This window comes from Physella acuta, unplaced genomic scaffold, assembly GCF_028476545.2.
Source record: "Physella acuta isolate Inbredline_101_S28 unplaced genomic scaffold, ASM2847654v3 ptg000588l, whole genome shotgun sequence".
Classification (NCBI taxonomy): domain Eukaryota; kingdom Metazoa; phylum Mollusca; class Gastropoda; family Physidae; genus Physella; species Physella acuta.
Window position 1 is genome coordinate 97,550 of NW_026732107.1, and position 288,358 is coordinate 385,907.

General features: G+C 40.5%; 4 protein-coding genes across 14 annotated transcripts; 3 read left to right on the plus strand and 1 right to left on the minus strand.

The window, feature by feature from the left end:
- Window positions 1-9,814: 9,814 nt before the first annotated feature.
- LOC131947181 (uncharacterized) lies at window positions 9,815-24,901 on the plus strand. 3 transcript variants are annotated; one of them, XM_059308318.1, is made up of 13 exons: window positions 9,815-9,856; window positions 11,754-12,009; window positions 12,188-15,711; window positions 15,950-16,364; window positions 16,522-16,937; window positions 17,407-17,628; window positions 17,796-17,893; window positions 18,017-20,525; window positions 20,789-20,905; window positions 21,324-21,409; window positions 21,837-21,954; window positions 22,509-22,620; window positions 22,820-24,901. In XM_059308318.1, exons 2-13 carry the CDS (start codon window positions 11,778-11,780, stop codon window positions 23,065-23,067), a joined length of 8,097 nt encoding a protein of 2,698 aa, XP_059164301.1. In that variant the 5' UTR covers window positions 9,815-9,856; window positions 11,754-11,777; the 3' UTR covers window positions 23,068-24,901. The 3 variants fall into 3 exon arrangements, with proteins under 3 accessions (XP_059164301.1, XP_059164300.1, XP_059164302.1); XM_059308317.1 differs by lacking the exon at window positions 9,815-9,856 and adding an exon at window positions 11,369-11,412; XM_059308319.1 differs by lacking the exons at window positions 9,815-9,856; window positions 21,324-21,409; window positions 21,837-21,954; window positions 22,509-22,620; window positions 22,820-24,901 and adding an exon at window positions 11,369-11,412 and having other exon boundaries at window positions 20,733-20,883.
- A 4,700-nt stretch (window positions 24,902-29,601) lies between these two features.
- Window positions 29,602-40,940, plus strand: LOC131947182 (AT-rich interactive domain-containing protein 4B). Of its 3 annotated transcripts, none has more exons than XM_059308320.1 (11): window positions 29,602-29,744; window positions 33,913-34,022; window positions 34,432-35,814; window positions 36,114-36,216; window positions 36,338-36,828; window positions 37,063-37,194; window positions 37,293-37,415; window positions 37,626-37,901; window positions 38,197-38,451; window positions 38,625-38,870; window positions 39,114-40,940. In XM_059308320.1, exons 2-10 carry the CDS (start codon window positions 33,915-33,917, stop codon window positions 38,859-38,861), a joined length of 3,108 nt encoding a protein of 1,035 aa, XP_059164303.1. In that variant the 5' UTR covers window positions 29,602-29,744; window positions 33,913-33,914; the 3' UTR covers window positions 38,862-38,870; window positions 39,114-40,940. The 3 variants fall into 3 exon arrangements, with proteins under 3 accessions (XP_059164303.1, XP_059164304.1, XP_059164305.1); XM_059308321.1 differs by lacking the exon at window positions 29,602-29,744 and adding an exon at window positions 29,824-29,932; XM_059308322.1 differs by lacking the exon at window positions 29,602-29,744 and adding an exon at window positions 30,067-30,196.
- Window positions 40,941-44,773: 3,833 nt separating this feature from the next.
- LOC131947188 (uncharacterized) lies at window positions 44,774-170,755 on the plus strand. 6 transcript variants are annotated; one of them, XM_059308333.1, is made up of 19 exons: window positions 44,774-44,981; window positions 59,326-60,113; window positions 95,945-99,215; window positions 100,984-101,100; window positions 101,278-101,312; window positions 102,307-103,501; window positions 133,232-133,320; window positions 135,440-135,521; window positions 136,030-136,254; window positions 155,764-155,984; window positions 156,912-156,993; window positions 157,251-157,472; window positions 158,275-158,330; window positions 158,710-158,815; window positions 167,636-167,709; window positions 168,214-168,312; window positions 168,647-168,766; window positions 168,857-168,954; window positions 169,232-170,755. In XM_059308333.1, the coding sequence occupies exons 2-19, from the start codon at window positions 60,090-60,092 to the stop codon at window positions 170,352-170,354; spliced, it is 7,239 nt and encodes a 2,412-aa protein (XP_059164316.1). In that variant the 5' UTR covers window positions 44,774-44,981; window positions 59,326-60,089; the 3' UTR covers window positions 170,355-170,755. The 6 variants fall into 6 exon arrangements, with proteins under 6 accessions (XP_059164316.1, XP_059164315.1, XP_059164321.1 ...); XM_059308332.1 differs by lacking the exons at window positions 44,774-44,981; window positions 59,326-60,113 and adding an exon at window positions 79,921-80,011; XM_059308338.1 differs by lacking the exons at window positions 44,774-44,981; window positions 59,326-60,113 and adding an exon at window positions 79,921-80,011 and having other exon boundaries at window positions 95,945-97,970.
- Window positions 170,756-194,551: 23,796 nt separating this feature from the next.
- On the minus strand, window positions 194,552-230,540 carry LOC131947184 (protocadherin-11 X-linked). 2 transcript variants are annotated; one of them, XM_059308324.1, is made up of 5 exons: window positions 227,682-230,540; window positions 208,148-208,333; window positions 205,743-205,896; window positions 197,378-197,419; window positions 195,801-195,888 (listed from the first exon to the last, which is right to left on the minus strand). In XM_059308324.1, exons 1-4 carry the CDS (start codon window positions 230,454-230,456, stop codon window positions 197,394-197,396), a joined length of 3,141 nt encoding a protein of 1,046 aa, XP_059164307.1. In that variant the 5' UTR covers window positions 230,457-230,540; the 3' UTR covers window positions 195,801-195,888; window positions 197,378-197,393. The 2 variants fall into 2 exon arrangements, with proteins under 2 accessions (XP_059164306.1, XP_059164307.1); XM_059308323.1 differs by lacking the exon at window positions 197,378-197,419 and having other exon boundaries at window positions 194,552-195,888.
- Window positions 230,541-288,358: the final 57,818 nt, after the last annotated feature.

Below are 288,358 nucleotides of genomic sequence, written 5' to 3' on the forward strand. Positions count from 1 at the left end.
AGTTACATTACAACATTTTGAAAAGAAAAAAAGGTGTAGTCATATTAAGTTGTTTCCACAATTATAAACGGCAAAAATGTATCAAATTACAGCATAAGAAAATCAATGTATTATGCTCTTACCACCACCCCACTTCATAAAACAATATTAATCACCACTATTCCAGTTGTGTTGTATGCTATCCCTAACAGGCTAAGAATCCGGAAATTGAAGTTGAAAATTAATTGCAGGAATAACAGCTAACATATTTATGGATGGTTCTGTCTTGCGCATACACCGTTCGCTTTGTCCTTTATCTGCACAAGATCTTGCTTTGTTAGCATTGTTGCTATGCATGAATGATGCTGGAAATAACAAAAGTGGTGTTAACTGTATGTGTGCTTGAATTGGTCATATTCTTCTTCTTCTTCTTCGGTCTCAGGATTTTTTTTATAGGGCCTAAAATACAAAAGGTCATGGTTAATGGACATGTTATTTGGTATGGTGTGGCAGGTCAGACATGTCATTATGTCATATGCTTACACTGTGCTAAAAGTTCGCCAAAACAAAACAAAACAAAAAACGAGCAACCCAGTGCAGCTTTCAAAAAAGTTGTGTGCAAACGCCTCCCCAACTCCAGCTCTTTATTTACAAAAGTTTAATTGTGTTTTAGGCCTAGTTATATGGGGATAAGCGATAAGGTGATGATACAGAACAATGTTATGTTGGGCCTACATATTTTTTTCAGGCATCTCTTGGGGGGAGGGGGGGGGGGCGGCTGAACGAAATACAATTTATATAGGAAATATATACTTTTACCAGTGTCCGCCCGTGCTCCCACCCCTCTTCCGAAGAAAAAAAAAATCTGAAGGAAACACCGCTTTTGAAGTTCATTATACAGCGGTACCTGAAATTAAAATATCTGTGATATGAACGTTCCTCAGAACGAATGAGCAGCGAAACGGTATGATAGGTTTCACTAGGTCTATTTGTCAATACCTTTAGTTTTTGGTTCATTTTTAACACAAAATAAAACTGTTTTACATGAAGTTGTAGACATGATTTTCTCTAAATCGATATGAATCCTGTATTTTATTTCTTAAATCACGGCTATGTCGTGCCAGATTGTGGCGTAGATTGTGCGCGCGCATGTCAGTGTATGTGTGTGTGTGTGTGCATGGGCGCGCGTACGTGCGTCCGAGCGTGTGTGCGCGTGCGTCCGTGCGTGCGTGTGTGTGTGTTTGATGCAAGTGATTGCCTAAAAATCTTTAGGGGTGGGTAAAATGAGTAAAAATGCAAATTTTTCTGTTGATTTCCTTACCTCCCGTCGCATATCTTCCCATATTTATTTCAGTAGGCTACAAGTCTTAACATAATAACAATTAAACATCACATTTGTGTTTTTGTTTTTCTTAGCCAATTCACTTAGTTTATAGTCTCGTAGAGGCGGGGGCATAGCACCTGTAACATATATATGTCAAACAACACAGCTCGCATAGTCTAGATACTTTATAATTATTTTTTTGGTTATTTAATTTAACTTGATCCTATGATTGTTTGAATAGTTAATGTCATGGACATTTTTGTAGTTAGTTCAAAACCTAGATTTATTTTTAAAGCTGCAATGTATAGGGCTGATCAGACAATCCTTAATGTCTAAAGTTAGGGTTTAGTGTTATCAAGGTAGACAAATAAGATTTTTTAAAAACCCAACAAATATAGAGGCCTCAACGCCTACTAAAATGAGTGCGGGTGCGCACTAAAAAAAATAAGCCGATATTTTAGATTTGATACTTTCATCCGTTAATTTAACTGCAGTTTATCATTTTATAGACCCACACGTCATTTTTTAGTATGTAACAAAAAGGACAGGTGTTCAATGAAAGACTGAACAGTGGAGCAACAGAAGGAATGGTCTTCAAAGGGAAGTCATGCAGTTTTTATGGGACGGCGTGGCCTAGCGGTAGAGCGAGTTAGAATCCTGGTTTAAGTGAGCTTATTTGGTACTTTCACTTGATATGGATGTTTTGATTGTATACTTTCATTAAGGTTTAATCTCTGACGTCGTGTGATGCACAAGACATATTACCGCATAAATGGCTGTATAAGACATATTACTGTATGTCTTGTTGTATAAGACAGATTACCGTATGTATGGTTGTACAAGACAGATTACCGCATGTCTGGTTGTATAAGACAGATTACCGTCTGTCTGGTTGTACAAGACAGATTACCGCATGTCTGGTTGTACAAGACAGATTACCGCATGTCTGGTTGTATAAGACAGATTACCGTATGTCTGGTTGTACAAGACAGATTACCGCATGTCTGGTTGTAGGCATAATATAGGCTATAATATATAGCCTATACGTTACCACATGTCCAGAAACAGATCTAGACTTAACTAATAGATCTATAAGTGTAATCTTTGCACATACGCATCAACGTACATTCTACTTTAATTTTTTAAACCATTTAAATAAAAATTTAAAGTTTAAAAAAAAAGTTTTTTCATATAAAGTTAACTTTTATCAATATTGCATCTCATACAGGTAAGAGATATCAATACTACGTTTATAATGGGTTCTTTCATTAGTACACCTTAGTCAGACATATCACCGCCTCCATAGTCTCCCATGTCGATAAGATCTTAGCATACTGGTTAAACTTTTTTTCGATAAATTATTTAAATTGCTCATTGCGCATGTCAGTAATGACAGTTGAGTATTTCGCATATAAAATACATCGGCTAACACATCTTATGAGTTAGGTCTCGGCTGTTCACAAAATCGATAAACGTCTTTCTAGGACTACACCTGAACCTGACCTACTTAACACGGCTGTATGCAGGATAGAGTTCCTGCTGTGAAACGTCCTGTTTGCGCAAAGTGGGAATGTCATCTTTATTTTTTTTAAAGCATTTATAGTAACAATTTTGTTGTTTTATACAATTTCAAAGACATGATCATAAATTAAATACATAATACTAGATGAACAATAATTTTTAATTGGGTTTTTTACCAGATAAAAAGGTTGGATTTAATACAGTTCACGATTGTTTAAGCTCTTTAAGTTTTAGTAGGTTGTCAGGCCTGTTTATGTAGCATACATAATGCATGTATTGGAGGATTAGGTCTATCTGATGATGTCGTTATAACCATACCTTCATATCAATACAAAGTGAACGAAAAACGTCCATAAGCTAAATGATCCCTAACTAGGTCTATATGTTGCATTTTGTATATTTCAGACAAACGATTTTTAATTTTTGACCTTACAAAATTGTCACGTATTTCTTAAACCGTAAGATATTGTATTTTCTAATTCCTCCATTAAGTAAAACTAGTTACGAGGTAGTTAGTATGTTAAGGGGGAGGGGAGGTAAACACCGCCGTAGACGGTGTAGACCCTCCGTAGTGACAGCTGTCTCGTATGGCTTTTAATGCTCTAGGCTTCAAAACAACCCATGTCATAAAAAACTAAAGTTTACAATATCACTATCAGCCCTCTCTCATATAACAAAATACTGGCTACGTCACTCAAAACAATAGAACATTATACAAAAACTATTGAACACATTTTCTTTGTAATGTAGTCTTTGAAAGTTTGTTTTTTGTGAGCCAAGATTTAATTTTTAGGCCTACTTATTTTTTTCACTCCTTTAATGCCTACAGTTAGTCTGCATGTAAGGAAAATATAATGTCTTTGCTAGGCTGTAGAAATTTTAAAAATTTAATGAATTAAGTAGCATCCGTTTATTATTAGCGATAATATAAATCTAATGGATTTAAGATTAAGGATTGAACGAATTTTCAACTAGAATATCTGTGGATCATCATTGAACAAATTTAAATTTTAGTTTTTGAGAGCGCCCCCCCCCCCCCTTTACTTTGTAAAACCAACTCCCGTCTACCTTAACAAACCGTCAACTCTGATCGAATTGTAATGGCAAAGCACGACCAATCTATACTTGTGATGGACGTGAGTGTTTTTCCCCCGTTTGGGCCATTGTGCAGCCGACATATTCATGAGTCAACATTAGCGGCTGGTCGATTAGCCATACACATAGTGCCGCTCGTACGCCGCACACATAGTGCCAATTTGCCGTACACATAGTGCCCATTAGCCGTGCACATAGTGCCCATTAGCTGTACATATAAAACCCATTAGCCGTACATATAAAGCCCATTAGCCGTACACATAGTGCCCGTAAGCCATACACATTGTGCCCATTAACCGTACATATAAAGCCCATTAGTCCTACGCATAGTGCCCATTAGTCCTACGCATAGTGCCCATTAGCCGTACATATAAAGCCCATTAGCCGTACATATAAAGCCCATTAGCCGTACATAGAAAGCCCATTAGCCGTACATATAAAGCCCATTAGCCGTACATATAACCCATTAGCCGTACATAGAAAGCCCATTAGCCGTACATATAAAGCCCATTAGCCGTACATATAAAGCCCTTTAGCCGTACATATAAAGCCCATTAGTCCTACGCATAGTGCCCATTAGCCCAGTACATAGTGCACATTAGTTGCTGATGGGTTAGTCTAACTGTAAATTTATGTCTGTGTATTGTTATTAATTATACACGCTATACGACTGTGTGGGTACGGCTAATCCTTAGCCTACAAGTTAGTAAATAATAATGAGCTGCTTCATATCGATTGTTACACGTTTACACACGTTTTAAATATTTACACAGAAAAATAAATCCTACCATGAATTGTTCTTTTCTTCTAGACTAAATGAACAAAACATGAGTTATGTTCAATATACAGACGAAAATCTATATACATCTTGAGTAACACGATATGTAATGGCCATTACGTATCTTTGGTGTAGCATATCTGCTTTAGTTACAGTGGCAGATATTTGAAGCTAAAATGTTTTAAAATGCACTGATATACAGGTATCAGCTAACTCTGATTCAATCAGATGAGCTAACCTGGGACCGATGTGGCGCAAAGTGGATCAAATACAGGTAGTCTAGTGACAAGATATGACCTCGGGAGATGTGTGCGTGCTATGCGTCTTCAAGTTGTGACTATGTTTGACGGTAGGGGGAGGGGGAGAAATTGTCAAAAAAAGCATGACGTCATTTATGGATAATTGATGCCCCTAACTAAATTACAATTGGAAGGTATATCTATCTCTAGTAGGCCTATTATTATTCAAGAAATTTAGAACTGAAGTGTTTTAAAACAAGACGCATTTTTAAAAAAAAAAATTAAGAAACAAAACTATACGCTATACGTTTATTAAACTTAAACGTTTACTCTTTGAGTCACTTTGTTATTTTGTCTCGTTTAATTGTTGAGGCCTAAATCCAAGGGTAAGAATACCGTATTCCTTCAAATATTCCCAATGGCGGTCAACAACCTAAACAGACTATAGAGACATAGATACCTCAGCGTACCTACACCAACATGTGTGCCTCGGGGCACGGGCCAATTAGGTGAACTTATCAAATCATTGGTCACCTCGGTTCTCTGTACACCACGACCAGGTCACTCACAATACACCCCCACCTTTCAGGACACGGGTCAATTAGGTGAACTTATCAAATCATTGGTCACCTCGACTCTCTGTACACTCACAATACACCCCCACCTTTAGGTGACTCCATGTTTCTGATTAAGATGGTTCTATTGAAAGCTGATGGTACGTGGCAGACTTGGAGTTGAGTCTTGTTGCGGGCGGTCAGATTGAGGCTTGGTGGTTTCAGATTATTTTTGAAAAAGGCGCCATTATTTCTCGAGAGTTCTATTTCTGTATCAGTACCTCAAGTAATATCTTCGCATTTGAAATACGTGTGATGTGTGAGTTAATCCTTCTTGTGATTGAGACTCAGCCATACAGGTTTCTGAAATGATGGATTTCTTTTCATGGTTCGTTTCTTTAGTATTTTTAACAATGTAAATTGTAAGCTTCTTACTTTAGGTTGGTCGAAATTTTGTCTGGTCGAATCTTACACCGTTCGACTGCTAACCCGAAAGGCTCGAATTCGAATCCCGGACTCGAGTCCGTACGACGTTCCTGAGTCCACCCAGCTTTGTTTGGTACCTGACTCACTCACGTCTTGGAAAGTAAATGCAACTGGGTATAATGCTGACCACACTATCCCTAGGTCACGGATGAACTCTACTTCACCTGCCACGTGATCCGTAAGGTTACTTTACGAACTTGCTTTGCTATAGTTAAAAAGTCTCAGTTCCTTTACGGGCGAGCGATCTAGGACGTCCCTGAGTTCACCCAGTTTTAATGGGTATCTGACTCGAGTTGGGGAAAGTAAAGATGGTATGGCACAGTGCTGACCACGCTATAATTTCACATGCCAAGCGTGAGAACACAGACGGATTCTATTTCGCCTGCCCCTGGACTGAAAGTGTAATGCACTAATTGTGTACCACGTCCTATAGTTCCTTAGATAATTCAATTCGCTATTAGATCTATAAAGTCGGTATTGATAGCAACGCATGCCTTTTAAACACATTAAAATAATAATTAGCACACCACTAAAAACATATCAAAAGACTTTGTTCTGTTTGGATGTTACTCGTGTTGGTCTGTGTAGGTTTTGCCTCTATTTTCTCTATTTTCTCCATGTTCTCTACTCTCCACCCCCCCCCATACACCCTATTATCTCTTTTTATCTTGGACATCACCACATTGTGGAACTTTCCATTTTGCGTTACAAATATAATTCATAATCTATCCGGCGTTTAATAAACAAATACTTGATATTCGTAGATTTATTGCTGGTTTGTAAATTTGGGATTAATTCATCGATAATCTTGATGCCGGTCGATCACAGAAGCATCCTCTAAAAACTGCGTAGAGCGGCAGGCAGGATGAAAATGATGCCGTCATTTTTTCCGCTCACAAACCTGTAAGCCGCATGGCGGAGTGTGTATCTAGGTCACCAGACCAAAAGTCTCGAGGCCCTCGCCACTCGATCAGTGCAGGTTTTACAATGCTAGTTCTCGCGCTAGCTGTGTGGTGTCAGGATGAGGGAACTAGAGCGTGTGGTGGTGGTGGTGGTGTACCGACCAGGTGACACCCTCACACAGCGAGACTTGCCTGCAGATAGTGGCACTCAAATACAGGGATAACCATACACATTAGTAGCGGCTATTTTTAGATGGTTTATCAAGGTTTCAGCATAAAGACCCCAGAGCGATATATAGATCTACCATGATTATAAACATGTATAATGTAGCTCTACTGATTCATTATACATTGGAAAATAAAACTACAATACAAATAATAACCTACAAAAGGGGGAAATTAGACATGAAAAATAGCAATGAAGAATAGCATCAGCAATTATGGTTAACTGATATGTGTCAAATAATACCCCAACCGACTTTTACTTTAACACCCCGGCACCCCACCCACCTCCTCTAATATAAATACCCCCCAATGCTAACATATGCTGCTGTATCTACTATCACCATTGGTTCTGTTGCCCCGACATTGCTCTCCCCGTCACAGGAAATGGACTTCATTACAGCAATTGGACTAACTTGATAACACATGCACATTGTACGAGCAGTGCAGTGGTTAGATGATATATTATGTATGTATATATATATATATATATATATATATATATATATATATATATATATATATATATATATATATATATATATATATATATATATATATATATATATAAATAGCCTATAATTTATTTTTATTTGTTGTGTGTGTGGAGGGGGGTGACACCATGAGGTGCCGCACAGGGTGACACCCGACTTAGCGACGCCACTGCTTGTACTGCTGTTTTAGGCTACTTACATCGCCGTGCTACTATTGGGAAAAATATGTTCAGGATACCACAGTTATGTTGGATGAGGCCAGTTAAAACAAAGCGATGTATGAGTGATTGTATTTTATCAATAAACGAGAAAACTAACAACCAGGTCAGAACCACACCCTTTATTCTAGAGCAGTGTTTCTTCCAGACTTTTTCTCCTCGGGGGGGGGGGGGTGTTGAAGAAACTGTTCTAGAGATACTTCCAAGCATATCTTCGGAGGGAGAGAGAGAGCAATCCCCCCCCCCCTTCCATATCATATGTTTTTAACTGAAGACTACGAGCATACTATTACTGTGATGAGATTAGGTTAGTCCACATCGATGTGTCGAGAGCCAAAACCAAACTCTCACTAATCAACAGACTATAAAATATCTTTTTCGCAACGGTAACTTTAACAGTAGTTTAAAGATATTATTATATTGAGGGAAATTGATTTGAAAAATCCAAATATGCCAAATATGTATGGTGTAGCAACAAACAAGGGGAGGTTATCATTTAAAATTCGTTTGTAAATTTCACGTGACGAATTACAAGTAAAACCATTCGGATATTGGACTCTTCTTTAAGTACAGTCTACACGTTGTTTTATTTACTTATTTAAATATTTCTGTATTACGTAGACTTTGTTTCTCAATGTCTAACATTAAATATAATTTAGTAAATATTAAACTGGTTTTGTTTTATGTTTTAGTATTTATATTATAGATTATAAGCCAAGTAAAAAAAACGTGGTCGTTTATGTAAGTCGTACACCGGACATGCATATAACTCATTCGGACTTCTTACTACTCTGGTGAGGTCCAGTCATAGTTAATTTTACTAACCTGTTCGCCTATAATTATTCTCATGAAATTAATTATTTATTCATTCGAAATTTCAATGTAGCAATTTCTGTTTTTTTAAAAGTAGCAAATGGATTGGGTCAAATGTGATACATTTTAGAATGATTTCTTATAAATGTATGATAGCGAATGTCGGTGCATGTCTAGATCTTTAATCTAGATCTAATAATTTCTATTTCTATAAGATCTAGATGTCTAGATCTAGCAAAGCTATCCTATTTTTAGGCCAACCGAATGCAATGGGCTTGCTAGGCATTATAATAGCCTACTGTAATTCGGTATTCTTTACAAATTTCCGAATGTTATATAAAATTATCAGGTCAAACCTAAAAAATTGGTTATCCTGTATGATGGCTATTAAATTACACGACATTTAAGTCTATTTTTTAACGTATATGTCTGTACATGACTAAAAACATTAGAAACACCCCATCGAATTCTTCTATTTTCACTAGACTACATGCTTGTGAAAGTGCGTTCAAAGCCCTCCACTCTGTGTAATACTACGTACTAATCATCTAGAATCTAGTTGTTTATTTTGTTTTACAAGAAGACGGTGCTATTTCACATGAAATACGCATAATTTAAATGTTTCAAAAACATTTTACCGGAAAATTAAATTTCCATACCAGTGGTAGTGGATGCAGAGACCAGCGTGTGAATGAAGAAAAACAAACTAGAACTAGGAATCTAGATCTAGGCCTATAATTATTTATTAATTATTTATTTGTCTATTTATTTTGGTTAGTTTTAATTACGAAAAAAATTGAAACACAACACAAATAGTGCTATTTATTACTTTAAGCGTATGCTTTTCATGCCTGGATCTAAATAAAATAGATAATCTTAATCTCTAATGCTTTTATTTATGACATTGAAAAGAGAGTTGTTACCCACGGCGAAGGTGCAAGGTGACCTACATTTAGGCTTAATCGTGCAGGTACGGTGTTGATAGTTAGTCCATATTGGAAACGACAGTCAGTGTGTATATTACAGTTACTGAGTAAGTTTTCTATTGTGTAAAGAAAATTTATAATAAGTGGATATGTTGTAGACCATAATTGTAACTAATAAGAAAGGTGACCTAATTCCAATAAACAATGTCATGTGACCCTACACGTGGCCTAGACTTCAGGAAAAATTACCCATAATGCACTACGACAATGATGCATATTTTTACCAAAATGGCGGAGGTGTAATTGTAAGTTGATCAAAATTTCGATTTAACAACTGTGCAATTATTGACTTCTAGTTGTTGCGACTCTCACATATTGTAGAGCTACTGTAGATCTATCAATATGCCCAGCATAAACATGATACATATCTAATGTGCAAAGTTATTGATCATTGAATGTTACCACTATAACAGTATGCTCTATTCCAATGTTATTGTCGTTTCCGAGGGCCTCACTTTAAGTATGACGATCCAGTGTGAGGGTGTAATATGTTTCCTTGTTTATGTAGCTAAATTAAAACTGAAAGTTAACTTTGCCGTTAATAGTTATCTAATGTTATTAGTAGTGAAAAACCAGACCAACGTTCGCTAGTTATTGAAAAATGTGCCTCGCTTTCTTATTAAAAATAACCCAAGCTCCAATCATGCGGTTTCACTGACTCATTTACCTCTGAAAAAGCGGGAAAATGCATGCTTGCTCGTAGACTATTCCTAGATCCAAAGAGCCTATTAGACCTAGAATCTAGATTTATTTATAGATCTAAATCTATATGCTTTTAAAAAAATATTAATATTAACTATTATTTCTACTGCCTAGTTAAACTTAGATCTATATTCAATAGGGGACTAGCCTGAAATATGAATAAATAAACTGTGTGCTAAATCAGGTTTATTGCATAGGTCTTCATAAAGTAGAGTTAGTGAAACTGTTTATTTTGTTTAGATTTTCTCATTTACACCAAACATTACATGTCATACCAATTACAGTGCTTGTAGTTTGACTATAAATAATTATTAATTAGGCCTAATATAAATAGGGGCCTAATTATTAATTTAAAGTATTCAAACCTAAACACACAAATAGGCCCACTCTAATTTCAAATAGTTAAGTCTGTAAATTGCAGTAAATCTACTTAAAAATAAATGAGTTAATGTGGGTCTTATTAGCAATATCCTTTAACTAAGGGAAGGTAAAGAAATTTGCAGATGAATATTAGATCTAGCTGCATTTTCCTTTTTGTACATTTTAAAACCTTGACAGTTGTTGTAGCCTATTATGGTTATCTCATTCACTTATTGTTCTTGCATAGTAGTTTGTTGTTGATCTTACCTTGATTTCTACTGAACTTTTAAATAAAAGTAAATAGACCTATTTTAAAAAGATATTCTTAACACAGTTTACTCCCTTGGCAAAATATTTTAAAATTTTAATTGGTGTTTTTAATATAGGCTAATGCTAAAGGCCTAGATTATTATGATCTATTGTAATGCTTTGGTATAAAAACAAACACACTGTACAAGAGTTAATTATAAAATCTTAAATTACAATAACAAATAACAATCTAGCATCAAATACAACTACATTTTCAGGCCTACATGTTTTTGTTTGCCATACTTTTTCATACATTGATTGATAGTAGCCTGTAAATGGTGTGTAGTGTAGTATTATTTGTATGGTGTACTTTTGAGCATTATACATAAACTACTTCTAGTTCACATATTCTAACATTCAATTTGTTGATATTTTTTTCATCTCAGGTCATGTCCTTACATTATCTATTTCTCAAGTGATATTCTCTTAAGTAATTTTTTTTTTCATTTTTTATTATAAGTTTCCATTCTAGTGCTAGCCTTGTGATGTTTGATTTTTTGAGATTGTGTCCAACTCCATTTTCTTTTCTAGTACTTAAGTTCTCTTTACTAATCTATTTTCTCTGCTGATCTCTCAAGTTATAAAATTTCTACTCTCATAAGTCATTCTTTTTTGTATGTATTGTAGTGTGAAGTTTCTAAAGAATTTTGAAGTGTTTTTCCTTGTTCGCACAGTTTTTAGGAGAATTGTGATTCTGCCTAAATAGGTGTGTACTACATTGCTGTTCCGTAATGTAACTTAAAACTCAAGTTGGATTAATTTTTCTTACAGAATGGCCGGGCTAGGTAAATCAACATGGCTCGGACAAAAAAACAAACATTAGAAAATGCATCTGAACGCAAAAGACAGATTCAAGAAGAAATTTTCCGTGAGACTTTAGCAGCAAAACAGACTAAAGAACATTCCTTAGAAGCAAACCAGGGAAAGAACAGTTTACCAGAAGAAAAGATACCTGAATCTTTATCAAAAACTAGCTTGCCTGCTGAGAAATCAGAGACTAAAAGTGCAGAAATGGATACTTCTTTAGGTCTTTTTTTTCATGCTCAGTTTTTTAATAATCAGTCAGCTTTATAAAAACATTTTATACAAAGTAAACATATTAACAACTTCTTGTGTGTGAAAGATGAATATCCACTCTGCCACACATCTTGCTATTGTAAAAGCATTATGAATGTATCTGTTAATGTATTATTTATTATTTTCAGATCACAGCTCAGCTACTGAGGAAGCTAGCCAATCTGATTCTTCAATAAACCGAACACATAATTCACCAGTCAGTTCTTCCAAATACGAATCATCATTTTCAGGAGATTTTCCTAAGGCAATAATATGTATTCCAGATATTTATAAGACTCCAGTTAAGTGTAGTGGAGAAGAAGAGCAGTTCCATACCTCAAAAAAATCAGACTCTGGTGGGGAATCTAGTTCATTTGAAACACCCAAAGCAGACAACTCTAATGCAACAACTCCATTAACTAAGAGTGTAAGAGAGCCTGCTTGTAGAAAACTTTCCTCTAACGATGTCAGTGCTTCATTGAAATCTTTGAAAGCAGTGTCTGAGAAAGTCAGGGAAGAGAAAAGTAAAAGGACACGTCTTCAGTCATCTCCCTTGTCTCAGAAAACACCTGAAAGCAGCCCTGGGCGTCGTTCTCCAAGACAGCATTCACCAGTGACAAGTGCTTCGACCCATCAAATAAGTCCTAAGGGAGCTCACCCTGTAGGCTCACCTGCTGATGATAAACCAAAAATTAATATTTTTGCTGAAAATTTGAGTGGTGATTTGGGTAAGCGGGTTCGTTCTCCTCGTAGACTAAGTCAGGATATGATAGCTCTTCCTATTTACTCTGCTCCAAAGTCCTCACAATTAAGAAAACTCAAGCCTTGCATTTCCAAAGAATCGCTGAAATTTTTCAAAGCTGGTAATGATGAGGAGAATATAAAAAAATGTGAAATAATAGAGACATCAAAATGTGAAAGATTAAAATCTAATTCAGACCACGAAAAAAGTGGTAACTCTGAAATATCTTGCTCAAAGGAAATAAAATGTGAGATTGATGGTTGTGACTATGACAATTCACAAAATAATCTTGTGACATCAACTATGGCTTCTTCTAAAGTTGCAGGATCAACTAATTCCTTGATCAGTTTTCCATTAAGTAAACAGTGTGCAATAAGTAATGATGGATCTAATTTCAAATCACAACCATCTCTGCTGTGTGCTATGTTGGTTGGTGGTACGGAAGTTGCAAATACATACACTCAGGATCGTGATAAGTTTAAGCCTAGTAGAGCTGAAATATCAGACAATGAGTCTACCCCACCTTCTGTGAGTAGCTCACAGGAGGGGAATAGTTCTCAATATTTAGACAAGTCCAAATCCGAAGGTGCAATTGAACAAGATACTAGACTTGGTTGCACAAAATCTAGCTGTGATTCTCTAAATATGGATAGCTGCAACAATTCTGAGGATGGTGATAATATAGTGAAAAATGAAGAAAAATTTTCTATAAAGTCTGAAATTCAAAATAGAAGAACCAAAGTAAAAAATAAAAGAGCTAATATAGATTTCCTATCCAAGTTAAAAAAGATAAATGAGAATGTGTTAAAATTATTGGACATCGATGTTTCAGATGATTTTCTGCTTTCCCTACCTCCCAGTGATACATCTCTTGAGGCTGGCTCTAATCTTTCTGGGTCTGATGATTTGCCGGAAAACAAAAAAGGATTGTATGAATTAATATCCAACTTGGTTAGTAGATTGAAGGAATCAAAAGATGTGATACCATATTCCACACCTGTTGATATGGAACTTGTAGAAAAATTGCTTGTCTCATGTCCAAAGTCTCCCCCCAGTGTTGTTTCCAAGCTGGACAACAGGATGCAGCATATAGAGAAAAGATTAGAAGAAGAAATGCTCAAATTAACCAACCCAGCAGCTGGAATTAAAGAGGGGGTTTTGGTTGGTGATGATGCCACAAAGGTTGATGAACCACTACATAAAGATGAAAGTGTCACAAACTGCTCAGGTTTCTGTAATGTGCCTTCCAATGCTACTACTCCCTCTTCTAGTCTGAATGAAAGTTTGTGTGAGCTTGATGTTGATGCCATTACTAAAGCAGCCACAAGTGTGGTACTGGACTGTACAACTCAGGAGAAAAGTAATATATCTGAGGAAGAGACTTGTGTGAAAGCAAGTGAATCTAGTCCGCAAGCTAATGTTGAAGAAGATTCTTTATCGGTAATGTCTGAGAGTGAAGTATCACAAAAACGCTCATTCACTAAATCAAAAACTTTTGATGATATTCATCAAAATGAGAATTCTCGTAATAGTATCAGTCTCAGGAGGGTAAATAGTAGTCCTCAAATGAATGTAAAAGCTGCAGCTTCTGTGTCGTCACCTAGCACATCCATGCAAAATGTCACTAAAGATGCACACGTCAAGTCAAAATTAGGCAGCAAAATACCCATTCCAGGCACAAGTTATACCAGCAGAGCATTGAAAAAAACATGGAGAGTTCCAAGGGCTATTTTAGAACCCAAACCTTTATCAATACTTTCTGAGCTAGAGGCTTCATCACAGTCAAAAAATGTTTTCATTTGTCCAAAGCTTCAACAATATTTAAGTGTTCCGTCCAACAGAATCATAGTACCATCTAATAAAAGAGAAGAAATGCTTGCCATAGATGCAAAAGCTTTGGAAGAAGAGGAAAAAAGACGAAAAAAGATGGAAGAAAAGGAAGAGAAAGAGAAAAAAATAGAAGATGAACTTAACATTGAGTTTTCAAAATATGAACCTGATTTTGATGAAATAGAAGGCATGCTTTTTATGTCTTTCGCTAATGAAGTAGAACTTAAAGCCCATATAAAAGTTGAGAAAGCATTAGAGTGGGATAAAGATGATACAATGTTGAGAATTTCAAGAGCCAAGGCATTTGAAGAAGCTAAGGCTCATAATGAAGATATGGGAGACTTTAAGTTGAAACATCTACGAGGACAACACATGCGGTGGAAAAAATATCGCCGTCTGTACACTGATGAGGTCAGTAACAGTTACAATCCAAATAGAAAAGAAATTAGTTTGAAAACAATAAGCCCACCTAAGAAGACATCAGATGTATCAAAAATTAAAGGATGGAAAAGGAAGCAGTTTGTAACACCAGGTATTGACCAGAAGGAGAATCTAAGTGAATATCCTGACTCAAGTTACAGTTATAATGAAGATATGAAGGATTATTGCAGTCCTGAATTTGATAATATTTCTATGATAGTTAGAGAAGAGACAGGTGAAGATAAAAGCAAAGAGGTGGTTTCAACACGTTCTAAAAGAAGACAAGGCTTTAGCCACCAGAAAGAGCATAAGCAGTTGTTTAGAGAGCTGAGAATGGATTGGGAAGATAGAATGATACACCGTAAATTAGGTGGCTGGTCTCTCAAGGGAAACAGACCAAAAGAATTTTCAACTGCTGCTAAAAAACGCCAGCAGAAAAAAAGTAAGGCGGTTGGTGACAATAGTTCACAAGACCTGAAAGATACCAGCATGGATGTTAGCTGCATTGAAGAAAATGATGGTGGGGCTGAAGGCAAAGATTTTGATACATCTTCATTGCTTGCTGAGGGTAGAGATTTAGATGACACTGGAGATTTGCTTGACGTCAAAGGCTGTTTGGATGCCAGAGAGGCTTTTGAAATGTCAAAGAAGAAGAAAATTGTCAAGCTGATATACCCTTTGGTAAGTATAAATACATTTTAATCAACAGGAACAAAAAAATAATTGAAAAATTACTATTTAAAAAAATATTTGAATTTTACTTATTTTAAACTCTTCTTGTTAGAGGATTTAAAGTATAACTAATAAATGGTTTAAATTACATTCTAGATCACTAGATGATATACAATAACAGTTATCTTTATCAGCCTCTTGATATATAAAAAAAAGATGTTTTTTAAATTGGCAATTTTTTCCCCAGTTAACAGAGAGAATGGCCCGAAATGCATTGAAAACTTTACAAATTGGAGATGTTAGTAGACCTGTACGCAAGAGAAGTAAAAGGCCTTCAAGATCTAGACAGCGCTTTAACAACATTCCTGCACTAACACCAATACTTTTACCGAGTACCCCACCAGTATTGGGCTTTACTGGCAACAAAGCTGACACCCCACTCAGTATAGTGGCTACTGCTGGATCATCCCCATCATCTTGTTTATCTACTCCATCTCAGCTCAGTATGACCCCCATGTCTTCATCAGTCTCCACAGCTACCACACCATTAGCTTTAGATTTGAGAGAAGAACCAGTGATGGAGGGTGTAGAAATTGCCACTGATAACATCTCTAGTCCATCCATAGCAGATTCATCATCTGTCAAATCTTGCAGCAAACCAGGTAGGCTTAGAAATAATTGTAAGTAATCAAAATAACTAACTATTGTTCAACATGGTAAATAACATAAACAGATAGATTGATACATTTTTATTGTTTTCATTAAAAAGTTCACAAAGTACACATTTTGTAAGTTATTTGTACACATTTTTGCTTCTAGGTTGTCGATATGGCTGTATTTGTCACCTATGTTCAGTGAATGAAGGCTCTGCTCCACCCTCTAGTCCGAAGGCTAAATCATGTGACAAAGAGTACTGTCGTCTTGGCTGCATCTGTGACAGCCTAGATCCTGAAAAACCTATTCCTAATTCACCACACTGTGGTAAACCATCTTGCATGCTGCAGTGTGTTTGCTCTGAAACAGAAAGTCAGTATGGCAATGATGATATTCCTTATCTCCCTTCCATGAGAAAACGACCAAAACCAGCTAAGGTTGGAGAGCGTTTTTCTAATTTACCCCAGCGTGAGAAAACACACAGATCAGCTAAAAATGTGGATGCTATCACAAGAAAGGCAATGATGCTGTATGAAACCAGTGAGATTTATTGTGAAAAAGTTGACAGAGTGAAGAAAAAGGTATCACTTAACTATCATTTTATTTGTACTTTTTATGTAATGAGAGAAATATGTTATAGAAGAGGCATAACTCTGCCGATAATAGAGGGTGGTGTCATTAAATAATAATTTGAAAATTAACATTTCATCCAATAAAAACCCAATGTATTAAATTTTCAAAAAGTATGAAAATACGCACTTATCATTAATGATTTCAAATAAAATGCAGTATACACTTATTTTTGTAATTGCTTTACTCAGTGCTGCAAACGAGCAGTTATAAAAATCTGTAGAACTATAAATAATACTTTTTTAGAAAAGTATTATTATCAATGTCTTATGTTAGAGTTTCAATACCTAAATAAAAATTTCCTTACTATCATAAATAACACTTGTTTTTTGTGCAAAATAGTATATGAAGTAGGCCTATTTAAATTATGTTTTTAATAATGCCTAATGTTGGAGTTGTCTACCTTTTATTCTTCTATAGCCTGACAGTTCAAGTCCAACTGGAACACCTGTGGCCAATCTCTCCCAGTCATCTGTTTTTATGGCCAATGGTAAACATGCATCATCTGAATTTGAAATTGTCACAGAAACTAATGATGTAGATAGTGATGAAGTCATGTTCACTGGAGTTCAGTTTCCAGCAATGGAAGCAAGATCATTGCTTTATCAAGATTTTAAAGGAGAAAGCAGGACTAATGTTCAAGTGAGTATAAGTTGGGATTTGAATATATTTTAATATTCTAAATTAGAAATCATGTAGCAATAACTAAGAATAGTGCTTTTGTGAATTTATTTTTGTTTGTTTAGACCTTGGATTCAAAATGTCCTGGAAAAAAAAAATGTTTTTCACATACTTTGATATTTTTACAGCTACCTCAAACTCGTGTGCAAGGTGTTACTGGAGTTCCTATTGAATTTAATGATACCATCCAAACACTTCCAAATATGGAACCTTCTGCACATAAGAGGTTTGTGTCTGATAAATGTTTGTGCACAACAAGATTGTATTTTCACTTACGTTATTTTAAAAAGCAGTTACATATTTATATATGTATTAGCTTTAATTAATTTTGTAAATATTTTTTCAACAGAAAGAGAAAAAGTCATCCACTATCAAATGAAATTTTCTCATCTTCCTCGTGTGCTAGAACACAACCCTTCAAACCTCAAACCATGAAGGAAAAACCTGGTGACAAAACAGAAGAGACTCCTTCTAAGATAGCACAAATTGAAGAGACTCCTTCTAAGATAGCACAAACAAAGTCTTCCAGTTTAACACATGCTACCCCAGAAGATAAGATGTCAATTGAAAATGTTGATGTAGATAATTCAACACAGTCAAATCTTCCCAAAATTGTATCAGTGAGAACTCAGAATGCCAAAGAGTTTCTTTCATCTGGATCTTTATGGGAACAGGTGGATTCAAGCTCTCAGCGCAGATTATCCGGTGAATTTAATAGTCAGTCTGTGAATAAGTTAGCAGATTCTGGGAATTCAAAGTCTTTGTCCAGTTTGCCGCCAGGAGCTATCAAGTGCAACAGTGCTCCTGGACACTTTCGTCAAAACCATGGTTGGCAGACATCTATGGTGTGCCTTAAAGCCAGAGCTCCTCCACCTCCATCAAATGTCAGTGAGGAAGATGTACTGGAGGAAGATGAGGTGAAACTGCTGGAATTTGCTGCCAATTGTAATTGGGAAGGTGCCAAAAAAGAAATTTTAAGTAAAGTTGCACAGTGCTTAACAAGGGGACAATACCCACAGCCAAGAACCATGAATGTCTGTGAGTTTGTTGTTGAAATCTTACCAAAAGCACATCAACCGAGTGTTATACCTGCTGAACTACGATCTAAGCTTCCAGGACAGATGTATTCAATTAGAGTGCGTGTAACTCGAAGAGAAATTGTCAAAAAAGAGGATACAAATTCTGCATCCCAGATCATCGACCTAAGTGAGACATCCCCTATAAAAATGGCTAATCTACCCACACCTAGAGTGCAACATGCAATATCTCTTGTCAAAAATCGAAATGACATTGCCTCATTATTAGACAAACAGAAGCAGTTAATGGTTTCAGATACTAAGGTATCCCCTGAACACAGAACCACATCTTCTGTAGGTATTTCAGGTTTGGGTAACCTTTACATCAACTCAAATACTGCAGGACAGCAGAACACCTATGTTTCATGCACTACAGAGGTGCAACTCAAACCTAAAATAATAAGTGTTGACAGTCAAGACCAGCTGCCCACAAGCACAAAGAAACTCAATGTTAAAGCTAGACCCCAAACTTTCATGAAGGTTTGCACGAGTCCATCATCAAAAGAAAGTGTGATAACAGTTTCAAGCAGCAGTGACCTGAAGATGGCAACTAGTTCAGCTAACCTTGTCACCACCCCTGCTATCACTGCAAATAAAAGGCGGACAAATAAACTAAAAAAATCCCCTGTCAAACAGACCGTAACACAGGTGATTGTTTACCCTAAAAACTTACCAGTACAGTGCTTGGAAATTCCAGGAGAAAAGGGGATGATGAAAGTTTTTATGGGCCAAGAAGCCAACAAAAAACTCATTGCAGTCCCAGTTCCTGCTTCAGAAAAAGATATACTATCCAAAGCAGATGGTAGCTCTGTAGTTATTGTTCCAGTAAGTGGCGCTAGCCAAAGTAAACTTCTCCCTATCTTAAAAGGCCCCCAGTCAGTCTCTGCCCAAAACAAGTTGAGGGCAGTGTCACCCCGACAGTGGTTGGCTACACCCCCCACCTCACTGCTGAATCTCCCTGCTCATAAAGTTTCTACACCTTCTTTGCCAGCTAGCACTAAACAAGCAGATTACATTACAGTCTCAGCTGATGCTGTCAAGAAATATAAAGCAACTTCCAGTACCAAAGTGTTGAATAGCAGTGATGAAATGATAATGGTTTTTGATGCAGCTCACATTAAAGCATCACAGCTGGCCAGAAATGCCTCCCTACTGAACACACCGAAAGAAAGAATACAAATAGTTTACCCAGACAAGCAGGTAATAAATCCGCCACCAGTCTCTAGAGATCATATCCTGGTACAACCTACAACCTCAAAGTTTCCCCATCAGTCACTAATAGATGCTCCAATAGATTTAACAGATGAATCTAATGATTTAAACAATGGAGAGGGCAACGAAATGGTAAAAAGTGCAACACCAGACAAAGCAAGTTCTGCCAACTCAGTAAAGCCCACCCCCAGTGAGGTGGAAAATGTCGTTAAAATACCAACGCGGCCCAAGTCCTCACTGATATACTCATGTATTAAAAACAGTCCTACCAGTGTGTCTAGTGCCTCAAACTCTTTGCTTAAAAAGATTTCAGACTCTGCAGATAGGGGGTTAAAAAGAAGTTTACTACATACACATGCTGAAGAAACATCTGCAGCAAAACAGCGTCGCATATCGTTGGACAACTTTTTAAATACAGATGATGATAGCAATGTATCAGTCAGCAGTGGCATGAATACTCATCCTACAGAGGCAGTTCCTACAAGTCTTCAAGATCGACCTACAAGTGTAATGTCTGCTTCTCTGTCTACTGGCTCAACTGATGATGTTATGATTATGCTTAGCTCTGATGTAAGTTTACACTTTCTTAGTGTTTTAGAATTTCCCCCCTTTCAGAGAAAATCTTCACAGTTTATGCCAGAAGTAGTTAGCTCAGTGCCTATAAATTACGGCTAATACTAGCAAAGTAGTATTTACAGTTTTAAAAAGAGAAAAACTCATTGGTTAAAAACCTCCCAAAAAAAAGTAAAATTAAATAATTTAATACTCTCTTAACAGAAGAATAACATGTGAAGAGATACGGTTACCAAATAAAAGAGCTTCCCACTTTTCAGGAAGATGTTGATGTATGTGAAAATGACTACCCTTGTGATGTAATATCAAAGAAAGAAAATGCAGAGCTTGCTCTGGAAAATGACCATGACACCATGTATGCTAATTGGGAAAAATTGGTCAGTCCAGTTTTATAGCAGACCTAAAATCATAACTTTTTTTCTCAACTTTCAGTAGATTTTTTTTTAAATTCACTAACCTTCCGAATTTAATTAACCCGCTGCATGATGTTTCCTCAAGTTAGCATCAAAGGCACTGGCATTTGTAGCTTTTCTTTAGCAAAATACTAAAATTGTAAAAAACTAACATAGAGGCTTTAGTCTGTCATTAAGTACACACAGTTAAATAGTAGTTATCTCTTTCTAGTGTTTACACATATTTTTCTTTGGTTTTACGTTTCGGTATTTAGCAATTAGGCATTTGAAAGTGCATCCAGAATCCCTACTCTAATATTATGTATTTAGTTCTATAATGATATAGTTATCTCATTACATGAATTCACCTGGTGATACCTAATATTTTAAAATGTGTTTGTAGGTAATGGAGGAAAAGCAACCAAAGCGTAAAGGACATGGAAAGAGTAGAGAAAAGAAAACTGACAAGCTTGAGCATCATAACAAACTGTAAGAGCCTTCTTCAAACACATTTGCATAAGCTCCTCCCACAGCACTCCCAACATTATCACACTATTTAGAAATAAAAGGGCAATAACAACTGAAGTTGAAAATATTTATTGTTTGCTACCCTGAAGATGCCCAATTCAAACATTTAATAGAAATAAATTAAGGGGAGATCATTTAAATCAAACCCACTTTGTGTCAGATCACACCTCATAGAAGGACATAAGAATATAAGATTACTGGCCATGTGTTTGAGAGAAAGCACACTGATATGCATCAAAAGAGGCATTGCTTGTTTCCCTTATTGTTAGGAATTTAGACTTACCTTGTAATAGTTTTTTTTCAGGTGGGGGTTTTTGCTCTAGGTTTATCTCAAGGCTCAACTTTTATTAAAATATCTTGAATATATTTAAATTAATTTATTCCATAGTGAACGTATGAGAAGATCCAAATTAAGAGCTCTGTTTGATGAACTTCAACAACATGTATTAAAAGAGAGTGGCCTCCCAGAAGATCACGTCATGTCCAAAGCAAACGTGTTGATAGAAGTATGTATAAATTAACTTTTCTAATTACCTCCTCAGGACAGGAAAAATGCTAAATAGTGCTCCCAGCTTTTAAAATAATTTTTTTAAATTTACTTTTGTTATTATAAAGAATCATATTAAAGTCATGATGTATTGCTATCCCTGCCATTTAAGTTTTTAAGCAACATTCAGCTGCTGTGTCTTAATAGTTATATTGGTTTATTAGAAAACTTAACCATTATTTTTGTTCAAAAACTGTGCATTTTGTATGAATGAAAAATTACTTGTATTATTGAAAATCGTTCAAAGATATCTCATAGCCACGTTGTGTACGTTTTAAATAAATGGCAAATAAACTTTGCACTAACAAAATTAGGGTATTCCTTCAAAACTTAAATAATTTTAATAATAATTTTGGTCTTAAAATGTTACATTATTTTAGACAGTTAAAACTTTGTAATTATTTGCTTGCTTTACTTTGCCCTCAGATAGTTTGCAATATGTAAATTCTTATTGTCTATTAAACACTTTTCACTTTTATTAGTTAATGAAAATTTTACAATATCAACTTCCAGGCCAAAAAAGTAATTATGAACTTAAATAAAAGTGTGAAGAAAGGAGATCTTCAAGTAAAAGAATACAAGAAATTAAATAAAGCTTTAACAGACAAGCTAGCCAGCTTAAAAGGTAAAAACAATTACATTAGATATTTAAATTTTTATTCCTTTTTAATAAGCCCTTAATTGAAATGTGGTTTAATGTTTAAATTTGTGTGGATAAGATAAATAAGTTTGGATTTAAACAGTCTATAAACAAACTGTGTCAAATATTGCTGAAAATGCACCATATAACAATTTTGTATCACGTTTCACCTTTTTAAATTCAGGTTGCTTGACAAATGAAAAAGAAACAGCTAAAGACTTAGTGAAGGTATCCCCAATAAAGAATCCTGAATCTAGTGTCATTGCTTCTAGCTCTGGTATGGCTGACAAGCTGGAGTTAACAGCTTTAGATGTTATGAAAACTGAGAAAATTGATGAGGATGACAATATAGAGGATGAATCAGAGTCATTGAAACTTGTTTATGATGATGAGGATTCCCATGTACCCAAATTTAATGATATATCCCCATAGGTAGTAGGTAGTTAAAAGATGTAAATATAGAATATCTTCTTGTTGCACATTTCTTGCATCATACGGCTGCTGAATTTTGATATTTAAGGTACAGAAGTTTTTGAAAAGACTTAAAGCTAGGTTTTACCTCTACTGCTTCTCTCTGCATTAACAGAACCTGTTTAATTGTAACATATTGTAAATATATAGAAATCAATTTGTCTTTCAAATAATAAAATGAAGTAGGCAGCATTTGTTGTTCAGCACATTACAGTAGTATGATCACACTGTCACTTGTCATTAACTAAGCAGCCTTACATTTCTGTTTTGTTTTAAAATCGCAAATAAGTAAGGAAGAAAACAGCAGAGCTGAGTTTCAATAATTCTTGTTGAATTGAAATGTGCATTTTAGTTGTATATCCTTGTAAAATTGTATTTTAAAATGTTAATAAATATATAAAAAATTTCAATAAAATCATTGATATGTAAAGTATTGTATGCAAATGTATTTTAGCCACATTGAAATAGTGTAATGACAATGAATTCTACATAAATAGATGCAGTGTACAGAAAACCATGGCTTGTATATGGCTATTTATTTATTATAAAGTTTGCTCTGTAACATTTGCATGTAATGTAATTCAGTGTTTAAAGTAATGACTTGTATTATTTTATTAGAATGGTAAAACAATGGCCAGTATGTTACAGCATATATATTTTAATTTATTTATATTTTGTTACAAGTAATTTTCATTGTTTTGTTTATCTGACCTCAAAGCTTCACGGTAATGTAAAAGCTTTTCTATATGAAAAATGCTTTGGCCTAAAGTTTTCAACCAGCATCTTATGTTTAGTTGTAATACCACTTAGATATATTACAAGCTCTGTAAAGGTGAAGGTTTTCTTTTAAAAAAACAAAGCTAGTGCTTGGTGTCTGTATGAATGAAGTGTTAAATGGACTAATTTAATGAATGCAAAATATACATTTTATCTCACTAGATGAAACAAAGTTAAAATATATGTTTGTTATGTCTTAATTACATTTTTTTTAATCACCACAGTGCGTATGGCATACAATCTAATGTCTTATGCAATGTTGTAGTACTTTGGTGTCACCTACCTTCATCTTTCAGAACTGTTCAGACATTGTATGTTTGAATCTTATGCAATATTTAATTACTAGAATTTCAGATATTTACTAATATTAAATCCCAATCAATTTGTTGTTTGTCACATTCCGTTTCCCAAATCACCAGTCAGAGTCGAGTTTGAAAAGATGAAATGTTCATTTCTCATACTGAATTAATTTTTCATGTCAGATTTCCAAATGTTGATCATGATGAAATAACTAAGTGTTGTTCCATTTCCATTAGATTGATTTTAGACACATTATTCTTTCTTTATTGTCAGAGCCTAGTTTTACAGGGAAGTCTTTTTTTTTTTAATCATTAAATGAAATCTTTGTTTACAGAGTTAAGTTTTTGTTTTTTCAGTGTAACATTTTTCTTTTGTAATAGCCCCTTATTTAAAAGCAATCTTGTTTTATCATTTACTTCTCAAACATTTTGTTGTTTTATATTTGAATCTTTGTGTGTTTTTTTTCTTTCTGTCATTTCAATAAACTTGTTTGAAATGTGCTAAAAATTTGAATAATCATTTTGTCCCGATTCAAGGGGTATCTATTTTTCCTTAAATAATTTTGATATTAAAAATAAATACATGTTTTAAAAACATGTCAATTGTTCACATTATTTCTAAATGATGGCTAAAATTATGGTGGTTTTATTCATCTATATTCTGTGTATTCATCTTACGTAAGCACAGCTTTAGTATCTGTATGGATATTAATATGAACTTTCTGGCTCCATGCTATCCAGTACTTGACATTTTGTAAAGATTGGAAATAATACACATACTTGTGAATCTACCTTTTTTGCTGCATTGTATAGGCCATGGCACATCTTTTGAAGTTGAATGCATGCTGCATCTTGTTTAAATGAAAAGATATTTATTAGAGAAATTGAGATCCTACTTTTCTGGAAACCTCACACAGGCCTACTTGATAAGTCACCCTTTGTTTTACATCCATGTGTCGTGGTGTCCGGCCCCCTCTCCCCCCCCCCCTATGTTGCTAAGGCCGACTGTAGCTTTGAAACTCCTAGACATACGGGGAGTCACTCGGTTGGGTTTTAAAAAGGTATGGTAATTCCGGGTGTCATGAACATCAAACGCTTTTCTCTTTAGTACATTGACATTTTTTGTCTAGGTGTTACACCCCTTTGTAGGATGACGAGTTATTGATTTAATTGGAAAAGCGGATTTTTTTTGGTTGGTCTTTTTAGTTTTCTTGGAAAATTAGCATTGTCATCAGTTCCTCTGATGTTACTTTGTGAGGTCTACCCCGCACTCCTATCCACATTGTGACGACACTCCCGCGGCGTATAAAATATCTGTTTTCACTGTCGCCCAGGAGTAGAATAAATTTGTGCCGGTCTACTGTTGCCTCGGAATACGAACGCCTTCGTAACATGTTCATTATGAAGTAAGATATGCTCTTTCCAATTATTGGTTTGCCCGAACCAACGGCATGTATGGTGCATAACAGGTTGACTCGTAATAATCGATTGTGTTGGATGCCGTCACTCACCTAATGGTAAGAGTTCTGGCTATAGTGACACCGACAATATGCATTTTAAATTTGATAAGATAAAAAACTCAGGGGGGGGGGACATGTATCTTCTATATATATAATTCTCTACGTGGACATCACCACGCACGCAACAAGCCGACTATCTAACCCCGCTACCGCCACCCCCCCCCTCTCCCCAGGCATGCGCTACAGACCATATCGCTTTCACCCCCCAACCTCACCAGTCTGGTGAGCTGTGGTTCACGCCGAATGTTTCCAATCGTAGAGCCGTGAGGATTCGTCCTTCACTAAATATAGATGTATACTACGCCCCGGGTCGGCTCGTTACTTATAATATTTTTTAAAATTTGACTTAATACGCGGGCGTCTAGCTTTTTGTGAGACAAAATGTCTAAATTTATTATCAGGGGAAAATAAACCGGGAGTGATCTCCCCTAAACTTTCTCGAATATTCTTATATAAAATAACAGGGGATGGGAACTCGGGCTATATACATGATTTTTAATCCATTTTAAATACTTAAAGTTTTAATAAAATACTTAAAAAAAACTTTTTAAAAAACCACGTTTTTCTTGTGGACTAAAAAGTAGAAAATAACTATTTACATACATTTGATGACAAAAAACGTGGGTACGTTCACCATCAAATTTCCCGACCCATCTGCCCGACCCACGTTTTTTGTCATCAAATGTATGTAAATAGTTATTTTCTACTTTTTAGTCCACAAGAAAAACGTGGTTTTTTAAAAAGTTTTTTTTAAGTATTTTATTTTCTCCTTTTTAGTCCGTTGCTACACATGAAAAACGTGGTTTTTAAAAAAGTTTTTTATATAGTTTATTTTCTACTTTATCTAATGACTTGATTAAGTATGAATTGACTAAGTGTTTATAAATACACGGACTAAAAAAATCTTGAGCGACCAGGATTCGAACCTGGGTTGTCGCGGCCACAACGCGAAGTACTAACCACTATACGATCACGGCCAGCGCGCTCACATCGATTGGGGCCGAAGTAACTGTGTCTATAAGCCTCCAGTCTTGTCGGTATCTTTAGAAATCATGTCCTCAATTTTATGGTCCTTGGGGCGTAATTAAATTAAGCTAATTACCGTCTCTAATTGCTAGTTTTTATGATTGCATCTGAAATTGTTAGGCGAAAGTAGCCTACATGCCAAATTTCAGATCTATTGAGCAATCAGAAGTGGGTTAATTTTCGATGTCAATTTTAACAACAAACACACGCGAAGCTGAGTTAATAAAAACGTGTTAAAAAAATAGAATAAAATCTCGTAGACAAATTAATTGCACACCAAGTGAACGCCAAATAAAAAAGCGCATAATAGTGCGCAATTTTATTAGTACTTTTAAAATTTACATTTGTTTTTTGAGAAATCGGAAGTAGCGTAAATTACTACTTCCGGTCAACGGAAATTACTCAAAATTTAACAGAAGGTAGAGAATTAGATCTTTTACTCACATGTGAAATTTCATTTATCTATCTGAAATAGTACTCAAGTTATAGGCTTTTGAAAAATTCAAAGTAGGAAAAGTACCACTTCCGGTTATCGGAAATCGCTCAAAAGTTGATACGGATCTACGATTTTGATAAAATACTTATATATGAAATTTAATCAACCTAGAGGTAACGGTACTCAAGTTATCGTGTTTACACACGGACACACAGACAGACAGACACACAGACATACGGACAAGATTGCAAAATTATGTTTTTCCGTATCAGTGAGGTGTAAAACGTCGAGATTTGTAAAAATATCGATTTTTTTTTGCACGATTACAAGACTTTCTCTATACTTCGTATATACGAGAAAGTAAAAAAGAAGAATGATATGATATGATACGTCTATATAGGGCCTATATATGCATGTGGAGTCTAGGACATTACACCCCCCCCCAGCCAATTACCCCTAGGCAGTGGCGTAGCGAGGTCGGGTGTCACCCGGTGCGGCACTTAATGGTGTCACTCCCCAGAGGCGTTGCGACCCTTCCCGGGGACAAACTTTCAAGTTTTCGATTTGCACCCCCCCCCCCTCAAACATTCGATTTGCAACCCCCCCCCCCCTCAAGTTTTTCTCTATTATTTTGCTATTTTTTGCCTTGGTGTCACCCCCCTAAATGGTGTCACCCGGTGCGGTCCGCACCCCCGCCCCCCCCCCCTCGCTACGCCCCTGCCCCTAGGCAGAGTTTCTTCCAAGCATCTCTTCGGAGCCCCCCCCCCCCGAACGAGATGGAATTTATATAGTAAACATACACTTTTATTAGTGTCCGCCCCCCCCCCCCCCCGAAAAATGTCGACCGCCCCCCCCCCCCCCCGAGAAAAAAGTCTGGAAGAAACGCTGCCCCTAGGACACATTACTCTACAGGGAGACATTACCTCATGCTCCTATAGTCTACTCTATAGGTAACGTCGATGGGGGGGGGGGGGGGGGTTGTTTCAACATGTTTTGCTGTTTTTAAGTAGTAGATGCAAATGATAGTGGTTCACTGGATGACCACCGTTTACCGGAATCATTAAATATTTCTTAACCTGTAGCGTCAGTGGGAGGGGAAGAAATTGGGGCGCGAACAGCACCAAGTGACAGCCTCCAAGTGGAAGAAGCATAGCGACTCACTCCAGGGCCAAGGGATCGCCCATAAATGACTTCACACTAGTAAGGAGAGGGAGGCAGTAGCGTAGCGAAGGGGCGGGGGGGGGGGGGGGGCGGGGGGGAACATATGTCCTCGGGCGCCGACCTTAGGGGGCGCCAAAATGGGTTGGAAAAATAAATTGAAAGGTTGATGGGGCTGCAAATCGAAATCTCGGGGGGGGGGGGTGCAAAATTGAAGGGTCGCTACGCCTCTGGAGGGAGGTCCGTAATTTTGTGACGGTGTGATGAGGGGGGGGGGTTCAGATGGTGTGACGTCACTTTTTTGCATTATAAAAAAGCAATGTTAGAAAACGAGTTTCAGTTTGTCATCCTCCCAGGGGCGTAGCGATGGGGGGGGGGAGGGGGGTGCGGACCGCACCGGGTGACACCATTTAGGGGGGGGGGTGACACCAAGGCAAAAAATAGTATAATATAGATTGAAAAACTTGAGGGGGGTGCAAATCGAAAGTTTGAGGGGGTGGTGCAAATCGAAAACTTGAGGGGGGGTGCAAATCGAAAATTTGAAAGTTTGTCCCCGGTAAGGGTCATCGCTACGCCTCTGGGGGGGGGGGGGGGGGGTGACACCATTAAGTGCCGCACCGGGTGACACCCGACCTCGCTACGCCACTGCCTCCTCCCCCTAGGGTCGGTCGACGCCTGAGGCGACTTCAACTGTAGAATATATATATAGTAGGCTAGTTTTAGAGATCGTTTTGTACGGGGTTCGATTTTGCTATCTCAACCATGTAGGGCTGCGTCTATTTAAAAAAAAAAGGCCGCGTCCTGTGCGGAGAGCGAATCGCTAAATATTTAGGCTACGTACTATTACTATGTATGCTAAAAAAAGTATAAAAATAATAATAGCCAGACCACATTCTAACTATCGAGTCCACTTTTTCTTCGAGTGCGATAGTGCAATGTAGACCCAACTTTAAGTGTGTAAACTAGATGGGATCACATAGGGAAACCTGGTGACTGTGTATGTCTCATTTCTAAAAGTATGGCGTCTTCTCGATGCGTATCAGTTTTATTTAGATGTCTTAAACATATTCTAATAATTATAACATTTGCTATTAAAAATGCAAAGTAAGAATTTAATAAATCTAAATAAATCTATCTAACCCACAATGAGGTGAATTTTATTATTATATTGAAATTCTTTATTTTCCCAATAAAATTCGAATCAATCAACGGATACAGCCGGAAATGCTCGAAACGAGTACGGAAACAGTCGGAAAGTTCCGAGAACATTTTTTTAGACAACTGCATCATGGGAGATTATTTGACCAAACCGGTTACCAACAGCTTGATGACCTACAATTCGTGAAGAAATTCGAGAAAATAACTGGTTAATTAACTATTAGTCTTTATTAACATTTGCAAGCAGTTGAATCATTGTTCCAGGTAAGTTTACATAGTAATTTTGCCTTTTTAATGATTAAATTTGTGCGCCTACGGGCGATAACCTCAACTTGCACCACCCATACCAAGTTGTCCTCATCACAGCTAACAACATGGCGAAATTACGTGCCCTTGGTCCAGGGGGGACAATTTTTCCAAATTTTCGATTTGTTTTAGGGGCTTAATTCTGAGTATGTTTATTGCAATTTCCAACGCTTGCTATAAAACATTTTAAACCAATTCGTATTCGCGTCGTTGCTTTAACTTAATATATGAAAAGACGCTTGCAAATGGCGACCGGAAAAATGGCTGACTCTAGATCTAGCTTGAAATAAAAAAAAAAGTAGACTAATCGCGATACACACACGCTTCGTTTTGGCGTGTTTTGGCGTTGAAATTTAAAATTTGTTAGATGCTACAGTAAAAGAATCTACAGTATGAGCCCAAATGCGACAGTCAGTGTTTTATTGTTTGAATGTATTAGAATCCCAACTAGATCTAGAATCTAGAATACATGATGAAGTATCCAAAATTGGTTTCTAAACAAGCCTGGCCTAAATTAATAAATTTTGAGATTAAGCCCCTAATACTAGGCCTAACTAACTATAACTAATTGATCTAGATTTTCTACCCATGATATTATTATGACGATATGATTATGACTTATGATTAGTTAGGCTATCCATAAAAATAATGTAATCATTTGGCTAATTTTGTATTATGGAAATATATTTACAGGCTAGATCTAGATCTAATAAAAAATAATAGGCCCCCCCTAACTCTAGGCCTAAATAGTAGTAAATAGACTGACCTATATTATTAATTTACTAAATAGGCCTTTTACTAGATTTAGATCTGCTAGCCTACAAAAATAAGACTTGAAAATCAAAATAGGCCAGTCTAGCAAAACTCAAGCTTAGCGACTTACTAGCTAGATCTGGAGATATCATAAAGATAAATTTAATTTAAAATCTAATAGGCTAGACTATAGGCAAGAGTACTACGAGTCTCTAAACTAGAGTACTGTCAGCTATTACTAAGAGCTAAGAGTTCAAAAAATTTAGTCTTGGACGGACCGTTTAAAGTGTTTTTGCCAATGTTTACTTTGGACACTTAGGCCCTAATTAGTGATTGGTTGATATATCAAGTCGACCATAGCGTTTGCTGCATTGATTTAATTATAAACTCAAAACAAATGTTTTTTTTATTGACGTTACATTGTACTGTCAGTTTAACTATGCATAACTTTATTATAAGTCAGGTACTGGCATTGCCAGCCAAATATTGTTTTTATGACACAAATGAAAATTGCATTGTGTTAAAAGACTCATTATTTATTCAAATTTTATGGTACAAAATATTTACAGAAAGTGTATGGTGTCCTAAAGCACTAATAAATGTTCATGGTTAAATAATAGCTGATCAAAGTTTGGGCATAGTGCTGACCTCACTGTCCCTTCATATGCCGAAACAGGTGAACTCTACTTCACTTGTCCTATGGACAGTCGAAAAAGGAACTTTACTTTAATCAGTTTGTCTTACAAAATAAAATGTTAAATTAAAATATCTAGTAGGTCTATATAGTCCGAATCGACCCGCTGCGTATCATACGCCACTATTTAGTTGTTTTTTTTCTACTTTTCAGTCATTTATAATTTGTGAATTCGACAGTACCAATGCTGCCACTGAAAATATTTGCTTAAAAACACTAAACCCCCCCCCTTCCCCCCCCCCCCCCCCCCCCCCCGTGAAAGCAGGCTCCTCCGTCTCTATGATTGTAAAATGTAAACAGCGTGAACCACAGCTCACCAGACCATGTGAGGGGGTGGGGGGTGGTAGCGATAGAGAGGAAGAGAGGGGACTGTTAGGCGCGCTTGCAGCTTGTTTTTTAACGGCTCCCAGAAGAGAGATATATATATAGATAGATATATGATTTATCCATTCACTGCCTGTCACTCATTATGGTGTATGGGTTGTCTGGCGAATCAAAGTTCTCTAAGAGTCCTGAGTCTTGTGTCATTTTACTTAAGATGTAGCCCATCTTGGTGACATTTGTTGCCATTTTGCATTGGGTGTGCACTGTCCATCTTCTCTTCCGGATTTCCTTATATATGTATAATAATATTTATTATATCAATGTATAATAGTATTATTATTTGCCATGAAATAAATCAGTTTTTTTTATAACTTAATTACAGAAGGTTAAATTCAATATTTTTATGTCCTCTTACAAAACCTGCCGTGTCAGCTTTGGAGAAAAAATACGAGTTTTCCTTATTGGCCTTTTTTATTAAATGTCATTAAATAGTATTGTGCGAAAATTTCGTTGTACTTAAAAAAAATTTTTTTTTAATAGTAGGGCCTAATAAATATAAAATCCCAAGATCAATTAGCAAGAAAAAAATTAAAAACCTGTTTTGCGCTGTCAGAAATTATTAAGCAGGTTTCACAAGTGGAATCATCATTTGTTTGAAGTACTTTCTTTAAACAAACTAGGTAAAGTTAGTTGTCAGTATTGAGAATGTACAAAGTAAATATGGATTTTTACAGAAAACTAGCTACTTTTGCCACCAACAATGCAGCAATTGATATAGCAATATTTCTTTGTTGTATGATGCTCATAAGTTTTTAAAACGTGCACATTTATGCTATTAATACTTCTATACCAGGGGTTCCCAACCTTTTTTTACTCTAGAGCACATTCTAAAATATCGGTAGGGTGGCGGGCACCACCTATTTTAAATCGACAAACTCCTTCCAGAGGCGTAGCGACCTTTCCCGTCACCCGGTGACAAAACTTTCGATTTGCACCCCCCTCTCAAATTTTCGATTTGCACACTCCCCCCTCAAATTTTCAATTTGCATTCCCCCCCCCCCTCAAACTTTAGATTTGCACCCTCCCCCCCTTAAACTTTCGATTTCCATCCCCTTCAACCTATCAAAAATGTTTATGAAAAAAATTCTGTCTCTGTCGAATAGTGAGAGGCGGGCACATTTGAATCGTTCGGCGGGCGCCATGGCGCCCGCAGGCACGGGGTTGGGAACCCCTGTTCTATACTACAGCAATTGTTATAACTTATTTTTGACCCACTTCTAATTTTTGTCATGAACCACAATACCTAAATTTTTAGCCTAATTATGTAAAATCTGTCATTAAAAACTAAAGATAGCTACATTCAACAACAAAAGTGTAGGTAATATGTTTAATTTGTAGCAACACCCAAACTTATCAGGTTAGCAGTATTTATACCAGAACACAATTAGGAACTCAAGAGGCAGTTAACGATCATTTAGAGTTCCTATACTGATTGGGTGTTATAACAAATATTTGTACCTAATTACAATTAACTGCGTTAAAAAATAAATGTGGTACTTAATTGTTTTTTAAAACTTAAACATCAACTTTCTTGCATCTTTACATCTAATAGTAAGTATAGACATTAAAAAAATAATAAAAAGCTTTTAAATGCACTGAAATTAAGAAAATGAAACAAAATATTTTTTTTGTGATAAATACAAGAATTGGTGGTTATCTGTAGTACATTTATTTTTCTTACATGTCAGGTATCTCAAGCAGGTGAAGTACTACTTTTAGTTTCTAGTGTGTATTTATCAGTTAATAATTACACTATTTTTCTTTCAATATTTTTTATAAGTAAACAACGGAGTAGTAAGGACACACTGTATAAAAAACTTGATTTTTTTGTTAACCATAAAAATAAAAATCAGCAGTAAGCTAAGAAAGATATATATTGAGGATTAGATTTTCCACCTGGAGAATATTTTGAAATCTAATGAGAGAATATTTCTCTGATTATATTCTTTATTTGTTAGGTCATAAAAAATCCACTTATCTGTTTAACTTGGATTATTATTATTTCTAGGTTGAACCAACTAAATTGTTTTGTTACTAACACTTTCATTTGCATATTATCATACAAGCAAAAAGCAAGATTCATATATGCATGATTAAAAAGTACTCAAAATACTTAAAATACTTAAGAAGTAGTAAATTAAATTACTACTTATAAATAAATGCGTAGTCATTCTTATTGATACATGTTTTTTTTGCAAAAAATCTTTCTTAATATTTAAGAAAACTCATAATTTGTTATAAATATATACCCGTTTGACCTTTTGGCTATTTTAAGTTCTAATTGAAATTTTACAGCCATGAAACACAAGGAGTCACAGTTACAAAAAGAGGAACAAAAGGAAGAAATAGATAAGGAAACCACTGAACCACCCTTACAAAGTTCACAGAAACTACAGCCTGGAGAGGTTAGTAATATTCTTCCTAATTTGGTTGTATACTTGTAGAAGGTTTTTTGAAAATAGATGGAAGTTTTATTACCATTGTCAAATTCCAACTTACGGTTGGATGACCTATATTATTTGTTGCTTAGCTGTTTTTCTGCAGAAGATAATACTACACATATCCACCCCCATCCTCCTGTTGATCCTTCACACACCACCCCTCAACGCTGTTTTTTCTTCCTAGTAACTTGTAATTTATAATATGCTCTAGTGGATTTATAGTGTGTACAGTTTTTCCTGTCACACCTGATGTTACTTTTATTTCGTTAATTAAATAAAATTACTTTTGGCTTTATTAACTTCAAAAAATAAAAATTTCTTGTCATTCATTTTCTTTCTTGTGAATATTAAATTTTTCTAAATTTGTTTGTAGGTGCTTTCAAGTGATTTAACCGGTGAATCAAGAATAATTAGTGTGGAGGATGGTGATGATGATGATGTTGATGAAGAAGATGATGAACAGCTACCAAGAAACAATGAACCCAATGGAGAGCAGGACGAAGATGAAGAAGAAGATGATGATGAGGTGGAGATAATTGAACAGAAACATAGAAATGACCAGAGCCTGACATCTGATGTGCCTGATGTCATGCAGTTGCCTGGTTTTGTTCATGAAGATCAAACTTTAAAAGGTGATGTGGATCAAGATGATGAAGATGTAGAAATTACAGCTAAAGTTAAAGGCAAAAGACCTATTAGATCTCCGGAAAAACTAGCTGCGGTGCGTAAAGATGCAGAAATGTCTTTTGGTTTTGATGATGAGCCAGACACAGATTCTAAGGGTGAGAAAGAAAGCAGTCACTCGAGTCGCCGTGGTGGAAAAAGTCCAAGAGATGGTGGAGATGCTGCTGAATCGACACCAGAGCCACCTAAACGTAAAGGCCGCCCACCCAAATCTAAGGATGTAGAAATAATTTCTGACGAAATACCTAGAAAAAATAAAGTTAATCAAAAAGACAATCTCAAAGAAGAAGGGCAAACTGAACAAAATAAAAGTGCTTCAAAAAATACAAAGGTAGATGATGATGAAGCAGATGATGATGATGGAGATAATGAAGAAGAAAAGATTTCTTCTAGAAGAAGAGCTAAGCCACCGAAAAGATATGGGGATGAATCACCAGTACCTAGTAAACCTGAAAAGTCAAAGACCCCTGGTAAGAGTAAAAGTAAATCTGATGATGAAAGTGATGCAGTGACACCAAAAATGGCAAAGAAAAATGAGGAGACTCCTGTACACACTGGAAAAAGGGGTAGACCCAAAAAACACCATGATTCAGATCCAGAGCCACCTAGGAAAAGGGGTAGACCAAGAAAAGTTGAAACAGAAGATGATGATGAAGAGAAGACAAAAAGGCAGACCCCAAAATTATCTGCAACAGCTCAGCCCCGTAAGACTCCTACTCTAAAAGACGATGGTTCTGAAAGCCCTAAGAAAAAATTGGGTAAAGGTAGAGATGATGATGATAAAGATGAAGAACCAGTTGTAACACCTCGTAGAGGACGTCCTCCCAAGAATTCAAAATTAACTGATTCAGCTAAAAATCAGACAACTACTAAAAAACCTATCCATATAGAAGAAATAGATGATGATGAGGAGGAAGAAGAGGAAATAGAAGACGAGGATGAGGAGGAAGAAGATGAAGATTTAGAAGATTTAGAGGATGATGAGGATTACTCTCCCAACAAAGGTGGAAGAAAAGGTAGACCTAGCATGTCTCCCAGATCTGGACGTAAGCGGCCAAGATCACAATCTGAGGTAATTGTATTGTTAAAAAAATAACTTTTTTAACCCTTTTATAAGGACTGTTATGATGCCAGATCATTGTGGTTTACCTCAAATCAAATATAGTTACGTCACCTTTCAGTTCATTTTTCTGTAACTGTAATGATATAAAAATGGCAAAGACATTGGTCATACTCAAGAACTTTACATTTACCAACTAATCACATTCTCTTGTCTGGAACTTGTAAAAAAACATTTTTTTCTCTTACAGTTATTATTTGCAAAACTAACAAGTATAATTTAAACATATTTTAACATACTAAATTCTACAGATTGTTGTTGTACCATTGACAATGAGTAAAGTAAAACAAGAGCCAGTCTACGAAGATGATATAGTAGAAGTTAAACATATAGTTTCTTCTCCACATACTCCAGGTTAGTAAATATGTGGTCTATACATGTTGCTTTGTGATAAGCTTTTATATGTTGGCCATTGCTAGTAGTACTTTTGACATTTTTTTTACTAAGCTGATCATAACAATTTAAATTTTTCTAGGTGATCAATACATTGCTAATTTGGATGACAGTCAGGTGGAAGAGGAAGAGGTAGGAGGGACTGATACATCAATGGCAGACAACTGTATGTCTACCCAGACACCACAGTTTGATGAATTTGTTGAAGTTGAGACTATCTTTGAAACAGCTACACGAAGATCAGTGCAGACTCAAACAGACCCTCGCCTCAAAAGGAAAAAGTTTGGGCCACTAAACCATGACGCAGGTATAGATGCCATGGACTTTGATGAATATGATGAGGATGATATATATAATCGTAGAAGATTAAAACTTGAGGAACACTATGGTCTTTTTGAGGATGGAGAGCCTAGAAGGAAATCTATTCGTCGCAATACTGAAGAAGCTCTTAAATGTCCCTTCTGTGAGAAAGCCTTTATTGGCTTGGTTAAACATATTAAAGGAAAACATAGAGATGAGCACAACTATGAGGAGGAAATGAGAAATGCAAAATGGAGGGAAAGAATTATGAAGGTATCAGTTTTATTTGATAAAAAATTGTTTAAAAATATCATTGAAATCTTTGGTTTTTATTATTTGATGCGTTTAATTTTAAAGTATCAAATAAGGGTGATGAATTTGTGTTCCCAATTTGTATTTGGACCAAATTTAATTTTTTAACCAATTATTTTAATTAAATGTAATAAAAATGCTTTTACAAAATCTAGTGGTGAAAGAAGTTTCTAATAATGAAGGTTTTCATTTTAGGTATCAACAATTGGTTTAGATGAATCAGGAGAAACTTGTACAGAATGTGGCAAAGTTACCAAAAACATGAAAAGACACATGGAACTGCATCAACAAAACCGCATGCAAATACCTTGTCCTATCTGTTCCAAGGTATGCTGAGAAGAACATTTGTTCAATTTTTGTTTCTTTTTTTGTCTACTTTGTTGACATCTTATTGCATAAAATACATATATTGTTATAATTTTCAGGTTGTCTTAAAAACTGGAATGAGTTCTCATATGAGAACAGTTCATTCTGGACGTAAACCATACAAGTGTCCACACTGTGACTATGCTTCTGCTTTTAGAGGAAATCTCAATACACATATCAAGGTATGTTTTTATGGTTAAGCATTATTGATGACAAATAGCAAAAAAATATACTTTCAGACAATCAAAATTTATAGCCAGAAAAATTATTTCAAGATATTGCATATAGGCACGGCATAGAAATTATTTCAAGATATTAAAAAAAATAACCATTAAGACTGATACTAAAACCTATGTTGTTGACTTTACCTAACATACTTTTTGTTCTTTTAGGGTATGCATCTTCACACCCGTCAGTACCTCTGCAATACTTGTAAAGCTGCTTTTAAAACACTTGGAGCCCTTATTGGCCACACTAAGCGGGTGCATGAGAATTGGAAATCTCCCAATCAGAAGATCTTTATCTGCTCAGTATGTGAGAAAAGATTTACCAAAAAATACCATGTGGATCGCCATATGCTGATTCATACTGGAGAAAAGCCGCACAAATGTACGGATTGTGGAAGATGCTTTAATAACAAATCTAACCTTATGTCTCATATACAGTTGGTAAGTTATGGCCATGGTGTTTTGTCTTTGTCATCTATGCACTTAACAAGCTCTTTTCTTCAACCAATATAAAAAATGCAGAATTCACTTCATTTTACACAAAAGAGTATGAAATATTTGAACTCATTATTTGTTACACTATTAAATGATAACAGTTGATGGATAAAAGAATAACACCTTAAATGATTTTAAAAAGGGGCTTCAAACTATGTTTTATTCTATATGTTATTGTATATTGCTGTAACATAGTGTTTATAATTCTAATTAAAATATTGAATTTTTTTCCATGCTTTAGGTCCACAAAAAACTTTCACCTTACATGTGTGACATGTGTCATGAAACTTTCAAGCGCAAGAAACTACTTTTGGAGCATATCGGTAAAATTCATGTGTCTCATGGAGAATCAGCTAAGGCTATGCAGGCATACATTCGTAAGATTGAAGAAGCTGGAGATGACGATGATGATGATTTGGGACATGCTATTACCATAGCCCCAGCAGGCTCCTCACACCATGATGGGGATGATGGGACTACTACTGTTTATGCTCAGGTGTTTATTTTTTTTGTTTTCTCATTTCACTTTTCATTGATTTTAAAGACATTAATTCCATTATCTATTTCCACTCTGTTTTTTTTAAAGTGGTATTGATAAAATAATTTTTAAAAAATACAAATTTATGAAAAATGTGATTTTAATTTGAATGAAATTTGTTTCCCAATCAGGTGTCAGATGGCACTTACCAAGCAATGGTTGGTGATGCTTCTCAAGTTCTTCAAGGTCAGACCTATACAACTCTTCAGACTGACGGTGGAGAGGAGACCATTATTATTGTCCAAGCAGCTGATCCAAATGAAGTTACACATGCAATAGTTGAACAGGATGGCCCAGTCCAGTTTGCCATGCAGCCTGGTGATGATTCACACAACTCTGATGGCAATACAAGCTTCATCACTATGTAAAAGCTTGAGGTGACTGCTAGTTTCATTTTATCTAGTGTCTTGAAGATATGAATCACAAAATATTTAGGGTTAGATTTAATTGTATCACATTTTAAAGATGATCGATATAGCTTTTTGGAATACTGGTTATTTAAAACGGACTTAATTTATTTTGGTTTAAAAGAAACTTATAATATTGTATAACAATTATAATAAATATTTATACCTTTTATTATTGTAATATTCAATATTTTGTTTTGTTTAATTTTTCAGACAATTCCAGATGTGTAAAAATGTGGGTCCATCAACAGTAGATTTTGACCATATGAATCATTCTGTAGCATATACAAACAATTGTAATTTTTTTTAAAAACAAATATTTGCTTCTCTGTTCTCCAGTAAAGTAAAAAAGTATGCATGGTTTAAATTGTTTTAAAAAACATGATGAATGCTCAAGCTAAAGTAATTGCATCACATCAATTTGTTGATATCAGCATGATTGATTGCAATTTATCTTTTCAATTATTGTCACTTTTTTCTATAAAAAAAAGTAACATTCATCAGCACATTACTTCTGTGTTACTGGTGCCGTTTTTTTTTTTTGGGTTTATATTGGTAAGGTTATTTTACTTGTGTGTATATATGCATATATATATATGTAAATAAAACATACAGTGGGGCTCCTTATTGTTTGTGTGATGAATTGGCTTCTGCTGGAAAATTGTTTAACAAGTGTTCAAGGATTAGGTTCTAAAATTGTAAAATATATGGCATAATATTGGACATTGCCTTAAATAATGACAGGATGACATGGAACCCCAGTGTGTGTATGAATATTTATATACATATATACTTAATATTTTAGCTCAGTGACTTTTTAAAAAAAGGTAATATTGCTCCTGTCTATGTAAGCTTACAAATTTTCATATATTAAAAAAATGAACTTTAATTTATTTTTCTAGCAAATACAAAAGCAAACAATGTATAACTTGTTGCTAGTCTTCAAAATAGTGTATTGCATTCATAAGTTGAATATTTTTCATCTACCATGAGTGCAATATGAGCTAGATGATCTATGTAACATCTATTTATACATTTGACATTTTTATCTCATTTGATTATTTTGTTACAGTTTTCACAGTTTTGTATTGTTTCACTGCTGTAAATGGATTACTTGTTCAATATTGGCAGTTTTTAATTGAAATGGGTTCAAAACAATGTAAAAAAATTGTATTCATTACAACTACTTGATGATGAATTCCACATTTCATACTTCTTCATATTCTTCATACGTTTTTTACTTAGTTGTATCTAATTATAAGGTGATTAACAAAAATGTACATCCTTTTTAAAAAAAAATTGTTTTTAATGACACTTTGTTGATGTACATGTTATATGCTTTTTTAAAAAAAATTGTGCTTTGTTATATTACTTTTTCTAGTTTTATTAATTTTTTTCAAAGTTTAAATAAATGAGCAATTGTTACATTTTCTTTTTTAAATTATTCTAATAAACTATGTGTACTAAATATTGATTAGGGAAGTCAAGTTTAGTGAAAACAACAATCATAAATCATCCTTGACATTCCTAAGCTAATTGTTATCCATAATCTTCTTTGATCCACTGATTTTAAACTATGGACTTCACTTTCTTTTTGTATTCAATGAACTTGTTGATAAAATTTTGATGTTTTTAAATCAGATTTCTTTTGCTTAGTTTTTGAATGTATCTCCTGATGTTTATTTAATAGTTGTAAAATGTGTTCTTTGTATTGTTTGATTCCCTGGATTGCTTGCTACTCAAAGTGAATCAAAGTTTTTGGTATGGAAGGTCAGACTTTGTATTTGATCCTGTGTTGTCTCTGGAGGTACTGCACGCCAAGTCTGCAGTTTCACCTGTAGGGGATATCTATCAGTGTTATCTCTTTATTGTTACCTGTAGTATTATAAAGCTGATGTTACCATTATTACCATGGAGTGAGATGACATGTAACTGGCTGGCAGGAGTGAAAATGTTTTTTTTTTTTTCATCTTTTCATTTTTTTATGAGTTGAAGAAATAGTGTCTGATTAAACTGTGAATTAAAAGTTATTTCAGTGTTCTTTATATTGTCATGTTATTTATTATCTTGCTTACTTTGATAGTTCAAAATCTGGATTGAGAGTTGTACTACCATTCAGAAGAATATGCAGTAGTAAAGAATCAGTTCAAAGAACAACATATAAACCCAGTCACTAACCATTTTTAATATAGAAATAAAAATAGATTAAAAAAAAAAAACATTTAAGTAAGAGATAATTGTAGTGTCATTATTTAAAGATTAATGGGGGAAAAAACAATCTCGGTTCAAGGGAAGTGATCCAGAGATGGATTTATGACGAATGAAAATGAGGTTAAAGCACTTTATGATTGATAACCACAACTGTGTTAACATTGGAGTTTATAATAATAGTATTTCAAATATTTGATGAAACATCTTTAATCAAAAGAACAGTATTTATTTCCAGAGTAATAAAGAGTTTATCGTATTCACGATTGAAAGCGTTTGGATACATTTATTGACATTAAAAGTTTTTTTTATAAATGGCTTAACCTTCAGAATTTTAAATCCAATTATTAGAAGATAGAATGCCTATATGAGTTAATCTGTGACGGGTGCACGCTACTTGTGTTCTTTTGGTTTTATCTTTGGATAAAACTCGAATTTTGGCATAAATATACAAAACAGTAACTGCAGTCTGCTTGCATACATGGTTTAATAGTCATACTAGCTTTTACAACGGGCAATTATTATTTGGGGGGGGGGGGGGGGGGGGGGGGAGGGAGGGAAAGGGGGATATGAAATGAAACAAATAATCAACGCAAAACTAGACACTAGTTATCTTCTTCTTCATTATTAATTGTAATATTTAATGGGGATTTTCTCCGACACAGTTAAATATTAGGCTACGTGTCATCATGTTATGCGCCATACAGCCCGTTGACTCCGACCCGAAAACTAGTTTACTGACACAACATTGTTAGGCCTATTGAGTTTCTGTTATACAATCAATGTAGAAAACTCGGATTTATGTCTGTTAAGCCACGTTACATCCAGAGTTTCTTCCATGCATCTCTTCGAGACCCCCCTCCCCCCGAAGAAAGTCTACAGCCCCCCCCCCCCCCCCCCCCCCCCCGAACGAAATGGAATTTATATGAAAATATATACTTTTAACAGTGTCCACCCCCCCCCCCCCATTTTTTAAAGTCCGCCCCCCCCCCCCCCCCCCGAAAATTTCAAGTACTCCCCCGGAGAAAAAAGTCTGGAAGAAACACTGGTTGCATCTGTTTTCTTAATTTCGACAATGAGTATTTAAGTAATGCATGTCAAAATAAGCGTTTTACTTTTCTACTGATTTTTGCTTCCCAATAGGACCACTGGACCAGCGACATTGCTTCCATAGCAACGCCACTGATGATGCTAAAAGACATCTGTGCCACTTTTTGTATTGACATTTTAAATTCAATAAGGAATTAAACATTGACAAAGATTAAGAAAAGCCAAAGCTCTATTGATTTTTAGACGAACACATTCTTTATGAAATCTGCCTGCATTTCTGATGATCAATATACAATTTTAAGAAATGGCTGGGTATATATATATATATATATATATATATATATATATATATATATATATATATATATATATATATATATATATATATATATATATATATATATATATATATATATATATATATATATATATATATTTGAACAAAATATAATGGTTAAAGCAAAAATCAAAACCTTTGTTTCATGAGATTTTATACTTCGGGTTTTCAAAGTTTTTGTGATTGATTTGATAGATTTTGATCGAAAGCGAACAGAAACACCAACATCATTGCCATTGTGAGATAAACCTTAGGCCTAATTTTTGTTTGATTCACCGTGCCAAAATAAATTATTCGCCATTTACTTGCCCTAACATTCTAACTTAATTCTAACTATATGTAGATTTATATAGATTCTATTTTTGCAATGTGAGCGTACAGATTATGTAATTTTATTTAATTTCACTCATAATTTTAAATATTATCTGGCCACTACCTAGATTATATGTTCTAGAAGTTAATTTAAAAAAAAACAACTTGCTAGTACTACTAATCTAGATCTAGATCTAGAATCTAGATCTTCTAGCAATACGGTACACATTTATTTCTAGTTTTAGAAGTGTTCATAAATGAAAACACGACGTGCCAAACACTGCGGTTTTGCATAAAGTATCAAAATGAAGTAGATCTAGAATCTAGATCTAGACTAGATCTAGCTATAGGCCGAAAACCGGAGAGTGACCGCAGCGTTGGCTATGGCGCAGATCGGCAGTGAACTCATCTAGAATCTAGATCTAGATCTAGATTCTAGATTAGAAGTCTAGAATCTAGATGTCTAGATGGGGTAAAATAAATCTAAATCAATATTTTAATAAATATAATGAAGCTAGACGCAGCTAGACCTAGATTTCTAGTTTTAGTTTAGAAATTTGATCTAGTCTAGAGTCTAGATCTAAATTCTAGATCTAGAAGAAACTCTAGAATAGAAATCTATTCTAGAAATCTAGATCTAGATCTAAAAATCTAGAATCTAGATTCTAGATCTAGAATCTAAATCTAGATTCTACAACTGAGTAGTTAATAATAAATTATGTCATGTGATCTAGATCTAGAAATCTAGATCTAGCTTAGAGCCTATATCAACTATCAGTGGCGTAGGCAGGGGGGGGGGGGTGGTTTGGGGGGTCATAACCCCCCATTGACCCTTCGGTATATATATAAAGTATGAGGGGGGTGCAAATCGAAAGTTTGAGGGGGGGGGGGCTGCAAATCGAAAGTTTGAGGGGGGGGGGGGCTGCAAATCGAAAGTTTGAGGGGGGGGGTGCAAATCAAAAGTTTGAGGGGGGGGGGTGCAAATCAAAAGTCTGAGGGGGGAGGGGGGTGCAAATCTTGTCCCCGGGTAAAAATTGGACCCCCCCCCCCCTTGGAACGATCCTGGCTACGCCACTGACTATAGTTAACTCCAACTATATCTAGTATATAGTTTTACACTACTTTACACTAGAATGACTAGATTCTAGTAGAGCTATAATCGGTGCCGTTATATTCTAGATCTATTTGACTAGATCTTGATCTAGATCTAGACCTATACTAGATCTATAACCTATTACTTCAGAACTTTAGTTTAATCTAGCTTTTGAACTTATTCAACTTAAGTCTATGTTGGCTTTATCTACAGTGATAACACGGTACAAATGCCGCTAGATCTAGATCAACAGCCCCCCCCCCTCCCCCAATTGAAATAGAATTTATACAAAACTTTATTGTTTTCGTCGCCCCCCCCCCCCCCCTCCCCACCTCGCCGTAAATTTAAGCCCCCCCCCCCCCTTTTGTTTATGTTCTAATTTTTTTCAATACGCCAGGCCTACGTTTCTTTTGTTTTGAAATTACACGTTTACACTTGCGACATGTATACTATACAGGTCTAGAAAAAAAACCCCACCTAGATCTAGTTTATATAATATGATCTTAATGTAAATACCGCAATAGTAATTTCAGAAACGTTTTTGTACTGTTTAAAGATAAGTTATTCTGAAATATTCTGCCATTTTAAAAATTAAATGTAAACAACCAAATTGTTTTTGGCTTTTTAACTTTTTGTTTTGTGACGATGCTTGACGAATGGGATTTGGGGGGGGGGGGGGGGGGTTAAAATCGTTTAAAAACGAGCCGTCATTTAATGGATGATCCCCTTACACGCCATTACGTTTGTAAATAATGCGGTAAAAAATAATAGACTCGCCCATCGATCACAGCTACAGCCTACTCATACTACTGTATTGTGTGTCCTTATCCGCCCCTTCTAACCGTGTTCAAGTCAACACACTAGCTCAAAAAAAAACAACACCCAACTGTTATCTCTCACAACAATAGCATTGTTATGGCACAGGTACAATTTCTTATCTTCGGCCAGGACCGTAATGACATGTTAAAAGCGGGATTGATGTAACACTGTGATAGTGTCGCGTCTGGCCGTGTCGCCGCGTGCCGTCTGCTGTGTCCCCATCCAGCGGGAGCAGACGTGGCCGGACAATGAAAACGGCAAGGTAGGTTGGCCGTGTGTTGAGTTGAATTGACGTTTTAAAAAATTGACCCAGCGCTAGGCTGTATCGGTTGTGTTATGCCGTGTGTTGATTTTTTTTTTTTAAAGTTACATTTTAGAATTTTTCGTTTTGGACTTGATTTTTTTGGAAGTTTTATTTTCAATTCATTCTAATTGGACTAGATTTCTAGATCTAGTAAGTAGGCTTACATACATTTGGATATAGATTCTAGATCTTTACAATTTACACCAACAAGTATGAAGGTATTGTCTGTTAATTTAGTAGTGTGTACCTTTTATGTTTGCAACTTGTGTATACTTAATGTGTTGTGTGGGGTTTGTAGTCAGTCACACCTGTTAAGTAACGCCATTATGACGCATTGTTAATTTTATTTCTATTGTGTCCGAGAGAGGGGATTTGGGGGATATAGTATTATTATTAACATAGTTCTAGCATTGAGCCTCTTTAATATGTATGTGCCACATGGTTCTTTTAAGTGTATGATTTATATATAGGGCCTTTATTGTAAGGATATTAGTGAATTTTGTGAAACATCACAGCAATATAAAGAGTAAGTTCGTATGATACTTCAATTAAAACGAAACTAAAAAGCTTAAAATTTGTCGAGCCAAGACGCATTAATTTTTCCTGTAAACCTCAACATCCTATATAAACACCAGATCTGTTTGTTGGTAGTGAAATGACGCCGCAGCGCTGCCGTCTATCATTTGTGTGTAAACATCTGTTGTGTACAGGCCGGTATGGCTGCACTGTGACCCCTGACCCCGTGTCACGGTAACATGGCGGTGATGCGATTATATGCAGGATATTGGAACAAGCGCCTTGATTGCGATGTGTGCTAACAAACAGTACTTTAGTAATGGACTGATGGATTTTACATTAAATCATACGCTGAAGTAAAAGAAATATTTTACTAAGAGTCAGCACTCTTTAAGAAGCTGTTTAAATTAAAAAGTTGCCAATAGTAATTTTAGGCGCTTCACTAGTTGTGGTATTTTATTTACTTTTAAGCGACATTGCTAATTTCATTTAGTTTAGAATTTTAAATTCAATGAAAGAAGTTAACCTATTTTTAGACGTTGATTACTGTTTATTATTTATTGAGAACGTTTTGTAAGTGCTATAAATAAAACTCGTGTAATGTAACAAAGTTTAAAAGTAGATCGTTGGACTGCAGTTTTATACAACACACAGTTGCCATAGGCCTAAAATGTTCGATATGCCCATGGTGTCGATATGCCATCACACATTAGGAACTTAACAGAGGTTTCATAACCACACAGATATAACGTCATAAATTGGGTGTACCCAGGGGCGGATTAAGCTTGGGCGGGGCCCCGGGCTGAAACGTTTTGGGGGGGCCCTGATATATATATATATATTGTTACGACCACCTGGTGTTTAACCTGGGCTGACCCGTATGTTGGGGTAGCGATCTCACGCTCATCCATCAACCTGGCGGTGGTCAGAGGCTGACCAGTGCTGGCCGTGAGAACCTTTGGGCCGTGACGGCCACACCGGATTGGTTACCACGCTGTGGGCGGTGCATACCTGGTGTCTTGGGGTCCGAGCTATTAACGTGGCCAAGAACTCGTGTTTTACGGCTGGGAAAACCTTCCAGATCGCACAGGGCCGAGATGGACGGTCATGTCCTGACCTGACCTGACCTTGGGGTCAGGCTCGATTAACAAGGTTCCCACACTAGTCTGGGACGACTTGAGTACATTAGGAGGGTAGACGGGAGACTAGGACACTCTCGACAGACACTCGGGACACACACACGGAGACGGACGGACGTCTCGGATAGCTAGGTTTAGGGGAGACAGACACGGGTCGTCTCTGTGAGCTAGTGGAAAGCCACGACATGTTTTAGACTTAGGCTAGGCTTGACAGTTAGGGACAAGTAGATTAGTCAAATTAAGGACTTTAGTTGTAGATAGTTGTGTATTTTTCCTATTGTGTTCCATGTGGTGGCGGGTTAATGTTAGATGTTGTATTTTGTGGCGAATAAATAGAGATTACTGAAGCTGGCATTTATTTATTTTTATTTTTCTTCTTCCTGTTTACGATCCCCTGACTAGTTCGAAAGGATTAGAGAAGGGGGTACGTAACAATTGGCGGCTAGAGTCCGGGATAGGACAGACAACGAGTTGAATAGTTTCTTTTGATGCCATTTTCAGTTGGGGGCTCACGAGCTTGTGTTTTAGTTTTAAGTTTTAGGAGTAGTGAGAGTAAAGTTGTTCACGGAATCAGGAGAGTTTTCCAAACATTGAGTAAGTAGCGAGCTTATCACCTTTGTATTGACACTGAGTTTATTTTGCTTGATTTTTATGTTGGTCCAGTAGAGCTGGAATTTTTATTTTTATTCAGTATAGCTGGAGGGATTAATGCCCAGTATACTTGAATGTTTTTTGTTTGGTCCAGTGGAACTGGAGTGTTCGGGTTTATTCAGTACAGCTGGAGGGTCAATTCCCAGGTACGTGAATAAATTCGTAATTTTTGTTTGGTTTGCTCAGTATAGCTGGAGGGTCAATTCCCAGTATACGTGAGTGAATCGTTTGTGATCCAGTGTAGCTGGATATCTTAGTTTGGTTGGCCCAGTATAGCTGGTGTCTACCTGTTTCAAGTGTCAAAGGTGATAGCCCTACTTTTAATGTTTAAGTTAAAGTTTTTGTTGTGAGCCACATTTTTTAGTAGTTAACCGCCACCATTTAGCTGGATAAGTTCCGTAAGTGTGAATCATGGACGTAATGAGTTTTATGGAGTGTCCAACTCTAGAAGTTTTAGACAGGTTTTGTCGCGTAGAGTTGTTGCGACTAGTTGAGGAGCTAGGACTAGAGGTTGATGTCTCGGATAGAGATAGAGTTCTACGAGATCATATTTGTGTTGAGTTGGTAAATACAGGTAGATTAGAGGAGGAGTGTCTAGACTCGATAGAATATTATGAGATCGGACGTATTAGGGTTGAAGAAATTGAGAGAAAGTTTCAAGTTAAGTTGTTAGAGATCACGAGAGAAAAAGAGGATAAGTTGTTAGAGATCAGGAGGGATATATTCATGTTAGAATCTTGGAAGGAAATTAACATTAAAAGTTTAGAGAAACTGTTCGGACATGAAGTTAAACTATTAGAGATCAGGAGGGAACGGGATTTACTTAGGCTATGGGAGGAGGCGCATCTTAGTGGGTTGTTTGACTTTCCAGAATCTGTCTCTGTTTTCTCTCAGGCTAGTGTAGTAGTTTCCGAGGATCGGTATAGAGATGAAGATAGTTTGTTGTCTGATAGAGTAGGTAGTGAGTTTTGTCAGTCTCAGACTAAGGCTGCCACTAGCTTTGGCTCAGTCCCTGAAGTCGACTCTAACCTAGCAGAATCAGCACAAACGTCAAAACGTGCTGATAGCTTACGAGTCGAAAGTTGTCTGCCGACAAGTACTGAAGGCAGTCAGCAAATTATTGGTTTAGATAAAATCACGGCGACCACTCTGTTATTGGCCAGTCATGAAAAGGGGCTGTCAATATCTGACCCAGTGGATACAACCACCGATGATATAACGGCAACCACTCTGATGTTGACCAGTCATGAAAAGGGGCAGTCAATATCAGAACCAGTGGTTACAACCACCGCTGAAATCACGGTAACCACCGAGAGAGTGAATACCCATGAGAACAGGCTGTCCTCATCTGAACCTGAACCAGTAACTGCATCTGATCAAGACCTTACCACTTGTGGTCTTGAAGGCGTCATGACCTTAACTGGAGGTCATGTGAATGGTGACCTACACCTTCAGTTAGACGAGTCAACGAATCTTCTGCCAGCCTCGGTAACAGACGAAATTGTTACCCATTGTCTTGGAGGTGAGCCTAACACGGGCTGTCCTCCCATGATCCCAGCAGTATTTAATTTCTCCCCGACCAAGTCCAGCAACCCAGAGGCCATGACCTCACCTGGAGGTCACGCGGATGGTGTTCTACATCCCGAGTTTGAGGAGACGACGAATCTTTTGTCAACGTCGGTGACAAGCGTAGTTGTTACCTCTTGTTTAGGAGTTGAGCCTAACTCAGGCTTCCCTCCCCTTATCACGGAGGTGATTTATTGTTCTCTGACCGACCCGGTCAAAACCAACAACCCGGAGACGGTGACCTCAGCGGGTCACGCTACTTCTCTCAACCGAGGGTGCGTACAAGCGAGCGCACACCCCATTGCTTTCACGGAGACGGGGCGTGTAATCGTTCCCTCTTTGTGTGACTCGATGTTCAGGATTAACATCGTGTCAAAACATGGCTACATTAGTGCAAGCAGTCCTGTGAAACCACGCCTTATGTGCGAGTCGATATTGGTGTGGACGGACAATAACTCTGTTACTAAATTTGTGCTGCGCCGTTATAAAGTTCGGCTAAAGTTTTTTATGTTTACGGACTCATGATGACCCGAAAGACGGAAAACTAATTTGTGTTTCAAACCTATTAGAACTGTTTCCAAGATAGACTGTTTCATGTTTTCCCAGGATGCAAGTGTTCTAATCAAAATGAACTGTTTTCAGGCTTAAAGAACGTACCTTTTACATGTCTTGTAAAAAAAAAAAAAAAATGTGTTATTGATGTTTTACATGATGATGAATTCGTGACAGTTTTTAATTGTATTGACAGGTTTTGTTGACTGATGACGTAACTATCAGTAAAACGAAGACTGTTGGTTTTCAATCTTAGCATTATTTGCGACAGTGACACATGTGTTGCAGATTTGCTGTTTTATTTACTTTGATGTCTATGTTTGATGACATTGTGTTTGGGGTATTTAGTCAAACTTGTTATTGTGACTAAATCATCCACGTTTCTTATCTTTTTAGTAATGATTATGTTAAATGGATTTAGTCCCATTTAGGTTTATTCTGGGAATTGTGAGATTGGTATGGTTGTCTAGTAAGAGAGGTTCAATTAATTCACCATGTGGTGGCGAATTAATTTCTTGAAGGGTGGGGGTGTTACGACCACCTGGTGTTTAACCTGGGCTGACCCGTATGTTGGGGTAGCGATCTCACGCTCATCCATCAACCTGGCGGTGGTCAGAGGCTGACCAGTGCTGGCCGTGAGAACCTTTGGGCCGTGACGGCCACACCGGATTGGTTACCACGCTGTGGGCGGTGCATACCTGGTGTCTTGGGGTCCGAGCTATTAACGTGGCCAAGAACTCGTGTTTTACGGCTGGGAAAACCTTCCAGATCGCACAGGGCCGAGATGGACGGTCATGTCCTGACCTGACCTGACCTTGGGGTCAGGCTCGATTAACAAGGTTCCCACACTAGTCTGGGACGACTTGAGTACATTAGGAGGGTAGACGGGAGACTAGGACACTCTCGACAGACACTCGGGACACACACACGGAGACGGACGGACGTCTCGGATAGCTAGGTTTAGGGGAGACAGACACGGGTCGTCTCTGTGAGCTAGTGGAAAGCCACGACATGTTTTAGACTTAGGCTAGGCTTGACAGTTAGGGACAAGTAGATTAGTCAAATTAAGGACTTTAGTTGTAGATAGTTGTGTATTTTTCCTATTGTGTTCCATGTGGTGGCGGGTTAATGTTAGATGTTGTATTTTGTGGCGAATAAATAGAGATTACTGAAGCTGGCATTTATTTATTTTTATTTTTCTTCTTCCTGTTTACGATCCCCTGACTAGTTCGAAAGGATTAGAGAAGGGGGTACGTAACAATATATATATATATATATATATATATATATATATATATATATATATATATATATATATATATATATATATATATATATAAATATATATATATATATATATATATACATATATATATATATATATATATATATATATATATATATATATATATATATATATATATATATATATATATATATATAATATGTATCCTAATCATCATACTATTCAAGATATTAATGGATTATTTATAACTTATAGGAACATTCGACACCGATATTTACAAAACTGTTAATTTAAAAAAAGCTGCCAATTGTGTTTAATGAGCGGTAAATTGGATACAAACATCTAACCCCCTTCTTCTTCTTCTCTTGCTTTTCGTTCTTAATTTTAGTGTTGGAAGGGATCCTCTCCAACCAAATTAAGTATTCGCGTCAACTGGTTATGAGCCATTGACTCTGATTTCAGCCTGCTTTTCTTTTTAAATTTGTTTCCATAGCCTTTGTCCAACCAAGAACAAACTACAAGGCAGCATTTGTTTGATTTTGGAGTTGTCTCTCCTAGAAGAGTTGCTGTCCCCAGCTAACGAGAGGCGAGATCTATCCGCTAAGTGAGCAGTAATAAATATATGACTGTTTACTTTAGGCCTGTACAAGCTTTAGACCTCTTACCATCGACCTAGCCGGGTACCAAACGGTAGGACGATGTCCCGCGTTTGGTGGTGGGGGAAGTAAAGCCTGGTGAGAGCCCACGGATGAATAAGCGACCAACATGTAGTGTTTCAAACCAACATCTCATTGAGACTGATTCAGTTCACAGTTTGCCATTTAGTTGGAGTTCACTACGGCGAGGCCTCCCTAGCTAATTGGAGTCAAACTCCTGAGCCGGTATATCCGTGTCACGATAGTTATTGAACTGTGATTCAAGTTTTTATATTGGGCACGAGAAAACTGGAAATGCAGACTAACATTGAACAAATATAAATATCAATGAGAATATTATGTCGTTAGAGAGCAGGCGATAAAGACTGTTGGCACTTATTTACTTGCAGACGCAAATACGCAAAAAGACAAAAAGAGAATTAATTCAAACCACTCTATGTAGGAAATTATTAATAACACACAGAGGTTAAACTAGTATAGTAAAGTAAAGTTTCCCTTTCAAACCTGACGGTCTATGGGGCAAGTGAAGTAGAGTTCACTTGTTTCTGTGACCTCGGCATACGAAGAGATAGTGTGGTCAGCACTATGCCCAGCGGCCTTTACTTTCCCTAACGTGAGTTAGGTACCCAACAGAGTTGGGTGGACTCAGGAACGGTCTACGAGGTTAAACTAGGCCTAACTAAAACAGTAAGCACGGTATAAGCGTAAACAAAAACCACACCTCCACCCTCTTAGGTATCATCTATTTATGAGGCCCACAAAAAGTTGGATTTCCACAGGCGTCCATTTAAAGAACGTCATCCCTGGCCTGTAAACCCGATATTAACGTTCACTAAAAGTAAAGGCCTATAAATGTTTTTAAAAGTTTAAATCATACAGTGTTCACACCAGATTCGTGTCATTTAATGTGTCAGAATTCGATCGCTGTTTGTGTTTTTAACTCTAAAATTTATTGTCATAAACAAACGCTGTCCGGGCTGGTAATTATACTTAAGTGTATGCTCGAGTTTGATATTTTGATAAAAATTGAAATAAACTTGTGATTCAAATATTAAAACATTTGCTTTTATAGTAAAAAAAAACTTTCACTTTAAAGGAAAATTTACTATGATTGAAAAAGGAAATTTGGGGGCCCCAAAAAATCGGGGGCCCCTTGCTGCAGCCCTCTCAGCACCCCCCTTAATCCGCCACTGGGTGTACCGTGTACCGGTCGTTTAGGTAATTCATTCTCGGCTAGTCGGCAGAGAAAACAATATCAGTGGTAGTCTGGGTCATAGAGCAGCAGAAAATATGTTTGAAATTTGGCGCTGTGGTCTGCGTTTGTTACTGGCAAACACAGCGTCCTTGGCGCGTGGCACTTGCCTTTGAAGCAGGTATTCTCAGGTATTTGTTCTATGTACAACTAAAAGACATGAGATTATGGTCCAAAAGTGCGGGGAATTCATCAAATACAAGAGACAGTAGATAAAAACATGAATTTCATCATATTGTTCATTTATACGAAATGGCTAAACAATGTTTTTAAGTTACTTTGTACTGTTGCGATTCTGATGTACACGTAATTTATGCGTCAGAGTGTAATTAAAGTTAGTATTATAAACGTACTGTGTTCTTTTAACGTCGAATCAAAATAACATAAGATAAATAATCAATGCAAGGACAACCAGTATAGCGCTAAAACTCTGATAGTCAGTACCTCTGTTCACCGTTTAAGGTTAAGGTTAGGCTTAAGTTTTGTGGTTTTGAACTCGGTTTTGTACGACCTTTAATGTTATTTACTAAAATAAACCTGGATTGATCTCCCCTAAACTTTCTCGAATATTCTTATATGAAACAACAGGGGTTGGCAACTCGGGATATAGACATGATTTTTAATCCATTTTAAATACTTAAACTTTTAAAAATAGATTAAAATCTCGTAGAAAAAAGAATTGCACACATAAAATGTGCATAATAGTACGGAATATTATTAGTACTTTATAAATTCACATGCGTTTTTTGAGAAATTGGAAATAGCGAAAAAGTACTACTTCCGGTCAACAGAAATTATCAAAATTTGACAGAAGGCAGATAATTAGATCTTTTAATCACATGTGAAATTTCATTTATCTATCTGAAATAGTATTCAAGTTATAGGCTTTTGAAAAATTCAAAGTAGGAAAAAGTTCCACTTCCGGTTATCGGAAATCGCTCAAAAGCTTATACGGATCTACGATTTTGATATTATACTTATATATGAAATTTCATCAACCTAGCTGTAACGGTATTTAAGTTATCTCGTTTACACACACACACATCCACACATACACACACACAGACATACGGACAAGATTGCAAAACTATGATTTTCCGACTCAGGGAGCTGTAAAACGTCGAGATTTGCAAAAATCTCGATTTTTTGTTTTGCACGATTACAAGACTTTCTCTATACTTCGTATATATGAGAAAGTAAAAAAATATCAGATAAACAAGCAGCTGTAGTGCTTAAGTTCCCAGTGTGATTGATATTTGGATTATTGGCAGTGAAAACGTATTGACTGGATACACATCTGGCGTGATGAATGAATACACGAGGTTTGTGAATGCCAGATTAATAATGACAATCTGAGGCTATTGATTTATTCAGTGATGGATTCATTTATTTAAACTTTCTTTGTGTGCAGTATGGCAAGTTATTCACTAGCCAACTAACAAGTCTCTGCTTGTACAATATGGCAAGTTGCTCACAAGCCAACTAACAAGTCTCTGCTTGTACAATATGGCAAGTTGCTCACAAGCCAACTAACAAGTCTCTGCTTGTACAATATGGCAAGTTGCTCACAAGCCAACTAACAAGTCTCTGCTTGTACAATATGGCAAGTTGCTCACAAGCCAACTAACAAGTCTCTGCTTGTACAATATGGCAAGTTGCTCACAAGCCAACTAACAAGTCTCTGCTTGTACAACATGGCAAGTTGCTCACAAGCCAACTAACAAGTCTCTGCTTGTACAACATGGCAAGTTGCTCACAAGCCAACTAACAAGTCTCTGCTTGTACAATATGGCAAGTTGCTCACACGCCAACTAACAAGTCTCTGCTTGTACAATATGGCAAATTGCTCACAAGCCAACTAACAAGTCTCTGCTTGTACAATATGGCAAGTTGCTCACAAGCCAACTAACAAGTCTCTGCTTGTACAATATGGCAAGTTGCTCACAAGTCAACTAACAAGTCTCTGCTTGTACAATATGGCAAGTTGCTCACAAGCAAACTAACACGTCTCTGCTTGTACAATATGGCAAGTTGCTCACAAGCCAACTAACAAGTCTCTGCTTGTACAGTATGGCAAGTTGCTCACAAGCCAACTAATACGTCTCTGCTTGTACAACATGGCAAGTTGCTCACAAGCCAACTAACAAGTCTCTGCTTGTACAATATGGCAAGTTGCTCACAAGCCAACTTACAAGTCTCTGCTTGTACAATATGGCAAGTTGCTCATAAGCCAACTAACAAGTCTCTGCTTGTACAATATGGCAAGTTGCTCACAAGCCAACTAACAAGTCTCTGCTTGTACAATATGGCAAGTTGCTCACAAGCCAACTAACAAGTCTCTGCTTGTACAATATGGCAAGTTGCTCACAAGCCAACTAACAAGTCTCTGCTTGTACAATATGGCAAGTTGCTCACAAGCCAACTAACAAGTCTCTGCTTGTACATTATGGCAAGTTGCTCACAAGCCAACTAACACGTCTCTGCTTGTACAACATGGCAAGTTGCTCACAAGCCAACTAACAAGTCTCTGCTTGTACAATATGGCAAGTTGCTCACAAGCCAACTTACAAGTCTCTGCTTGTACAATATGGCAAGTTGCTCACAAGCCAACTAACAAGTCTCTGCTTGTACAATATGGCAAGTTGCTCACAAGCCAACTAACAAGTCTCTGCTTGTACAATATGGCAAGTTGCTCACAAGCCAACTAACAAGTCTCTGCTTGTACAATATGGCAAGTTGCTCACAAGCCAACTAACAAGTCTCTGCTTGTACAATATGGCAAGTTGCTCACAACTAACAAGTGCACGTCTCTGTTTCTCGCCACTGTCAGGTACCAGAGCACCTTCACCCCAAGCTTGACTCGCGTTTCTTGCCAAAATGTCACGAGCACGAATTCCCCAGAGCCGACTATTGTTTTGTTTTATCTGAACGCGCCTGATTTTTCACCCACTCTCTGTTTTCTGGTTTCAGTGCATCCAACTGCAGCATATCTGTAACAGCGTTGCCAAATTGTAATGTGAGAACGGGTGTTACTGATAGCTGGCTGTAGTGACGCTACGAGGGTGGGACGTGAAGGGACAAAAGGTATGGGCCTTACGAAATGGGGGTAGGCTATATATACACATACACACACACACACACTATATATATATATATATATATATATATATATATATATATATATATATATATATATATATATATATATATATATATATATATATATAATGTTTTTTCCGTAAATATATAAAGCTAGACTATATTCTGATAACATAAGGAGCCCCGAATATTTTGTTTGTTTTGGACATCTCAGCCAGCAGCAGACAATGTTATCTCGTCTGGTTGTCTGTGTGACGTCAGTGGAACTCGCACATGAGTGGAGCATGGTTATCCTACTGGCTTTGATCCACCCTTTGATGCAGTCGTTGGTTTACTGACTCACTGCATATTTCTTTCATTATAAGAGTTAAAAGAAAAAAAAATAACAGCCCAAAATGCTTTAAAGATATTTCTTGACAATCAAATGATTAAATGACCCAATGATAATATACACATAAACAACAGAGTCTCATATAATACATGCCAATATAATTCTTTACTTGAAGAAAAGCTTCAACTAGTTTACGTCAACTTAAAACACCCAATACCATCTAGTTATGTGGAACATTAAACACCAAAATCTTACTTCAATTATTTGCTAGCAAATGTCGATGGACGTTTGCCACTTCATTCCTCCCCGCTCCACCCATCATATAACCTGTCTAATAATTTTGGACTTTGTTGATGAGTATACAACCCCCCCCCCCCCAACATGTCGAATTGCCAGATTCTGGTCGCTGAAATAATGTAGGGGTGGGGGGATGTTGTTTAGCGGCCCTAAAGCACTTTTAGCAAATGTCAGGAAACATGGCTTAATCTGGATGTGTCAGGGCTGTTTTTTAGGGGAGGATTGGGAGGATTGAGAGAAGGAGTGAGTGAAGGCCGAGAGAAACAAACAGAAAAAACTCGGTGAATGTTTGAGCATTGGCTATGGGCCAAACGACGAGGGCGTGACGCTATGTTTGCAGGTGAATCGGGAATTCCCCCACCCCACCCCCCTCTCTCTCTCCCGACAGAGCTTACTTTACAATGAACGTAAACTTGTTAACACTTAGCACATTTAAAGAAAACTTTAAAAAAATGTGTACGATAGCTCGTGATTTTGTACAACAGTAAATTTTATTGTATATGTGAAACAGTTGTTTTCTTACATTGGTACTAGGTTGCGGTTTTTAGAAATTAAATAATTAAAACAAAGTACATTTACATTAAAATAATTATTTTTGTTTACACAGTGTTTGCTTTACTGGATAGGAGGCTATTGATCTTAGACTTGTGGGAGGAGATTGCTTCTTCCACTTTACTTCCTGTTTTTTTAAAGGCTCCGCCATTGCGATCGATGATTGATAACGGGAGGGGGTTAATTAATGCTATTAAAATGGTACCTGGAGATCTTTATACAGAGCTGACTTCCAAAGACTTGGGTGCTTTTGGTTTCAAGAAAACTCACCGCGTGATATAGGCACGCTGTAGTTTTCTTGTGAACTTTTATAACCCGGTTTACGGTCAAAGGATTTTAAGTAAAGATCGGAATTTCGATTCTCTCCCTTGGGTTATTAGTTTGATTACCATAAAAGAATCATCCGACTCCGGGGTAATTATTGCATTAAGTGCTAATTGGAGCCGTCATTTATTAGCAACTAGAATACCCGTCATCCGTTGGATAACTGTGGGTTTCGGGGGTCATCCATCAAAAAACATCACGTCTGTCACTCAGAGGCATAGCGACCCTTCCCGGCGCCCGGGGACAAAGTTTTCGATTTTAACCCCCCCCCCCCTCAAACTTTTGATGTTTTTTCCAAACCATTTTGGCGCCCCAACATATGCCCCCCCCCCCTTCCCCCTCCCCACCCCCCGCCTCCCCTTCCCCCCCCCCCCCCGCCTCCCCTCCCCTACCGTCCCCCCCCCTCCTCGGTACGCTACTGCAGTGTCACTTATCGTCACAAAAAACAGACCCCACATTCAAATATATGTTTTTTATCTTTTAAAAACACCGAAAACACCGATTTCGGACTATCCCTTCATAAACTGACGTCACAGGTGACCTACTCAACTCTACTTCACCTGCCCAGTGTCCTGCCAAGTCTCAGACAACATGTTTTTATCGTTTAAAAAACAATTCCAGCCGAGCATGTCTCTGACCACACTATCCTTTCATATGCTTAGGACAAAGAAACAGATGAACTCTACTTCACCTGCCCTGTATCTTGCCAAGTTCAGATAGGCAACGTTATCATTCACATCTAAAAAAAAAAATTGAAAAAAAAAATTTCATTGACATATTGGTCTAGAACCCGTGCCTCCTGCATGAGAGCTGACTACGCTACCATTTTAGCTATTTACTCGTGACGTCACAAGGGAATTTTTATACTATACTATGTGTCTCCTTATGCAACTTGATTTACGCGTATAGATTCTAGATCTAGATCTAAAAATAAGTCTAGTAGTACTAACTTTCAAATTAAATTTTATCTTAAATAAGCCAAACAAAGATTTATATAAAATAATTAAGGCCTGAAATAGATTCTAGATGTAGAATTTACATTAAGTTTAGATCTAGAATTTACATTGAATCTAGTGACCTACATCTAGGCTAGATCTAGATCTAGGCTAGATTCATAAATTTCCTTCGATAGCTGATCTTTAGATCTAGAGAAATTTATCGTAAAACTAAATGAAAAAGACAGTTGAAAATTGATATAAGTGTTGGAACGTAATAAATACAGCAAACGGACGTATTGTTTAAGTTATAGCCGGCAGAAAATTAGCTTTGTAACGCGTTAAACTTTTGAATGGGCCACAAAGTCTATGATGAAGTCCGCCATTTTTATCGTACCAAAAAGTTAACATATCAAGGGACGTCACTATCCCCACAAAGTTTATTCAAAGTATTAACATTTTTTAAAAAATACGGTTAATTTAACTATGAATAAATCAATAAATTAATTAACGTCTTTAAATAAATTTGTGATTAACAGTCTGTCTGCATTAAAAAATTATTCTCTACCTACATACTATTTTACAGCTATCCAGATTGAGTCGAACATATCACAATAGTTGATCAGGCAAACAAACAAACAAACAAACAAAAAAATAAATATTCAAACATGTAAACAAACTTGACTTTTAGTAGTATATAGATATAGTTAGACCGCCGCTGCTGCCCTGTGTCTGGTCAGACAACCCAGGCTGGGAGCTGTGGGAGCTGGTCCTACAGCTAAGGAGAGCTGTGGGTTCACAAAGTTCACTGCTAGATTAGTCACCGGGCTTGGTCTTCCGTAGGAAACGTGAACAGGGAAATCATTATATTTATTACGTTTAGCTTAGAAAGAAAGCTTTCACCATTAAATTAAAAATAAAATTGTTTTAATTAGCGATGTTTTCAGTTCGCTAATTAATGCTACATCTATAAATAAAGCAATATTTTATGCTATTAATTATAAATTGTAGCGACATACTATTTATCGTATAATATACACATACAATTTAATTAATCACTCGCCTCTCGCGGCGAAATACTTCCGAAAACGAATCTCATTAAAGTGATGCCATTGTCATGTGTTAAAATAAAACATCAATAAAATATATGTACAACTTATTTTTTACACATTTGTTTAATCACCAGGTTCTGGAAAACAACAGACGATTTTTCCCCCCGGACTGGCGCTAATCTGTTCCCCATAGATCCCCGTGTACCCGGGCAGGTAAAGCTGGCTGAACCACCTGTACGGGCTGGAGTTTAAACATTGCTTTTCGATTGACAAGAAGGCGGCGTCTTGCCTCCCCCCACCTCTGTTGTGGAGCTGCAACAATGGCTGGGACTGCTTTAAATAAACTAGTGCACGGTTTTGGACATGACCACGGGGGCTTTTCGAGGAGTTAATGTGGTGTTATCATAACCGTGGACAGGGCAGGACGTGTTTGTAAATGGAGAAATCAAGTGGAGGACATTTTGTTCACGGCACATTTTGGAAAAAAGATGACGATGAGAACAACGCGACAAAACTTGCTACAACTTGCCACTAAGTGATGCCAAGTTGTTAACAAGTTTACATACGTTTTGGAAAGTTTCGTTACTCTTCAATTTCTTTTTTTTCTTTCGAGAACTGTGAAACATGAACAAAAGCTGTTTGTGTTTCTGTTTGTGGAAGTATTGACACTTCTGGATTGGATATTTTTTCTTCTCAAATTGACAGTGAACTGTCACCGAAATGATTTCTTTGTTTGGAATGTGAGGTTTAGAATGTGAAGTTTTAAATTGAGCAGATTGGAGCTGGGCGAATGGATTACACATACGTGGGATACAATGAGAGCTGAGCAAAGATTCTGTTCATTCTCGTCTCTTTGATCTTGTTGGATTTACTTATCTGATTAGCTGACCGCAAAGACATGTACACTATGGAACAGGAAAAGGTAAATACAATTTAAATACATTTTAACTTTCAAGTAACTCTAGCCTATATTTAGGGCTTAAACGGAGATTTAAAAACCTTAAAGGTATAAAAGAAAACTTCTTGGCATTTAGAGCTTAAAATATAATCCCAGGTAAAACAGGTCGGCTAAAAATGTAATTTGTTTTGATAACGTTTTTGTACGTGTTAAAGGGAGAAACCGCAACGTACTATATTGTGTTTCGTGTAATGGTTATGTGATCTGATGGCATAATTAACGTCGGGTAGTTCGCCATCATAAAGGTCCTCTCTCTGTTTCCTTACGCAATTATTAATGTGGGCTACATGGGCGGCCCGTTCTACCCTGCACCCCCAACGTTTGCTTGGTGGCTACTCATGGCTGCTATTTAATTTGTGCAGATAATTACCTCGTTTTGTCCACCTCACAAGGGAAATAGCGAACATTATCCCCCGATGCTACCATAACTAAAATATTCCAATAATAAATGTAGCCAAAACAAAACGTAATGTCCAAAAATTGGTAAGAGATCTTGTTCTATATATATTTTTAAATTACTACCCCAAAACGAAGTTTTGTTTAATTTATATATTTTTCCCTATGTTCGATAAAGCTTTAACTGAGACAAAAAATACTACTAACAGTATGGATGATCTCTGGACACTAGATCCGGCACTAATGGAAATTATCTATTTAAGCCGCGTAGTGCCAAGAAAAATAATTGCTGTATACTCGATCCAATACGAATAAGTTTTATAGACTACTATAAATAGAAGTAATTCTTCGACGCTAGTACTAAATATACATGTTGCTACTGGTACAGGTAGAAAAAATATTCGAGATTACAATCAGTAGAAACATTGTCGATACTACTAAGAATATACGAAAATTACTCAGATTTTAGAGAGATAGAGAGCAGAGATGTATTTTCACCAGGCTTATATATCTGTCTACACCAATTATATAATGTTTGGTTCATCAACGTCATTGATACTTTAGGAATTCCGTTAGTTAGACAACCAGCCCCTCCAATCCCCCGAAGAAAGTGTCTACCCCCCACCGAATGAAATATATACTTTTAACAGTGCCCCCCCCCCTCCCCTTGGAAGGGGTGACCGCACCGGGTGAAACCATTTAAAGGGGTGACCCCAAAACAAAAAAATAGCAAAAATATATACAGAAAAAAATGATAATTTCACTTAATTAGATGATTAATTAGACTGAATTAAATAGTCTTTTAAGAGCAAAGTGGACTAATTCCGACACTGGTGGAGAGGGGGGAGGGGGGTGATACCATGACGTAAACCTGCTAATGATATAGAAAACATGCAACATCCAGCTGTATACACGACCGAATATAGATACAAATCGTTAGTATTATCTGAGCACCGTTTAAAGCAATCACCGTGGGTTGACGGGGGGAGGGGGGGGGGGGTGGGGGGTATATCAACTCATCGTTGCAATATATATTCCTGCGGAAAACGGTTTGGTTGAGAATCGTAATAACCTATATTTGAATACATATACACATTCGTATACACATACTTACAAGTGACACCCGACATCGCTACGCCACTTTGAAAAACTTCTGTTTTCGGCGAAGTTTCGTTTTTCGCGTGTAATTGTTTAAACCTAGATTACATATCTTGCAACATTTTGTCTACGATTTAAAAAAAAAAGTATAAACACAGCACAATACTTATTATACCAACTGACGTTCATCTGTAATTTGTTTACGTAAACAAAGTTGGATGTCATAGAAGTTGGAATGGGAGAGGTTGGAGGTATGGAATGTTGGCATTTTTTTTTGCCATCATACCGAGCAGGATGTTCGAAAACTCGATGGGACACTTTAATTATTTTCTTGGTGCTAATTCTGTTTGACTGACGTGGCATGAAGCACACCATGACCTAATCTCCCATACCCACACGTGTGATAGGCATAACTTCAAACAATGTCATTACAGCTTGTTTGAAGAAATAGATTTATACATCCAAGTCTATTGTCGGGCAGCGCTGGAACTTGGGCACACTTTTATTTATAGCCATTGACGTGGATGTTATCGTGCACGTGCCAAGACTAGCACCTTTAACTGCACACTTGCACTTCTCGATTACTGGCGTCCATAATCTCACAGCTTCAGCACTGCTCTTTAAACACTGGGCTATTGTTTACATCATCGGCTTAGTTTATCAGAGTTCGAACCAATGGGATATGTAGGCCATAGCTATATACATATATATATGTATATATATATATATATATATATATATATATATATATATATATATATATATATATATATATATATATATATATATATATATATATATAATTCTATGTTTAGCAACAATAGGCTCTGCCAATTTCAACTGCTGCTGCTAAACATAGCGTTCGACTCCTAACCCGAAAGTCTCGAGTTCGGACCGCGTGCTCGAGTCCACCCAGCACTGATGGGTACCTGACTCACTTTAGGGAAAGTCAAGGTGGTTGGGCTTAGTGCTGACCCTTCATAAGCCGAGGTCACTGGAACGAGTGAACTCTATTTCACCTGCTCCATGGACCGTCAGCTTCGAAAGGATACTTAATTTGGTTTTGTTAAAATAAATTAAAACTCTGCTGCTATATGACCGTAAGCAGAAAATGAAAAAAAAAGAGCCGCTATTGCCCAGTCAAGGGCGATTCTTGAGTCCGTCCCGTCGTAGTTATAGACGAGAGTCACTCCCGGCGGCGTGGGCACTCCTGACCAACACCAGGATTGTTACTTTCACTTTCAGTCGGCGTGGAGTTAGTCCCTGTTCGTGTGTTGTCATTCAGACTACATTTCTTTTGTCTAATATAAAATGAAGATGACCCATATTTTGATCAAGTCAGGTCGACCTGGAATGGCTCACCTGTAATACACAGCGTATTATGTAGGTCGAACTGGTGCTTGTCAGATTTATTTATACCAACTACACACCTGCTGTTACTGATTCACACAAAGCGACATCTGGTTTACAATTGTCCCTGATATTTCTATTGGCCTTTGTTTTCTGACATTTTTATATTGTTTTAACATTGTAATTATTTCATTTCTACTCCTTTTTTGGGTGGATGCAATAATCGCTGGTTGGCGTGCTCGACACACATTAATTTATTTACGTATTTTGTTTCGTTGTTTAAAGCACAACACTAATACAAGATTGCAGTGGCGTAGCGAGGTCGGGTGTCACCCGGTGCGGCACTTAATGGTGTCACCCCCTCCCCCAGAGGCGTAGCGACCCTTCCCGGCGAAAAACTTTCAAGTTCTCGATTTGCACCCCCCCCCCCCTCAAACTTTCGATTTGCACCCCCCCCTCAAACTTTCGATTTGCACCCCCCCTCAAGTTTTTCTCTATATATTTTGCTATTTTTTGCCTTGGTGTCACCCCCCTAAATGGTGTCACCCGGTGCGGTCCGCACCCCCCGTCCCCCCTCGCTACGCCCCTGCAAGATTGCCTAAGATACAATTCCAAGATGGAACTTAATGCTACCGTGGAGGTTTCACCACATTGCTAGAGCCAGAATGAAAAGCTGTATTGTAGAGCAATGTGAAAACATTGTCCGTTTAACCCCCGTTTTATAATTGAACATTCACATGAATAAGCCTTGATATTCGATCGTTTAGCAGAGATTTAGAAATAATGGGAATAGCTCAACGACGAGATTTTTAAAATTATAATTATGAAAATTATTATTATTGTACACTAGTGATTGCAGTACTTTATACTTGAGGGAATTATTTTCTCATAAAGCGTTGATATAAAGTGTAATCTACAAAACACAAAATAACTTCATTATGTAAATCACATATGGCTACACGGCTTGTGGCATCAACCCGATATAAAAGCTGGTTTAAATGTTCCCCAATTTGTCTGGCCATCAGTTACGTCAGGCGGTTATTGAAGGTGATGACTAACAAACATTCCGGACTTTAAGAAAATTTGGCCTCCTGCCTTTAATGATTTCAAGCTATATTTACACTGAAATTCCACCCAGATCTCTCTTATTTCTCCAGCGTCCATTATCTCCCTCCCCCTCCCTCCCCCCACATTGTTGAGGTACACTTCCTCCTCTACAGGTGTCTACGACTGTATGGGAGACCAGGTTTTCACTTTCTCCCTTTATTTTCTTGCTCTATTTCCTTGGTTTTAAAGTAGGGGTCCATTTTGATGCAAGTTATGGTTCGTTTCAATGTGAAGCGTGCATCCCGTGTGTTGAACAGTACTGCTGGTGTAGCTTTACTTCACGTAGTGTGAGCTGGAGACCAGATATATATATATGACAGTTACCCATTGCTTTCTCATTTAGTTAGCCGTGCGCTCGAAAATTCACATGCACGACAAAAGATGTGGTAGCCATGGAAACAAATCCGTTTTTTGTTGTTCTGACATTGATTTCAACATCCCCATTTTCTGGCAGTGACAAGTCCCCTCCCCTCTCCACACACACACACACACACACACACACACACACACACACACACACACACACACACACACACACACACACACACACACACACACACACACACACACACACACACACACACACACACACGCACGCTGGTATTAGTCAGCGTGGACAGGACACGATGCAGTTGTATGAGAATCTCGCGCATAATCGCGTTTTTCTAATTAAAATTCAATTCCTATTTTGTTTTTTAAATTATTATGCGTTGTAAAAAATATAATTTTTTTTCATACAGAATGTGCGAATGTAAAAGGAGTCACGAAGTTATTTTTTCCTGTTTCGTAATTAATTGCCACATTTTATTGTCCACAATATTTTGATCCTTTTATTATACAAGATTTTGCTTAGGTCAAAATGTCTGTTTGCCTGTCTGTGGGTGGGTTTGTGTCAAATCTGGTAACTCAGTTTTGACCAAGATGAAGTGGCAGACTATAGATCTAGAACTACTCGTGTGAAGTCATTGTCACATGAAAATATTAGCGTCATGTTGCTAAACGCTTTTATTTGTATTACGATAATTAAAGAACATTTATGTATATTCTCTTATTTCAGTGTATTTATTTAATAGCCTTTCATAAACGATTTTGTGCTGTTTTTTTTTATGAAACATTTATTTTAGTGCAGAGCTAGTTCCTTCCCCATCAGTGTTTCTTCCAGACTTTTTTCTCCGGGGGGGGGGGGGGGGGGGGGGAGAGGGGGGGGGGAGCACTTGAAGTTTTCGGGGGGGGGGGGGGGGCGGACACTGTTAAAAGTATATATTTTCTATATAAATTATATAGATTTCATTTTGGTTGGGGGGGGGGGGGGGAGGGGGGGGGGGGCGAAGATATGCCTGGAAGAAACTCTGTTCCACATACTTTATTTCTATTGAGTTTTTTTTTCTTCGTTCACGTAGGGTTTGTGTGTGTGTGTGTGTGTGTGGCACTCTATGGACTATACAATAAAGCAGATGAATTTTGTCTTTAGACTAGAAAATGCCAGAAATTTCCCTGTGGAAATTCAATCGGTCGATGGAATTAAAACAAAAGCTGAGTTGGACGGCTTGTTCTAGTTTTGTCCAGATTGACACGATTCATTTTTGACGAATTGTGCTGTGAAAATTTTAAATCTTTGACTATAGTAATGTTCGGTAGGTGTATTTGAGATAGAGGGACAGGCAGAGATAAAGAGGATGAGAGAAAACTGATTTAATAACTTTGTTTTTGAACGAAGTAGATAAAAATTGTGTATCCCTCTAATTCCTATGACGAACTAGCTTAAAACAAATCCCCAGGTTAATGGGTCGTCACCTGCCCTTCAGATGTGTCACGTGTTGCACGTCGTTACAGGGAAGTGGTATAGACCAGGTAGTCAGGTCCTGACATGTCAGGTGTGACAGTGTAATCAAGTCACCTGTAGGCGGAGGCTGGTCTGCCTTTGTTGTTGAGTGACAGCCAGGTTTGGGAGGAGGCTGGGCATCACATTCTACTCAGTCTGTTGGTTGAGCCACCAGCCAGCTCTTTAGGCTGGTCTGTAAATCAGACTGATGTATGATACAGATGGCTGTTTAAGAAAGCAATAATAAAGCACAGTCTAGTTAGCCGAAGGTTAAAATTTGAATTTAATGCTGTTATAAGAACCTTGTAACGTTATGAATTTCTAAAATAGTAAAAAAATAATTCTGGCTTTGCTTTCCATACACTATGAAATTATGCTGTCACAGTTGAAAATTTTAAAAAGCTTTATTATAAAAGTAATGCTCTGATTGTGAAAGTTAGCAAGTACACTATTGAGGTAAGGCTGCGAGGGAGCGAATATTACGCAATAAGTTGTTTAGATAGCAGCAACGTTGTCCTGTACACCTGAGCAGACACCTCTTACAGACACCGGTGATAGCTCCAGGTAATTTGGTGCACGTGAGTTCCGTGTGTTTGACGGGTACACGTACTCACGCACATGCTGCATTCTTCTATAGAGTTACTGGATTAGTGTTCAATAACCTTTCAACTCCCGGACCAAAGTCTTGATCTCAAGGTAAGGAAATAAACGCTGATTACCGTGTTTACTACCGCCGTCACACTGAGCTAGTTAGAGAACGTTTGATGTTTACTTGTGGGGGATATGAATGGATCACCAGCGGGACTCTGATTGGCTGCTGCCGGAGTCTTTGAGGGTTGGGCTACTACAGAGACGAGAACCGCTGGTACTGTTTAATTGGCTCGGTGATTTGATCATTAGGTTCAAAGTGCAGATCGAGGGCGGGTAATTAGGAAGTGGCTACCAGGAGAGGAGGTACTAAGTGACGTTGTGGTGTGGATGTTAACTTCCTATAATCAGTGTAGTCGGCTGGTCTCAAGCTAAGTTGAATATAAAAAGTCACTGCGAGCAGTTTGCTGGTTGTGTATAAAAAGAAGGTTACGGTCATTATCATGCAATAGTCTCAAACATACAGCTGGTGCCCGTTTCTGTTGCGTTGTCTAGTCATGGTGCAAGACCTACTACCATTGAGCATCTGTTCTGTAGCGTAGTATAGTCATGGTGCAAGGCCTACTACCATTGAGCATCTGTTCTGTAGTGTAGTATAGTCATGGTGCAAGGCCTACTACCATTGAGAATCTGTTCTGTAGCGTAGTATAGTCATGGTGCAAGGCCTACTATCCTTGTGCATCTGTTCTGTAGTGTAGTATAGTCATGGTGCAAGGCCTACTACCATTGAGAATCTGTTCTATAGCGTAGTATAGTCATGGTGCAAGGCCTACTACCATTGAGAATCTGTTCTGTTCTGTAGTGTAGTATAGTCATGGTGCAAGGCCTACTACCATTGAGAATCTGTTCTGTAGTGTAGTATAGTCATGGTGCAAGGCCTACTACCATTGAGAATCTGTTCTGTAGCGTAGTATAGTCATGGTGCAAGGCCTACTACCCTTGTGCATCTGTTCTGTAGTGTAGTATAGTCATGGTGCAAGACCTACTACCATTGAGAATCTGTTCTGTAGCGTAGTATAGTCATGGTGCAAGGCCTACTACCATTGAGAATCTGTTCTGTAGCGTAGTATAGTCATGGTGCAAGACCTACTACCCTTGTGCATCTGTTCTGTAGCGTAGTATAGTCATGGTGCAAGGCCTACTACCATTGAGAATCTGTTCTGTTCTGTAGTGTAGTATAGTCATGGTGCAAGGCCTACTACCATTGAGAATCTGTTCTGTAGCGTAGTATAGTCATGGTGCAAGGCCTACTACCCTTGTGCATCTGTTCTGTAGTGTAGTATAGTCATGGTGCAAGGCCTACTACCATTGAGAATCTGTTCTATAGCGTAGTATAGTCATGGTGCAAGGCCTACTACCATTGAGAATCTGTTCTGTTCTGTAGTGTAGTATAGTCATGGTGCAAGGCCTACTACCATTGAGAATCTGTTCTGTAGTGTAGTATAGTCATGGTGCAAGGCCTACTACCCTTGTGCATCTGTTCTGTAGTGTAGTATAGTCATGGTGCAAGACCTACTACCATTGAGAATCTGTTCTGTAGCGTAGTATAGTCATGGTGCAAGGCCTACTACCATTGAGAATCTGTTCTGTAGCGTAGTATAGTCATGGTGCAAGACCTACTACCCTTGTGCATCTGTTCTGTAGCGTAGTATAGTCATGGTGCAAGGCCTACTACCATTGAGAATCTGTTCTGTTCTGTAGTGTAGTATAGTCATGGTGCAAGGCCTACTACCATTGAGAATCTGTTCTGTAGCGTAGTATAGTCATGGTGCAAGGCCTACTACCATTGAGAATCTGTTCTGTAGCGTAGTATAGTCATGGTGCAAGGCCTACTACCCTTGTGCATCTGTTCTGTAGTGTAGTATAGTCATGGTGCAAGGCCTACTACCATTGAGAATCTGTTCTGTAGCGTAGTATAGTCATGGTGCAAGGCCTACTACCATTGAGAATCTGTTCTGTAGTGTAGTATAGTCATGGTGCAAGGCCTACTACCATTGAGAATCTGTTCTGTAGTGTAGTATAGTCATGGTGCAAGGCCTACTACCCTTGTGCATCTGTTCTGTAGTGTAGTATAGTCATGGTGCAAGGCCTACTACCATTGAGAATCTGTTCTGTAGCGTAGTATAGTCATGGTGCAAGGCCTACTACCATTGAGAATCTGTTCTGTAGTGTAGTATAGTCATGGTGCAAGGCCTACTACCCTTGTGCATCTGTTCTGTAGTGTAGTATAGTCATGGTGCAAGGCCTACTACCATTGAGAATCTGTTCTGTAGTGTAGTATAGTCATGGTGCAAGGCCTACTACCATTGAGAATCTGTTCTGTAGTGTAGTATAGTCATGGTGCAAGGCCTACTACCATTGAGAATCTGTTCTGTAGTGTAGTATAGTCATGGTGCAAGGCCTACTACCCTTGTGCATCTGTTCTGTAGTGTAGTATAGTCATGGTGCAAGGCCTACTACCATTGAGAATCTGTTCTGTAGCGTAGTATAGTCATGGTGCAAGGCCTACTACCATTGAGAATCTGTTCTGTAGTGTAGTATAGTCATGGTGCAAGGCCTACTACCCTTGTGCATCTGTTCTGTAGTGTAGTATAGTCATGGTGCAAGGCCTACTACCATTGAGAATCTGTTCTGTAGTGTAGTATAGTCATGGTGCAAGGCCTACTACCCTTGTGCATCTGTTCTGTAGTGTAGTATAGTCATGGTGCAAGGCCTACTACCATTGAGAATCTGTTCTGTAGCGTAGTATAGTCATGGTGCAAGGCCTACTACCATTGAGAATCTGTTCTGTAGCGTAGTATAGTCATGGTGCAAGGCCTACTACCCTTGTGCATCTGTTCTGTAGTGTAGTATAGTCATGGTGCAAGGCCTACTACCATTGAGAATCTGTTCTATAGCGTAGTATAGTCATGGTGCAAGGCCTACTACCATTGAGAATCTGTTCTGTTCTGTAGTGTAGTATAGTCATGGTGCAAGGCCTACTACCATTGAGAATCTGTTCTGTAGTGTAGTATAGTCATGGTGCAAGGCCTACTACCATTGAGAATCTGTTATGTAGTGTAGTATAGTCATGGTGCAAGGCCTACTACCATTGAGAATCTGTTCTGTAGTGTAGTATAGTCATGGTGCAAGGCCTACTACCATTGAGAATCTGTTCTGTAGCGTAGTATAGTCATGGTGCAAGGCCTACTACCCTTGTGCATCTGTTCTGTAGTGTAGTATAGTCATGGTGCAAGGCCTACTACCATTGAGAATCTGTTCTGTAGCGTAGTATAGTCATGGTGCAAGGCCTACTACCATTGAGAATCTGTTCTGTAGTGTAGTATAGTCATGGTGCAAGGCCTACTACCCTTGTGCATCTGTTCTGTAGTGTAGTATAGTCATGGTGCAAGGCCTACTACCATTGAGAATCTGTTCTGTTCTGTAGTGTAGTATAGTCATGGTGCAAGGCCTACTACCATTGAGAATCTGTTCTGTAGCGTAATATAGTCATGGTGCAAGGCCTACTACCCTTGTGCATCTGTTCTGTAGTGTAGTATAGTCATGGTGCAAGGCCTACTACCATTGAGAATCTGTTCTGTAGCGTAGTATAGTCATGGTGCAAGGCCTACTACCATTGAGAATCTGTTCTGTAGCGTAGCATAGTCATGGTGCAAGGCCTACTACCCTTGTGCATCTGTTCTGTAGTGTAGTATAGTCATGGTGCAAGGCCTACTACCATTGAGAATCTGTTCTGTAGTGTAGTATAGTCATGGTGCAAGGCCTACTACCATTGAGAATCTGTTCTGTTCTGTAGTGTAGTATAGTCATGGTGCAAGGCCTACTACCATTGAGAATCTGTTCTGTTCTGTAGTGTAGTATAGTCATGGTGCAAGGCCTACTACCATTGAGAATCTGTTCTGTAGTGTAGTATAGTCATGGTGCAAGGCCTACTACCATTGAGAATCTGTTCTGTAGTGTAGTATAGTCATGGTGCAAGGCCTACTACCATTGAGAATCTGTTCTGTAGTGTAGTATAGTCATGGTGCAAGGCCTACTACCATTGAGAATCTGTTCTGTAGCGTAGTATAGTCATGGTGCAAGGCCTACTACCCTTGTGCATCTGTTCTGTAGTGTAGTATAGTCATGGTGCAAGGCCTACTACCATTGAGAATCTGTTCTGTAGCGTAGTATAGTCATGGTGCAAGGCCTACTACCATTGAGAATCTGTTCTGTAGTGTAGTATAGTCATGGTGCAAGGCCTACTACCCTTGTGCATCTGTTCTGTAGTGTAGTATAGTCATGGTGCAAGGCCTACTACCATTGAGAATCTGTTCTGTTCTGTAGTGTAGTATAGTCATGGTGCAAGGCCTACTACCATTGAGAATCTGTTCTGTAGCGTAGTATAGTCATGGTGCAAGGCCTACTACCCTTGTGCATCTGTTCTGTAGTGTAGTATAGTCATGGTGCAAGGCCTACTACCATTGAGAATCTGTTCTGTAGCGTAGTATAGTCATGGTGCAAGGCCTACTACCATTGAGAATCTGTTCTGTAGCGTAGCATAGTCATGGTGCAAGGCCTACTACCCTTGTGCATCTGTTCTGTAGTGTAGTATAGTCATGGTGCAAGGCCTACTACCATTGAGAATCTGTTCTGTAGTGTAGTATAGTCATGGTGCAAGGCCTACTACCATTGAGAATCTGTTCTGTTCTGTAGTGTAGTATAGTCAAGGTGCAAGGCCTACTACCCTTGTGCATCTGTTCTGTAGTGTAGTATAGTCATGGTGCAAGGCCTACTACCATTGAGAATCTGTTCTGTAGTGTAGTATAGTCATGGTGCAAGGCCTACTACCATTGAGAATCTGTTCTGTTCTGTAGTGTAGTATAGTCATGGTGCAAGGCCTACTACCCTTGTGCATCTGTTCTGTAGTGTAGTATAGTCATGGTGAAAGGCCTACTACCCTTGTGCATCTGTTCTGTAGTGTAGTATAGTCATGGTGCAAGGCCTACTACCATTGAGAATCTGTTCTGTAGCGTAGTATAGTCATGGTGCAAGGCCTACTACCCTTGTGCATCTGTTCTGTAGTGTAGTATAGTCATGGTGCAAGGCCTACTACCATTGAGAATCTGTTCTGTAGTGTAGTATAGTCATGGTGCAAGGCCTACTACCATTGAGAATCTGTTCTGTAGTGTAGTATAGTCATGGTGCAAGGCCTACTACCATTGAGAATCTGTTCTGTAGCGTAGTATAGTCATGGTGCAAGGCCTACTACCATTGAGAATCTGTTCTGTAGCGTAGTATAGTCATGGTGCAAGGCCTACTACCATTGAGAATCTGTTCTGTAGCGTAGTATAGTCATGGTGCAAGGCCTACTACCATTGAGAATCTGTTCTGTAGTGTAGTATAGTCATGGTGCAAGGCCTACTACCCTTGTGCATCTGTTCTGTAGCGTAGTATAGTCATGGTGCAAGGCCTACTACCATTGAGAATCTGTTCTGTAGCGTAGTATAGTCATGGTGCAAGGCCTACTACCATTGAGAATCTGTTCTGTAGTGTAGTATAGTCATGGTGCAAGGCCTACTACCATTGAGAATCTGTTCTGTAGTGTAGTATAGTCATGGTGCAAGGCCTACTACCCTTGTGCATCTGTTCTGTAGTGTAGTATAGTCATGGTGCAAGGCCTACTACCATTGAGAATCTGTTCTGTAGCGTAGTATAGTCATGGTGCAAGGCCTACTACCATTGAGAATCTGTTCTGTAGCGTAGTATAGTCATGGTGCAAGGCCTACTACCATTGAGAATCTGTTCTGTTCTGTAGTGTAGTATAGTCATGGTGCAAGACCTACTACCCTTGTGCATCTGTTCTGTAGTGTAGTATAGTCATGGTGCAAGGCCTACTACCATTGAGAATCTGTTCTATAGCGTAGTATAGTCATGGTGCAAGGCCTACTACCATTGAGAATCTGTTCTGTTCTGTAGTGTAGTATAGTCATGGTGCAAGGCCTACTACCATTGAGAATCTGTTCTGTAGCGTAGTATAGTCATGGTGCAAGGCCTACTACCCTTGTGCATCTGTTCTGTAGTGTAGTATAGTCATGGTGCAAGGCCTACTACCATTGAGAATCTGTTCTGTAGCGTAGTATAGTCATGGTGCAAGGCCTACTACCATTGAGAATCTGTTCTGTAGTGTAGTATAGTCATGGTGCAAGGCCTACTACCCTTGTGCATCTGTTCTGTAGTGTAGTATAGTCATGGTGCAAGGCCTACTACCATTGAGAATCTGTTCTGTAGTGTAGTATAGTCATGGTGCAAGGCCTACTACCCTTGTGCATCTGTTCTGTAGCGTAGCATAGTCATGGTGCAAGGCCTACTACCATTGAGAATCTGTTCTGTAGTGTAGTATAGTCATGGTGCAAGGCCTACTACCATTGAGAATCTGTTCTGTAGTGTAGTATAGTCATGGTGCAAGGCCTACTACCATTGAGAATCTGTTCTGTAGTGTAGTATAGGGCAATAGCCAGCAGACCACGTTCTGTTAGAGCCGTCATGTAAACCATGTGAGTTGATAGGTCTAATGATCATCATTCTGCTGCTTGACGTTTTGGGGAATTAGGTAAGGGAGGGGGGAGGTGGACATTGCCGGAAGGGAAATTAACCTATCAGATAGCCGGATTGCTCTTCTGGTCTCGATGCATGTCTGTTCAGAGAATTTCTTCAACTTAATTATACGTGCTATATATTAACCGCCTACTTAAGACAGACCTTGGCTGCCCTTCAGAAAAAAAAAACCCCATCAGACTTCCACTCAATGTAATATATTGCATGGTTAATTCCCCTACATTTTCACTCGCCTATTTCACCTTTACATGATTTCTACATCTCTATAAGTTCCCGCCTACACTTCACCCCCAACTCTCCCCTAGTTTCTCATCTACTCTCTCTAGCAAGTTACCTCTCCGTCTACCTCTACATGTTCTCTCCCTTTTGTCCCCGACACTCCCTTACCCTTCCCTATCTTATTTTCCTTTCCCTGCTCTCTCTCTTACATTTTCTCTTTCCTACTTCACTTTACAAGATCCTTCCCCCTGCATGCAAGCCCTTTGTTTCTGACCAACCTATTCTTATTTTTAAAAAATAAAAAAATCTAGATAGATAACAAATACTGCATTTTAAATAGTATTGCCTCAAGTTTTTGTAGATTCCTATCTTTAATCCGTCCTTTCAAATAATTTTAGTAGCATTTATCAAAACCCCACCTGTATAACATTAATCATAACAGTAAAAAATGTTTATTCTGCTTGCGTGGAAGCATATAATTAAATGGGGTTCTACAATAATTGAGCAAAAAGTCAATGTGACATTATACCATGTTTATGTGAACTACCCGAGGTGTTACTTAGTCTATTTACGGTGTAATTGTTTGTCTGATTTGTTACATAGTATTTTAATGGTCTAGCTCAAGGGTCGGCAACCTTTTGAGCCGGAAGAGCCAAAAGTTCCAGTTTACAAAATTTCCCAGTTTTTAAAGAGCCACTAACATTATTTTTTCCAATGATGTGGTATTTAATAACGATTAGAGAAATAAACTTGAATTTTTATTTGAAATAAATAGCTTTAAATATGAACTAATATTGATTAATATAAAAACATTTTTAGCACAAACAGTGTTTTAGCTAACTCTTCGGACACTGTTAAAAGTATATTATTCTATATAAATTATATAAATTTCATTTCGTTCGAGGGGGGGGGGGGGGCGGTAGACTTTCTTCGGGGGGGGGGGGGTTACGGACACTGTTAAAAGTATATATTTTCTATATAAATTATATAAATTTAATTTCGTTCGGGGGGGGGGGGGGGGGTAAAAATTTTCGCCCCCCCCAGCTGTCAGCTGTCTGTATACGCTCTACCAGAGGCGTAGCGACCCTTCCCGGTACCCGGGGACAAACTTTCGATTTGCACCCCCACCTCAAACTTTCGATTTGCACCCCCCCCCACCTCAAGATTTCGATTTGCACCCCCCATCAAACTTTCGATTTGCACCCCCCCCGTCATGATTTCGATTTGTACCCCCATCAAACTTTCGATTTATTTTTCCAACCCATTTTGGCGCCCCCTAAGGTCGACGCCCGGGGACATGTGTCCCCCCGCTTCTCGCTACGCCTCTGCGCTCTACTCCACCTACTCTCACTGTTCTTTGATCTGTTTTTTTAATCCTGTTTAAACTTGTTTTTTACAGTAAAATATTGTTTATGAGTTTTGAAAACTAAATTATATAACTATTAATATTCGTGCAAGGAGCTGGAGAGCCGCATCTTGACATCAAAAGAGCCGCATGCGGCTCGCGAGCCGCAGGTTGCCGACCCGTGGTCTAGCTGTATGCATAAGGTGTTGTGAAGGCTTCGTTGTGTAAGAGTCGTTATACGACCTTGTTGTGTTTGGGGTGTTACGGGCTCTAGTTGAGTGCATGAGATATTTCAATGTCTAGATGTCTGTGTGGGTGGTTACAATGTCTAGATGTCTGTATGGGTGGTTACAATGTCTAGATGTCTGTATGGGTGGTTACAATGTCTAGATGTCTGTATGGGTGGTTACAATGTCTAGATGTCTGTATGGGTGGTTACAATGTCTAGATGTCTGTATGGGTGGTTACAATGTCTAGATGTCTGTGTGGGTGGTTACAATTCTCGATGTCTGTGTGGGTGGTTACAATGTCTAGATGTCTGTGTGGGTGGTTACAATGTCTATATGTCTGTGGGGGTGGTTACAATGTATAGATGTCTGTGTGGGTGGTTACAATGTCTAGATGTCTGTATGGGTGGTTACAATGTCTAGATGTCTGTATGGGTGGTTACAATGTCTAGATGTCTGTGTGGGTGGTTACAATTCTCGATGTCTGTGTGGGTGGTTACAATGTCTAGATGTCTGTGTGGGTGGTTACAATGTCTAGATGTCTGTGTGGGTGGTTACAATGTCTAGATGTCTGTGTGGCTGGTTACAATGTCTAGATGTCTGTGTGGGTGGTTACAATGTCTAGATGTCTGTGTGGGTGGTTACTATGTCTAAATGTCTGTGTGGGTGGTTACAATGTCTAGATGTCTGTGTGGGTGGTTACTATGTCTAAATGTCTGTGTGGGTGGTTACAATGTCTAGGTGTCTGTGTGGCTGGTTACAATGTCTAGATGTCTGTGTGGGTGGTTACAATGTGTTGTGTGTACGAAGAGTGACACGATCTGTGAATGTGCATGAGAGAAATAAACATTCATGCAATATGGGGCTAGCAAGCATGGTCTAGATTTGTCAATGAGTTGTTATAAGGTCTCTGTATGTGATGTTACAAGGTCTGTGAGGGTGTATGTGTTGTTACAAGGTCTGTGAGGGTGTATGTGTTGTTACAAGGTCTGTGAGTGTATGAGTTGTTACAAGGTCTGTGAGGGTGTATGTGTTGTTACAAGGTCTTTGAGTGTGTATGTGTTGGTACACGGTATTCTAGTGTGTGTGCGAGAAGGAAAAATCCATGCAAAATGAGGCTTACATGGCCAGTGCAAATACGAAACTCAGTTCTAAGAGATAAATGTTATAAATAAAAGCCATGGATACAAAGTAAACCAGGGGGGAGGGGAGGGGGGGGGTTGCATCTATATTTAGAACTATCGATTTCTCCACATCAGCTACGTTATAATAGGCTGGGTTGTCTGGCTCCAACTAACGTTTGCTGAGGTCAGCTTAACTTTTGCTTTTGAGAGTTTCTCAGTGTCTATGTGCTGTCTGCAGTTATCTATCTTCCACACACGTTGTTTTATTTGTTGGTTTGTGTACATTAATAATTTGTATTTGTTGATGGGTATTTTAGTCACGGGTATTCAGAACTTGTTTGAAATTTTCTGTTATTGTTTCAAGCAGTTACTGTTAAATATCTACATCACCATAGCTACGTTCTTTTGAGTTGCTGCTCTACTCTAAAACATGTGGATTCCAGTTCAGCTTTCTTAAGTTTGAGTTAATAGATAATCTAATCTTGGTCTAATGAAAGCGTGTGCTTTAATAGCCCCCACATCCGTGATGTTTATGTGGCAATACTTTAAGTAGCCCAGTTAAGAAATAAAATGACTTGACCTTTTCAATTGGTTCATCCTGGCTCATACGAATTAGCTCACTTTAAACCCACCTGAGATGTGTGCGTCACCACCTGGAGTTTTACAGGGAGGTAACGCCGTCTTTCTGTGAGAATAAAACTATTTTCAGCTGCACTTTGAATTAAACATGGAAATGTTAACAGTTGGTGCCTAAGGTGCGACTGGTTTTGGTGAGGTGGCTCCTTGGTGTAACTAACAACATTGAAAGCCACGACCTGAAGGGTTGGGACCCTCCAGACAGACCTGAAGCACCACTTCATGGCCTAGCTATACATCCACAAGACTTTCCATCATGACGTCACTCCCTTCATTGCTACACAGGTGTGTATAGAAATAATGTGTGTCGCTGGAGGCAAAACGCCTCCTCTACACCACGACTGCAACATTTGAGGTGAAACCCCAGCGATCGTCTACAGCTGAAAGAAAGCCGATTATAGGAGCGAAATTCTACTTTATGCTGTGTCAAAATACGTTTTGGCTGTGTTGTTTTATCAAAATGATAAGTGTGTTCTATTGTCCTATCTATAACCTTACTGTGGTAGTTGTGAGTTGCGTGTAGTTTACTTGGGTGACCCTGTCTGTCCCATGTAGTACAAACCTGGAGTGTAGGCTGTCTTTAATGGTCGGGTCTTAGTTTTCATTCAATGTTTCTCCGTCTAGAGTTTCTTGTGTCCTCATGGCTGAAGGTAAATAAAGCTGTGCGCGCGACTGCACACCTGTTCTACACACAATAAACACGGAACCACCTGTCGGTGACCTACTTTCCCTGACCTGGTTTACTTTTGTTCTTAATTCAAGTTTATCTTGACCTACTGCGTGGGAAACTGTCAACTTTCTACATTTCAACTATCACGAGAAAAGCTGTTTTTAATCTGACATCTGATGTGTAAAAATTCTATCTTGATATCTGAAACGGGAACAATCAGTTAGCCGCTGACAAAGTTTTTCTTTAATAGTCCTACACGACGCTCACAATCATGTCAGGTGACAGGCTACATCAGGCATTTCTTCCATACATTTCACATGTTGGAGAATCCAATGTTTTCAAATGAAATGCTGCAGTAGAATCATTTAGTAGCTGTTGACTTCGATAGCCAGAGCAGCACGGTTATATAATTGTCTGCAATAATTGACACGGTATGACTTAATAGGATTCGTGTAGTGTGGCCGAAAGGAAAGGTCAATAGATCTTCTCGTGGCTTTTGATGTCATGTCATGTCATAGAATGCTGGCCGATTAATACTTGTAAAGTCCGACCTGCCAAAAGGTATTAACTGCAGGAACCAGCTTTAAAAGAGAACTCATAAAAAAAAAAAAAAAAAAAAAAACCCACAAAAAAAAAACAACAATCTGTTTGAGCGAGGGGTATTGACAACAAAAACCAATCGTTTAGTGCCTCTTTATTTATTTACGAGCGTCAAATTATGTAATAGGAAGCTTATCAATATAGTTAGCTATATTAGAAACAAAATAAAAGCATTGGTTGGGAAATGTATTGATACAATTTCTAAAGCGATCAACGCTTTAACTTAATTATTATAACTAATAAGAACTTTGTATTCTTAATTTTACTGCATTGAAAATATTTTTACGCATGCTTTACTTTCTTTTTAATATTTAGGTAATGTAAAATAATATAGTAACTTAATACCTAATCATAAAAATAAAGAACAGCCTAATACATTTATTATTTACTAGTCGATATATCTTGAGACGACATCCCTCATTACTACTTTACTAGAAAAAAAAGTTTCCTTTTATACCCGATTGAGCTATTGTCCTAATATTCCCTTATTCTAATAGTGCTGTGAACAGATGTTGTTAACAGACATTTGATAACGATCTTCTTGTCTCTAAGATTTGTTAACCTCATTCGTGGAAGACAACTCTCTTGCCTGATCAGTGATCTCTACCAGCAATGTTATCTCCCCTTTTGTTAATATATTTTGCAATAATTTCATTAATGTTTATGACTAATTGGGTACCTGACTCACTCAAAATAAATGCGGACGGGCATATTTGCACTATCCCTTTTTGTGCTGATGTCATAGAAATAGACGCACTCTACTTCATCTGCCTCATGGATCGCCAGGTCCGAAAGAGTAACTTTTTATAACTAATTAAATATCTAATTAGAATAAAAATTAGATTTCTTCTATTTTCATTTGAAATATGGAAAGTTTGAAAGAAATCGCTCCATTATAAGTGAGTCAGAGTTGATTAATAAGATTTCACCAGAAACACACCCACCTAACGGCTTAAAAAACCCATACAACCAAAGAGCGGAGAATGAGGCATCTGAACCAGCTTACAATAATCCAATAGATTAACTTCGGATTTAATCGCGTGAAAGAGGGATCTCTAGTGGTTTAAAAAGTAGAGGTTTCCTTAAGGAAACGTATTCGCTAGAGCCGAGTTTTATCACTATAGAGATACTATAGAGATACTTTTCCCCGGTGGTTGCTTGATGTTGGAATGTCATTTTGACCTAATGTCTGAGACCGGATGGCGGGTTGATCTCATTTAGACATCATCATGTGCGCTCAGATTATTAACATTTTTTTTTTAGGAATCAATACGTAAAGATGGTGGTCTAATGAAACACGTTTGATCTAGTGAATGGTTGCTATATGAATACGTTGAAAAACTTTTACCCCCCAACTCTTTGATGATTTTAATAACTTTTTGACACCTTACTCGTGTATTGTTCTATATTTACCGCTAACACGGTTTTGTAAAGTGTTACCTTACAAAATAAACATAAAGTATCATAATAAGGTTCAATTACATGACATTTAATTTTTTAATGGGAAAAATCGTAACTGAGATGTCTGTTGATGGTCTGCAGAAATACTTCAATGTAATCTTGTCATGTCCCCATAACATTGCTTGAACTACACATAGTCTGTTATATATTTGTTACACACTGAATATGTTCTCTTGAACCCCCACCCCTCATGTCATTGACCCCAGCATTACCTCCCCATGAGCCGTGAATAACACGACATAACTCACGCCTGTAGAAGCATATCATTGGCCGTCTCGCAGCCTTTACTCAGCAGTTTCACAAATAGAGATGATGTTTATACTGCTTATAATGAAAAGCCCGCGGAGCTTAGTTCTCCCCTATGAAGTCTACAACCCCCTCACCCCACCTCACTTATCCGCCACATATTGTATGACAAACGCATCAAATTTCCCCGACAAGCCGAGAAAATCAATTGTAATGGAGGCCGCTCTCTGGCTTTGTACATTCATCTTGTGTCCTATACGATGGTTGTAAAATTTGTTCCGTTTCCTTGATGGATTATTTCGTCAGGAATCTAATGGTAGGTTTTGTTTGTCACTGTTTCATTAGATGTCACTACTAAATATTTGAGTAGAAGATGTGGTCAAATTGGATGATCAGAATAACCGCACGTATCAACTTTTGAGATGCTTGGCTATCGATCTTAGATGTTGCTTTGTTATTTGTTTTGACCGAGGTTTATACTACCAATGCTAACTCAGATAAAGCATGTACACACAAATCATATAATCCATAGCTGGGTGGTATAAGAAACTATGACTTAAAGGGATTAAAAGTTGTTAAAGAGTTACCTATCTTTTATTTGACATTTAGGGAGTACATAATGCTGACAGTGTTAGAAACACTAGTCAGAGTAATCAAGTAGATGTATACACACATGTATCGTAACACATTTCTATAGTAGGTTGCAGCTAACGACTATATGCAGATTTTAATAATGCTGTTTACAAATACCAAGCTGAACGCTGAAAGCCAGCCAGGGATGTATACGGATGACATAAATAAATCCATAACAACTTTTAATCCCTTTAAGTCATAGTTTCTTATACCACCCAGCTATGGATTATATGATTTGTGTGTACATGCTTTATCTGAGTTAGCATTGGTAGTATAAACCTCGGTCAAAACAAATAACAAAGCAACATCTAAGATAGATAGCCAAGCATTATCATAATTGAGTGTAGAAGTACAGGTTTTAAATCTGACATTTAAATAAAAAGTAGACAGTTGAGATGCAATCTTTGTTTAAGTTAGATATCGTCATATCTGCTTATCTTATCATTGAGTAATGTCCCTTGTTTGGCTATTGTTATCGTCCTTACACTTATGTCTTTCTAAAACTTCACCATGAAGGTAATAATGTGCGTAATTAATTTAGTGGTCACGGATTTGTCTTTCTTTCTTCCATCGATTGGCTAGTTCTGTATCGCTCACCATGAAGTCAAAGGTAAACCTATCTTAAAGAAAATATTTCCTTAGGTTAAAAAAAAATGTTATAAAATAAAATCATACTGTCGCCCAGATGGTCTTGACATGAACGATGTTTAGTCTCCTATATAGATCTAGATTTTGTCTGTTTTAATGTTTGATTTTGAAGCCCACATAAATGCTTGATAGATCTTTGTTCAGGAAGTTTGAATCGAACTTAACGACTTATCTTTAGCCATTCATGTCTAATCAACCTCTAATGAGCCAGCACTATTTTGAGGCTTACCATTCGTTGTGTGGTAGAGCACACAAGTGCGAGGTTTCGAGTTCGATTCCAGGACTCGAGCCAGTAGAATTTTTCTAAGTTCACCATGTGAGATGAGTCTGATTCGAGTCGGGGAAAGTTAACTCCGTAGGATACAATGCTGATTAAACAGTTCCTTTATCCGCCGATCTTAAAGAAATAAATTAACTCTACTTTATCTACCATTTGGATTGTCTTGGTACTTTACTAACTTAAAATCACGATTTGACAAAGCGAGACAAAAAGCGGTAAATATGGTGTATTATTGGTGTAGCAATACATAATGAATAAGTTCATTATGACAAGACCAAATTTCCATTTGAAACATGTGGCTAGAAGGTCCGGGGTGGTCTATGTATCTTGTCAGTACTTGCCTCTTGACTACAGCACACTGGTGACATTAGCCTAGCTATTTCTGTAGGGGCTTCTTGGCGAGAGGACCGTCTAGTTCATAGACATCTCCCAAATGGTGCAATATTTTATAGAAAGTTTTGATGAATATCAATTGCTGTTTCCCAAAAAAAGAATACATGAATATAAGTATACAGTCGCCCCAAGAGCTCCCATATCAACTAAAGTAATAGCATAGTTGATAGAGTTAAGCCTTGTCCAGTCTAGGCTTGTGATAGTCTGGTTTTAGCACTCGATCAGGTCTTTGATCTCTCCGCCCAACTAAACCTTCTATCCATCAATGTTGATTAGATCGCCTTCATCAGCTGGCTTACACATCGCTGGCTGCTTGCACTGTAAAGTCTCCACTCAGCAGTTGTTTGAAGTTTGACCAGACAAAATTAACCCAGTGCCCAATTGTTAAACATTCTTTAACTGTAAATAAATATATGATTGTTAGATAAAATCAGTGTTTTTAACTGTAAATAATTATATGATTGTTAGATAAAATCAGTGTTTTTAACTGTAAATAAGTGTATGATTGTTACATAAAGTCAGTGTTGTTAACTGTAAATAATTGTATGATGTCAGATTAAGTCAGTGTTGAAATATCCACTAAAAACCTTGCTCAGATACCAGGAGCTCAATTTTCCATTTCTGTCCTGACTCATGTGGTGACTTAGAACAGATCTATCTGTTGGCTGCTCGTATTGTTTGAGTCACCTTTTTACCAGGTCACCCTTAGTACCGTCATCACGACCAGCATGTTCTTACACTGCGAGCCACTCACATTATGTTACCTAGTACACTCATTTCAATAGCAAGTTAGTCATTTAAAGCGTTACGTTTCTATTGAATGGTCACATACTGATTCAAGCATTTTTCATCCCCAACCTTTTTATGTGGATGCTTATGTTTGTATGTGTGCCTTAACTAGTCTTTAACGAAACGTCGACTCTACTACTCTGTAACTGTTACGAAATGTCGATGTTGATTTTACTACTCTGTAACGAAATGTCGACTCTAATTCTCTGTAACTCTAACGAAATGTCGACTATACTACTTTGTAACTGTAATGAAACTTCGACTCTACCACTCAGTAACGAGATGTCGACTATACCCCTCTGTAACTAACGCTATGTCGATTTTGCCACTCTGTAACGAAATGTCGACTCTACTGCTCTGTAACGAAATGCCGACTCTACCACTCTGTAACGAAATGTCGACTCTACTGCTCTGTAACGATATGTCGACTCTACTGCTCTGTAACGAAATGCCGACTCTACCACTCTGTAACGAAATGTCGACTCTACTGCTCTGTAACAAACAAAATGTCGAGTCTACCACTCTGTAACACAAAGTCGATTTTATCTCTCTGTACCGCAATGTCGATTTTAGCACCCTGTAACGAAATGTCGAGTCTACTACCTAGTACAACGAATCACGTGAGCGATACGTGTGTGAGTACCCGTGAAGCCGCTATCGATTGTGACGGGTCAATACTGCACACAGCACACGCGCGACTGGCGGGAATATGACGCACGTGGGCTGTATCGTCTGATCGATTCCGTCCAGGTTATGCTGGTATCGAACTTTAGTTACCGCCCTTAACATCGCTTAGGGTTAGCCAGTTAAGCTTTTAACTCGCTATCTATATTTTTGGTAATAATTTAACAAGAGCACCTCATTCCGACACTGGGGTATTAAAGTTTACATTCCCATCAGTGTTTGTTTGATGGGTCAAAGATATAAGGCCAGATAACGCTGACACTCCCAGTAGCTGGCACGTGCAAGCCTGCTCCAGGTAAACTCAGGTCAATGCTAGTCAATGCTAGGTGACACGATGTCACTTAATGACAGGGTGGAAGTCTGTAGTTTTGTGTCTGTCGTGACTAAAGTCTGTGGTTTTGTCTGTCATGACATAAGTCTGTGGTTTTGTGTCTGTCGTGACGGATGTATGTGGTTTTGTGTCTGTCGTGACGGATGTCTGTGGTTTTGTCTGTCGTGACGGATGTCTGTGGTTTTGTGTCTGTCGTGACGGATGTCTGTGGTTTTGTCTGTCGTGACATAAGTCTGTGGTTTTGTGTCTGTCGTGACGGATGTATGTGGTTTTGTGTCTGTCGTGACGGATGTCTGTGGTTTTGTCTGTCGTGACATAAGTCTGTGGTTGTGTCTGTCGTGACGGATGTATGTGGTTTTGTCTGTCGTGACAAAAGTCTGTGGTTGTGTCTGTCGTGACGGATGTATGTGGTTTTGTCTGTCGTGACGAATGTCTGTGGTTTTGTCTGTCGTTACATAAGTCTGTGGTTTTGTCTGTCGTGACAAAAGTCTGTGGTTGTGTCTGTCGTGACGGATGTATGTGGTTTTGTGTCTGTCGTGACGGATGTATGTGGTTTTGTGTCTGTCGTGACGGATGTCTGTGGTTTTGTGTCTGTCGTGACGGATGTATGTGGTTTTGTGTCTGTCGTGACGGATGTCTGTGGTTTTGTCTGTCGTGACGGATGTCTGTGGTTTTGTGTCTGTCGTGACGGATGTCTGTGGTTTTGTCTGTCGTGACAAAAGTCTGTGGTTTTGTCTGTCGTGACGGATGTATGTGGTTTTGTGTCTGTCGTGACGGATGTCTGTGGTTTTGTCTGTCGTGACAAAAGTCTGTGGTTGTGTCTGTCGTGACGGATGTCTGTGGTTTTGTGTCTGTCGTGACGGATGTCTGTGGTTTTGTCTGTCGTGACATAAGTCTGTGGTTTTGTCTGTCGTGACAAAAGTCTGTGGTTGTGTCTGTCGTGACGGATGTCTGTGGTTTTGTCTGTCGTGACAAAAGTCTGTGGTTGTGTCTGTCGTGACGGATATCTGTGGTTTTGTCTGCCGTGGCGGATATCTGTGGTTTTGTCTGTCGTAACGGATATCTGTGGTTGTGTGTCTGACGTCTGTGGTTTTGTGTCTGACGGATGTCTGTGGTTTTGTGTCTGTCGTGACAAAAGTCTGTGGTTTTGTCTGTCGTGACATAAGTCTGTGGTTTTGTCTGTCGTGACGGATATCTGTGGTTTTGTCTGCCGTGGCGGATGTCTGTGATTTTGTTTGTCGTGACGGAAATGGGTTTGCTTGTGAATACAGAAAATTTAGTTTGGGTCAGTGATGATTGTCCTATTAATTAGATGCCCCACTCCCCCCCCCCCCCCCCCCCACACACACAATGAAACCCTACACCCCCGGAGTGCACCATGCCAGAACAGTTTCCCGTCAACTCTGCTGGTACACACGTGAACACGCACGAGATGGCGTGAGTGAAGCTGCGTATCGCACTATTACGTCGTCGTACAGGGGCGGAACCACTGATCAATGACAGTTTCTCTTGACCTAGTTCTGTTGTTCTACCAAAAGGGATGGGGTACGTGGATAAGTAAAACCATAGAAACCTCCTCTTTCATTGCCCATTAAAATGAAATAAGATCAGTTGTGTTAGTTATGGTAGGGTAGGCCCCCACCCCACAGGATCTGAGCTGCCCGGGTGTACCCCATCTCCCTACAGCACCAGTCCCAGCCTGTCCGCTTATCGATCGATGGAGCACAGTCCCCCAGCCTTCCCCGCCCTCCCCCTGACGGCCACCACTAGGACGATCAGATGCTGGTCTGGAATTGGGCCCCACATCCCAACCATTTGTTGAAGATGTCTCCTGGTGTTTTCCTTCTGGAATAGTTTGTGCTCGGTGTTTGAGGATTATTTTCTTCTGGCCGGAGTGGCGTCAGAATGCGTGACTCATCGGTTCGCTTCTAGAGCTTTCCATCTGTCGTGGCAAGTCTAAAGACAGAAACTCAACAAAATGGTGGGTAGATTTTAATGGCCATGGCAGTAATTAGGACTGACGTGTTTTCTCGTATTGAAATGATCTGTTGACTGGTTGATACCGATAGACCTGACAGTAATTATGAGATGTAAACAGTTGTTTACGGACGTATTCATGTGTTTATTTGTTGTTGATAGCATGGTATTATGCTTGTTTGTTATGTATGTGGTTAGTATGTGAAGCAATGGCTAAACTAATACAACCTTACAGATGCACTCAAGTCTCTCTACATGAATTATATCGATTTACAAGAGCCTACCACTTGTATATCGATTTATAAAAAGATACCAACAGTTTGATAACCTTTGAACTTTTGTGGTTTTACTCTGGTTGGAAAAGTTGAAAGCGCCTTGATCAGATCATAAATTGCGTGATCCAATAATCCGAGAATATAGAGAATGTGTTGATGTATGGGGGTGGATTGGGAAATGGTTTTGATTACCGAGAAATGGGTTAAGTGGTTTAATATTAAGATCGGTCAAATGTTTTGTAAGAATAGAGGTGGGTCATATCTCTAGAGATGTCCAGTAAAGTTTGGTTTGTATGTCTACCTTCTCTAGGAATACACAGGTGTGGGATTGTGTGGAGTCATGTGCATGGTAGTATGTACATGATAGTATGTGGGAGTACATGGAGTTGTGTGGGAGTAATATGAATAGGAATAATATGAATGTGTGTAAGTACATGGGATTGTCGGAATGTGCGGGAGTAATATGAATTAGTGGGAGTACTATAAATGTGTGGGAGTATTAAGAATATGTGGGAGTACATGGGATTGTCGGATTTTGTGTGAGTATGACGAGTGTACGGGTGTGCATGGAATTGACGGAGTAATATGAGTAAAATAGGAGTACTATGAATGTTGTGAATTCATACGAGTCAATGATAGTGTGTGGGAATGTGTGGGGATTACAATGGTGTGTCTGGAGGTGCTTCATTGTTTACCTTCAAGTTATTGTTTGTCCACGTAAATCATTCAATACATTGTCGCGATTCTTGTTGTGTTTGAGGCAGTTCATTACATCCACGGTATGATATTTGCCTAAAACCCACGCTAAAAATACCCAATGTAATCCAGACCAATGCTAGAGAATCCAGCACAGAACACAACAGTGAGTTCAATAACCCATTGAGTGGCCTCCCCGTTCTTCTCCCTGTTACTGGTGATCTGATGTAGACTTGTCCGTTCTATGAATGTCTAATGCCATGTCCGTTCTATGAATGGGTAATTCATCCCCTTTGTGGATTCTATGACTTTCTAATTCACAGCCTCTTGTTGCCTTTGTATCGGTCCCAGCCTTGTGCTCACAGTGGTCTATGTCATGTAGCATTAAGATTTATATAAAGATTTGAGATGGTAAGCATGTAACGAATGAAAACAGGACCTCTGGTATTTATTGTTGTTCAACTATTCAAACATCCTCCTGTTCATACTGTTACGTGTTTCTCATAATTATGTTGCTTCAATTAATTTTTGCAATAGTGTTATCTGTTTATTGCAGCATTCATACACCACCTTCCCCTCCGTGGTTTTAATTAGAACATCGTTAGTACAAATAGCCCATCCCTGCTATGGAAATCTAGATTGGATCACTGGGCTCTGGTATCGATCAAACGCTCACGAGCGAGAAATGGCTGCGCCCTCGTGGTGCATATGTTAGGTCTGTACTGCTAGTTGGGTTTTTTTCCGTTTAATTTGACGGCATAAAATGCGGTTGATTAATTTCATTAAGACACGTAGGTTATGATCATATAACGTTTGGTCACTGTGTCCATATCTTTAGAATTGTGTGCTGGCCCCTTTCAAACTTTTCCCCATCTATTAAAAAATAAAAAGGCCTTGCCAAAAACAAACAAGAAACAACAAAAGAAAAAACCAACTTGGTGTCTGTGACTTTGCTGGTGTCGATGACTGTCATTCGCCCGGCACTTACAAGATTTCAGCAGACGACATCAACACTTCAACACATTTTTGTTTGTTTTCACAATGAGAAGCTACTTTAAAAACAAATTGCTACCTTTTTATATGTTTAGTTGTATTGGTTGTCTCGAAAACTGTTTCATCTTACACGTGACATTCAAGTGTTTAACGTAGAAATATGCAACGAAAAATGTGATATTTTAATTTAGAATGTGGTGCTAGGAATATTTCACGATCACCTTTTGTTTAATCTATTTTCTTTTGCGTCTAGTTAGTGGTTAATTATATCTTCGTGATCTGGGTCTTGTTCTACGGTACAACAATTAGAGACATACACGTTACAGAATGTTGAGTTAATTAAAAAAAAAATCTTAATTATAATTCCTAACAGTTCACAGTCAGATGAGACAATAAGGCCAACACTGGATAGTTAAAAATGAATTAATATGTTTGTGGTAGATCATCGCAAGTAAAACGTTGTTAGTACAAAGAGATTAAAGCTCCGTTCCTATTAGATCCAGTAGCAGTGACATCATTGACTATAGCAGAGTCACATCACACCATTAATTGTAGTGTGTAACATAACACCATTGGTTTTAGGAGTGGCCCATAACATCATGGATTTTATGAATGGCCCACAACACCATTGATTTTTGGAGTGACCCATAAAACCATTGATTTTCTGAGTGACCCATAACACAATTGGCCTCAGCAGTGGCCCATAACACCATTGCTTGTAGCAGTGGCCCATAACATCATTGGCCTCAGCAGTGGCCCATAACACCATTGCTTGTAGCAGTGGTCTATACCACCATTGACTGTATCAGTGGCCCAAAACACCATTGACTGTATCAGTGGCCCATACCACCATTGCTTGTATCAGTGGCCCATACCACCATTGACTGTATCAGTGGCCCATACCACCATTGACTGTATCAGTGGCCCATACAACCATTGACTGTATCAGTGGCCCATACCACCAATGCTTGTATCAGTGGCCCATACCACCATTGACTGTATCAGTGGCCCAAAACACCATTGACTGTATCAGTGGCCCATACCACCATTGACTGCATCAGTGGCCCATACAACCATTGACTGTATCAGTGGCCCATACCACCATTTACTGTATCAGTGGCCCATACCACCATTGACTGTAGCAGTGGCCCATACCACCATTGACTGTATCAGTGGCCCATACCACCATTGACTGTATCAGTGGCCCATACCACCATTGACTGTATCAGTGGCCCATAACACCATTGACTGTATCAGTGGCCCATACCACCATTGACTGTAGCAGTGGCCCATACCACCATTGACTGTATCAGTGGCCCATACCACCATTGACTGTATCAGTGGCCCATAACACCATTGACTGTACCAGTGGCCCATACCACCATTGACTGTATCAGTGGCCCATAACACCATTGGCTGTAGATGAAGGAGCTTAGTGCTGACATGGATAGCCTGATGACTGAGGATAAAAAAGTGCTATGCGCCTATAGCTGTCTTGTGTACGTCCCATCCTTGTGGCCTTGTAGGCCCGCTCGTTTGCTGCAGCGGGATCATCTTGGTGTCAGCCTTTGAAACGTACACCTGCATATCTCTCTTTAATTATTGCACACATTATCTGCAGCAAGGTGAAAATGTGGGAACGGGGTGGGAAGGGGTGCGCTTCGAGAGGTTGAATTAAAATAGTTGCATTCGTTATCTGTAACATCTAAACAGAATTCGGATCGCATGGAAATCTCATGATTAAGATTTTTTAAACATGATTGCAATGTCGTCTTTTATAAACACCCAACACAACCCCCTTCTACTCTAAGCCTGGCGCAGAATAAGATTATAAAAAACAAACAAACTTGAAAGTGTATTAGGTTGAGTATGGGAAAGTCTGCACCAAAAATACAGAAAAAAACAGCAAGTAAAATGTTGGGCCAAAGTTTTCTTTGTTTGACGAATGTTTCACATCGATGTGCTTTTTATGTGGTTGTCTGCAACTTCTCTTTAATTAGTGGGTCAGCAACCTTCAAATCTGCTAACTCTTGTTGGTTTAATCTGCACCCTTTAAACTCCAGTAAAACCAGATGCGCTTCTTAGCTCGTTTATGCCTTTTAAAAAAATACAGTTTTACTTTGATTTGTACCTGCCTTCGCCTTCAGATAGTGTAAAGTTTCTAATGTATTTGATTTCTCCCCCTGATATTAGCCAGGCTTGTACGAAAACGGTTCAGTTATCGCTTCCTCACAAAGTTTAATAACAATTTTTTAAATATTGTTTTTTTTTTTAAGTTTTAAAGGGGCTTCTGTTTGTGCTTTATACCGATGGCGTGCTGGGGTTTGTGTTAGGGTCTGAGTTGGAGTGTTTACTAATTTAAATGTTTTGGTCTTTCTCATGTCCGTTAATTGTACTTGACCTCGGAAGGTTAATTCACTTATTGCAAGTCATGCCTTAATTACCCGTTAATAATTCTATAAATTAGCAGTGGACCTCATCAGAAGTAAGCTGCCATCTTTATTTATGGGTTTGCGTCGCTTGTGATTTTTAGCTTCGAGATAAGATTGACAAAGTATGTCACCTATATTTAGAATCAAACCTGCGGCATGACGCGAATTGCCGGGTAATCGGGTATACCCAAAAAATAGTTGTCTAAAGTGGGAGATGTAGATAAATACAGGAAACTTTGTGACAGCTAGTAACACTACCTTCACTCACTATAGAGTGTGGTGTTAGACTGATATAGTTGTGTGGTATAACCCAGCTCTAGTTTATACACGAACTATGAAAGTTCTAGGTGACTTTTATTATATCGGTTTAGTCAAGTACATTTCAAAATACAGTTGGGTTCAATATATTATTGCCAATAATTCTCTCCCCTCGTTGTCGTCAAATGTAAACATTCAAACTACAGGAGCAAGTCAACATCCGGTGTCGAGACGTAAAAAATAAATCCTGAAAAAAAAATCTTATCAGGTAACGCGAGGTGTAGAAGGTAAGAGCGTGAAGTTCCCACGGTGTCACGTGGTTGCTACCTACAGGTCCTCGATGTGCAGTTCACATTTACCGCGCGGATATAACCGGCCTTGTGTTTTGATTGGTCCCAAAACCTTGGGCTGTGTGTCGGGGGGATTGTGACGGTGCAGTCAACTGTGGTAGACGGTTTTGTTTCGGGCGGTATTTGTGTGGAGGTGTTCTACAGGTGCTGTCACAACACGGCACTCTCTCAACATATCTGGCCACTTGGCCTGCCACTGGACATACTGGACGCTGATTTCAGACTGGACACCAGTCATATTTGTGTAACTGTTCGGTCTGGTGTGGGAATTATTTGAAGAAAAGGATTTGGAACCGACGTGTGTTTGGTTACAGGTAGGTGATAATATCATTAGTGACTGGACCGAGACTCCGCGTGCTTGTGTCTATAACAACGTGGTTATGTAAAGATGGAGTAAATACTTCATTTATATGTGTTCCCGAATAGTCCTTTAGTTACAAGCTTAGTGGCTGAACATTTCTGGCATATTTCACGGTTAATTGAGCGTAAATCTTGTCACTCAAGTTTTAGCTAGTTGTTTGATGTCGAGTTTGTCAAGTGGGAGAGTTTTCTTTTTTAGTAAAGTCAGATCCGTTAGTGTTGAACTCATACACACACTCACACACGCACACACAGACAATAAATTATCAACAGGAACAGTGTACCATGTGCTCCAGGAGAATTTGAAAGTATCAAGCTGTTTGACATGATTTAAACGTTACTCGCATTCCTCTATTGTTATGTCAGTGGTTTTTTTTTATTCTCGTGTTTGTAATTAGTGGAGCATTATATTTTGCCTTGTTGATTGGTACATTTAGTTCTTTCAAACTTTATCATTGATTAATTAAAAGTCGATAGTATACGAGTTAATAAAACTTCCAATGTGTTAATATTGTTAAAAGTGATTTTTAAACAAAGAAAGAGCATATCTATTTTTGTATCGCACGTAGTACAACTAGCGGTCAGTACTGGTACATTCCTAAAGGCCTATCAACCTCATTATGTCCCGACTCCCCTCCTTTGTATGACGGTCATGGCTGGCTTACACACTGGCACAACAATAGCAGGACAATGAACGTTCAGACGTCTAGAGTGTCACGGCGCTGTTTCCTACAGGGCTGTTGCACTCTGAACTTTGAACTCTTTACCGTGCATATTATACGACTGTATTGGTCCAATAGTGGGTGCCGCGCCTCCCCCTCCCCGCGTGGTCTATACAACACTGTATAGAACCGTCTGGCTGTTGTATTGGCGTAGAAAGATCAGGTCTAGAGACGTTAGGTAAGGGCCGTGTGAATGCCTGACAACTATAAACATTTGTTAACTCTATGCAACGGTTGACACCTTTTCTCTCTTTGATAATGGCAGCCGGGCTTTGTGGATCAATTACAGTGGTTCTCACACTGTTGATGTAAATAGTAGGTGTTAGGCCATGTGATGTAGGACCCTCACCATGAAATGATAGGGTTAAGTGACGCTTTCATTAAAAAACTCTTGTACTACAGTTAGTGGAAATATCCAGTGCCAGATGCATGACGAATGATGGTTTTCCATTACCTAAAGTTGGACTCAACTGGTTCTATTAATAGTGAGACATACGGCCTACTGGTGACTTTCTTAAAGGAGGACTTAACCTAGTTTAGTGCGTGTGAAGAGCCTCAGACCACTCTAACGAGCAAATATTAGCCTCATTAGGGACCGAATCAGATTTGGTTAATCAGTGATAATTGTTGGAAGATAAAATTTTAGCGATAAGACTGGAGGCGTAGTAGTTAGATGGATAATCTGTTGGTGTAGGGGTTGGATGGATAATCTGTCGGTGTAGGGGTTGGATGGATAATCTGTCGGTGTAGGGGTTGGATGGATAATCTGTCGGTGTAGGGGTTTAGTGAATAAATGTGTCGGTGTAGGGGTTGAATGAATGAGACTGTGGGGGTTGGGTGAATGGGTCTGTCGGTGTAGAGGTTGGGATTAAGCTTGTCGGTGTAGTAGTGGGGCGAATCATTTGTTGGTGTAGTTTGTTGTAATCTTATGATCAAACGGGCTGAAGAACTAATGGGAAACTACCCATACTGAAGTACCCTGCTTAAGTATACACGGTAGACGTAGCGCTGTCAGTTGCTTTTTAATGGAAGGTAACCAAAGGGCCTGATCCAAATCTTATGAATAAAAAAAAACAGATCGTATTGATTGTCGGTGTTTGGCTGATTTGTCTGAGCGTCCTGCTGGGTTATGGTGTAATGGTTGATATGATAGTTTGGTTGATCGTGTCACACCCGTCTATGTGTACCTCGATCATTTACATAATTGTATGGCGTGGGAATGGTATCAGTGCATGTCATGGCATTCTGACATTAGGAAATCGGTTCAACTTGACCTTTGATATAACGGCATACGTTCATGTTGACCTCTGATAAAATGTAATGGGAGGTATCTGAAATATAAAAGTCGATTTCTTGCAGTAAAATATATCCCCCCCCCCCAAAAAAAAACAAAAACAAAACAAAACAAAAAAAACAAACAAACAAAAACCAGTCGTTTTTATTTCAACCAAGTGCTAGTAATTTCCATTTGATCAACTAACACATTTGAATGTATTAAGGTGTGCAGTAATTGATACATGTACAATACGTACCGTACATTTACTGCAGGAGTTAAACAAGATAATAAAGTAAATTGTCAACATAGAGCTAGGGCTCGTAAAACCATGTAGTAGGAGAAATGTGACGAGGTCTGATTACACGTCACACCTCATATCAAAGGAGAGAAAGTTAACGCGACGGGACGAATTACTCGGCACACCTGACGTTCAAAGACAGAAAGCTAAGAGACTGTTATGATGTTTTAAAAAAAAAAGATTTAAGACAAAACATTCCATGTCCGTGTATGGAGGCGAGCACACAAACTGGCCTCTGATTTCTGACCGCTGGCCGCAGCTGTCAGTCCAACACTAGCTGAATTGTTGGGAGATTTCATGCTCTGTTTGAGTCAACAGATCAGTTTATGAAAGGAGGGTGTGTGGGTTAGTCGTGGAGTGTCTGGGTCAGTTGAGTGGTGGAGGGTGTGGGTCAGTGGAGTGTGTGGGTCAGTTGAGTGGTGGAGTGTGTGGGTCAGTTGTGTGATGGAGTGTGTGGGTTAGTCATGTAGGTGGGGTGTGTGGGTCAGTTGTGTGGTGGAGTGTGTGGGTCAGTTGCGTGGTGGAGTGTGTGGGTCAGTTGTGTGATGGAGTGTGTGGGTCAGTCATGTGATGGAGTGTGTGGGTCAGTTGTGTGATGGAGTGTGTGGGTCAGTCATGTGATGGAGTGTGGGTCAGTCATGTGATGGAGTGTGGGTCAGTCATGTGATGGAGTGTGGGTCAGTCATGTGATGGAGTGTGTGGGTCAGTCATGTGATGGAGTGTGTGGGTCAGTCGTGTGATGGAGTGTGTGGGTCAGTCGTGTGATGGAGTGTGTGGGTCAGTCGTGTGATGGAGTGTGTGGGTCAGTCGTGTGGTGGCGTGTGTGGGTCAGTCATGTGATGGAGTGTGTGGGTCAGTTGTGTGATGGAATATGTGCGTCAGTCAGTGATGTGATGGTGTGTGTGAGTCAGTATAATGATGGAATGGTGGGTCTGTCAAATTATACATGTATGGGATAAAGAACAGTTTTTTCCATGTTGTGGACGTTAAAAATTCCGTATCATGTTCATTTGAATTTTGTGACAATGGAAATAGTAGCTGATGGTCCGAGCAACAGTCTAATGTTTGTTGTGACGTCACACAAGTGAGGGGGATCACACGGAAATGTTTTTGGGCGAGTTATCTTTAGAAGTGTATTGATCCACTTGAATGTGACGTTTCGTGTACGAACTTTTCCTTTACCTGGGCACCGCAGGTATGTTATCTGTCCTGGTGTCTGGCGACGCTAGAACCGACACACGGCCTGTCCCGGGCCACCCATACCGTTTGGCCTCTAGGTCTAATGATACATGCTGATTTAGATAGCATGTCGAGTGGGCCACTAATTGTTGGCCGTGACTAATGGGGTTGGTCTAGAAGTTACAGCCCAATTGCGACGGCTGAGAACAGTGGCTGGATATGGATCTAGGTGGATTAACTGGTGAAAGGGTCGTGTTCAGGGTTAGTGTCAGGTAGAGGTTAATTGTGTTACCTCAAGCTTCAGTTAATTTCACCTTTTAAATGAAGGACATCAATGTGGGTCTGGACTATGAAAGTGTGTAACGTGTTTAGCCTACTATTTAGTTGTATCGAGGTGCGTTTGTTCTGGTATTTGTGTACGGCTATGGTGTGATTAATTAAACAAATGTATCGTAGTTTGAAGCCTTGAGGTGTAATACTTGGATATACAACACGATTAAATGTGTACATATTGATATTATAGTCATCATTATATTTTCAATTCAACAATTGAACCATAGTTGAGCGTCAATAAAAAAAAGTTTTGGGGAGTTAGTTTTATGTCTACGTTCTGTACAATCTGTGATATATACTGTGATGACATCAAGTTGATCGAAACGAATGTATTTTCCTCCTATACCTTTGTCGTGACAGTCCCATGTGTTGCCCACCTGTATTACCTGTCAGCTAGTAATCTTGTGTGGACATCCGTTTAATCACACCTGATGGCGGTTCTATAGATTACAATTTTGTTTTACATATGTAGAGTTGTAGGTAAAAATGATCGTCTTCAATTCAGTTTTCTGTTTTCTTATAACAGTCTCTCAATTTTCCTTTACATTGCGCAATGAATGACTATGTTTAAACAAACAAACAAACAAACAAACAAACAGGGAGTGATCTCCCCTAAACTTTCTTGAATATTCTTATATAACACTATGGGGGATGGCAACTCGGGATAAAGACAATATTTTAAATCCATTTTTAATTACTCAAACGTTTAAAATTATAATAATTGCGTAGAAAAAAGAATTGCGCACGAAGTGAACGCCAAACAAAATGTGTATAGTATTGCGGAATATTATTAGTACTTTATAAATTCACATGCGTTTTTGAGAAATTGGAAATAACGTAAATTACTACTTCCGGTCAATGGAAATTACTCAAAATTTGACAGAAGGCAGAGAATTAGATCTTTTACTTACGTGTGAAATTTCATTATCTATCTGAAATAGTACTCAAGTTATAGGCTTTTGAAAAATGCAAAGTAGAAAAAGTTCCACAACCGGTTATCGGAAATCGCTGAAAAGTTGATACAGATCTACAAATTTGATATAATGCTTTTTTTTTTTAAGATTCAAATTTAAAAAAAAAAATAAGTAAGAAAACAAACTTTTATTTACCAATGTCACTTTGTTACAAAGCCTTTAAATGTCTCACATTATTCATATCTTTTAGTGGTTTGATTATTTGTATTGTATGACACTGTATCAAACAAATGCACATTTTTGGGTCGAAACTTCAGTTGGTTGCTATTTTTATTACTTTGTGAAGCTTTTCTTTTTCATTTCTCGATTTCCCATAGTTTTATATCAAGGTTTATAGTCGAATTAATTTGTTCTCCGTTTTTTTCCAGGCTTCACAGGAGGGCAAGAAAAGGAGGTCTTTCCTCCCCTCCTTTAAGAAGTCTTCTGGTATATCGCCGCCTTCACCTCAAGCTCCTCCCAGCTCCAGCACCCCAGCTCTTCTATCCAACCTAAGCTCCGTGACGTCATTGACAAGCTCACCTATCGTTCAACTACCTCCAGTGACTGGTCGTGCCGCTCCATACAGCGATAGAGAGCAGCACCGGTCAGTGACTGCCCCATACAGTGATAGAGAGCAGCACCGGACAGTGACTGCCCCATACAGTGATAGAGAGCAGCACCGACCAGTGACTGCCCCATACAGCGATAGAGAGCAGCACCGGCCAGTGACTGCCCCATACAGCGATAGAGAGCAGCACCGACCAGTGACTGCCCCATACAGCGATAGAGAGCAGCACCGGCCAGTGACTGCCCCATACAGTGATAGAGAGCAGCACCGACCAGTGACTGCCCCATATAGCGATAGAGAGCAGCACCGACCAGTGACTGCCCCATACAGCGATAGAGAGCAGCACCGACCAGTGACTGCCCCATACAGCGATAGAGAGCAGCACCGGCCAGTGACTGCCCCATACAGCGATAGAGAGCAGCACCGGCCAGTCCAGCTGCCGAAGAAAGAAAAAGAAGAAAACTTGTCCTTTGGTGTCGGCCTCCGTGTCGGGGCTCGGGTTAAGATCGGCGGTATCAAGCCGGGGATACTACGATACCTCGGCACCACACACTTAGCGCCTGGGATTTTCTGTGGTATTGAGCTCTTCGATCCTGATGGTAACCACGATGGCGAGGTTAACGGACATCGATACTTCACCTGCGCCCCAAATTATGGGATATTTGCTCCGAAAGAAAAAGTGTGTCTTGAGACGGCCAGTGCACTAGGGAGGTTAGCGTCCGACTCGGAGGGCTGTTACAGCAGCTCCGAGAGCTTGCACGAGAGGACTAGCAAGGCGTTTAAATGCTACGAGGAAGGGGAGCTGGAAGCGATCGACTGCACCAAGCTGAGCCCCATCATCAGCCCGCAGGAGGTCGATGACGACGTGGTGACGCGGCAACACAGAGCGTCCAAGCTGCCCAGCAAGTCCAAGCTAGCCAGTGTTTACCGCGGTGCTGACTTGTCCCCCGAGCCACTTGAGCCGCCGGACCTAGAGGATATTCCACAGAAAAGGGCCAAGTCAGGCCTGCCCAGAGCCAGGTCAAGTCTGCCCGCCCCTCCCGTCTCACAGTCCAAGCTGCCGACGTTCTCACGGTCTTACGCCAAATACAGCGAGCCTCCCTCACTGTATGCTCGCACCATTACGTATTCGGGCCAGCCGTATGAGCAACAAATCCAAGAGTCGCTGAAGAAATCCCAGAACGCCCCTGTGTTGACAGACTCTGACGTTGACAGTGAGAGATACAAGACCGGAAGTGCCAGGTCGTCAGAAGACTCCGAGGAAGACGGGTTTGTCAGGGACACGCTCAGCAGAGGCATCAAGAAGCAGCTGCGAGCTGACAGCCGGCAGTACTTGAACTTTACCTTTGACCCGGAAGAAATCACCCAGTCGCAAGATGCAGACGACAGTGACGACAGCGATGTAGAAACGTACCGGGCGGCCAACCCCCCTAGCACCGTGAACCCTCTGTATGTGGACCCGCATTTCATTCGAGACATTTCAGGAGAATCTTCAGACGACGGTGTCCACTGTCAGCGAGCGTCGTCTCAGTCAGTGACGTTAGCGGAGCACAGCTCTTATCTTCCTAGTGAAGAGTTACCCACTGTGACCTCAGCTGTGTATTCTAGTCGAGTCCCAGGGGCGATCAGATCTGACAGTTACACGATAGGTGTGGCGAATGAGAGGCGAGTGATAAGTATGAGTTTTTCAGGTTCCGAGTCGGACGACGACGCGACGAGGCTATCAGCGACTCGGTCCATATCAGAGAGTGACTTGCCCCCAGAGATGCTGCCCCGTGTGGACGATGGTAGCCTGGGTGGGTTCCCGGCGGATAGCGATACAGGTGACGACGACCGGATTTCAGAAGGTGGGTATCGCATTGCTAATAACGGTGATGGCTGTAGTGGTGGCTTGCACCTTACCCGACCCCTAGACAGCCGAAAGGCTGAGAGTTGCATTGTTACACAAGCGCAGAGTGGCGTTGGCTTAAGTCAGTCCCAAAGTTACACCGTATGTAGTCAAGAGACGGACAACAAGAGAGACCACTCCAAGGTTGATAGGAGCGCCACGGCGTCTCAGAGCTATTCTATATCCAAGTCGAACTCGACCACGTCCTCGCCCTCGAAGAAATATCGGAAGATCTCGACGGGCAGCTCGGCTAATGACGGAGGTGATTCCTCGTCCAGTGGCACGGAGCCCAAGACAGATTCATCAGGTGAGGTCAAGGGCGAAAACCTAGACGACAGCTCGACTGGAGCCTCACCGGAAGTGTCGCAAGCCTTGGAGTGGGACTACGGGCAGGAGTTTGACGGCAAGATCCCGCTGAGCCAGCAGGACAACACCATGACGACATCAGCCAGCACAGGGACCTCCGAGTCGCTGAGCGATGTGTTACGCGACATCTCAGAACACAGTGACGGCCCCATCGAGCCAGAAGGCGCCTCCAGCGTTATAGACGACTCGGATCTCTTTGAAGCGCCCGATAACGAATTTGAGAACATTGACAGTCTGGAAGATTTTCCCATTTTCGGGAAAGACGCCAAGACAATAATGACAGATTCGGGAATTTCCGATAAAAGTTTCGAGTTCTGCCCCAACAAATCTTCATCGTCCACGGTGTGTGGGAATTCCTCAGACGAGTGCTCGCGCGAGGACGACGCCTCGTCTCACACGACCACCAGGGCCATCAGCTCCGACTCGTCCCAGGAAACCCTGGCAGCCGAGTGCGCCGCGGACACGCCTGGTTCCATAGAGGACAAGGACTTCCTGTCTGAGGACATCTGCCCCACGTCACAGGTAGCCAGCTATGACGACCTGAGCCGGATGGACTCGTTTGGAGACGACAACTCCAACTCACCCGCTTCGGTGGTATCCATGGAGGACGTCAGCGGCATGCACGACAAAACTTTGATGTCGGATGACGTCAGTGTCGACATGGACTCGGACAACAGGGACGGAAGTCGCGAGGATCTGCTGATGATGGCGGACACAGGCTTGGACACCGAGATGACCGCTCTGTCCCCGGGCGGGCGTATGGGTGGTGCGGACGGCAGGTCGCTTGGCCGGAGGGAGAGACCCATCTCGCTAATCTCAAGCACCAGCGCCGATACAGGTAGATATACGTATTGTCAGCAGCCGGCCGTTATGTGTTCAATGTCAAACCACCAGTTGTAGTGGACGTTCTATGTTCAATGTTCAGCAGGGAAATGAGAAGTCTAGATTTGATTTTTTTAGTTTTGCATGACGTGTTTTAGAGACGGCAGCTTGCGAGTCCCGCCCCTCCCCAACTTTTAAGTTCGCACATGCATTGGAGTCAGTTTTTATTTTTATATTGTTTTTTTTTCTGTTCTATTTTTTATTTTATTTTTTTATATTTACAAATTTTTGGCATCAACGGGTGCACATTTTACTAGGCATGTTTTGATATAGAAAAGGTTTTTAAAGAATTTTTTTTCAGAAATGCGAATGTTTTGTTTTAATTTTAAAATGAAATGAAAACCTTTTTAACAGCATGAGTGTAAGACAAGATCTAGTCATAGTGAATGTTTTAGAGTCAAGCATGGCGTGGTTTTACTACTGACAGAAGACTTCATACAAGTCGAAGACCCAATGGCGCATGTTAATTAACTGACAAATTAAATGACTTAAGCTAAAACCCGTCAGTAAAAAGTTGACGTTAACTGAACCGTCAGTAACTCTATGGCTTAAGCTGACGGACAGCTGACACGTTAGGACAGCCACTTGCTGTCAGCCTTGACCCAAAGGATGCGGGAGGGAGGTAGCAGCCAAAGTTTACTTAAACAATTCGTACCGTTTTGTCTACCGCATAGTCGGGTGACATACAATTACATTTACTTGAGTTTTAAATAGCAAGATGCAAAGAATAGTAAATTATGAATATATTTTCTACAACTAATAACTAAACAAAAGCAGATTATGTAATATTTGAGAGAATTTTTTTTTTCGTGTTATTGGTGTTGTGTAATGAATGTATTGATTAATGTATTGATGTGTTCATGGTTTTTGTTGTCAAACTGTTAACATTTATGCTCGTCTTGTCAAAATGTTTAACATTTAGCCATCTCTTTCTTATGCCACACCGCACACCACTCAAACTGTTTAACATTTAGGCTTGTCTTGTCAAAATGTTTAACATTTAGCCATCTCTTGTCTTATACCACACCGCACACCACTCAAACTGTTTAACATTTAGGCCTGTCTTGTCTTATACCACACCACACCACACAAACTTGTCAAACTGTTTAAAATTTAGGCCTGTCTTGTCAAACTGTTTAACATTTAAGCTTGTCTTGTCAAACTGTTTAACATTTAGGCCTGTCTTGTCTTATACCACACCAAACAAACTTTTAACATTCAGGTCTATTTTGTCTCTTACCACACCACGCCACCCAAACTTGTCACAATGTTTAACATTTAGCTATCTGTTGAGTACGTCATCAGTCAACAGCCACAATGTTTTAAAACACACAACATAAAAACTTACTTTCACTGAACTGTTTCACCCAGGTCTTTACTTTCTCTAAACAGTAACACCCACCTGTCTAACTGCTTCTGTTTCACCTACAGTGGTAAGGTCACATTTATAACTTTCAACACTAACTCAGCCATAGCATTATATCAACAATAACTTGCATTCTTATTCATGCATCTTCCCACACCGCCTACATCCAAATCTTAAGTATACAAATGAACTTCAGTCATTTCATAAACATTTTGATGTAATGTAACAACCAAAGCATGTCTAACCTTACTCTGATGTCTATCACTAAACCATCCACACACCTCTCAACAACTGTACCATGTACACGTGGTGTTGTTCTAGAAGGTTCTAACCCGATTTGTTACCCCACCCTCTGCAGGCTATGTGCCCGACACGGACTCGGAGCTTGGGACTCTGACAACCAACTCCCCCAACACGGACTGGGTTGATCGAAGGGGAGTAACCCACCCAACATCACACGCTCCCACAGAGAGGGGTGAGTTGTCTCTGCTCATCCATGCTTGATTTACATTGGATACCCTGTTATGGCATTATCGAAAGAGACTAAAATTAATTAAATATGTAATCCCACACTTTTATACACACGACACACATACACACACGGATACAGTTCATTAAACAGTTGTCAAGGTTTCACTTTAATTGTTTGCAGGTTTGCAACAAATGGACATCGACATGGACGACAAGGTATGTCGTAAATATTGTTTTTCTTATTAACATGGTAAAGAAATTGTTATAACTTTGATGCTTTCCTGTTGGGTCCGAAACAAAATAACGAAGTCTTCTCTAATAGTCATAGGCTTAGTTTCAGCTACCTGTTCTTTGAACTAAATCTTGCTCTAGTTTCATCTTCCCCCGGGGTGGGCCTGTCAGAGATGTACACACCTCTCATAAGTTACGTATCTGTCTGTACAGGGGTTTCAAGCACAACTCAGACATTTGTGTATCGATCTATTAAAAATTAGTTCAATGATGCTTAGAACTTAATGTTCAAGTATAAAAAAAAAGATGTGTGATACAAATCTGTTTACCATACTGCAACATGTGGAGTTGGTCAGGATAATTGTTGTTTTCTCATTCGGAAAATTAAAAACGTTCACCCGGAATGTACTTAACAAAATGTAGCAGTTTATACTTCTGTAGGCCGGCGCATCGATAAGCTGAAAGTTCTGACATTGATATTTTGTGTTACCCTATTCGAAACTGACGATCACTGGGGCAGATAGAGTAGAGTTTACCTGTTTCTGTATGCACGGCAAATTTAAGGTCAGATACCCATTCAGAGTTTAGTTCAGGAGCCTCTTTGAAAGAACCCGAAGCATGTCCGCCCTTCGAACGAAATAGAAAAGCATATTTTATGTAGAAAATATGTACTTGAACCAGTGTCCGCCCCCTCCCACCAAAATTTAAGTGCGCTTCCCCTGAAAGTTTCAAGTGCCCCCTCCCCCCTCTGGAGAAAAAAAATGTCTAAAATAAAAATTATACCCATTATAGTTAGGTGGACTCGGTTACGTACCACACAGACTTGAGTACTGGGTTGAGACTTAATGGTTAGTAGCCATGTGCTCTATCTCCCGACCATGTGTGGCTGTCCTGTGTACACGTTTAAACAAGAAACATATCTTATTGAGACCTTGTTCTATGGTGTGTGTATAATATCTGTGTCTCCATTGGTCCCCAGCTCTCAACCCCCAGCCTGACAGAGACCACCCCGACCTGCTCCGGTCACTCACTGGGCACCGCCAAGAACACCGAGGACGAGGACTACAACAGTGACCTGCAGACCAACACAGAAGATGACCGGATAGAGGCCGACCAGCTGTACGGACATGACGGGACGGGCAGCCTCACCCCCGAGCTGCCCCCTCCCACTGACATGGACGACCACGCCCACTCGTCTGGTGCTGACGACACCCACGACGTGTGTGGTGACTCGGCAGCTGGTTCTAGCCCCGCCCCCAACAGGGGCTCTAGTCCTAGAGAGGAGGACGATGGGAAAAGTTCTAAGAAAGACGACGCGGCCCAGCAGAGGACAGGCCGTCAGAAGAAGCCGATCACGATCACGAAAAAACGATCAGAAAATGTCGATCACAAAATGCCAAACATCAACGTTACGTCCAAGTTGGCGGACTACATCAAGGCGCCGACGCCAGTCAAACCCAGGGAGGAAAGAGAACCCAAGAAAGTCTTCAACAAAAACGCCAAAAATTTAATGCAGAAACGTGGGAACGAGAACAAGACGAAAGCGGAAATAAGCCGGGCGTCGTCTGTGGATAGTGTTGACCGGGAAAAAGTGGATAAACCCGAAAAACCGGAAAAACCCAAACCGATCATCAAACGGGAAAAGCCGAAGTCCAAATGGGACAACATCATGTCGCAGATTGAACAGAGCAAGGACACGACCAAACCGAAGCCAAAATCTGACATCAAAAGTTCTTTGGCTGCCTACCTCAGCACCCCACCCCCACAGCTTCCAACTGACAACAACGCCGTGGTGGGTGTGGTCAAGAACGACCAGCAGCCGCCCAAGAAAAGGGAGTTTGTCAAAAGGATCAAGCCGCTCCCCCCGCCGCCCCCTAAAATTGACCTGAGTAAGATCAAGAGCAAACTGAACGTGCCCACAGCGGCGTCTGCCGTCAAGGCGATGCCCAAGAGGGACGTGTCCCCCGGGCACGGTAAGGTCAAGAACCGGGTGTCCAGGGACAACTCCCCCGGGGGGAGCTCGGCCATGCTGCAGGACGGGCTGAAGAAGAGGATGTCGGACGGGCACATTGTCTTGTTGAGGCAGGAGCTGTCCACTACGGTCAGCTCAGTGAGGACCAGCCGCACCGACCTCAGTGGCTGTGTCAGCATGGAGAGTGTCGCCGACAGTAAAGGTGAGTACATCCGGTAGCTAGGCAGCTTTCTCAGCTTTAAATTTGTCACGTCACCAGCAGGCCCCCCATCTTTAATTCACGTGACCAGCAGGTCTCCCATCTAATTCACCACGTGACCAGCAGGTCTTCCATCTTTAGTTCACGTGACCATCAGTCCTAATACCGTATGTAGTTTTATGCCTAGTGTACTGCCTACTTAGCAGTTACAACCAACCTTTCAGCCTAGCTATACATTTTTTTGTCCTAGTTCAGCACCCAGGCATAGAATAATTTAACATTAAAAAGTCATCAGTTAACTAAACCTGTCGATGGAAGATTAAAGTTACTGATTGTTGTAACGGGACGCCAACGGTCCCCACCAGCTTGTTTATCTACTGTTTATGTTTCGGCTGGTTGGTGTTACATCTGTTAGATCCGAGGAGTGAAAGTGGTACTTTATTTTTCTTTTTACTTAAACAAGTCCATAGAAGTTTTGTGCCATTTGGTTTATACTGGCGCACCCCAGGGCATTGCTGTGATCTCAAAAGAAATTCAAGACACACTTTGTGATAACAATCAATTGTTAAAAATGATGTACTTTTAGAAGAGTTACGTAATTTTCTTTTACACATATATAGCTATAAATTGCAAAGATGCTTACTGCATCAGAAAAAAACCCACAGACCATCAGTGTACGTTAATCAACCTTCGCAAGGGTGAGGTAGAACGCCCCTCCTTGACTGCATCGTTGACGTTACTGGGCGCACCCGTGAGCCACCAGTTACATTACTGCAGAGCGCCGGGTACGACTTCCAGTTCGGTTTAGTCATTGGTTGTAATGACCTATCGTGTCAGTAGTGTCTTTAAAAGGATTGTAGGCGCCACAGTGCTCAACGGAAAGCCCGTGGGTCCTGCAGAAACCATCCCAGGAGTATCCTCATTAATTTACCACATGGCAATCGGATGAAAGGTGTAGTGATGCATACAAGACAGACAGACAGACAAACCTATACTTTCATTTTAATGGCTTTTATTACGTTCTCTAAGTATGTTTATGGCTCCGCAAATCTTGGAATATTTAATTAATGTAAACCACTCCCCATTGTCCGATTGAGCTGAAATTTGGAGCATTGGTAAATCTTGGATGACAATTCAAGAATATCTCATTTTAATATAATTTAAGTATTTTATTAGATTAATATTTTTATTTATATATTTATAAATAGGATACACATATTTTCACCTGGTACTGCTATGTTGGACGATTATGGTCAGGGCTTAGGCATACTTCAAGACTTATTGCCATCACGCAAAGACATATAACATACTTGTTATTTTAGTTTTAAAATAGTCTAACTGTCGGTTATTGATTGTTTGAGGTAATGGGGCGCCCATTCAGCCAAGTGTCGACTTACTTTCACAAGTCCGCTGTATAAAGTTTAAATTCTGCTTCCCCCTGTTTATACGGGCTGGCTAGACCTAGGCCTAGATTTACGGGGAAAAAAGTTTCATTGAGAAAATTACTAAAGAGAATTTACCCGTACTTCGTTTACCGTGAGAGCTGTCTCGTTCTGGACGCAACCTTTCAACTCTGACCCAATATTGTTAGCGTGTTGTTTAAAGAACAGCTGTTTAAAAAGCGAGACGCTCTAGGCAGTGGGGCCGCTAGTCAGAAACGCGAGCACTTCCTGACTGTGTTAGGATCTACTCCTTCATATTGGGGAGGTTTTTATTTCAAAAACTTTGTTAACAACTGTATTTCACTCCTGGTTATGTGGCTTTAGTTCTCATTGAGCCAAGTCAAACATGGGAGGTAGGTGCTCAGTTTTAAACTAGCTTTTTTTAAATTTATATTTTTTGTTTTTTAACAAGCGTTCTTTTTTTTTTGGCTTGACGCCGTTAAAATGTTCCATGTAGATAATTGGTTCGGTAAAACTAGATCTATATTTGTGTTGTAGTCAGGGCTTGCGCGCCCAGTCATTTATGTTAAGGGTCACTTTTTGCCTTTAGTTATCTTAGATTAGAGATCTTATCCCCCCCCCCCCTATCCCAACTGTAATCCCATAATGAGCCGTTATAAAAAAACTGAAAGTAAATTACGTTGAAGACAGTTTTGGGTGGGGTTGTGAATTGTGATGTGAAAGACCACAGGACCTCTTTGCTCCATACCAGTCTACCAATGTGGTTTAGCTCCATACTGCAGTGAGTATGATACTGGTCTACTGGTTTAACCGTTTATAGATGGTCTTGTAGCCGAGGATGATCGCACCGTGTTGTGTTATAATGTATGCGGTCTGTGTTTATTGACAGCTGATGGCAACTGCTGGGGGTGGTACATTGTGAGCACATAGCAATGCCAAGGTCCTTCCAATGAGTTACATTAGAGATATAGAGTGTTGTGATATAATGGTAGGGTGTCTAGTTTACATGTGGTCTTATGCTGGTACTTTATAGTGTAGACCTACCCTCACGTAAACCTAACCCTAACGTAGTACCCAACAATACCTCCACACCTGTATTAGGCCGCGTTGCTAGTGACATACATTTATTTTATTATTTAAACTTATATATCCGAGTTAAATGTTATATAGTATAACAAGTGGCATTTCATCACGAAGCTAAATTTACCTGAACAAAACTACCCTTATTTAATATTTATCTCTGTATCTTTAATGACAAGAAAGTTGTTGCAGTTACAGTTTTTAATGTGTTAAACTTGGCGCAAGGTTGATGTATTTTATTGTTAACTATCGCAGCTCTTGTGTGTCAGTAAGCCTTAAATCAATATGGGATTCGTGTTTCCGTGCGTATGTTTGTGTGTGTACTAGCTGTGCTTCCACCATTACCACAATATGTTATGCATGTAAAGTAGAACTTGGCCAACTGTTCACCAGGCCGCATTCATTGTCCCCTAGTTATTGAAACGGTTTAAAAAATAACATTAAGTAATACTCTATCTATTCAGTAAACTAAGCAATGCGCATAGTCCAGTTTTTGAGGAAAGTTTTATTTTATGAAAAATCTGAATGCTCCACAACGTGACCGTAGTTTTATTTGAGTGTTGTTATGAAGTTCTGTCTGAGAAAATTGCAGATATTTTATATTGGCCGTAACTTTTAGTGGAGTCAGGTAGATGTCCAACAGCCCCAATCTCATGACGCCACCATACGTGCCACTAACACTCGAGTGTTAAATGATCTTAGTGGAGTCAGGTAGATGTCCCACATCCCCAATCTCATGACTCTACCGTACGTGCCACTAACACTCGAGTGTTAAATGATCTTAGTGGAGTCAGGTAGATGTCCCACATCCCCAATCTCATGACGCCACCATACGTGCCACTAACACTCGAGTGTTAAATGATCTTAGTGGAGTCAGGTAGATGTCCCACATCCCCAATCTCATGACTCTACCGTACGTGCCACTAACACTCGAGTGTTAAATGATCTTAGTGGAGTCAGGTAGATGTCCCACATCCCCAATCTCATGACTCTACCGTACGTGCCACTAACACACGAGTGTTAAATGATCTTAGTGGAGTCAGGTAGATGTCCAACAGCCCAAATCTCATGACGCCACCATACGTGCCACTAACACTCGAGTGTTAAATGATCTTAGTGGAGCCAGGTAGATGTCCCACATCCCCAATCTCATGACTCTACCGTACGTGCCACTAACACACGAGTGTTAAATGATCTTAGTGGAGTCAGGTAGATGTCCAACAGCCCAAATCTCATGACGCCACCATACGTGCCACTAACACTCGAGTGTTAAATGATCTTAGTGGAACACCTCACCTTTGATACGCTCCATGCTCCTACAGGACTGGAGTGCCCAGCCCTGGCATTTAGTAAGCAGTTTCTACAACTAAAAACTGTTCGGGGTCTAATCGGCTTAGGGTGACCTCTGACCCGTGACATTTTCTCCATGGGCCCGGCCCAACCTCGTTACAAACGGCGCTCGTTAAGATACGTTTTGTTAGCGTCTGGTCCTGGGGACACAAAGAAGGTAGTATAGCAACTCTCAGTTTTGTTAGGGTCTGGTCCTGGGGACACAAAGAAGGTAGTATAGCAACTCTCAGTTTTGTTAGGGTCTGGTCCTGGGGACACAAAGAAGGTAGTATAGCAACTCTCAGTTTTGTTAGGGTCTGGTCCTGGGGACACAAAGAAGGTAGTATAGCAACTCTCAGTTTTGTTAGGGTCTGGTCCTGGGGACACAAAGAAGGTAGTATAGCAACTCTCAGTTTTGTTAGGGTCTGGTCCTGGGGACACAAAGAAGGTAGTATAGCAACTCTCAGTTTTGTTAGCGTCTTGTCCTGGGGACACAAAGAAGGTAGTATAGCAACTCTCAGTTTTGTTAGCGTCTGGTCCTGGGGACACAAAGAAGGTAGTATAGCAACTCTCAGTTTTGTTAGGGTCTGGTCCTGGGGACACAAAGAAGGTAGTATAGCAACTCTCAGTTTTGTTAGGGTCTGGTCCTGGGGACACAAAGAAGGTAGTATAGCAACTCTCAGTTTTGTTAGCGTCTGGTCCTGGGGACACAAAGAAGGTAGTATAGCAACTCTCAGTTTTGTTAGCGTCTGGTCCTGGGGACACAAAGAAGGTAGTATAGCAACTCTCAGTTTTGTTAGGGTCTGGTCCTGGGGACACAAAGAAGGTAGTATAGCAACTCTCAGTTTTGTTAGGGTCTGGTCCTGGGGACACAAAGAAGGTAGTATAGCAACTCTCAGTTTTGTTAGGGTCTGGTCCTGGGGACACAAAGAAGGTAGTATAGCAACTCTCAGTTTTGTTAGGGTCTGGTCCTGGGGACACAAAGAAGGTAGTATAGCAACTCTCAGTTTTGTTAGGGTCTGGTCCTGGGGACACAAAGAAGGTAGTATAGCAACTCTCAGTTTTGTTAGCGTCTGGTCCTGGGGACACAAAGAAGGTAGTATAGCAACTCTCAGTTTTGTTAGGGTCTGGTCCTGGAGACACAAAGAAGGTAGTATAGCAACTCTCAGTTTTGTTAGGGTCTGGTCCTGGGGACACAAAGAAGGTAGTATAGCAACTCTCAGTTTTGTAGGGTCTGGTCCTGGGGACACAAAGAAGGTAGTATAGCAACTCTCAGTTTTGTTAGGGTCTGGTCCTGGGGACACAAAGAAGGTAGTATAGCAACTCTCAGTTTTGTTAGGGTCTGGTCCTGGGGACACAAAGAAGGTAGTATAGCAACTCTCAGTTTTGTTAGGGTCTGGTCCTGGGGACACAAAGAAGGTAGTAATAGCAACTCTCAGTTTTGTTAGGGTCTGGTCCTGGGGACACAAAGAAGGTAGTATAGCAACTCTCAGTTTTGTTAGGGTCTGGTCCTGGGGACACAAAGAAGGTAGTATAGCAACTCTCAGTTTTGTTAGGGTCTGGTCCTGGGGACACAAAGAAGGTAGTATAGCAACTCTCAGTTTTGTTAGGGTCTGGTCCTGGGGACACAAAGAAGGTAGTATAGCAACTCTCAGTTTTGTTAGCGTCTGGGGACACAAAGAAGGTAGTATAGCAACTCTCAGTTTTGTTAGGGTCTGGTCCTGGGGACACAAAGAAGGTAGTATAGCAACTCTCAGTTTTGTTAGCGTCTGGGGACACAAAGAAGGTAGTATAGCAACTCTCAGTTTTGTTAGGGTCTGGTCCTGGGGACACAAAGAAGGTAGTATAGCAACTCTCAGTTTTGTTAGGGTCTGGTCCTGGGGACACAAAGAAGGTAGTATAGCAACTCTCAGTTTTGTTAGCGTCCTGGGGACACAAAGAAGGTAGTATAGCAACTCTCAGTTTTGTTAGGGTCTGGTCCTGGGGACACAAAGAAGGTAGTATAGCAATTCTCAGTTTTGTTAGGGTCTGGTCCTGGGGACACAAAGAAGGTAGTATAGCAACTCTCAGTTTTGTTAGGGTCTGGTCCTGGGGACACAAAGAAGGTAGTATAGCAACTCTCAGTTTTGTTAGGGTCTGGTCCTGGGGACACAAAGAAGGTAGTATAGCAACTCTCAGTTTTGTTAGGGTCTGGTCCTGGGGACACAAAGAAGGTAGTATAGCAACTCTCAGTTTTGTTAGCGTCTGGTCCTGGTGACACAAAGAAGGTAGTATAGCAACTCTCAGTTTTGTTAGGGTCTGGTCCTGGGGACACAAAGAAGGTAGTATAGCAACTCTCAGTTTTGTTAGGGTCTGGTCCTGGGGACACAAAGAAGGTAGTATAGCAACTCTCAGTTTTGTTAGGGTCTGGTCCTGGGGACACAAAGAAGGTAGTATAGCAACTCTCAGTTTTGTTAGGGTCTGGTCCTGGGGACACAAAGAAGGTAGTATAGCAACTCTCAGTTTTGTTAGGGTCTGGTCCTGGGGACACAAAGAAGGTAGTATAGCAACTCTCAGTTTTGTTAGGGTCTGGTCCTGGGGACACAAAGAAGGTAGTATAGCAACTCTCAGTTTTGTTAGGGTCTGGTCCTGGGGACACAAAGAAGGTAGTATAGCAACTCTCAGTTTTGTTAGCGTCTTGTCCTGGGGACACAAAGAAGGTAGTATAGCAACTCTCAGTTTTGTTAGCGTCTGGTCCTGGGGACACAAAGAAGGTAGTATAGCAACTCTCAGTTTTGTTAGGGTCTGGTCCTGGGGACACAAAGAAGGTAGTATAGCAACTCTGAGTTTTGTTAGGGTCTGGTCCTGGGGACACAAAGAAGGTAGTATAGCAACTCAGTTTTGTTAGGGTCTGGTCCTGGGGACACAAAGAAGGTAGTATAGCAACTCTCAGTTTTGTTAGCGTCCTGGGGACACAAAGAAGGTAGTATAGCAACTCTCAGTTTTGTTAGGGTCTGGTCCTGGGGACACAAAGAAGGTAGTATAGCAACTCTCAGTTTTGTTAGGGTCTGGTCCTGGGGACACAAAGAAGGTAGTATAGCAACTCTCAGTTTTGTTAGCGTCTGGGGACACAAAGAAGGTAGTATAGCAACTCTCAGTTTTGTTAGGGTCTGGTCCTGGGGACACAAAGAAGGTAGTATAGCAACTCTCAGTTTTGTTAGGGTCTGGTCCTGGGGACACAAAGAAGGTAGTATAGCAACTCTCAGTTTTGTTAGGGTCTGGTCCTGGGGACACAAAGAAGGTAGTATAGCAACTCTCAGTTTTGTTAGGGTCTGGTCCTGGGGACACAAAGAAGGTAGTATAGCAACTCTCAGTTTTGTTAGGGTCTGGTCCTGGGGACACAAAGAAGGTAGTATAGCAACTCTCAGTTTTGTTAGCGTCTGGGAACACAAAGAAGGTAGTATAGCAACTCTCAGTTTTGTTAGGGTCTGGTCCTGGGGACACAAAGAAGGTAGTATAGCAACTCTCAGTTTTGTTAGGGTCTGGTCCTGGGGACACAAAGAAGGTAGTATAGCAACTCTCAGTTTTGTTAGGGTCTGGTCCTGGGGACACAAAGAAGGTAGTATAGCAACTCTCAGTTTTGTTAGGGTCTGGTCCTGGGGACACAAAGAAGGTAGTATAGCAACTCTCAGTTTTGTTAGGGTCTGGTCCTGGGGACACAAAGAAGGTAGTATAGCAACTCTCAGTTTTGTTAGCGTCTGGGGACACAAAGAAGGTAGTATAGCAACTCTCAGTTTTGTTAGGGTCTGGTCCTGGGGACACAAAGAAGGTAGTATAGCAACTCTCAGTTTTGTTAGCGTCTGGTCCTGGTGACACAAAGAAGGTAGTATAGCAACTCTCAGTTTTGTTAGGGTCTGGTCCTGGGGACACAAAGAAGGTAGTATAGCAACTCTCAGTTTTGTTAGGGTCTGGTCCTGGGGACACAAAGAAGGTAGTATAGCAACTCTCAGTTTTGTTAGGGTCTGGTCCTGGGGACACAAAGAAGGTAGTATAGCAACTCTCAGTTTTGTTAGGGTCTGGTCCTGGGGACACAAAGAAGGTAGTATAGCAACTCTCAGTTTTGTTAGGGTCTGGTCCTGGGGACACAAAGAAGGTAGTATAGCAACTCTCAGTTTTGTTAGCGTCTTGTCCTGGGGACACAAAGAAGGTAGTATAGCAACTCTCAGTTTTGTTAGCGTCTGGTCCTGGGGACACAAAGAAGGTAGTATAGCAACTCTCAGTTTTGTTAGGGTCTGGTCCTGGGGACACAAAGAAGGTAGTATAGCAACTCTCAGTTTTGTTAGGGTCTGGTCCTGGGGACACAAAGAAGGTAGTATAGCAACTCTGAGTTTTGTTAGGGTCTGGTCCTGGGGACACAAAGAAGGTAGTATAGCAACTCAGTTTTGTTAGGGTCTGGTCCTGGGGACACAAAGAAGGTAGTATAGCAACTCTCAGTTTTGTTAGCGTCCTGGGGACACAAAGAAGGTAGTATAGCAACTCTCAGTTTTGTTAGGGTCTGGTCCTGGGGACACAAAGAAGGTAGTATAGCAACTCTCAGTTTTGTTAGGGTCTGGTCCTGGGGACACAAAGAAGGTAGTATAGCAACTCTCAGTTTTGTTAGCGTCTGGGGACACAAAGAAGGTAGTATAGCAACTCTCAGTTTTGTTAGGGTCTGGTCCTGGGGACACAAAGAAGGTAGTATAGCAACTCTCAGTTTTGTTAGGGTCTGGTCCTGGGGACACAAAGAAGGTAGTATAGCAACTCTCAGTTTTGTTAGGGTCTGGTCCTGGGGACACAAAGAAGGTAGTATAGCAACTCTCAGTTTTGTTAGGGTCTGGTCCTGGGGACACAAAGAAGGTAGTATAGCAACTCTCAGTTTTGTTAGGGTCTGGTCCTGGGGACACAAAGAAGGTAGTATAGCAACTCTCAGTTTTGTTAGCGTCTGGGAACACAAAGAAGGTAGTATAGCAACTCTCAGTTTTGTTAGGGTCTGGTCCTGGGGACACAAAGAAGGTAGTATAGCAACTCTCAGTTTTGTTAGGGTCTGGTCCTGGGGACACAAAGAAGGTAGTATAGCAACTCTCAGTTTTGTTAGGGTCTGGTCCTGGGGACACAAAGAAGGTAGTATAGCAACTCTCAGTTTTGTTAGGGTCTGGTCCTGGGGACACAAAGAAGGTAGTATAGCAACTCTCAGTTTTGTTAGGGTCTGGTCCTGGGGACACAAAGAAGGTAGTATAGCAACTCTCAGTTTTGTTAGCGTCTGGGGACACAAAGAAGGTAGTATAGCAACTCTCAGTTTTGTTAGGGTCTGGTCCTGGGGACACAAAGAAGGTAGTATAGCAACTCTCAGTTTTGTTAGCGTCTGGTCCTGGTGACACAAAGAAGGTAGTATAGCAACTCTCAGTTTTGTTAGGGTCTGGTCCTGGGGACACAAAGAAGGTAGTATAGCAACTCTCAGTTTTGTTAGGGTCTGGTCCTGGGGACACAAAGAAGGTAGTATAGCAACTCTCAGTTTTGTTAGGGTCTGGTCCTGGGGACACAAAGAAGGTAGTATAGCAACTCTCAGTTTTGTTAGGGTCTGGTCCTGGGGACACAAAGAAGGTAGTATAGCAACTCTCAGTTTTGTTAGGGTCTGGTCCTGGGGACACAAAGAAGGTAGTATAGCAACTCTCAGTTTTGTTAGGGTCTGGTCCTGGGGACACAAAGAAGGTAGTATAGCAACTCTCAGTTTTGTTAGCGTCTTGTCCTGGGGACACAAAGAAGGTAGTATAGCAACTCTCAGTTTTGTTAGCGTCTGGTCCTGGGGACACAAAGAAGGTAGTATAGCAACTCTCAGTTTTGTTAGGGTCTGGTCCTGGGGACACAAAGAAGGTAGTATAGCAACTCTCAGTTTTGTTAGGGTCTGGTCCTGGGGACACAAAGAAGGTAGTATAGCAACTCTCAGTTTTGTTAGCGTCTGGTCCTGGGGACACAAAGAAGGTAGTATAGCAACTCTCAGTTTTGTTAGCGTCTGGTCCTGGGGACACAAAGAAGGTAGTATAGCAACTCTCAGTTTTGTTAGGGTCTGGTCCTGGGGACACAAAGAAGGTAGTATAGCAACTCTCAGTTTTGTTAGGGTCTGGTCCTGGGGACACAAAGAAGGTAGTATAGCAACTCTCAGTTTTGTTAGCGTCTGGGGACACAAAGAAGGTAGTATAGCAACTCTCAGTTTTGTTAGGGTCTGGTCCTGGGGACACAAAGAAGGTAGTATAGCAACTCTCAGTTTTGTTAGGGTCTGGTCCTGGGGACACAAAGAAGGTAGTATAGCAACTCTCAGTTTTGTTAGGGTCTGGTCCTGGGGACACAAAGAAGGTAGTATAGCAACTCTCAGTTTTGTTAGGGTCTGGTCCTGGGGACACAAAGAAGGTAGTATAGCAACTCTCAGTTTTGTTAGGGTCTGGTCCTGGGGACACAAAGAAGGTAGTATAGCAACTCTCAGTTTTGTTAGCGTCTGGGAACACAAAGAAGGTAGTATAGCAACTCTCAGTTTTGTTAGGGTCTGGTCCTGGGGACACAAAGAAGGTAGTATAGCAACTCTCAGTTTTGTTAGGGTCTGGTCCTGGGGACACAAAGAAGGTAGTATAGCAACTCTCAGTTTTGTTAGGGTCTGGTCCTGGGGACACAAAGAAGGTAGTATAGCAACTCTCAGTTTTGTTAGGGTCTGGTCCTGGGGACACAAAGAAGGTAGTATAGCAACTCTCAGTTTTGTTAGGGTCTGGTCCTGGGGACACAAAGAAGGTAGTATAGCAACTCTCAGTTTTGTTAGCGTCTGGGGACACAAAGAAGGTAGTATAGCAACTCTCAGTTTTGTTAGGGTCTGGTCCTGGGGACACAAAGAAGGTAGTATAGCAACTCTCAGTTTTGTTAGCGTCCTGGGGACACAAAGAAGGTAGTATAGCAACTCTCAGTTTTGTTAGGGTCTGGTCCTGGGGACACAAAGAAGGTAGTATAGCAACTCTCAGTTTTGTTAGGGTCTGGTCCTGGGGACACAAAGAAGGTAGTATAGCAACTCTCAGTTTTGTTAGCGTCTGGGGACACAAAGAAGGTAGTATAGCAACTCTCAGTTTTGTTAGGGTCTGGTCCTGGGGACACAAAGAAGGTAGTATAGCAACTCTCAGTTTTGTTAGGGTCTGGTCCTGGGGACACAAAGAAGGTAGTATAGCAACTCTCAGTTTTGTTAGCGTCCTGGGGACACAAAGAAGGTAGTATAGCAACTCTCAGTTTTGTAAGGGTCTGGTCCTGGGGACACAAAGAAGGTAGTATAGCAATTCTCAGTTTTGTTAGGGTCTGGTCCTGGGGACACAAAGAAGGTAGTATAGCAACTCTCAGTTTTGTTAGGGTCTGGTCCTGGGGACACAAAGAAGGTAGTATAGCAACTCTCAGTTTTGTTAGGGTCTGGTCCTGGGGACACAAAGAAGGTAGTATAGCAACTCTCAGTTTTGTTAGGGTCTGGTCCTGGGGACACAAAGAAGGTAGTATAGCAACTCTCAGTTTTGTTAGCGTCTGGTCCTGGTGACACAAAGAAGGTAGTATAGCAACTCTCAGTTTTGTTAGGGTCTGGTCCTGGGGACACAAAGAAGGTAGTATAGCAACTCTCAGTTTTGTTAGGGTCTGGTCCTGGGGACACAAAGAAGGTAGTATAGCAACTCTCAGTTTTGTTAGGGTCTGGTCCTGGGGACACAAAGAAGGTAGTATAGCAACTCTCAGTTTTGTTAGGGTCTGGTCCTGGGGACACAAAGAAGGTAGTATAGCAACTCTCAGTTTTGTTAGGGTCTGGTCCTGGGGACACAAAGAAGGTAGTATAGCAACTCTCAGTTTTGTTAGGGTCTGGTCCTGGGGACACAAAGAAGGTAGTATAGCAACTCTCAGTTTTGTTAGGGTCTGGTCCTGGGGACACAAAGAAGGTAGTATAGCAACTCTCAGTTTTGTTAGCGTCTTGTCCTGGGGACACAAAGAAGGTAGTATAGCAACTCTCAGTTTTGTTAGCGTCTGGTCCTGGGGACACAAAGAAGGTAGTATAGCAACTCTCAGTTTTGTTAGGGTCTGGTCCTGGGGACACAAAGAAGGTAGTATAGCAACTCTGAGTTTTGTTAGGGTCTGGTCCTGGGGACACAAAGAAGGTAGTATAGCAACTCAGTTTTGTTAGGGTCTGGTCCTGGGGACACAAAGAAGGTAGTATAGCAACTCTCAGTTTTGTTAGCGTCCTGGGGACACAAAGAAGGTAGTATAGCAACTCTCAGTTTTGTTAGGGTCTGGTCCTGGGGACACAAAGAAGGTAGTATAGCAACTCTCAGTTTTGTTAGGGTCTGGTCCTGGGGACACAAAGAAGGTAGTATAGCAACTCTCAGTTTTGTTAGCGTCTGGGGACACAAAGAAGGTAGTATAGCAACTCTCAGTTTTGTTAGGGTCTGGTCCTGGGGACACAAAGAAGGTAGTATAGCAACTCTCAGTTTTGTTAGGGTCTGGTCCTGGGGACACAAAGAAGGTAGTATAGCAACTCTCAGTTTTGTTAGGGTCTGGTCCTGGGGACACAAAGAAGGTAGTATAGCAACTCTCAGTTTTGTTAGGGTCTGGTCCTGGGGACACAAAGAAGGTAGTATAGCAACTCTCAGTTTTGTTAGGGTCTGGTCCTGGGGACACAAAGAAGGTAGTATAGCAACTCTCAGTTTTGTTAGCGTCTGGGAACACAAAGAAGGTAGTATAGCAACTCTCAGTTTTGTTAGGGTCTGGTCCTGGGGACACAAAGAAGGTAGTATAGCAACTCTCAGTTTTGTTAGGGTCTGGTCCTGGGGACACAAAGAAGGTAGTATAGCAACTCTCAGTTTTGTTAGGGTCTGGTCCTGGGGACACAAAGAAGGTAGTATAGCAACTCTCAGTTTTGTTAGGGTCTGGTCCTGGGGACACAAAGAAGGTAGTATAGCAACTCTCAGTTTTGTTAGGGTCTGGTCCTGGGGACACAAAGAAGGTAGTATAGCAACTCTCAGTTTTGTTAGCGTCTGGGGACACAAAGAAGGTAGTATAGCAACTCTCAGTTTTGTTAGGGTCTGGTCCTGGGGACACAAAGAAGGTAGTATAGCAACTCTCAGTTTTGTTAGCGTCTGGTCCTGGTGACACAAAGAAGGTAGTATAGCAACTCTCAGTTTTGTTAGGGTCTGGTCCTGGGGACACAAAGAAGGTAGTATAGCAACTCTCAGTTTTGTTAGGGTCTGGTCCTGGGGACACAAAGAAGGTAGTATAGCAACTCTCAGTTTTGTTAGGGTCTGGTCCTGGGGACACAAAGAAGGTAGTATAGCAACTCTCAGTTTTGTTAGGGTCTGGTCCTGGGGACACAAAGAAGGTAGTATAGCAACTCTCAGTTTTGTTAGGGTCTGGTCCTGGGGACACAAAGAAGGTAGTATAGCAACTCTCAGTTTTGTTAGGGTCTGGTCCTGGGGACACAAAGAAGGTAGTATAGCAACTCTCAGTTTTGTTAGCGTCTTGTCCTGGGGACACAAAGAAGGTAGTATAGCAACTCTCAGTTTTGTTAGCGTCTGGTCCTGGGGACACAAAGAAGGTAGTATAGCAACTCTCAGTTTTGTTAGGGTCTGGTCCTGGGGACACAAAGAAGGTAGTATAGCAACTCTCAGTTTTGTTAGGGTCTGGTCCTGGGGACACAAAGAAGGTAGTATAGCAACTCTGAGTTTTGTTAGGGTCTGGTCCTGGGGACACAAAGAAGGTAGTATAGCAACTCAGTTTTGTTAGGGTCTGGTCCTGGGGACACAAAGAAGGTAGTATAGCAACTCTCAGTTTTGTTAGCGTCCTGGGGACACAAAGAAGGTAGTATAGCAACTCTCAGTTTTGTTAGGGTCTGGTCCTGGGGACACAAAGAAGGTAGTATAGCAACTCTCAGTTTTATTAGGGTCTGGTCCTGGGGACACAAAGAAGGTAGTATAGCAACTCTCAGTTTTGTTAGCGTCTGGGGACACAAAGAAGGTAGTATAGCAACTCTCAGTTTTGTTAGGGTCTGGTCCTGGGGACACAAAGAAGGTAGTATAGCAACTCTCAGTTTTGTTAGGGTCTGGTCCTGGGGACACAAAGAAGGTAGTATAGCAACTCTCAGTTTTGTTAGGGTCTGGTCCTGGGGACACAAAGAAGGTAGTATAGCAACTCTCAGTTTTGTTAGGGTCTGGTCCTGGGGACACAAAGAAGGTAGTATAGCAACTCTCAGTTTTGTTAGGGTCTGGTCCTGGGGACACAAAGAAGGTAGTATAGCAACTCTCAGTTTTGTTAGCGTCTGGGAACACAAAGAAGGTAGTATAGCAACTCTCAGTTTTGTTAGGGTCTGGTCCTGGGGACACAAAGAAGGTAGTATAGCAACTCTCAGTTTTGTTAGGGTCTGGTCCTGGGGACACAAAGAAGGTAGTATAGCAACTCTCAGTTTTGTTAGGGTCTGGTCCTGGGGACACAAAGAAGGTAGTATAGCAACTCTCAGTTTTGTTAGCGTCTTGTCCTGGGGACACAAAGAAGGTAGTATAGCAACTCTCAGTTTTGTTAGCGTCTGGTCCTGGGGACACAAAGAAGGTAGTATAGCAACTCTCAGTTTTGTTAGGGTCTGGTCCTGGGGACACAAAGAAGGTAGTATAGCAACTCTCAGTTTTGTTAGGGTCTGGTCCTGGGGACACAAAGAAGGTAGTATAGCAACTCAGTTTTGTTAGGGTCTGGTCCTGGGGACACAAAGAAGGTAGTATAGCAACTCTCAGTTTTGTTAGCGTCCTGGGGACACAAAGAAGGTAGTATAGCAACTCTCAGTTTTGTTAGGGTCTGGTCCTGGGGACACAAAGAAGGTAGTATAGCAACTCTCAGTTTTGTTAGGGTCTGGTCCTGGGGACACAAAGAAGGTAGTATAGCAACTCTCAGTTTTGTTAGCGTCTGGGGACACAAAGAAGGTAGTATAGCAACTCTCAGTTTTGTTAGGGTCTGGTCCTGGGGACACAAAGAAGGTAGTATAGCAACTCTCAGTTTTGTTAGGGTCTGGTCCTGGGGACACAAAGAAGGTAGTATAGCAACTCTCAGTTTTGTTAGGGTCTGGTCCTGGGGACACAAAGAAGGTAGTATAGCAACTCTCAGTTTTGTTAGGGTCTGGTCCTGGGGACACAAAGAAGGTAGTATAGCAACTCTCAGTTTTGTTAGGGTCTGGTCCTGGGGACACAAAGAAGGTAGTATAGCAACTCTCAGTTTTGTTAGCGTCTGGGAACACAAAGAAGGTAGTATAGCAACTCTCAGTTTTGTTAGGGTCTGGTCCTGGGGACACAAAGAAGGTAGTATAGCAACTCTCAGTTTTGTTAGGGTCTGGTCCTGGGGACACAAAGAAGGTAGTATAGCAACTCTCAGTTTTGTTAGGGTCTGGTCCTGGGGACACAAAGAAGGTAGTATAGCAACTCTCAGTTTTGTTAGGGTCTGGTCCTGGGGACACAAAGAAGGTAGTATAGCAACTCTCAGTTTTGTTAGGGTCTGGTCCTGGGGACACAAAGAAGATAGTATAGCAACTCTCAGTTTTGTTAGCGTCTGGGGACACAAAGAAGGTAGTATAGCAACTCTCAGTTTTGTTAGGGTCTGGTCCTGGGGACACAAAGAAGGTAGTATAGCAACTCTCAGTTTTGTTAGCGTCTGGTCCTGGTGACACAAAGAAGGTAGTATAGCAACTCTCAGTTTTGTTAGGGTCTGGTCCTGGGGACACAAAGAAGGTAGTATAGCAACTCTCAGTTTTGTTAGGGTCTGGTCCTGGGGACACAAAGAAGGTAGTATAGCAACTCTCAGTTTTGTTAGGGTCTGGTCCTGGGGACACAAAGAAGGTAGTATAGCAACTCTCAGTTTTGTTAGGGTCTGGTTCTGGGGACACAAAGAAGGTAGTATAGCAACTCTCAGTTTTGTTAGGGTCTGGTCCTGGGGACACAAAGAAGGTAGTATAGCAACTCTCAGTTTTGTTAGGGTCTGGTCCTGGGGACACAAAGAAGGTAGTATAGCAACTCTCAGTTTTGTTAGCGTCTTGTCCTGGGGACACAAAGAAGGTAGTATAGCAACTCTCAGTTTTGTTAGCGTCTGGTCCTGGGGACACAAAGAAGGTAGTATAGCAACTCTCAGTTTTGTTAGGGTCTGGTCCTGGGGACACAAAGAAGGTAGTATAGCAACTCTCAGTTTTGTTAGGGTCTGGTCCTGGGGACACAAAGAAGGTAGTATAGCAACTCTCAGTTTTGTTAGCGTCTGGTCCTGGGGACACAAAGAAGGTAGTATAGCAACTCTCAGTTTTGTTAGCGTCTGGTCCTGGGGACACAAAGAAGGTAGTATAGCAACTCTCAGTTTTGTTAGGGTCTGGTCCTGGGGACACAAAGAAGGTAGTATAGCAACTCTCAGTTTTGTTAGGGTCTGGTCCTGGGGACACAAAGAAGGTAGTATAGCAACTCTCAGTTTTGTTAGCGTCTGGGGACACAAAGAAGGTAGTATAGCAACTCTCAGTTTTGTTAGGGTCTGGTCCTGGGGACACAAAGAAGGTAGTATAGCAACTCTCAGTTTTGTTAGGGTCTGGTCCTGGGGACACAAAGAAGGTAGTATAGCAACTCTCAGTTTTGTTAGGGTCTGGTCCTGGGGACACAAAGAAGGTAGTATAGCAACTCTCAGTTTTGTTAGGGTCTGGTCCTGGGGACACAAAGAAGGTAGTATAGCAACTCTCAGTTTTGTTAGGGTCTGGTCCTGGGGACACAAAGAAGGTAGTATAGCAACTCTCAGTTTTATTAGCGTCTGGGAACACAAAGAAGGTAGTATAGCAACTCTCAGTTTTGTTAGGGTCTGGTCCTGGGGACACAAAGAAGGTAGTATAGCAACTCTCAGTTTTGTTAGGGTCTGGTCCTGGGGACACAAAGAAGGTAGTATAGCAACTCTCAGTTTTGTTAGGGTCTGGTCCTGGGGACACAAAGAAGGTAGTATAGCAACTCTCAGTTTTGTTAGGGTCTGGTCCTGGGGACACAAAGAAGGTAGTATAGCAACTCTCAGTTTTGTTAGGGTCTGGTCCTGGGGACACAAAGAAGGTAGTATAGCAACTCTCAGTTTTGTTAGCGTCTGGGGACACAAAGAAGGTAGTATAGCAACTCTCAGTTTTGTTAGGGTCTGGTCCTGGGGACACAAAGAAGGTAGTATAGCAACTCTCAGTTTTGTTAGCGTCCTGGGGACACAAAGAAGGTAGTATAGCAACTCTCAGTTTTGTTAGGGTCTGGTCCTGGGGACACAAAGAAGGTAGTATAGCAACTCTCAGTTTTGTTAGGGTCTGGTCCTGGGGACACAAAGAAGGTAGTATAGCAACTCTCAGTTTTGTTAGCGTCTGGGGACACAAAGAAGGTAGTATAGCAACTCTCAGTTTTGTTAGGGTCTGGTCCTGGGGACACAAAGAAGGTAGTATAGCAACTCTCAGTTTTGTTAGGGTCTGGTCCTGGGGACACAAAGAAGGTAGTATAGCAACTCTCAGTTTTGTTAGCGTCCTGGGGACACAAAGAAGGTAGTATAGCAACTCTCAGTTTTGTTAGGGTCTGGTCCTGGGGACACAAAGAAGGTAGTATAGCAACTCTCAGTTTTGTTAGGGTCTGGTCCTGGGGACACAAAGAAGGTAGTATAGCAACTCTCAGTTTTGTTAGGGTCTGGTCCTGGGGACACAAAGAAGGTAGTATAGCAACTCTCAGTTTTGTTAGGGTCTGGTCCTGGGGACACAAAGAAGGTAGTATAGCAACTCTCAGTTTTGTTAGCGTCTGGGGACACAAAGAAGGTAGTATAGCAACTCTCAGTTTTGTTAGGGTCTGGTCCTGGGGACACAAAGAAGGTAGTATAGCAACTCTCAGTTTTGTTAGCGTCTGGTCCTGGTGACACAAAGAAGGTAGTATAGCAACTCTCAGTTTTGTTAGGGTCTGGTCCTGGGGACACAAAGAAGGTAGTATAGCAACTCTCAGTTTTGTTAGGGTCTGGTCCTGGGGACACAAAGAAGGTAGTATAGCAACTCTCAGTTTTGTTAGGGTCTGGTCCTGGGGACACAAAGAAGGTAGTATAGCAACTCTCAATTTTGTTAGCGTCTGGGGACACAAAGAAGGTAGTATAGCAACTCTCAGTTTTGTTAGGGTCTGGTCCTGGGGACACAAAGAAGGTAGTATAGCAACTCTCAGTTTTGTTAGCGTCTGGTCCTGGTGACACAAAGAAGGTAGTATAGCAACTCTCAGTTTTGTTAGGGTCTGGTCCTGGGGACACAAAGAAGGTAGTATAGCAACTCTCAGTTTTGTTAGGGTCTGGTCCTGGGGACACAAAGAAGGTAGTATAGCAACTCTCAGTTTTGTTAGGGTCTGGTCCTGGGGACACAAAGAAGGTAGTATAGCAACTCTCAGTTTTGTTAGGGTCTGGTCCTGGGGACACAAAGAAGGTAGTATAGCAACTCTCAGTTTTGTTAGGGTCTGGTCCTGGGGACACAAAGAAGGTAGTATAGCAACTCTCAGTTTTGTTAGGGTCTGGTCCTGGGGACACAAAGAAGGTAGTATAGCAACTCTCAGTTTTGTTAGGGTCTGGTCCTGGGGACACAAAGAAGGTAGTATAGCAACTCTCAGTTTTGTTAGGGTCTGGTCCTGGGGACACAAAGAAGGTAGTATAGCAACTCTCAGTTTTGTTAGGGTCTGGTCCTGGGGACACAAAGAAGGTAGTATAGCAACTCTCAGTTTTGTTAGGGTCTGGTCCTGGGGACACAAAGAAGGTAGTATAGCAACTCTCAGTTTTGTTAGCGTCTGGGGACACAAAGAAGGTAGTATAGCAACTCTCAGTTTTGTTAGGGTCTGGTCCTGGGGACACAAAGAAGGTAGTATAGCAACTCTCAGTTTTGTTAGCGTCTGGTCCTGGTGACACAAAGAAGGTAGTATAGCAACTCTCAGTTTTGTTAGGGTCTGGTCCTGGGGACACAAAGAAGGTAGTATAGCAACTCTCAGTTTTGTTAGGGTCTGGTCCTGGGGACACAAAGAAGGTAGTATAGCAACTCTCAGTTTTGTTAGGGTCTGGTCCTGGGGACACAAAGAAGGTAGTATAGCAACTCTCAGTTTTGTTAGGGTCTGGTCCTGGGGACACAAAGAAGGTAGTATAGCAACTCTCAGTTTTGTTAGGGTCTGGTCCTGGGGACACAAAGAAGGTAGTATAGCAACTCTCAGTTTTGTTAGCGTCTTGTCCTGGGGACACAAAGAAGGTAGTATAGCAACTCTCAGTTTTGTTAGCGTCTGGTCCTGGGGACACAAAGAAGGTAGTATAGCAACTCTCAGTTTTGTTAGGGTCTGGTCCTGGGGACACAAAGAAGGTAGTATAGCAACTCTCAGTTTTGTTAGGGTCTGGTCCTGGGGACACAAAGAAGGTAGTATAGCAACTCTCAGTTTTGTTAGCGTCTGGTCCTGGGGACACAAAGAAGGTAGTATAGCAACTCTCAGTTTTGTTAGCGTCTGGTCCTGGGGACACAAAGAAGGTAGTATAGCAACTCTCAGTTTTGTTAGGGTCTGGTCCTGGGGACACAAAGAAGGTAGTATAGCAACTCTCAGTTTTGTTAGGGTCTGGTCCTGGGGACACAAAGAAGGTAGTATAGCAACTCTCAGTTTTGTTAGCGTCTGGGGACACAAAGAAGGTAGTATAGCAACTCTCAGTTTTGTTAGGGTCTGGTCCTGGGGACACAAAGAAGGTAGTATAGCAACTCTCAGTTTTGTTAGGGTCTGGTCCTGGGGACACAAAGAAGGTAGTATAGCAACTCTCAGTTTTGTTAGGGTCTGGTCCTGGGGACACAAAGAAGGTAGTATAGCAACTCTCAGTTTTGTTAGGGTCTGGTCCTGGGGACACAAAGAAGGTAGTATAGCAACTCTCAGTTTTGTTAGGGTCTGGTCCTGGGGACACAAAGAAGGTAGTATAGCAACTCTCAGTTTTGTTAGCGTCTGGGAACACAAAGAAGGTAGTATAGCAACTCTCAGTTTTGTTAGGGTCTGGTCCTGGGGACACAAAGAAGGTAGTATAGCAACTCTCAGTTTTGTTAGGGTCTGGTCCTGGGGACACAAAGAAGGTAGTATAGCAACTCTCAGTTTTGTTAGGGTCTGGTCCTGGGGACACAAAGAAGGTAGTATAGCAACTCTCAGTTTTGTTAGGGTCTGGTCCTGGGGACACAAAGAAGGTAGTATAGCAACTCTCAGTTTTGTTAGCGTCTGGGAACACAAAGAAGGTAGTATAGCAACTCTCAGTTTTGTTAGGGTCTGGTCCTGGGGACACAAAGAAGGTAGTATAGCAACTCTCAGTTTTGTTAGGGTCTGGTCCTGGGGACACAAAGAAGGTAGTATAGCAACTCTCAGTTTTGTTAGGGTCTGGTCCTGGGGACACAAAGAAGGTAGTATAGCAACTCTCAGTTTTGTTAGGGTCTGGTCCTGGGGACACAAAGAAGGTAGTATAGCAACTCTCAGTTTTGTTAGGGTCTGGTCCTGGGGACACAAAGAAGGTAGTATAGCAACTCTCAGTTTTGTTAGCGTCTGGGGACACAAAGAAGGTAGTATAGCAACTCTCAGTTTTGTTAGGGTCTGGTCCTGGGGACACAAACAAGGTAGTATAGCAACTCTCAGTTTTGTTAGCGTCCTGGGGACACAAAGAAGGTAGTATAGCAACTCTCAGTTTTGTTAGGGTCTGGTCCTGGGGACACAAAGAAGGTAGTATAGCAACTCTCAGTTTTGTTAGGGTCTGGTCCTGGGGACACAAAGAAGGTAGTATAGCAACTCTCAGTTTTGTTAGCGTCTGGGGACACAAAGAAGGTAGTATAGCAACTCTCAGTTTTGTTAGGGTCTGGTCCTGGGGACACAAAGAAGGTAGTATAGCAACTCTCAGTTTTGTTAGGGTCTGGTCCTGGGGACACAAAGAAGGTAGTATAGCAACTCTCAGTTTTGTTAGCGTCCTGGGGACACAAAGAAGGTAGTATAGCAACTCTCAGTTTTGTTAGGGTCTGGTCCTGGGGACACAAAGAAGGTAGTATAGCAATTCTCAGTTTTGTTAGGGTCTGGTCCTGGGGACACAAAGAAGGTAGTATAGCAACTCTCAGTTTTGTTAGGGTCTGGTCCTGGGGACACAAAGAAGGTAGTATAGCAACTCTCAGTTTTGTTAGGGTCTGGTCCTGGGGACACAAAGAAGGTAGTATAGCAACTCTCAGTTTTGTTAGGGTCTGGTCCTGGGGACACAAAGAAGGTAGTATAGCAACTCTCAGTTTTGTTAGCGTCTGGTCCTGGTGACACAAAGAAGGTAGTATAGCAACTCTCAGTTTTGTTAGGGTCTGGTCCTGGGGACACAAAGAAGGTAGTATAGCAACTCTCAGTTTTGTTAGGGTCTGGTCCTGGGGACACAAAGAAGGTAGTATAGCAACTCTCAGTTTTGTTAGGGTCTGGTCCTGGGGACACAAAGAAGGTAGTATAGCAACTCTCAGTTTTGTTAGGGTCTGGTCCTGGGGACACAAAGAAGGTAGTATAGCAACTCTCAGTTTTGTTAGGGTCTGGTCCTGGGGACACAAAGAAGGTAGTATAGCAACTCTCAGTTTTGTTAGGGTCTGGTCCTGGGGACACAAAGAAGGTAGTATAGCAACTCTCAGTTTTGTTAGGGTCTGGTCCTGGGGACACAAAGAAGGTAGTATAGCAACTCTCAGTTTTGTTAGCGTCTTGTCCTGGGGACACAAAGAAGGTAGTATAGCAACTCTCAGTTTTGTTAGCGTCTGGTCCTGGGGACACAAAGAAGGTAGTATAGCAACTCTCAGTTTTGTTAGGGTCTGGTCCTGGGGACACAAAGAAGGTAGTATAGCAACTCTGAGTTTTGTTAGGGTCTGGTCCTGGGGACACAAAGAAGGTAGTATAGCAACTCAGTTTTGTTAGGGTCTGGTCCTGGGGACACAAAGAAGGTAGTATAGCAACTCTCAGTTTTGTTAGCGTCCTGGGGACACAAAGAAGGTAGTATAGCAACTCTCAGTTTTGTTAGGGTCTGGTCCTGGGGACACAAAGAAGGTAGTATAGCAACTCTCAGTTTTGTTAGGGTCTGGTCCTGGGGACACAAAGAAGGTAGTATAGCAACTCTCAGTTTTGTTAGCGTCTGGGGACACAAAGAAGGTAGTATAGCAACTCTCAGTTTTGTTAGGGTCTGGTCCTGGGGACACAAAGAAGGTAGTATAGCAACTCTCAGTTTTGTTAGGGTCTGGTCCTGGGGACACAAAGAAGGTAGTATAGCAACTCTCAGTTTTGTTAGGGTCTGGTCCTGGGGACACAAAGAAGGTAGTATAGCAACTCTCAGTTTTGTTAGGGTCTGGTCCTGGGGACACAAAGAAGGTAGTATAGCAACTCTCAGTTTTGTTAGGGTCTGGTCCTGGGGACACAAAGAAGGTAGTATAGCAACTCTCAGTTTTGTTAGCGTCTGGGAACACAAAGAAGGTAGTATAGCAACTCTCAGTTTTGTTAGGGTCTGGTCCTGGGGACACAAAGAAGGTAGTATAGCAACTCTCAGTTTTGTTAGGGTCTGGTCCTGGGGACACAAAGAAGGTAGTATAGCAACTCTCAGTTTTGTTAGGGTCTGGTCCTGGGGACACAAAGAAGGTAGTATAGCAACTCTCAGTTTTGTTAGGGTCTGGTCCTGGGGACACAAAGAAGGTAGTATAGCAACTCTCAGTTTTGTTAGGGTCTGGTCCTGGGGACACAAAGAAGGTAGTATAGCAACTCTCAGTTTTGTTAGCGTCTGGGGACACAAAGAAGGTAGTATAGCAACTCTCAGTTTTGTTAGGGTCTGGTCCTGGGGACACAAAGAAGGTAGTATAGCAACTCTCAGTTTTGTTAGCGTCTGGTCCTGGTGACACAAAGAAGGTAGTATAGCAACTCTCAGTTTTGTTAGGGTCTGGTCCTGGGGACACAAAGAAGGTAGTATAGCAACTCTCAGTTTTGTTAGCGTCTGGTCCTGGTGACACAAAGAAGGTAGTATAGCAACTCTCAGTTTTGTTAGGGTCTGGTCCTGGGGACACAAAGAAGGTAGTATAGCAACTCTCAGTTTTGTTAGGGTCTGGTCCTGGGGACACAAAGAAGGTAGTATAGCAACTCTCAGTTTTGTTAGGGTCTGGTCCTGGGGACACAAAGAAGGTAGTATAGCAACTCTCAGTTTTGTTAGGGTCTGGTCCTGGGGACACAAAGAAGGTAGTATAGCAACTCTCAGTTTTGTTAGGGTCTGGTCCTGGGGACACAAAGAAGGTAGTATAGCAACTCTCAGTTTTGTTAGGGTCTGGTCCTGGGGACACAAAGAAGGTAGTATAGCAACTCTCAGTTTTGTTAGCGTCTTGTCCTGGGGACACAAAGAAGGTAGTATAGCAACTCTCAGTTTTGTTAGCGTCTGGTCCTGGGGACACAAAGAAGGTAGTATAGCAACTCTCAGTTTTGTTAGGGTCTGGTCCTGGGGACACAAAGAAGGTAGTATAGCAACTCTCAGTTTTGTTAGGGTCTGGTCCTGGGGACACAAAGAAGGTAGTATAGCAACTCTGAGTTTTGTTAGGGTCTGGTCCTGGGGACACAAAGAAGGTAGTATAGCAACTCAGTTTTGTTAGGGTCTGGTCCTGGGGACACAAAGAAGGTAGTATAGCAACTCTCAGTTTTGTTAGCGTCCTGGGGACACAAAGAAGGTAGTATAGCAACTCTCAGTTTTGTTAGGGTCTGGTCCTGGGGACACAAAGAAGGTAGTATAGCAACTCTCAGTTTTGTTAGGGTCTGGTCCTGGGGACACAAAGAAGGTAGTATAGCAACTCTCAGTTTTGTTAGCGTCTGGGGACACAAAGAAGGTAGTATAGCAACTCTCAGTTTTGTTAGGGTCTGGTCCTGGGGACACAAAGAAGGTAGTATAGCAACTCTCAGTTTTGTTAGGGTCTGGTCCTGGGGACACAAAGAAGGTAGTATAGCAACTCTCAGTTTTGTTAGGGTCTGGTCCTGGGGACACAAAGAAGGTAGTATAGCAACTCTCAGTTTTGTTAGGGTCTGGTCCTGGGGACACAAAGAAGGTAGTATAGCAACTCTCAGTTTTGTTAGGGTCTGGTCCTGGGGACACAAAGAAGGTAGTATAGCAACTCTCAGTTTTGTTAGCGTCTGGGAACACAAAGAAGGTAGTATAGCAACTCTCAGTTTTGTTAGGGTCTGGTCCTGGGGACACAAAGAAGGTAGTATAGCAACTCTCAGTTTTGTTAGGGTCTGGTCCTGGGGACACAAAGAAGGTAGTATAGCAACTCTCAGTTTTGTTAGGGTCTGGTCCTGGGGACACAAAGAAGGTAGTATAGCAACTCTCAGTTTTGTTAGGGTCTGGTCCTGGGGACACAAAGAAGGTAGTATAGCAACTCTCAGTTTTGTTAGGGTCTGGTCCTGGGGACACAAAGAAGGTAGTATAGCAACTCTCAGTTTTGTTAGCGTCTGGGGACACAAAGAAGGTAGTATAGCAACTCTCAGTTTTGTTAGGGTCTGGTCCTGGGGACACAAAGAAGGTAGTATAGCAACTCTCAGTTTTGTTAGCGTCTGGTCCTGGTGACACAAAGAAGGTAGTATAGCAACTCTCAGTTTTGTTAGGGTCTGGTCCTGGGGACACAAAGAAGGTAGTATAGCAACTCTCAGTTTTGTTAGGGTCTGGTCCTGGGGACACAAAGAAGGTAGTATAGCAACTCTCAGTTTTGTTAGGGTCTGGTCCTGGGGACACAAAGAAGGTAGTATAGCAACTCTCAGTTTTGTTAGGGTCTGGTCCTGGGGACACAAAGAAGGTAGTATAGCAACTCTCAGTTTTGTTAGGGTCTGGTCCTGGGGACACAAAGAAGGTAGTATAGCAACTCTCAGTTTTGTTAGGGTCTGGTCCTGGGGACACAAAGAAGGTAGTATAGCAACTCTCAGTTTTGTTAGCGTCTTGTCCTGGGGACACAAAGAAGGTAGTATAGCAACTCTCAGTTTTGTTAGCGTCTGGTCCTGGGGACACAAAGAAGGTAGTATAGCAACTCTCAGTTTTGTTAGGGTCTGGTCCTGGGGACACAAAGAAGGTAGTATAGCAACTCTCAGTTTTGTTAGGGTCTGGTCCTGGGGACACAAAGAAGGTAGTATAGCAACTCTCAGTTTTGTTAGCGTCTGGTCCTGGGGACACAAAGAAGGTAGTATAGCAACTCTCAGTTTTGTTAGCGTCTGGTCCTGGGGACACAAAGAAGGTAGTATAGCAACTCTCAGTTTTGTTAGGGTCTGGTCCTGGGGACACAAAGAAGGTAGTATAGCAACTCTCAGTTTTGTTAGGGTCTGGTCCTGGGGACACAAAGAAGGTAGTATAGCAACTCTCAGTTTTGTTAGCGTCTGGGGACACAAAGAAGGTAGTATAGCAACTCTCAGTTTTGTTAGGGTCTGGTCCTGGGGACACAAAGAAGGTAGTATAGCAACTCTCAGTTTTGTTAGGGTCTGGTCCTGGGGACACAAAGAAGGTAGTATAGCAACTCTCAGTTTTGTTAGGGTCTGGTCCTGGGGACACAAAGAAGGTAGTATAGCAACTCTCAGTTTTGTTAGGGTCTGGTCCTGGGGACACAAAGAAGGTAGTATAGCAACTCTCAGTTTTGTTAGGGTCTGGTCCTGGGGACACAAAGAAGGTAGTATAGCAACTCTCAGTTTTGTTAGCGTCTGGGAACACAAAGAAGGTAGTATAGCAACTCTCAGTTTTGTTAGGGTCTAGTCCTGGGGACACAAAGAAGGTAGTATAGCAACTCTCAGTTTTGTTAGGGTCTGGTCCTGGGGACACAAAGAAGGTAGTATAGCAACTCTCAGTTTTGTTAGGGTCTGGTCCTGGGGACACAAAGAAGGTAGTATAGCAACTCTCAGTTTTGTTAGGGTCTGGTCCTGGGGACACAAAGAAGGTAGTATAGCAACTCTCAGTTTTGTTAGGGTCTGGTCCTGGGGACACAAAGAAGGTAGTATAGCAACTCTCAGTTTTGTTAGCATCTGGGGACACAAAGAAGGTAGTATAGCAACTCTCAGTTTTGTTAGGGTCTGGTCCTGGGGACACAAAGAAGGTAGTATAGCAACTCTCAGTTTTGTTAGCGTCCTGGGGACACAAAGAAGGTAGTATAGCAACTCTCAGTTTTGTTAGGGTCTGGTCCTGGGGACACAAAGAAGGTAGTATAGCAACTCTCAGTTTTGTTAGGGTCTGGTCCTGGGGACACAAAGAAGGTAGTATAGCAACTCTCAGTTTTGTTAGCGTCTGGGGACACAAAGAAGGTAGTATAGCAACTCTCAGTTTTGTTAGGGTCTGGTCCTGGGGACACAAAGAAGGTAGTATAGCAACTCTCAGTTTTGTTAGGGTCTGGTCCTGGGGACACAAAGAAGGTAGTATAGCAACTCTCAGTTTTGTTAGCGTCCTGGGGACACAAAGAAGGTAGTATAGCAACTCTCAGTTTTGTTAGGGTCTGGTCCTGGGGACACAAAGAAGGTAGTATAGCAATTCTCAGTTTTGTTAGGGTCTGGTCCTGGGGACACAAAGAAGGTAGTATAGCAACTCTCAGTTTTGTTAGGGTCTGGTCCTGGGGACACAAAGAAGGTAGTATAGCAACTCTCAGTTTTGTTAGGGTCTGGTCCTGGGGACACAAAGAAGGTAGTATAGCAACTCTCAGTTTTGTTAGGGTCTGGTCCTGGGGACACAAAGAAGGTAGTATAGCAACTCTCAGTTTTGTTAGCGTCTGGGGACACAAAGAAGGTAGTATAGCAACTCTCAGTTTTGTTAGGGTCTGGTCCTGGGGACACAAAGAAGGTAGTATAGCAACTCTCAGTTTTGTTAGCGTCTGGTCCTGGTGACACAAAGAAGGTAGTATAGCAACTCTCAGTTTTGTTAGGGTCTGGTCCTGGGGACACAAAGAAGGTAGTATAGCAACTCTCAGTTTTGTTAGGGTCTGGTCCTGGGGACACAAAGAAGGTAGTATAGCAACTCTCAGTTTTGTTAGGGTCTGGTCCTGGGGACACAAAGAAGGTAGTATAGCAACTCTCAGTTTTGTTAGCGTCTGGGGACACAAAGAAGGTAGTATAGCAACTCTCAGTTTTGTTAGGGTCTGGTCCTGGGGACACAAAGAAGGTAGTATAGCAACTCTCAGTTTTGTTAGCGTCTGGTCCTGGTGACACAAAGAAGGTAGTATAGCAACTCTCAGTTTTGTTAGGGTCTGGTCCTGGGGACACAAAGAAGGTAGTATAGCAACTCTCAGTTTTGTTAGGGTCTGGTCCTGGGGACACAAAGAAGGTAGTATAGCAACTCTCAGTTTTGTTAGGGTCTGGTCCTGGGGACACAAAGAAGGTAGTATAGCAACTCTCAGTTTTGTTAGGGTCTGGTCCTGGGGACACAAAGAAGGTAGTATAGCAACTCTCAGTTTTGTTAGGGTCTGGTCCTGGGGACACAAAGAAGGTAGTATAGCAACTCTCAGTTTTGTTAGGGTCTGGTCCTGGGGACACAAAGAAGGTAGTATAGCAACTCTCAGTTTTGTTAGGGTCTGGTCCTGGGGACACAAAGAAGGTAGTATAGCAACTCTCAGTTTTGTTAGGGTCTGGTCCTGGGGACACAAAGAAGGTAGTATAGCAACTCTCAGTTTTGTTAGGGTCTGGTCCTGGGGACACAAAGAAGGTAGTATAGCAACTCTCAGTTTTGTTAGGGTCTGGTCCTGGGGACACAAAGAAGGTAGTATAGCAACTCTCAGTTTTGTTAGCGTCTGGGGACACAAAGAAGGTAGTATAGCAACTCTCAGTTTTGTTAGGGTCTGGTCCTGGGGACACAAAGAAGGTAGTATAGCAACTCTCAGTTTTGTTAGCGTCTGGTCCTGGTGACACAAAGAAGGTAGTATAGCAACTCTCAGTTTTGTTAGGGTCTGGTCCTGGGGACACAAAGAAGGTAGTATAGCAACTCTCAGTTTTGTTAGGGTCTGGTCCTGGGGACACAAAGAAGGTAGTATAGCAACTCTCAGTTTTGTTAGGGTCTGGTCCTGGGGACACAAAGAAGGTAGTATAGCAACTCTCAGTTTTGTTAGCGTCTGGGGACACAAAGAAGGTAGTATAGCAACTCTCAGTTTTGTTAGGGTCTGGTCCTGGGGACACAAAGAAGGTAGTATAGCAACTCTCAGTTTTGTTAGCGTCTGGTCCTGGTGACACAAAGAAGGTAGTATAGCAACTCTCAGTTTTGTTAGGGTCTGGTCCTGGGGACACAAAGAAGCTAGTATAGCAACTCTCAGTTTTGTTAGGGTCTGGTCCTGGGGACACAAAGAAGGTAGTATAGCAACTCTCAGTTTTGTTAGGGTCTGGTCCTGGGGACACAAAGAAGGTAGTATAGCAACTCTCAGTTTTGTTAGGGTCTGGTCCTGGGGACACAAAGAAGGTAGTATAGCAACTCTCAGTTTTGTTAGGGTCTGGTCCTGGGGACACAAAGAAGGTAGTATAGCAACTCTCAGTTTTGTTAGGGTCTGGTCCTGGGGACACAAAGAAGGTAGTATAGCAACTCTCAGTTTTGTTAGGGTCTGGTCCTGGGGACACAAAGAAGGTAGTATAGCAACTCTCAGTTTTGTTAGGGTCTGGTCCTGGGGACACAAAGAAGGTAGTATAGCAACTCTCAGTTTTGTTAGGGTCTGGTCCTGGGGACACAAAGAAGGTAGTATAGCAACTCTCAGTTTTATTAGCATCGTTGTTGTATGTATTTAAGGGTCGTCCGTAAAGATTGAGACGAATTTATCTGATTTAAACCCCCATCTAAAGCCGTCGCCTCACGTGGCCACAAAGAAGCGGACATACTTTGTTAAATATCTTACCAAATTTACCCCCCCTCCCCCCTCCAACGAGAATTATAATCATTATTAGGGGTTGGCTGTATCTGATTTTACTAATCTACGACCTCTTGACTAGCTGTACATTATTAATTTATCAGTTCATTTTAAAATTACTGTTTTTTAAAAACAACTGTCCATCTTGATCAAAGTCTGGTTTGGTCTCTTGATCTAATTTCACTTTTCTTTCACACTAGACACTTATCTACCCCTCCCCTTTCCTTTTTTTTGGATGTATTTGTTTTTACAAGCAGGCCAACTTTTAGATTTTTACATTTTCTAAATGAATACTTTTTATAATTAAAAAAAAATCCGGTTGATTAGATCGCCACATTTTGTGCCCTTCTGTTCAATCTGCTATTGACTTCCTGCTATTGACTTATCTGCCCTTCCTAACTTCCCTGACTGCACTAGTCTCCCCTTGTTAGCACTAAGTGCATGGCTTTGAGCTCGCGTCTGCTTTTGTAATGATCAGCATCGGATAAATATTTAGTCAACGGAAGTGACGTCAGCTCGCGTGAATAAGTGTGGTGAGTAAGGAGGAGAGGTACTAGACAGAGACAGGTGTAGACGTGCACTCATTTTAAGACAGCTGTAGACACCCATAAGTTATATATGATTTACTCAGGCTGACAAATTTATCTCCCTTTATAATCTCTAACTTTGAATCCAATCCTAAAAAATGTGCCCCTTATGTTATGGTTGTTAGCAAGGCGAATGTTTAGTTACAACAACATATAGTAATTTAAGAATCCACTTTAAGAATTCTCAATGATGTTTCTGTTGGTTTAGGTATAAAACACACAAGTTTAATAGTTAGGGCTTGGGTTATAATTAATTTTTTTTTCTTAGATCAGAAGTTACTCACACGGTTTGGTACATCTATCCTACTCTACCCGAATCTACTCGACTGGCCTTTGTTTGATACTATATATAGGATGTCTCTTGGGGCTTAGTTTTAACACACTTTTTTTTTGTCTCGTGCCGATTTAGGGAACACTTCAAAACGAGGCTCAGTGGACGTGGCCATGAAGGTGGACAGAAGGTTCAGTACAAACAGCATCAAGTCCGACTTCTCTGATGTAAGTTGATCTAACTGTCCATATGCGTGACTAGTGCTATTTTGTTCTCGTCGTCTGAAGAATTCCACCATATCCTTTATTATTACAGAAGTATTATTTATCTGTCTGAGAGAAATATAATTCACCTCTCTATTTTTAAAATAAAAACCAGTCTGTTAAAGTTAAATAAAAAACCCACGCCCACAAAACGTTTTTGAATTGTAATATAATGACCTCCCTTGAGTGTTTCCTGTTCCATCAAGTCCGATAATTTGAGCGTAAACTTGTAATCGTGCAGTAATCAGCCGGCTCTAAACTCTGTGCTGGCATCCTGTCTTATTTTCATCTTCCCCCATTTTGGCTCGGCCTATATAACTTAGCTGCAGCCGCTGGGAGTTAGTAATGACTTCCCTTTTTTACAAATATCTAAAGCTTACCTCCCTTCGACCTTGATGCTCTCATTTGTCTTACTTACCGTGCCCGATTTATGGGATGATAAAACATCCGTAGGCTTTAGTGACTGGAAATTAAAAGGTTAAAAAAAAGGTTTTTTCTTTCAGCTCTGGTTTTTGTCTGCTGTAGATCGTATTCTCTGTGGCATGTCATTAGCCTAAATCACATATTTCCTGTGGTCAGTCATTAGCCTAAATCAAATATTCTCTGTGGCTAGTCATTAGCCTAAATCACATATTCCCTGTGGTCAGTCATTAACCAAAAACACATATTCTATGTGGTCAATCATTAGCCTAAATCACATATTTCCTGTGGTCAGTCATTAGCCTAAATCACACATTCCCTGTGGTCAGTCATCAGCCTAAATCACATATTTCCCGTGGTCAGTCATTAGCCTAAATCACATATTCTATGTGGTCAGTCATTAGCCTAAATCACATATTTCCTGTGGTCAGTCATTAGCCTAAATCACATATTCCCTGTGGTCAGTCATCAGCCTAAATCACATATTTCCCGTGGTCAGCCATTAGCCTAAATCACATATTCTCTGTGGCCAGTCATTAGCCTAAATCACATATTTCCTGTGGTTAGTCATTAGCCTAAATCACATATTCCCTGTGGTCAGTCATTGGCCTAAATCACATATGCCCTGTGGTCAGTCATTGGCCTAAATCACATATGCCCTGTGGTCAGTCATTGGCCTAAATCACATATGCCCTGTGGTCAGTCATTGGCCTAAATCACATATGCCCTGTGGTCAGTCATTGGCCTAAATCACATATGCCCTGTGGTCAGGATTAGCCTAAATCACATATGCCCTGTGGCCAATCATTGGCCTAAATCATATATGCCCTGTGGTCAGTCATTGGCCTAAATCACATATGCCCTGTGGTCAGTCATTGGCCTAAATCACATATGCCCTGTGGTCAGGATTAGCCTAAATCACATATTCCCTGTGGTCAGTCATTAACCAAAAACACATATTCTATGTGGTCAATCATTAGCCTAAATCACATATTTCCTGTGGTCAGTCATTAGCCTAAATCACATATTCACTGTGGTCAGTCATTAGCCTAAATCACATATTCACTGTGGTCAGTCATTAGCCTAAATCACATATTTCCTGTGGTCAGTCATTAGCCTAAATCACATATTTCCTGTGGCCAGTCATTAGCCTAAATCACATATTTCCTGTGGTCAGTCATTAGCCTAAATCACATATTCCCTGTGGTCAGTCATTGGCCTAAATCACATATGCCCTGTGGTCAGGATTAGCCTAAATCACATATTTCCTGTGGTCAGTCATTAGCCTAAATCACATATTCTCTGTGGCCAGTCATTAGCCTAAATCACATATTTCCTGTGGTCAGTCATTAGCCTAAATCACATATTCTCTGTGGCCAGTCATTAGCCTAAATCACATATTTCCTGTGGTCAGTCATTGGCCTAGATCACATATTTCCTGTGGTCAGTAATTAGCCTAAATCACATATTCCCTGTGGCCAGACATTGGCCTAGATAGCATATTATCTGTGGTCAGTCATTAGTCTAAATCACATATTCCCTGTGGTCAGTCATTAGCCTAAATCACATATTCTTTGATGTAGTACCCCCCCCCCCCATGTTGTATCTATATGAGCCAATGTTTACACTTGTATTAAATAATGAAAGACTATGTTTTCTGTAGAGGACCAAACCTGACCACGCCCAGCTGAACCAGGAGGGTAGATCAAGGAGGAGCCAGGTCAAGAGCACCATCCCCCCACACAGTGAGTCGCATTTTTCTAACTTCTTTCAGCAGACGCTGTGCTGTAAGATACATTAAGCGTGTTAGTTAACGGCTGTTCTGGGGAGAAACAATTCACCATTCTTTAAAGATAGGAGTCATAATATAAACAATTTGAGTTCCAAACAAACTGAAGAAAACAAAGGTGATCTGACTCGTCAACAAGCTAATTCCCTCTCATAAGCAGTTTTAAACGTACTTATAAATAACCAAATAAGCATAGAAAAAATTCGCCTTGGCAAACTAAGATAATGCATGCTGAGTTTAGTTTGTAGTAAATAGCATTATAATTGGTAATGGTTGTTTTTAATTAACCCATTAACTTTGTACTCATATACTAATCAACCACAGCCAGACCTGGTGCCCTAACTTATAAACCTGGTTACGGGCTTCACCCCATCTTATCATTTTTAGATCAGAGAATTTGATTTCATGTTTATCTCATGTGACCTTTGACCTGACGAGACGTGTTCCTCCTCGCTCTTCTGTAGCCCCCGTCAAACTCCCGTCTCGGGCCATGGAGATCCGGCTAGGTGACGCCTCGAGCATCTCCTCACAGCGGTCATCCCCCACCCCCGTTATTATCAAACCCATTAAACCTAAGCCAAAGTCTAACGCTAACGCTAAGAACAGTCCAAGTAAACCGGCCTGGGGGGCCACCAAGCCAGCGCCCCCGCCGGTTAGTGCATTGAACAAGGGACGCGACTCGAGCGCGAGTAAGTTCAGTGTTGTACCCGTGTGATTTTCTCGATTGCTTCCCTTAGTTGCCAGTTTGATCCCTTACATTTCGCCTGATTTTTAAATTTTATTTTGCCAGCTTTCCCAAGTTGAGACTATTTATACACGTTACTGATATTTCTTACCGACGTGTGTTACCCCACTAAAATAAAAAAATAAATAATTAAATAGCACATAGCCAGAAGCCTCTACACTTGTTTTTATATGTGCTTGCGCTTATTGATGATGATGTGTTGAGTGTGATTTTATGTTTTTAATGTATGTTACCCAGTGTCAGACTTTGTGACACCCTCCCCCCCCTGATCATTACACCTTGTCCTCTCGCCTCTACCACCATCAACCACAACCCCCACAACGACAGAGGCGGAAACCAATTTTCTCTCCGCCACTGAGTTTTAATGTCACGTGCTGCTAATTAGCTGCTTGATTAATTGCCTCTCATTGTTCTTTTTTTCTAATAATTATTCTACACAAGACACTGAAACCTAGATGACATACCCCATAATGAGGCGAATATGCCCAATCGACCTAATTGTATTCCTTTGTTTGACAACATAAATACTTATGATAACCTGACCCAATTAACATGACCTGATTCAGAGAATCTAAGTACAACACGATGTAACTGTCGTAAAGAATGATGGATGATTTGCTTTGTGCGTGGTACTAATCCATGTTTTAGACATTTTGTGTGTGTGTTCTCAATGATGTGATCACACAAAATGAGACATTATTTTGTGTGTATTTTTACACTGTAGGACTTTGTTCTTTATAAATTTCAGTCTAGCCTGTATTTTAAATCAAAGACGTTGTAAGAATAGCATGTTTTATTTCTCTTTGAATAGTTCTGATATATGAAAAAGCTGTGGATTAGATTCTTGTAAACACGGTTGAACTATCTGTATACACATAGCGACGACACATTTATCGTTGGGGGAATTACTTTTGTTGGTACGGGGGGGGGGCTATTGTGATCTACCTGGCCCTTTTAGCCGTGTCACATGACCTACACGGGACCTACCAGCTGGGTCAGGTAGCAGTCAATCAATGCTGCCCGAGGGCCGTGATTTATTGGACAGTCTGATCGCTGTGATATGGTAATCAACTAGGATCGATGCGGGATAATTCATTGATCTCGGTGCCAGCATGTTTGATTTGTCGGATTGGTGTCGCTGTGTGTGATACGTGGGATCGGTGGGTTCCGTTCCGGTGCTTGTGTGTGATAGGTTGGTGGTGTGTTGCGGTGATACTTATAGGTGGATAGGCTAGTGGTGTGTTGTGGTGATACTTACAGGTGAATAGGCTAGTGGTGTGTTGTGGTGATACTTACAGGTGGATAGGCTAATGATGTGTTGTGGTGATACATGCGGATAGGCTTATGGTGTGTTGCGGTGATACTTACAGGTGGATAGGGTAATAGTGTGTTGTGGTGATACTTACAGGTGGATAGGCTAATGGTGTGTTGTGGTGATACTTACAGGTGGATAGGCTAATGGTGTGTTGTGGTGATACATGTGAATAGGTTAGTGATGCTAAGTAGTGGTATTTAATAATATACGACTGTTTACACATATCCTTTAGAAGGCTCATTCTTTTAATTATGTGTCTCGGCTAATTTTGGTTGCATGGTGACGCGGGGTGGAGTTATTACGTCGTCGTAATACATTTAGTCACTGGTTAGAGTTTGGTGATACATTTAGTCACTGGTTAGAGTTTGGTGATACATTTAGTCACTGGTTAGAGTTTGGTGATACATTTAGTCACTGGTTAGAGTTTGGTGATACATTCAGTCACTGGTTAAAGTTTGGTATCGTGGTCATACATTTAGTCACTGGTTAGAGTTTGGTATCGTGGTGATACATTTAGTCACTGGTTAGAGTTTGGTATCGTGGTGATACAGTTAGTCACTGGTTAGAGTTTAGTGATACATTTAATCACTGGTTAGATTTTGGTGATACATTTAGTCGCTGGTTAGAGTTAGGTGATACATTTAATCACTGGTTAGATTTTGGTGATACATTTAGTCGCTGGTTAGAGTTAGGTGATACATTTAGTCACTGGTTAGAATTTGGTGATACATTTAGTCACTGGTTAGAGTTTGGTATCGTGGTGATACATTTAGTCACTGGTTAGAGTTTGGTATCGTTGTGATACATTTAGTCACTGGTTAGAGTTGATATTGTTGGTATCGTCTCATTGTTTAACTTGATATCGATGCCGTAATTAATGTTAATCTCACCCACCCCATAAGTTTGAGAAGTTTATCCAGTCAAGTTTATTCCATTGGGTGAGACAATTTCAGGAGATCCCTTGTGTGACAAAGGTTCCAAGGCGACACGATAACTGTTTGTCTGCGTCATTCCGCGGCCCTATCGATTTAGAGTTTTGTGTAGGGATCGATAGTTCAACAATAATTATTGATTTACTTAATGGATAATTGAGCATGAAGAGTATCTTGATTAAAACCTGTGAAATCTATATTTAGTTTAAGATCTGGTAAAAAAAATATCTATGGCGGTAGGTTTCTTGTGTACTGCATATTGGGATATCTTCCAAAGGGACAAGTTGTGGTCAAGTTGAAAGCTATATTACAATTGAAGTAGGTTATAGTAGTGTCGGTGTAATAAAAGTTATAATACAACTCTAAGAGTTACAACGGTATAGTTGTACATAAATGTGCTGTGTGGACAGGTGTTTTTATACCTGTCTGGTATCCATTTCAGGTGGTGAATGTGTTAAAACGCCGTTGTCAGGTAAAGTTACAGGTGTTGAGTTTCTGGTGACTGCATTAGTACTTGAGCTATGAACAGCTCCATCAGCTAGCTGTTACACCAAATGTCGCCGTCTGCTGGAGTTTATTGAGTAGACTGTTGATGTTGTTCCGTGTGTGACAGTACCTAGTGATGTTGTTTCGTGTGCGGTAGTTACTGGTGATGTTGCGTGTGTAGCAGTTACTGGTGATGTTGTTCAATGTGAGCTGCTTTGTTGAGGAAGGATACAACGGGCGCTAGGTTGATAGTGCTGTTTTGTACTGCTTTGTTTCTGGATTTCTTTATTGCTTTGGATTGCTCGTTTAAAAACTTTGTTATGATATCCATAAACACGTCATTAGACTTTAGTAAAACATTAACAACGAACATGCTGTGGATAATGTGGATAAAGTATCCAGATGTAGTGCGTGTGTATCCAACTGATATCTTTAAACACCCAGCACATAGTGGTTAATTAACGCAGTTAATCATCGATCTGTTTGGTCGATACATGGACATCGATTTTATTGGTGCCAAATAAAGATCCGCTTCCAGTTTTTTAACTATTCAGTGACTCATGGGGTGACGCGTCTAGTTTATTTAATCTGGGGTCGTGGCGTCATAGCGTGACGCATCCTGAGTCACTTGTGTAGACGAGGTGAGTGGTGAAACGTGTTATCCACTGGACCCATCTTCTCCTGTTGATCTGCTCGTATCAGGTGGGCATATGGTAGTTGGAAACTAGCAGGGTCGTTGTGTGTTGGTTGTTTCATTTGTTATGGTCAGAGAATGGTGATGTACAGACAAGTTGGTCTTGCACACCAGGAAAGCTACCGTTATCTAGGCTAGCTGCTACAGCCTGACCCCCCCCCCCCCGGGCCTGATCAAATGACACACCGTTTACCCCGAGTAGACCCGTGCAGGTAGAGCCGCATAAGTGCTGACCTCACTGCAGATGGCGAGCCCGTGAGCGCATGTTGCACTCACGCCTAAACTCCCAGCCGTCAGGACGTCGTAGAAATGCTGTAACTTTGGACTGGTGTCTGGGGAATGGCACTGTGAGTTGAGAGGTTCGACCTTGACCTTCATCTTGTTACCACTCGGTTTTGAGTATTTGAAAGACGGTTGGTTGTGCTTACAATAGAGCTCACGATCTGACTGATACACCAGTCCATTGATAAAATACGGGTTTTCCAATCATATTTTCAGTAAGAGAAAATACTTTCAATTAAGCATGAAGGTTAACTTGGTGCATGCGATACAACACTGTTGTGTGTTGGTCAGTTGCAGGGTATAGTTTACGAGACTGGTGGGATGAAGGCCTCGTTTAGTCCACGGATACCATGGGTGAGAAATAATCTACTCCACGGAGAACATATTGAAGACATGCGGTACAGTTATCTGCCCCTGCATTCTTTATGCTCGGTTATCGCGCTTGGCCCCTCACGGCTCATAACACGATGCTGGGTCATGCAACGCCATGCACGTGTAGAGGGGAGGTGGAGGGACTCAGATGTTGTTTTAAAAAAAAATCGGAGGCACGCCTCATATTTAGGATGATCTGACTCGAAGCCTAGGGGTGTGAGTGGGTGAGGTGGGGGGGGGTGCGCGGGGCTGTGAGGGGTGGGGCGAGTGAGAGCGGCTATTTTTATTCTTTTTTTTTCCGGCCTAGATTTTATACAAACCTTTTTTTACCTGAAGTTTATCCTAGATCACGTGACCGATGAGGTAAAGCATATGCACCTTTCTCGGCCCTCCATTTCCTCATTGGAGGGACAAGGGCTAGCTGGTGCCGTAAATAAGTGAACTCAAGTTTCGTGTAGTTTGTTCATTCTATGGAGCTACCTCGGTCATGATACATTCTTTATTTGTGATTGAAGATGTGCTAGGTAGAAAAACGTGTTTGTTAAGTGTGAAAGACATGGAGACTTAAAATAGGAAGAGCAAACTGAAGCGCATATTTCAAATCATGTCTTTGACTGAGCTCAAGTTTTCCAGCACTGTAGACTATGTTCTGGACATATTTGTCTACGCTGCCGTTCTCTTTCTGACAGCGCACCTTTTGATACCTTTGTCATACCTGCTCAGGTGGACGTGGGGCAGGTGGGGCCAGAAAGTTAATGGCACCAACCATGGTCATATCGATGGTCATCCGGAGGTCAAGCTGACCAACAATAACAGCGAGGACAGGAAGTGGACCAACGCTAATGTTTGTAGGACTGAGCGACAAGACGTGGGGCAAGTGTTGACAGAGAACTTCTTCAAGAGACCAGAGCCATCTAGTGCCAATGGGCACGTTAAAAGCCTGCTCCACCCACAGTCTCCAGACACTGGACCTGATACGTTGGTTACCCGGCGTAACAAGACACAGTATACCGGAATTCTGAACAAAGAACCGACAACTCTTGCTCATAACCCACTCCAGACTGATCCTCAACCGGAAGTGGCTAATGCAAGCTGTACAAACCAGCCCGGTATGAAAGGAAGTAAGAGGATGATAGAGAGAATACTCTCATTTCCCGGAGCGTTCTTGAACAGTTCTTTAAGCTGCGGGCTTGCTGAAGATGAAGATGTCAAGCACGCGTCGTGTCACATATTGTTAGCAGCTGACGATAAGCTAACCGTTGACTGGGGTAAGTCCGACATTTGTGGTTTTTTTTTTTTACCTTTGGCATTTTAATAACGCCGGAGGTGATATTTGTTATGTGTGTTAAGTCTTGGAATTTGTTTAGCCGTGCTTTTGTTTATCCTGTGTTATTGCCCTTTACCACATGTTATGCGATTCAAATGCAGGTTTTCATAAGACTCATTTAATCCCTATATTATAATGTATAAATGAACACTTGCATTTAATAATCCATTCTTGATAATTATGTAATTGATACTATCATTAAAATCAACTTTTCTCATCAATGTGACATACATTACAATTGTTTTATAAATGTTTGAATGCGGGAACCGTTAAAAGATTTCGAACCAACTTCTTAGTGTGCTTGCTATCAGATGGCAACTGTACACCTGCTTTTATTGATTTTATTTGGCTAAACCGTTAAGTAGCCAGACCAGCACTGCTACAACTTCCAGCATGTGTGCTACGTTGTTTAGTTCTTATCTCGTTTGTCTGCCTCTACCTGGCTCTCTCTGCCTCTACCTGGCTCTGTCTGCCTCTACCTGACCCTATCTGCCTCTACCTGACTATCTGCTTCTACCTGTAGAAGTGCGGGACAATATCTGAGTTAGGTGCAGGATCTTGTTGTAATGATATGTGGGACCATATCTAATGGGTTGTGGGACTTTGTTGTAATGGGTTGTGGGACCTTGTTGTAATGGGTTGTGGGACCTTGTTGTAATGGGTTGTGGGACCTTGTTGTATGGGTTGTGGGACCTTGTTGTAATGGGTTGTGGGACCTTTTTGTAATGGGTTGTGGGACCTTGTTGTATGGGTTGTGGGACCTTGTTGTAATGGGTTGTGGGACCTTTTTGTAATGGGTTGTGGGACCTTGTTGTAATGGGTTGTGGGACCTTGTTGTAATGGGTTGTGGGACCTTTTTGTAATGGGTTGTGGGACCTTGTTGTACTGGGTTGTGCAACCGTGTGGTACGGAAATAAGGGACCATATCGTAATGGATTGTGGGACTATGTGGTACGGATATGTGGGATGTGGTACTTTATTATAGAGGAGTGAGGTTCCTTATCGGACTGGGTTGTGGGACCTTATTGTAGAGCGATGTGGGACCTTTTAGGGGTGGGATGTGATACCCATGTTTTAAAGAGCACTGTTCTTTTTAAAGGTTACTGGGCCACAGCTATCACATTTTGGTTTCTTTGCTGAGACAAGTCTCTGTCAAGCTTTGTATAGTGTAGGGCTATTGAATTGAACAGTTTAGGACTTTTGTTCTGTCTAAATATATTGTGACATACAAAACTCTGTCAGGTTCAATAGATGACCATCCCAATTCTAATTCCCCTGTCTATCTAGTACACATTCTCCTACCGGCTGATATTTGATGCAGCCCAGTCTTACGTCATAACAGCCATCATCTTGTGCACGTGCACGTGTTTGCTCACGGCACTGATAGCACGGCTCCCATCTGGCACGAAGTCCAAATGTCATTGATTGTACCTGTTACCTGTGATACTTAGTGAGGTCCAAATGTCATTGATTGTACCTGTTACCTGTGCTAGTTAGTGAGGTCCAAATGTCATTGATTGTACCTGTTACCTGTGCTAGTTAGTGAGGTCCAAATGTCATTGATTGTACCTGTTACCTGTGCTAGTTAGTGAGGTCCAAATGTCATTGATTGTACCTGTTACCTGTGCTAGTTAGTGAGGTACAAATTTCATTGATTGTACCTGTTACCTGTGCTAGTTAGTGAGGTACAAATGTCATTGATTGTACCTGTTACCTGTGCTAGTTAATGAGGTCCAAATGTCATTGATTGTACCTGTTACCTGTGCTAGTTAGTGAGGTCCAAATGTCATTGATTGTACCTGTTACCTGTGCTAGTGAGGTCCAAATGTCATTGATTGTACCTGTTACCTGTGCTAGTGAGATCCAAATGTCATTGATTGTACCTGTTACCTGTGCTAGTTAGTGAGGTCCAAATGTCATTGATTGTACCTGTTACCTGTGCTAGTTAGTGAGGTCCAAATGTCATTGATTGTACCTGTTACCTGTGCTAGTGAGGTCCAAATGTCATTGATTGTACCTGTTACCTGTGCTAGTTAGTGAGGTCCAAATGTCATTGATTGTACCTGTTACCTGTGCTAGTTAGTGAGGTCCAAATGTCATTGATTGTACCTGTTACCTGTGCTAGTTAGTGAGGTCCAAATGTCATTGATTGTACCTGTTACCTGTGCTAGTGAGGTCCAAATGTCATTGATTGTACCTGTTACCTGTGCTAGTTAGTGAGGTCCAAATGTCATTGATTGTACCTGTTACCTGTGCTAGTTAGTGAGGTCCAAATGTCATTGATTGTACCTGTTACCTGTGCTAGTTAGTGAGGTACAAATGTCATTGATTGTACCTGTTACCTGTGCTAGTTAGTGAGGTCCAAATGTCATTGATTGTACCTGTTACCTGTGCTAGTTAGTGAGGTCCAAATGTCATTGATTGTACCTGTTACCTGTGCTAGTTAGTGAGGTCCAAATGTCATTGATTGTACCTGTTACCTGTGCTAGTTAGTGAGGTCCAAATGTCATTGATTGTACCTGTTACCTGTGCTAGTTAGTGAGGTCCAAATGTCATTGATTGTACCTGTTACCTGTGCTAGTTAGTGAGGTCCAAATGTCATTGATTGTACCTGTTACCTGTGCTAGTTAGTGAGATCCAAATGTCATTGATTGTACCTGTTACCTGTGCTAGTTAGTGAGGTCCAAATGTCATTGATTGTACCTGTTACCTGTGCTAGTTAGTGAGGTCCAAATGTCATTGATTGTACCTGTTACCTGTGCTAGTTAGTGAGGTCCAAATGTCATTGATTGTACCTGTTACCTGTGCTAGTTAGTGAGGTCCAAATGTCATTGATTGTACCTGTTACCTGTGCTAGTTAGTGAGGTCCAAATGTCATTGATTGTACCTGTTACCTGTGCTAGTGAGGTCCAAATGTCATTGATTGTATCTGTTACCTGTGCTAGTTAGTGAGGTCCAAATGTCATTGATTGTACCTGTTACCTGTGCTAGTTAGTGAGGTCCAAATGTCATTGATTGTACCTGTTACCTGTGCTAGTGAGGTCCAAATGTCATTGATTGTATCTGTTACCTGTGCTAGTTAGTGAGGTCCAAATGTCATTGATTGTACCTGTTACCTGTGCTAGTTAGTGAGGTCCAAATGTCATTGATTGTACCTGTTACCTGTGCTAGTTAGTGAGGTCCAAATGTCATTGATTGTACCTGTTACCTGTGCTAGTTAGTGAGGTCCAAATGTCATTGATTGTACCTGTTACCTGTGCTAGTTAGTGAGGTCCAAATGTCATTGATTGTACCTGTTACCTGTGCTAGTTAGTGAGGTCCAAATGTCATTGATTGTACCTGTTACCTGTGCTAGTTAGTGAGATCCAAATGTCATTGATTGTACCTGTTACCTGTGCTAGTTAGTGAGGTCCAAATGTCATTGATTGTACCTGTTACCTGTGCTAGTTAGTGAGGTCCAAATGTCATTGATTGTACCTGTTACCTGTGCTAGTTAGTGAGGTCCAAATGTCATTGATTGTACCTGTTACCTGTGCTAGTTAGTGAGGTCCAAATGTCATTGATTGTACCTGTTACCTGTGCTAGTTAGTGAGGTCCAAATGTCATTGATTGTACCTGTTACCTGTGCTAGTTAGTGAGGTCCAAATGTCATTGATTGTACCTGTTACCTGTGCTAGTGAGGTCCAAATGTCATTGATTGTATCTGTTACCTGTGCTAGTTAGTGAGGTCCAAATGTCATTGATTGTACCTGTTACCTGTGCTAGTTAGTGAGGTCCAAATGTCATTGATTGTACCTGTTACCTGTGCTAGTGAGGTCCAAATGTCATTGATTGTATCTGTTACCTGTGCTAGTTAGTGAGGTCCAAATGTCATTGATTGTACCTGTTACCTATGCTAGTTAGTGAGGTCCAAATGTCATTGATTGTACCTGTTACCTGTGCTAGTTAGTGAGGTCCAAATGTCATTGATTGTACCTGTTACCTGGGCTAGTTAGTGACGTCCAAATGTCATTGATTGTACCTGTTACCTGTACTAGTTAGTAAAGATCACAGACTGGCCTACAGCGCTATGTATACACGATGCGAGCCAAGATTTTACACTGAATACAATCAGAGAATGAACAAATCTAATAATACAGGCTTGTTCTCTTACATTACAAACTTTGTAGTGTACAAACTTTCGAATTGGTTGCCCAATAAAAGTGTAACTCACAGTCAACTGAGGCATCATCGCTTTGTGTACTATATCAGTCCAAAAGTGTATGATTTCTTGTAATGATCCTAACAGTGTAAGATTTCTTGTAACTTTGATTCCGGGACGTAGTATTTAACCATTTTCTGACTGCATATTAATTAACTAAAAATATATGAAACGTTGGATTATTGCGCGGGATTCTAAAACGTCCTGTAATATTTGTAATTTAAACAAAAAGACTGAATGCTTTAGATGAATAGATCATGGTGTGCGCGTGTGCCTGACATTTGCCGTAGGTTTGTAGGACGGATTGAAACAGCATGGCGCTTAAAACAAATCCTACAAACATTGCATGACTCGAGAAGGCCACAACGATTTCCCCTAAAGATTACAGGTTAGACGAACGTCTAGCATTTACCACGTGCCGGATTCTGGGCGTTCTGTCTAGATGGTGTCTGATGGCTTCTGGGTATTTTTTGTGATATCTGATACGTCACAGTGGGTCTACAAAATCTGTCTGGTACTTGTTCCTAGTACTGTTGATGAACTGTATGTGTTAGAGAAATGATTTTTTTCCATATCGTCATCAAGTCTAACCCTATCACAAATTCTAGACCAAGCTCTAGATCCTAACCCTGGTCCTAACGCTTGATCCTTACCGTTTGGCCAACATTGTACTCAAATCGTCAATGGGCGTTTTAAAAAGAAGACTTGTGTATTGCTAGTTTTTGAATAGTGTACATCTTAAAATCATTCAAAAAGGACGTCATATCGTTACTCTACGTTATACACAGAGTAACCATTAACACATGCGATAATGCTCTAGTTATTCTTTTAAAAAAATTGAACGATAACTAAACTAGAATGCGCTCAAATAAAGTTGGCCGCGAAAAGGTGGTTAACGTGAGATGGACGCGTGAGACGATACAAGAATTGTTTGGCGCCGAGTAGTCTCCCCTCTCCCTGTGCTGATTATTTCCCTTCACGTGACCAGGTGGGCGGATTGATACATTCACGGAGCCTCACGACAGATTGCTTGGAATATCCGGTCTACCTGGGCTCTCCAGGTAAATTCTTTGTTGGTTGAAGTAAGTGGTGAGGACGTACGGGTGTGAGTGGGTTATTAAAATGGTTGGAATACTTGGATGAAACTGGCGGCTTACTCAACAACAGCTGGCTTGGTATGAAAGGTGGAGGTCTTGGGGAGATCGGCTATTTTATTGTCAAATATTAAAGAGATAAAGATTTATTCATTACCTTAGATATTTATTAAGCGTTTTTTTTTATAACAAAGGACTCTTGTTCAGTACAATTTAACGATAATGTTGATACGAAACTACGATAGAAAACGATAATTAAAGCCGCATTTACAAGTGAAGTAAAAGTTGAACAATGGCTTCATTCTCCTCTCACGTGAATCATACATATTACAATCTATCCTAAGATAAATAGGCGTGTCCTGGTTATGGAAAAACGATATCTTTCCTCAAGGTTTTAAAGTTTTGGAACAATTTGGACAGTTAAGTTTTAAAAGTCTTTAAAGATGTAGGTGTTGTGTAACTGTTTTAGATGTGTTACATGTCACGCTAAGACATATTTAGGAAAAATCTGCTTGATCATCGATCTGGTCTGTAACATTTGTAAAGTTTGCATTTTGTAACAAATTGTGTTAGACTGAGGTGCACCACCATGGAGGTAAATTCAAGTTATGTCGAAGACTACTTTCTGTAATTGTAATAATCTCTGCAATCTACAGGAAGTAAATTATGTGCTTGAATGACAAAGCCTATAGCGCAGTCAAAGGCCCCAGATAGGGTCATATAGTGGTAGAGAATATCTAGAGTACGGTTAAGCCAATTGTTGCAAAATGCTCCATAAGTCATGTTTGAGTAAACAAAAGATGAACCAAAACGCGAATCAGTTTATAAAAGGTTTGTGTTTATCGTCAGTCTGACAGTAACGACAGGTAGCTGAGTTACCGCTTGTGTGATACAGCCTCCCCCCTCCCCAACCGCAACCATACCGCTGTCTCAGCCAGGCTGTTGTCGCACACGTATCTCTGCACAAAAGTGCGTGTGTCAGCGAGTGAATCTAGATGGCACCGCACCAGGAAGGAGGGGCATTTATTTATAATGGTGCGCCAGTCCTACCTGCAGGCACACCTGCTCTTTAAAGGTGAAACTTTGGCTTTAACCGGAGCCTGTTATACAGGACATCTTGACGCCAACTATACTGTGGGCACGTGTACTTTCATTGTTCTCATACACTGGCCTGCATTATAATGTACATCATGTGTACGTACTCTAGGCTTGAGAAGTGAATGGTCCCAGCTCTGTTACTCAGCCTGAGGTCCGTTCACCCTTTTCCAGTAAACTTTAGGGTGGGGTGGGGGAGGGGTTAAAGCTGGGCCTCTCTGTGTACGTTTGATCTTTTAAGAAGGTGTCCGATTCTTTAACTGGACGGATAAATTAGTTAACGCCCCTCACAAGGCTGATATATGTACAGGGTTGAATGTCAAACCTCAAATTAACCCTGTTTTTATTCACATTCATTAGTTGTAAGCATAGGCTCGTGCATGTCAGTACAGAAAGTAATTTTTTTACCACAAGTATTCATTAAAACCGAAAATAGAAACCATTTAGACCTAAAATACGCATCACAATACTGGCTGTTTGTTTATTGCGGATTAACCGAGTTGCTATAAACTGTGGTGGAGGAGTTTCTGCCTCGTAAATAGTCAGGTGGTTGTAGTGTTTAAAGCAGGGGAAAGCAAATCAACCTGCCACCCCTATTTCATCCCAGCTTGGGCTCAGCTTACAAGTGTTGACGCTGTGCCTGCGTATTTAGAGGGGTGAGGTTTGAGTGTTTTGTGTGGACATGGACGTCTTAGGTTGGCCATCAGAAGGTTTCGGTGGACGGGAAATGTGACTGGAGAAATGTTTGGAGTAGATGGCCATGCTGGGAGACAATGCTTGGCCATCACGTGATCTAGGGAGGATACATTCTGGAATGTTGTTTAGTTTTGGCAAGTGTTTCTTTCTTGGATGGACTTCAGCTAGAGTTTTGTTTATTGTTTGAAAATGTTGGAGCTTTAGAATTTTTTTTTTATAGGAGTCTCGAAACGATGTTTGGAAGTTACCTAAGGAATAAAAGTTGGGCTCAGTATCCGTAATTGTTGCGAAGTCAAGATTTATATATATACATATTTATTTTTTTAAATTATATGCAACACATTTGCTTGGTTGAATTGGACGTTTGAATTGGATACATGGTTGTTAGTGCGTGTCCATGTTTCAGCTAGTTGAAATAACATATAAAGTGAACGTATTAGTGTTAGGTAAATATGCATTTATTTCTTGAGAAATGTATTCTTACTTAGCACACACCGTTGTATTTGATATTTTCCCATGGTTTAGTTCAGTCACTAGCACTTCACATCAAAGATTATTTTATGCTGGGTTTAAAAAGTGAAAGATTGGAGATGCGAGTAAATTATCTAATGGCCACAAGAAAAACAGAGCGGGCTATAAATAGTTTGATGTCTTAATGGGGTTGGGATACGTTTGGGGATTTCTAAAGAGATGTGAAAGATGGTTCCGTTTGTAACTAAGGGGCGCATTACTCTCCGAAAGTAAAGTAACCCTTTCACTCACATTATATGGGGTAAAGTTGTTTGTAGATAATCAAGTATAAACATGAAAGATGGTGGCTAATTTAAATATCATTAAGACGACATGAGTTAATAGGTTGTGGATGTTACAAGGTGGGCGAGCGATGAAGGGGCTGTGTCGGCTAGATTTGGTACTGTTGTGGGAGGTTGCGTACGGTCCTGCACGGTGTAGATGTATCACTTGTTTAGGAGTGGGGAGATTAGGCTGCGTTCAGAGCTCATTTGCTCGGGAAAGTTGATTGTTGAGTTGGCTAGGGATTTGTTAGCTACAGTGCTGGGTTTAGGGGTTGGCTAGGTACAGTGCTGGGTTTAGGGGTTGGCTAGGTACAGAGCTAGTCTCTACAGAAGAATGTTTGTATCTCGCCTGATCACCTCAATGATGGTGCACCAAACTAGCTAGATGCACACATTACCTGGCATGTTTTTATGCGAGTTATCCATAGATAATTGTATTGTAGAATACATCGTCTGTGTTATCCCCTCAATACGGGGCAGGGACGTGAGAAGATTAGCCAAAGATTCTCGGGACGTCTGCCAGAGATGTGGGAATCGTTCCCCTACAGCAGGAGACAGGTTGACCCAGTAACAGACTAGAATATTTCCTTTACACCACTTTTTTCTCGAATAAACACCTATTTTTTAAAATAAAAAATGTGCGCGCTAAGGTAAATAATGTTTTTTTTTTAGAATCTATAAAACCTCTTTAAACGTTTGAGATATTTTCGTGATTACAGATTGTGTAGTGTCAGCGTAATTAGCAAGTACAGACATCAGCCACATCTGGTGTAGTTAGTGTTAGATCTCTTAGAAACTAGCAAACGCTTTAAGAAGTTGGGTCTTTGTTGTATTCATCTTGTGGTAGATTTCTTATATTCCAACCCGTGATAAGCTTACGGTAGATTTCTTATATTCCAACCCGTGATAAGGTAAAATATACTGAATGGACTTCATTGAATGCAAGTTGGTTAAAAAATATCATTGTTTAGTGTTAAGCTTGAAAAAAGTTGTTCATTCAAAGTGACATTTTGGACATTGCCGATATGAGTGATATATTCTACTCAGTGTTCTGTTGATGTTCTGCTCAGTCTGTGATATTTGAGATCATTCCTGGAATATTTTCAACCTGAACACAATGCTGGCAGATAAGTTGTTGACGTGATAGATCAGGCCAGCGAGACGTGTCTCAGAGAAGGTTCGCGTCATGTCTGTGACCTACAGAAGAAGCAACCGCTCCTCTTGGTGTCTGGACTCAGCCTCCAGCACCGCCGCTGTGACTAGCAGCCGACCACTGAGTGGCTATGGTTCCTTCAGCAGCTCCATCGGTCGGCACGACTACAGCAGCCCCACCAGTGTGGGAGCCACTGGGCTCAGGGGCTCTCGTGGTGACTCGACGAGAACTGGGCTCTACCCGGCCACTTCCGGTAGAACATCCACCGGCCTGGGAGATTCAGTGACCCGTCGCTCCAGCTACACGAGCTACTCAACTAGCGCCACTTCCGGTGAAGCTAGTAAAAGAGATTCGGGCTACTCGTCCAGTAGAAACTCTCTAGACTTGGGGTCCGGGTTATCCCAGAGGAGGAAGTCTTCGGACCTTTATTCTAGCGCCAAACGTGGAGCAGATACATCCCAAGAGGTTGATCTCTCTAGCACCAGACGAGGTAGCAGGTGTAAAGAGAACATCGAGGTCAAGGCTGAAGGCTCGTCTGTTGACGCTGCTGATCCTGCAAGAGACAAACGGCGTCAGAGACCGGAAGTGAAAGATGAGAGAAGAGTTTCTGGAAGTTTCGATGAGAAAAACGGTCGATTGTCTGGAGCTCGTGAAGCGAGGTTGTCCAGGCAGGCGAGTGGACAGGAGGTGACTGAAGATAAGAGGGGACTCGATGCTGGCATCAGTACAGAGACTAAGGTTCTAAGTTTCGGGGATTTTCGGAGGAAGAAAGACGGTGGTGCTAATGCACAGCAGGAGTGTGGTATTAAGGACAACGATGACGTGTTTGTTGAGGAGAGAAGTGAGACGGTGCCGTGTGTTGGTGCCGGCAGGCGAGCCACTGATGGAAGCGTTAGGTGCGACAAACAGACAGCCGACAACGTTAGCAAAACTTTCGACAGGCGCCACAGTGGGAGCAGGGAGGCGAGAGTTCAGGACAGATCTCTCGAGATATCACGTGATACCACGAGATCGAACGAGATATCGCGAGATGAAGGTAAATTTAGATCAATCTGTTGATGGCTATGCTAATCTCCATTGTAAGGTCGGCATTTGATTCGAAAGCAGTGTAACTGTGATGGGGATGGGAGGGGGTGGGGTGTGTTTATCTTGGGCAGGGTGAGGTATGGCTACTGTAATTGTCAGACCAGGTTATCAGCACAGAGCATCCAGTGCTGGGACACTTGCTCTTGGTGGTTCCGCTCTTAAAATAGACCTATGGAACCCGGAAAGATTGGGAGAAAAATAGATTACGGTAATTAAGGATTAATTTTTGAAAGTGTATACGCTTACCTGAGTAAATGCAGGTGTTGCTGGGAATAGGATTAATGGATATGTTGCCATAGAAATTAGGTGGCATTTGGTAACTTACTAGTACTGTAATATTTTACTCTTGTTACAGGTGGGTAGAACGGACTTTAAAAAGTTTGTACCTGCATTCGTTCCGCCCACACCCTTCATTCCTCGCCATCCACTCATACATTCACACACAAAAACAAGCTTTGTTTTATTTTTAAAGCAGTTTTTATTTGCGTTTTTTTCCTTCTATTCCTCCCCAAACCTTGGTTATTTCCCCCTGTTGATGTAAGCAGGTAACCAATTTACCTGCAAGGCTCCACAGGTTGTTTACCCTGACCGAGTTTACCTTTGTGTTTCTTACTGTAGCCCATTCTTAAAGTTTTCAGCACTAGCAGGCATGTTGTTAGCGCGTTAACCCCAGACTTTCAGCCTTTGGTTTTTGTTTGATGCTAGTGGCTGGGAACATTTAGTCATCTGTTTACATCATTTATTGTATCATTCAGGGGAGGTAAGACAGGATGTAAGGGAAATCATCCATGTCAGAATTAAAACTATTGTGGTTTTAAAAAAGATACACATTTGATCTTGAAGACTACTCGATAAGCCTAGACTAATTTTATCACGTCAGTGTCATTAATTTTTGTAAAAAAAAAGTATCAAAAGTGAAATGAAATGAAAATATAAATGAAAACATTGCAAATATACATCACTGTTAAGTGCGTGTTTTGTTAAAAAAAATAACGAAGATTAAAGACACTTTTTTGGAGCATTGAAAGAAAAAAAACTTTTCTGGCTACCTGTTGCTTGCAGAAGCTAATCAAGACGGAACTCATTAGTTCCACGATCTAATTGACCTTTGATGTGATTAGTGTGCTTATAGCTGCCATCGTTTCGTTGAATCGTAAAGCTTGTGTGTACATTATCAACCTGTTTAGGGTTATTGTTTGGTGTAGGCGTTTCTTCGAGTTTTACTAACATTTACCAACTTATCATCATACAAGCGGGTGTAGATGTGGTAACTGATTATACAAGCGGGTGTAGACATTGTAAGTGATCTGAGCCAAAAGAACAACGTTGACTGAGAGACATTGACAGACTAATGCCATGTGATGTGCTGGGGGAAACCCAGACACATTCTGTGAGTGGGAGGAATCGTCTGCTCTTAGTGAGTACCGTCATGTGCACGTGCTATAGACGTGAGAGCTATAGACGTGAGAGCTATAGACGTGAGAGCTATAGACGTGAGAGCTATAGACGTCTTGTTTGGTTTGTTAAGTGCTTGGGTTTGTAGAACCGATGTTGTAGACAGGTGGGCAGGTAGTGAGCACATAGTGGGTGGGTAGTGGGCATATAGTGGGTGGGTAGTGGGCATATAGTGGGTGGGTAGTGGGCATATAGTGGGTGGGTAGTGGGCAGGTAGTGGGATGGTAGTGAGCACATAGTGGGTAGAGGGCAGGTAGTGGGCAGGTAGTGAGCATATAGTGGGTAGGTAGTGGGCAGGTAGTGAGCACATAGTGGGTGGGTAGTGGGCAGGTAGTGAGCATATAGTGGGTGGGTAGTGGGCAGGTAGTGAGCACATAGTGGGTGGGTAGTGGGCAGGTAGTGAGCACATAGTGGGTGGGTAGTGGGCAGGTAGTGGGTGGGTAGTGAGCACATAGTGGGTGGGTAGTGGGCAGGTAGTGGGTGGGTAGTGAGCACATAGTGGGTGGGTAGTGGGCAGGTAGTGAGCATATAGTGGGTGGGTAGTGGGCAGGTAGTGGGCAGGTAGTGAGCCGATAGTGGGTGGGTAGTGGGCAGGTAGTGGGCAGGTAGTGAGCCGATAGTGGGTGGGTAGTGGGCAGGTAGTGAGCACATAGTGGGTGGGTAGTGGGCAGGTAGTGAGCATATAGTGGGTGGGTAGTGGGCAGGTAGTGAGCACATAGTGGGTGGGTAGTGGGCAGGTAGTGAGCATATAGTGGGTGGGTAGTGGGCAGGTAGTGAGCACATAGTGGGTGGGTAGTGGGCAAGTAGTGGGCAGGTAGTGAGCCGATAGTGGGTGGGTAGTGGGCAGGTATTAGAGGGTTAGCGACACAGACTCACTGACACTTTTATTTCGTTTGGTTGTTTTTTTTTTTTTAACACCTGGCAGTCGTTTATGATTTTGACAACATGACCTTAGTTAAAAATGTAGACAAGGTACCGCCCGATAGTTTTGGGACTTGCTAAATGTGTTGATGATGCCGCCTAGTTGTGAGAGTGAGAAAATGTGGTCCTAGCTGCTGGCAGCCAGGGTCTAATGTAGGGGGGGGTGAGAGAAAACCTGACGACATCACACAGACGACAAGCGTCCTAAATGTGTCTATGACACCTGTATCTTGTATTAGCCCGTTAGCCAGAGAAGTAGGACAAAACATTCTCTGACACTGATGCATGCGGACAGGATAGTGGACCGACCCGTTTTTGTTTGGTGTATGACGTAGTAGTTCCAGTTGTATATGCGTGAAAAAGGCTGCGACACTACTTCTTTAAACACATCCTTACCTTTTTTTCTACCAGTGTAGTGTTTTTCTTAAACAAAGTTAACCTTGATAGAGTTATAATGGTTTGGTTTCAAACAATTGTGGTCGTTGCTATGTGACGGTGTCGTAATCTACCGGCAGTGGAGGGACGAGTGACATGGGTTGTGTACATACAGTACAGAATATTTGGTTACAGCAAATCGTGGTCACGTCAAGCACTGGACCACCACAGTTAAACCACACTGCCCGTGTTCCTGTCTCAATGGATTTTATTGTATTCAATGTGGTTTTTTTTATTGTCACCATTAAATGCTTGCTGCTTGGTGTCTAACCAAAGCTGTAAATGAAACACTCCCAAATACTAGATTTCTTACCACATTCAATTTTAAACTCTTTGCTGTTAAAAAAAAATATTAATTCTAATAAGTGTTTCCCCTTTTGCTATTAAAATCCAAACCTTTTTTTTTCAAACATTGATGTTTCCCCACACCTAATGTAGGCTATATAACAAATGTGCATGTGGATATTTTTTTTTTGTTTATTTACACTGACTCTGTTTGCTTTTCTTATTCTGTACGTCAGATGAGTAGCGACTAGAACAATTTAAAGGTCTGGTTTCATCATTCTTAAAAAACAGAAGAAAATAAACATTCTCTTTACACAGATGTTTTATATTTTGAAGACTTTAATTTAAATCTTTTACTAGACTTTTATGATAATAAATAATTATTGTCATAGAACCTCGATAAGTCTAAAATAATTATCTATTTATTTACCACTTTACATCCCTTGTGAAGTGTTAATCTATTCTCTTCTCTGTGTAGTCTACTCTCAGCACTGTAAAACTACTAAAATGTCGCTTATCTAATATCTGTTCCCGCTTGTAAATATGTGCCCCGCTGATGTATTGACGCTTTAGTTGTCTAATTAACTTAATCTCATTAAATGAAATAAAGTCTATTGATAAATGTTACTAGTGATTTTAATGTGAAACACTAACAACAATGTTACAAAAATTAACGCAGAAGCTTTCGTTCTTTGGTAAATTAGTACACTAATTATAAAACAGCTATCAATCTCATTACATGCTATACAAAGCAGTAAACAATCCTTGATCAATGAGTTAGATGTATGAGTCTACTATAGATGGCTGTAGTGTCACCCTCTCCCCCACAGATCGCAAGAACAAGCTGAATGGAGCCATCAAGTCTACCCCAGCAGCCAGCGCCCCCAAGGCCAGCACGACGGCAGCCAGCGCTGCCCAGAAGGAGATCGAGAGGCTGGAGAGTCTGTGTGAGGCCAGGACCAAGGAGCTGACCCACACCAGGATCCAGCTCAAGGCCACCTCACAGGGCTTCGACGCCATGGCCGTCCTGGTCAACTACTGCTGTGCGGAGGTCAGTTCTCTCCCCTTACCCTTGCTTTTCACTTGTTTGTACCAGACATATACTGTGTCTGTGTTGATAAAATGTTGCCAATTTGTAATTATAATAAACCGGGAGTGATCTCCCCTAAACTTTCTCGAATATTCTTATATAAAATAACAGGGGATGGGAACTCGGGCTATAGACATGATTTTTTATCCATTTTAAATACTTAAAGTTTTAAAAATAGAATAAAATCTCGTAGACAAATTAATTGCACACCAAGTGAACGCCAAATAAAAAAGCGCATAATAGTGCGCAATATTATTAGTACTTTTAAAATTTACATTAGTTTTTTGAGAAATCGGAAGTAGCGTAAATTACTACTTCCGGTCAACGGAAATTACTCAAAATTTAACAGAAGGTAGAAAATTAGATCTTTTACTTACATGTGAAATTTCGTTTATCTATCTGAAATAGTACTCAAGTTATAGGCTTTTGAAAAATTCAAAGTAGGAAAAGTACCCAATCCGGTTATCGGAAATCGCTCAAAAGTTGATACGGATCTACGATTTTGATAAAATACTTATATATAAAATTTCATCAACCTAGCAGTAACGGTACTCAAGTTATCGTGTTTACACACGGACAGACAGACAGACACACAGACAGACACACAGACAGACACACAGACATACGGACAAGATTGCAAAATTATGTTTTTCCGTATCAGTGAGGTGTAAAACGTCGAGATTTGTAAAAATCTCGATTTTTTTTTTTTTGCACGATTACAAGACTTTTTCTATACTTCGTATATACGAGAAAGTAAAAAAAATATAATGGAACGTCACGTCCTAAAATATTTTTAAAAATAATTGTGTAATAATTTTAATGATCTGTCGCTTAGAAAATAAAATTAAGAAAAGACAAATTGAAATGATAACTTGTAATACTTTCCAGTTGAATGCTTTCGAGTGCCCGGAACTGGCCAAGAAGCTTGAGACAGTGCAAAGGCAACTTGCTGACTGCCTAGCTCAGATTTGTAAGTCATGCTATTAGGGTTAATGTTATTTCATCTGTTTTTTAATAGATGCATACTTAAAAAAGCATTAATTTGAATTGTATTTTATACACTTTTTAAAATTAAGATGTTGCTAACGTAAAATTTACTACAATCAACACTTGTAACGTTTTTTTTTAAAAACAAGGGGAGTTAATCGAAATAAATTACTTTCTTCTAGAAATAACCTTGTAGTCTCCCATGTTCTGACACTGAAGATAAATGTTTTGCTTTATCAGCCGAGCTGAGCAAGGAGAAAGATACACTAGGCCAGCACCTGAGTGAGGTGATACAGGAAAAGGATGAGGCCGTGAAGAAAATTGAGGAGGCGATGTGTTCGGCTCAGACAGAGAGGGAGGAGCATGCCAAGGTGACACGTGACATGGACGACACACATAATGCTGCACTGACAGCACAGAGGGATGAACTGACATCCAAACACGAGGAGGCTATGAAGAAATGTAAGCTTTGGGGAGGGGTCGGACTTGGTTCTTTGGTGGGGGTGGGGGGAAGCTTTGGCTGGGTGGGACTTGGTTCTTTGGTGGGGGTGGGGTGGTGTGGGGGGGGGGAGCTTTAGCTGAGTGGTACTTGGTTCTTTGGTGGGGGTGGGGTGGTGTGAGGGGGGGAAGGTTTGTGTGGTGGGGGTGGGGAGCTTTGGCTGGGTGGTACTTGGTTCTTTGGTGGGGTGGGGGGGGGTGGGGATGGTGAGCCCTGTTTGGTATGGTTGGAGGGGCTTGGTGTTGTGGGCTTTGATGGGGGATGCGGTGCTGAGTATGGTGGCGAGATGGGGGGTGGGGAACTGGTGTGGTGTGAGTGTGGGGAGCTAGGTAAGGGTGAGGAAATCTATCAATGCTTTAGTGTGTGTGTGTATAGGGGGGGGGAGATGGAGTGCTTTGTGGATGTGTACACTAAATCTGTTAATTAACTTATTCACAACTTTATTTGTGTTTTTTTGTTTGAAATCTAAATCAAACATTACATTTCTTTGTCTAGAAAGTAATGAAAAAAATGTAATTGTGCGGATGGGGATGAAATAGTTTCCTCATGTTTTTTTATCTTGATTGGGCTAAAATATCTAACATTGTTAATTGAGGTGGGATGTAGATGGATGTCAATCTAAATGTACAGGTTTGAAACTTTACCTTGGTAATCATCTGGGTGTAACAGGCCTCTCATACTGGGAACATGTTTGGTTAGCTATGTTGTTATAGGTAGTGAGGGTTATAATACATGTGTACTAGTGTTTTGTTTTCTTTTCTCTAGTTCGACTTTTCTATGAGAAACAGATGGAATTTATGAAGCAAGGACATGAGAGACAGGTGAGAACACATTGATCATTTTACTAATTAACTTAATTAGATATGCCTGTAAGTGTCCTATCAGACCAGAAGGCCCTTAGGGCAGGTGAACAAGTGTTTTCCTCTGACCTGGGTGTAAGAAGGGATAGTATGATGTTTGGTTTCTCTGACCCAAGTCCTAGATCTTGAATAAAATTACAGTGTGGAAATCTGTGCAAGTGTTGCCATCAAAATGTTCTCTCAACTATACACACTCTAGCCTATAGATCTATAGCCTATAGATGGATATTTTCAATAAGTTATTGCTACCACGAAGTTCTGTTCTCTGTAGTCAACATTTTTCTGAACTCAAAATGTTGGTTGTGTCCCCTTACAAAGACTAGCCTCCCCTGGTTTTCAGATCTCTGAGGTGAAGAATGAAGGCAAGCTGGAGATGAATGGGATCAGGATATCTCACCTAGAGGAAATTCAGGAACTCAGGAACAAACATGACTGCCAGATGGAAGGTAGGGCTGACCAGATGGACACTGACATGTCATGTCACATGTATGTCATGTCACATCTTGTATGTCATGTCACATGTTGTATGTCATGTCACATTATGTCCTGTCACATGTTGTATGTCATGTCAGTTTATGTCATGTCACATCTTGTTAAACCCAGCAAACTGTGTAAACTGTTGAAAAAATGTTTTTGTAAGATCAAATGAACTCTTACAGCTGACTATGAAGGTAGGTGGATGTCACGTTTTGTGATGTTTAAAGAGTTAAATAACAAGCACCAGGCATTGACTCTTATTCACCTTATTCACCGAGAGGATTAGAAGGAACTAGTATATTTTTACTGTACTGCCATTTCTCTCATTCTCTCTCTCCTTCTCTCTCTCTCCCCCCCCCCCCAAATTAATGCATGAAGCTGAACCTTCCTGCACTGTCGCCAGTATTGGCCTTGCTGAGCCAAGGGTGGGGAGGATGGGGGGGGAGGGGTTGGAGTAATCCCCAGCTTATTAATTACTGACAAGCTCTAATGACCACAGTATGAGCTCTAAAGATCAATGTTCTAGCTGTCCTTTAGAGCTCATAATGTGGTCATTAGAGCTCTAAAGATCAATGTTCTAGCTGTCCTTTAGAGCTCATAATGTGGTCATTAGAGCTCTAAAGATCAATGTTCTAGCTGTCCTTTAGAGCTCATAATGTGGTCATTAGAGCTCTAAAGATCAATGTTCTAGCTGTCCTTTAGAGCTCTAAAGATCAATGTTCTAGCTGTCCTTTAGAGCTCATAATGTGGTCATTAGAGCTCTAAAGATCAATGTTCTAGCTGTCCTTTAGAGCTCTAAAGATCAATGTTCTAGCTGTCCTTTAGAGCTCATACTGTGGCCATTAGAGCTCTATAGGACAGCTAGCACATTGATCTACTGAAACCACGATAGGACCTCTATACTATCGGTAGAGGACTCTATGAGACACATGTATGCTCTGTATAGGACCACTATATGCTGAATATAGGACCACTATATGTCCTCTACATGACCACTATATGCCCTCTACAGTAGCACTATATGCCCTCTACAGGACCAGTATATGCCCTCTACAGGACCACTATATGCCCTCTATAGGACAAATGTATTCTCTCTATAAGACCAATATATGCCCCCAACAGGACCATTCTATGCCCTCTACAGGACCACTATACACGCCCTATATGACCCTAATTTGATGAGTATGTGTGAGCCAGCCCTACAGCTGGGTGTAAATTGGCAAAAATCGATACATTGTGTCACGTGACCAGGAGCTTTGACCCGAGTAGAATATTCAATCAGGTGATGCCCGTATGTCCCCTCTCTGTCACTTTACCTCAACAGTCACGAATTCTGGCCACATATGAACACAACGCTACATTGATGAACTGGCCGTGTTATATTTTAGAGTAAATATTTTCTTACATGATTTTTTTTGAAATCGTAATGGTTTAAGAATATATTTTGGTGAAGTCAATCATGGGCGGCTACTCACAGTGGTGTGGAAAATGTGCTTGAGCATACTTAAATTTAATGTTTAAAGGAGCAAGTATATGTATGTGCTGTTTCTGTAGTTTCTGAATTTAAAATGTAAAAAGAGTAAAAAAAAAATATACATGGACCTAAACGGTGTATCCCCGCATGTTAAATATAAATTAGTGAAGGAAGCCTAGCTTGCTTGGTTGTGTTAGGACGAGTTATCCTCCGAGTTCTGGTTCTTGGAGCGGTCGATACTTTTTTTTTGTTGGCTTGGCGAGGTAGGAAACTAATTGTCACGGTCTAAATATAACTGGACAACTGGCCCAATGACGTAACTCACCTATGTTAGCTTGGCGAGGTAGGAAACTAATTGTCACGGTCTAAATATAACTGGACAACTGGCCCAATGACGTAACTCACCTATGTTAGCTTGGCGAGGTAGGAAACTAATTGTCACGGTCTAAATAAAACTGGACAACAGGCCCAATGACGTAACTCACCTATGTTAGCTTGGCGAGGTAGGAAACTAATTGTCACGGTCTAAATATAACTGGACAACTGGCCCAATGACGTAACTCACCTATGTTAGCTTGGCGAGGTAGGAAACTAATTGTCACGGTCTAAATATAACTGGACAACTGGCCCAATGACGTAACTCACCTATGTTAGCTTGGCGAGGTAGGAAACTAATTGTCACGGTCTAAATATAACTGGACAACTGGCCCAATGACGTAACTCACCTATGTTAGCTTGGCGAGGTAGGAAACTAATTGTCACGGTCTAAATATAACTGGACAACTGGCCCAATGACGTAACTCACCTATGTTAGCTTGGCGAGGTAGGAAACTAATTGTCACGGTCTAAATATAACTGGACAACTGGCCCAATGACGTAACTCACCTATGTTAGCTTGGCGAGGTAGGAAACTAATTGTCACGGTCTAAATATAACTGGACAACTGGCCCAATGACGTAACTCACCTATGTTAGCTTGGCGAGGTAGGAAACTAATTGTCACGGTCTAAATATAACTGGACAACTGGCCCAATGACGTAACTCACCTATGTTAGCTTGGCGAGGTAGGAAACTAATTGTCACGGTCTAAATATAACTGGACAACTGGCCCAATGACGTAACTCACCTATGTTAGCTTGGCGAGGTAGGAAACTAATTGTCACGGTCCAAATATAACTGGACAACTGGCCCAATGACGTAACTCACCTATGTTAGCTTGGCGAGGTAGGAAACTAATTGTCACGGTCTAAATATAACTGGACAACTGGCCCAATGACGTAACTCACCTATGTTAGCTTGGCGAGGTAGGAAACTAATTGTCACGGTCTAAATATAACTGGACAACTGGCCCAATGACGTAACTCACCTATGTTAGCTTGGCGAGGTAGGAAACTAATTGTCACGGTCTAAATATAACTGGACAACTGGCCCAATGACGTAACTCACCTATGTTAGCTTGGCGAGGTAGGAAACTAATTGTCACGGTCCAAATATAACTGGACAACTGGCCCAATGACGTAACTCACCTATGTTAGCTTGGCGAGGTAGGAAACTAATTGTCACGGTCCAAATATAACTGGACAACTGGCCCAGTGACGTGACTCACAGATGTTAGCTTGACCAGAAACATACAAGTTGACATAATAATGACGTTATTTCATTCAGTAATTGTCTTGTATTTGTGCTTGGAAACGTAATGATATTAGAATATGCAACTGGAAGTAACGGGTGTTTAATAGAATTTACAACCTCAACCTGTGCCCGAAGTGTTATTGGAAGCGGTTAGATTAGAGTTTGGTAGTTGGGTCTATAGCTAACATTCTCCTACACTGGTAACCCCGTCATTCGCTGGTCGAGTGCTGAGGCCAGCCAGGAATTTATTTTTCAAGTGGATTAGAAATGTAATATTGATCTTTATAGATCCCTCTTGTGTCGAGTTGGAGAACGGTTGAATGGGGTCTGTAAGGGTGTTAAGACATTCCATAGCTTACAAGCCTGTAGCAGATTTACAACGTCCTGACAGAAAGTGAGTCTATCACTGGCGCTGTTTGACATAGAATCTATTGGATAGATCGAGTGGAGCGACGATCGGTAGTTAATCACGCTCGATCGAACACGATTTCTACAGACACCAGGGGAGTGCTGGGTGTATAGGCAGACGTCACGAGATGACCCTAGTTAGCACACACGGGAAGTTGGTGGTGGCTCTTCTGGTGGACAGTGGCAATGTGCTATGTTAACTCGGTGTGGATTAGGGGGATGGAAAACTTATTCCCAGTTGCTGCAATCATAAGTTTAAGTATCAAACGCTGTTGTTAAAGTGATTTTTATATTGCATGAAGTCATCTATTCCGACTTGTAGTTAAAAGGCAATTTAATTAACAAGTTTCTTGTTGTGTGGTTATTGTAAACGCTTAAGATAGGTTAAAAGATGGCTTTAACTTACATTGTTTTATGGTGCATTCATCGTGTAGCCATATATATATATATATATATATATATATATATATATATATATATATATATATATATATATATATATATATATATATATATATATATATATATATATATATATATATATATATATATATATATATATATATATATATATGAATGAAACTATATATTAAGGACTGGTCAAAGAAATGTGGGTGCAGTAAACCTGGTTTATATAGTAACTAGATGGTGGGAACAAGTTTTTGTCTAAGTCCATGTATCTCTCTCTAGTTTGATCTTGTACTTGCTTGCTGTGTGATGTGTCAGTAGAGCGCCATGTATACAACAGTTGTGCCGTCAGATAATCTCTCTTCTTTCTATCACTATTTTTACTCTATAGAATGTTTGACAACATGGATGTTGTGTGTTTTCCCTGTGCCCAGTGTTTTTCTTCTTATATTTCTATCTGCTGAGTCCCATTGCAGCGTCCTATTTGAGTGCGTGAGTAATGCTGTGTACCAGAGGGGGGAGGCGGGGGGAGGTGTTACACCTGGAGGGCAGGCAGGCTGGAGTTAAAGATGGGGAAATTGGAAAGGACAGATTTGTGTGTGTGTGTGGGGGGGGGGGGGTGGCTACACCTGGAGTATAGGTAGGGAGGGGTTAGGCATGGAGGGCAGGCACCATTTGAAGAGATACATGTTACCTGCACCGTGGTGAAGAGTGCTCATCTCATCAAGGACATTAAATGTATAAGTTAATGTTATATATAGATGAGATCAAGTGAAAGCTACAGTTGTATAATACATTTCTAACAAGTTTGGGAGAGACAACACCGTAGTCCACAATGTTGAAACAGCTGATGCAAATGTGGCGAGTTAAGTCCCCTGGAAGATGGAGTTATCAGGGGCCAGGCTGTAAATATTGAGCCGTGTTGCTGCTGTGTTGTGTTGTGCTGATGGATGGATGGATAAATGTCATGCTGACACCATCACTTGTGGATTTGACAACATACTTTCCTTTTTTAAATCTTGTTTCGTTCTTTTGATGCTCCATAACTTAGGAAAAAACAAATACCATTTTAAAAGATAATCAACAAGTATTTAATACCAGATGTGTCTAGCTAGTAGAGTTTGGCCACACTGAGTGATCGTGTGGTAAGGTTTAATGCCAGCTACAAGGACGGTGTTTTAGTTAGATAGAAGCGGGATGCTGTTAGCTACTGTAATATACACATTGGAAGTGATGTCTCGGCTGTAAGATAAAATATTGTATCATTTATTTTCTGTGTGAATTCTAAAGGACTCAAGTAAATCGTCTTCGTCTTCTATTGTGTTGATATCTCCTAAAGTTTGTATGTAGGTCTACTCTTTGTTTTTACTCTGGTGTTTTATTTACGACTAGATAGTGTAGAGAGTAGAACCCTACAGTGTGAGGGTTACTCTAAATACCCAGTAACACGGTGAACATAGGGTTTACCTAGACATAGTTAACCCAAGATTCGTTTTTCATTTCTTCACCCAGTTTTATCATCGTTTAGATCTATGTTTACTTTCTTTTTTATGCCCGCCCCCCCCCCTTCAGAGGGTGGGGATTGTGTTGTGGTGGCGGTATATGTAGGAAGGAGGTTGGTAGGCGGTAAACACCGTCTTATTGATGAGATCATCATGTTGCCAGCTTCAGTGTTCTAAGTTCTGTGTTAATGAATGGTGCTAGAGGAGCCCGCTTGAAATAGAAGTTAGCATGTGTAACATTTGATCAATTGATGGAGCTTGTAGTGTTGTTGTAGTCAGCTGTCAAAGCTGATAGGGACTAGGCCTAGCTTGTTTTGAACCCAGGACCGTTTGTGGAAGTTGGGGGTCTTATGTTGATGTAATAGCGCGCGTGCGGCTTGACTTGTGACAGTCTGAGGTGAGTGTAGGTTGATAAGTCACCTGACAGGTTGATAAGTCACATGACGTTTTCCAGGTGTGATGCTGATGTCACTAGAACACCTGGCCGTTTGTTATGTCACGTGACGTCAGCGGTCAACAAAGTCAGCTCATGTTTGATGCCAGCAAATAGCAGCCTCGTCTCGTGTGGTCAGTCTTGCTGGCCTCTTGTGTGTGTGTAGGGGGGGGGGGTGAACTCCCTCACACACCAGCTCACACATACTCAACTCACACGCATCTCATCGCTGGTCTCCACACACTCTTCATTACCCCACACACACTCTTCATTACCCCCCACACACACACTCTTCATTACCCCACACACACTCATTACCCCCACACACACTCTTCATTACCCCCCCACACACTCTTCATTACCCCACACACACTCTTCATTACCCCCCCCCCCCCCACACACACACACTCTTCATTACCCCACACATCGTCTCTTGCCATAGTCTATCCCACACGTTCTCACACACCATCTCTCCTCCCCCTACAGTCATGTCTCTCACAGAAACACCCATCTTTTTCACACAAGTTGTCCGTCTTACACACACACACCCACACAACTATACACACACATCTGATTTAGACAAGCTCAGACTCCCACCGACAGACAGACAGACAGACAGACAGACACAAACATGAATGAAGAAGGACATCAGGTCTGACAGAAAGAAAACATCCCTCTAATGGCAGTGTTGTTTTAGCTACTTAACCTTAGCATCTCGTCACCGTTAGATTCTGTTTTTAGTTTTTTCTCTCAAGGGATCTTATTACGGGCACCATCTTTCTATCTTGTGTGTTTGGGTTTTCTCCCCTGTGTGTGCGCGCGTGTTCGGCCAGTTGGATGGGGGGGGGGGGGGAGTACAGGCTTTAAGATAGGGTCTTATGCATCCAGATGTTTTATTTGACGATGAAACGTCTCGGAGTTATGTGTTAACCTTTGTCAACATTTGTTAACATTTGTTTTGTGTAACATCTCAAGCCCCTGGGTTTTCTCTGTTTCCCACCTCCATCTCAGAAAGTCGTGGTGTAACACAGGGTGATCAGCTCGTATACACTATTCAGGTATGCTCGTGACTGGGATCAAATCCAACCCAGCGCTCTGTTTTTCTTTACAGTAGGCTGGCTTAGGTAGATTATAACTCTAACGTTAGTAAGCGTTGAATTAAAGGGAAATGCATTACAAAAATAATGACGATTTCCTCTAATTGCATTAATTATGTAAAGTAATTATGACGTCATGAGCCCACAGAACAGTTTGGCATGGAAGAGTATTGATTGGTCAGTTTTTTTCTTCTGTTCACACAGTCAGCCTGACATACACACACACACACAAGCACCCACACACACACACACCCACCCACACACACACACACACACACACACACACACACACACACACACGCACCCACACCATTTCACTCGGACACAAACACACATCTATCTAAACACCGATGACGTAAATGCCAGTCATTATTGGCCAAACTACGGCCTCGACAAATGGGCCCGTCCTAGAGTCGAGAAAGTTCTGAGCAGTGTCTGACCATTTGATAGCGTCTTGTGCCTGGAGATTCAGTCTGTAAACCACCTGTTCTGATTTACATATGGTTCCAGTGTCGCATGCAGGTACTAGTGTATCGGGTTGTACTGTCTCATTTATTTCACTTGTCTGACAGCTTCGTGGCTAGAGTAGAGGTGGGTGGGTAGGCTGGTATATTAGTGTTGGTCAAATCGTTCATCGAAGTGTGGCTACACCTAGCGATCTACTTGATCTAGTGAGTATCAGTGGTCTTGGATTTTTCCATCTTGTGATGGTTGTGTTCTGTATCAACTAAAACAGCCCAACACAGGCCAAGGTTGGGTGTCCAATCTAGTGTAGGATCTCTACAGTAGCTTGGTAACATTATAATAGCTCTTGCAACTTGATACATCGTGATATTTCACTGAGAAAAGTTGACTTTTTACCCGAGGGAATAGGCCTTCTGTGTTGTGTTTTTTTTTTACTTTATAAACACTCGGTCACGTGACTCCTCATTAGAGGGCGGTGGCCTACTAATTAAACGTGAAGACTAATGACGAGGTTAAAGTTTCAACTTTTAAAACACGGCCTATTTGTTTGAGACAACGGTAATGTCAGTCGGTCTTTAAAATGGTTGGCTAAATCTCTTTCTATCTCTTCTCTTCCCTATCTCTCTTTCTCTCTCTGACCTTATAATCGCCCCCCTTGGCTATTCTGAGTCCGGATTAGCGCTGAGCACCTAAAGCTGTATCTAGTTAGAGACGGTGAGAGTGGAAACTTGCCACACCACGCTCACTTACACCTGTATCACGTGATCTGTGCCTAGTTTAACCGGAGCCAAGACACTCACAGTTTAGGGTTTGGATTGCAAATAACCAGAGTCAATTGACAATATCTAACTGACTGTCAAGCAGCTGATAAGATGAGGGAGGCGGCGACCGTAGTCCCGTCGCCATCTTCCAGCATGGCGTCTGTTAGTAAAGGGAAGTCATTCTTCAAAGATCTCAGACACACAATGAAAGGTAGGCGTTGTTTATTGTTTGCATCTTTTTTTATAAGCTGGGCTTGTTGGATGAGTTGTGCCTATGTTTGTTTCTGTGTTAGTGTCCATGTTTGTGTCTATATTTCGTGTTTTCCACCTTTGTTGAGGTTATTTCTTCTGTATATCGGCTATGACAATTATTATATAATGTTGAGGTACTTAATTTTTTTAGCTTTAATTATTACATACCTTTTTCTAAATTCACATAAGTGCTGAGCAATAGCTCTACTGAATTTGCTTTCACTATTTCCAAAAAAAAAATATATAAAAAAAAATATATAGGCCTATATATAAGTCATTCGAAATAATAGAAACTGCTTAAACAAATTGTCCCTAGTTACTTCCCTTGACATTAAAATTTTAACTTTTGTTTCCTCAGAACTCCACAAGCAACACAGGAACAAATTAGAGGACATCACATGTAGATTTGAGTCGATCAAGCTGAATCTATCTGTAAGTTGTTGGGTCTATCAATCTATCTGTAAGTTGTTGGGTCTATCTATCATCTGTAAGTTGTTGGGTCTATCAATCTATCTGTAAGTTGTTGGGTCTATCTATCATCTGTAAGTTGTTGGGTCTATCAATCTATCTGTAAGTTGTTGGGTCTATCAATCTATCTGTAAGTTGTTGGGTCTATCTGTCATCTGAGTGATCTGACATTGTTAGCTGTTTTTAAGTTTGTTGATGCTCAGTGTGTCTGACAATCACATTGATTTATTGACAATCACACTGAGTGAATGACAATCATATTGATTAAGTTACAATCACACTAAGTGAATGACAATCATATTGATTCAGTAACAATCGCATTGAGTGAGTTACAATCCCACTGAGTGACTGACAATCACACTGAGTGACTGACAATCACATTGAGTGTCTGACAATCACATTGAGTGACTGACAATCATAATGATTTAGTAACAATCCCATTGAGTGAGTAACCATTTCTCCCTGCAGGAGAAGGTTGAGAGCCTGAGAGGAGAATGTGAGGACCTGAGACACAGAGCCAGGAACAGTGAGGAGGCTCTCCAGAGGGATGCTGATGTCAAGGTCCAGGTAAACTGATGGCTTTCTTCACTCTCACAACTTTACATGGTTTTTTATTGGATACATTCTAGGAATATACAGTTTAGATGATTAGGGACAACTAGTGTTTTTATATAGAAATTCTTGGATAATAGATGTTTGATCATTACGTCCTGCTAGTATTTTTATGTATAAATTGTGAAAATATAAATGATCATTAACACTATTTTTGTTTATAAATTAATAAACTTTAGAAATTAAAATACAATGAGCTTGTATTTTATGATTCGACTAGAATATCAACCTAGTTGGTATGTTGATGTTCAATTGTTGTACGTCTAATTCTGATTGGTCTATTTGACAGATGGCCTTGGCACCATTCCTGAGCTTGCCCAAGGAAATTGAAAGTTTGAAGACTGTGGTTGAGATGAGGAATGAAGAAATTCAAAAACTTCGTACCAAAAACATGGACCTGGAGAAACAGGTCAGTTGAGTGATTCACATCTGGTTTTTGTAGTTTGTCAGCAAGTTTTTGATTGGCTAGAAATGAACCCACACACATCTTCCCTTTCAGCTGGAGGAGGTTCCCATTGGCCGAGAGAAAATTTTGTCCTTACAGCAAAAAGTGGAGAACTTGGAGGCAATCATCAACATCAAAACAGACCATGAGAAGTTGGTTTCATTTTTGTTCTTTTTCACATGCAAATTAGAATAAGAATATAGACACCAACGCGTTTCTCAATAATGCTATGAACAGGCAAAGTAGAGTTTATTGGCTTATTTGAAGAAAATGCTCCATACGTAATTATGTATTTTAAAAATTTTAAAAATTAAATTTACTAAAATTGCGTTTGGGTCATATAAACTATGTTCTAACTATCAATTCGATTCATTTAATCTTTCCCCTCTATTTGTGCCAACTGACCCTAATGACTGATGTAATTTTCAGACAACTCCATGAGCGCTGTCAGGTTCTGATGAGGAAGTTTGACCGAGCCACACGAGCCAACAAGCGTCTGTCCATGGACTACGAGCAGGTCATGTGGCGCATGTCCCAGAGCTCAGACTTCGGCTCCAGTGAAAGTCTGACCCAGAGGCAGCTCAGCCGCTCACCCCCCAGGTCACCGGACGGCAGGAGACGCACCCTCTCCCCCAACTCGGCTGGGGAGGTGGTCATGAGGAAGAAGAGGAACAGCCACAGCGTGGGGGACGGGGAGAGGAAGCTGAGGTCAAGGTCAGCTACTTTTGTGGTGGAGAAGACAGAGAGCAGTGACAGCCACTCCCCCTCGTCCAGCCCCCAGCCCAAGCTGAAGCGCTGGAGGAAGAAGTCGGAGGCGGAGGAGGGTAAGGACGGCAAGTCCAGGGTGGAGAGGATGTGTCACTCGGCGGGGGCGGAGCTTATCTCACACCTGGAGGGCCAGGACGAGGCCCCCGGCTCCACCGACCCGTCAGACAGCATGACGTCGTCTGTTGAGATGGCCGAGTCGTTAGCGCGGTCTGTGTCTGGCGTCAGTGACTCCGGTGTGTATGACAGCATGACCAGGTCAGATATGCTGAACAGTTCGGTGGTCAGCACGGACTCGGAGTGGGCGGCTTCTGTCAACCTTTCCATGACCTACGACTCAAATATAGACGACCTTGATCCTGACCTTAAGTCGGGGGATTTTTCTTCACTAAATGAGGTCACGGTTCTACATGGGTCAAGGTCAGTAACAAGGTCAAAAAGTGGCATGAAGGCCAGCAACACAGTCCTGTTCTGTCCTGAGAAAAGTTGTGAGGACACAAAGACTGGACCAGCCAGGGTAGAGGAGGCTGTGGGCAGACCAGAGAATGGTGATGAGGTGTTTGATGAGAGTGTTTCCATGGAGAGCTCATGCTGCTCTTTTGATAACCTTGACCTTGATAACGGGTCAAGGTTAGTGTCTGAAGATTTCCCACCCGATGACCCACCCCCGGGTACACCTGGCAAAGTATCAGAGGTTGTAGTGCCTCTGGACAAGGGGGATAAGTCAGTCTTAGTGCCACTGGACAAGGGGGATAAGTCAGCTCTCAAGTCAAGTCAAGCAGAGTGAACACTGTTTTTAGAATTTATTTGCTAAACAAAATATTTCGCAGCTTCTTCTCATAATTTATTTGACTTCAGAGCAAAATTTTAGATCATAAAGTAGGTCAAGGTTGTTTCTTTATATGGTCTCTTCTGGTTTTTGTAGTTTGTTTTGGTCTGGGACAGGTTTGTGGTTTACAGTCAAATAAGAACAATATATGATTTACAGTGAAAGAAATTTTTCTTTTCTTTTAAAAGGAAAAAACTTTTGTGAGAATTTTTTTTTTAAAAGGAAATTGTTTTGCAACTTTTAAACCACACATAAAGATTTCTGTACCAGAAATTTTTTTTTATCTAAAATATTTGTAATTAGAGTATTTTAACAGCAATTTTCCAAAAGAAATGTAATTCTATTTTGGAAGCTAAAAATATTTAAAAGTAATTAATTTAAAATAGAAAATTTGATTCTATTTTCAAGTGAGATTTAAAAAAAAAATTACATCCATCAATAAGAAAGTATTTTTAATCCTTACATTTAAAGAAATTGATTTATCAATGTTTTTTTGTGTAAACATGAGCAGCTGGTAGAAGCTGTACCTGTTAGAGCAGAGATGGGGGGTGATAGGGTGGTGGGAGGGATGGAGATGTTCCTTGAAATATTTTTAGTGCCTTTACAAGTCATTTTTTTTAGCCTTATTTTTTTTTTTAACATCTTGTTTTTTGACTTAAAGTAAAAGAAAATGTTTTTTTTAGAATTTTATGTAGGGAAGACTACTATAATTAAGGAGGACATGCAGTCATAGCTTATTGACAGTGGACATGATCATGTGACAGTTGATATGATCATGTGACAGTGGATATGGTCATGTGACAGTGGATATGGTCATGTGACAGTGGATATGGTCATGTGACAGTGGATATGGGCATGTGACAGTGGATATGGTCATGTGACAGTGGATATGGTCATGTGACAGTGGATATGGTCATGTGACAGTTGATATGATCATGTGACTGTTGATATGATCATGTGACTGTTGATATGATCATGTGACAGTTGATATGGTCATGTGACAGTGTATATGTTCATGTGACAATTGACACTAAATACTGCCACAATTTGATTTAAGAGGCTGACATCTTTAGCAATCAGATATTTAAAAAAAAAGAGATTTTATTTTGTATTTGTTGTATTTTTCTTTTGACTTAGCTGGAGCCAGGGTATTTTCATGCTAGAAATATTTGATTTTTAAACAATTTTTTTGTGCTAGAAATATTTGATTTTTAAACCATTGTTTGTGCTAGAAACATTTGATTTCAAACCATTTTTTTGTGTACTAGAAATATTTGATATCAAACCATTTCTTGAAGTGCTCTTGTTGATGGTGAAAGAACAACTGCCATAACCAGTGGGGGAGGAAGGGATGCAATGTGGCAGATTATGGTGGGTTGTGATACTCCGGTGATGAATGGACCAATGCTAGTGTCCCTTTGACTTGTCTCTTGTAAGCTGACATGTCACATACACTGATGTCATAGTTAGTGACATGTTGTGTACTGACTTGTCACGTATAATGATGTCACACATGCTGACATGACATGCCAAGTGACATGTTGTATACACTGACATGTCGATCATAAGAGAGTGACAAAAGCTGAGGTGTTTGTAAAAAAAAAAAACTTGCTGTTTTCTAACATAATAAAACTTAGCATAATTTGAATGTTGAATCATTTTAAAGTTATTTTTATGCTGAAATTGTGCACATATGCATTTTGATCAGTGTCAAACAGTTTTTTTTTCTTTCAAATTTTTTTCCTTTTAACTAGCCAAAGAATCTCTGCTATCTCATTGTGTGTGGTATGTGTCTCACTAGTAGGTCTTCAGAGTTTTGTGATTTATGTGAGTTGTCAGCAGTAATTTTAATACATTGATTTTGTGAACTTGTGATAAATTATACCAAAATTGCAATATTATTATTATGCAAGGGAACTGTTTATTCAAAAAAACCAAAACACTTATGGTTAATTAACCGTAATAAGCAAAAAAAACGGGTTATTTCCTTTGTCTAACTCTATTGTTACTAAACATTAAAATTTTTTGAGGTAAAATTTAGAAAGAAAACGAAATGTCAGGAGGCTAACACTAGTCATTGCTTTAATGTTGTAACCAAACCACACAACTCTTGTTTATTACAAAACCTCAATTTTTTTTTTTTAAAAGCTGTGAATGATGGGACGTAACTGTGATAACAGTAGAAACAGGTTTTAATTGTTCTATGCCAATTCATGCAGGAACAATATTGGGGCATTACTAGTCTGAAGTTGTTTTTTAAAAATTGTCTCCCTTTATGAGTTATCTATGGTGTTCCCCATCCTTCAGTGTTAGGCTTCATTCATTAGAAAGTTTCAACTGAGGTTAGAGTGTTATATCGTTGCTAGTATTCTATAAATATCACTGGTTATATAGTTAAATGTCTCATCTTTTTTACTTGACTTTTCTTATGTGAATGTTTCAATACATTTTTAAAGCAAAACTTACTTTTTAACAAGAAGCAAATTAAAAGCTAGTTAATATTGTAAAAATACTTATGTAGTTGCTCTAGTTTTGGTTAAAAGTTTAAATTGTCAAATATTCAAGGACATAATTTAAAAAAAAAATTGTGTGTAGGCCTGCCCAGTTTTTAATGTACTATGATGTAGAAATGTTTAACAGGACTTGGCAATCTTTTTCCTGTGCTGTGCAATTGATTGGTGTTTATAAACCACACAGTTGTTGTCTCTTGGCTTTTACACTAGCCATAGTTTCATGGTTAGTTTAAATAACTAAACATTCTTACCATGGAAGAAATGAACAGAGTACAATCTTTTCTGGCTAAAGACTTACTTATAGGCAATACACTTTATAAACTTGTAAATAAACTCTACTTTATCTAGGTTTATCCTGTAGCACAGTCAGTGTGTACAAACATTTTTTGTACTACTTATAAGTGTGTACAGATATTTTCTGCACAAAATTCGTGTGTAGTTTGGTTTAGTTTGTTTCACTTGAGCAGAGAATTGGTTTTTTCCCATATATGAATGTCATTTGTTATGAATGGTTGCTAATAAATTCAGTTGCAGAATGAGTTATTCATGAGTTATTTTTTTATTTCTTTTAGCTGATTTATATAATGAGAGTAAGGCGAAACACATTCAAACTGGTAACACATCTACCCAAAGATCAGAAGCTTAACTAAAGACTAGCTGTCTCCGAAAAGACCTAATCTCCCTCAAGACGAACTCTATCATCTAAAGACCAACAATCTCCCTAAGACCAACTCTATCTAAAGACCAGCAGTCTCCATAAAGACAATTCTTCAACAAGCTAACAATGATCTGACAAAAACCGTCAGTTAATAATGTTGGATTATCCCCCTTTGCTTAAAAAGTGAACGATCTATCTTGACAAGCGAGAGAAAATGAATTTATTAAAAAAAAAATCCGTTTCATAAATTGTTGAAGGATTTTTGTTGGGAACAATATAGATCTGCTTGCAAAACTTTTTCAAAATAAACATGTAAAATTTAACAGTTAATCACCGGTTAATATTTAACACCCAGTAAAGCTGTTTGAAGCCTGCCTTAAAGTTAAACTAAATTGTTATCCGTCATGTTTTTAACAACTTCATAGAATTTTTAGAAACAAGATTTTAACTAGCAGCCCGCTGAACACCAATATTCTAACCTTGAACTTGACCAAACAACCAAGGTCAGCTACAAAAGCTATTAAAACTATTTTTTTAGACAGCTGAGGTTATTTAGTAAAATTACCTTATTACACCAACCAGCCTTAAAATCAGGTCATTTAAAAATAGAAACCTCAATATCTCATTGCCACAATCCGCTACCAATATCCTCCCCCCCCCCCCCCCCGAAAAAAAACCCAACCATTTGCAATATTGCAAGTCATTTTGTAGATAACTAGATCACCATGTAGGCGAGAGTGACCTCTAGGGGTCATGTTTTTCTCTGATTATTCCTGGCCAATCAAATTGATTGCCTTTCATTTTTTAGTGGCAGTCAGTTGTTGATCACTTAGTGTCCGTGGTTGTCTCCCCCTACAAGACACAGGAAGGTCCTTAACGTCAGCCCTCGGCAGCAGGCTCGGCAAAAAGTCCCAATTTACTGAAACGTTTCACGTAAGTGACAAGTGGGGCTTTTTATATGGGGATAAAGGGGTGTTCACGTGTGTGTCGTATTGGCAGAAGGCGTAGGATGTGAAGAGCTCTTTAATTTGCGAAAATAGAGTTACAAGAAGAAATGTTAAGCTCCTGACATTTCGAATTTGTATTAGCAGACGTAATAACATTCATTTTAAAAGACTTTTTTTCACGGACGTTTTTGCTAGATTAGTATCAGATGTAAGTGTAATGGTAGAGTAGGACACAGGCATTGGGAAGCCAGGCAGTCGATGATTTGTCGTCTGCTGAGGGGAGGTAACCTAGACATCTGTCCGAGGTTGTTGAGTGAATTAGGGAAACTAAGTAACGAATCAATAAAACATTTTTGATCGGCATTAGACCCTAGGTCGTTAGCCGGTGCCGATTAGGTCCAAGGTCATGACCCGACGATATTATGATCCAAGGTCGTGACCCTTAGCCGCTAAGGTCCAAGGTCGTTAGCCGATGCCGCTAAGGTCAAGGTCGTCAACAGATGCAGCTTAAATCAAGGTCGTTAGCCGATGTCGCTTAGGGCCAAGGTCATGACCCGACGGTATTATGGTCCAAGGTCGTGACCCGATGGCACCACTTAGCCAACGCCAGGCCTGACACACAGGAGCCGGATGTGATGCCTGTATGATGCAGTGACCCTGACCTTCACCCGGTCACCTTCCCGACTCCCCCTAACAACCCACCTGACGACCTTGACGCCCCTTTCACCTCAAACATAAACGCGGCGGTGAAGTTAAATTGGGCCAAACTTTCTCCTCATACCGTCGACTCCCCGTCCCCCGAGTCATTTTTACCGAGGTTTTTGTTGAGTCGATACAGTGCGGCAAGTGCTCACCTTGCTAAAGATAGATCGGAGAGAAAAACTTGTCTGACGAGTACTGGCTCCAGGGTAGGACAAGTTTAGGTCAATCAACTGGTACACGAGTAGAGGTCAGGGCAGCGGCTTGGTGAGTTAAGTCAGTCAGGACTTTAGTCTGACCTTGTCTGGTCTAAATTTGTCAGCTAGACTCAGGTCTAAATGTTTAGGTAGACCCAGGTCTAAATGTTCAGGTAGACAGGTCTAAATTTAGATTCAAAGTCAGGACTAAACTTAGGTCGAAAGACTGGTCTATTTTAAGTCTTAATTTAAGTCCAAACAGGTTAGATTCAGGTTTAATGTCTGGAATGAACATGCACACAGAGAAGTTCTCCTGGGATGACATCTCTCAATGTCCAGGTCGGTCAAGGTCGTCCATTATAGCCCCCCACACGCCCCCACCCTGAACCCCCAGCACTGACTAATACAAATATATTTTGTCCGTGTGCCCCTTCAGTGAGTAAGTTTGTTATTTGGCTTACAAAAATACAGCCGGTCACTAGAACAAAATGTCCCATCTAACGGGGACACTATTTGTCCACAGGGACATTATTTGTCCACAGGGACATGTATTTGCATTCGTTACAAGATCCTGACCTAAAGTAGATACACAATAATCGTGGTAATAAGCGCCACAGATGTGTGAAATGCAATGTATGGAGAGGGGAGGGGGTGTTTATCATTGGTAAGGGAGGTAATAAAGCAATGGCAGTTCTCTCCCTTTGTCTTCTTGTAATTTCTTTATTTGGGTCTCGTTTGAGCCGAGGAATGGTGGGATTTACCACCGGGATAAATGTGGGGTTTATCCCGTGGCTTTTACATTGAAATAGATGGCCATAACCTGGCGGGTAATTGCCTGATGGCCAGACACCATCATCTGGTTATTTGGGTTAAAGGCCAGAGGTTAAATTAGGTTTGTTTGAGAAATGGTATTGGTGTTTTTGGAGGAGCCACAGCAGTCACCACTCGTCAGTTGTTTCGTAATATTTTTTCAAAAATTACTATTTAAAATATATATTTTTTTTTACATGTTGGTTTCCTATTTATTGCATGTATCACCTTATTTTTCCAATAATTTATACTTCCCTTATTCCGAAGTCCAGACCAATTATTTCGTAGTTTTTTGGACATATACAAATAACTGCGCTAGGTAGACAGACTAACTAATTTGTCTGGTGCCTAATTCAAGACCCAATTTACAATTTACAGACACACAATTTAAGATCTGATGTGAAATTGATTCATTAAGGATACTGACAAAATGTATGTGATTGTATTGTAATATTTGGTCTAAACAACAAATTAAACGTTTTTAATGAAATGTACGTTAGTTATATAAGATGGCACAAAACTTGTCTGCTTTGGGTGTAGGACAAAAGCCCGACGTACAAAAGGCCGACGAGGATAAAAGGCCGACGTGGTTAGTTGGCCGACATAAAAAGACATTTTGTACATAACCTTCAGCTTGTTATATGACCATAGGTTTGTTCTGACCTCTATGGCTCCTAACGAAGAGTCCCCCCCACCCCCTCGTTAAACCTATTTAGTATTGTCTAAAGCATATGTAAACCTAAATAGCTAGCACCGTCTTAACCTTATTCACGCATATTTAGTACTCGCCTTAACCTTACTCAGACCTATTACTGTCATCATATAAAAAGTTTACCTCAGGAAAATTCTAGAAGTATTGTTGTTTTTTATTTGATTACCAAAGCCAGACGGTGCTAGTCCCGTGTTTGCCAGCATACAGTGGCGAATATTTGATTGAATTAGCCTTGCAATATTTATGTATATCTTATTATCAGCGTGTCGCCGATGTGAACCTTTATGTGCAGCTACCCACAATAACACCACGCATAATTTTATGGTAAAAAAAAAGTTATTTCTTTTGTCAAAGGGACGCTACTATTGATCGTGAAGTTACACAGAGTTGCGTGTGTTGGTCACGTGACGACCATAACAATTTTTGAGTTGTGTTCCCGTGTTGCAAATGTTGTTTTCAGAACTCCGTGGTGAATGTAATTACATTTAGAAGAATAAAAATGGTGTATAATTACAGTGGTACGTTTCATAACACTAGATGTAGAAGCATGTTTTTAAGAAAGTATTGATTTTATTAAAAATTTGCTTTTATAAAGCGAAAAAAAAATACAATAGCACCACAATAAACAGGCTAATGAATGTCTTCTATTATTTCTTTACTAGACCCGAGATTCTAGAATCTTCCACGGGTGCCTTTGTAGTGGTCCTAAATCTGTCGGGATTGTTTTAATGGGCAGGCGTTAAATTCTGGCGCGGTCGTTGTGGTTCTAGTCGGCGAGGTGTGGGTGATAGGTGAGGAGATTGTTGTGGGGATGTGTGGGGATATATGTGGGTGGATGTATGGGGATATATGTGGGGTATGTGTGGGGTATGTGTGGGGTATATGTGGGGTATGTGTGGGGTATGTGTGAATAATGTGTGGGGGATGTGTGGGTGGATGTATGGGGATATATGTGGGGGATGTGTGGGGATATATGTGGGTGGGTGTGTGGGTGTATTGGTATTTCTGTGGGTTAGGTGTGGATATTTATATAGGTGGATGTGTGGGGATATGTGGGTGGATGTGTGGGGATATGTGGGTGGATGTGTGGTGATATATGTGGGGGAAGTATGATAATATATGTGGGGGATGTGTGGTGATATATGTGGGTGATTGTGTGTGTATTGTTATATCTTTGGTTGTAATGCCAACAAAAAAAATCCCCTGCTAAATACCCCCCTCTTGAGAATACACATGATACATGATATCGATTTAGCGAGGTATAAAGGCATACTACAAAGGTTGCAATTATTCCACCAATAACATTTACTAACCTAATCCTAGCCCTGCCCTATCTCTAATCATACACTTATTAGGGTCAATTAGTAATTGACAGGTAGGCAATACCCAGCGAGAGTTTTTTGGGCGGGGTTGGGGAAAACAATAGCCGGGGGTAAATGTCCTACCTACATATATTTATGTATATATTTCTGTGATCTTTCAAACAATCCGTGTTCTGTATGGAGAAGGCTTTTAAAAATTCACAAAGTTACATAAAACATCTTCCTACTTTTGTTTCAAGACTTTGTTCAGAACAGCCGTATCTAATTAAATATCTTGGTAACGTATCTAATTAAAAATCTTAGCGACGCCCCCTACATTGAGAAAGTCCCGCGTCACCGACTGCGAAGAACAAACAGCACTGAGGGGATCGATACGATATATTGTAATCGATACATCGTTGTTTGGCGATTACGAATGCACGGTTACTGCTGGAATGTAAAAATCGGAATGAAATAATTAATTACATTGTCTCGTTATTGGATATGGTCTCTGAGTGCTTTGTGGGTCTATGTGGGTCTTTGTGGGTCTGTGTGGGTTATTAGAATTTCTGTTGGATATGCGAAACAATCAACACAATGGATTTGTGGATTGGAGTGAAACACATTTGTAAGAAGTTGTTGGAGTGTGTGCTAAAGTGGGCAGTCGAGAAAGGAAATATGACTGAATATATACTGATGCATAAAGCACAGTGAATTACCATACCAATAAGAGGAGTCCATGCATACAGATACTTATATTCAGACTTCCACCACCCATACTTACACTACTCCCCCACTCCACCACTCCACCACCCATACTTCCACCACTCCACCACCCAGACTTCCACCACTCCACCACCCAGACTTTCACCACTCCACCACCCAGACTTCCACCACTCCACCACCCAGACTTCCAACACTCCACCACCCAGACTTTCACCACTCCACCACCCAGACTTCCACCACTCCACCACCCAGACTTTCACCACCCATACTTCCACCACTCCACCAACCAGACTTTCACCACTCCACCACCCAGACTTCTACCACTCCACCAGACTTCCACCACTCCAACACCCAGACTTCCACCACTCCACCACCCATACTTCCACCACCCAGACTTCCACCACCCAGACTTCCACCACTCCACCACCCAGACTTCCACCACTCCACCACCCAGACTTCCACCACCCAGACTTCCACCACTCCACCACTCCACCACCCAGACTTCCACCACTCCACCAACCAGACTTCCACCACTCCACCAACCAGACTTCCACCACCCATACTTCCACCACCCAGACTTCCACCACTCCACCACCCAGACTTCCACCACTCCACCACCCATTCTTCCACCACTCCACCAGACTTCCACCACTCCACCACCCAGACTTTCACCACCCATACTTCCACCACTCCACCACCCATACTTCCACCACCCAGACTTTCACCACCCATACTTCCACCACTCCACCACCCAGACTTCCACCACCCAGACTTCCACCACCCATACTTCCACCACTCCACCACCCAGACTTCCACGACTCCACCAGACTTCCACCACTCCACCACCCAGACTTCCACCACTCCACCAACCAGACTTCCACCACTCCACCACCCATTCTTCCACCACTCCACCAGACTTCCACCACTCCACCACCCAGACTTTCACCACCCATACTTCCACCACTCCACCACCCAGACTTCCACCACCCAGACTTCCACCACCCATACTTCCACCACTCCACCACCCAGACTTCCACCACTCCACCACCCAGACTTCCACCATTCCACCAACCAGACATCCACCACTCCACCACCTAGACTTCCACCACTCCACCACCCAGACTTCCACCACCCAGACTTCCACCACCCAGACTTCCACCATCCAGACTTCCACCACCCAGACTTCCACCACCCAGACTTCCACCACTCCACCATCCAAACTTCCACCACTCCACCACCCATACTTCCACCACTCCACCAGACTTCCACCACTCCACCACCCAGACTTTCACCACCCATACTTCCACCACTCCACCACCCAGACTTCCACCACCCAGACTTCCACCACTCCACCACTTTACTACCAAGACTTCCACCACTCCACCACCCATACTTCCACCACCTCCACAGCTTGAGGCAGTTGGAGGGCAACAAAGAAAGATGAGCTAGTTAGCACACAGCCAGTGGGTTTCAATAACTGATAATATTTGTCCTCAACCGACGGCAGGTCGCGATTGATGGTCTGTTAATATCAGCTTCAAACTGTTTTCAATCATCCGCCATATTTGCATGATTACACAACTTTCTCGCTTCAGCCGGCAGCCATCTTGGTTGGGCAAGAGAAAAATACCTCCATGTGTGAAGAGCGTTTTATAGGGTGCTCGGTTATTGGGGAGTGTTGTTGGCGCTTGGTCCTAGTGATGTTGGCGCTTGGTCCAAGTGATGTTGGCGCTTGGTCGAAGTGATGTTGGCGGGTGGTCGAGTATGAGGGTGTGAGAGTGTAAGTAGCCACATTTTACAGAGTGTTGTGTTGTTTTGAAACCCTAATTTGTTGTTATGTTTTTATTTGTGTGTATTATTTTTATTAAATTTATGTTACACTTCGATACATTAACTTGAATATAAGGTCACACTTTATAGAGGCGAATGCTTGTATAGAAAGTTGGAATTTCTTGAAAGAAGTCTGTGGGGACCATTTCAGTAGGTCTAGACAGTGCTTAGTGTGACGTCTGGTTGCTTGGCAACCTAGCAAGTAACACGTTTATGGGCGGTGAAAATTTTCTATTTTTAGACTCGTTTTGTGACGTTTTTAACAGGTTAAGGTTAATAAGTGTGACAGTCCTTCAGCAATAAAACCAGAGGCTTGACCACAAGACTGTCTAGAGCTTGACCACAAACCTGTCTAGAGCTTGACCACAAGACTGTCTAGAACTTGACCACAAGACTGTCTAGAGCTTGACCACAAGACTGTCTAGAACTTGACCACAAGACTGTCTAGAGCTTGACCACAAGACTGTCTAGAAATTGACCACAAGACTGTCTAAAAATTGACCACAAGACTGTCTAGAGCTTAACCACAAGACTGTCTAGAGCTTGACCACAAGACTGTCTAGAACTTGACCCTGCCGCCCCCGCCCCCAACATTTAGCCTCTAATTACACATTCTCTTGTGCATAATTATGCGTGCAGGGAAATCACCGAAGCAAAGTGCGTCTCCAACCACGCAAGTTGTCGCCCTTTGTTTCCCAGCCAGCCAATCAAAGCGTGTTCTCTCATTAGGGCTTGGGTTAATTGCGTCGTTTAAAATTCGGTCAGCACATTGTCTTATAGGACATTGTGTCAACAAATTGTCCTATAGGACATTATTTCAATAAAGTCTTCTAGAAGACATTATGTCATCGACGATAACTCTTTTATTTTTAACGCGTTTTACTGGGAAAAACCCAACAATTTAGAAACTTAATTTTAAGGTTGTTAAAAGCAGAAATATTGACCTTTGCATATTGGCCAACACTAAAAGGTTGATGGCCAAAATTTAATTCGACAGAGCAGGCCAACACCTGAGCAAATCGTTGACGCGTCATACAGGGTTAGATGGCCTACGTCACACAAGACTAGATGGCTTACGTCATCGAGAGGGCTAACAGCAATGTCGCCAGACGCGGCCAAGCGTGAAGGTAGCAGACAGTTAATGGACACCGGACGGAGAGAAAACCGGGTGGTGTGACAATGGTGAACACCGGGGTGGTGTGACAATGGTGAACACCGCGATTCACGAGTTGCTGGCTCTGGGCGATAGACCGGTCCTAAGTCCGTCAGTCGCACGCGTCATCTGTCAGCCGTTCCTGTCCAGCAAGTCTGGTGTTGTGCAACAAAATGTGTTGGACGGTACGAATGTGTGCCAGTTTTTCTAGCAAGCAAATGGCTTGGTAAAAACTCCATCTTTAGCATAAAGATAACATAAATATGTCTAGAACTTTCTACAGCTGTACTAGATGTTCAGACAGCTATTTTTGGTACTGTTTGGTTAAGCGTCCCTCATCAATAACCACTGTGATGCGATTGGTTCGGCTTTGTAAAGAATCGAACCCTAACCTTTGTTGTAGCAGACAAGAGGCCTAACTCTAAATTTTCTCCCCATTTACATAGGGACTAATCAGAGCTGAGACGACCCCCAGGATGACGGAATGCATAAACAAACTTCACGAGCTATTTATAAAACTTATTTCAACCGTTGATGACGCGGCTTCATCAGCTGTTTGTTTGGCCAGAGTTTTTTTTTTTCACAATGGCCGTGCGACTATCAGTGTTGTGAATGGACCTAAGTGTATGGAATGAGTTTGAGAGTATGTGCGTAGTTGAATGGAGTTAATATAGTTATGGATGGTTTGAGAGTATATGTGTAGTTGAATAGAGTTAATATAGTTGTGGATGGTTTGAGAGTATGTGTGTAGCGGTATTAATAAAAGATTATGAATGTGTGAATAAATAAGGATGTGACGTAGGGAATAATGTTTTCGTTGTTATGAAGATAGTTGGAAGTTAGTCTGCGTCTTGTCGTCGTCATGTGAGGTTGTGTTAGGAAGTCTTCGTCCTGTGTCTGCTGTTGATGTAGCTGTTTATTATATGTAATAAAATATGGAAACATCGTGGCGTCGTTCAGTGTTCTCCTTTTGGATCGTCGTCGTCTATTGTTCGTAACGTTCAGCATCGACCCGTACCGAAACTCACTTCGCAACATATGGTGGAAGCAGCGGTTTGCTGAACTTATCTGTCGCACAGTACGTTCCCGTCTACACTTGCCGTAATGTCATCTCATCTGTGGCCACCAGTATGCCTTCATCTAGATTCGCCTGTTATCTACAGCAGTACGTCGTAATTATCAGTATCAACGGTTGTTTAATTTGATCGGGACTCAGTTGTGTACCAGACCCTGACCCTGGACCGTAATGGATGGACTTTTCGACGCTTGATGTGGCCTGCTCGATTCGTCGTCGTTTGCTGGAGACGGACTTCTGGTTGACCGGCGCGATATCCAGCGACTATATCGGGTCTCTCATCGCCCATTGATTCCCGTCAAGGTTAGAACTACGGATGTGGCCGTTTTCATCTTTGGTTCGTGCTGAGCAGTAGTCCAAAGGCTGGCATTTATTTGATGTCCACAGTTGTTTATTATGACGTCATCGCCACTCGTCCCCGACCCTCTACAATGGCCGTGCTGTTTTCGTCGTTTATGCAGATTTTCTTTATGACTGATGATTAATTTTCGGGTTTCTTCCTACATCGTCAACTGTTCGTCGGAAGAGTTTACGTCATCACCCTCGTCTAACCCACATCGTCGTGATCGGCTGAATTGTTTGGCCTACATGTTTTGATGACGTCCCTGACCTTCATCATGTCAAATTTCTTTGTGGTTGACTTTGTCGACAGTGCAGACGAGAATTTTCTTCGTTTGTTCAACCCAGTATTGGTCGAGATGAATTCCCGAACTACAAGAACTATATTATCTGCCTGGATTCTCGAAGTACAAGTCGACGTCAATCTGCGTCACCAATCCAGTGTGTGTGACTGACTTGGACTATACCGGCATGTGTACTACAAGTCATCGCCTGAATCTGATGTGGCCTATGGAGTGTGGGATCTGGAGTTGTCATGAAGACCTGACGTCTGGGATTGTTTAAGTTGAGTACACCTCTTCCATTTTTTTTTAGATACTAAGATCTAATACAATTTTTTTGTTGTTCATTTTTAGTAATATTTGTTTAGGCCCTACTGGATATAAATTTTTTCCCCAACATCATTGATGTAGATCTAGAATCCAGTTACCAGTGTCATAGTTCACACTAATTGTGTAAAATTTCATTTGCCCTGTAATTTAGAATCTAGTTTTATTTAATATTTAGAAGCAAATCTTGTAATAATTAGGACAACTAGACACTATCTACCATCTATATAAAAGTCGGTCTAGATCTGGTGAATTATAGTGTAAGATAATAACAACCAGTTACTGGTTCACTAATGATTAGTTTCAACAATACCTGTTAATTAATATTGGTAGATCTATATGGTTTTACTCTCTCCAAATACCATCATGGAGATAGAGTACTGTATTTTGTCATTATGTATATAATTTTGGTGGTAGTTATACTGTTTACTATACTTTAAATTTAAATGTATAATTAACTTGCCTTATGTTAATTACAATTAACCATTCTCATTTAGGGAAGCGCCTTAGAGAGGGCGTTATTGAAATATATAGCGTTAGGTTCCCCTTATGTGCATGGTTGTAATATGTATTGACTATAAGTAATTTGTTACTTTGTTAGTGTTAGGTTTAGGGACTCTTTGGTGTACTAGATATGATATCAATTGAGGATATATTTTCTGATTTGGTTGTTGGACCCAGTATTTTTCCTGTTTCCCGTGTAGAGTAGTTGATTTTATTGTCGTAGTCACCCATTCATGCTGGATGCTGTCTGGTTGATACGTAATTTAGTTATATGATGGATAGTGATTATGGTTATTTGGATCTCGATGGTTTGCCGAGATATTTTGTTTGTCCCGGGGTCATGGAAAATTGTCCTCCATTAGATATTATATTTCTATACTAGAGATATAGCAATATGGTGGTATTTCAGGTACAATGTGCTAAATTATTATATCCTAAGAGGTTTGATTTTCTTGGTATGATAATGAACCCATTAGCTTAGTGTTGTTTTTTTTTTGAGATAATTGATCTTCACTAGATAATGATTTTGTTTTGCGAGACTGAGGATGCAGTCCGCGTTATTTTTTGGTATCCCGAGGTTGTGCCGAGTACCTGGTTGTTGTGTTTGGGGGTTCACGTGAAATACTCCTCTATGTGATATTGTACTGGCTTATTGGAAGTGTTGATGGTTCTAATTTAGTTCATTGGTGTACTCCATTGTATAGATTAACTATAATATCTTTAGGTTTAATTGGTTTAAATATTAAGTGCTGGTATTTGCTTGGACTGTTGATTTCCTGATTGTTGGATAGTAGTTTTATGATGCTTGGGAATCTATTGAGTTATATGATATATAGCCAAATCGGATTGATTTTAATTAATAGTTGCGATTTAATTTTCACATTTTAGAAACCATGTACTTTGCTATTTGGTTGTAATATCATATTGTAATAACAGGAAGAGGTGCTCAACAATGTTAATTTTAAATTAGAAGCTATTGTATAGTTTGGGTACATGTTGGTCCTGGATTATTTTTCTTATAGCTTGTGTTGATGTCCAGAGACAAGAAACCAGAAGATGTGTGTGGACAAGGTGTTGGTTGGGACCAAAAGATTTGTGTGTTCAGGTTGACTGACGACGGGGATGAAGAACCATGGACCACAGAACATTGTCTTTGTTGCATATTGCATTTTTATATTTGTTTAGAATATTGTATGGATGCATGTCTTATGAAGTTGAAGCTGAAAATAGTTTGATAGTTCTGGTATGTATTTTCAGCTGAAGAAAGGAGAGGGGTATGTTGTGAATGGACCTAAGTGTATGGAATGAGTTTGAGAGTATGTGCGTAGTTGAATGGAGTTAATATAGTTATGGATGGTTTGAGAGTATATGTGTAGTTGAATAGAGTTAATATAGTTGTGGATGGTTTGAGAGTATGTGTGTAGCGGTATTAATAAAAGATTATGAATGTGTGAATAAATAAGGATGTGACGTAGGGAATAATGTTTTCGTTGTTATGAAGATAGTTGGAAGTTAGTCTGCGTCTTGTCGTCGTCATGTGAGGTTGTGTTAGGAAGTCTTCGTCCTGTGTCTGCTGTTGATGTAGCTGTTTATTATATGTAATAAAATATGGAAACATCGTGGCGTCGTTCAGTGTTCTCCTTTTGGATCGTCGTCGTCTATTGTTCGTAACGTTCAGCATCGACCCGTACCGAAACTCACTTCGCAACAATCAGCTTTGCATTTAAATAATAAATTCATTTCCGATGACAGCACAAGATTTAGTAATAAAACAGATAGTATTAGTTACCTCACAAGTTAAAGACAGTTACAAGTACTATGGACGTTTCGACCCAAGGTCTTCGTCACCTCACAAGTTAAAGACAGTTACAAGTACTATGGACGTTTCGACCCAAGGTCTTCGTCAGCTGACGAAGACCTTGGGTCGAAACGTCCATAGTACTTGTAACTGTCTTTAACTTGTGAGGTAACTAATACTATCTGTTTTATTACTAATTACATTAACCTCACTGCAGCTACCATTTGTTTTTTCACAAGATTTAGTGATTTTTCAATTCGGTTTGATACCATGGGTTTCATAAAAATTTATTTAAAGATTATGTTTTTTAACAAAATGGGAGATAAGTAGTAGCAAAGTAGGACTACACCAACAAAGAGGGTGTAATATTGGTAAACGGAAAAAAAGTCACAGGAAAAAAAAAAAACACAGAAAAAAAGTCTCAGTGGAAAAATTTTATCGGAAAAAAAAGTCACAGAAATAAAGTCACAGAAAAAAAGTCACAAAAATCTTTTTAGAAATATTTTGATTTATTTGTTGGGAATTGTAAAATTTTGTATGTTTATTGTTGTGGGTTGTATTTTTGATAGCATAAATTATTTATAGACGTTAAAAGCATTATGGTTTATAACAATTGTAAGTAAAAAATACTCTAAGATAATTTACACAACAATCTCAACTTTTGCTACGTATTTAGTTAAATACGCGGTAGAAAAGTTAATTATAAAAGAAATTTAGGCACATTTTGCCGTAGGCTATTCTCTGGTCGGCCTCTCCTCAGTAGGCATTGTCAGAACATATTTTGTGTTGTTGACGTTATGCGTCAATGACAGCCTTTGAACCTTGTCGGCTTTCTATTTCTAATATTTATGTGCGTTTTATAAAGGAATGTTATTGATCTAATAGGCTATATCGCAAGATACTTATCGATATAAATCACATGCTTTTTTTGGAGGAGAAGGGAGAAGAGTATCAGTTTAGGTAAGAATAATCGGAATAGAAATCATAAATAAGGCACTAAATGTTTAAAAGGAAAAAAAAAAGATCGTAGTGCAGCCGATTAGTATTTAAAAATGTAATGCAGTTAAAATCTCATTATTCCAAAGGCATTTCTAATTGTATTGGTTATTCCAATACTGTGCGATAAACGGTCATGTCTTTTGTATTTATCTCTGTAGGCAAAACCTAGCTGATCTTCTAGTTTTAAAAATAATTTCCAGTTTCTTAAATGGCCAAAGGGGTCACCTGTAATGAAATTTTGGAACAATCGTAAAAAATTAAGTTATTTTTTTTTAACGGTTGATGTCGCTTCAGTGACGTAATGTGATAATATTTCTCAGTGACGAAGTCAGTGTACTGTACCAGAGGAAGGCTATTGAGGGGGTGGGGGGAGGGGGTGGGGGCATGTCATTGTCCGCGTGCCTGGTGTCCCCAGTGACCAACGAATAAAGGGATTTAACGTCATGTGACAGGATAGCTTATTTGACGTGATTGGCTAATCATGACCTTCATTACCAGTGTCGCAGGCTGTGATTGGCTAAAGTGACGAAAGGTCACTGGCCAGGGCTGGATACAGGCAAACTTTGGCCAGGCTGTCACTTAAAGCTATCGGGGGGGGGGGGGGGCGAGGGAGTATCTAGGGAGATATTTAGGAATGGGGTGGGGACAGAGAGTATCTAGGGAGATATCTAGTGGGGGGGATCTATATCGGTGATAATTTGGGGTAATCTTGGGAACTCTCTAGGGGTTCTATATTTTTAATGTTTCTTATTGGTAACAATTGGGTCATTTAGGAGGCTAAATTGAGAGGTTATTTTTAGGTTTTATGAGTGGCTATTTAGGGATTACTCGGATATTTGTAACGGTTATATGAATGGCTTTATAGCCATTATGTAGGGGTGGTGTAATGGGGTTTGACGTTCTACAAGTTAGTTCATGTTTGTGCTCAACTTGGTGTCTGTGAGAATTATAGTGGATCAATATGGACACTCGCGCATAGATGGATTAAGGCATTAATCCACTGATCCTCTGCACCCATCACACTAGTAAGCAGATTAACACACGACAATTTTACATAATGCTTGCACTGAACCCCTCCCCCCTCACCTACACTCCCCCACCCTCACATAATGCTTGCACCGACCCCCCCCCACCCCCGACACAATGATCGCACGGTGCCAATCAGTTTAAAAGCCGTGTAACCATGTCCAATGTCCATCTCTGCCAATGTTCATGCACCGAGTTCACTCCCTTCTTAGTGTTGTGTAAATCCATCAACAGATTAGCGGGCGATTAGCTCGAGGGATTAACTTATATATTAACCGGTCCCCAGGTAGAAATATTCGTGAGTGAAATCAATGAAAGGAAATTACGGAAATACTGGGCTGAACCTATAATAAATAATGGTCGATATGGACGGTCGAGGTCAATATAAAGTGCCACTCTTCTGCGAAGGTGTGTGAACATCTTTAAAATGTGTGGCTCTTTACATTCAGTTTTATTCCAATAAGTATATGAGGTTCTTTCTTTATATTCAGTTTTTGTAAAGGTTACAAAAATATAAGGTATTATTTGCTTTAGTGTTATCAATTTAAAATTTGAGGAATGAAATCTATTTTCCGTTGTGACTATCTCAATCAGAGTTAAGAAAGAATAATAATCATTAAAAAAGTTAAAAAAAACCCACGTTTTCTGATTGAACTAAAAAGTAGAAAATAAATACTATACATCACAATAATGCAAGCGATCACTCTACTATAAGCGATGAAAAACGTGGGGCGCCGAAGTAAAAGTTATATTACTATTGATTAGATAATACTATTGACTTTTATTAGGGAGCTTGTAGAGAGTCAACAGTATTAGAAACTGTAAGAAAATCACGGCGCCCCACATTTTTCATCGCTTATAGTAGAGTGATCGCTTGCATTATTGTGATGTATAGTATTTATTTTCTACTTTTTAGTTCAATCAGAAAACGTGGGTTTTTAAAAACTTTTTTAATGATTATTATTTTCTACTTTTTAGTCTTTGTCTGTTTGTTTGCATTGAAATCTTGCTATCGATTTTATCTTTTCACTTTTTTTGGGTAAACGAAGACAACTCGTAAAAAGACAACTCGTAAAAAAAACGAGAGACCCTTTCTTCTTCGGTCTCAATCGCAAGTGAATGATTGTCAGAGGTTAGTTGATAGCGGTTAGGACGAGGGCTGGTTACTGACTAGAACACATAGATTTGAACCCGTGTCGAGTGGGATAGCAATCGTGTGCCCAACCACTCGACCATATCGTCTCCCCCAAACTGGCCACCAGTGGTAATAGTTACCTCCTGTAAGTTTGAAGTCGGTTCAAACTAAATTATCTGCCCCTAAGCCTGTCGCGACGTGGGATCGTTCGCTTCACTGCGCGCGGCAAGAGAGAGGCGAGCTACGCGTCGCTCGTTTTTTTTCTAATGGCTCGCAGAGGAGAATTATATATATAGATTATATAGCGGTCTAAAATGCTCAATAAAATGTTTCCATTGATCAATTTAGTAATAATAACAATTGAGTATTCTATGGTCATCCAAAAGAAAGCTTCCCTGAAAATTTCAGCGCGCTAGCTAACTGGGAAGTGCCAGAAATTTCGATCGCAAGATTTGATTGGAAAGACAGAGAAAGCAAGTTAAAGAAAACGTGGGAAAAAAGTTCTCGTTTCTAGAAAAGTGTCTCCAACTTACGCCTAGGCTAGGCGAGGCTATGACTATGGATGGAAGCAACTTTTCAAGCTAATTTTATATAATGTCAAGCTCAACTAGAGAGGGTGGTAGATATTATTCTACATGTTGACCAATAACGGTTCACGTTTTGTGTAAGGAAGGTGTGTACTCAGTTTTATTCAAATCCCAGCATTATGGATGCTCAGTTTTATTCAAATCTCAGCATTGTTCGTGCTCAGTTTTATTCAAATCCCAGCATTGTTTGAGCTCAGTTGTATTCAAATCCCAGCATTGTTGGTGCTCAGTTTTATTCAAATCCCAGCATTGTGTATGTCACCAAAGTAGACTCCACCGGTGCCACAAATATTTGAGCAGACTACAAAGTACAAATAAGTTGTTCAAATACAAATTCTAGAGAATATAAAAAAATCAATTATCTTATTGATCTATAAAACAAGTTTAGTTGAATAGAACAATGTGGGGGGGGGGGGGGGGGTCTGTGACTAGTACATACTGGCAACACCAGGCACAATGCTCATTAATTATGGAAACAGACCGGCGCAAAAAACTTCTCTGCCCGGTGTTAATTAACAAATGTGGTGTCCCCCCCCCCCACCCTGACCCAGGTGGGGTAAGTATTGATGGGGAAACCTTTGATAGCCCCTGCCTGGATCTTTGATGTGGGCTTTGGGGGCTTAGGTGGGTGGGGTTGTTTTATAAGGGGTGGACTCGGTGGTGGTGGAGATGACAAAACAGGTCAGGTTGGTGTGGAGCTGACTACAAGTGGTACATCACATCAGTGGTTTATATCTTGACCATACCACCACTGGTGCAGGACCATACCACCACTGGTGCAGATCTTTGCCATACCACCACTGGTGCAGGTCTTGGCCATACCACCACTGGTGCAGGTCTTGGCCATACCACCACTGGTGCAGATCTTGGCCATACCACCACTGGTGCAGATCTTGGCCATACCACCACTGGAGCAGATCTTGGCCATACCACCACTGGTGCAGGTCTTGTCCATACCACCACTGGTGCAGGTCTTGGCCATACCACCACTGGTGCAGATCTTGGCCATACCACCACTGGTGCAGGTCTTGTCCATACCACCACTGGTGCAGGTCTTGACCATACCACCACTGGTGCAGGTCTGGGCCATACCACCACTGGTGCAGATCTTGGCCATACCACCACTGGTGCAGATCTTGGCCATACCACCACTGGAGCAGATCTTGGCCATACCACCACTGGAGCAGATCTTGGCCATACCACCACTGGTGCAGGTCTTGGCCATACCACCACTGGTGCAGGTCTTGGCCATACCACCACTGGTGCAGATCTTGGCCATACCACCACTGGTGCAGATCTTGGCCATACCACCACTGGTGCAGGTCTTGGCCATACCACCACTGGTGCAGGTCTTGGCCATACCACCACTGGTGCAGGTCTTGGCCATACCACCTTTGGTGCAGGTCTTGGCCATACCACAGTAATTCATGATAACAACAAGCTGTCTTTATTTATACACGCTATACATGTTACATGTTGACAATATATTATTTCTTTATACAATCTACATATTTCTATTTTTTCAAATATAAAAAACAACTCCGATAAGCACTGGATTAACTTTACTTGACCCTTCACAAACCAAACGACCTCATCCTACACAAGCTAAATTGTCCAGCAGAAGTTACGCCACACCCTATTCTTCTTCTTCGTTCTCAATTCTACTGTCGGAAGAGATTCCCTCCAACACAATTAAGGATACCCGTCAACTGGTTATGCGCCATATAGGCCTTTTATTCTGATTTCAGCCTGCTTTTCTTTTTGGATTTGCTTTCCATAGCCTTTGTCCAACCAAGAACAAACTACAAGGCAGCAGTTGTTTGATTTTGGAGTTGTCTCTCCTAGAAGAGTGGCTGCCCCCAGCTATCAAAGCCCCATCTTGCCCGAGGGCACGTACTCAAGACTTTTTGATTTAGCAGCCATAAGCTGTACCGGATCGACCACGCCGACTATTGTCGTGTATCATCTAAAAATGCCCAGTTTTAACTAAAATTAAGCAATCAGAGCTAAATATCTCCCCCCCCCACCCTCACCTTTTCCCACAGAACTTGGACTTAACTAGCCAATGACCAGAACAGGTCAACACACGTCATGATCACACAACACAAGAAAGTAAACCCTTAAATTTTTGTAAACATTCTTTAATTCAACGCCATCTCAAGAAGTGGGTATTGACCCCACGAGTATTAAAAAATATGAACCGAAGATTTGATGAATTTAATTCACAACCGCATGAATGATATACGTATGCAAACTAGTCAAAGTTTTACAGTAGTTTACATTGTTTAGACAGTTCTAATTGTCTTTTTTGTATAATTAATTAGAAAACAATATAAGGGGGAGTGATTAGGGTGGTATTGAAACTTTGTTTACTTTAGAATATAATATAAAGCTAACTATCGGAAATTCAATCATTATCAGTAATATTGCTGAACTATACTAGAATAAATTGAAAGAAAAGAAAATTCTTAAATTCGAAATGTCAATCAAAATGTTTACTGTAAAACCTTAACTTTTTGAACACATACAGACACGTTTACATCAATTTCATTGCAAACAATTTTTTTTTGTCAACAAATAAAAAAAATTATGTGTACAATTAGAACTATTTACATAACAATGAGACACGCATATAGCTGTGTTGTGTGTCTGACACAGCCCTAGCTTAGTGTGTCGGACACTCATGTCACTAGGACACAGCCGACACTAGACGCACGTCTGCTCTAGTGTGTGGTCCACCTACTCACCAGGAATGTACGGTTATGAAAAAATGGATTTTAAAACTAAAAAAATAATTATGCTAGAAACAAAACTAAAATCTCTGAATTTTAAAAACATTTTCTAAAAGTTAAAAAAAAAAACAACTAAAAGAGGATAAAATGGAATAAAATATGAATTAAAGAATAAGGTACAGAGATAAGAACTTGCATTAAAATCCGTATTTGTGTAAAGTGATATTTTAGCGTGCCATAAATTTCAAAAATACTTCTTACAATAGTTTAATACTTTTCTATGTACAATACATTTCAATGTGTGTATAAATAATACAAGTTATAAACAAATGGTATATTTACATGATTATTCACATACATAAATTAAACACTAATATTTACAAACGTTACATTTGGGGTTAATTAAAGACGAAAATGTTCTAGTACTTTCTCCAATGAGTGGATCACATTGTGTGATGGATGAGCTAATGTACTATTCTGGAGAGAAATTGTAATTAGAATTTTAGACAACACAATCTAGTTGCAGGACAAGGCAAAACTTAGGAGAGCAGGCTAAATATTTAAATACATTAATTAAAAATAAGTAATCACATTAGTTTAATGACCAATCAGCCCACACGCAGTATAGCGCTACACAGGGGACGCAATCCCAGAACATCGAGCGATACAGGGGACATAATCCCCCCAAATATACCACAGCCACGCCAAGCGAGAAATGGAAAATCAAATTGAATGAATCTACAGACCTAGGGGAGTCTGGCAGACGTGGAAATCAACATCAGACATCACATTACGTCAAGCCCTAGGATAACACCAGGCTCTTTGCCACAGTCTGTGGAGCGTCTCGGTTATTTCCCTTGACGGATTCCCCCATTTTTTATTTATAGTAACTAGCACAGCCAAACGATATGTAGACATTCAAATCACAGGTGCTCGGGTTACAGATAATTAGGCTATAATTAGCATTGTAGCACCATAAGAAAATTGTAATTATGAAATAATCGGAAACATATAAACGACAACAGGGCAGATTAAAAAAAAAGTTTGTAAGGGTCAGCTAATACAAATCTGTTATGAACGGGATGAACTCAAATTTTTCTTTGTTCTAGTTTAAAAAAAAAAAGCTTCAAGTTTTAAAGAGTTGAATCCTGCCACTTTTGGATTAGGTTTTATATTTGACATAAACAAGTTTAAAAAATTTAAAGAATTTTTTTTACAAGAAAATGTTTAACTGTAAAGAAAAGTGGCTAAAGATTTGTAAAAATAAAAAAAGGTTGGCCTGGTTCGTGTTTTGTAATTTCACGTCAGAAACCAAACCCAGGTCACGTGTCACATACGTCACTGTAGTCGTGTCACGTGTCAAACAAAATAACCAACCGGTGTGAAGTCGTCTGAGAAGTCGTCTGGTCCGGCTGGTCAATAAATTGTGGGCCTTAGGGTAATTTTAAATGGTGGATGGTAATCACGGAATTCTACAACAAATTTTTTTTTTTTAAATTCATAAAAATAAAGTTTTGTAGTTATAACAGGACTTAAAACAAAACATAAAAAAAAAATGACTTCAAGTTTGAATGTAACACCTATATAGGATAATATCATTTTTTAAGACATTTGTTGGTATGATGAATGGGTGGATGAAATAACAGAGGGACAATAGAGGAATGTTGGATGTTGGGTGCAGCAAATAACCCTTGTTGGATGATATAACAAAACCCCTGACGTCATGCACAGGATGGAATGCTAAAAATAGAAACTGCATTAGTCTATTATTTTTTTTTACCTAACAGAATAAGAGTGGGTGGGGGGGGGGGGGGGCAGATGTCATGTTTGCGTGATGGTGTAGTGTGTGATCATTTATAATGTATGGCATGCAATGTTGGCACAGTACTGAATCACTCGTCTAGTTGGTTTAGTGCAGATAGAGAAGTTGGTGGAATATGGCGATAGTAGTTTCATATACAAGTTAATTAGAGTTGAAAATGTTGATTAAAGAATGACGTCGTTACAAGTTAAAATTTTAACTAGACAACGATGTCGTTAAAAGTTAAAATTTTAACTAGACAACGATGTCGTTAAACGTTAACATTTTAACTAGACAACGATGTCGTTAAAAAATAGTTTGTTAATCTCCTGACACAGGTCGTCGGCGTTGATGGTGTAGCTACCGGAAGTGGTGGTGGAGTTGCCGTCGTCGGCGTGTGGTCCTATGGTGCTGGCGTCCTCCAGGACCTCATCAATGTCCTGCAGCGAGTAGCCGTCGTCCAGAGAAAGTCTTTTCCCCGAGAGGGTGCTCTGGCTAGGGCCCCGGGCGGAGGTGGGTGGGGTGGGGTTCAGGTAGCTGTTGCCCATGTTGGGGGTGGTGTATTGACGGTTGGCGTTGGCGTAGCTTCTCGACTGGTTGGCCGGCTCGTAGACGGAGAGGTTGGAGTTGTCAATGAACATGCCGTGGGCCGTGGACGAGTCGACGACGGGGATGCGGGATAGGTTGGCGGGGGTCAGGTTGGCGGGGGTCAGTCTGTAAGGCGTGCCGGAAGTGTTCTGATAGAGCCGCAGACGCTGGGCAGACGACGATGGCCGGGGCGGCAAGGCGTCCGAGTTTCTGAGCGGGTCGGCCATGTTGGTTGGTGACGTCACGAGCTTCAAGTCTTTCAGGTACGACGGCGTTTTGGTGGGTGTTCCAGTGTAGGTGTTGTCGTCGTTACACTGGATGGGTGTTTTCAAAGGCGTCCTGTCGGCGGGTGTGGTTTCCTGTGTGGGGCGTGATGGCGTTTGGTCTAGGACGGTGGTGGTGTTGTCTTTCTTACGGGTGGGGGTTTTGTCCGCGAGGGTGCAGCAGCTGGTGCTGCGGCTGGCGCCCACCATCGTGTTGGCGGTGGCGCTGTCGTCGCTGAAGCTGATGTTGGGCTTGTAGTATCCGGCCGTCTCCGACATGCCCAGCGAGTCGGGCATGCTGGGCAGAGTTGTGGCACTTGTCGAGGTGCTCTCCCCCCACAGGCGCTTCCGGGCAGTCTCAGAGCTCAGTGACGTAGACGTTGAGCTGGGCATGTGCGACGTGCCGGAAGTGTTGCAAGACGACCTTGGCGAGCCGAAGGTCATAAGTTTGTTGGATGGTGGGTAGGTAGGAGTGGGACCATGACTTCGATCTAAAAATGGGAAAAAAAATTGAAAAGTTAAAACGGTGAATATCTTAACTAGCTTTAAATACGTTAAAATATAAACTAACCTTATTACAGATAGATTAATTTTTAAACTAGCATAGTAAATGTTCATTTTGTGCGGTTTTACAATATTTTTTTTCGTTTGGCTTTATCCTGCTAGGTGCTAGAGGGTTAAACCGTATTTTCACTTCTCTATATTACCCATCTATCCTGTACTTTTTTTCACACAGAGGAAGTGACCTAATCGTACGTCACTAAGACCCAACTAAATAGACGACAAGGCTATTTCCAAATTAAAAACGTGATTGTTAAGGAAATAGAGAGACCGAGAAAGGGGCGGGGTGGGGTGGGAATTTATCGAATGTTTCAACAGGTATTTGGGGAATTAATTTTTTTAGAGAAAAAAAAACTATAAAAAAATACCCAATAGGTTTTTGGTGAAAGCAACATTTTAAGTTGTTAAAAAACATTTTTTGGACCCCAAAAAAAAATATAACCAGTTTTTATTGCTTATATAGTGTTGTGTAAAGGTAAGTGTGATGTAGTTTAAAAGTTGATGGTCTATATCAAGTAAATAAATACTGGACAAGTCTGTGAAGAGGATATGATGATGTGTATTGTGGATATGAAATATGGGTGTTGTGTTGTAGCTATAAAATATGGATGATGAGTTGTGAATATACAATATGGATGATGAGTTGTGGATATAAAATATGGATTATGTGTTGTGGATATGAAACATGGATGTGTATTGTGTTGTGGATATAAAATATGGATGATGTGTTGTGGATATACAATATGGATGATGTGTATCCAATAGTGTTTTGACGTAGCACACCAAATTAGTGTCGGTCACAGAATATTCCATTAGACTCTAGGTTAGTGCCAGACATTGTCTAAAGGTCAACTGGTCAGTAGACAAACGCACCGTGCCATGCTGGATGCCGGATCACGTGATCTGATAGAATGTTGAATGTTGGACCAAGTTGATAGGTGGGGGTGGGAGGGGGGGGGGGTAGCATGATGGTCATTGTGATGATGATGACGATGACTCATTGCCAAAAGGAAAACATGAAAAAAGTAGGTCACGCGATGCTAGAACGAGGCTATTGGTATGCTGAGCAAAAACAAATAAAAAAAATCTAGCTAGCGAAAGTAAAAGAGCTGATCGTACACTGATTGGAGCACAATATCGATACACATTTGGGGAGGAGAGGGATGCATTAAAGGAAGGGGTAAGGGGTAGGGAAGTAAACAAATAGTTTTTAAAAATTGCTTGTAATTAATCAGTTTTAGTATAAAACGCAATTAGTTTTAATTTAAAAGTTAATATTAAAGTAGTTAAGAAATAATTGGTTAGCAGTAGTGACGTAAAACAACAGGTTGATCTCCAATTGTACACACACATCTATGTTCTAGTCTACAGACAACTACTAGCAGAGCAGACGAACAAGCAGACGTGAGCAGCACTTACCCCCAAACCAGCGGCCTTACACATAGGAGGAGCGACTCACGGCTGAAAGAATCCACACAAGCGTCACGTCATTACACAATTCAAACAAGTTAGGTGGGGTTACATTCTTTAATGTTTAATCAAATTTTGTTAGGTTTTAACTTAAAATTTTGTTAGGTTTTTAACTTACAATTTTGTTAGGTTTTTAACGTAAAATCAGATTTAGTTTGATTTCTTAAAGGTAAAAATCAGCTTTTTCAAAATCAATTTTGGACAAATTAAAATTTGAAATTATTTCGTGTTTAATTTAAAAATTGGTTGTTAGATAGCAATAACATGATAAAATTTGTAATAATACAAAGCTTAAATAAAAAGAGCAAAAACAAAACCAACAAAGAAAGATAAGTCAACAGCGGTGTAAATATTGACACTAACGAGTTGCATGCAACATCAACATAACATGTTATGGTGGTGGAGGGACATATAAATGGAACAAAAATGGTGCCAATACAAAAATAATAGCCAGAAAACAAAAAATAATAAATCTTATAAATGCACACACAGAAGCTTACAAACGATTTAGCTAAATTTGTTTTTCGGAGGAAAGCTTAATGTGTTTTTCAGAGAAAGGCTAAATACATTATTTTTTACGTTCATATGAACTTGGTTTTTATATTTTGTTTTACATTAAATGGTTGTGCTTTTCAGGCTGGGTTGTTGATCTATGTTGTGTTTGTGTGTCGTTGTGGCTGGGTATTTGTTGTTGAAAGTGGTTGCTGTGGTTGTGTATTTTGTTTGTAGGAATTAGTCAAGTTGATGTTGACAATAATCAGAAGCTCGAGAGTTAAAAATAAAATGTTATTAGACACTTTTTTTTAGTAGCAACCAGTTTTATGTTTGCTATCAAATATAGTTTCAAAAATAACAAATATAAAATGACATTTAAGTTTAATTATACAGGAATAAATCGTAGCAAGATGGCAGCAATTATAAAATGTCACGCCATGTACTGTTTTGTTTCGGTTAAAATAAAACGCTGGTCAAGTTTTGACAAAATTTCGTCAGTTTTTCCGACGAATCCCTGACTTTTTGACTGACGTTTTGTTACTGGGGGAGATAAAAATAGATTGGGAGAATACAGAGTGCTTGATCTCGCTGCTCTGCATTAGGGCCGTATTGTTTCTGGGGGGGGGGGGGGGGGGGGCTCTATGGGGGGGGGGCTCTATGGGGGGGGGGGGGCTCTATGGGGGGGGGGGCTCTTTCGCTGAATATCAACTTGTCTTCATGCTAATGATAAAAAAAATGTATGCAAATGTTTGTTGGGTTTTTCTTGAAATCTTTAGCTCAGAGCTTGAGAGTTATCCGACAAGGGGAGGCAAACATGGAGGCCGAGCACAGGAGTAGCATCCCTTGCACCAATGGGAGTATTAGAAAGGGGGGGGGGGGTGACGTTGAGACGGAATGAGGGCGAGTTGATTCCCTTGTCAAGAGTTTGAAAACCGTTAAAGAAATGGAAACGAAACCGGATGTGATGTTACGTAATTAAGCAGATTAAATTGGGCGTTGAGATGGTGGGGGAGGGGGGGGATGGAAGTTTACTTAAGGGGTGGGGGTGGATGGATTAAAGTTTAATTAAGACGATGGGGAGGAGATAGAGAAGGACGCGGGGCGGGCAATGCAAGATGCACTTGTAGTGTTGGATTGAGTTATACAAGGAAATGCGAGATGGAGGATAATACGGGGGAGGGGGAGAGGGGGGACGGGCAAAAATCAAGGAAACAAAAGCAAGATCAAGGCGGCTAAGGTCATCTGCATTAGGTCTTTAGAGGAGTTCATCTCCCCAATGTTTCACGCAGTTGTGTTTGTCAACATTTGATCCCCGCCAATTACAAGAGGAGTTTTCTTTGGGAAATTTTCATAACGAAGTCTAAATATTTAAAGAGATGGGTATGATAGGGGGGCGATGGGGGAGGGGTGAGGACGGGGTAAGATAGAGGAAATAATTATTTTAAGGTTAATGAAAGGTGCAGGAGATAATTATGTAATTAAGATAATAAAGATGTTTTTTTTTATTTGATTGAAAGATGAATATAGCAGAGGATTGTGTTAAGATGGTTAGCGTTGATGGCGTGGGGGGGGGGGGGGGGAGGACGGTCTGATGCTTTGAGCATTGACCTAGGATATTTCTAAACTAATCTTCAAGAAAGTTGTAGGTTTACATTAACCTAGGATAATCTTAAACTAAGCATCAAGACAGTTGTAGGTTTACTATGAGTATGATAGTTGATTTATTGGGAGACGACATTACAGAATTGATTTATACCCCGTGTTTTCTCCTATGTAAATTAAAAGACTAATACTTTAACCCTAAGAAAATATTCAGAACGTACATGATTTTTCTAAGAAAAATGTTATTTCTGTATTGCAGTTTTTACAGTTGGTCTAGAGTTAAGTTCATTTGAATAAGCAATTCATGCAAGCAACACAACTGTTCTATGAATGATTAGTGACTACTGTAGATGCAAAAACCACCTTGTTTGTGGAAGTTGGTGGGATTTGCGTTAAGTTAGAGTGAACATCGAGTATGAGAGTACGGAGGCAAGTCACGGACCGGGGTTTTACAGGGTTTACACCAATGGGGTTCGGGGTTTAAGTTAGCGAGTTGAGGTTAAGTGGTTGGAGCTTTGGGGGGTGTTTGCAGACGGGGGAGGGTAGGGGGGGGTGGGGGATTTCATTTGATGAATTAAGTGTGGTAAAAATGCGGCAACATTTGTGTAAAATGGAGGCTTTGTTTTTTTATAGAGCGAAGTTCCATAAGGGAGAGATGATTTTACTGGAAGTGTTGGCGAGATGTGGAATAATAAAGCGAGATATGGAAGGCGAGTGGTTATGAGATTAATGGAAGGAAAAAGTAAACGATAAAATTAAAGGAGAGAGGTTGGGTTGGATGAGGTTACACAGATGGGAGGGGGGAGGGGTTAAGCGAGAGGTGATGAACTCATCCTTTAAGAAAAGATCAGGGGAAGTCTGATTGCGGGAGGACAAGATGGAGTTATTAGAAAAGACATTGTGTGTGTGGGGGGGTGTGTGATCCAATACCACCCTTATGGATATTATCCAGTGAGGATAGAATTTAATTAATGGCCGCGTCACGCATCGGATGTTGAGTGTGTGAGAGTGCGGTCGGAAGTGCGGGGATGCGGTCAAAAGTCAGCGGATAGCGGTCAGTGTATTGTGGGGGTCCGAGTATTAATGCGATGCAACTCGTGTGTGTGTTTGTGTGTGTGTGTGTGTGTGTGTGGACCTAGGAGGATGGTACCAGGAAGTCCCGGAATGAGATCCCGATTTTTTTTTCTTGGAGACATCTCTAGATCTAGGTTGATGGAAGAAAGTTGGGGGTAGGGGAGGGTCATGTGATTTTTAATTTAGATACGAGACCAAAGACTTTGGAAATACGTGAACACAGAAATATGGATACCGGGTCGTTCAGTGGCGTGGGTCTCTGTTTCTGGTACAGATATCACGATCAAGCTAATTGTATCTAAAGGAGAATCTCAGTTTCTCCACAGAAGATGTGTTTTTTTGGGAATTCTATAGAGATTTCAAAATGTATCTTTTATTTTTATTTTTGTCCCAGCATTTTTTTTTGGGGTCCGCACTCGGCTCAAGATATCCGAGTGAGATTTAAAGATTAATTTGGTTAAAATTCAATCCATGGAATGATTAATGAGACGCGTTAATTACCGATTTTTTAACAGTCCCAGGTCAACAAAGTTAATTTATTCTTTGAATATCTTAAGAAATATTTAAAATATTAAATACTTTTTTTTTAAATTTTGAAATGAAAATTTGAAATATTTTAATGTCCGAGTAAGATGAAGTATCTTTCAGGGTGAAAAAAAATCGATATCAAATTGAAAAGATGTGTTATTGATCTAAATAATTGGAGCAGAATTGGGCGCGGGTCGATTGTTTGCCTAGGTTAAAGCCTTTTAAATGAGAATCCACTTGAAGAAATATTAAAAGGTCACATTTATGGCTTGCTTGTGTCCGGGGGGAAGATTTAAGGGGGACGGGGAAAGGGGGTGGGGGGTGGTGTTAATGTGTGAGATGGGAGACAGCGAGCCACCGGCAGGGAGGAACCGGAAGTTGTGATTGAGGACACTGTGCATGTCAAGGCAAAGGGCGGGTTGGGCTTTTGTGATTTTTGGAAGGAGTTTTAAGAGATCTTTGGCTTATTTCAAAGTTGAGGATAAAATATTTTAAAGTTAAGGATAAAATATTTTAAAGTTAAGGATAAAATGTTTTAATCTCAAGTACTTTCAAGTGCGATTATATAATATGTGTGGGGAGTGGGGGGGGGGGGGTAATTAACAGCCAATATGATAATATAATTTGTGCAGGAAGTTAGTTTAAAAATACAAGAGATATAACGCGTGAAAAAAATAAAACTATTTTCATTCATGAGAGCTTGTTCAGATTTAGAGTGAAAATAAAAACTGTAACGACAAGAAACAAATATGAATAAATAGCGAAACAAAACAAATTAGTAATTAAAGTGTAGCAACGAATAAGCCTATTATTTATATTTACGATAGGAAATTTACTGGAAGAAAGTTAGGCTGAGCATTCTAGAAACATCCGTGGACACAGCGAAACATTGGCAATTTGGTTAGAATAATTTGTACGAACTACAAAGTTTATGTATGAGTTAGCTGGAGGCGAGATAGTGTGTGTTGGGTTTTGGAGAGTTTATGTATGCTGAGGTAGTGTTTTAGATTATGGAGGAGTAGAGATGTGTAATGGTGAGGGGGTTAATAAAGAGAGACTGTAATCGAGATATCGGGAAAGATGTTGCGGCTCTGGAGAGAAAACTCCGGGAATTTTTTTTCTCCGGCGGAGTGATACAAGTAATGAAGAATGATAAGGGTGGTGGTGATGGAAGGGGTGGGCGGGGTGGGGGGATTAGCAGGGGACTTAGTCCAGAACCACAAGTTTATTCTGGAAGGGGGTTAGGAAGCATGGGCTTAAGAGGGGATAGGGTGTGTTGGGATGGACAGTAGGGGGGTGACAGGGAGGGGAGGGGGGGGTGGGGGGTACAAGGTGACGGGGAGCCGGATATTGCGCTGGTGCCGCCTTTTGTCACAAGATCAATTGTCTTTCTGGGTCTGCGAGTTGTCCGGCCCTGCCCGCGAGTTGTCCGTCCCTGCCCGCGAGTGCCAATTAAATTGAGTCTGCATCTTAACAAGGGACAAAAGATTAGTCAACGGTAGTCACGTGATACCAACGGGCAGTCGTGTACCACGTGATCTCTACAGTACCACCCCCCACCCCCACCGACCATGTGATGTTGGGAGAATTATAAAATTAATTAATAATGAAATTCGGCAGTACATGTCGTGGGGTGAGGCACGTAAGGGTGGGGGTGGGTATGGGGGCGGGGATGGTAATGGTGGTGGGGGTGGGGGGTACTCAAATATTTATTTCTATTTCCTATCATCATTTTCTACAGTAATAGGCACCCGGAAACCGGCAATAACTAGCCGGCACTAGATCGGCCGGACAAAGAACATTGACGCTAGCTAACCGGAACTAGCAAAACGGTGTTAACAAGCCGGCAGTACTAAACCGGCATTTAAGAGCCGGCAGCATTAAACCGGCAGTTACACCAGCAAAAAGCCAGAAAATGGCCGACTTTAACACGTCGGGGTTTGTAAGCCAACTGAAACTAGCCGGAAGTAGCAAATACGGCATTAACTTCCGGCACAAGTTGGCCGGCATTAACTTGCCGGTAGAAGTTGGCCGGCATTAACTTGCCGGTAGAAGTTGGCCGGCATTAACTTGCCGGCAGAAGTTGGCCGGCATTAACTTGCCGGCAGATGTTGGCCGGCACTAAATGTAAGACATTTGACGACACCAACTAGTCCATTACAACAAAAGTTCGCAGCAATTTTTTTTAAGGGAAAACTACGGTACATTTATCGAAGTAAATTTATATGGAACTAGCCGTCCCGGCCAGGCCCTGCTCTGGCTTCTGTGAAAAACCTTTCTGTTAAAGACCATTACCTTTGTGTTTAGTAATCATCATAAACCCGGCATTGCCCACCCAAACCACAACCAACCAAAACAACAAAACGCAAACATAACGCTAACACAATTACAAATACAAACGAAAACAAAAACCTAACAACAAACCCAACCACAAACACCAATACCAACAAAAAAAAAAAAAAAACAACGAAAAAGCAAACGAAAACAAACCAAATCCAAACGCAAAACCAACCAAAAACACAAATACAAACCCAAACAAAAAAACACAAACAAAAACGAAAAAAGAAAGAACAAAAACGAACCAAATCAAAACGCAACCACTAACGCAAACCCACCTAAACACAAAGAAAACACAAACGCGAACATAAACGCCCGGGGCGGAATCACCTGTTTTAGCTTAATGAACGACTATAGTACCCCAACTTATTCATAGTCTTTTGCACTCACTTAAACGAACGCGCCTGTTTCAATTTAATGAACAATTTTAATACTCCAAGCTTATCCGTAAAATACCTACAACATTTGCACTTGATCAATCCCCGCTAATTATGTAATTATTTTTTTTTCCCAACACCAAAACAAAGTAATTAAAAAGTAAATTATTTTCCACAAAATGCAATGGTTTTATAAAGGGAAGTAATTTTGTTTTCCTAATTTATCAAAGGGAAGTAAGTGCTATAGGACTAAATAAAGACATAATTAGAATTTTTGTAAAAGATGATATTTTTTTAAAACTTGTGTTTAATGAACATGCCGACAATTATTACTGTAATTTGAAAAATGAAAATTATTTCCCAACACTTTCAATAGTAATTTTTTAGCTCATAAATTTAGACAAATGCGCACGATAATTTTCTAACACTTAAATTCATCCAAGACCAACGACAAACATATGCGTTACATACAGAACTGAGCTTTATATATTAGATAAATACTTGGTTAACCACATCTGAAAAGATACAGTTAGAAATATTTTTTAAACTTTGAAAATTCTAATTTTGCCAATGTAACTTGCGCCACAAATCTTTATTTTTAAAACAAAAACCTGCGTACTTTTAAGATTTCAATGTCGGGAATTAATGCGAAATTTATTTACAGCTAAAGACCTTCCCGGAAGAAAACAATTATTGTCTTTCTCCCTGCGACTCCATTAAAAAAGAAAGCCTTTTAAATTGTTCCACGATTTTCTAGTCAGGTCCATTGTGAGAGAAAGGAAAAAAATGGCGTACTGAAACTCGCAACCGGCTTCCGGTCTACTAATGAATTTTGACCACGTTCTGGCCATTTCCGATATTGTTTTTAGGCTGCAATTTCTGCCGGCTCAAAGTGGGGGTTTGATTGACGGATGGGACAGACGGAGATCAGATGCGTCTTACAGCGTCAGATGCGTCTTACAGCGTCAGATGACGCAGCATCATCAGAACGAGGCTGGCCGATTGCTGTTATTAGAGGTAGATAGAGAGTGGATTGGAGAGAACGGGCGTCTTCATTTGCGGTATTAGAGTTGAGCTTTCTTTTTAGAATAGATATGATCGTAAGGGGAGAGAATCGAGGACAGTTGAGATAAAGGGAGATAAGGTTGAAGCGGGAAGAATATTTTTTGGGGTAATTTATTTATTTCTTTATTCAGGTGTTAGTTCTCGAACTTATTTTCTTTTACGTTAATACAAATGGCGCGGAAGTTTAAAAATGCAACGTAGTTCGTAGAGTCTATGCTTTAAAATTAATTTTTTTTTTTTGAGAATTTTGTTATTTTTATGCAATCGCCACAAAAAAAAAAAAAAAAAAAAAAAAAAAAAAAAAAGTGAAAAATGAAAATAAAATGTGTATGAAGAAATGTCAACCAAAGCTAGTGCGTATAGCAGGAAGTGAAGTCAAATACAAATGAAATAGAAGGTGAAAAGGGAGATGACTGATACTCCGATCTCGGTCATAAAACCGCTTGGTCCACAGAGGGTTAAACAAAGGCCGGTAAATCTTCCCTACTTTGAAATGCGGTTATAAATATTAACATCACTTTAACATAAGCATAAAGGGTTAAGTTGCTGGTGAATGGGGGGATCTGTAGACGATTGAAGAGCACTTGGTTAGACAGCTTTGAATAGGTAATGTGCATTGATTGTCTCTAGCAATGTTGTGTATGAGATTTTAATTTGTAAAAAAATATTTTAAACAGGAGGTTAGAAGACTGGGGTACACAATGTAGGTATAAAAAAAAGGTTGACAAACACCGAATCAAAATGCAACAATGATCATTCCAAAAGCGGGAACAAGTTTGAGAATATTTTTTTTTTCTCGTAGAGAAGTGTCCGTTGTTATGTCAGTCAGTACTCACCATTGTCTCCGATCGCCACGACGACGGCGTGGGCCGGGCCGTGACCTTCACCTTCCTCGCTGGAGCCCCCGCGCCCACTGTCGCTGGTGGAGCCCGAGGAGTGGCTGGACGAATCCTCCACGGACAACTTGATGACCGAACTCCGGGGCGACTGCTGGAGACAGAGGGTCAAGGTCATTCAAATCACACACTGGGGCCTGACTTTAAAAAATCTAATCAAGTTACTGGTTCATCTTTGCTGAAGACTAAACAGTTCCATATAGAATTCTTCCAGGAATTATTTTACATTTATGTCAAACTGAGACTTCGTTTTAATTTAATTTAATTTAATTTTGATTCGACACTTTGAAATTACAAAGTATAAAACCTTGGAATTAAAAAATAAAATGTTTGAATAATAATCTCATTGTTGCAGTTGTTTTGAATTCTATAAAATGTAAGTTATAAAATAAAATCCTGCCTGCTTTTGCCTTAAAAAATTCTGAATATTAAAATTTTAAATTTTCTAAAAAGTTCTGCTTTATTATTCTGACAGATTATTAAATAATTAAAATATAATTCCGTGTTAAATTGCTTAAGGACCTTTGATTCATATTTTGAAGAGTTATTCTTAAAGTACCGCGTGTTTTAAAATACACAAAAAACAACTTTAAACTGCTTTCAAATACAACGCTAAGATATCGCTAAGATATCGTGAGACTTGTAACAAATGAGAATTTATAAAAAAAGTCTTGTATGATTGATAGGCCTAGAGCAAGATTTCACAAAAGTTCTGTTTACAATATGTGATGGATAGGAAGGATTTTACAAGCAGTCAAAAATGTTTCATTCTGTTTACAATTTCCTGTTAGAATATCATTTAATGTTCGCACTTTTGTGTTGAAATCAATACCGTTATCTGGGTCAGTTAGTTTTGGGTTACTTTTTAATTAATGAACACCGTGGTAGTCTAAAATATTGGATGCTACAGACATTGTTATAAGGAAAATAAATAATTGAATGTTTAGAGGTAAAAAAACAGCCATACATAGCCATATAGTTACTGCACAAAGCAAATAATGAAAGCAAACATCGATATTAAAACTGACTGCCCTGAAACAATAGCAAGAAGCAATATTTAAAGCAGTTGATTTTGATGGTAATGAAAGGTTAATTCTAGCATGCACACGTATGGTGATGGGTGTGGGCTGTCTTAAGATGGCTGTGGGCTGTCTTAAGATGGGTGTGAGTTGTCTTAAGATGGGTGTGGGCTGTCTTAAGATGGCTATGGGCTGTCTTAAGATGGGTGTGGGCTGTCTTAAGATGAGAAGGGTGTGGGTATGATTGTGTGTCTTAAGACATGAGATGGATGTGGGTACAGTTGTGTGTCTTAAGACTTGGTCCAGACACACGACTGTCTTATCGCCTGCCCCTATGTGGATCTGATCGATTGGTTGCTTTTAATAAAGACCGCGGCCAGTGCTGGGCATATTGTACTTTATTACAGTGGTCGCTGCTCGACCAGATAACTGCCTGTAATGGACTTTTATCATGACGTGCCGGAAGCTGAAAGAGGTTTTCCGGCTTTTATTTTCAGGACTTTTTTCTAGAACTTGCTATAGAACTTTTTATAGAACTTGCTATACAACTTTTTATAGAACTTGCTATAGGACTTTTTATAGAACTTGCTATAGGACTTTTTATAGAACTTGCTATAGAACTTTTTATAGAACTTGCTATAGAACTTTTTATAGAATTTTTTTTTTTTTTGAAAAGAGAAATGTGAACTTTATGAGCCTAAGAATGCTAGTGAAGAATGCGTAGGAATACAAGGTAGAGTTTTAGATATTTTTATTTTTTAGTGTGTTACGAGGAATACTGTCTTATGTGTGTGGAGTTTTGGGAATAGGGCCTACTGTCGTGTTTAGATAAATAGGGTTAAAGTAAAAAGTTATGAAAATAAATACTCAAAGTTTTATCAATCACACAAGAGATAAATAAATACCGTGGGGAAGTTGTGTAAGTTAGTTTCAAACATTGCACGTTATATTTGATACAAACAAGACCAGTTTTAACCTGGTAGTTTAGCCAAGCATGGTGTTACATATGTTAATGGTAGTATCATATTATCGTCATATCATGGTTTCTTTCAGGCATTTTTCTCCGGGGGGGGGGGAGGGAGGGGAGGGGTGTCACTTCAAAATTTAAGGGGTTGGTTCAAACTTATTAAAGTATGTATGTTCTATTAAAAAAAATATTGGGGCGGGGTGCAGAGAGATGCATGAAAGAAACACTGACTTCAAAGCGTTTAACAGCTGACATGTGATATAAGAGAGAGGAGTCTCATAAAGAGTCACAGCACCCAGTGTTAGACAGTGGAGTCAGAACAGGGTGGAGGGTGAGGCAGCATTAAAGAGATAGCTTACCCCACGTCCAGCTGACCAGTGTCCACCCCTGACTGAGTGATAGCCCAGCGCCTGGCTCCGTGGGGGTGGGGAGGTCGTGGTCATTCTGTCAATGTCCAGACCCTTGTCCATGTAATGGACCCTCTTGACATTGCCCTCCGTGGGTGAGAGGGTGTTGTGGAGGACGGAGGAGTGGGCTTGTGGTGACTGGGGAGGAACAAACAGATATTTGTTAGCATATTGGAAGCTTTCATTAGCATATTGGAAGCTTTCATCAGCATATTGGAAGCTTAGCGCGTTAGCATATTGGAAGCTTTCATTAGCTTATCGGAAGCTTGACAAAATAGCATATTGGAAGCTTGTGGTGACTGGGGAGGAACAAATAGATATTTGTTAGCATATTGGAAGCTTATCGCGTTAGCATATTGGAAGCTTAGCTTGCTAGCATATTGGAAGCTTAGCGCTTTAGAATATTGGAAGCTTAGCACGTTAGCTTATTGGAAGCTTGCAGTAGCATATTGGAAGCTTAACACGTTAGCGTATTGGAAGCTTGAAATAGCATATTGGCATTAGCATATTGGAAGCGTGCAGTAGCATATTGGAAGCTTGGCTTGACACGTTGGCATATGAAGGTTAATTAGAACGCACACTTGTACACATTTTATAAAATGATGTACATGTTTTCAGTCCAAAAGTTAAAACACTAACCTTAACAAAAATCCTTATTCTACATCTAAGCCAACAGTTATTTCATTTTCATATTTTCATACTTTGAAGCTAAGCCAAAAAATGTATGTTTCCCTACAGACTATCATACTAGAACCATTAGGTTCCCATTGCAGTAAATATTTATGGGGCACTTGGATTAATTGGGTCTTTAATTAATTGGGTATGTTTTTATGTGACTCTTCTACCATCATCAGAAGGCTAAGCAAGAATAGGTTTAGCTCACTGAGCTAAAGCAAAGCTCACCGAACCTAAACACAGGTTTATCTCACAGAGCTAAAAAAACGAGTTGAGAATAAAAAAAATCTAGGCCATCCACGTGAATCTGCAGGCTCTAAATTAAGGAGCTTCACACCGGAAGTAATCAGGGGCGAGCAGCAAGGAGAGTTAAGTCCCCTGAAGGCGGTTTTATATAAATGTAGATCAGCCTTGATGAGAAGTCAAACACTCCACCGGATGTGACGTCACGTGTGTGCCTTCTCTCGCCATTCCCCCCCCCCTCCCCCTCAACCACATGAAAGAGAACTCATCCAAAGAGAAACACTTTCCAGTTATCTCCCCCTAGTAAATTGTTCCCATTTTTGTCATTTCCGACTTAAGCTCCCCCCCCCCCCCAGCCCAACCAAAGGACGACTAAAGTCTCCCCCAAAACGGCCCCCCAAGCCTATGACAATAAACAGTGTTTAAAAATTGATTTCGGTCAGCTTTCATCAAATAGTTCCGGTTGGTTCAGGATAATGGGAGAAGAACTAACTCAACAACTGGTGTTTGTGGGTAGTGGTGGTGGGGGGGGGGGTTGTGTGGCTAGGAGTGAGGGAAGGGGTTGTTACAACTGGCTCAGATAAGACCCCCATGAATGACCCCCTAAATGGCTGGGAAAAGACCCAGGTTGTGTATCAACAGGCAACACGGCGTGGGTCAAAGGCGAGCTGACTTTTGAATTCTTTGGTCAAATATTTACAGAGGATGGACTAAATGACCCCTGGTTACACACACGGCTTTACGTGCTGGTAACGGTTCTGTGGTGGGCTGGTGGGGAGGGGATTGGTCGAGAGTTGTGTGCGTCGTTGTGGACGTTGTTGTCTTGTGTGCGTCGTTGTGGACGTTATCGTGTGCGTCGTTGTGGACGTTGTGTCTAGAATTGTGTACGTCGTTGTGGACGTTTTTGTCTTGTAAACGTAGTTGTCTTGTAAACGTAGTTGTCTTGTGTACGTCGTTGTCTTGTGTACGTCGTTGTCTTGTGTACGTTGTTGTCTGAAGTTGTGTATGTCGTTGTCTAGAATTGTGTACGTCGTTGTCTAGAATTATGTACGTCGTTGTCTTGTGTACGTCGTTGTCTTGTGTACGTCGTTGTCTAGAATTATGTATGTCGTTGTCTAGAATTATGTAAGTCGCTGTCTTAAGCTTTGTACGTCGTTGTCGTTGTGTACTTCGTGTGATTCAGTAATCCTATAGAATATTTTTATCATAATTTACTAAGGTATATTACAAAATTAGAAATGACAATTCCATTGCGAATGTTTAAATAAATCTACTATTATGTATAACCATGTCCCATTTGATTATCTTATAATCTACACATAACGCTTACACAAATTATTTTTCTTTCATTGATTCTCATTGGTTTATACTTTAAGAAAATGTTACACAAATAGAAATGTTTTTTAAAACTATTTCAGGTCGGGGCAAGGAGATTTGATTTAAACAAGGTTTTTTCCTCCGCATTTTTTCATGACATAACCCAAATATCCTGGGAGAGATAGGGTCTCTTTCATGGGGTTGGGGGTGGGGGAGACATGGAAGAGGACGGGGAGGGTTATTGTGGAAGGGGGAGTGCTGTTGATACTGGGGGGGGGGGGGGGGTTGTGCGGCGGGTCAACAAAAATATTGCTCGCTGTATCTTTGACGGGGCATCAAATCATTTTTTTTCTAATAGAAGAGGTGTGTGTTTGTTTGTCTGTCTGTATGTATGTGTGGTGGTGGGTGGGTGAATCGTGGTTTCACTTTGTTTTTTTAAAAGATGTATTTAGTTGATTAGAAATTTATAAAAAAAAATAAAGATGCATTTTACAAAACGAGTTTCTGTGCAAAAATTAAAATATGTATGTGTGTATGTATGTGTGTATGTATGTGTGTATGTCCCTCGACTGAATAGGAAAGCGAATAATTTGGGAGATTGATTGAAGAAAGGGGGGGGGGGCAGCTTGATTAGAAAACCAATCATCTCCTCCAGACTGGTCATTTTTAGTTTTTTAAAGTTTCCTGACGCAAACGTTTAGTAAAAACGTCATTTATGTGACGCAGACATTTAGTAGAAGCGTCAGCTATCGGAGCTTAGGAAATGGATCCTTAGAGCGTTCCGATAATTAGATCATCGATTATTAGAGCTAATTAGTTTTCCCAGTTTGTGTTTCAAGTGGTAATTCAACACGACAGCCGGTGGCATGATGTTAAAAGGGCAGGGGATCTGAAGAAAATGGCGGACGGCCAAGAAGAAAATGGTACTTTAAATGTTAAATCCAAGAGTCTGGGGGGAAGGACGTGCTAGGGTTTAAGTTAAGATTAGCGTTAGAGCTGGGGTTTGGTACCGTGTTGGTGATGCTGAATTAAAGAGTTGAATTACTTGAGTAGTTTTGTTTTTGGGTACAGGAAGATATACACGTTTTTTTTTTAAACAGTAGGTTTTGGTCTAGCCACTGGTCAAGCGTATACACTCTGGAACTAGTCATTGGTCAAGTGTGTACACTCTGGAACTAGCCACTGGTCAAGTGTGTACACTCTGGAACTAGCCACTGGTCAAGTGTATACACTCTGGAACTAGCCATTGGTCAAGTGTGTACACTCTGGAACTAGCCACTGGTCAATCAAGCGTGTACACTCTGGAACTAGCCACTGGTCAATCAAGTGTATACACTCTAGAACTAGCCACTGGTCAAGTGTATACACTCTAGAACTAGCCACTGGTCAAGTGTATACACTCTAGAACTAGCCACTGGTCAAGCGTGTACACTCTTGTAACTAGCCACTGGTCAAGCGTGTACACTCTGAAACTAGCCACTGGTAACGTGAGTATATAAAGGATCTAGCAGAACACTAACGTGTTTTTAATGTGAATATCCATTAACCCTTAAGGCGCGGTTATACTTGAGCCTGTTGTATCATCACAAGAGCAGTGGCGTCATATTAACTTTGTTTACCCACAGGATTTGAACCGGCATCTTCAACATGAGAGGCGAGCAGCTAGCTCATCGATCGGACGGTGGTTGCATAAAATCAATAATGGTTTACGGACTTTTTCTATTGATCAGCCTAATATAACGCAAAGCTTTCACGTTCATGGTTAATAATTCTTCTAAGGTCCTTATTACCGCCCCTTATTTTAATAAATAGATAAAAGATTTTATTATATGTTTATTAAAAAGATAAAGATAAAAAAACATTTTCTCATTAAGTTCGTTAAGAATTAACTCCCCTCCTTACATAAACTAACACATCCTCTCTCTACCTGCGGTATAAATTAGTCAATACACGTAATTTTTTAATTTGCTGTTGTAATTTTTGTGCAACCCCCTCCTCCCCCAACCCTGCTGTGTAGGGATTGAAGGTGGTGATTATCTAATCGTCTGCCAAATTAGTGGCAAATCAACAAGCAATGCTAGGACGTGGCTTGTTTAAATAAGGACACGTGTTCTGCCAACCGACCAATCAATACCTGATCCCACATGTACCGGTTCGGTTAGGTGATGGGACACTTCCGGTAGGATATTTGGTGGCCAGATGTTCATAGAACTGTCCTGTTCATATTTTCATGGGAACTGTCCTGTTTATATTTTCATAGAACTGTCGTGTTCATATTTTCATAGAACTGTCGTGTTCATATTTTCATGGGAACTGTCATGTTTATATTTTCATAGAACTGTCGTGTTCATATTTTCATAGAACTGTCGTGTTCATATTTTCATAGAACTGTCCTGTTCATATTTTAAAGAAACTATCTTGTTCATATTTTAAAGAAACTATCTTGTTCATATTTTAAAGAAACTATCTTGTTCATATTTTCATAGACGTGTCCTGTTGTAATATCTCTCGTTACTGTGCTGATGTTTGATGTAATGTAGGGGGGGGGGGGGGGTGATAAGGAAAGGATGAAGACCAGTGCTTGTTATTTGAAAGTGCAGATTTTGAAAAAAAAAAATCGATCTACGTGGTGTTCATTTGATTTATTGCGATGTATCGAAGGGAGGGGTGTAGGACGGGGATGGGCATGATCGAAAACCTCAAAATGTAACACGGGACAGCTGGTTAAATGTTTTCATTCCGTAGATTTTAAAGTTGAGATGTAGGACAAACACTCTAGCTCGGGTACAATACCCCAATGGTCGGGTACAATGCCCCAAATGTCCGGGTACAATACCCCAAATGTCCGGGTACAATACCCCAAATGTCCGGGTACAATACCCCAAATGTCCGGGTACAATACCCCAATGGTCGGGTACAATACCCCAAATGTCCGGGTACAATACCCCAAATGTCCGGGTACAATACCCCAAATGTCCGGGTACAATACCCCAATGGTCGGGTACAATACCCAAAATGTCCGGGTACAATACCCCAATGGTCGGGTACAATACCCCAAATGTCCGGGTACAATACCCCAATGGTTGGGTACAATATCCCAATGGTCGGGTACAATACCCCAATGGTCGGGTACAATACTCTGATTGGAGACATACGCTAAGCATTTAGGGTCTGGGTTTTAAGATATTTCACGGATCGTGGAATATACGCAGTAGCCCAAGGACAGGAGATTCACCCCCAGGGTTTGGGACCTATGTCTGGGACCTATACAACACCCTAGGGTTCGGGACCTATGCAATGCCACAGGGTTCGGGACCTATGCAATGCCACAGGGTTCGGGAACTATGCAATGCCACAGGGTTCGGGAACTATGCAATGCCACAGGGTTCGGGAACTATGCAATGCCACAGGGTTCGGGAACTATGCAATGCCACAGGGTTCGGGAACTATGCAATGCCACAGGGTTCGGGAACTATGCAATGCCACAGGGTTCGGGAACTATGCAATACCTTAGTTATCGGGGCCTAAGCTATAATGTGGCGGGGAAGTCTGTACTATATAAGGGTGAATGGCTCCCTTGTAAAACTAAGTATTGATTGTTGCCACATTGCCCGGCGTGCCATTACTAAATCCCATTCGGAAGTTGGGGGTCAGAGGTCGTACTGGTACTGGTGTGAGAAAATGGTTCACGAGTTAGGTGTGTGTATGGGGGGGGGGGGGGGGTCGGGCAGTCTAAATATAGATACAGTGTCGAGAGGTCAGAGGCCAGTGGTCTAATTAAGTCACGTTTGCCGACTGGTCAAACAGCACGGCGCTGTCCACAAAGTCGTCGGACATACGTCAAACGTGGGGGTCGGGACGTTGAAACGTGGGGGTCGGGCCGTTGAAACGTGGGGGTCGGGACGGTGCAGAAGTGAAGACCAGGCTGTTCACTGAGTGACAACTCCCGTTCCCGGCCCCCGTCCCTCACACCCCCCTTCGCTTGACCTTAAAACAAAGCGCGACTATGAGCGCATGTCTTGAGAGAAATGGATATTTGCACAGGCAATAAGGAAGAAACATTTGAATGATGGCTGGGTGGGGGGGGGGGGGGGGTGCAGGGGGGGGGGGGTGCAGGGGGGGGGGGGCTGTGTGTGGATGTGTGCGGGACGGGGGGGGGGGGTAGTGTTGATGAGAAATTTAACGAGAGTTGAAAGGAAAAAAAAGAAGAAAAAAACAAACGGAGGAAGCAATTTGATTTTAAATTTGAAAATTGATTCCCAAAAAAATTTAATAAAGCCTAGGGTCTGAAAATCTAAGAATTAAAAAAACAAGCGTTAATGTAATCAATTAAAAAAAGAATACATTTTATACATAGATTTTGATTTTACAATATTGTTTCGGATTCCTAAATTATTTATTTTTCAAATTTCATAATAAATAACACGGTGCAGAAAATATGAGAACTTCAACAAAGAAAACGTGTCTTCGTAAATGCAGCTGTTTTTAATCCGGATTTGTCATAGTTAGTGCAGTGAAATCTAACAAGATTGATCTGCCCTTGGTAAGGGACTTAACTCCGGTCTGGAAAATTTGTTTTTGATTTCCGATAATATCCCCAGGGGATGCCTAGCTCCTGCTAACCTCTCGTCTGAAACTATTTGTCACTTTTTTAATTAAGTTGTTACTTTAAAGAAAATAGGCGGGGTTTTTATTTTAAGATGCTTGTAGTGATCCGTGAAGCTATTTATTCTAAAGTGTCCAGACAGGAGGAAGCATGTTGTATAGAATGTCTTAAGTCAACACAGGGTCATCTTTTGTTGGAAATTCTAAACAAAAATTTAGAGTTAGTCTACAATTATGTACATTACAGTAGGAAAACCGTTGTATTTTATAAGCGAAGAAAAAAAAGTTAATTCATTTTTATGAAGAGATGGCGTGATTTAAAAAGATGTTTGAAGAAAGGTTTTATTATGTTGAGAAGTCTTTGTTGAATACTTGACGCTAAGAATTTGTTTTTGGTCTTGACAAAAGTTTAACGCTTGAATCAAAGGTTTCAAAGCTAAACTGTTTGTTAAGCTGTTTTAAGTCGCGCTTGTCGTTGTTCGGGTGAGTTATCGGTCCTTAGATTAGCTGAAAACGTTTTATTTGAATTGTCTGCTGTGAATTATTGAAGTGAATTATCGGTTCTTAGATAAGATGAAAACGTTTTATTTGAATTGTCTGCTGTGAATTATTGATTAGCTGTTTACACTTTTTTAGATGAATTGTCAACGGTACAAAGGCGTCGAATGAAATAAATTTAAAATTGTGGTTGAAATATTGCTTGATTTTGGACAACGACATGGACAGCTAATTACTAAAAACTAATGACTTGCTTGAGCAATCAACGTAGCTACAAACTAGGCTTGTGAGAGAACAATAACTAGCGTCGTGTCAAAAGATGAGATTTGTTTGTAGTTTTTGTTAAACAATTGTATGTGTTTAGTTTTTTGTTAAACAATTGTATGTGTTTTAGTTTTTTGTTAAACAATTGTATGTGTTTAGTTTTTTGTTAAACAATTGTATGTATTTTAGTTTTTGTTGGTGCGCGTATGTGTGTGCAAGCATATCTGTAAACCAATTGTGTTTTCCCCTTTATGAGCCATGTTTGCATTTATGTATGTACTTGCGTGTTTGTACCCATATATATATATATATATATATATATATATATATATATATATATATATATATATATATATATATATATATATATATATGAGAGCCAGTGAGTATTTCTGTATTTATGTGTGTGCATTTATGTGTGTATATATGTGTTTATAGATGCCTTAAAAATGACTCAAGAGTCTGTGTGTGCCTATCTGTGAGGGTAAGTGTGTCGATGTGTGTGTGTGTGTCGGCAGAAAGCAATTAAACTCTAACAAGGACCTCCAGAGACCTAGCAATAAACTCGTCTGGCTGTATGTGGCAGACGTAATGTGACATCACTAATTGAAAACTCCTACCCACGAACAAACCAAGTAACGTAAGAACAAAGAAAATCGATCTAAGCCTAACTAATGCTAAGCCGAATGATTAAATAATCTATATAAAAAAAATTAGCTGGGGACAACTCGAAGACTCTCTCAGGGGAGATAATTTGGTTTATAAACCGCGACAAACACTTTAAGGAGATTATTTTCTTTAAATTTCTCTCCATTGTTAGGATCTAAAGGTGTTTTGAATAAGAAAAACAAACAAACAAATAACACTAAAAGAATATATAGACGAACGACGTCGTTTCTCATTTATTTCTAAAGGAATTGTCTCCCATTAATTTCTAAAGTACTTTAGTGAGCTTGGCAGTCGGTCGTAAGGAAAAATGGATTCTTTTTTCTATTACTCCTGGCAATAAAATTATAACCATATCAATAGATGTGAGTGTGTGGGGGAAGGGTGAGGGAAGGGTGGGGGAGGGATGGGAGGGGGTGTTAAAGGAAGGCGTGCAGGAGTGATCGATTTCAAGAAGCAAGCGCTAAAATATTATTTTTGACTTCTTTTGAATTAGAAACCTAAAAATAAGACCGTGACATTTTTGAATGACATTTTTTAAAGAGTAGCCGCCCCTTTTTTTCGCCTGGCTGCCCTCCCCTGCCCTGGTGAATTATTCTCTCATCTGCTCTCTCTGCTCACTCCACGTTTTTGCAATTAAAATCGGAAATCGCAGACTTCCGGTCACAGATTATTTGTGCATAAATTAATAATCAGAAACGGTTCAGTTTGTCAGGTAGGCAGGCCCCGGGCTCGGCCAGTGGGGTGGGGGTGGGGCGGGGATTTTTTTATTTGAGGTGGTGACGGGAGTCATGAGGCGGGTGATGGGATGATTAGTTGGGGTTGGGGGTTGGGATGGGGTGGGGGTTGGGAGGGTGAAAGTCGATGAGAACCACAAAAGTGAATATTTAATGAGTTTAATTAATTTTATCCCGTTTCTGTGTTTGTACCGGTTGGGTTGATTACATAGGGCGGTGGGTTGTGTGTGTGTGGGTGGGGGTGTGTGGAAGGGGGGGGGGGGGTAGGAGGTTGGTAGATTTATTTTAAGGCTATTTCGTCTCCCTCCCACATTCAATCCCCACCCCTAACAATTTAAATGACCTAACAATTTAAATGACCTAACAATTTAAATGACCTAACAATTTAAATGACCTAACAATTTAAATGACCTAACAATTTAAATGACCTAACAATTTAAATGACCTAACAATTTAAATGAACTAACAATTTAAATGACCTAACAATTTAAATGACCTAACAATTTAAATGACCTAACAATTTAAATGACCTAACAATTTAAATGACCTAACAATTTAAATGACCTAACAATTTAAATGACCTAACAATTTAAATGACCTAACAATTTAAATGACCTAACAATTTAAATGACCTAACAATTTAAATGACCTAACAATTTAAATGAACTAACAATTTAAATGACCTAACAATTTAAATGAACTAACAATTTAAATGACCTAACAATTTAAATGACCTAACAATTTAAATGACCTAACAATTTAAATGACCTAACAATTTAAATGACCTAACAATTTAAATGACCTAACAATTTAAATGACCTAACAATTTAAATGACCTAACAATTTAAATGAACTAACAATTTAAATGACCTAACAATTTAAATGACCTACAATTTAAATGACCTAACAATTTAAATGAACTAACAATTTAAATGACCTAACAATTTAAATGACCTAACAATTTAAATGACCTAACAATTTAAATGAACTAACAATTTAAATGAACTAACAATTTAAATGACCTAACAATTTAAATGACCTAACAATTTAAATGACCTAACAATTTAAATGACCTAACAATTTAAATGAACTAACAATTTAAATGACCTAACAATTTAAATGACCTAACAATTTAAATGACCTGACAATTTAAATGACCTAACAATTTAAATGACCTAACAATTTAAATGACCTAACAATTTAAATGAACTAACAATTTAAATGACCTAACAATTTAAATGACCTAACAATTTAAATGACCTAACAATTTAAATGACCTAACAATTTAAATGAACTAACAATTTAAATGACCTAACAATTTAAATGACCTAACAATTTAAATGACCTAACAATTTAAATGAACTAACAATTTAAATGACCTAACAATTTAAATGACCTAACAATTTAAATGACCTAACAATTTAAATGACCTAACAATTTAAATGACCTAACAATTTAAATGACCTAACAATTTAAATGACCTAACAATTTAAATGACCTAACAATTTAAATGAACTAACAATTTAAATGACCTAACAATTTAAATGACCTAACAATTTAAATGACCTAACAATTTAAATGAACTAACAATTTAAATGACCTAACAATTTAAATGACCTAACAATTTAAATGACCTAACAATTTAAATGAACTAACAATTTAAATGACCTAACAATTTAAATGACCTAACAATTTAAATGACCTAACAATTTAAATGAACTAACAATTTAAATGACCTAACAATTTAAATGAACTAACAATTTAAATGACCTAACAAATTACATGACCTCTTGACTTACATGACCTCACGACTTACATGACCTCACTACCTACGACTCACCACATGGACCCCCCCCCCCCCCCCACAGCTACCCACCTCTCCCCTCCACGCTTCACACGCGCCTCGTGCAATATTCAACCCCATCCCCCGGGCAGTGACGTAACGTCAATCAACTATTTACATTTGAGGCCGCCATTTTTTGACCCGCCATTTTGGGCTGATGACGTCTAGTGAAATGGGTGGAGTTGTCAGATCGAAGGGAGACTATTTACTGTCAAACTCTCGTCAGAGTCGGTTAAACGGATGTGACTCCAATGGGATGAGACTCGTGACTCCGGTAGTGGCTGTCAGGGAATGGTTAATGGGGTAGGTGAGTGGTGAGACGAGTGTGTGGTGAGACAAGTGTGTGGTGAGAAGAGTGGTGAGACAAGTGTGTGGTGAGACGTGTGTGTGGTGAGACGAGTGGTGAGACGAGTGTGTGGTGAGACGAGTGTGTGGTGAGACGAGTGGTGAGACGAGGGTGTGATGAGACAAGTGGTGAGACGAGTGTGTGGTGAGACGAGTGTGTGGTGAGACGAGTGTGTGGTGAGACGAGTGTGTGGTGAGACGAGTGCGTGGTGACACGAGTGCGTGGTGAGACGAGGGTGTGGTGAGACGAGGGTGTGGTGAGACGAATGTGTGGTGAGACGTGTTCGAATTTGAAATGTTGTCTTTGCTTCAATAGCATTAAACATTTTAGATTGCTCTATAGACAAGTAGCCTACACAAAAGCACATCGGCGACGGCTGCTGTTTAGAGCTATATAGAGCTAGGATTCTCTTTAAAAATGTGAAAATGTCGGCTACACAAATACAAGCAGGGTGTTGCGCAAAAGAATGTAATAATTTGAAAAATTACACGTAGATGTGTTGTGAAGATTGATTTTTGGGAGAAAAGAAAAGAGGAAGGGGGAGGTTAATGCTAGTAATTAAAGTGGATGGAGTTATCTGTCTTGTCAGATATTTGGCCAGAGTTATGTTCCCCTGCCAGTAATTGAAGGCCGCGAGTTGCGTCTTTTGTTGTCCAACAAATTTGTGACGTTTGGTGCACAACGTCGGCCACGTGACCGTGCACTGTCCAGGCGCTGTCCTGTCTTCAGACAACAACACTTCCGGTTAGCAGGGGATTAAATTAAATCTTGTATGAAAATAATCTAAGCCGTTTTCGTGTACATGGAACACTTGATGTCTAATCTCAAAAGTCGGATCAAAATTATTTTTTTCCTTGCACTTTTAAGTCCAGTTCCTTACGGAACAAATAATGCGCGCTTTCAAAACAAACACTGTCCGCAGTTAGAACTTTTATGTCATCTTGCCAGATAAAAATTAAGTTTTTCTTGTCAAAAGAGATTTCTCCGGGAGCTGGCGACGAGTTTTCAATATTTGATAAAAGTTAATTTCAAGACGGTCTTAGCCGGGAGAACTACAAAGGGAGGTTATACTGTAATCTTTGTTCTAGGAGGGGAGATTTATTAATGAGGACTCGGCGTCAAATATCAATGGTGGTTTAATGAACTTCCGGTCGGCTCAGGTGGACCAACAGTCTCCTTTTGATTTAGGTGGTTTTTTTTTAAGTAGATGGTTTTTTTAGTTAGGTGGTTTTTAGTTGAAAATAACTACGGGAAAAATGATTGGTGATTGGAGTGGATTAGAAAGCTGTGGTGGATATGTGGTGGTAGATTACTTTTAATTTTAAATAATTACAGGTGGTGGAGATGGTGAAAGTTTAATGACTTGCTACTAATGAGATTGTTTAATGTTTAGTGTATGATATTTTAGAAATGTTTAATTTGAAAAAAAAAGTAAAACAAAGATCATGTTTAGAACTTTCGTTTAGAAAATTAATCACGTAAAAGTGTGTTACTAAAACGTGTGACATGTGTTATTTGGAACTGTGATATATGTGGTAAATGTGATAGATGTGGTATGCGTGGTAGGTGTAGGCGTGGTAAATGAGGTATGTAGGAGATGTGGTATATCTGGTAGGTGTGGTATGCCTGGTAGATGAGGTATGCGTGGTAGATGAGGTATGCGTGGTAGATGAGGTATGCGTGGTAGATGAGGTATGCGTGGTAGATGAGGTATGCGTGGTAGATGAGGTATATGTAGCAAATGTATGGTGTAGGGGAAAATGATGTCAAATATTTACACAAGAAATAAAGTTGCAATTCAACCATCATGGAACATTCGCTGTGCAGGAACGAGGGGGGTGGGGACGGGGGTGGGGACGGGGGTGGGGACGGGGTGGGGACGGATCTGTCGACATGTGACGACTAAATGCTAGCCCCAGAAACCAGATTTCAGCTCTGATGGACGCTTAGCACTTAGCGTTCACGTCCTCCCCCCCCCCACACACACACCCGCCCCCCTTTCAAGTGTTGCCACTGCGGATGAGGAGTTGAGTCCCCCTAATACAAAAATCATTTCCAGTCACAATACGAGGGAGACAATCAACAAAAACAACAGGGGCAGATAATTCCAGTGATCTCGCGGGTTATCCATCCTGGTCTGAAAAGATGATTACAAGAGAAGGCCTTGGCAATTTTTTTTATTTCAATTTTTTTTTTATTAGCCACTTGTGACGTGGTTCAATTCAATTGTATGGAAACAGGGGCCGGTGGAGGGGGGGGGGGGTGTGTCCACAAACTATAACTCAAGGGGTTGGTGAACGAAAAACAATCGTTAACTAAGTGTACGTAGCGTGACGTCAGTCAAATTGGGGCGCACATGCAACCCCCCCCCCCCCCCCCACGTGCGCACGTTTCGGTGTTTATGTTTTAATGGCGGTATTTAGACAAGTCTCTAAGTCGCGTCACGGCCGGCATCTATAAACCGTTCAATGCGTACAGTTAGAGGAACCGTTGAGTAGCTGGCAAGTAGACTCGCGAGTTTTTAATGGGGTTTTTAAAGCTATTAGTCGGCTTTCTCGTGGGTAATGGACATCTCTCAAACTCGGATTTAATAATTTAATATCGTTGTCACGTCGATAGTGCAATTGTTGATTTCTTGTACCGGAGTACTGTTAAAAGATGTACGCAGCATCCTCGGAGTACACAACTACATCCCACGTGATAATCTTATGTGTGTACACGATCTTACGTGTACAATACATTCTACTCGTACACACGTGTACACACAACATCAAATTTATTTAACGCATAAACATACGCGTATTTCATTAAATTTTGCACAAATTTGCAGGATCCGATGCAAAAATACGAACATTTCTTAAAATTTCACAAAATTTGTTAATCTATATATGATTTTTAAATCACAATAAATATAAATAAAAACTATGAGAAAAATCGAAACTTTGGATTCGCTAATTAGCGATTTTATTAAAACAGAAGTGAAAGTATAATTAGTCTTTTTTAATAATGGGTTTGTTGTAGCCTGGTAATCTTTGTAATTTAATCTCATAAATTTTGATGAAGGGCACGGTCGTGCTAATGTGAGGAATGATGGTGAGTTGTGTACGGCAAGGTTTCGAACCCTAGATAAGTACTGATGGCCTTCTCGTGCAGGTGTAGCTACGTTGATTCGGGATTAGATGTTTAATCTTTACCTTAAAGATTGACGCGATATTTGTACACTCGGTATTAGCGCGTAACTTTCACTTTTGACATCTCTATGTGAGATTTTTACTTGATCTCTAGACCTGCACCACAGTGATAGTTAAAGGAATTAAATCTAATGGACGAAATAAACGGCTCTTTAAAGTCTTCAAAGGTAACACCAGGTAACACCAGGTTAGTGAAAGGTAGGGGATCTGGGGACATGTCACAGATGAGTGACGTAGGTCACAGGTGAGTGACCCAGGTCACAGGTGAGTGACGCAGGTAACCGACACAGGTGGGCTGACGCTGGACTCTTAAGATGCTGGTGCCAGGTCTGAGGTCACCTAAGTAAAGTTTTGTCGTGGGAAAAAGGTCGTCTGGTGTTAAGGTGTGAGGTCATTAAAGAAGGTGATTATTGGATGACGAAACTGACAGCTGTCTGTGGGGACATTTCGTGTGGCAGATCCCAGCCAGTACTGTGTGGGTGTTTTGGTGGGGTTTTTTTTTTCTCAACAGTGTGGACGATAGTCTAAATAAATCACGTCTAAAAAAAGGAATAGCTTAAATTCACAAGTCTAAAAACGACCTGTCTAAATGATTGACCAGTTTAATTGACTTTTTAAAATTGATACATTTGAATTACTTTTAAGACATGTTTGCATGACCCATCTGTCTGTATGACCTATCTGACTGTATGACCTATCTGTCTGTATGACCTACCTGTATGACCTATCTGTATGATCTATCTGTCTGTATGACCTATCTGATTGTATGACCTATCTGACTGTATGACCTATCTGACTGTATGACCTATCGACACGACCTATTTGAACTGCTGTATTTGACTTACACCCCCTCCCCCTGCTCATTAGAATCAATGTTTGTTCCCTCCCCTTCCCTATTACTGTCCACATTCATTTGCACATCAATTTAAACCCATCTTTAATGAGCGGATCAATCTAATAAAACCACACACAATCGTTTCGGATTCAATTTTCGCTATTTGGAGGGGATTCTTGCACGGGTTTCATTTCTACAAAAACAACACACTACAAAGGAGAAAAAAGTTTGTTGGAAAATATTCGTTTGTGGTGTTTCAGTGTCCAGTGATGGTGTTTCAATGTCCAGTTAGGGTGTTTCAGTGTCCAGTGATGGTGTTTCAATGTCCAGTGATGGTGTTTCAATGTCCAGTGATGGTGTTTCAATGTCCAGTGATGGTGTTTCAATGTCCAGTGATGGTGTTTCAACGTCCAGTGATGGTGTTTCAATGACCAGTGATGGTGTTTCAATGACCAGTGATGGTGTTGTGATGGTGTTTCAATGTCCAGTGATGGTGTTTCAATGTCCAATGATGGTGTTTCAATGTCCAATGAAGGTGTTTCAATGACCAGTGATGGTGTTTCAATGTCCAATGATGGTGTTTCAATGTCCAGTGATGGTGTTGTGATGGTGTTTCAATGTCCAGTGATGGTGTTTCAATGCCCAGTGATGGTGTTGTGATGGTGTTTCAATGTCCAGTGATGGTGTTTCAATGTCCAGTGATGGTGTTTCAATGTCCAGTGATGGTGTTGTGATGGTGTTTCAATGTCCAGTGATGGTGTTGTGATGGTGTTTCAATGTCCAGTGATGGTGTTTCAATGCCCAGTGATGGTGTTTCAATGTCTAGTGATGGTGTTTCAATGCCCAGTGATGGTGTTTCAATGTCCAATGATGGTGTTTCAATGTCCAGTGATGGTGTTACAATGCCCAGTGATGGTGTTTCAATGCCCAGTGATGGTGTTTCAATGCCCAGTGATGGTGTTACAATGCCCAGTGATGGTGTTGTGATGGTGTTTCAATGCCCAGTGATGGTGTTTCAATGTCCATTGATGGTGTTTCAATGCCCAATGATGGTGTTTCAATGCCCAGTGATGGTGTTTCAGTGTCCAATGATGGTGTTTCAATGTCCAGTGATAGTGTACATTTTGAAAACAGATGTTTTTGTATCATGATACAAATACAACAGATGATACAAACTACTCTAGATATACTTACGCACTTGGAAATCTAGAATTCGACAGCGAAATTTTAAAATTCTTTTAAAAAACAAACCTGTCAAATCAATTTTTTCTATCCATGCACGTTTCAGCATTCAATGACAGCTTCAAGCATACACAGCTATTTCCTATTCAGACATTTTCATCTTATACCCAGAAATAGAATTTAAATTTCGATATTTCAAGTTCGGGCGTAAATTCTTTTTATTGATGGGTGGGCTTGGAAGTGGACGGAATAACGGAGGTACCAATGATAGAGGGGGTGGGGGTGTGATGGGGGGGGGGGGGGAGGGGGGGGAGGAGGAGACGTTGATGGAGGCGTCTATAAACGTGGCTGGTCGGGTTATCTAAGGGGTCCAGTGGCCGAGGTCCTGACAAATTACAATTAATCCATATGCAATTGGGGTGTGGGGAGGTTTTTTTATTTTTATTCGTGGAGCTAAAGAAACGAAGTGTTGATATTGGAACTATTTCTAGTTCTAATGCTCGCTCATCCAGGAAGACTTACAGTTACGAGATGTGGGGTTGGGGGATTAGGGGGGGGGGGATGAATCGTGGGACAAAGAAAATTGGATGCGGATGGTTGAAATGGTGCACGACAATGTTTTTATTTGCTGTTTGATAATAAAATAATACGAGCGATTTTTTATTTTTTCGGGATTTCCCAAAACTCAGAAAATGGAAGCCTCGGCCGGTTTTTATAGCCGGATTTTAAAATGCCGCTGCCGGTTTTATAAGAGACTAAGTCCCGAATCAAGACAGCAATGCATTTCGGCATTGAAAAAGCGAACGGCACCGTTTTTATACGGCTTCCCAGGGTAAGGTTTTATTTCCGTATTTCCTAAACTGCATTTTTTTGTATGAATAAATTAGTTGCTGGACTTGGCGTCACATAGCAACACGGCAATATATTTTTTTATGTTTGCGTAACGGGCCAATGAAAATGGGGCAGTTAAAACAGGAAACAAGGACTTAAGGTGGAACTGTTGTAATCAAAGATCGGCGTTCATGGCGCTATCATCGAGATGAACGGATGTGACGTCATTTTATCATGATGAGCTGAGGTGACGTCATTTTAAAATAAGCTGGGTTTGAATTATTAAAATTAGGAAATAAAATAAACAACGCGACGAGGAGGGAGGGGTTAAATTACCCCAGGGCACAAAGAAAGTGGGGTTGGGGGGGGGTCTAAATAAACAGACCCCTACATGTCTCGATTGATTTCTTTGGTTGAATTTTTATTTAATTCGTGTTAATTAATTTAGTTGTGCCTTTGGGTCCACGCTGGATTCAAGCCCCCGGGGTACTACAAGCCCGCCCCACCCATACTGATGCATTAAAAAAAAGAAAACATACATGTAACATTTTATTCTAGAATTTTCATGAGGGAATATTTGTATTTTAAGAAGATTGTTGGTGATGAACATTCTAGAAATGTAGACTTGTTACAGTAACCGCCGAAGATTCTAGAACTACCCGATGGTCAAGCAATAATTAGATGGGAGCCTTGATCAGACAACGCCCCGGTGAATATTTACCCACGCCCGTGTAGGGGGGATCAAAAAATTACCACTCCCGTAATGACCAGGCGGGTATGTTGTACGTCATACTCCCCCCACCCCCTCCCCCACCTCACCATCACCATCATGTCCACACCCTCGCGTTTCTCACGCCCGGGATGAGCCGCCATCATTGTATGCAGTACTCACACTCTTCAAAGATGTCGCAAATTATATGGGTAGGACAGGGGTGGGGGGTGGGGGAGAAGTGGGGGTGTGAATGAGGGTCAAGATCGATATGAGATCATTACCTCCCGGGCTACTAACGAGAGGGAGATGTATTGCTACTCGCGAGGGTTCATTTGTGCCGTCCACTGGCACTAGTACCAGACGGTCGCTCCTTGCCGTTAATGGCCGGCCGACTTTTTTTCGGTGACTTTTTTTTTTTGAAAGTGTCGACTTACAAATGTTTGACATTGAAAAGAGAATCAACGGGGCGGGGTGTCTGTGGGTAGGGGGTGGTTATGTGAAGTGGAGTGGGTAGGGGTTTAAAGAGAAGGGGGGGGGGTTGAAGAAGAGGAGTAGAACAAGGATTATTAATATTCGATTTTTTTTTTCTTTCTTCCGGCGAAGTATCGCTTTCATCTTTCCGTAGTTTTAACGAGGTATTATCTTTAGGTTGTACTGGAGAAATTTTAAAGGTTAAAGCCGGAATTTCTATTTAAAAAGGAACATTTTTTAATTTTTTAAATATTGTAACAAAATTTGTTTTTTTAAAACAAGACAAGTTTCGGGGCTAGTAAAATGATCTTTGATCTTTTAAACGAATGGATTAAGTTTGGATTAAGTTCGGATTAAGTTGATTTTATTAACGTAGCAGCCCTTTGACTTCTGCTGTGAGCTAGGGTGGTGGATATTATCACGTGGGGTGGGGCGGGGAGATAAGGCCAGGGACCTTTGATTACCCCGAGTCAAGATCGATATGTAGAGATATGTGAGTGAGACGGTTGTCTTCTCTTGCTGGGGAGTTCTAGTCAGGGGATTATCTACCTTTCGGTGCTCTCCATTCTGCCCTAGGCGACCTTTTTATGGTTTCCTAGGTGATAGTCACTGTCTCTTTTAGTCAGTACTGGTAGCCGATGTCGCATTCAGACAGTGCTAAATTTAGCTTACGTCTATTTCGGTTTAATTCAGTGCTTATTTGTTCTTACTTGAATTTTTATTTAAGGCTCATTGAAACTCGAGGGTTGTTTATAAACTTTATATTGGACAAGCTTTAAAACAAATGTAGGCTACCAGATTCGCCTGGTTTACAAGCCATACGGACCTACAAGAAGCTGTGGTTTAGACGAAATGAGTTAAGTTTTAAATTTGTTTAAAAAGGACAGGCCGGCATTATGATAAGCGCATCGCACTTTATTGGTAAACGTATTCATCTGTTTACCATACTTTTCAAAACATATTTACAACGAGTATTTAACAGAGTGTAAATTCAATTTTGGGAGTTTCATAAAAAAAGAAGTTTCTCGTTAAATATATGACCTAAGGTAACAAAGACAAGATTTACTTACAGATGTGTTCTTCTGCTCCACTGCGGTTGATGTGTTTTTGAAGGTTGAAAATGTGGAAGATTTGTTGGAGATCTCGGCGGCGTCGAGTGTGTTGGAATCATCTTCCACGCCAAAGCTCATGTCTCGTTTAATTTTCCGCTTCAGTTTTTCAATCTCACTCTCGAAGCCGTCCTTGCCGGGCGTGTGCATCAGGTTGTCCGGCATCGTCTGCTGTTTGTACAGGTTGTCGTCGTCCACCTTGACGCTGCTGTGCTGCTTCCGCTCGCGGTCGATGCGGCGGATGATGCAGATGGTGATGAGGACGGCCATAGCGAGTACGACGGTGATGCAGACTAGAGCGATGACGATGGCGATGTTTGCGCCGGTGACGTCGTCTTGGAGGAAGCTGGAGGTGCCGTTGGCGATGGTGATGATGATGTTGATGTCGCGTTTGGATTCCAGGTAGCTGAGGCCGTTGTCGCGAGCGAGGACGCTGAGCCTGTAGCTGCCGGCGTCGTAGATGTTGAGCTGTTTGGCGAGGACGAGTTCTCCGTTGAGGGCATTGAGGAAAAAGAGGCTCTTCTCGTTGCCTCTGATGATGGAGAACCTAACCGAGGCGTTCTCGCCGGCGTCTCGGTCTTCACATTGGAAGTTGACGAGGACGGTGCCGGCAGGGTAGGTGTACACGAAGTAGAAGGTGTTGTTGTAGTCGTCGGGGTAGGTGATGACGGGTTTGTTGTCGTTGTCGTCGGTGACGGTGATGTAAACTTTAGCCACGTCGTTGTAGGTGGGCTGGCTCTCGTCCAGGACCATGACGTCAAAGGCGTAGAAATCGCGTTCTTCGCGGTCCAGTGATTTCAGGGTGATGATGTTGCCGGTGAGGCGATCGATGGCGAACGTGTCCCGGTATGAAAAGTTGATGGTGAACTGGAAGCGGATGTGGTTGTCGGAGCCGGTGTCGGGGTCGCTGGCGGAGACCGTGTCGACGATGGTGTTCTTGGGGAGGTTTTCTTGAATCCGGAAGTCGAAAATGGATTTGGTGAACCTGGGCGGGTTGTCGTTGATGTCTGTGAGCACTACCGTGACGGTGACGGAAGACGAGATGGGAGGGATGCCGCGGTCTTTGGCCACCACCACAAGTTCATACGTCGGCGTCTCTTCTCTGTCTAACGTCATGACAGCTTTAATGACTCCGGACAGCGGGTTGATCTGGAACTTGCTGTCCGGGTTGACCAACAGACCGTACGAGACGTTTCCGTTATCGCCTTCGTCCGGGTCGACGGCTTGGACTTGGGTCACGAACTGACCCACGTAGTTCTCCTCCTCCACCTCGGCCCTGTACGTCCCGCGAGTGAACACAGGGGCGTTGTCGTTGACATCCTGGACGTAGATCATAAAACCCGAGGAGTTGTAGAGGGGAGGCTGACCACCGTCGTGACACGTGATGTTGACAAACTCGGTCTGGGATTTCTCGTAGTCGAGATGGCTCTTCAAGATGACCGTGTAGATGGAGTCTGATTCTGGGAACTTTTGCAGCATGAAATGATCGTTCTGTACGGCGCACGTGATGACCGAGTTCTCGCTGCTGTCGCGGTCTGAGAGCGAGACGTGAGCGATGTAGTTGCCGACGTTGATGGACTCCTTGACGTAGGCGGTGGGGAGGGTGATCTCAATCTGGGGCGCGTTGTCGTTCACGTCTTCAACGAAAATTTGGATGGTGGTCTGGGAGGAGCGGGGAGGGGAACCGTTGTCGCTGACGGTCATGGAGAACCGGAACAGTTTGTCGCGCTCGTAATCCAGGCGCCGGACGAGAAAAATGTCTCCGTTGGCTTCGTTGATGGCGAAATATTCGGTGATTCTGCTGGAGGTCAGGGGGCTGAATGTGAAGGTCATCCGGCCGTTTTCACCTTCGTCCGGGTCTTGGGCTTCAATTTTGAGAATCGTTGACCTCTCGGGTCTATCTTCTGGCACCGAGGCGTTGTACAAGTTCTGCGAGAAGGTGGGCGTGTTGTCGTTGACGTCAATCACTCTGATGAGTATCCTGACGGTTCCGGACAGCTTGGGGAATCCCCCATCTTCGGCAATGATCTTCAGCCTGTATGAAGGTATGGTCTCGCGATCTAGTTTCTGTTTTAGAACAATCCCGAGGTCAGAGTTCATGGAGCCGGGTATGGGAATCTGCTGGAGCTCAAACACCCCGTCGCCCCCTTCCAGCGTGTACTTCTGGACCGTGTTGTTGACGCTAGAGTCTCGGTCTATAGCCCCGCTGGTGGTGAGTACTTGACCGATGTCCAGCGACTCCGGGGCGTCCAGCGTCGTTTGATTAGACGGGAACTGCGGGGCGTTGTCGTTGATGTCCTCCAGCACGACGCTGACTCTTATGATGCGCAGCAGAGTGAAGCTCCCATCCCTGCTGACGCGGTAGACGCTGACGCCAAAGTTGAGTTGACACAGCTCGGTTAAGTACGACGGGCTGTCGCATTCAGTTTCACGGTCCAGCACCACAGCTGTGCGGACCGTCGAGGATTTGCTGTCGATGGTGAACTTTGAACTGGTGGAGGGGATGCTGTATTGCAAGCTCTGGAACTCGGTTTGGTTGTACTGGATGTAGATCTGGCTGTCGCGGGCGATGTTGCCCACGAACGTGCCCACATCCTGTTCTTCGCGGATCTTGTAGGTCAAGTCCTGCTGTTGCCCGCGCGTCATGGAGATTGACGTCAGCACGACGCCGGCCAGGAGGTAGGTGAAGGTCGCCGACATGGTCTGACGCAGCGTGGGCGTGGTCCGGTGGGTCATGGTCACGGACCGTGTAGTGTGTTGGTCAAAGGGTGAAGGTCACGTGTGTGATGACGTGGTTACATGCATTCAGACGTGAGCGGAGTCCAGATGGGTCATCTAGACGTGAGGAAAAACAATGAGTCTGGTTAATTAATTTAATGCTACTAATTAGCAACAGTGTTGTAATTAGAGCGAAATTTATTGATCGATTCAATTGGTGAACAAGATGTTTAGTTTTTAATTGCTGTTTATGCATTTTTATTAAGACCCTGTTATACATTTTTCTTAAAACCATGTTATACATTACAAGACCCCTGTTATATATTACAAGACCACTTTTTATAACATTAAAAGTAAAGTTCCCTTTAATCAGGACAGATGAAGTAGAGTTCATCTGAAGGGATAGTGTGGTCAGTACTTTGCCCAGCTGCCTCCAAACGAGAGTCAGGGACGTCCTACACGTCAGATTCCGGACCGAGATCCGAACTCGAGACTTTCGGGCTAGTAGTCAAACGCTCTAATATTTAACCACGCCGTTCCATTTTTACGACTTGACAAGAACCTTTTTATGACATTAAAAAAAAACACACCTTTTTAAATATTGCCAGATCTCTTTTTTTGTCATTTCAAGACCCCTTTTAAATAAGATCACTTTTTATGTCGTTACAAAACCCTTTTTTATAATATTACAAGACCCCTTTTTGTGATATTAAAAGACCCATTTCTGCGATATTAAAAGACCCCTTTACAAGGCTAATTACATACACTAATGTCATATTCGTCCTGATCCAGTTCTAATGTTGTAAACTTTGCTTTGAAGATACATTAAAAAAACTTACTTTACATTGACATTTTCCCTCTCGCGTTTTAAAAATAATCAATAACTAATTTGATTTTTTAATTAAGTAATCTGTGTGGCCTAAAACTCATGTTTTCGTTATTTTAATTGAAGGTACGTTTTTAGATATTATATATATATATATATATATATATATATATATATATATATATATATATATATTATGGCAGATGAGGTAGAGTTCGTCAATTTCTACCTGTGAAAGTAATCCATGTGGTGTCAACACGAACCTTACTCGAATCAGGTACCAATTACAGCTGAGTAGACTCAGGGATAATATCGGAACCAAGGCTTTAGAGTTACCTATTTAAGTTATGCAACTATAATCCATGTTATAAATTTCTCAAGCAATTTCACAGCATGAGATAAAAAAACCAGAATAAATATGAGTCATGAAGAATGTAATCTTGAGATAGTGGTCTGAGGTTTATCAATAAGAAATTAGTTCTAGGCTTTAGGGGAGAGAAGTTAGCGAGGCTACCCCCAGTGGCTAGGTTTAAATTATTGATACATTCACCAGTTTACCCATGCGTGGCAAGTCCGCATGGACGACAAAGGACGGTAAGCGTGTTTCACTTCTGGCCCTTGTAGAAATAAGACAGTGATTTCCCCTTCACGATGCGAGGCTGCTTACACAATCAACGTTAATTAATTTGCCCGCTGGGGTGGTTAGATGTGATTAACGCCGGCAATTACCGGGTTTATTTACAAATTAAAGAAGCAAACACACAAAGCACTTTAAAGCCATTGTAAATACATGTGACGTCATACGAAGCGGAAGTTTAAGGGGGGGGGGGTGGAAAGAAAAGGAAGTATTTAAAAGAAGAACAATAAAAGTAAATGAACTATTAGATGTAATGCAAAACTAGGGAAGGTATCTTTAGCATCAATGGTTACATTAATGAGACATTTCTGCGGCTATTTCAGAGCGGCTGGTCTAAAAGCGAAGCCATGATTTCAAGTTAATGTAATTTGAAAGTTTGTTTTTTGTGCTGATAGAAAACTCGCCCTCGCTAAATGCAGGGGGCGCAATGTCAAGGATGAGTACACAAAAAGGCAGACATTATGGATGACGTGAGTAGAGAAAGATTGCATGTTGGGTAGGTGTATTATATAATGTACACCCAGGCAGTGCATGTACACTTAGACGTACATGTACACACATATACATATACCTGTAAACAAAAACGTACGTGCAGAAATATGTGTTACATAATTTTTTAGTTTACGTTATTGTGTGAAAAATGTGGTTTATGATTTCAGTGTTATGTGAAAAATATGATTTACGACAGCATTACTTTGTGAAAAATGTGATTTATGATTGCATTGCCGTGTGAAAAATATAATTTATGATCACACTACTGTATAAAAACATTCGGTTAATTAAACGCATAACTTCTGGGTTAAGTTTGTGGTCTGGTTAAGGATCGTGTACACAACTAAATCACATATTTCATTTCAAACAACTAAGATTTATTTTTGTATTGAAGCAACGCAAGCTAGTTTAGTCCACTGATTTGTCGAACCTCTACACGGCAAAATGTTTAGTGAACACACGGATATAGGGGATCAAATGTGTTATACAACATTACAACACTGTATACCACACTCTACTCCTATATAATATAACAGAATGATATCCAGTCATCTAATCCGTGTGTTATACAAGATGGACATAATCCAGCTTCTTTTTGTTACATATAATAGGTCGACTGGATAACAGAAACGAATCCAGATTATATTTTTTTTACGTCTGCCGATATAGCTGTTAGGGTGTAGGCTAGCGTCATGGACAGACTGGCGATAATGACATAAACTTGGCAGGAATTGATGTCTAAAAAAGCCATCGCTAAGATAAACATGTACCAAAAGCCAGTGTGGAAAGTTTAGCGCCAACCACTGGGTTGACGTCAGTACGGGAGTGTCAGACGACCCTCCCCCCTACACACACACCCCACACGTGCATTAGTGTGAGTTAGATGTAGAGGCAACGTCCGAGCAATTGGGCCGAAAGAACCCCCCCCCCCCCTCCACACACACACACACACTCACACCCCCCACGTACATTAGTGTGAGATGTAGAGGCAACGTCCGAGAAATGAGGCCGACATACCCCACCCCACCCACCCCCTTTAGACGCCGGCTCTGACTTGGACATAATTCATGGAAAACAAACAAAACCCCATAGGGCCAGACGACGCAGCAGACGACAGGATTAAACAGCCGATAGATTCTAGTGATCGTTGCTTTTATGTCTATGTGTTCACGTTATCTCAAGGAAAAGCACTGTGGTAAACAGCACGAGTCTAACTGCCACACAACCACACAACCACATTCTGTATTTGGGGGAAAAGGCTAGTGTGCAACGGGTATTTTGTGTGCACGGTGTTCTTAAAGTCTGGAACAAGGACAGATCTGTTTTTGTTTTTACAAAATGACCGCGCGGCAGGTTCAATACTTGTGCGCGGCCGCACAGCTTAGAGGGAACATTGCCACATCGGTGTCATCATTGTGGATACACCAACCACACAAACCGTTAGAGTTAGATATTGGCGACATCGGCTTTGCGGATATAAGGGTCCGGCTAAACATCGAGATCTGTCCATATAAATTCTGTGTTTGTTTATTTGTTTGTTTGAATGTTAAGTGATTGTGTACTCGAAAAGTTAAAACAGCAACCACGCAACTAGACGCCGTCATTAAAACTAAAGTTACCAACATGTTGCTTCTCTGTTGTTTGTTATTGAAGTAAGTTTAGTGTGTGAGTGTAATCTCTACCACAACCTAAACAGTTATGACGGTATAAACAAATGCTACAATACTAAACAATAAAGACGAATGTTAATCCAATTAGTGTTGCTGGTTATTGATTTTTTAAACAGATGTTTCGGTAGTTAAGTTAGGGCAAGCTTTGTTTTATGGATTTAAAGATTTATAACATAAAACGTGATATGATAGAAAGAACTGCACCATTCTTATTTTAATTTTAGGATATTGCCGTGCAGTATAAAAAAAAAATAATAACTGATTAAAAATGTATTGGCAACATGCTTAATATAAGCTTAAACCTTCTTAACAAGTTGATTAAACAACGTAATTACGGATTAATGGGCTAAGCCAATGTTGTCATTTAGCGTTCTGGTTTAAGCCAAGGTTATGTTTGATCGCACTAGATTAAAACAAACAGCCCAGTGGAGGTCTTAGAGGTCCTACAGAGGTCCTAGAGAAGTCCTACAGAGGTCCTACAATCGCTCCCAATCCCCAGAGCGGCACACTATTACGTGCGAGTGAGCGAACGCGAGAGGTTTGTGTGAAAACAGGCACTGAAGCCTTACACTAGACGTAATGACCACATTACGGGCAAGGGGATTACACAACCGTCTCAAACTAAAAGTCGGTGTAAAGGATGGGGGGGGGGGGGGGGGGGGATGGGGGGGGGGGGGGGGGGATGGGGGGAGGGGGGCTCAGGAGTGACAACCAGGGAAGCTGAAAACACGATTTAAACGTGAACACGTGAACACATCAACGTGAACAGTTCTCATTTGATGGTGTGAACAGTGAGCGGAAATGAACTTCTAAAAATGAACAACAGGCCTAGATTTAAATCTATAGAAGCCATGAAACTTTAGAGCACTTTCTAAGACAATTTAAAATACAGAAATTACTTTGGTTCATCAGTGGTTTCAAATGCGTGTAGACTTTATAATAAAATAAATTCATCTATCTTTCTGTATTCTAAATAATAGTCTGTGTATTATTTTTTATGCGATAAAGAAATTACAAACGTAATTTTATTAATTAGATTCGCAAGTTTTAATGTAGAATATATTTATAAGCCTAGTTAAAATTAATAATAGTAAACTAATTAAATTAATTACTATAATTATAATCAAACTAAACTTCCCTAATAGAAAGCACATCATTCATTATGTCTTGTATTTAAATCTCTGGCTTATTAATAAATGTCCTAGTCTACTTAACGCTCATTTGTGTTATTGATTATTTATTTTAATTATTTTAATTGATTAAATAAAATTTCATCTGTTGGAAATGTCAACAAAGTTTTGAGATCTAGAGTCTAGAATAGATCTATGCCAAAGTAATAAAAAGTATTCAACATCGATTCTATTTCCATTTTTTTAAATAATAAAAAAATACGAACCTCTATGAAGTATGCACCATATGATAACACATGTTTAATCACAGAAGTCCGACTAATTAACGAATGAACTAATTAATCCCGCGCTAGCACCTGTGTGATTCTGGTGACTACTCTCCCGGCTAGTACAGTCAAGTGAAAACACAAACTGTGGTGGTGAAACCTTCCTACTGAGCTGTCGTCTCGCGGCGCTGCGACATGGCCCATAACTCTTGCCTTGTCTGTCAGCCGAGCGTTGTCTCCCCTCCTTTCCCCGTCGTTTCGTCTCTCCCCTCCCCCCCCCCCCCCTCTCTACCACCCGCTTAGCTGTTGGGAGTGATGCGGGGGACAGTGTTTTCTTTTTTCTGTTTCCACGAGTTTGAGAATTAACTGGTGGATTTGGGAGTTTGGTGAAGTAGACAGTCAACAGAAAGATATTTCTTGTCTTACGTCTCGCTGTAGGTTTGACCGCGGTGGAGCGTTGTATTGAAGGTTTGGGATCTGTTGCATAACAGTTGTTTGGGACTACTACTGTATTGTATGGGGTACGGCGTGGTCGAATGGTAGAGCGTTCGGCTACTATCCCAAATGTTTCGAGTTCGGATCCCGGTCTGAATTTGGGTCTGTAAAACGTCCTTGAGTCAATCCAGCTCTAACGGGTACCCGACATACTACTATCAGTGCTGCTATTTACTATTCACATACAGAAGATAATAGATAGCAAAATTGAGTTTTTGCTAATTTAAGGCATGGTTGGGTTTTAATGAAATTCATTGACCTAGAGGATTATAACTGGCTAGATTGGATGGTTAAACCAGATTTAACCGGCTAGATGTATGTTGTTAACCGGGCAGATGTATGCTGTTAACCGGCTAGATGTATGTTGTTAACCGGCTAGATGTAGCCACTGGGCTAGTCAGATGTCAAACAACTGCAGGATTTGTTGTCCCAAATCTCTGGCACAGAGGCTCATGTCAGGGACAGAAATCCGGGGTGGGGGGGGGGGGGGTGGGGTGCCATTAGGGCGCTCTGGTAGTATGGGGAGGGGGATGTAAATGGAGGGAAGGCAGGAATGAGCTGGTGGAGGCAGTGGATGAACACGGTGGAGTTGCTACGTTAGTGGATGGGGTGGGTACGATAGTGGAGCAGGGTGGAGTTGCTACGTTAGTGGATGGGGTGGGTACGATAGTGGAGCAGGGTGGAGCTACTACGTTAGTGGATGAGGTGGGTACGATAGTGGAGCAGGGTGGAGTTGCTACGTTAGTGGATGGGGTGGGTACGATAGTGGAGCAGGGTGGAGCTACTACAAATGCTGCAGAAAGCTGAAATATCAGAGTGGACGCAGCACATTTCCAAGCATGAAACAAGATGTAGATATAAACTAACCAGTGGCGCCACTAGGTCGGGTGTCACCCGGTGCAGTAATTGAAGGTGTCGAACCACATCCTACTTCCCCAACAATTTTAAATTTTCGATTTGGTGTCACCCCCAAACAATACTATTTCATTATGTCTTTTCACGGAATAGGATTAAGGACTCGATCATTCTTAACTTTGGGTTTAGTGATATAGTACTTGACTTTAAAACACATTAATAGATAAAAGGCTACACTGCAGTAATTCGAAACCATCTTTAATTTTATCCACGTAGCGCGGTATGCTTAATCCAATTGTATCCAATAATTGCAATATTCAATTAATTTTTTGATCCCAAGAGTAGCACAAGCGCTGTTGTTAATCCCGTGCTCACTGCAGCTAACAGTGTCACGCGGATTTATGTACAATCACGAACGTGAGCCGACGTGAACACGTGTCACGTTTAATGATATCGCGTCAACAGCAGATTAAGCTCATAAACAATACCACGTGATCTTAACCCTTGGTTAACTGTAGGATTAAACATGTGGAAACCGTTTGCTGAAGTAAATATATCACATTAAATACATCTGTCTTTTACCGAGTGTTCAGTAAGGGTTTGGGTCAGGGTTGGGAGCGGGTTTAGGATTTAGGGTAGGCATGGCGACTGAGTTTGTGTTCAAGCTAGATCAGTTAAACTGATGTAAATTATTGTTGCGAAAATAGATTTCAACAGCCTCGCTAAAATAGATTTTAGTCTCGCTAAAATAAATTGCAACAGCTTCGCTAAAAATAGATTTTAGTCTCGCTAAAACAGATTTCAAGAGGCACTAAAAAATACTTTTACAATGGAACAAAAATTAAAGAAAATCAAACGGTGTTAAAGGTCGATTTCACAATTCTTTAGTAGATCTAGCACACCCTAAACATAGAGCCGCATAATTATGTTCTTTAGGATCACGCTAGACAAAAAGAGCCGAATATACTCTACAAAGAGCCTATGTAGCGCCTGAGTTGTATAGTTCAACAGTTGAATGTTGATATAAAACACTTCACACACGATGAGCTGTTGTTGAGTTCAACAGAACAATGTTGACATTAGGCCTTAACACTTTGTACAAGGATCTCGATACTTAAGGCCTTTTTTCTTGTTTAATTTAAAAAAAAAAGATTTATTTGTTTTCTAGGATTAAGACTTCAGTGAAAACATTAGTACTTGTAGGGTATCGGGTCCTAACAGCTGACTGTCAGGAATACTGACTGCTGTTGTCATGACTCCTGACTCACCAATACCCATCACAAGTCTACGTGTTGTTGTTGCCATGACTACAGCACTACCATCTAAGTGTTGCCACTAACGGCTACCCTAACCAGGAACTAACCCTAACTATGACACAGACACACATCCTTACCCTTAAAATAGCGCAGCGCTATAAATCCGGTGACCTTTATTTGACAGTAATGCCGGGCTTTCAAACAGAGCAAATTCCCATTTGGGGCCGGGCTCATTAGAGAAGTAACACTAGATGTGCTATAAATAGATGCAGCCTGTTTGTTGTATAATGTTTTTAAAACCAACTTCTTAAAATTGTGTGTCTTTATGCCGAATGTAAATTGTGTGACTTTATGCCGAATGTAAATTGTGTGACTTTATGCCGAATGCAAATTGTGTGACTTTATGCCAAATGTAAATTGTGGGACTTTATGTCAAATGTAAATTGTGGGACTTTATGCCAAATGTAAATTGTGGGACTTTATGTCAAATGTAAATTGTGGGACTTTATGCCGAATGTAAATTGTGTGACTTTATGCCGAATGTAAATTGTGTGACTTTATGCCGAATGTAAATTGTGTGACTTTATGCCGAATGTAAATTGTGTCTTTATAACGAATGTAAATTGTGTGACTTTATGCCGAATGTAAATTGTGTGACTTTATGCCGAATGTAAATTGTGTGACTTTATGCCGAATGCAAATTGTGTGACTTTATGCCGAATGTAAATTGTGTGACTTTATGCCGAATGCAAATTGTGTGACTTTATGCCAAATGTAAATTGTGGGACTTTTATGTCAAATGTAAATTGTGGGACTTTATGCCGAATGTAAATTGTGTGACTTTATGCCGAATGTAAATTGTGTGACTTTATGCCGAATGTAAATTGTGTGACTTTATGCCGAATGTAAATTGTGTCTTTATAACGAATGTAAATTGTGTGACTTTATGCCGAATGTAAATTGTGTGACTTTATGCCGAATGTAAATTGTGTGACTATGCCGAATATAAAACTGTGACTTTATGCCGAATGTAAATTGTGTGACTTTATGCCGAATGTAAATTGTGTGACTTTATGCCGAATGTAAATTGTGTGACTTTATGCCGAATGTAAATTGTGTGACTTTATGCCGAATGTAAATTGTGTGACTTTATGCCGAATGTAAATTGTGTGACTTTATGCCGAATGTAAATAATGTGACTTTATGCCACAAATCAAACAAAAACATCGGCTATACAGAAAATGATTTTCTTTCTGAGCTCTTGATCCAGGCGTAAAGGAGCCTATTCAAAGTTTCTTAAAGCAGTCGTAGGGGTTGAACAATGTCTGATCCTTGTTGATATATAGTGAGGGGGGGGGGGTAGTGTTTTCCCCAGGTATCTCTCGGATAGCACCCCCTGAGAGATTACGCCCACCGCGCCTCCCTCCCCCCCCCCCCCCCCCCACACCCCGGACGAAATAGAAAAATATTAAATTGATGTAGAAATATCAGGTTTGATCATTATCGCCTCTTCCCTCCCCGGAGAAAATTATCCGAAAGAAACCCCGGCAGTGGGAGGAGGGGGTGACACTCAACACTGTCGTGTCTTCTCTACCAGCCTCTACAATTGCCTGTCGACTTAATTAGGTTTTCTAATTCTGGCACTTATTTTAATAACTTATAAAATATTATCTATCCCCCCCCCCCCGCCTGTTTAAAACTTGGTCTAAATCTTACGCCCACATCTAAAGCGATGATTAAAAAATAAAGTTAATTAGCTGGAGTATATAAACATCATTTCTAGTTCATTAATTATTTACAGAATTAGATCTATGTAAGTGTTTGTGAAATATATCGGGATATCGTTGACAAAACAATAGGATAATATATATGATACGGTTTTTTTGTTGCGAGAAAGGGGAGGATAACTATGTGTATTAGTTGTGGTGGGGTGGGGGTGGGGAAGGCTGTAACTAATATATAATTAACACGTTAGTGATATAGCCGAATATTAAACGTAATTAATATTTTTAGCTTTTAAATCTATTATTTTTATTTTCATTTCATCCTGTTAATTAATTAATAGGTCCTTCTTAGAAAAAAAAAATATGCTATATGTCGTAAATAAGCCTACATTAATACATTAAAATAAAATTTAAAAAATATTGTTAGTATTTACCTTGAAGTTAACAAAGTTTATATGTATATAATACTATATAACGAGTGTATATCCAGTGGGGAATGAAACACGACAGAACGTCCACCACTGCACGCGGGGATATCCACGCACAAACTGACAGACACACGCTGCTGGTGCTACTAGCGCGGGGCCTGTCATACACAGGCCGCCCCCTTCACTGCTCCGCCACGGTACGCCACGGTACGGCGCGCTGGGGGGAAGAACGATCAGACGCGGGTCGTATGGACACAGACCGTCACTGTTGCTACTTCGGTGTGGGGTGGGGGTGAGGGTGTGTGTGTGGGGTAAGGTAAGGCTGAGTTTGCACCGTGGGCGGTTTAAATTTAATAAGGTAAATACCACATCATTAGATTGAAATTATCTCATGAGCGTTCAATGGAAAGATAGGAAATGTGTTGACAAATGAGTAATTGTAAAAAAAAATATTTAAATCGTACCTTGTTAGGGCGTGTGTGTGTGTGTTGGTGTTTATCAGTCGTCGCCCCCCCCCCCCCTCCCTTGGCGAACAGACTAGGAAATATTTTAATTAAGAGGTAATCTCCTTCAAATATTAGTTCAAGTTTATAACACAAACATCAATACATTTCCGTTAGAAGGTACCAGACGGACATTCATCAAACTTATGGATACTTTCATGTGTTTTAGGACGCGAAAGGGGGGGTGGGGGTGGAAAAGGGTTTAGCCAAACTTTGAGTCTTATGGTTAGAGTTAGGGTCTAGCCAAAGTTTGAGCCTTAGGGTTAGAGTTAGGGTCTAGCCAAAGTTAGAGTCTTAGGGTTAGAGTTAGGGTCTAGCCAAAGTTTGAGTCTTAGGGTTAGAGTTAGGGTCTAGCCAAAGTTTGAGTCTTAGGGTTAGAGTTAGGGTCTAGGCAAAGTTTGAGTCTTAGGGTTAGAGTTAGGGTCTAGCCAAAGTTTGAGTCTTATGGTTAGAGTTAGGGTCTAGCCAAAGTTTGAGTCTTAGGGTTAGACTTAGGGTCTAGCCAAAGTTTGAGTCTTATGGTTAGAGTTAGAGTTTAGCCAAAGTTTGAGTCTTAGGGTTAGAGTTAGGGTCTAGCCAAAGTTTGAGTCTGATGGTTAGAGTTAGGGTCTAGCCCAAGTTTGAGTCTTAGGGTTAGAGTTAGAGTTTAGCCAGGGTTGGGGTATCAGGGTTAGAGTTGAGGCTTAGGCAGTGTTGGGGTGAAATTAGGTTAGGCTTAAGGACATGAATCGATTGACTTAGCTACACACTATGGATTGGGTCCCCTATAACGGAAAAGTACCTATGTACTTGCCCTGCCCATAACTGAACAGAACGCGTGGGAAACATCGGTCATATCGACCATGGTGGACTATAATGTCGCATCGACTCGAACGCGTTGTGTAACATCTCGCGAAGTCTATTTTTAGATGACGCGATTGTCTATTGGTACGGAATCGTGCTTATTTTCGACCCAAGCTTTATCCTAAATACGTCGGAATTTTTCACCCAAAAATGTTTTTCGTACTTTTATGAAACCTATTACTATGTATATTTTATTTGACTTTATTAATGGAATAAGTTAAAGAAATATAATGATTTTCCCTTTAATTATCTTACATAAAATAATGAAAAAGAAGAGCCAATCTATAACCCTAGATAAAGCGGCACCACCACCATAAATTGTCACAAAAGTTGTCCGCCCCTGGGTCACTTGACAAAAGTTTTCCCTGCCGTTCTCACGTGATGTAAGCACAGCTATTATTAGCGTATTGATCGGGCATGCTGGGATATTTTGTTACCCCGGAAATGAAATTCGTATTTAGTTTGTCGGGTCGAGGCTGTATATTCTTTTTTTTTTTTGTTCCTGTCATAATTTCAAATGCATTTTGTTTCAATTTGCAGGATATATGACGTCACACCCCTGGGGTGGATGTGCGGATGTGACAAAGTGTGACAAGGGGAGAGGAGGGGGGGGGGGGGGTAAGAAAATATGACGTATTATTTATTTATTTATTTTTTTACAAAAATGGTGAACAGGTTTAATCAAGTTGTTGTTATTTTTGTTGAGGGAGGGGGACGGGTAAAACCCCATTAGGGGAGGGGGTCTGATGGCGTCAGAAGGAGGTAGGGGTGGGGGAGCTGAGGTTAAACATTGGGTTTGAACGCGTGACGTTATATATATATATATATATATATATATATATATATATATATATATATATATATATATATATATATATATATATATATATATATATATATATATATATATATATATATATATATATATATATATATATATATATATATATATATATATATATATGGATAAACTTTAAATCACAGAAAAAATGTGTAAAATAAAATAGAATTAATAACAATTCAATTCAAAGAAAGTTCGCCTGACTAGGAGTTTTAGTGTTGTGTGAGGGTCGAGCATGACGCGATCCTCTAGCGTGTAAAACCTGCCACGGTTAATCTATTCTAGTTTGTTGGGTAATACAGATGATGTGAGTCTAGATACGGTAGGTGACAGACTGGTGGGTGTTGTGGGAGTGGAGCTGCTGGCCACGCCAGTGGGTGGTGGTGGCAGACGAGTGCACCAAAAGTGGATCTGAAGTGCAGCGCGCCGGTAGGATTCGATCTCGCACTACAGGGTCAAGTACCTGACATGGTCGGGCCAGCGAGCGATGATCGCTTCAGGTAAAAGTCAAAAGCGGGGGAGTGAATTAATTAGGTGGTTGGGTCAGTTGATGACTGGCCATCATTGACTACAATATAAAGGCGCTAATGTTTACAGAACAACGCTTTTTAAATTTCTATTCGTTGTTTATATCGCATATAATCGTACAGAGTCACGAGCATATATATATATATATATATATATATATATATATATATATATATATATATATATATATATATATATATATATATATACACATATACACCAAAAATATTCTTAGTAAATTTCCCTAATCCCCTTATAAAGACATCTGATGATTGGTTAATTGGATGTAAAGCCACGCCCACTGAGAGGCACTGATGGATGACCACACAAACGAGGGATTAATGACGGACGTGTGAAGCGAGAATCGTGTCAGGCACTGTTGTCTTAACATCCCCGGAGTTTTAGCTTAGCTTTGTCCAGTTGTAGAGTACACAAGACAGTGGTCACTCGATGGGGGGGGGGGGGTCATTGGATGGGAGGGATGGGTGGTGGGATGGTTGAGAGGGGTCATTTGATGGGAGTGGTGGGTGGTGGGGAGGGGTCATTTGATGGGAGGGATGGGTGGTGGGATGGTTGAGAGGGGTCATTTGATGGGAGGGGTGGGTGGTGGGGAGGGGTCATTTGATGGGAGGGGTGGGTGGTGGGGAGGGGTCATTTGATGGGAGGGATGGGTGGTGGGATGGTTGAGAGGGGTCATTTGATGGGAGGGGTGGGTGGTGGGGAGGGGTCATTTGATGGGAGGGATGGGTGGTGGGATGGTGGACAGTAGTCAGGTGATGGTAGTGATGGGTGGTGTGATGATGTGATATGATGGTGAACAGTGGCCACTCAAGAGGAGGATGCAGTTGTGTGATAGTGGACAGTGGTCACTCGATAAGTGTGTGATGATAGTCAGTGGTCACTTAATGCGAGTGATGGTGGTGGGATGGTCACTTGATGTGAGATATGGTGACGTGTTGAAGTGCTGTGACGTGGAAGGACTATTTTCAATACCTGCATGTTTAATGAAGGGGTGGGATTGAACAAGGTGATAGTAAATGGATTCCACGTTATACAATTCACAAACATCAGTAAAGTCACATCAATAGTGTGTGATGTTTAGTGGCTGTCGCAGTGAGATGATGAGGTTCTGCAGCTTTAGTGTTGGTAATAGATCCACCACCTCTGTATTGAAGTGGGCCAGACAAACATATATACTAAGAAATTGGCCATGAGACTCACGTATAAAATTAACGGGACGGTATGTTGATAAAACGATTTTTAAGTTAATGAAAGCTTTTCTTCAAAAGATGTAAGAGACAGGGCCTAATTAATTTTTTATCCTTAAAATCGTTAAGGCATATTTATGATTTTGTCTATATAATTAATTTCTTGTATTACTTATTCTTCAACATATTATACTAGGCGACATGTTTTAGCTAGATAGAAGTTTATTTAATAATCTGTTTTATATTGGGCGATATTTTACTCAAAGCAGTTAAACAAGAAGAACAGTTATACAAGACAGAATTATATCAGATAATTTATACAAAACGACATTTTTATTTTAGGCGTGAATTTGTAAAAGACGCCATTTTATATCCGCAAATGTTGAATAAAAACTGGTCACGTGTTTACACAGGGCGATGGTGATTGGCAGATAAATGACCAGCACGTGAGGTCACCACGTCACTGACCAGAGAACTGTTAAAAATTGTGAGGTCAATGACATATGTCATGCGGGATGTCAAGATGCCATGACACAAGCGCGGGCATCTTAAATGTGGCGGAACTGTCTCCACATTTTCTTCGTCGTTTAAAACTCTTTAACAAAGAACCCCAATTCAGGGGGTCTTAATCGTGAGCGGATGGGACCTCAGGGGGTCGTAAACTCAGATTTAGTGACCTCTTTAAAATTAACATAATTTTTCCCCCCACCCCTTCTCAATTTTTATCAATCGCAGTTACCCTAAAAATAAACTGCGCGTGTTTTATGAAAAATTCACGAAATGCCCCCGATGCTAATAGGTTAAGAACCGCTGACCGAACGGGAGATAATCCTAAAGGAAAGTGAAGTGTTCTGCTAGAGTAGCCGTTCTTTGTTGAGGCCGGATCTTTATCCTACGGCAGAGGGGATATTTTTCTTAGGGCTCAAAGTATTTTTGTTCCACGCGGTAGTATAGACGCCGTATGCCGTAATGTCGGCACCGCGAGGGGGGATCACTCTAATAGGCGCGCCGTGGGCTTATATTGTTTGTTCAGTGAACCCATAAAAATTATGAACCTAAGGAAAGAAAGTTTTATGTGACGTTTTATAAAACAAGCTTTTGTTGGGGAGGATGATTTGGGGTAGATAGAGAAAGTGGTGGAGGGGTTAGGGCTTACGTGAGAAATATTTGAGATGCTGGGTTGTGTGTGTGTGTGTGGTGGTTCTTTGGCGTGTGTATGTGAGTGCGGATGTATGTGTATGTGTGGTTTCTTTGTGTGTGGTAGATAGGTTATGGCTTACGTGAGAAATATTTAAGATCCTGGGTTGTGTGTGTGTGTGTGTGTGTACGCATGGTGTGTGAGGGTGGTGTTTAGCGTGTGTGTGTGCAGATGTTTGTATATGTGTGTCGATGTTTGTTTGTGTGGTGGAGGGGTTAGGGCTTACGTGAGAACTATTTGCTCGGCTTTAGGTGTGTTATTTTTGTGTATGTGTGGGTGTTTGTGTGTTTGTGTGTGGATTTTTGTATGTGTGGATGTCTGGGTGTATGGATGTTTGTGTGGCTATGGATTCATGTGTATGTGTGGATGTTTGTGTGTGTGTGTGGATTTTTGTATGTGTGGATGTCTGGGTGTATGGATGTTTGTGTGGCTATGGATTCATGTGTATGTGTGGATGTTTGTGTGTGTGTGTGGATTTTTGTGTGGCTATGGAAAGGGTGTGTGTGGATGTTTGTGTTGATGTTTGTGTGTGTAGATGTTTGTTTGGAGTGTGTGTGTGTGTGTGTGTGTGAGGAGGGTAGTGTAGCTATAGATGTTTGTGTGTGTGCGTGTGGATACTTGGTCTTGTCTTTATGTTTGAGTGTGTGTGTGTGTGTGTGTGTGTGTGTGTGCATGCTTGCATTTGTGAGTCTTGTGTTTGGTGAAGTTTTAACATTGCTGGCATCATATACTATTTGGTTGCTGTAGTTGGGGGTCGCTGGCTGGCGTCTTGTGGTCGTGGAGTAGAGCGTGGGATTAAATACATAGTCAAGACAGCCAAGGGTAGATGCATCACAATCCTAACGAAATTTAGTTTTATGCTCTATAAAGTCAAGTTCCCTTTAAAACCTGACGGTCTACGCGGTAAGTTAAGAAGAGTTCACCTGTTTCTTTGACCTCGGCATATGAAGGGATAGTGTGGTCAGCACTATGCTCAGCCGCATTTACTTTCCCTAACGGTCGGACTCAGGACGGTCTACTGACTTGAGCCCGAAGTCGAACTCGAGGGTTAAGGGTTAGTAGTTCAGCTCTGTATCGCTAGGCCACTCTGTCCCTTTTTTGTTCTGTCAAAAATATAATCGTAAAAAATCCCAATATATATTTAAGAAATCTTGATAATCACTTTGATATCCGGAACGCAAAATTTAAACCAAATCAGTTAAATAGATGTTGGTAAAACCTTGATTTGAAGATTACATTCAGACAGAACAAACTGACGAGAAATAATTTTATTTTGTACTTTTTAATTGTGCATCAGATTTGCGAGCAAGTGTAAAATACAGACCGTCGGATGAGAATGTTCTACGTGTGAATGTTCTCCCTTGTGTGAATGTCCTCCCTTGTGTAAATGTCCTCCCTTGTGTAAATGTCCTCCCTTGTGTAAATGTCCTCCCTTGTGTAAATGTCCTCCCTTGTGTGAATGTCCTCCCTTGTGTGAATGTCCTCCCTTGTGTGAATGTCCTTCCATGGCGCTGGGAGATGACTCAGTCTGCTCCACGGGAAGACAATGGTTTCAACGACTAAAATAAAATACAAAAATAGATTTGACAACGATTAAAAAAAAACGAGGCGTCTTCAGTCGATGTGTGGGTGCTAGATTTGACATTTTGGGGAAAGACCAAGACAGCTATGACTCAGTGGGGGAGGGGATGTGGGGGGTGGGGGGATGTGGGGGGTCGGACTGACAGCCATCAAAATTCAACTAAGGCCAGCTAACAGTATTACCAGCCGGAAGTGACGTAAAAGACGATCAAACCATTATGTCCAGTTCCCGGACACGGCCGATAACTCCAGATCATTAGCCGAGGTGACCTCGTTAATTCCCCTGCCGGTCAGCCGTGACCCTGGTAATCAAGGCCGTGGTCAGCCCCTGTGGTCAGCGGGCTGTTGGGGGACACATGTGCTCACACCAGGCTTGGACCCCGGCAGCTGGGGTTGGTGTGAGCAGAGTCTGTCCCTTGAGTGACCGCAGCATGTCGGATTCTGATGGGGGTGGGGGTGGGGGGGGGGGAGGTGGCGGGGAGGGGGTGATTCGTGACTGGATTGCTTACATCTCCCTGGGGTTCAAAAAAAAAAGATCAAATCTGATTTAGTGATTTGCAAGGTCTCAGATGAAACCTTTCACTCTCTGGGAAATTAATGACTTGGCGGATTGTACACGTTCAAGTTTACAGTGTGTGTGTGTGTGTGTGTGTCACTGTACTTGTGTGTTTTCTCTGTGTGTGTGTTTTTGTGTGTCACTGTGCTTGTGTTTTCTGAGTGTGTGAGATTGTGGGGGAGGTAAGATGCGCTATACAAAGAATGCAGTTATCGGTGTAATTTACTAGCCAGGAAATTAACAGATGATTAAGGATGGAATGTTTGACGATTATGTAAAAAGACTGTAAGATGGTAGTCTCTAGGTCACATGATTACCGCAGGTCATAAAGAGGCTTAGGTCATATGAGAATTACAAGTCATAAAGAGGCTTTAGGTCAAATGAATGCTGAAGGTCAATGATATGCTTTAAGTGACTTACTGGCTGTGTGACATAGCCGTAGGTCATGAAAGAGATTCAGTTCAAATATAAACTCTAGGTCATGTCAATCGTGATTTTCTCTACGACATTATGGCTCCAACAATATTGCCATAGAAGCGCCTGTCTAAGTTTATAGTTGTGAAAATATCTTTCTGTCTTTATGTCTTTAATAAAAACCTATTTAAACAACCGCCATTAGCCGCGTGTAATGAGCTCAGCGGGTCTTAAACTGTTGATTGACGCCACATTACAGGGTCGGGGTCTGAAGTCGATGGCCAATAAAATTTACCTTTCAATTTTTGCCCCGTTCTGTCTTTACTCTGGCGTTGGTATGACATTTGGCACGTGCAGTAGATGACGTCAGGTCAAACACTGGTGCACGTGCATCTAGGCAGACGTGAGGTTTAGTGTTAAACGTTGTCGTCTGCTAGAGTAAATATTTGAGAAGAGAGGTTGGTGCGGGACGCCGTGGTCGAGTCGTAGAGCGTGCGGCTGCTAATTTGAAGTTTTCGAGCTAGAATCTCGGTGAGTTCTAGAGACTGCGGGGCGTCCCTGAGTTCACCCAGCTCTAATGAGTACCCGATTCACGTTGGGGAAAGTAAAGGTGGCACGGTTTAGTGCTGACCACACCAACCAGTCATTTACTAAAATAAAAAAGTAATACAAATTTTGACAGTAGTTTGATTTTCATGTTATCTCTCCTAGATGGGTCCCCAGATTTTGAGCCTCATCTGCCCGTGGGTCCGAACTCAGGACCTTTTAGTTTATCAGCCGATAGGTATATCTGTAGGGTAACAGATAGGTGTATCTGTAGGCAATATTTCCTCTAAGGGGGAAAAGCTAGTGTGCAACTTGTATTTTGTGTGCGCGGTGTTCTAAAAGTCTTATACAAGGATATATTTATTTTACAAAATCACTGCGCGGCAGCTAAAAACTACTGCGCGGCCGCGCAACCGCGAAACTTAGCGGGAACATTGACCTTAGGGTAACAGATAGGTGTATGTATTGTGTAGGTTAACATTATGTGTGTGTCTGTAGACTAGACAAAAGATCACTAACACTAATTAATCAAATGGCGTGCTGACTTCTCTCACAGAGTTCTACGTCAGAGAATCAACAAGAAATAAAGAAAAACCCGTAAAAGACATACACTTGGAAATTAAGACGTGTTTGAAATTGTTTTTTACAAAAGTAATTGACTTCCATTCGATGCGTTAATAAGATAAAAACGCGAAAAACAGATTTAAAAAAAAAAATGTTTTATTATCTTTATACGTGTAATGAGCTTGATTAATTATATTTTAGATCAAGGACCTGAAAGATGATGAAAGAAACCCAATCAGGACTTGATGTGTATCTGGAGGTGTTGGCATCAAACGAGCATTTCTAATTTGTGAATTGTGATATCCCCGCCATAGCCAAACAACCCCCGTCTTCACAGGTCCATGGGACGGCCTCAATTTGCTAATGTGACTTCCATCCTTCATATTGTTTGCCCCCGGGGGGGCAGGAATGTGCCCTTCTTTCAGCATTCACCGCGGCACCTCCCCCCCCCCCCCGCCCCTCTCCAAGATTGTGTCCCCTCCAGATGTTCGGTGGAATATGGATTCGATCGGGTTTTTCCGATAGCTCAGGAACTGAACGCGCCGCCGTGAGTGAGCAGTTAAGTAGGTCATGTGGTGGTGGGGTGGTGGGGGGGGGGAGTGAGAGCGGGAGGGGGGTGTTGGTTTAAAGGCCCGGTTTGACCAGCGGTCACGTGATCAATTTACACTTTGATTTGAATAGGCTTGGAGGGTAGACTTAAATGGATTTACACTTAGTCATCGGATGACAAGATAATTAATAGGGAGAGTGGACTCTGTGGGGCTTCATGGGCTAGTGGGGTACTTATAGGACAAAGTGTAGAGGGACTTCAGGACATATAGGACATAGTCACATACTTAACGGACAAAGTGTAGAGTGACTTCAGGACATATAGGACATAGTCACATACTTAACGGACAAAGTGTAGAGTGACTTCAGGACATATAGGACATAGTCACATACTTAACGGACAAAGTGTAGAGGGACTTCAGGACATATAGGGCATAGTCACATACTTAACGGACAAAGTGTAGAGTGACTTCAGGACATATAAGTCATAGTCACATACTTAACGGACAAAGTGTAGAGTGACTTTAGGACATATAAGACATAGTCACATACTTAACGGACAAAGTGTAGAGTGACTTCAGGACATATAGGACATAGTCACATACTTAACGGAAAAAGTGTAGAGTGACTTTAGGACATATAGGACATAGTCACATACTTAACGGACAAAGTGTAGAGTGACTTCAGGACATATAGGACATAGTCACACACTTAACGGACAAAGTATAGAGTGACTTCAGGACATATAGGACATAGTCATATTATACTTAACGGTAAAAATCAATAGGTGCTTCAGGACATATAGGCACATACTTAACGGACAAAATCTATAGGGACCTGTAGGACATATTCACATACTTAACGGACACAATCAATTACGGCTTCAGGACGTATAGGACATAACATACTTAAAGGGCACAATCTCTGGGGACGTGTAGGACATTCACATACTTAAGGGGGATCATTTGAAGAGATTTCAGGACACTTGGGATCTTGTGATTTATTTAAATTGAGCAAAATCTCGGACAAGATGGGCCTAGTGATTCAAACGCTAAAAAAAAAAAACCATAAAATACACACAACATGCTTTCACAATGAAATACGGCTTTCATCGTGTAAGCAAATTCTCATCGGAACCCCAATTTTAAATACCCTCGCTTTTCGTTCGATTTAGTGTTTTCGAGCATTGTCTGAATCTATCAAATATTGGAGTTTTTTTTAATAATTTTTTTTTAAAATTATGACCTTAACCTACAACACAGAAAACGTTGAATGATAATCAGCTCCTTTAGTATGGTTCATGCGGCAGGTGAAGTAGAGCTCATCTGTTTCTCTGACGTATGCACATGGAGGTATAGTGTGCTCAGCCCTATGCACAGCCGTATGTACTCTCCGTGAGTCAGGTACCCATTAGAGCTGAGTGGACTCAGGGACGTCCTACGGACTTGAGCCCGGGGTCCGAACTCCAGACTGATATAGAAAGGAACTTCACAGAAGCCAAACCAATGTTCCCTCTAAGGGGGAAAAGATAGTGTGCAAAATGTATTTTCTGTGCGGGCTGTTATAAAAGTCTTATACAAGGATCTATTTATTTTACAAAATCACTGCGCGGCAGCTCAAAATTACTGCGCGGCCGCGCAACCGCGCAGCTTAGAGGGAACATTGAGCCAAACATAACTATAAACTTGCTCAAGTTACAATATAATTGATAGAAAGTTGGAGAACAGTCGACCGAATAAAACATAACACAAGGACTGAAATAATGATCAAAAGAGAATTAACACACCTAAACAATGCACTGTTTTTAAAATCAAAATAAAAAACAAAAATAGAAATTTGACGACTTTTCATTAGAAGACATTAAAATATTGACTTGTGCTGCACGGCTTTCATCAGGTGAAAATGACTTTAATGACTTTAATGACTGGAGTTGGCTATTGATTTCCAGCCACTGTTGAATAATTCCCCCGTGCCTTTAAAAAAAAAAGGTGTTGATTTTTTACAACAACGAGGCGTAGTTAAAACACTTACTTAGCCGTGCCCCGACCCCCCCCCCCCCGGGGGAAATATCAAGGCCTGGGTTACTAGGAATATAACTATTAGTTTCGTCCTAGCGTCTAACTAACTGGGAGTTCTAATGAAGGGAGGGGGGTGGTATTCATTGGGGAGGGTCGGTGGCGAATTTTTTTACAAAGAGGATGTCAATACAAATGCACCGGTGAAAAAGAATGCATAAATATTTGAGTGTAGTCTTTGGTTGTAGATGTTACAAGTAAATAAACAGAAAATTGAGTAGTAAATGGAACCTCTTTGATGCGGATAATATATTTTAGGTTTTTTTTTTTGGAAAATTTAATGTGATGACGTAGTTTGATAAATAGATTAAACAATTTTTTGATGAATTACAAATTTAGTTAAAAGGGTGAACTCTTGATTTTAAAATGATTTGCGGTGATTATTTATAAATTTCATTGAAACGTGTCCAGTTTTGAAGATTTAAGAGCCAAATTGGCTGACTTCAGTGCAGTTATTAATATGTTTTTAATGTTTATTTTGATGTTTCAGAACTGGGTTTTTAGTCCTTAGGATAATCTGTTGTCGCATTAGTCATCAGGATAATCTGTTGTCGAAGACAGTTGGTCGAAAGTTCAGTCTGGGGCTGAGATAAAAGTTTGTTTGTTAAGTACCTCGACCCGTCGGGTCAATATTTGTTTTTGTTGGGGTCGTGGGTGTGTTCTCAATCATGGTGAGGTGCTAACTACCATCAATCATGGGCAGGTGCTCGGTGCTATCTATCTTGGTGAGTGAGGTAACATGTGTGCTAAATATTGGTAGGGTGCACTTCTTTAGGTGCTATTAAACCTTTAGTTGGTGCTATTAAACCTTCAGTAGGTGCTATTAAACTTTCAGGATGTGCCATTAAACTATCTGTAGGTGCTATTAAACCTTCTAAAATAAAAGACGTGCTTTCAATGTTGTCGATGTTGTCTTAAGTTCTCTAGAGTGCTTTTGATCGTGCAGGGATTTTAGGTATGAGTAACCTCTCACAAACAATTGTTTTTCTTTATTGAGTCAAGTTTACATTGTGGCTTTATGATGTCAAATGATAGTAGCTTCGTCATGTCTTAATACATAGTTTGTAGAATCATTCATATAATCAAACGTCCAGAGACTTGTAGTCTTGAAGTCACAAAGTTTTAATCCAACACGACCTCTTACTGTTAAAATAAATTTGTCCCATTACCCCCCCCCCCCTACCCCACACACATTTTTTTCGCTCCACCCCTACCCAATCTTGCAAGGTTGAGACTTGTTGTATTGGAGATATCTTACACAAGTTCATTTTTCTCTGAAAGGATTGGTGTTGACCCCCCCCCCCCCTCCCCCCTCCCACACACACACCCTGGCCCCTCCCCCCTCTTCTCCTGTAACACCTCACCCTCGGGACGATATTTTCTTTTATTTGTTTACACGTCCTATTGTGTGCGTTATTGACTTAAGCTTTTTGAGGAATTTTGAAAGCCCGGCGTGTGTGGGGGGAACAATGGGGGAGGGGGGGCGCCCCGAGGAACAATGGGGGTGGGGCGCCCCGGGGAACAATGGGGGGATTCAGTCGTATTGTTGCCTCCATGTTCCAGGCCGTGTTCCGGCTAACATTGCCGGCTTCTGTCGGTTTTTGTGACGGTGCATTGTGTCACGGCAGAGCTTAGCCGGTTCTGCCGGTTGCCGGAATATCAAAGCGGGTTTTTTTACGTAATGATTGGAGTATTGTAACGTGTGTATCATAATGGCTTAGTTTTGATTTTTTTAAATTCAGTGGTACTCCGCCCAAAAGCGTGACGCCCACCTTGTACTCCGTCGTGGATTACGTCGCCCAAAAAAGTTTGTTGTCAAGAAGTTAGTGGTCTTCATAGGTGGCCTGGCCCAACGGCCCACCGGTAAAAATCTCGGTGGGCCACTAGGAAAGGTGCTGTAATAGTCATATTAGTGTTTTGATTTTAAAAAAAAATTGTTAGTATTTCTCCATTTTATCATTTTCTTTCTTTTATATCAAGGCGTAAAATTCAATTTGATTAAATAAATAAAAATTCTATCTAGGGTTGGGCCCCCTTTAAAATTTTCCCGGGCCTCTTAGACACAACCAGCCCACCCCACTGTTTCTTTAATGACGAGTCCACTCACTTGAATGAAAATTATCAGATTTTATTTCAATTTGAGATCTAATGAGGAATCAAAAAACGAAGTTGTTAAAACGATAACTGTAGACATTGTAATCTAATAGTATAAATACGTATATTTTATCTACAATAAAAGTGCTACCCATCTCTACCACCCATGTAGCGATGAATAGAAAAAACTTGAAGTTTGTTATTTTGAAAAGTTGGAGAATTTGTTTGTTGATAGGCGGACGACACAGAGGTCTAACATCTGCAGAGATTTTTTTTTTGCCTTGGGTAAGTTTTTTATGGGTGTGTGTGGTAGTGGGTGAGGTGGGGTGTATGTAGTAGGATGTAGGGTGGGGGGTGTTTGTCAGACTATGGAAGACAGGGGAAAATACAATTTCGTTACTCCCGGGGTTAAATTTGTATTTTCAGTAAAACGTTAGGAACCGGTGACGTTCTTGTTTGCCGGTCTGGGGGGTTCAGCTGAGTGCAGGTGCTCGTGTTGTGACGTGGTGCACAAGTTTACACAGCGCGTGTTGTGACGTTTTGCACAAGTTTAGACAAATCCTATTGTGACGTTGTACGCACGTTTTAAACGGTTCGTGTTTCAACTTAGCGCACCAGTTTGGATGGCAGTGAAAGACAATTCTAGGAGAATGCCCGTTTGTTTTTATTATCCCCAGCGGTTGTATGCAGGTCATAGGTTAAGGTTTTTCTGTGGTAAGAAATAGTGGGATACATATCGGATAAAGGTGTGTGTGTGTGTGGGGGGGGGGGTGAAGGGGTGGGGGGGTGGAGTGATAAGAAGAATAGGAGAGCTGATAGGACAGAGAGTGTGTGTGTGGGGGGGGGGGAACTTGTATGGCAGACGCATCTCTAAATACAAATTTCATTTTTTGTAATATATATATATATATATATATATATATATATATATATATATATATATATATATATATATATATATATATATATATATATATATATATATAACCTGTAAACTGTATGTGTAGGAGTACACTTCTCTCAGCCCAGCATATGTTTTGGTTGTCATCCATCGAGAACGAGGCTGGTGGTATGACGTCAACAAGCAGCCCGGCCCCACCGGCTGATGTATTTAAACAACCGAGCCAGGAAGAGATTCGATACTGCCGGCTGTCACGGTTAAAAAAATAGCTGCAGCCAACATATGGCTGTTACTCAACCTTAGCTAATTAGCTTTAGCTCTAATTAATTTTCCCGAAGCGGCGGTTTAACCGAAATCAGATACAAAATGAACGGTTTGATTATAATTTTTTTAAAAAAGTAGTTACACTTTCGGACCTGAAGGTCACTAAGACAGATGAAGTAGAGTTAACCTATCTCTGTGTCTAGGGTATAGGAAGGGATTAGAGTTACGTATTGTGGTATCGAATCCGTTTTCAGGAGTAGGTACCGTACTGCTATAATAGTTTGTCACTGTCCAGTCAAGAAACTTTGTCTCTGACAAGCTTTTAGCTCAGTTGTTGTTTTATGGCCTCGTTTTGGTTTGTCTGTGTCCCAGATTGTAAGATATAGGCGGAGTACGTACAGCAGAAGAAATTAGATTTAAAGATGTGGTTTTTACAAAAAGGGTTGGAATTGGACCAGAAAAGAACAGAAAATCAAAGTTAGAGTGTACTTTATAAGAAAGGCATAACACACAAAATGATGTCGATAGACGTCAAACACAGTTAAAAAAACTCGACACAGTTCAACGTTTTTAACATTATTTTACCTCAACTTGCTTCCTAGAAAATATTCATAGTGTTATGCTAATTCTATAGCTTGACTGTTAAAATGTTTTTGTGCTCGATTGTGATCACACCATACGCCACATTAATGAGAAATAAAAAATATAAGAGATTGTGTATGTTGAACGTGCAAGGATATACAAAAGCGCCAATTGGGATGGATTGGACATATTTTTGGCAAATCAACAAATAACATCACCAGACAGGCATTAGGCTGGAATCCCCAAGGAAAGATGAAAGAAGGTAGGCCAAAATAAAAGTGGAAAAGATCTTTTGTCAGTAAGCAGAAGCGGCCGGAATGTCGTGGACCCAACTTGGAGGAATCGCCCAAAACTAAGTACGATAACGAGGTGTGGTTGTGTGACTAAGTTCCACAAGGAGCCCACAGAAATTATGATGATATTCTGAACATTCAAATAGCTTATGTGCATTTATTTTACTAGACGTGTTTTACTTATTTTCCCATGTTTCTAATATGTAACACACAGTACAAAATTATATGTTTAATATTAAACTATGTACGAACTTATCATAAACATTTTGACACAGCGAGTCTCAGACGTTTACGAAAACAGTTTGTTGCAAATCTACAACACGTCTGTTGTGTGTGGGTCACCCCTCGTTACACTGTCGCTTTAATTAACGCATTCATTAAGACATCGCGACTATTTTGTCAGGGGCTTAACCTAAGATTATCTCATTTATCTGCCCTTGCTACTGGCCAGGGTATTTTAATCCTCTGGTGAATGGTTCATTTCCAGCCAGGATTCGAACCGCGGCCGTCAAGAAAGAGAACTAATTACAATTGGTAGACGGGGAATGGCCTAGGTATAAATAGAAAGTTATACAGCCACAAGAGGAGGCTAATGGTAATAGTTTGGGATAGCCTCGCTGTGTACAGTACGGCGGGGTAGGGTATTGTGGGGGATTGAGTCGTCTGGTGAAAAGACGTTCGATTGCCATTTACACTGCTTGTGCTTCAGATATGCCTGGTTGTGTTTGTGGGTTTTTACTGGCGTCAAGTAAAATAAATTGTAATTGTTATCATCGGTAAGTTCATGTGCACATTTTGATATCACATGACGTCATGACCAAGTGATGGTGATAACATATAAAGTATCAAGAAGGATTTTACACTAACTGAAGAGGGCAGTATAGAGGGGTAGAGTATACGACTGGGGTAAGGGGGGGGGGGGAGGGGGCAGCGTGGTCAAGAGCTGGAGTCTAAAGGTTATCGCCGAGTCCACTCTGTTCAAATGGGTACCTGATTTAAGTTGGGGAAAGTTAAGGCACCTGGACATTATATTAAAAACACTATCCCCTTGTTCGTTTTGTGTGCGCTACTAACATTTTAAAATGTGACGACGGTTATTTGACAAATGTATGTCTCTGTTGGGATGGTGCGATAAATACGTTGTCATAGTTACTTTTGATGCATGTGAACATATTGTGTCATTTACAGTTTGTGTTCAAATGTCATTTCTTTACTTTTTTATCGAATGTCATCTAGCTTAACACCATGAATATTACTACACTCTTAATAAGCTGTAGTGTAAAAAGTTCAAATGCAATATTTGAACACATTTTTTTTGTCCATAGATCTACAATTTCAGAAAAGAAAGATCGATTTTGTTTAGAGTTTTTATAAACAAAATTCAATATGCTAATAAGTTCTGAAGTTTTTATTCAGATTTTTTTTTCCTGCCATTTATTTATCTACAGATTGTCATGTGCTGTGTCAGCAGAAATTCTGCTCACGATTTGTGTGATCTGTTCTAGCATAAGTTCTACATTTGATTTTTTGGGAGTGCTTTTCAGAGAATTTCGTTGGGGGGGGGGGGGGAGAGAAAGGGGAAAGGAGACCTCAAACTTTAGGGAGGTACATACATTTTCGGGTGGAGTATATATTTTCTACATAAATCACATATTTTATGTTTCTATTTCTTTCGGGGAAGGGGGAGGTGGTAGACTTACTTCGGAGTTCGGAGGTGGGGGGGGGGGGTCTTCTCCCTGAAAAGATGCCTGAAAGAAACTCTGATGGTCTGTTCTTAAAACTTACGACCACCACCGTTCAGTACGTTTTGACCCCCCCCTCCCCCATAAGCCAGACAGACAACCCGCCATATGACAAAGCCGGACTACATGGCTTATAAAAACATACGCGTGTCATCATCCTATGTGTGTTCTATGCTGTGTTCTAGATGGTACGACACATACCATTCGTATTGAACAACAAAACTTAAACAAACAAACAAACAAACAAACAAACAAACAAACAAACAAACGAACAAACAACCTTCCGGGTACGGAGTGACAGACGTAAACACACGTCTGATTACCGTCTGACAACTATGTCAGACACCGTTAACGACAAAAGGACATCAGGACATCGTGACGCTCCCGTAATCCATCAATGTACTCCATCCATCAACGCCATCACCAGACTACAACAACATTCAATAAATACACCACAGTCCGCATCAGTGACACCCTGACCCTATGGGGCTCTACCCCCTGACTTATTTTCACAGCCCGGTTTTCCGGCTTAACCGGCCCCGCTGCCGGCTGTCAATATTTTCATTACGGTTTTGACTACGCCGTGCGACTTATCTGTGGTCGTTTCAAACATCGGGTAATAAAGGGTTAATGTGTTTACGTGACGCGAACCGCGGGATGTCAGCGAGCGTGTCGACAGTTATGACAATTGTCATTACGAGTGGACTGTCCCCCGGGGGAGACATGTCAGTTAGGGTGAGTTACCGGACTTGGTGAAGTGTCTATTGTTAGGGGTGAAGTAGATGGGGATAGACACCTCGGCGGTTTGGGAATAACCGTTAGCTATTTTTAGAGCCAGGTTAGGTAACCGGTTTGTTAGAGGCGACCTTGGGGTTTTGGGAGGGTAGGGTTTTAAAGTACGTGTGATAGGGTGATTGGGTGATTGGGATGTCTCATGGTGATGCGGTTTGTGGTGCAGAATGGTGATACAAAATGGTGATACGGTTTGGTGATACAGTATAGTTATTTGGATGGTGATAAGACATGGTGATATTTCATGCTAAAACACCATGGTGATACGGGTTGGGGATACAGATTGGTGATACATAAAATTGATACATCATGGTGATATAACATGGTGATAAAGAATAGTGATACATGATGGTGAAACATTATGGTGACATATTACGGTGATACAGGATGGGGATACAAGATGGTGATACATCATGGTGATACATGATGGTGACATATTATGGTGGGACATCATGGTGATACAGGATGGCGATACAAGATGGTGATACATCATGGTGATACAGAGTGCTGATACATCATGGTAAAATAGCGTGCTATGGTATATGCTTGCAGCTTAAGTAAAAAACAAAGTATTCTATCATCCGTTTTTCATCTGCCCGAGAGGCTGTTAAGAAAAAGATGTCATTGTTAATTTCAACGCTCGCGTTTTTTCTTTATTAGGGAAAGTATATTTATATAGGTTATTTCTACTGCTTACTATCATTAAGGCTTTGATGAATGATCTCGTGTTTTTATATTGGGGACTTGAATGGTTATATGCCTACAGAACATCTACATGATTATATAAGAGACCTAAGTGTACGTGGTTTTTATATCGTTATTTCCGCAATTTTAAACCAACATATATAGAACATTCTAAATCTACTTAGGTTAGCAAGGAAAAAACAAAACAAATGTAAATGTCGACATTTTTGGTTTTTTAAAAAAAATTCTTGACAGCGATAGTGACATGAATAACGACATGGTCACGTGGTCTAATCACGCTAATAAAACGAAGATGTACAAACCTTCTTGTACCCCCCACTCCCCTCCAACCCCCAACCCGTCCCCTGACAGTCCAACTGCCATTTCCATTTCAAGCCAGTTTGTCACCGTCAGAACTCTATCAATATTTACGTCTGATCCTCGCCACCACACGAGGCCAGCCCTGACCTTGCATTTCAAAGGTCAATAGGTCACCGGGCGACCTGTGATTCTCCCCCGGGCCGGGCATCAAAAATTGCACCACTTAATTCCTGGGGTGTCATGTTTTCTTTTGATTGGGGCTGGGGGCTGCTGCCCGTTATTAGCTGAAAAAATGGCAGGGGATGATTGGTTGGCCTTTAGGGATGAACAGTGAGTATTTTGGACGCTCATTGAAAGATTTAGATGAAAGTTAATTCAGTTGTCTCTTAGTTTATTGAAAGCAGTCCATGATGTGGTTTTCTAGGGTTTGATGTGTTGTGTGTTTGTTAATCAGCGATATGAGCTTTATAAAAGAACTGATGGTCAAATAAAAAAACAAATGTTTTGAAACAACGCAATTAGAGAATAGTAGAAATGGGCATTTGTTTATTACAGCTAGAGTACAGGCTAGGGGTTGGGCATGTTAACGCGTGTGTGATAAATGTTGTCTTGTACAGCGGGTATTAGTTGTTGTATTATAAATATTGTATTGGTGTTGCTGTCTTATATAACGTGTATTAGCTGTGTTCTTGTTAATATTGTATTGGTGTTGTTGTCTTATATAACGTGTATTAGCTGTTGTCTTGTAAATATTGTAAGATTGTTGTCTTATACAGCTTGTGTTTGCAGGTGACTTGAAAAGGTCCATAAAGAAACATGTCTATGTCTTTAAGACACCTACACCTACCCACGACCGCCCTACACATATCAACCACTACCCTAGAACACTACATCACCCGACCAATGCCGGTCTCCCTACTTCAACACCCCTGCACCTACCACCTCCCTACAGCCCTACACCTACCACCCCCCAACACCTTTACACTTACCGTCTACCCCCCTACAGTCATGCACCTCCCACCCCCCCCTTCCGCTGCAGCCCTACACCTACCCCACCCCTACATCCCTACCCCCCCCCCCCCTCCCAAGCCCTGCACCTACCCACCAACCTACAGCCCTGCACCTACCCCACCCATATATCCCTGCATCCTCTCCCCCACACCAACCTAGTGCACCGTCTCCTCCCTACGTCTAGCCTATCCTCCCTATAGACCGCCTGCGTGTAGTCGACGTATCGAGCTACTCAGCGCCCATCAATAACGGTTTCACCCGCTGATTGCCTCTGTTTAGCAATTCTTCTACCCGCCAGCCACATCCAGAGTTTAAAGACCACTCCACACACACAGAGGATACGTCCCTGGGGAGGGGGGTGGGTGGGTAAACAAGGACAATCGAGAAACAGCTGAGTATAAATAACCGGTGAAAATCAAATGGATACTTAGAACAGCACTACAGTTGAAAGAGAGCCAGCTATTGTTGAGTATAGTTGAGTTGGGCCGCGGGCTGTAAGTTTCTTGACAATCAAAGAATCTGTGACGGAGATTGGCGTAGTATTGTTTTAAATGCTATTGATAAAATTCTATCAGAACTCGAGTTGAGAGAGTCATTAGGTTTAAATTTGTTTTTTTTTTTAATTTTTAAGTAAAGTAAAATAAAAAATTGATCGCGTCATCTAACAAAAGTAAACTGATTTCCGAAGACTTTCTTTGTTGAAATGGCCGTATGCAAGACAGTTTACCACTATGCTTAAAATGATTAAATGCTTAAAAGGCTTGCCACTACTGGTCAGCGATTTTAGTAGTTTTAGCTTACCAGATATGGTTGATATTTAGGATAAGTTACATTATGCTAAGGTTCAATGTCGCCAATATAATTCTATAATTAGACACGGTGTACGGCTAACCAATGTGTAACACGGATCTCGAAGTTTCTACCAAGATACTGGGTCTGACATTCAGGAGACGCGCGGTACTTGCTTCATACACTAGGATGATGATGAGTACATCGGGATGACTGTTGCCGACTTCTGGAAACTTCTTTGTCAAGGTTACGTCGACATGATGGAAACAGATACAATTTATTGGGTGTCTGCAAGTCTTAACATAGTGAGCTGGTACTAACACTGACATCTCCTTTATCTTCTTTCTTAATTGTAATGTTGAAGGGGATTTCTCTAATGCAATTAAGTATTATGTTATACGTCATATGGCTCGTTGGTTCCGACCAGCTTTTTTAAAATATTTGCATCCATAGCCTTTGTCTGTCCAAAAACAAACTACAAGGCAGCAGTTGTTTGATTTTAGAGTTTTATCTCATACGTGGGTCGCTGTCCCAGCTTTATCTACCCGTGAGTCCGAAAGCGGAATTTTCGGAGTCAGTTGTCATTCGTTGACATGCCAAGACCCCTCCAAATGAAAGAAGCAAAAATATTTCTATTCAAAATATATACTTCAATCAATGCCTCCCACCTTCCCCCCCACCCCACCCTCCCGAAAGTTTCAAGAGCCTAGACGGGGAAAAAAAACCCATCTAAAAACACAAAACTTAACATGAGTTGGGCTTAGACATTGTCATTAATTATCCTAACCCTAACCGTAACCCAACATTGTAAACCATTGGACAGACAGCGAACAACAGGCCTAATGTGCTGAGCTATGACGGTCAGTTCCTCATTAGGGAATAGAACCTGTCTTGTCTAATACATACCCCCAATTTTACTCAGTGCAAGCTTGCTAATCAACAATATGTTTGTACTTTGTTAATATAAAACCTCAGGCAGGAAATGGGTTAGAGATTATCTGTCAAATTTCTGTCACCTCGCGTGTGTTAGGTGGGCGGGTCCGAGAGTATGTTGTGACGCGCGCCATTGATAACCCACGTGGCACGACTTTGTGCGCCTATTGATTGGTTCATTTCAAATCGTCTGGAGATTTAAAGCGATCTACGACGTGGGGTCGATGCGTAATGAGCTTTGTCAACATGGAATGGGAGGTAAGCTACGAGGGATACGGTGGGGGGGGGGGGGGGTAAAGGGGAGAAGTGTGGAGGGGGAGGGGGGAAGAGGGAAGACGCTCGAATAATTTTTTTAATATTTTGTAATGGAGGCAGAATTTTCTTATTAAAATATGTGTGGGGTGAGGGGAGGGGTTCAATGTCGCCTCGATAAATGAATAAGTGTTTTAAAAACACAATTATTTTTTTTTATGACGTTCAAAATTTTAAAAGTATTAACATAAAACAACCCTAGCGCACAATCGCAAAAGTAAGTCAAGTTCCTTTGCGCACCTGACTGTTTCCGTAGTGCAGGTGAAGTAGAGTTGACCTATTTCTGTTATTTTCTGGATGGGAGCAGGGTGGACTCCTACGGACTTGAACTCGAGACTCCCGAATGCTCGGCCGTTCGACCACGCCGTTCGTTACAATCGCCAATAGCTGTAACTTAACTTGAGACACTTTCAAGGGTTATGGGGTGGAGGGGGTCATTGAGAAGGTGTTCTTATTTACTCGAACATCCCCTGCTCTTCCCACATCACAGTGTAACTGTCATATTTTTTATTCGGGGGGGGGGGGGGGCGGCACTTGAAACTTCCGCGGACAATGGTAAAAGTATATATTATCTAATCATATTCTATATCGTTCGGGGTGGGGGCAGCGGTAAACCTGCTTCGGAGGGTGGGGGTTGGGGGGGTGGGGGGTATGTCTGAAAGAAATAGTGCTATCCCGCTGTTTTGAAGTCAAACTTGTATCAGATGTGACCGAGTTATTTGACGAGACGGGAGTTTGCTAATGGTGGTCAAGTAACGCGTGTTTGCGTGACCTAATTAGTCGACTAAGTAAGGTTAATTAATTTCTCGCGCTGCAGATGATCACGTGACCATAAAGCTGATGACGTGTCAATCATAACGACAAAAGTACCGACGGTGGGGGAGGGGTGACTTAATGCATGCTGTAATGACTGGGAGCAATCAAGTGTTTTGTGAGATGACTGGATGCAGTCATGTTTTGATGGAGTTGACTCGGCGCAGTCATATTTTGATGGGGATGACCAGTGATTCTTTCAGACATTTTTCTCCGGAGTAGGGGGGTATTGAAACTTTTGTGAGGGAGCGCAGTGGTACGTATATATTTTCCATGTAAAATATATTACTTCTATTTCGTCTGGGGGGGGGGGCGATGGAGAGGCTTCTGGAAGCCCCCCCCCCCCCTAAGATATACCTGAAATGAACTCTGGAGATGACAGGAGGCAGTCAAGTTTTTAATGAGATGACTGGGAAAAGTCAAGTTTTGATAATAAAAAGTTACGACAACATGACATTTGTTGTTTTCCTATATTTATGTATTATAATATGAAGCAGGTTTGTCCCATTAAGCGAGGACACAATGTCCTCCTATACTTCTTATAATGCGTAACAGGTTTGTCCTAGTACGTGAGGACACAGTGTCCTCCTATACGTAAGAGGTTTGTCCTATTAAGTGAAGACACATCAGCCACCCAATAAGACAATTATACCCCGCCCGTCTCAGATATGTGGGTGGGGATTCCTGACCTCCCTCAACGATGACAGGTTGACTTCAGTAGACTGATGACTTATGACTTATACACACATGAAGGACACGCCCACTCGTCCTTCTCAAATGTCAGCGGCATTAATGGGCCATTAATGAGCTATGATAGAACAATTAAGTGATTAGAGTACTTAGCAAGGACACACCATGAAACGCTCGTACCTGCTGGTACGGGCATGATGTCACTAATGACATGCTATGATGCCACAAGTGTCATCTGGTGAAGCTGCTGGTGGCCCCGAGGCTGGGGGGGGGGGGGGGTTGTTGTCAATTTGTCGTTGGGATTAAATCTGGATTTATTATGTTAATGAGGTTCGTCCTGTGTGTTGTGGCAGTTTTATTGTGGTTGAAACATCGGGTTGTTCATAAAGGGTGGGTTGGGGGGGGGGGATCTGCTGGTGTGGTTGAACTGCTTGTGTGTGTGTGTGTGTGTGTGTGTGTGTGGAGAGTGTAGATTTGTAAGTGCCAGTTTTCACCCCATGACCGTCGTAAGTTCGATGATTCTCTATTGTCTTGTATGCCTTGTTTAATCAGGTTATCCCACGTGATTTGCTATTGTTGATTGACCGATCATACAACTGAGAAATATTGTTTACATCGTTGAGCAATTGTTCAAGCGATTTGATTTTCGCTTGAAATAATTTTATCTTTATGTTAAAAATAAGGAAGTTTTAATTCTAAGTGCTAGAACTTTTAACTGCCATGGTATAAGCAGAATATTTGGGACTATATTATGCAAGGATTAACATTTAACAGTTAAATGTTAGCGAAGTAGGATTAAAAAATGTTGTAAACGCACCCGATAGTTCAGTTTTTGGCGCTTATGATGGACCCTACCTTTTATCTTTGGTACTCCTTGGTTCTTGATACAGTTTTAATAAGGCGCAACAGGTTAGGGTTAGAAAAATGCGAGTGAAATTTGAGATGTATCAAGAACAACGCAAAAAAAAAAACAAACGAAAAAAAAGACGTGCTTTTAGAGGACGAGATTTTTCTCCAAGCAAACAGTTGGAGACATTTTCGATATTCTTATTTCTGGAAGTGACAAGCGCGCCCTTAGTTTTGCAATTAAACCCAAACATGACATGCCTAACGGCATTTGGGGGGGGGGGGGATGTCTCTCCAGGACTCGGGCAGTTGGAGAATATTCGAATACAAATTTATTCAAAGTATCGCCTTGTAAATATCTTCAAACTGCGTATATGACTGTTTAAAAATTATAATTGTTTTATTTAATGAAAATCACATTGTTTCAATAATAAGATTGAATTTTTATTTATTCATAATTAACCGATATAGGTGCACGAATACAAGAAGGCAGTATCGATACCTGCAGTTGTTGAGCGGTTACGAAAAGCTGATTCCGGCATCAACACACGCCCGACCCGTCTGCAAGGTCTCTTACCTCTTCATTTAGCCGGCACTGCCGGCCTCTTCATTTAGCCGGCACTGCCGGCGGCGGGGACTTGGAGGACACTATGCCGGTCGTTAGTGCCCAACCTATGTACAATATCCGGACAGTGAGGGCCAAATTAGGGCCGGTTCGGGACAATTTTTTCCCCTCGCTCGACAGCTCGGTAGATGTGACATCGGGGAAAATGTTTTGGATGGAAGATTTGAGATGTGAATGGGTGCGGGAAATGGGGTTTGAATAGGGTTAAGTTCTGCGGGGAGTCTGTCAGGGGGAAAGTGAGATACGTTTCCTGGGTGAGTTGGGCAAGAATTAAGTGCGTGAGTGAGTGCCCGTCAGAGGGGGACAGGTAGATTGGGGGTGGGGGTGGATGGGGGAGATGTTCTAGATGTTGAAATCAGTGAAATATCGTGATGATGTCCTGGTGTGTACATTATATGACGGGCTGAATTACGTGATTTTAATGTTCGTTGTTCTGTGAAAATTGCAATGTTGACTATAATATTTTATATGAAGACATGCAGTGGCGTAGGCAGGGGGTGGGGGTCATAATAACCCCCCCCCCCCATAGACCCCTCGGTATATATAAAGTATGAGGGGGGTGCAAATCGAAAGTTTGAGGGGGGGGGTGCATATCGAAGGTTTGAGAGGGGGGGGGTGCAAATCGAAAGTTTGAGGGGGGGGGGGGGGTGCAAATCGAAAGTTTGAGGGGGGGGGTGCAAATCGAAAGTTTGAGGGGGGGTGGTGCAAATCAAAAAGTCTGAGGAGGGGGGTGCAAATCAAAAAGTCTGAGGAGGGGGGGGGTGCAAATCGAAAGCTTGTCCCCGGGTAAAAATTGGACCCCCCCTTGAGACGATCCTGGCTACGCCACTGACGACATGTGTATGTTAGTTCAAGACAATAAAGAACGCGTTGATACGCGGGTTTTAGCAATATAAGACTTCAAGAAATTACAAGACACGTATGTCATTTATACAAAACAAGCTATTTAAAATTTTCGAGAAAACAGTAGATTAAAAGCATTAAAATATGTAAGACACTCGCTACTACCAACCATAGAAATGACAATATCCTACGGTGATTTAGCATTAAGTTGTTATTAAATTGTTATTAAATTGTTATAACTTAGACAACGGGTACGCTAGTGGGGTATTATAAATTATTGCAGGCGGTCCGCTGATTAGTATAATGTCTAATTGGCTTGAGATTTTTTGACTTGTTTGGCAAATCTTCTGGTGCGGATGAAATAATTATATTGTAGACTAGGAGGGCTGGTGGTGGGTGGGCTAGTGATTTAAATATTATAATTAGCGTTATTTTCTAGAGGGAATAGTGGTTGTGTGTGGGGCGATATGGTTGTGGTGGTGTGGGTGTGGTGGTGTGAAGGTGATGTGGTTGTAGTGGTGTTGGTGTGGTGGTGTGAAGGTGATGTGGTTGTAGTGGTGTTGGTGTGGTGGTGTGAAGGTGATGTGGTTGTAGTGGTGTTGGTGTGGTGGTGTGAAGGTGATGTGGTTGTAGTGGTGTTGGTGTGGTGGTGTGGAGGTGATGTGGTTGTAGTGGTGTTGGTGTGGTGGTGTGAAGGTGATGTGGTTGTAGTGGTGTTGGTGTGGTGGTGTGAAGGTGATGTGGTTGTAGTGGTGTTGGTGTGGTGGTGTGGAGGTGATGTGGTTGTAGTGGTGTGGGTGTGGGAGTGAATTGTTTATTGAGATGAGGTAGTGTTTATGTTGTTGTGTGGCAGTGGTGTGTGTATATTGTTGTTGTTGATGTATTTACGGGAGTATGTTGATGTGGTGTGTTTATTGTGTTTAGACTGGAGCTCAGATTTACTCGATCATCTCATTTCATTTATTTTTTGGGATGAAGTCAGCAATGTATTAATCTGTTTGTTAGAATGATGTTAGTGATGTGTTGTTGTGTTTGTTTGGATAATGTCATCACTGTACAACTGTGTTTGATGAGGGAGGTAGAGAGGTAACGAGTTTCGGGTGGGTAATCATGGAATACTGCACATGATAATCTAAAACCTCAGTCGATAACCTACTTCTGACATTTCTCTTAATCCTCTATTCTCAAGAAGGCGAATCGGTGAATTTAATTGCGTTGAAATAAATTCAATGTTTCAATTTCCGATGGTATGGCATGTACTAACTCTAGTACTAACATATGAAGTCACTGTAGGAATAATCTAACGACATTATACAAACAGATGGTACCACTACAACAAGGAGAGTTCTTTGATCTCTACGTTTCTGGTCGCGGGGTTTGCTAACGATGGTCATGACAATGTAGGGGGGGGGGGCAGGGTACCCGGGGTGGGGGTCCAACACAGAAGCCTGAGAGTGTTTAAAATGAAATTAGCGCCGAGCACCTTCATCTGCCCGTCCGTGGCCCGCCCAGGGGCTGACACCAGGGCGAAACGAGGCTAATGACGGCTATTTCCATGTCTCTCCATGCCAGCCACTTTTTTTTTCCGCCTGGCGAAATTCTGACTTTGCCACGGGGTTCAATTTGCTACAATCTTTGTTGTGTGGGGGTTCGGAATGGTAAGCGGAGAGGGGAGGGGGTGGGGGGAAATCCGTAATTTATGTTTTTCAATATCGTTCCTTTTCTCCACGCGTCAAATGGGAAGTTTCTACGTTTGAAAATAGTTTGATTAGAATTTGAAAGGGGGAAAAAAAAATGAAAAAAAAAACTACTAAAGGGGAATTAGTCACTATGAAGGGAGATAATTCGATATTAGAATTAGCCGCCATGTTAAAAATTCACCTGAAAAATTTGCAACAGAGCGACTATAAAATTACTGGCAGGATTGGATTTCTATCAGTTTACTGCGAAAACGTGATGGATTAATGAAATAAGACGAAACGTCTTCTTGCGAAATTAATTAAATAGTTAACGTATACTTGAAACCAGGCATTATATTACTGCTAAAATAGTTAATGTAATATTACCCTAATTTTTCAATTTAACCTGTGGGGAAAAGAGAATGTAAAAATAATGATTTTCAAGAAATTCATGCTTTAAAAAAAAACATTAAAATAATGCTAAAATAAAGTCTTTGTGTAGAACATATTTTAACTTCTGAAGGTTTAAAGGAATAAATATATTTTCTCTTTCAAGACCGTAATTAATTATATAAATGAACAAGACACTGATAATTAAAACATAGAGGTCATCAGAGTATTTCGTACATAATTTCTACACCCTATGTAACACCCCCCCCCCTAACTCCACACCCAAGCCCCTCCCCATAAGTCACCACCCAACATGTAAGAAGAATTCGTGGTTTCACAACCTTTGGTTCTTGATGAAAACATTGAGAGTAAAAAAAAAAAAAAAAAAAAATTAAAACGCAAAAAGTCACAGAAATAAAATGTCAAACCCCCCACCCCCATACACTCCCCACCCCAAGGAAGCAAAACACTAATAGCACATTTTTCTCCGGCCGTCTAATAAGAGAACCGGAAGTTCACTGTCTCGCGCAGCATCCTGCGGAGAAAAAAAAATCACCGTTGTTTGTTTCAGAAAGAGAGACGTTTCTGCCCTCCCAACGGTTCAAGTTTTTAACTCGGATATTTCAAAAAGTAGGATCTTCAAGACTTGCACGGTCCAAGGATGTTTTAAAATACGATATCTGCATCCTTGCGGTAATGGCTTAGTCAACCATAACAATATTTTAGCGTGCTACAGACAATAAAAAATAACTGACCTGTCTAAGTTAATCTAGACAGTGACTTCGTCTTTCTTCGGCTTTATATAAGGTTTTGAAGAACTACATTGTTAAATTGATGTAATATGTGCACCATTTTCTGTCACCTACAATCTTCATTTACGGACATATTATATGTACGTATGTACACTGTTACACATATGGTCACACAAATATTGTCACACAAACGTTGTCACACATTGTCAAACAAACAATGACAAACATTGGCACACGAAGTCAATTTTTGTCACACAAACATTGTGACACAAACATTGTGACACAAACCTTGTGACACAAATATTGTCATACAAACATTGTCACACAAAGTCAAACCTTGTCACACAAATATTGTCACACAAACATTGTCAAATTTTGTCACACAAACAATGTCACAAACACTGTCACAACCACTGTCACAAACCTTGTTTACACAAGACCAGTAAGTTTAAACAGAAAAAAACTAATTTAAAAAGTATTAAAATATTAATTTTCCCCGGGTATGAGAGTAATGGAGAGATTATCTTCCCCTGGCGGAAGCGTCACCCGATCCACCAAACGTTTCGGTGGCCGTGTTTGTTTCCACTTCATCTTCCTCGAGATCCCGCGCTTTTTGAACTCCCGCGAGATGAAGGACTAACCCAAATCTCTTGCACGATTCCACGAGGTTTTTGGAAGCCGCGTTACGTCATCGGTCCCGGCTCCCGTTTGATCTCCCGGCTCCCGGCTTTCCCGTTTATCTTGAAGACATGATAGGGCTTAAGTCTGGTGGGCGACGGGAGTTGAAATTGTGGGGGGTCGGGGGGGGGGACGGGGGGGGGGGGGGGGGACGGGACGGGGGGGGGGGGGGGGGGGTTGGTGATAAGAGTGGAAGGGGTGGGTGTCGTGATTTGCCAACCTGTTTTGTGGTTGCTATGATAAAGCCTGGAGTTGTCAAAGCCATTTGTAGATTGTTCGTTTGACTAATTTATGTACGGCGTTGAAAAAGAAATTTTTCTGGCTCTAATGACCTAACTGTATTGTTTTTTTTTTCTAATGAAGACCACGGGCAGAAATGTCAAATAATTTCTGTTTTCTGAGTAAGTTATAGTAAAAAAAAAAAAAAAATTAAAAAAAATTAATATATTTATACAAAGTTTAGACCACGAAAAACCTGTATTAAACACTATATCAGCTTGTTTTTATGGCAATATCTAACAAATTTTACAGTATCCTGTTCAATAGCAAATGTTGAAAGACATTGACATTGGCTTTGTAAACGCATCACAAAATTAAATAGATATCTATATATTTACAGTAAAAAACTAATTGTGTTGGTATTTGGTTAGTAAACAATTTATTTTAAAAATTAAAATGAAATGTAAAAACCATTTAATTAGGAGCGTTTCATCTAAATTTGTAAGGATTGTGGGGGTCACCGCCCTGCCATTGTAGGGGTCGCGGGGGCCCAGCCCCACCCATTTGCAAATGACGCCTGCTCGTATTTTGTGTGATCTTGGAAGGTCTAAGCCACAGGCTCTTTTAAGACTGGTCCAAGATCTTATCGCAGGAGCGACAACTCAGTTTGGATAATTTAATTTCAAAATGGAAGTTTGCCAAGTGTGGGATTTGCTCCCATGATCCTCCCCCGCCCCCTCCCGACTCTTCAAACGTCCCCAACGCCCCGGGCCTCTCAGAAGAAGTTGGGTTAAGATTAAGCTAACACTGGATGTAGAACTTTCTTATTAAATCTTAATCTGGAGCGTAGCCTGTCGAGAAAAAAAAGTGATTTTTTTTTCTAGTCAATTACTGTAAGACTTAGATTTGGTGCTTGGTCAATGAATTCAGGTAAAATACTTTCCAATCGTGAAGACTGGTCTTTAAACGATCAAATAGACGGTTCGATTATATCCCCTAATTGAAAAACAGCATTATGTAATGTATTGTGTAATAAACTGTGTATTACATATTGTAATATTATTATTATTCCTTTGTGGGCCCTGTAGAACAAAAGACTTTAGCCACAGCTATCAACTGCACCCGGTTTAGAGCAGCTCTCTTTAGTTGCGCCCTTGTAAACCCGCAACCCTTGCCTCTTCTTCTACTGTTCTTCTCCAAATCTGCATAGGGTATTGAATATATATTGTGTATTTGTGTAGTGAGTAATGATAAATACGCGTTGTATATTGTGTAAAGTGTATAGTGTACATTTTAATTTTAATTGAGTATTGTGTATAGTGTAGGCTACTTTTAGTCAGTATTGTGTATTGTGGCAGTGTAATGTATAATTTTATTTGCATTTTGTTTATTCTCTGTTGTGTACTCGAACCCGGCATAACCAGCTATTGCACTACCCACCCCGCCATACTCAGGATAAAAGCTTGGAATAATACAAGGGTTAAAGAGTGTAAACGATCAATTTAAATTCAAACCGAATAAATGAATTTTTATTTAATTTCATTACATTTGAATAGAATTTTTAACAAATTAATTATGCTGTTCAAACGTTACAAAAAACAAAGGCCCATCATTATTTGTGAATGTCTTTAAAGGTTTGTTTTAATGTCCATTTGATTTTAGTCGAATGTCCAAATAAGTTTGTATGAATGTTTGGTGAGTTGTGTGAATATCGTGGTAGGTTTGTGTGAATGGCGTGGTAGGTTTGTGTGAATGGCGTGGTAGGTTTGTGTGAATGGCGTGGTAGGTTTATTAGAATGTGGTAGGTTTGTGTGAATGGCGTGGTAGGTTTGTGTGAATGTCGTGGTAGTTTTGTGTGAATGGCGTGGTAGGTTTGTGTGAATGTCGTGCAGTGTTTCTACCAGACTGTTTTTTTCGGAGGGGGAGGGGTGGGGTGGACACTGTTAAAAGTATATATTTACTATATACATTCCATTTCGTTGAGGGGGGAGGGAGGGTAGTCTTTCTTTCTTTCTTCCCCCCCTTTCCACACCCGAAGAGATGCCTGGAAGAAACACTATGCCGTGGTAGGTTTGTTAGAATCTCCATGATAGTTTGAGTCATTATCCAATAATAATTGTGCAAACTATCACGTGATGTTTTTTTAAAAAGCTATCACCATTTACTCAGCTGTATGTGACGTCATTTAAAAGAATAAAGAAATCACGCCTAGGGCAGTTAATGAGGGGGCGGGGCCAGCCCGCTTAATGAACTATCATTAGCTTGTGCAGGTTTTAGAGCGAGTTAGTGGTGTAGTTAGTGATTAACACGTATTTAAAAAAATGAGTTGCTTTTGACGCTAATCAGCTGAGCTGGCGCGGACATACTTAACGGGTTGATGAAAAAGTTGAGGGGGAAAAAAAGGCGAAACAAAAAAAAAGAGTCTAATTAGAATTAATGAGCGTTGATTGTTTAAGTTTAAGGCAGGTTATTTAATTAGGTTAGCAACGTGTATGTGTATGTGTGTAGGTGTGTGTATGTGGGTATCTATATCTGTGTGTGTGTGTCCGAGTGTCTATCTCAGTCTGTATGATAGTGTCTGTGAATCTGTCTTCGTGTGTGTCTGTGTGTCTATAAGTGTATGTGTAAGTGTAAGTGTATGTGGGTGTCTCTATGCTAATTTCTGTGTGTCTCTGTGTCTAAATCTCTGCGCGTGTGTGTGTGTATGTCTGAGTATGTCTATATGTGTCTGTCTATATGCGAGTGAGTCTGTGTGTGTGAGTCTGTCTTCGTGTGTGCCTGTATGTTTATATGTGTATGTGTAAGCGTATATATGTGCGTATGTGTCTGAATGTGTGAGTCCGAGTGTGTATGTGTGTGTCTGTGTGTGCCTGTGTGTGTCGGTGTATATGTGTAAGTGTATTTCTATTTGTGTATGTATGTGCATGACAATTTTTATATATGTGGGCTTTTCTTTAAAAAAAAAACAATAAAAAATAAATAAAAATAACAATAAACAGTTTCTATGAGGTGTCGTAAAAGTCAACCTACCACACAATTAATTCAACAACTGATGTTTATGAAAGTCATCTTTTATCACTGGGGGTTATACAAGTCATCTTTCATGACTTGGACTATAGAAGTCAGCTTTCAGCTAAAACAATTAATGTCCCCCACTGATCAATGCCCATCTTTCTTTACCGTTCATTGTTTACCACAACATAAAGTTAATTAAAATAAAACGCACTAATTATTAATGACCTGCTAATATCTTTAATTTAAATTTTAAAAAGCCTCCCCTTTGACATGTGCGTGATCTCATTCGTTAATTGTTAATTAGGTTATACAGCATTTTATGTTAATTAATCTTCTAATATTAAACAATTTTTTTAATACTTTTGATAAATTAACAATAATTCTAATTAATAAATCTTGTCTTTTTACCTGCAAACGCGGTGACATGACAGAATGTATTAGTTTTCACGGGAAATTTTTTTTTTGTTGCTGTTGAGGTTCGTAAATCGAAAATTAATGAAAGATTTTTTTAAAGGCAAAAACATAAGTAGAAATCATTTAAATTAAATGAAAACTCGAACATTTTTTAAGGAGTTTTTGGATTAATTAGTTGAACAGTTTTCTTTTTTTTTTAATTTTTTTTTTTTTTTTTTGCGATTTGATGGATCTATTAAGATCTAGATTTAAGTTTTCGCGTTGAACCCGTAGTTAGTGTTTTGGGTTTGTGTTTCAGCTGAATTCGGCTTAGGGTATGGTTTAGGAGATTCCCGTATTTTATGTTAGAGGACTTTGTCTAAAACATGTTTAGAGGTTTAGATTAGGGGGTTTGGAGGTTTGAGCCGACATCATTTAAGGGTTTTCATAGGATTTCGGGTTTGTTTTACACTTGTTTAAGGGTTTAGATCAGGGGGTTTGGGGGTTGAGCTGACATTATTTAAGGGTTTTCATAGGATTTCGGGTTTGTTTTACACTTGTTTAAGGGTTGAGGTTAAGGGATTTGAGCTGACATTATTTAAGGGTTTTAAGTTCTGGAGTTGTTAGCTACAAGTAGAAGAGCTTCAGGTGAATTTTCCTCGTGTGAGTACCAGCATAAATGTAACAATGCCGTAAGTGTAAAATCGGTTCGTTAAGTGAGGTGATTTTCTTACGTTCGGACCTTGGAACGTCCGTGAGACGATCCAGCGCTAATTGGTTCCTGGCGCAAGTTGGGGCAAGTAGTGAGTCGTGTGTCGATAACTTTTTCGTGTGCGAGATCAGAGAAACAGATTAACTCTACTTCATCTGTGGTAATTAATTATGACGTTGTACGGCTATAATTTCCTAAAATAAACACATTTGTGTGAGTAAAGTGTGGGATGGGGGTGGGTAGGTGGGTGTGTGTGTGTGTGTTGGGGGGGGGAGTGTAGAGATTAAAAGCTCTTGTCCTATGAATGAGTAAGAGAGGTAGAGGCAGCAATCTCTCATCCGCCTCCGGTGCTATGACGTATAACTGCAACCGTTTACACTCCACTAGTTTTAAAACACACCACGTAACGATGGATGAAGGACAACAAAAAAAAAACGCCAACAAATTGATAACTACCCCTTGAAACAAGGGAAAAAGCTAGTGCATTCGGGATCAATGGGCTTAACGATGCAAACTTCAAAGTGGTCGACACTTAACCAGATTATTGCAAGAACTCATCTTTGTTTTTTTTTACCAGCCATATCTCATTAATCAGCCATCCATGTTTACAATTCAAAGACTGGACTTTAAAGGGTTAATCGAGAAAATGATCCGTTGAAATAAGGAATAAAAAATTGTTTTAATTAATGCTGTTTTGACCGGCGTGAACTGTAGTTAAAATCTGGACTAGAAATCTCGTATTTAATGGAGGAGTGGCTGCTGTTTTTTTTAAATTAATTTGTACTTGGGGACTTTCACCAGTTATATTGGATATTTTTTTTTTTTTATTAGTTATATTTTATATTGGATATAAGTGTTCAAATACAAAATAAAAAGTTAACGGCGTATCAACACTAATTTTCACCCAGCGACGACTATAGCTAAATTTTGCAACTCTATAAAAATATATTTCGTTCTGTTAATGGTTTTTATAAATCAATTGTTTACTCTAAAATTTATATTTTATAAAATTTTTACTAATATCCATTACAATATTTTTATAGTCATATTTGTATAAATAAGATAAAATAGTTTGTATTTTAATAAATTCTTTAACTTCTGAGGATTCTTTAATTTCGTTTTAAAACAATTGCTTTCAATTATTCCTCTTGTTTCTCTTAAATGTTTATAAGGAAAGTAACAGACAAAACTAAAACGTAGGAACAAAAATATATTTTCCACGTAATAAAGTGTCTAAACTTGTAAAGCTTGAAAGTCATAATTGATTACATTGAACATCACCATCTTTACTAGTAAATGTATTTAAAATTTGTGCACTGCACATTTCTGTTAACATTTTTTGTACATCCTATTAGAAACCACTGCTTGAAAATATTTAATCGAAATAAAATTATATTTTTTTAGGTTTTCTTTAATTGGATTAAACAAGAGTACCTTTTAAAAATTCTTAATTCTGATGCCGTCTCGTTTAGCGATTCCAATCAATGGATCATGAGATTCACCCATTCTTCTGATCAGTGGCGTAGCGAGGTCGGGTGTCACCCGGTGCGGCACTTAATGGTGTCACCTCCCAGAGGCGTAGCGACCCTTCCCGGGGACAAACTTTCAAGTTTTCGATTTGCACCCCCCCCCTCAAACTTTCGATTTACAACCCCCTCTCAAGTTTTCGATTTGCACCCCCCCCCTCCTCAAACTTTCGATTTGCACCCCCCTCAAACTTTCGATTTGCACCCCCCTCAAGTTTTTCTCTATATATTTTGCTATTTTTTGCCTTGGTGTCACCCCCCTAAATGGTGTCACACGGTGCGGTCCGTACCCCCCCCCCCCCCCCCCGCCCCACCACCCCCCGCTACGCCCTGCTTCTGATTGCCCCACAGCAAGCGGAGGTCTAGTAAGATCTTATAATGTTCTCGTCAGTGTATGCAATGTTGATTTGAATAGATAGAAGCATGATCGGTAACACTGATGATGCGGTTACTTGCCGAGCATTTGCGAGGAGTCAACAGATCCAAGAATTCTACGGCGTCGTTTTGCATGGTGATGTATACTTTTTGATGATCTCTTCGTGTAGAGTTTTCGGTTTCCGCTAAATCATAAAATATATTTTTTTTTAAAAACCTTTATTTCAATATAAAACAAGTGCATCTACATCAACATCATTGGCATAATTTCAAACAGTAATTAAAACTGAAATATTTCTACAAGTTAAGATATATCAAAGTCAATGTGATGTTTGTTTTAACAATATGTACAATGCTGATAATTTAAAAACAAGTTGATAAAAAGTCTAGTGACAATTTAAGCGCAATTTCCTATGTTCAAATAATAGTCTAAAAATAGATAGTGATCAAGTTTGTTTTTAAACTAGCTCCTCCTCCTTCGCTTGCGGCTCGCTGAGTTCGCTGCTAAGCCAGCCAGGTCACATGATTTACCCTCGTCCTCCTTCGCCTTCCACTGCCGATTTTGCTATATAGTACTGTAATGTATTATGTATAATGTAATTTTTAAAAATATTTTGTGACCGTACGAAAGGATATTTTTGAAAACTTTCTTCGGCAATATTGTTTTAAATTATGGCAGGAATCGATTGGTAAATGTTTCAAGTCGCTAAGTGGGAAAAAAACTGCATTTTTTTCGAAGTTTTTTGGCTTTTCCGGGAAATCCAGGAAGGAATTCCGGGAATTTTTTGGGCCCACACTCATCCTCGGAACTTGCTTAACATTTTTGCTTTTGGAACTAGTCCTCGATATAGCTTCGTTGAGGAGGAGATACGACTTAAAGCTGCGGACATCCATCCATCCATACAGAAAAGACGGGTTAATAAACGCAATTCTCCAGAATGGAAATTGCGCTAAAAAATAATGCAGCGCTAGTGAAAAACATCGAAATCAAGTAAGAGGAGGGGTCATGGGGGTAAAAAAAAGGCGCACTTGAATGAGGGGGTAGAGGTAAAGTGTAAGGGATTCCTGTCTTTACAATGTGGAATTTTGTAGGATATGTGACTGTAATGTACGGGGTGGGGGAGGCGTTAGGTAGGTGGTATGCCTGTCCGGCACTCAGTAATTTATATATTTTTTTTTTCTTTACTCAGTAATTTATATAAAATTTGTTCGTCATGGGGTATTATAGGAAAACGAAAGTTAACTAAACGTGCAGATTAAATAACTAATTTTAATTTTAAAATTAATACTGTTTTTACACTTCAGTTTTCTAAAGAAGGAGTTTTCGATTATAGGGCTATATTACATTTTTTATAAATAAAACTGCGGCTATATTAAACGTTTTAAAACCAACAGCTCTTGTAGAGTGTGGCTATATCATAATTTTTTAAAATATAAATTATAAGAACACTCTCTTTCCGAGAGAGGTTACCGCCCTTGCATTAGCCGGCCGCACACGTTTATTGTTTTATTGAGAGGAGTTCGAGCAAATATTTTTATAAGTTTTCAGGCTATTCAATAACATTGTCCTTAGAGGCGGATAATTATAAAAAGAAATCAATGCTCCTTTTAATTAAAAAAATCACCCCCCCCCCCCTCATCTCACATTAGCTTAACTAAAAATGTTTTTAAACTAATCTGGGCAGGTTATTAATTAGTTTGAAATATTAAGATCCTGAAACAAAAGATAAAAAAAAAATTCCTTTCAGAATCTTTGGCTTTGTTTTAAAATAAATTCAGTTCGCCTCTAGGCTATAAATATGTTTTTGGCGGTGTTATTGATATTTTTACTCGGCTGTTTTTCTACATGCCCTAAAGCTTCCTCCGTTTTTTCTTTGTTTCTTTCGCTTGGATCCTTTTTATTTTGGATTAAAATTTTTGTTTTGTCTTGAGAACATTGTCCTGTCGATTTATTGTTGTGTACTTCTGAAACAAATGTTTTGTTTCTATTTTTCTTAGATTAAGATCAGATTCTATTTTTAGACTGCCGTTAATTGGCTTCTAATTATCAATGTCGTATTATAATTTGTCCAGTCTACTTTGTCCAGCTTAAATTGTCCTGCTACCTGCTATTGCTGTACATTTTTTTTACAATTATTTCGTGTGGTCAAGCGGTAGAGCGGAGTGACTTGGTTGCTGTCTACTGACGTCATCGTGTCTTAAACGAGAACGGAGGATCGAACTCTAACCTGTTGTAGTCAAAGTAACTGGTTGGTGCTGGTGGAATGTGTCATGTGGTTGTATGTGGTGGTTTGTGTCATGTGGTTGTATGTGGTGGTTTGTGTTTTTTGGATGTATTGTGGTGGTTTGTGGTATGTGGTTGTATTGTGTTTTTTGTGTGTAATAAATGGTTTTATGTGGTGGTTTGTGTCATGTGGTTGTATGTGGTGGTTTGTGTCATGTGGTTGTATGTGGTGGTTTGTGTCGTGAGCTTGTATGTGGTTATTGTGTCATGTGGTTGTATGTGGTGTTTTGTGTCATGTGGTTGTATGTGGTTTGTGTTATGTGGATGTATTGTGGTGGTTTGTGTCATGTTGATGTATGTTACGGATTGTAGTAGGTTAATGTGTGTAGTGGATTGTGACATGTGCATGTATGTGGTGGATTGTGGTATGTGGTAATATTTGGTGGATAGACACGGTTTCCTCTCAATACTCCCTCTTCTCCCTCCAACTGCCAAGTTTTCCTCCACTTCCTCATTAACTCTTCCATTTCCTCCGCCATATGTTACCATGTCAAATCGCGCATGCGCCCCCCACCCCTCCCACCCCACCCTTCATTCAACTTTTCATCCTGGTGCGTCACACTTGACAGGCCAAGGGGTAAGAGTTAAGTCCCCTTGCAACTGATGGAAAGTTTCAAACCTGGGGATAAAATTCAGGGATAAATTCGGGGATAAAGTTTGGGAAATATTGATCCAATGACGCGAGGCGGAGGAGGGGTGGGGAAGGGGGGGGGTGTTGTGTGTGTAAGGGGGAGGGGGGGGATGATGCGATCTCCAGGGCGTTTAATGATACCGAGTTAAGAGGGTTATGGCTGTTAGATAGGGGTGACTTGGTTTGGGTAAAGTGGCCAAACATGACGTCATTTTGTAATGCGGTGTGCCCTGCTGCGGTTCTGGTGGGCAGACACACACACACACACACACACACACACACACACACACACACACACACACACACACACACACACACACACACACACACACACACACACACACACACACACACCACACACACAGACACGCATATATATATATATATATATATATATATATATATATATATATATATATATATGCGTGTGTGTATATCTCTCAGTGATAGAGAGAGAGAAAGAGAGAGAGAGTGTGTATGTGTGTGTGCGTGTGTGCCCATGTATCTTTTATTAAAATGTATATAAAATATATTGCATATACGCCAAACACATATTTGGATCAAAACCATCTAATTGAATTACAATTATTGTAACTAAAAATGAAAAGAAGACACAGTGTACGTGTACTGATATCAGGTCAACATGTGTTTGTGTTAGATGATAACTGTAGACTTGTTTGGGCTGAGGCGGTGTGTTTAGTCTAGAGAGAAACAATGGGATATAAGATATAGGATATGGGATATGGGATGACGTTCATAGCAAACAGTGCCATATTGTCATAGGTGTAGCTAGTGTTGAGCATGGGTACGTCTTAACATTGTATGAAGGTATAAGACTAAATCAAGGTATAACTTGGTATTATCTCAAAATATGAAGAAGGTGCATCGAAACGATTACAAATTAAATTTAACCGCATTAGATATAAAACACAAACATACACATTCTTGAACAGTTAAAAAAAAAGTAAAAAGTGTTGATCGTTATAGAAATCTTTTTGATATATTCGTGCTGTTCTATATAGTTTAATAAAATATAGGTTTATTTAATTTTAATTTTAGTGCATTTAAAAGCTTGTTGTTAAAACGGTTGAAATGCGTGTTTTACGTTGTTTTTTTTTAGTATTTAGAAATTGTTAAGAAATTACTTAAGACTGAAATATCAATTATTGGCTAAGTTTGAAATTAGTTCTTGTATTATAAAATACAATTTTTGAACAGTGGATCACTCGCAAACAAACAAACATGCAAACAAGCCAGTATACACACGTACATAAACAGTATACACACGTACATAAACAGTATACACACGTACATAAACAGTATACACACGTACATAAACAGTATACACACGTACATAAACAAAACACACAAACAAGCAGAAAGCTGAACTAAGAAAAACTGTGTTGAAATAAGCGGTGTGAAGGGAAGTGGGTGATAAATGGAGCAGATAATCCTAATCCGGCAAATACAGAGAGAAATCTCCGTAGATAAAAGCTTGTACAACAGTGGAGTGGGTAAATCGAGATAACGCCCCTGATGTTGATACGTGTGGTGATACCCCTGATGTTGGTACGTCTGGTGACGCCCCTGATGTTGGTACGTGTGGTGACGCCCCTAACGTTGGTACGTGTGGTGACGCCCCTAACGTTGGTACATGTAGTGACGCCACTAACGTTGGTACATGTAGTGACGCCACTAACGTTGGTACATGTAGTGACGCCACTAACGTTGGTACGTGTAGTGACGCCACTAACGTTGGTACGTGTAGTGACGCCACTTACGTTAGTACGTGTGGTGACGCCACTAACGTTAGTACGTGTGGTGACGCCACTAACGTTGGTACATGTAGTGACGCCACTAACGTTGGTTCATGTAGTGACGCCACTAACGTTGGTACATGTAGTGACGCCATTAACGTTGGTACATGTAGTGACGCCCCTAACGTTAGTACGTGTGGTGACGCCCCTAACGTTAGTACGTGTGGTGACGCCCCTAACGTTGGTATATGTCGTGACGCCCCTGTTGTTGATACGTGTGGTGACGCCCCTAATGTTGGTACGTGTGGTGACGCCCCTGATGTTGGTACGTGTATGACGCCCCTGGTGTTGATACCTGTGGTGATGCCCTTGACGCTGGTCTGTGTGGTGACGCCACTGACGTTGGTACGTGTGGTGACGCCCCTGATGCTAGTGCATGTGGTGACGCCCCTAACGTTGGTACGTGTGGTGACGCCCCTAACGTTGGTACGTGTGGTGACGCCCCTAACGTTAGTACGTGAAGTGACGCCCTTGACGCTGGTATGTGTGGTGACGCCACTGACGTTGATGTATGTGGTTACGCCACTGCCTGTTTGGTTTAGCAACATGACACCCACCCTGTGTTTACATTGTGTGAGAGAGTTGTAGCCGAACAAAAGGCCTGGTGTTTGGGTTAGGGTTAGACGGGCTGTGCTCGACGTAACTGCTACTCACGATTAGGGTTATCGTGAGTAGTTGTTTATTTTTTTATCTGACTTGAGATATGGAGATATAGCATGTGGGGAGTGAGTTAGTTAATGTAGGGTATGGTGGGGTGAGGTGTTTGTATGTTTGTAGGCTTGAGTGTGTGTGAAATGTATAAGTAAGAATGTCATTGTAATAGAATGAGTAAGTGCGTATGTAGGTATGTGTATGAAATTGTATATTTTTAAGTATGTGTAGGTGTGTCTGTACATTTACCTACACACACACACACACACACACACACACACACACACACACACACACATATATATATATATATATAGGCCTATATATATGTGTATATAAATAAATAAATATATATATATATATAGGCCTATATATGTGTATATAAATAAATATATATATATATATACATATGTATATGCGTGTGTGTATGTGTGTGTGTGTGTGTGTGTTTATGAAAATATAACAATCACATCAACCACCAGATTATTATGCGAGCAAGTTTCTTGTGTTAAAAAAACGTGTGTCTGAATTCTGGAATTTTTATGGCCGTACATTCCTGGTACCGCCACTTGACAGAGAGAAAAAAAGGGTGTGACGTTATACGTTAATTAATTTCTTGAAGAGCGAGACTGGACTGGAGTGTTCCCCGGGGGTAGATGCCTGCGAGATAGGGTGTTGTGTTGTGTTGTGTTGTGTTTCCTGCACCCCCCCCCCCCCCCCATCTCATCGCTGCTGATGAATTGTTGAGAGAAAGATAAACACGGGCTTCGTGACCTCGACCTTTGGCGCCATGAGTCGCGGCCGAGTTGAAATTTTGTTGTAACAGCAATTTGGTCTCACGCGCTGTGCACTCACTCGTTCGACCCCCACACCCCCACCCCACCCCACCCACTCCCATCTGTTGGAATGACCTAACCTAGAACCCATATTTCATAGTGATATGAAGTGGGGAGGGGCGAAGTTTAACATTACGGTTTAACTGTTGAACGGTTGTAACCCGGGTTATGGGTCCAGTGGAGATGGGTTGGAATCGTTGTTGACCCAGCTCGAACTAGGGTCGGTTGACCCAGGTGGGGTTAAGATTTGATGATACAGGCTGATTGTGTGTAGCTAGGTGGTGTTAGATCAAGGAGTGGGACTTGTTACTAAATGCCATCCGTTTTTTTAGATTTAAAAAATAAATAAATTTTGTAATGAACTCAATTGTCATTTTTTTTTTAGCAACATTGAAGTGTCAAGTGTATGACATCTTTATGTTCTTTTGTTGTGAAACCATCCAGGTGTAAAAAAACAAAGGTCAATAAAAACTGCTATCATTGAGAAAAACAAACTATTGATTTTTTTTATAAGCAGAGACAAGCTTTTTATACCCGCCTTATAATCGGTTTGAGATTTAATAAACAGTTTTGGTATTTATATCGCAAGTACAGTAATTTAATTTTTTTTTGTTTGTAAAAAAGGCTATGAAATGATAGATGCATCTGTAACAAATTACGACACATTTTTGAGGTTAGTTATCACAAGGGGTTGTCGTCGCTTGTAGATTAATGTTGTCAAGATGTCAAGTCAAAGTCAAGATAGATTAACGTTGTCAAGATGTTGATTCAAGTCAAAGTCAAGATAGATTAACGTTGTCTTGAGTCATGTCAAAGTCAAGATAGATTAATGTTGTCGAAATGTTGAGTCAAAACAAAGTCAAGATAGATTCACGTTGTCAAGATGTTGTGTTAAGTCAAAGTCAAGATAGGTTAACATTGTCAAGAAGTCGATTCAGATTAAAGTCAAGTTAGATTAACGTTGTCAAGATGTTGAGTCAAGTCAAGATAGATTAACGTTGTTAAGATGTTGAGTCAAGTCAATGTCAAGTCAAGATGTTGGGGTTGAAAGTAAACATTGAGCTCGGCTGACTGTTTAAGAAATGTTAAAAGGCCATGAGATAAACTTACTAGTTAGGATTGGCATAAGGTTAGGGTGGTCCGAATATTGATGGATGAATATCGAGGTTTTGTGGATAAAATGTCAGGTTGCCGTCACATGACATATGACATCTTACTTGTGGGTCGCCACATGACATATGACATGTTACTTGTGGGTCACCACATGAGATATGACATCTTACTTGTGCGTCACCACATGACATATGACATCTTACTTGTGGGTCACCACATGAGATATGACGTATTACTTTATAAAATGTATCTGGTGACACAGGCGGGGGGGGGGGGGTGTCATTTTCTTGACCTGGTTGACAACACGGTGTGTTACTAGGTGACAAAAATCCACGTGACCAGAGTTTCTTTCAGGCATCTCTTCGGGAGGGCTCCGCCCCCCCCCCCCCCCCGCGAAGAAAGTCTACCGCCCCCTGAACGAAATGAAATGTATATAGAAAATATATACTTTTAACAGTGTCCGCCCCTCCCCCTCGAAGAAAGTCTACCGCCCCCCCCCCCGCCCCCGAAAATTTCAAGTCCCCCCCCCCCCCCCGGAGAAAGACGTCTGGAAGAAACACTGCACGTGACCAGCAGTTTTGGACCACGTGACAAAACTTTGTGGATCACGTGACAAAACATTGTGTACCACGTGACATGACTTTGTGGACCACGTGAAAACATATTAAAGACAAAATCACATCAAATAAACAAAGTTAATGTAAGTGTTCGCTTCATTTCTAGTTTGAGATTAATTTTATTTCTGTTTTTTTCTGTTTTGAAATTTCCTTCATGACTTTTAATGTGGGTTAAAATTGCAAACGTTATCACCGGCTGTAAACGCCACGAAACAGGAATGATAAACTTGAATGTTCTAGAATTGCCAGCCCACGCCGCTAATGTAAAACAAAGTGCTGTGCCAGATTTTTCTCGCCGGCCCGACCAGAGGCGCCATTTTCTTTTTATCGCGAAATGGCGAGTTGACGAGGAATAAACAAGGGCTGAAATAGATACGTTTTAGAAAACATATTTTTTATATACACTTTCTTTGATAAACGTATGAAAAGAAGCAGATTGTTGAAGTCTGGAACGGATACGGTGGGCGGAAGATGGAAAGGAGGGGGGGGGGGTTTATAAGCGTCTGGGAAAAAAACAAGCTGCTTGTGATTTATTTATTTTTTGGGTTTAAATTTACAACTAGGCATATTTAAAAAAATGAAACAAATTTTGTTTTTAAATAGAATTTTTTTGTTTATTAAGGCATTATTTGTTCAACACACAACTAGAACATAGACTTATGTTGTGTGTGGTTTTGTAGATCAGTTGATTCTCTGATAACCTAGTCTCACGATGATCCCACCTACTATCTTAAATAGGGTTTGTAAGTAGGTCACCAACTTCTCAATCTCGTACTTGCCAGCTAATAATTTCCAAATCAAATGTGCAATATTTTTATTAAATTAAAATAAATAAATAAATAAATATACAAAAGTTACTTCCGCTATTTTAAGGTTATTTAAAATCTTAAACAGTGATAATGTTAAACTATAAAATGTACGCTAGCTTTAAAGAAAAATGTAGCTTACGTGCAGTGGCGTAGCGAGGTCGGGTGTCACCCGGTGCGGCACTTAATGGTGTCACACCCCCCCCCCCCCCCCAGAGGCGTAGCGACCCTTCCCGGGGACAAACTTTCAAATTTTCGATTTGCAACCCCCCCCCCCCTCAAACTTTCGATTTGCACCCCCTCAAGTTATATATTTTGCTTTTTTTTGCCTTGGTGTCACCCCCCCCCTAAATGGTGTCACCCGGTGCGGTCCGCACCCCCCCCCCCTCGCTACGCTTCTGCTTACGTGAAGTCTCTGGTTATTCTTTAAGAAGCTTAGTTCGTTATTTATTCGAATCGGTAACAAGTTGTCCTAATCTTAGTTACAATATTAATATAATATTAAAATCCTAGGCCTACCGGTACTTAATTTGATTTTATTATTAGTAAAATTTTTCCTTACTGATTAATTTTGTGTAATCTTGGTATTTTAAAATCTTGAAGCGGGGCTAGAAACAAATATTTCTGTCATCAATGGGAATAATTTTTTTTATTTTAGTTCGAAAATGTATAACTATCCCTGGCTAACGAGATTTCGAGTTTTAAACGAGAGAGCCCGAGACTTACAAGCCCAATCATCGATGGTGTAACAGGAATGAAAGAATACAGTTTTACCTAGCGACACAAGTGTGACCTTGTAACGTGAGTTTCTTCCCTTTTAGGAGAGGCGCGCGCTATGACAGGATGATAGTGACACTAATCGAATTTATTATTTTATTTTTAATAGATGTTTTGTCTGAACAATTTATAGACTTAGTTGGAACAATAAATAGTAACAATTGTATTCAATATACTACATTTTTATAACCAACCTAATCCAACCAAACGTTAAACTATTCCCACCAAACACTAAAATATTCCCACCAAACACTAAAATATTCCCACCAAACACTAAAATATTCCCACCAAACACTAAAATATTCCCACCAAACACTAAAATATTCCCACCAAACACTAAAATATTCCCACCAAACAATTCCCACCAAAAATGTTCCACTAAACATCATACGATAAACTCAAGTGGCATTCTCTCTCCCTACCCCCCCCCCCCCCCCCTCCCCTTGCCGTGCGTGTTCTGCAGTTAATATGGAACCATGATATCAACCAATCAACCGTGAAGGCAGATAGCAACCAATCACACGCTCCGATACATCGTGACCTAGGGGTCACGTCGATAAGAACAGAAAGCAATTACTCCCCCTTCTAGCCCACCCCTCCCCCTATTGTATTATAGTTGCCCTTGATTTATGTAAAGCTGGAAATGCATTTCGTCTAGACTGTATGTCATATTGGATGACATGGAGCTGGGGGTCAGAGGTTAGTTAGGGTCAGGGTTCAAGGTTGGAGACTGTTCCAGGTCAGTGATTGCACTTTTCACGTGCAAGTCAAATATTAAAGTAGACGTCTGTGGATCAGGGGTTGGCGACATTTATTGAGTAAAGATCCATTTTCTGTTAATTCGTCTGTTTACACTACGAAAAATATCTGGCGAAAATTGTTTTTTTTAGTGAGCTGTTTTTAGAACTAGATCTAATTGTTTACATTTTAAAACAACTTTCAAACAATTAAAAAATTAAACTTGTTTACATTTTTTGAGATGTCCAAGAAAAAGGGTGTTAAAGTGAATATTTTGATGGGAAATAATGAGTAAAAGTGTTGTCTGCTCTCATGTTATATGTTATCAGAAAGTGCTGTCTTGTTTAGTGTAATGCGTGTTTAGTGTAAAGCGTGGTATCTGCTATCAAGTAAACAGAAAATGCAATCTGTAATGTTACCAGAGTGCTGTTTACTAATATGTTATTATATAGAAGAAGTATTGTAAACGTGCTGAAAAATTTGCAGATATTTTGACAGTTTTCGCCGTTTTACGTGCTGTTTGCTACTATGTTGTTGGAAATTACTGTTCGCTATGAAGTAATAAGAGAGTGTTGTATGTAATTAAGCTTATGAGAGAGTGCTAGATGTAATCAAGAAATGAGAACGTTCTATATGTAGTCAAGTATTGAGAAATTGCTGTATGTAATCAAGAAAAGAGAAAATGCTGAATGTAAGATATGAGAAAGTGCTGGATGTAATCAAGTAATGAGAAAGTGCTGTATGTAATCAAGTAATGAGAAAGTGCTGTATGTAATCAAGTAATGAGAAAGTGCTGTATGTAATCAAGTAATGAGAAAGTGCTGTATGTAATCAAGAAATGAGAAAGTACTGTGTGTAATTAAGTAATGAGAGAGTTGTGTATGTAATCAAGAAATGAGAAAGTGCTGTATGTAAGCAAGTAATGAGAAAGTTATGTATGTAATCAAGAAATGAGAAAGTGCTGGATGTAAGCAAGAAATGAGAAAGTGCTGGATGTAATCCAATAATGAGAAAGTGCTATCTGGATCTGAAAAAAAAAGTTTGGAGATATTCAAATTCTACAAGATCGTATTTGATTTCATTCATTTCCCCTCCTAAAATCAATTCAGGGAAAAAAATGTTCAAAGTTCTAGATAAAGAATCTAAATTGCTAATAATGAATACTTTTGTTTTTGTTAAAGTTTATGCACTTTTCGCTTAACTTTGCCATTAAATGTAAAGTAGCACTGATAACGACATTTTAACTTTAAATCTTGCATCCAAACAAAAATCTTAAACAAAACTCCCATCCATAATCTAAGTTCTAACTAAAATCCTATTCTAATGTAACCTTAACCCTAAGACTAACTATGAATGTATTGGCGATACTGCTAGTTCGATTACGGTGGTACGGCTATCCGAAGAGATCCAATTATTGTTCAAGTTATTGCAAGCCACGAACTGTACACGTGTCAAGTGCAAGTGTTGTGGTGAGCACGGCGCATGCGCCGCTTGTATTGGTGTAGGGATATAGTCAACGGAAATGTCAGATTAGGTGCGTAAAATTGGTGCGTATGGGACACGATTAGGCTTTTATCATGATCAGATGTGTGTGTGTGTGTGGTGTGAGGGGTGGAGGAAATAGCTGAGACAGAGACACATGTCTGCGTACAGTGTGTGGGTGTGTGTGGTGTGTGGGTGGTGGATGATGGAGACATTTGATGTGTGAGGGGTTCAGGAAATGGCTAAGACAGAGACACATGTCTGCGTACAGTGTGTGGGTGTGTGGGTGGTGGATGATGGAGACATTTGATGTGTGAGTGGTTGAGGAAATAGCTGAGACACATGTCTGCGTACAGTGTTTGGATGTGTGGTGTGTGTGTGTGTGGAGGGGGGTTGATATATATATATATATATATATATATATATATATATATATATATATATATATATATATATATATATATATATATATATATATATATATATATATATATATATATATATATTACGAAATGCCTTCAATTTAAATGGCAAAAATTGGGGGAAAGAAACCACAACCGGAAATTTCGCTACACCCAAAAGAAATAAAAAGAATAATTAAACACAAACAAACGCAAATGTGGTCTGTCACACACCCTCACTACATTAAAGACGACGGCTATTACAATTTAACACGAAAACAACAATACATAATCTTTCGACTTAGAAC

Bases quoted from the DNA above. Each gene is read 5' to 3' on its own strand.
- LOC131947184 (XM_059308323.1), bottom strand. From the start codon at position 230,456: ATGACCCACCGGACCACGCCCACGCTGCGTCAGACCATGTCGGCGACC. The intron at 208,334-227,681 runs GTAAGTAAATCT...GTTCCTCCCCAG, and splicing joins TGGAGCAGAAGAACACATCT to TCACCACAAGCCCACTCCTC. The intron at 205,897-208,147 runs GTAAGCTATCTC...CTCTGTCTCCAG, and splicing joins ACTGGTCAGCTGGACGTGGG to CAGTCGCCCCGGAGTTCGGT.
- LOC131947181 (XM_059308318.1), top strand. From the start codon at position 11,778: ATGGCTCGGACAAAAAAACAAACATTAGAAAATGCATCTGAACGCAAA. The intron at 16,938-17,406 runs GTATCACTTAAC...ATTCTTCTATAG, and splicing joins TTGACAGAGTGAAGAAAAAG to CCTGACAGTTCAAGTCCAAC. The intron at 20,906-21,323 runs GTCAGTCCAGTT...ATGTGTTTGTAG, and splicing joins ATGCTAATTGGGAAAAATTG to GTAATGGAGGAAAAGCAACC.
- LOC131947188 (XM_059308332.1), top strand. From the start codon at position 79,985: ATGGATTATTTCGTCAGGAATCTAATG. The intron at 158,331-158,709 runs GTGAGAACACAT...CCTGGTTTTCAG, and splicing joins AGCAAGGACATGAGAGACAG to ATCTCTGAGGTGAAGAATGA. The intron at 168,313-168,646 runs GTAAACTGATGG...TCTATTTGACAG, and splicing joins ATGCTGATGTCAAGGTCCAG to ATGGCCTTGGCACCATTCCT.
- LOC131947182 (XM_059308320.1), top strand. From the start codon at position 33,915: ATGAAACACAAGGAGTCACAGTTACAAAAAGAGGAACAAAAGGAAGAA. The intron at 34,023-34,431 runs GTTAGTAATATT...ATTTGTTTGTAG, and splicing joins AGAAACTACAGCCTGGAGAG to GTGCTTTCAAGTGATTTAAC. The intron at 37,902-38,196 runs GTAAGTTATGGC...TCCATGCTTTAG, and splicing joins TTATGTCTCATATACAGTTG to GTCCACAAAAAACTTTCACC.